The sequence below is a fragment of the Eulemur rufifrons genome, chromosome 15, assembly GCF_041146395.1.
Source record: "Eulemur rufifrons isolate Redbay chromosome 15, OSU_ERuf_1, whole genome shotgun sequence".
In the NCBI taxonomy this organism is placed as follows: Eukaryota; Metazoa; Chordata; class Mammalia; order Primates; family Lemuridae; genus Eulemur; species Eulemur rufifrons.
The window spans coordinates 12105292-12380440 of record NC_090997.1 but is presented as its reverse complement, the minus strand read 5'-3'; the positions used below and the strand labels follow the sequence as shown (position 1 = coordinate 12380440).

The 275149-nt window shown below is 50.8% G+C and overlaps 14 protein-coding genes and 1 pseudogene across 50 annotated transcripts; 5 read left to right on the top strand and 10 right to left on the bottom strand.

Annotated features, from left to right (window-relative positions):
* The first annotated feature begins 15382 nt into the window (after positions 1-15382).
* Positions 15383-18611, top strand: CRIP3 (cysteine rich protein 3). Of its 6 annotated transcripts, none has more exons than XM_069488622.1 (9): positions 15383-15490; positions 15808-15902; positions 16308-16365; positions 16460-16591; positions 16747-16800; positions 17356-17427; positions 17563-17657; positions 17754-17860; positions 17988-18045. In XM_069488622.1, exons 1-8 carry the CDS (start codon positions 15448-15450, stop codon positions 17841-17843), a joined length of 639 nt encoding a protein of 212 aa, XP_069344723.1. In that variant the 5' UTR covers positions 15383-15447; the 3' UTR covers positions 17844-17860; positions 17988-18045. The 6 variants fall into 6 exon arrangements, with proteins under 6 accessions (XP_069344723.1, XP_069344726.1, XP_069344725.1 ...); XM_069488620.1 differs by having other exon boundaries at positions 15385-15490; positions 17754-17811; positions 17988-18611; XM_069488625.1 differs by lacking the exon at positions 17754-17860 and having other exon boundaries at positions 17988-18052.
* On the bottom strand, positions 18318-24684 carry SLC22A7 (solute carrier family 22 member 7). Of its 2 annotated transcripts, none has more exons than XM_069488618.1 (10): positions 24186-24684; positions 23420-23547; positions 23130-23284; positions 22849-23017; positions 21911-22034; positions 21463-21572; positions 20788-21002; positions 20544-20652; positions 19598-19804; positions 18318-19174 (listed from the first exon to the last, which is right to left on the bottom strand). In XM_069488618.1, the coding sequence occupies exons 1-10, from the start codon at positions 24576-24578 to the stop codon at positions 19120-19122; spliced, it is 1665 nt and encodes a 554-aa protein (XP_069344719.1). In that variant the 5' UTR covers positions 24579-24684; the 3' UTR covers positions 18318-19119. The 2 variants fall into 2 exon arrangements, with proteins under 2 accessions (XP_069344719.1, XP_069344720.1); XM_069488619.1 differs by having other exon boundaries at positions 23420-23523; positions 24186-24683.
* Positions 24685-35563: 10879 nt separating this feature from the next.
* TTBK1 (tau tubulin kinase 1) lies at positions 35564-74117 on the bottom strand. The gene is made up of 14 exons (XM_069487846.1): positions 74010-74117; positions 69452-69599; positions 68992-69065; positions 68646-68786; positions 67765-67869; positions 67248-67313; positions 66728-66820; positions 66517-66642; positions 65146-65300; positions 63980-64211; positions 63547-63722; positions 59417-59978; positions 37990-39599; positions 35564-37331 (listed from the first exon to the last, which is right to left on the bottom strand). Exons 1-14 carry the CDS (start codon positions 74115-74117, stop codon positions 36959-36961), a joined length of 3969 nt encoding a protein of 1322 aa, XP_069343947.1. The 3' UTR covers positions 35564-36958.
* Positions 74118-87667: 13550 nt separating this feature from the next.
* DNPH1 (2'-deoxynucleoside 5'-phosphate N-hydrolase 1) lies at positions 87668-90231 on the top strand. Its single transcript, XM_069488373.1, has 4 exons — positions 87668-87890; positions 89436-89504; positions 89686-89796; positions 89979-90231. Exons 1-4 carry the CDS (start codon positions 87695-87697, stop codon positions 90125-90127), a joined length of 525 nt encoding a protein of 174 aa, XP_069344474.1. The 5' UTR covers positions 87668-87694; the 3' UTR covers positions 90128-90231.
* A 689-nt stretch (positions 90232-90920) lies between these two features.
* CUL9 (cullin 9) lies at positions 90921-127668 on the bottom strand. 6 transcript variants are annotated; one of them, XM_069487843.1, is made up of 41 exons: positions 127617-127668; positions 125358-125961; positions 124655-124809; positions 123819-124319; positions 123197-123332; positions 122853-123046; positions 122152-122557; positions 121561-121753; positions 117923-118130; positions 115815-116011; positions 115218-115435; positions 113455-113701; positions 113262-113367; positions 112465-112692; positions 112101-112191; positions 111790-111961; positions 109941-110046; positions 109557-109652; positions 109114-109289; positions 108713-108846; positions 108235-108414; positions 107905-108014; positions 107649-107831; positions 107337-107497; positions 106844-107072; positions 106557-106746; positions 101246-101391; positions 100970-101099; positions 100628-100827; positions 99959-100209; positions 98644-98989; positions 94999-95139; positions 94687-94851; positions 94270-94433; positions 93822-93915; positions 93218-93292; positions 92998-93108; positions 92709-92826; positions 92191-92324; positions 91422-91495; positions 90921-91305 (listed from the first exon to the last, which is right to left on the bottom strand). In XM_069487843.1, exons 2-41 carry the CDS (start codon positions 125950-125952, stop codon positions 91104-91106), a joined length of 7563 nt encoding a protein of 2520 aa, XP_069343944.1. In that variant the 5' UTR covers positions 125953-125961; positions 127617-127668; the 3' UTR covers positions 90921-91103. The 6 variants fall into 6 exon arrangements, with proteins under 6 accessions (XP_069343944.1, XP_069343942.1, XP_069343943.1 ...); XM_069487841.1 differs by having other exon boundaries at positions 90921-91314; positions 127617-127665; XM_069487842.1 differs by having other exon boundaries at positions 90921-91314; positions 125358-125958; positions 127617-127653.
* Positions 127669-128313: 645 nt separating this feature from the next.
* On the bottom strand, positions 128314-137965 carry SRF (serum response factor). Of its 2 annotated transcripts, none has more exons than XM_069489221.1 (7): positions 137068-137965; positions 135090-135356; positions 133245-133506; positions 132546-132665; positions 131325-131516; positions 130914-130990; positions 128314-130724 (listed from the first exon to the last, which is right to left on the bottom strand). In XM_069489221.1, exons 1-7 carry the CDS (start codon positions 137578-137580, stop codon positions 130629-130631), a joined length of 1527 nt encoding a protein of 508 aa, XP_069345322.1. In that variant the 5' UTR covers positions 137581-137965; the 3' UTR covers positions 128314-130628. The 2 variants fall into 2 exon arrangements, with proteins under 2 accessions (XP_069345322.1, XP_069345323.1); XM_069489222.1 differs by lacking the exon at positions 137068-137965 and adding an exon at positions 136786-136841.
* A 5509-nt stretch (positions 137966-143474) lies between these two features.
* PTK7 (protein tyrosine kinase 7 (inactive)) lies at positions 143475-202732 on the bottom strand. 4 transcript variants are annotated; one of them, XM_069489046.1, is made up of 20 exons: positions 202480-202646; positions 167786-168073; positions 167223-167325; positions 166622-166812; positions 166344-166494; positions 165181-165329; positions 164660-164926; positions 161318-161451; positions 161022-161157; positions 160773-160892; positions 159030-159179; positions 158762-158912; positions 158524-158651; positions 157194-157397; positions 156234-156389; positions 155376-155608; positions 154260-154340; positions 145826-145977; positions 144903-145081; positions 143667-144474 (listed from the first exon to the last, which is right to left on the bottom strand). In XM_069489046.1, exons 1-20 carry the CDS (start codon positions 202556-202558, stop codon positions 144314-144316), a joined length of 3213 nt encoding a protein of 1070 aa, XP_069345147.1. In that variant the 5' UTR covers positions 202559-202646; the 3' UTR covers positions 143667-144313. The 4 variants fall into 4 exon arrangements, with proteins under 4 accessions (XP_069345145.1, XP_069345144.1, XP_069345146.1 ...); XM_069489044.1 differs by lacking the exon at positions 158524-158651 and having other exon boundaries at positions 143475-144474; positions 158802-158912; positions 202480-202732; XM_069489043.1 differs by lacking the exon at positions 160773-160892 and having other exon boundaries at positions 143475-144474; positions 202480-202732.
* On the bottom strand, positions 148127-152725 carry LOC138395580 (ubiquitin-conjugating enzyme E2 D2-like; annotated as a pseudogene).
* A 1222-nt stretch (positions 202733-203954) lies between the features above and the next one.
* KLC4 (kinesin light chain 4) lies at positions 203955-217988 on the bottom strand. Of its 7 annotated transcripts, XM_069488635.1 has the most exons (17): positions 217348-217705; positions 217028-217114; positions 215748-216030; positions 214114-214344; positions 212663-212744; positions 211827-212046; positions 211249-211336; positions 209218-209319; positions 208819-208992; positions 208381-208480; positions 208131-208183; positions 207851-207921; positions 207560-207668; positions 206216-206356; positions 205822-205937; positions 205422-205485; positions 203955-204423 (listed from the first exon to the last, which is right to left on the bottom strand). In XM_069488635.1, the coding sequence occupies exons 3-17, from the start codon at positions 216003-216005 to the stop codon at positions 204373-204375; spliced, it is 1860 nt and encodes a 619-aa protein (XP_069344736.1). In that variant the 5' UTR covers positions 216006-216030; positions 217028-217114; positions 217348-217705; the 3' UTR covers positions 203955-204372. The 7 variants fall into 7 exon arrangements, with proteins under 7 accessions (XP_069344736.1, XP_069344738.1, XP_069344735.1 ...); XM_069488637.1 differs by lacking the exons at positions 217028-217114; positions 217348-217705 and adding an exon at positions 217934-217988; XM_069488634.1 differs by lacking the exon at positions 217028-217114 and having other exon boundaries at positions 217386-217705.
* Positions 217989-218197: 209 nt separating this feature from the next.
* Positions 218198-222592, top strand: MRPL2 (mitochondrial ribosomal protein L2). 2 transcript variants are annotated; one of them, XM_069487810.1, is made up of 7 exons: positions 218199-218351; positions 219415-219583; positions 221012-221153; positions 221267-221382; positions 221456-221566; positions 221876-221949; positions 222332-222592. In XM_069487810.1, exons 1-7 carry the CDS (start codon positions 218256-218258, stop codon positions 222542-222544), a joined length of 921 nt encoding a protein of 306 aa, XP_069343911.1. In that variant the 5' UTR covers positions 218199-218255; the 3' UTR covers positions 222545-222592. The 2 variants fall into 2 exon arrangements, with proteins under 2 accessions (XP_069343913.1, XP_069343911.1); XM_069487812.1 differs by lacking the exon at positions 221876-221949 and having other exon boundaries at positions 218198-218351.
* A 302-nt stretch (positions 222593-222894) lies between these two features.
* Positions 222895-237889, top strand: CUL7 (cullin 7). 5 transcript variants are annotated; one of them, XM_069489134.1, is made up of 26 exons: positions 222895-223256; positions 224066-224653; positions 225114-225265; positions 225408-225908; positions 226401-226539; positions 226639-226835; positions 227130-227370; positions 228207-228444; positions 228533-228638; positions 229660-229887; positions 230157-230247; positions 230349-230520; positions 230691-230796; positions 231069-231164; positions 231297-231472; positions 231790-231923; positions 232223-232405; positions 232657-232763; positions 232851-233033; positions 234082-234242; positions 234413-234629; positions 234732-235002; positions 235833-235978; positions 236115-236241; positions 236330-236535; positions 236792-237889. In XM_069489134.1, the coding sequence occupies exons 2-26, from the start codon at positions 224074-224076 to the stop codon at positions 237113-237115; spliced, it is 5082 nt and encodes a 1693-aa protein (XP_069345235.1). In that variant the 5' UTR covers positions 222895-223256; positions 224066-224073; the 3' UTR covers positions 237116-237889. The 5 variants fall into 5 exon arrangements, with proteins under 5 accessions (XP_069345235.1, XP_069345234.1, XP_069345233.1 ...); XM_069489133.1 differs by having other exon boundaries at positions 224066-224749; XM_069489132.1 differs by having other exon boundaries at positions 234413-235002.
* A 3577-nt stretch (positions 237890-241466) lies between these two features.
* RRP36 (ribosomal RNA processing 36) lies at positions 241467-245745 on the bottom strand. 3 transcript variants are annotated; one of them, XM_069488136.1, is made up of 8 exons: positions 245574-245595; positions 244330-244409; positions 243811-243958; positions 243603-243669; positions 243406-243510; positions 242669-242743; positions 242450-242567; positions 241467-241998 (listed from the first exon to the last, which is right to left on the bottom strand). In XM_069488136.1, the coding sequence occupies exons 3-8, from the start codon at positions 243945-243947 to the stop codon at positions 241862-241864; spliced, it is 639 nt and encodes a 212-aa protein (XP_069344237.1). In that variant the 5' UTR covers positions 243948-243958; positions 244330-244409; positions 245574-245595; the 3' UTR covers positions 241467-241861. The 3 variants fall into 3 exon arrangements, with proteins under 3 accessions (XP_069344237.1, XP_069344235.1, XP_069344236.1); XM_069488134.1 differs by lacking the exon at positions 244330-244409 and having other exon boundaries at positions 245574-245745; XM_069488135.1 differs by lacking the exon at positions 244330-244409 and having other exon boundaries at positions 242669-242731; positions 245574-245745.
* An 88-nt stretch (positions 245746-245833) lies between these two features.
* On the bottom strand, positions 245834-252666 carry KLHDC3 (kelch domain containing 3). Its single transcript, XM_069488132.1, has 11 exons — positions 252314-252666; positions 249898-250110; positions 249560-249736; positions 249288-249403; positions 249042-249113; positions 248699-248912; positions 248536-248622; positions 248279-248387; positions 248072-248145; positions 247871-247949; positions 245834-246711 (listed from the first exon to the last, which is right to left on the bottom strand). The coding sequence occupies exons 2-11, from the start codon at positions 250049-250051 to the stop codon at positions 246645-246647; spliced, it is 1149 nt and encodes a 382-aa protein (XP_069344233.1). The 5' UTR covers positions 250052-250110; positions 252314-252666; the 3' UTR covers positions 245834-246644.
* MEA1 (male-enhanced antigen 1) lies at positions 250133-255510 on the top strand. Of its 3 annotated transcripts, none has more exons than XM_069488137.1 (4): positions 250133-250866; positions 253249-253529; positions 253616-253718; positions 254027-255342. In XM_069488137.1, the coding sequence occupies exons 1-4, from the start codon at positions 250716-250718 to the stop codon at positions 254176-254178; spliced, it is 687 nt and encodes a 228-aa protein (XP_069344238.1). In that variant the 5' UTR covers positions 250133-250715; the 3' UTR covers positions 254179-255342. The 3 variants fall into 3 exon arrangements, with proteins under 3 accessions (XP_069344238.1, XP_069344239.1, XP_069344240.1); XM_069488138.1 differs by lacking the exon at positions 250133-250866 and adding an exon at positions 252677-252773; XM_069488139.1 differs by lacking the exon at positions 250133-250866 and adding an exon at positions 252688-252883 and having other exon boundaries at positions 254027-255510.
* PPP2R5D (protein phosphatase 2 regulatory subunit B'delta) lies at positions 255367-274910 on the bottom strand. 7 transcript variants are annotated; one of them, XM_069488129.1, is made up of 16 exons: positions 274776-274910; positions 270039-270116; positions 259603-259824; positions 259192-259391; positions 258994-259104; positions 258775-258867; positions 258221-258351; positions 258027-258086; positions 257827-257935; positions 257574-257627; positions 257089-257259; positions 256860-256987; positions 256083-256184; positions 255915-255987; positions 255654-255770; positions 255367-255504 (listed from the first exon to the last, which is right to left on the bottom strand). In XM_069488129.1, exons 4-16 carry the CDS (start codon positions 259258-259260, stop codon positions 255367-255369), a joined length of 1356 nt encoding a protein of 451 aa, XP_069344230.1. In that variant the 5' UTR covers positions 259261-259391; positions 259603-259824; positions 270039-270116; positions 274776-274910. The 7 variants fall into 7 exon arrangements, with proteins under 7 accessions (XP_069344230.1, XP_069344226.1, XP_069344231.1 ...); XM_069488125.1 differs by having other exon boundaries at positions 259603-259807; XM_069488130.1 differs by having other exon boundaries at positions 259603-259810; positions 270036-270116; positions 274776-274880.
* Between the last annotated feature and the right edge of the window lie 239 nt (positions 274911-275149).

Sequence of the window (275149 nt, the reverse complement as noted above, 5' to 3'; positions counted from 1 at the left end):
GAATTCTATTCCCCCTCCTGTGCCTCAAAGATAATGCAAAATTGCTGGTCTTTTTTTCCCAAGAATTTTTTTTTTTTTTTTTTTTTCCTGTTTCTTTGTGTGCAGAGCTGTAGAATCCTTAGGTTGAGTTTGGGGAGGCTATTTAATTTTTCCAGAACCTAGGCTAATGTCAGTTTAGAAGTCATCCTGGCCTCTCTTCATGATATTGTGGAAAGGGCACACATTTGGGAGAGCTAGATCCTTGAATATGCCTTAGCCATTTGCCTTGCTGTGATTTTGGACAAATTAACTTCACTGTGTCACAGGGTGGTTTTGTTTTCATTTTTTAAGATAAGATCATTATCTCCATCTCAGCACCAAATGTGTACAGTGTCAGGCCATCCTGCCTGAGTAATCTTTAGAGGCCTGCTTTTTAGGCTGAAGTCAGAATTCAATGTACTTTTCTGGCCTAGAAACCATAGACTAACTCAAAAGGTGCCCTTTAGTAAAGCTTAAACCCAGGTGAGCTTCAGGGAGATTTGTTTTCCCAGAGAACTACTCCCTCCCCATTCTTAGAGGTTATCTACAGGAATTCAGTGAACATAAGAATTTTAAACACCAGTTTGTACTGATTTTCAGGCCTATTCGTTTAGTAAATTCACCTATCTTTGGGGAGAGACAGATGGATTTAGGGAAAGAGTGGGGAGGAGTTAATCATATCCAGATTCCAATCCTAACCTCACTTTCTCTCAAAGGGAGTCGCATTCTTAACTCTCTAGGAGGGGGTGGGGCACTTGAGATGGCTGGGAAAAAACAGGCAAAATCTAGGAAGGGCAGAACTAGTTCAAGTAGCTGGGGCTGGAATACTTTGGGCCTAAGCTTTGGTAGCAGTTCCTCTTGTACTCTGGATAACTTCAAGGTTGACACTAAAGGCATCTACCAATCTGGGGCTTTTTCTAGATTAATGCTCACTTCCAAGAGTTGAAGGAACGGGATTCTTCGTATCTTCCTTAAACCAGCAGAGGAAGAGCTTTCAGATTCTGTAGTATGGGCAGGCAGTGTTGGTGACTGCTTCCTCTTTGATCAGTGTGATCTAACTTTTCCAGAGAAACCAGGTGAAAGAAAGGGCAGAACTCTAACCCAGTAGATAGTGCCTGAAGGTAGAGCATAATCTTTCTTTTCATTCACTGTTATCACAGTACTAAATAAGTTGTCGTCTTAGGAGACAAAGACATGTGCAAGGAATGGGCCCCGACCTTTACATGTGGCTTGTGGTATAACTTTTAAATTTATACAAACATCAGGAAAAATTTTTACTGGACTCCTTCAGCTGTGAGAACAAATGATCAGCAGTTATGTTTAAATTGGGGCAAACACCTAATTTTACCTAAATTGTAGAAATAATCCCCTAAAAATCCTACTTGGCTTTGTGAATGAAGGCCTCCTGATTCTAAGCCATCTTTCTTCTATTCACAGCTGTTCTATTCACAGGGCACATAATATTCTTTGTTTCTACTGATATTGCTGAATATATAGAGTGTTCCCACTGCATCTCATGCCCCTTCATCTCTCTACAAAGTCAAAAAGTTAAATGTTTTGGTAGCAAAGTATGCCAGAATATATGTCTGTTTATTACATGGCCAGATTCAGGGACTAAGGAAAAATGAGATTGAGGGGTGGACACAGGCATCCCATAGGGGCATTAAGTATATATTTTAAAAAGTGGGGGAGGGTTTCAAGAGGAAATCACCTATCACAGAAGTGAGGTGTTTTTTTAAAATAAGTATATATTCCTAAACCTTGGTTCTCACCTTAACAAAGCTTACCTACCAAAACCAGAATGACAACCTAAGCAAAGTATTCATTTATTTACAATTTATGTAAGAACATGGACAAATAAAAATAGTTTGGGATTGTGAGCACATTTCATCTTTATTTAATTTTGCGGTAAAGTTTATGTAATTTTTAACTAAAAAAGTATGTATGTGATAACAGTATTTATTGATAACCTAAGTAGTTGAATTTATAATGAAAATCTTAAAAAATGATAACTTCTGATTTGCCCTCATTCTATATACATTTTCAGAAGAAAACAGACAAGTATGTTTATGTTATAGCACTTAACATAGTTCGAACTCTGTATGTATGTTTCTCTAATTAATATATGCCTTCCCCACTTTCCCCCAACTACGTTATAAACTCTCCAAAGCAGGAAGTCTGTCTTCACTTACTTTTTTTTTTTAATTATCATATTCACAGCGTAGTTGCCCGGCACATAGAGGGTGCCCAATAAATAATGTGTTGAAAGAATCAATGTGGTAATAGTAGCTGTTTTTATTAACTGATTGTTGGTATTAAGCAATTTATAAATAGATTAAAACTGTAAATTGCTGATTATATTTGCTGGGTGCTTAGCACTCCAAAAGCTTGCTGTTCTCTTGCTTCTGTCCTGAGTCTTTGTATATAAAGCACTGTCTGTAGTAGTGAGTGTGTATATCAAGGCTTCTGGTGGTCCCCTCATTTCAACAGCATTCTGGAATAGTGGTGCTGGGCCAGAAGGGGAACACACTGCTCCTGCAGCTCCTAGAAGAGAAACTGAGGATGAGAAGGCGGGTAAACTAATCTTAGAGGTAGCAGAAAAAGGTTTGGGGGCTGTAATTTTAGGTGGCCCCCTTTCTCCTTCCAGCCAGATTTCATAAGCGTGTTGAAGTCAGTCAGTCCAGCCCCAAATCTCTATGATTTGGCTAAAGGAGTAACTCAACACTTTATGGCCCAAAATTCTCTTGTCATTTCATCAAAACTAAATCATAACCCAAAAAAGTTGCCATTGGAAGAGGGAGCGGAGGGATGCTTTCACTTTTTGTTTGTATCTTCTGTTTTGTTTTGACATTCTGACCATGAAAATGCATTTTCTATAAAATACAAACATTTTATACACATAAAATGTATACACATGCACACACACATATAAAATATGTTTATGTCATTAAAGGTTATCTGGTGCTGTGGAATTATAGGCCAGGTTTTTCCACCTCTGTATAATTTATTAAAAAATAATGTTTTTTTTTAAAGTTGTGTCTCTCATACTCAGTGCATCCCTGTCTTCACATCTTTCATCTGTTTTTCATCATTACAAGTAAGTCCTGCTCCTTTTTCTTCAAGACTTCCTAAATTACTCCCATCGATGCTAGGCGACATACCTTCTTGAAGAACCTGTTACCATTCTTTCCTTCTTCTCTTCCTCTTCCGCTTCCCTTGCCCCTACCTCTATTGAGCTGGTTGTGCATATCCATTAATGTTGTACAAGCACTTGGACATTAAATGATATAAATCAAGGTAACTGTCTTCACAAAGCTTAATTTAATACAGGTACACAAAAGAGATCACAGTCTTTGTTACATGCAGAAGGACAAAAGATAACTCATCTCGAGATGTAATGATTTAAAGCTTCTTAGACTTCTGTTCATTCCATTTGTGAAGGATCAGGCAAGAAAGGAGTTTTTAGAAAATAAGGGAAATGAATATGTTTAAGGGAAGTGAAGGAACAGGATGAAAATAGAGGCAGAGTTACATAATGGGAGAACAAAAAGTAGAAGATGTGGAGAAAGATAGCAAAGAGATAAAATCAACCATGTTGTGGTATTATTTTCTTTCATTTCTTTGATACTCTGCCCCTGCTAAGGTTCCATCCAGGCTTCCTGAAGCTCACCTACATAAAGATGATTATAATCACATTGTTATTGACTCTCACCTGCCTATCTTCCTTTTTTTTCAGCGGCAATTCCAGAAGTCTTCATATTTCCAAAAGGAGGGACTACAGCAGACGTTTCTACTCCAGGGAGGCAGCCATAGAAGCCACAGAGACCATGGATATGAGCGCCTTTGTGGCCAGTAGACAATCATCTCAACTGACTTCCAGAAGATGGGTATGGCTGTTGGGGGCAGAATGGGTTGGGGAGAAGGCCCTGTCATTTTAGCTGCCAGGAAATGGTAAAGTGAGTGAATGAACACATACACACACACCCCCCTCCCGTAGAAGAGGAACAAGATGAGAATGGACATAGAGGGTATGTATTTTAGAGTTGCCACTCCTCACCTCATTTAGCATTGAGCAAATTATCTCTGAAATTTCCATCCTTCATTTTGTATCATGATACTTATGTGAAAGATGTGGAGTTCAGGTCTTCCTATTATTCCTGGGCCCTGGACCCCAATGTCCCCAGTTCTGAACATCTCTTATCTCAGTTCCAGCCTACTTTACTGGTCCATACAAAAACAAGGTAAAATTGGGTAGGTCCTTAAAGGAGTAGAGTACAAGTAGGCAAAGGAGGCTCAACAAAGGGGAGACTATCACAAAGGAGGTGTTTGAAAAATCCAGGAATATCAGACAACTGTCTACCAGTTTCCACTCAGTCTCACTACTCCTACACATGTTGAAACATCTAGAACACAGGAGCAGCAGGAAAGCATTTCAAAACACCAAGGAAACCTCTTGCCCTTTGATCATCTAAAATGCCAATAGGTACCTCATTTACTCCTTTGTACTTTGGTACTGTGGGCTTCAGAACACAGTGGGAATGAGAACCAGAACCCAATAAAATTTAGCTTACCTTTAAGTCCCATAAACTCTGAGGTTTATTTAATTCTAAGCTGCCCCAGTTGCAGATTTACCCAGAAAACTATTAATCTAGTTTTGTTTTTGATTTGTAAATCCAGGTACTTTTAGAGTCCTGGAGGTCTAGTTTACTACCCAAATAAATCTATGGTTTTTATAACTTTTGGGAATATTCATGAGTAATAATGTATAACCGAAGCCATCAGTGGAAAAGGAAGTCAGTAAAGGGCAAAAAGTACCTCAGGGCCTCTTGCTGCTGTGATTATATCAGGAAGGACTACTCATTCCTAAGGCATGACCCTGTGGATGAAGCAATGGGAAGCAGCCTGGTGCCAGGGCTGCCAACACTTTGTCACAACCGCTTTCTCTCCCTTGCTGCAGCCCAAGTTCTGCTTCTCATCAACTATCACATTCCTTTGTTCAGGGACAATCAAAGATGTTGGTCACAAACTTGTATACTGAGCTGTGACTCATAGTCCTACGTTCATCCCCTGCTTTGCTGCTTAGACTTCAATTCTCCAATGGTGTCTGAAGTCCATGTACTGATGTACTGATCTGGGGGATGGGCAGAGGGAAAAGGAATATTTTTTAGAATAATGTTTTTCCCTTTGAACTTCTTTTATTTGATATGCTAGAGTTCACATATATTTTGATTGATGAAATATTTAAGATCTACTTTTTAATTGCAATATTCCTATAATATTAAACTTCATATAACATAAAATTCACGATTTGAAAATGTACAGTTCTGTGGTTTTTAATATCTTCAATGTGATAGAGCCATCACCACTATCTAATTCCAGAACATTTCCATCATCTCCCCCCAAAACACATACCCATTAGCAGACACTTCCAATTACCTCCTACTCCCAAGCTGCTGGCAATCACCAATCTCCTTTCTGCTTGTGTGGATTTACCTGTTCTGAACATTTCATATAAATGGAATCTTATGATATGTGATCGTTTGTGTCTGGCTTCTTTCACTTAGTATACTATTCTCAAGGTTCATCTAATATTGTATTGTGCACACTACTTCATTGTATTTTATGGCTGAATAATATTCCATTGTATGGAGGGATATGCCACATTTTATTTATCCATTAGTTGATGGACATTTGGGTTATTTCACTTTGGGGCTATAATGAATAATGCTTCTATGAATATTAGTGTGCAAGTTTTTGTGTGGACATACATTTTCGTTTCTCTTGGATGTACATCTAGGAATGACAGCTGGGTCATATGATAACTATATTTAACTTTTTAGAAGTAAGCTTTAAAGTATAATGTTCACATAAAAAAGCACACACATCACAAGTTAAGCTTAACAATTTTCACAAAATGAACACAGCTGGGTAACCAACACCCGAATCAAAAAACAAAATATGACCAACAACTGAGGAACCCCTCTCATATTCTCTTCCAGTCACTACTCTACCAAAATGTAACCACTATTCTGACTGCTATCTCAGGTGCTTTTGTTAAATTGGGGTGAAATTTGTATCATAATATATACCATTTTAGTTACTCCAAAATAAAACCCTGTACCGTATAAGCAGTTAGTCTCCATTCCCATCTCCTTGCATCCCCTTGCAATCACCAATCTGCTTTTTGTATCTATGGATTTACCTACTCTATATATTTCATACAAATAGAATCATATATGTGACCTTCTCTGTCAGTTATCTTTTCACTCAGCATATACGTACACATATATATATATTTATTTATTTATTTATTTTTTTTTTTTTTTGAGATAGGGTCTCAGTTTGTTGCCCAGGCTAGAGTGCAGTGGCCTCATCACAGCTCACTGCAACCTCAAAGTCCTGGACTCAAGCGATCCTCCTGCCTCAGCCTCTGAAGTAGTGGGACTATAGGCACACACCACCACACCAGCTAAATTCTTTTCTATTTTTAGTAGAGACAGGGTCTCGCTCTTGCTCAGGCTGGTCTTGAACTCCTGACTTCAAGCAATCCTCCTGCCTCGGCCTCTCAGAGTACTAGGATTATAGGTGTGAGCCACTGCACCTGGCCAATTTAGTTTTTTTTGGGGGGGGGGCGGGGACAGAGTCTCACTTTGTTGCCTGGGCTAGAGTGCCGTGGCATCAGTGTTGCTCACAGCAACCTCAAACTCCTGGGCTCAAGAGATCCTTCTGCCTCAGCCTACCGAGTAGCTGGGACTACAGGCATGCACCACCATGCCCAGCTAATTTTTTTATATATGTTTTTAGTTGTCCAGCTAATTTCTTTCTATTTTTTTAGTAGAGATGGGGTCTCACTCTTGCTCAGGCTGGTCTCGAACTCCTGAGCTCAAATGATCTGCCTGCCTCGGCCTCCCAGAGTGCTAGAATTACAGGCATGAGCCACCATGCCCGGCCTAGATATTTTTTAATGTATCATTTTGTGGCCAAACACAGGATCTATCCTGGATAATGTTTCATGCACTTGAAAAGAATGTGTATTCTGCTGTCATTGGGTAAAGTCTTTTATATATGTCTATTAGGCCTAATTAGTTTAGTGTTGTTATTCAGGTCTTCTATTTCATTATTGAACTTCTGTCTGGATGTTCTATTTATTATTGAAGTAGAGTACTAGAGTCTTCAATTGTTATTGCAGGACCTGCCTATAGTAGGCCTTCCATATCCATGGGTTCCACATGTGTGGATTCAACCAACCATGGATCAAAAATATTTGGAAAAAAGTAAAAATAATAATGCAAGGCCGGACACAGTGGCTCACACCTATAATCCCAGCAATTTGGGAGGCCAAGGCAGGAGGATCACTTGAGGCCAGGAGTTTGAGATCAGCCTGGGCAACATAGCAAGACCCTATGTCTAAAAAAAAAAAAAAATAAATAGAAAAATTAGCCGGGCATGATGGCACATATGTCCAGTCCTAGCTACTCAGGAGGCTGAGGCAGGAGGATTGCTTAAGCCCTGGAGTTCAAGGCCAGCCTCGGTGATACAGCAAGAACCCATCTTGAAAAAAATAAGGTATATAGGAAAATGTGTATAGGCTATATACAAATAGTATGTCATTTTATATAAGGGACTTGAACATCTTCAGAGTTTGGTATCCAACAAGGGGTCGTGAAACTGATCGCCGTAGATACTGAAGGATGACTATATTTCTGCTTCAGTTCTAACAATGTTAGCTCCATATATTTTGGGCTTCTGTTGTCTGATGCATGTATGTTCACAGTTGCTATATTTTCCTGATGAGTTGACTCTTTCTTTTATCAATATTTAATGACTTTGTGTCTTATAACAATTTTTGACTTAAAGTCTATTGTGTCTGATGTTAGTATAGCCGCCGCAACTCTCTTTTGGATATCTCCATGGAATATCTTTTTCATCCTTTCAACCTATATGTATCTCTGGATCTAAAGTGAGTCTCTTATACACAGTGTGTGTGTGTGTATATATATATATATATATAGTTGAATCATGTGTTTTCTAATCCATTCTGTCAGTTTCTGTCTTCTAATTGGTGTCTTAGTCCATTCAGGCTACTATAACAAAATAGCTTAGACTGAGTAACTTAAAAAACAACAAATTTATTGCCTACAGTTCTGAAGGCTGGGAAGTCCAAGATCAAGGCACCTACAGACTCGGGATCTTATGAGCACCCTCTTCCTCATCGATGGAAGTCTTTTTACTGTAACCTCACATTAAAGAAGGGACAAACAAGTTCCCTTAGGCCTATTTTATAAGGGCACTAATCCCATTCATGAGGACTTTGACCTCATGACCTAATTGCCTCCTAAAGGCCCCATCTCTTAATATTGCATTGGGGATTAGGTTTCAACCATGTGAATTTTGAGGGGGGGACACAAACATTCAGACCATAGCAATTGGTAAGTTTAATCCATTTATACTTAAAGTGATTTCTGGTAAGAAAGGACTTCTGACATTTTGTTATTTATTTTCTGTATGTTATATCCTTTTTGTTCTTCAATTCCTCCAATACTGTTTTTTTGTTGGTTTTTCTATAAGATTATCTTTGGACCAGATATGGTGGCTCATGCCTATAATCTTAGCATTTTGGGAGGCCAAGGCGGGAGGATTGCTTGAGGCCAGGAGTTCAAGACCAGCCTGGACAACTGAGCAAGATCCCATATCTACAAAAAAAAAAAAAAGAAAAATTAGCCAGGCATGGTTGTATCAGGTGTGTGCCTGTAGTCCCAGCTACTTGGGAAGCTGAGACAATAGGATCACCTGAGCCCAGAAGTTGGAGGCTGCAGTGAGCTGTGATGATGCCACTGCACTCTAGCCCTGGCAACAGAGCGAGAGACCCTGTCTTCTCCAAAAAAAAAAGTTATCTTTGAAAATCATACATTAAGAAAGTATGCATGTAAAACTACCTACAGTGCCAGAACCCTACCCAACATAATTCTTATACGCAAGAAGAAGAAATATTTCTAGCATATTATATTTATTAGAATCCTTTTGGTTGAGTATCAGAAACCTAATGCAAACAAACTTAAGAAAAACAATGGGTGGTGGGTAATTTATGGCTTAGTAACTAGAAAACCAAGGCAGACCTACATCTAGGAGGCCAGAGATGTCATCAGGACTCTCTCTTCCTCAGTCCCTCTGCTCCACTTGGCCTTATTTTCAGAAGCCTCTCTACTCAGGGTCATGGTCTTTATAGGCTTTTACCTAGAAAATTAGAGTGCATCTTTTCTTACAGTACCAAAATATCTCAGGGAAGATGCTGATTAGTCTTATTTAAGCCACATTTCTATCGAGGAACAATTACTGTGGCCAGGTGGATGGAGTACTCAGACCAGACCCAGGTCACAAGCTCACCATGGAAATGCAAGGTCTGCCCTACTGAACCATCTAGACAAGGTTGAATTGACGTGAATAGGGAGAGATGAGGTTCTTCAAAGGAAACGCTTCTACATAGAAAATAAAAATATAAAAATACAAGGATTCAGTGCCGCCTTTGTAGACTATCTCTTTGTGGTTTTTTTATCAAGAGATGGGTATTCAGGTTCTTGCAGTTCCCCACTAAGATGCTGCCTTTCTTGGTGGGTGGTGGGAGGGTAGATATTACAGATAAGGACTTTATAGCCCTGCCTATTCCAAAAGCTTGGAGAAGAGAAAAGCCCAGTCATTTGGGATTTGGGAAAAGGCTGGAACCTGACTCATGATTCTGTGACCTTGATATTCATAGAGGAGATGAAAGATTCCTCTATAGAAAGGTAAGCATTTGCATTTGTCTGAATTCATAAGATTTACCTGTTCTAGCCTCATTAACATAGTCTCATGACCTAACAGGACTGTTCTTGTATATTATTTACAAATTACCTGCCAGACCTTACTATGAAGTGAGGAAGTTGCTAGTACTTTATACCAACACCAAGGAGCATTGCCACCATCTATCAGATTTATAAACAAGTTGACTACTAAGTTTCACTCCTCTCTTTTTCTCTTCAGTTTCCAGAGAATGGATTTTTTTATGCTGCAAGTTGTTTGGAAGTGGTTATTTTTGTATACTCTCAGATGAAGTACACATTTCTAAGTGATACTTGAAAAGCCAAATCCATTTTTACATGGAAAACCATCAAAGCTGTTACTGATTTCTTCACAATCATAGCTTGAAAGCAGCCATGGTCCTTTCCTGCAATCTTGATTCTGAATGAGTCCAGTTGATGCCACTGAATCACAAAATGTAGCCCACTCAAGAGCCCCAGGCAGCGAACCACTAGGAGCCATATACAGAGTGCACTTGACAGGTTCATGTGACGGCAAGATGATGCTAGAAAACAAGGGGGAAAAATCAGACTATTACAAGAGGCATAAATGATGTGTGATTATACAACAGCAATTCTCTACAGGTGGGGGAATTAGTATGTTTTGAAGAAAGCAAATTCAGTCTCTTGTGTGTGTATGTTTCCTTTTTTAAAAAGTAATATAAACTACAGAAAGTAAAGCTTTCTAGTTGGAGGAAATATGCAAAAGATGCAGTGAGAAAGCACAAGGGGAGCCCAGGAGTTTGAGGTTGCAATGAGCTATGATGATGCCACTGCACTCTAGCCAGGGCAACAGAGTGAGACTCTGTCTCAAAAAAGAAAGCACAAGGGTTATGGGTAATAAAGATTAAGAAGCACAGTATAAAGAAAGACTGATTTTTCATTAACTTACAGAAATGAGTGATTTCCCTTTCAAAAGAGTCATCTAGGAATAAAGTTCTGGATGGTGCCTCAAAAGTCACAAGCATATGACCGTGTCCTTGAGCAAATCTATATAGACATAAAATGGGTAGAGTTTATAGTTATAATCAAACTCACTGCAAAGCTAACCTGACGCGTAATAGCAGCCATATTAATACATTGCTTTATAGTTTACATAACACTTTCCCACATTCTCTTATTTGCCACATATTTAATGATAGAAATAATTGGGCTACATGCTAATTAAGCTTAATTAATAAAGTTCTTGTGAATGGCTATAATTAGTGGGACTGGTTTGCTGCTAAAGCAAATTTTCAGTTCTCTTTTTACTTTATTAGTTACCTACTATTTATAACCAGGATCAGTTTAAATCATATTCCCTTTTTGTGTCATACATGTTGATCCTCACATATATTGGAACAAACTCGTGAGACCTTACTCCTAGGAAGCTGAACTTCCCTCACGCCAGAGCTCTTATTACCAACTCTCAACCCCTACCAGTCCCCTCCTATTCCCATGTCTCTACCACTAGCACTCATCTACTCATACCCAAGGGGGACTTGTGTATAATATTTACCAATCATTCACCAACAAATATTTATTGAGCACTGTGTGACAGAGATTAAACAAGGCACTGGAAATATAGTGGTTGGCAAAGAAGCCGTGTTCCCTGCCCTCATGAAGCTTACAGACCAAGGAGGCACACAAAGCCTAGATTGGAGTGGAGGAGGTGGGCAGGAAGCTGGTATACCTTATTTCACTCTCTAAGCTACAGCCTAGCCTTTATTATAATAATAATGCCTTTTCCATGTAACAACCGTCCAGGGACTTGAAGTCATCATCTCCACCACCATTCATTCACTCACCTAGATTGAAAAGCTTGGTTCTTCAGCTTTTATAACAATAATAATCAAAAGGTCAATTCATCAAGAAAACATAACAATCCTAAAACATATATGTACCTAATAACAGAGCTTAAAAACATGAAGTATGTTAGTGGGAGATTTTAATAATAACTATCATTCACTGAGTACCTACACTGTACTTGTTAGTACAGATACACAGATAAATAAGTCTCAGTCAATCCTGTCAATAAGAACGTCATACAAGTAAACAAGTACAACAATGTTATATATACTGTGACAGAGATCTGTTCAGGGAATGGCAGGTGGGCACCAAGGGAACAGTCATCTTTATGAGAGAGGGGCCTGCCTCATAGGAGATGACACAAACTGCACCTTGACAACTGAGTAATTCCTACTCTCGGCTGGAATTATCCATTTGTGGTATATGTTAAAATATCACTTTAGAGACTTAAATCACACCAACTATTCTTTGAAATACCCATTGTTAGTAATGACAAATGCATTCCTACAGGAAATGTTAATTTTCCCTCTTAGCATTCTTTACAAAGCCTCTTTTAGAATCATCAGAATAATAGAAACTGGCAAAGAAGAAGAGTGGAGTACTGTGATTTGCTGTACCTGCAAATGGATACCATAGCAAATGTTTGGAAGGAAGAAGCCTCAACTAGTCTTTCCTAAGCACTGAAATAGAAGAGATGAGGCATGCTGTGAGATGAGGCCATACAATAAAGGAGGCCACAGATGTGGGGAGAGTAAAGCATGTGCCCCACTGACTCACTGCAAGTTGTGTGACAGCAGCATGGTACTCACAGTCACACTCCAGTGTTTGTGTCTTCATGTTAGGCCCTGTGCTGGATGCTGGGGTAAAGACGACCTGCAGAGGAGGATGAGGCAAGCACACAAAGCGATCTAAGGCAGAAAGATCTGGGAACCTTGGGAAAGGATTATATAATGTCTTGGAAGTTCTGAGGAGGATAGATAGCTGGGCAGATGAAACTAGCCTTCCTAGAGGAGGCAGCATATCTAAGAATAAATAAATACACCAATGCAGTCCTCCTAATCTGAAGTGGGACCTTCTCCATGAGAACATTAGAGAGCTAAAGGCAGTGAACCTCTAGCTGCCTCCTTCAAGAAGAAACAGATGAGGGAGGCCAGAAACAAGACAGTAAAACTCAGTGGAGGCTAAAACTAATATTTTTTTAAGTTTGTTAAACCCTTCAAGAAATAATTATAAAACTGAAGATCTTGAAATATTCCCCAAAACAAGAAACAAATGATGAGAAAGTGTAGAAAAGTTTGTGCAAGCCTTCCACCCTTAGAAGTCAACAGGGAAGATAAAACAAGTGTTACAAGCAAAAAGTATTGATAGAGACGATTCAGGAAACAGGGATGTTGAGTGGAAGTTCATAGACACCAGTGTCATCCCTGTTGCCCAGATGAGGAGACTGAAGTCCCAAGAGGGACTCCTAATGCAGTGCTCTTTTCACCCAGAAGAGCAAAGAGCACTATAGTCCAATGAGTGCACACCCTCTTCAGCCCTTTCTTGGCAGACTTGATGTAGCAAAGGAACTTCAGAAAACTCTTTGGTTGGCCACCATCCTTCATTGAGAGATTGTCCCCTCTTCTGGAACACTGGCACAAAGTGATCAGCTCTCCCTCCTGCCCCTCGTTGGCTGAGCAACCTCTTTGCTTTAGTTCTCTTCAGGTTCTATTATTATTAAGACTTTATTCACGTACCATAAAATTCACCTATTTAAAATGTACAATTCATGGTTTTTAGTATATTCACAACGTTTTACAACCATCACCACCATCTAATTCCAGAACATTTTCATCCCCCTCTAGAGAAACCTTGTATTCATTAGCAAACACTTTCAATTCTCCCTTCCCCCAATTCCCTGGCAACTACCAATCTGCTCTGTCCCTATATAGGTCTATTTATTCAGGACATTTCACATAAATGTAATCATACGACTTGTGGCCTTTTGAATTTGGCTCCTTAACAATGTTTTTATGGTTCATCTATGTTGTAGCATGTGTCAGTATTTCATTCCTTTTTATGGCTGAATAATATTCTACCATATGGATATACCACATTTTATTTATTCATTTATCAGTTTATGAACTTTGGGTTGTTTCCTCCTTTTGGCTATTGTAAATAGTGCTGCTATGAACATTTCACATACAAGTTTTTTGTTGTTTTTTGTTTGTTTTTTTGGTTTTTTTGAGACAGGGTTTTGCTCTATTGCCCAGGCTAGAGTGCAGTAGCCTCATCCTAGTTCATTGCAGCTCAAACTCCTGGGCTGAAGGGATCCTCCTGCCTCAGCCTCCTGAGTAGCTAGGACTACAAGCATCCACAACCATGCTGGGCTAATTTTTCTTATTTTTGTGTAGAGATAGAGTGACGTTCTTGCTCGGGCTAGTCTTGACCTCCTGGTCTCAAGCAATCCGCCTGCCTCTCCCTCCCAAAGTGCTAGGATTCCAGGTGTGAGCCACTGTACAAATTTGAGTGGACATATGTTTTCATTTCTCTTGATTATATACCTAGAAGTTGGAATGCTGGGTCATATGATAACTCTATGTTTAACTTTTTGAGGAACTACGTGTTTTCCAAAGTGGCTACACCATTTTACATTGCCACCAACAAAGTAAGAGGGATCCAATTTTGTCACATCGCAAACACTTATTTTTTTAATTATAGCCATCCCAGTGGATGTAAAATGATATCTCATTGTAGTCCAGATTTGCATTTCCCTAATGACTAATAATGTTGAGCATTTTTTCATGTGCTTATTGGCCATTTGTATGTCTTCTTTGGAAAAATGTCTATTCAGACTGCCCATTTTTAATTGGATTGTCTTTTTATTATTGCATTATAAAAGTTATTTATGTATTCTGGTTACTACACCTTTATCAGATTTGCAAATATTTCCTCCCATTCTGTGGATTTAAATTTCTTGACGTGTCCTCTGAAGCACTGCTGAGCTACTTTTAAAAAATATTTTAAAATCTTAAAGCAAACTAAATTAGAAGTATGTAATTGGTTTTAAATTATACTTTTAAACTTTACAAGCATTACAATTTAATAAGCAAACCACTGTATGCAGACCACGTTTTGACGGTTCCAAACTCAGAGTCTTGAGTTCATTAAGTGACCCATCATAGTGATAGCTATCGCTTTTATAGCATTTATGTGCCGGGGGCTGTTTGGGCACTCTGCATGTATTAACTCATCTAATTCTCAAAACAATCCTATGAGGTAGAGGCTATTATCATACTCACTGTACAGATAAGGAAACGGAGGCAGAGGGAGGTCAAGTAATGTGCCTGAAGCCAAAAAGTAGGGTTGCAGATATGGGCTCCAGATAACGTTGCTCTCAACCATTTGCTAGACTGACATGGTGGAATTAAACGGTTTCAAAGAATTACCTGTCCCCTCGCTTTGGGGAGAGAATAGTTCTCTGATGGCGTCTGCACTGTGGACATTTTTCCTGTCCTTACCAACCCAGAAACTAGTGTGCCAGCCGTTCGGGCGTCTTCATTGCACACCTGCCCTCCAGTCTGGAGCCCATTCGGCTTCACGACCCTCTCTCCTGCCTATGGGTTGGACGGAGGCTTTGACGTTCTTTGAAGTAACTGCGAAATCGCCTTTGTCTCCCAGGTGGAACGGTCGTAAATTTCTGGTGGCCAGTGAGTGGCGAGCAGGCGGGAGCCCGCCCAGCGAGGCTCCAGGCGGAGCGGTGGGCGGGGCCGCGGAGGGGCGCCCCGGCGCCACGGCTGCACCTACCCAGGGCTGCCCGAGCGGAGCCATGAGCTGGACCTGCCCGCGTTGCCAGCAACCCGTCTTCTTTGGTGAGGCCGGGGCTGAGGAAGGGAAGGAGAAGGGGCGAATGTGAGCTGCTGGGTTCCCTGAGGACGCGAGTGCCGGCCACGGTGTGGTCCCAGACACACTTCACCTGTAGCGGCGCGGCGCGTGGTAGTCCTCCCCTCCGCCGAGGGCTCTGCCGGAGTTTGGCACCGGCGGGATGGAGCTGGCCTCCCAAAGACTCTTCCGTGTCCAGGGAGCAGGGCAGGCCAGGCTGGTTCCCCCAGAGGGCCGAGGGGGAAAAGGAGGGCGCCCCATACTTAGCTCGGCTCCTTGCAGCCCGGTTCCATTTTTTCCCCCACAGCTGAGAAGGTGAGCTCCCTGGGCAAGAACTGGCACCGCTTCTGCCTGAAATGTGAGCGCTGCCACAGCGTCCTGTCCCCCGGCGGACATGCAGAGGTGAGGCCCAGCCAGGGTGCACAGCCCTGTATTTGTGTATTTGTCGCTGCCTCCCAGGCACCAGCTCCCAATTTCAGCCCTGAAGGCCTGCGAAAGGCAACCTCAGCAGCCAACCCCAAGGCCACACTTCGGTGGGCCCCGCAGCAGCCAGGATTTTGGGAGCCTGTGTTGTGACAGTGGACCCCATGGCTTTGGGGACTAGGAGAGGAGGGAAGCATCATTACCTCCTGGCTGCTCTTGCCCTTCCTCCCTGAGCACAGTGGCAATTCTGGCATCCCAGCCCACCCCCAACCCCTCAGACCAGGCCAGTGGACAGACAAGCCTGGCAGCCTGTCTTGGGGGAAGGCCTGTGGGGCATGGGTTCCCTTGGCCCTGAGTGACCCCATTCCCTCTGCCTGTGCCCAGCACAACGGGAGGCCATATTGCCACAAGCCATGCTACGGGGCTCTCTTTGGACCCAGGGGTAAGTACCAGACTAGAAGGGGCAAGGGGGCAGCAGAACTCTCTGTGACTGGGAACTGGAGGCTCAAGCCAGACCTCCCCTATTCTCTCTGCAGGGGTGAACATTGGTGGTGTGGGTGCCTACCTGTACAACCCCCCAACTCCTACCCCTGCCAGCACCGCACCCCTCAGCCCCAACAGCTTCAGCCCTCCCAGGCCAAGGACTGGCCTCCCCCAAGGCAAGAAAAGTAAGTGAGGCTGGGCCTCAGCTTCCCCTCCTCCTTTTCCTCCTCCTGACCCTTCCCCAGGCTGGAGCAGGGAATAGGGCCAAGTGACTATACTTTGTTCTTGGCAAAGTCTTCTCTATCCATGGCACCCCTTTTTTAATATTCTCTCATGTCAGCTGCTGAGTTAAGAGGTAAATTGGGCAGATGGCATCGTCACCCTCATTTTACAGGTGAGGAAACAGATCCAGAGAGGGCAAGTGACCTTGTACATTCACACAGCTAGTCAGAGGCAAAGCTGGCCTGGAACTCAGGCCTCTCCCAGGCCAGGGCCATGGAAGGAATGACTAACGAATGAGGGGTCATTTGGATGGGGCCAGCCCCTCATATTCTTCAACTGCTCTCCTTTGGTCCTTGTTCCTTCCTCCCACCCCCTGGAGTGGGCAATGACACTGTGCTCCCCAACACCTGACACCCCTGCCCTGGCCAGCTCCTATATCAGCTCAGGTTTCCTGAGGATTGAGTTGCTGACAGGGTTGGGCTGGTAGGCACCTGAGCCCCCAGGAGCATGAGAAGGGAGCAGTAGGTCCCTAATGCAGATAGGGGATGGGGCAGGACATGGGGTAAAGGGGCTCAGGTCTGAGCCGAAGGAAGGCAGATTCATGGCTGCTTGGATGGGGGGGCTCTGGGATGGAAGAAGACAGAGCCATGTGCCGGCAGGTGCTGGTGAGCCCTGCTTAGGCCCTGGCCCCCACCTCACCCCTAGCCAGGGCCTTTTCCCCTTAAAGGCCCTCTCCACATGAAGACATTCACTGGGGAGACCTCACTGTGCCCTGGCTGTGGGGAGCCCGTCTATTTTGGTAAGTGACGATGGAAAGCTTGGTGGGGAGGGAGGATCATGGTGGACAGCAAAGGGCAGGGAGGCGATCCAAGGCAGGTGGGTCTCCCTGCCCTGCCCCTAGAATGGAAGAACTACCACTTCTCTCCACCACCAGCTGAGAAGATAATGTCTTTGGGCAGAAATTGGCACCGACCCTGTCTGAGGTGCCAGCGTTGCCGCAAGACCCTGACTGCTGGGAGTCATGCTGAGGTGAGCAGGGCAGGGATGGGTATATGTTGGGAGGAGGGAGGCTGGAGATGGGAAGAGAGCCAGGCTGAGACAGCTCTCTTTCTCTCTGTGTCCCAGCATGATGGAGTCCCCTACTGCCACATCCCCTGCTACGGCTACCTGTTTGGCCCCAAAGGTGGGCGGCCCCACCCCAGACACCGGGCCTAAAGTGTGGCATGTACACGGTCTGTGGGATGTGTGGACAACTTCCCCTGTGGTCAAACATACCCCAGGCCCCTTCCATTTCCCTCCAGCTCTCAACCCAACACCCACCAGACCCAAGGCCCTTGGTGATTGGGCCCTCTCCCTCAGGTGTGAACATTGGTGATGTGGGCTGCTACATCTACGACCCAGTGGAGATAAAATCCAAATGAGATGCTCACAGGAGAGTTCACCCGAACTCAGGCCTCCCATCATCCCTTCCATGGTCCAGTGGGAGCTGCAAAATTCTCCAGTCTCATGAAGATGAGATCCTGGGGACCTGGGCCTAGGCCCTGTGGTAGGCCAGAAAGTCTGGACTTTCTCTCCCAATTCTTCCCTTTCCCATTCCTATCTGGTTAGGGGGCACAGGCCACCCTATTTTCAATGGTGTCCTCCTGGCCTTCCCACCCCCTTGCCCCAGAAAATTCTGGAGCTTCAACGTACTCATAAAACTTGTGTTTATTAAGTCTCAGCCTTTCTGGCTTCTCCAATAAAATGTTGGCTCCCATGCCTTCAGCTCTCCTTTGGGCATGAGGCCTAGACAGTGGGTTGGAGGATGAGGAGTGCAGGGGAGGAGGGATGCATTGCCTTGCAGAATGCGTTGGAGGTAGCTGGGCCAGCCATGGGAACAAAGAGCTCTGTTCTGGTCCCCTGGGCCTGGCACTGGAAGCCCCTAGCACCACAGAGTGGACAGCATGCCCACCAGCCCTGTTGGTACTAGAAGTCATCATAGGACAGTCTTATCTTTAGCACCATCTCTAGAAGAAACACCTTATTCAGCATCTCATTTGAGCATGACAACAGATCTTGTGAGAAGGTCTGCCAAGAGGTTTCATTATCCATTTGGGAGATGAACAGACTGAGGCTCAGAGAGGGAAAGCTACATGCTGCAGGTCACACAGCAAATCAACAGTGAAGCCAGGATCAGAGCCTAGGGCAAACTCAGTGGCTTCCCATCCACAGCTCCTCACCGCTGCACCAACCCAAGGGGCACCTTTATTTACAGAATCCTCCCCAGCCATGAGAGGGGTGCCCAGAACCTCCAGCAGCGCCCTGCATTCTGGGAAGTCACCTGTTCCTGGAAGCCAAATAGTCAAGGCTAGATAAGCACATGGAGGGAGCACCGGTGGCAACTCCAGCCCTAGCAGAGGGTTCAATGCCCTTAGGCCTGGTCACAGGGCCTGCCCTTCTGTTGTCCCAGCCCCTGCTGCAGAGCTTCTGTGGAGGCTGCCCCTAGTCCCACTCAGTTCTGGACCTGCTTCATCGGCATCTCTTCCTCCTGAAGACTGGACGGGGCACTGGGGAGGAAGGAGTCATGAGCAATGGTGGGGTTTAATCCCTGACCCTACCACCCCAGCCTGCCCCATCAGGCCTGGCCCAAGGCTCTCCCCAGCTCCTGGTATACAAACACAAGTGACTCACATACAAACTTGTGCACATCCCTGATGTGTAGGCATACTTGAGTGTGCACACATATACCTCTTCCTGAACAACCTTAAGTATTTGTGTACACACATATGGACTCATGTATACTCTTATGCACACAGTTTACATACCCTAGGTCATGCACCCTGAACACTCACCTGTGCACACTCACATCCATGCACCAAGTACACACGTGCAGATATGTTTTCCTCTGAATCCTAAGGTGTCAGATATCTGAGTACCTGCATCCACATGCATGTGCTCACATGTACACAGACACAGTCCTGTGCACACACCTCTTTCTCTCCACATCCTGGATGGTCTCTGGCAGTCGTGCCTGCCTCGTCTCTGGCAGCAGCAGGGCAGTGCAGGCAGCCAGGAGGGCGATCCCCCCATAAGCAAGCTTGGGCAGTGGCAGCCACACTCCATCCAGCAAGGCCGCCAGTGGGGCCAAAGAGCCCCCCAGCCGGCCCACCAGTGAAGTCAGCCCCAAACCTGTCTGTCTGTTCAGAGAGAGAGGATTAAGGAGGCAAGTGGTGCTGATACCTACTTGGGGTCATGCACCAGAGGTCTCCCCTCCCAGGCTGGCAGACCCTGGTAGCCCCTTCTCCCCAGACAGCTAGGAAAGCTAAGCTGTCCTTCAGTTGGTCTTCCCACCCAGCCCTACTCCAGGAGCCCCCAGGTCAGCACCCACCAGAGGATAGGGTCCCCATTCTGACAAAGTACCAATCAAGCACCACTGAAAGAGAAGAGTCAGCAGAAAGGGCAAGGGAAAAGGGTAGTATGGAAGGAAAAAGCCTGTACAGGCCCTGCCATGTTGTTAGAGGCGGCTTAAGTCTTTCTGAACATAACCAGGTGCCTAGAAGTCTCCTCTCCCGCTGCCAATAGCTAGCTGAAAGAGCCCCTTACGTCCAGAGACAACCCCCAAGGGCAGCTCTGTCTTCCAGCGGTGAATGGCATGGGGGTAGGCAGCATGGGGCTTCTGAGGACTGTTTTCCTCTAAAAGAGGCCCAGAGAGGTTGTCTGACTTGGCTCAGGGTCACATAGTACATAAGATTAAAAAGCTTGGCCTTCTTCAAGACTTGGGACAAACACGGTCCTGATTAGCTCTGTATTTGGGCATGGTGTAAAGAATGAGTGAGAGGGGCGGGATGCAGTGTGTATGTAGAAGTGTTAGTTAAGACACGTGACTAGCAAGCCCCATCCCCCAGGTCGGTTGCCTGGGACCCAGTGTGCCCTCACCTGAGTACGGTAGGGTACAACTCTGAAGTGAACAGGTAGGCAGTGGTGAAGGCGGCTTCAGAAAATCCTTTCCCCATCACCGCCAGGGCGGTGCTCCAGGACTTGCGCTCTGGAAGGAAAGGGGTTCGGGCAGTGAGAGGGTCTTGTGCGAGAGCCAAGGGTTTCCCTGACAGGAGGCGGAGTCTTTGAGGGGCCCCTTCCCGGGAAAGGTCCTCCGGGAAGTGGGCGGGGCCCCAGGGCTCACCCGAGGACACCAGCAGCCTAAAGCCCAAGGCCAGGGCCGTGCCCAGCAGTGTTCCGGTCTGCGTGAGGCGGCGTCCAGCGTGGCGCACGGACAGGTAGACCAAGAGCTTGGAGGGCAGCTCCACGGCCCCGAAGAGCAGCTGCGTCTGATACACGTTCAGCCCCAGCCCTGCCACGTCCAGACTCAGGCCGTAATAGGAGAAGTTCACTCCGAACCTGAAAGGAGTCGCAGTGCCACTCGGGGACCCTTCTTTCCATCCCTCTCTGTCCTCTCTTGTCGGGAAGACTTTGCCTTTTAGAGGGACGACCTCTCCCCCTTCAGAGCCCACTGCCTAGGACCGTCCCTGACACCAGTAATCCCTCCGGAGTGGGCAGCGTGTGCCAGCGGTCAAAGCGTCTTTACCGTAATCCTTACAGCAGCTTGGTTTACAGAAGGGACACTGAGGCTCAGAGTGGCTAAATTACCTGTCCAGGGTCACACAGTTAGGAAGTGGCAGAGCCTGAATTTGAACCTATGTTTCTCTGCCGCCCGCTCCATTGTCTGACCTCCCCCAGCCAGATTGCCTCCTGCGCTCCACAGTTACACTCCCCTGGTCCCTCACCCTTCTCACACTCAGCACCAGCCTGCGGCCTGCCCCTCCCCCGCCCCGCCAAACCCAGCCAGCCCCCTCCTTACCACACCACCATGCAGCACAGTGAGATGTGTCGGAGCCTTGGCGTGCGGAACAGGTCTAGGTACGAAGGTCGTCGTACCACTCGTTCCGCAGCAGCCACTTTGCTCAGGGCCTAGTGGGGGAGGAAGTGAGGTTGTGACATCAGAGTTGGCTCTGTGGTCTAAGCAGGGGACATTGCTCTTTCTCTCTCTCTCTGAGTCTCTATTCCTCCCCTCTGCAGTGGTGGGGGTAGGGGGGTCGGGGGGCAGGGGGGGCAGGGGGGGTGGGACGGTGGAGATGTACATGGAGCTGATAAGGATGGCAGCTGAGTGATGGAGGTGGCCCACCAGAGTCAGATAGGGCATCCTAAACAGTTTGGAACTCTCCACATAGGGCTGAGGGCTTTTCCTGACATATATGTGTCACACACACACACACACACACAGGCTCACATTACACATTCACCCTCACCTCCCGGCTCAGGCTGTCCTCACCCACAGGCCGCCCATTGAGCCTGGCACAACGCAGCAGGTACTTTTGGGCCTCCTCCACACGGCCCTGGGTGAGAAGCCAACGTGCAGACTCAGGCACCCACCTAGGGGATAGGCAGAGGCCCTTCAGCCAGAAGTCAGTACCCTAAGCCACCTCTCCCTCCCGGGCACGCCACAGGCACAACCTCCAGGCTCTGCTCCTGCAGTCCCCTTAGCATGGAACAGGATCTCCTCTACAGCCCCTCTACACCTGATGAACTCCTATTCATTTTTTAAGGCCCAATTTAAAAGCTACCCCTTCCCACACTTCCTTGCCTACGCCTGGGTCCCCCACAGCCTGGGAGTCCCTTACTCAAGTGAATTGGCCTCATCCTCAAGATTTTAGCTCCCAGCACTAGCCGTGCACTTTTCCCAGCAGTGGCAGGAGGGCTCAGGATAAAAGAGACAGATAGACCTACAGACATATGCAAAAGGCTCATCTAAAGCCAGTTCACCTTTGGGAGGCAATGAAATGCCCACCCTGCTTGGCCTGTCACCCTCCATGTTGGCCCTACTCACATCCCCACGCCTGCAGGGGCCAGCCTCAGTGTGTGCTGGGCTCTGTCTTTGTCTCTCACTGTGTCTGCCTCCATCTGTCCCTCTGAAGCTACCTTTCAGTCCTAATCTCTGTCACTCTCTGTCTCACTAGCTCTTTCTCTAGCTCTCCATCTCTGTCTCTCTTTATCTTGTTCTCTGTTTCTCATTGTCCCTTGCCATCTTCTTTATATTGGTCTCTGCACCTTCTTCTGTCTCTTGGTCACTGATTCTGTTTCTCTTTCCCTTCATCTCTCAATCTCTCTGTCTTCAAATCTCAGTCTCTCATTAAGTCTGTCTTTGGTTTCCTATATCTCCCACTTCCCAGCTGCCTGCAGTCCTCACCAGAGGCTGAGGATGCCTGGGGCACAAGGCAGGGTGACAGCCAGCAGAAGCCATCGCCAGTCCCGTATCAGATACCCAACCAGTGCCAGCAACATCACGCCCCCTGTCCAGAAGGTGCTGCTCAGGACGCCTGCCACGGTCCGGTGCTCCACGTCCAGCCACTCCAGCTCTGGGCCGGGGCAGGAAACAGGAAGACAGTGAGGGCCAATGTGGCTCAGTCTCGCCCTGACGACTGCCTTCCTCCAGCCCCCTAGGCCCTGCCTGTCCCTCGCCTGCCTCACCCAGTGGCATCACGATGATGGTGAAGCCAGCCAGGGCTGAGCCAGTGAGGGTGCGGGTGATGGCAAACATTACATAGCTGACTGAGGCTGCAGACACCAGGCCCAGCACCAGGGAACTCACGTAGGCCACAAGCAGCAGACGGCGCCGCCCAAACCTGCAAAGGGATCATGCAGGGTCAGCTTCCTGTGGAGGGAGGTTTCAAGACATAGGTAGACTAGGTCCATGCCCCAGCTAGTGGGAGAGGGTCCCCCCCAGCCTGTTCCCTTGTTGGCCCAATGCCTCACCCCACCTGTCAGACAAGTATCCAAAGGCCACAGCCCCCACCAGCACACCAGCGAAGAAGAAGGTGGATGCAGCTCTGTTCAGGCCTTTCTGCTCACACACCAGATCCCACTGTAAGGACAGGCAGGAAGGGGCCTCCTGTGGGTACAAGCCCCTCTCCAGCTGGCACCAGCCCCTCCTCTCTAGACCCTGGGGCCTTCTGAGGTCAACTGTGCCATTCTAGTACCTCCATAGCAGGTAATAAGACCTCCAACTATTCACCCTAGCATGGGCGCTTGGAGACTTTGCCCCTCCCCAACCCTGCAGCATCAGCTTCTTCCCATTGAAGGCCTTGACCATGATGGACAGGAGTCCTGCTGCCCCCTGCCCGGGGAGACTGCCTCCTCCCACACTCCACCTCCAGATGGATTGTGTAAATACTGGACCTGGGCCCAAAAAGAGGGAGGGAGAAAGGGAGGCATCTGTTTTCTCCACCTCTTATTGAAGAAACTGCCTTCTCAGCTCTTTGCTCCAACTCCCTGGAGCTACCTTGGCCCTTCCCTGCCTTAATCACCTCCCAATTAATGCAATTAATGATACTAATAGCAGCTCCTGTGTATGGGCCGTTTACTACCAGCCATGAACTAAACTAAGTGTTTTGTATTCATAGAGCCCATCTACAGATTGGTAAACTGAGACTCTAAGAGGAAAATGAGGTATCTAATGCCTGTACCACCCACAGCAATAGCAGGCCCATCCCACTCACGTGTCCCCCATCCTCTGGGCTCAAGTACCTCGGTTGCAATGGTGGAGGAGAACTCCGAGTGGTCGTACTCCCAGCCCTGAGAGCAGGGCACTGTGGAGGGTTTGCCCTCTGGCTCCCCGGGGCTCTGCCCCATTCCCCACAGCGTGCTGTTGGGGAGAGCCTGGGGGCGGGTAAAGCGGAGGCAGGAGCTAAGCTTGCCGTCAGGCTCCTGGGGCAGGTGGGCCTTCAGCCATGCGTCCTTGTGGCTGAAATTGGCAGGGGCACCAGGCAGGGCACAGTGGTGGGCGGGCACAGCGGCCAGGAAGATGGGCAGGAGGAAGTGCAGGGGCAGCAGTACTCGGGGCAGGGCCAGCAGTGCCACATTCCACAGCTGGAAGGGCCCAAAGCCGCCCACCTTCTCCAGCAGCTCCTCAAAGCCCATGCTGCTCACCCACCAACCGTCCGGTGCAGCCTCCCTCTGTGTATCCAGCACAGCTCAACCTGCCCACCACATGGACCCTTGGACTCTGGAGGCAGGAGTGGAGGGACAGATGAGTGGAGAGCCTGCAGCCAGAATCCAGCCCTCGGGGGCTGGCCCAGGACTGGGCCCTCCCCAGCCACCCAGGACTCCAGGACCCTTGCCTGTCTGGCCTAGTTCCTGGGAGGAGGGGCAGCTCCGTTCAGAGGTCACTGACTGCGTGGCTCTGGAGCTTACACATTAGTGCTCAGGGCCCAAGTAGGGGAGCCTTGGGCCACCATGATGAGGTACCTGGGTGAGGGTGTAGGACATGAGCTGCTAGCCCCTTGGTCAGCAGCACTCCAGGGGTCTGTAAGAAGAGGAGGTGCCTGGCGCATGGTACCAGCTCTCCCTGGGTGCCCTTCGTCCTATGAGACCTTAGGTGAGCCTTGCCTATTTGCAGCTGCAGCCACGGCTTGGCTGACAGCCCGGGCTTCAGCACTGAAAGCTGGGCCCTTACCAGGTGAAGAGTTTTTTCTCTGAGCCATGAGGCCTCGTCGTACCCCAGCCCCCACCTGGAGCTGATGCCCTGGCCTAAGGCCTCGCCTGGAATCACACTGGGCAGCCTGACCTCTCTGGGGATCCCAGACCCATCACACTCCTGCTGTACTCAAGGGCTCTCCCCATGCATGTGGCCCCTCCTTCCTGTCCCATTGCCCTATTTTCAGGAGCTTCCCAGATTACCCTTTGGAGGGGTAAGGAGGGAGGGGGCGTGCCAAGGTCCTGCCATAGGTATTCACAATGCCTGGGACCCAGGATTTTCTCACTCTGACCCTCCCACTCAGTTCTCCATAAAAACAAAGCAGAAGCCAGCAATGTCAGATTTATTCGATCTGATTCTCCAAACACCAGGCTAGCAGAGCCATTTGATCTAGCTCCCATTTTGAACAGATAAGACAACCAAAGGCAGGGTGGGGACCTGCTGGGGTCTCACAATGACTCAGCAGCAGAGCTGAAGAGAAAAATCAGGGCCCCTGACCCCAGTCCAGGAGTCTCGTCTTTGACCCATGCTGCTGAGCTAGAGATGTCCTAGTCTGCTCCAGGCAGGACTCCCTGAGAAAGCTCTGGGAAGGGAGCTAAATCAGTGGCATGGTGTGTGTTAATGTGGGTGCTGACAGGCGTGGGCATGAGGGTAGTGAATGGCAGCCAGAGGCAGAGGATGGTGGAGGTGGTGACAGGGGTGACGGTAGCAAGATATCTGTGGAGCCTCTAGCGCAGCCTAGGCATTCTACAGGCACAGAGGTGCCTCGGCTACAGTCCCTGCCCTTGGGGAGCTCTCCCAAGGGTTTGAGCAAATTACACAAACCTCCCTGCCTCCAGTCTTAGCCCTTTCAGCCCAGTCTGCACACACCCGCCACAGTGAACATTTCAGAACACAAATCTAATAGGGCTCCATCCCTGTTTAAAACCCTACACCAACTCCCACTGCCTGGGCCAGGAAGTCCAGCTCCTCAGCTTGGCCCATGTCATGGCCCCAGGACCAGCTCCTCTCCCCTGGGTCTCCACACGCCAGCCCGTCCATCAGCCTGCCACACCTCAGTGTGGTCCCTTGGGCAGAGCTGGCTGCCTCCTTATTTAGCTGGTGGACACCCAGTCCTCCCTGAAGACCTGCTGGAGGAGAGACACCTCATATCCCTCTCACTCTCATCCATGCCTGGCCCCACACTTGCCGGTTCTTCCTTCATTAAATACCACACAGTCATATTATTCATGTAAAATATGTAAAGTGCCATAACCCTTTGTAGCTCCTGAGAGGTAAGTTTTGTAGCCACCTCATCTCTGTGGCCCATCCAGTGGTTCTTCCCTCTGGTTTTTCCAGAGCAAGAGAGAATAGCCAATGGGGCCAACCTCAGGCATTAGCTGTGGTGCCTTAGTTTTCACAATGGGAAGTTTTGTCCTGCTTTAATACCAGAAATAGCTGACAATCATACAGTGGTCCCTCCCTCTTTAGGTTAGCTCTTAGGAAACTCAGATCTGTGGCCTCTTTCTTTCTTTGGACATGGTCGTGCTCTGTCGCCCAGGCTGGAGTGCAGTGGCAACAACCTAGCTCACCGTAACCTCAAACTCCTGGGCTCAAGCAAAATTCTCCTGCCCCAGACTCCTGCGTAGCTGGGTCTACAGGTGCATGCCACCATGCTTGATTAATTTTTTTTTTTTAATTTTTTGTAGAGACGGGGTCTTGCTATTGCCCAGGCTGGTCTTGAACTCCTGGCTTCAAGTGATCCTCCTGCCTCGGCCTCCCAAAGTGCTTGGATTACAGGAGTGAGCCACTGCACCTGGCCTGTGGCCCCTTTCTATAAAGAGAGTATTAATTGTACCCCCAGCTTCATCTTTTTCCCTGATCCTATCCCCTATGGCAGCTTTCTTCTCTGATTGCATCGAGAAATGGTGGTGACAATGACCATGATGTTTGAGGCAGATGATGGAGCCAGACAGGCAGGTATGAAATGCTGAGTCTAACCAGAGGACAGATCAGCTCCGAATCACTAGTTAAGAGCTGGTTTTGATTGGGTTTTTAACCATCCTTCCACCCTGTCAAGCTGGGAATCCAAACCTGAACTCAGAGGCCAAGGTAGAGACCTTCATTTATACCAAACTGGATAGGAAAGAGCCTTGTGCACTGGAAAAATAACAACTCCTTAATGGGAATTATTACTAGATCTGTTGGTGGGTTTAGGAAAGAATAAGTTCCTGGGATAAACAATTCCCTATTTGGGATTGCTTGTAGTAGGAAATTCTTACAATTTAGGACTTTTATTCTTTTGCCCCTCTCCCTGTTGAGTGACCTCAAATGATCTCCCCATCTTAGTTGGGGCTTCAGTGACCATTAACCATGGCTACAACCCACGTAATCAGTTCCTACATTGATGACGGTGGTAATGATGCAATTAGTTGCAGTGGTGAGCATGATGGGATGATGCCATAGTAAGGGAGGTGGAGGCACTGGTGGTGGAAGAGATGGTGACAGGGGTGACTGGAGTAGGGATGAGGGGGTGAGGCTAGGGCCACTGGTAGTAGTGATGTGGTCATGAGGGTAGTGGTGGGGATGAGGATTATGTGGTTGATGGTGGTAATGATGATGGTGGCAGTGAAGGAGGTGATGAAGATATGTGAGCTTCCTGGCAACAAAGACTGTGTCTCTTGTTTATTATGATGTCATCAGCGCCCAGTGGTGGTTATGGTGATAGTTTGAGAGAAGAGTGTCTGTGATCTGAGTAATGATGCTGCTAGTAATGGTGGGTAATGCAGACAGCTGGTGATTGTGGTACCAATGGATGGTGTTATGCCACTTCAGGTTTAATGGACCATCGGGTGAGGAAGAATGCAGAAGGTGCCATCTGGACCTGCTGAAAATAGTCTTATGTCATATTACCTCTGACCCATGGCCAAGTTCCCATGACCATGCAGACTCTCCTTCCATATCACCTCATCACCTTGGGCAATGACCAGGCTCCTGCTACTGCTGAGGACTTATGAATAGAAAGAATATTTTGAGCCAGGCATGGTGGCTCCCACAAAGTGTAATCCTAGCACTTTGGGAGGCAAGGCAGGAGCAGGATTGCTTGAAGCCAGGAGTTCCAGACCAGCATGAGCAAGAGCGAGACCCCGTCTCTACCAAAAATAGAAAAATCAGCCGGGCGCGGTGGCTCACGCCTGTAATCCTAGCACTCTGGGAGGCTGAGGCGGGTGGATCGCTCAAGGTCAGGAGTTCGAGACCAGCCTGAGCAAGAGTGAGATCCCATCTCTACTAAAAAAATAGAACGAAATTATCTGGCCAACTAAAATATATATAGAAAAAAATTAGCCGGGCATGGTGGTGCATGCCTGTAGTCCCAGCTACTCGGGAGGCTGAGGCGGTAGGATCGCTTAAGCCCAGGAGTTTGAGGTTGCTGTGAGCTAGGCTGACGCCACGGCACTCACTCTAGCCCGGGCAACAAAGCAAGACTCTGTCTCAAAAAAAAAAAAAAAAAAAATAGAAAAATCAGCCGGACATGGTGGCACACGCTTATAGTCCCAGCTACTCGGGAGGCTGAGGCAGGAGGATTGCTTGAACCCAGGAGTTCGAGGTTGCTGTGAGCTCTGATGATGCTACTGCACTCTAGCCTGGGCAACAGAGCAGCAAGATTCTGTCTCAAGGGAAAAAAAAAAAAAAGGACATTTTGACCATCCTTCAGCCTTGAGTTCATCTCAGCTCCTGTCCTGGCCTTGACTCATCAGTACCCAATGGGAAAATCTCAGCAGGCCCCAGCATCTGATGACCAGAGACACGACACCCTCCACATTTCCGCCCCTGTCTCTTTTCTCCAGGGTGTCCCCAGGGGGGTCCCTCTCTACTAACAAAGACTCCTCCAAATGTCCCTGGTCTTGTGGCCCTCATCTAGCCCTTGGCTGAGCAACCTTGCTCAAGCCACTTACTTCTCTCTGCCACTGTCCTCAGACCTCTCTTTGACCACAGGACAAAGAGGAGAAATGTCTTTCTGGGGGAGAGTGGGGAGAAGGTCTGCCAGGGGCTGAGCAGGTCCTCACCTGTGGAACATCAGGTAGTCCCTGACAGCCAAGCTGGGCCTTGGGAAGTGAGTGTGCCTGGCAGGTCTCAGGTTCCTGGAGGAGGGAGTAGGCAGAGTGTCTCTGCAACCCCCTAGAGCCTTCTACCTTGGCATAGCCTGGCTCTGCTCCCTCTCACTCCTCTCTTCCCACTCCCTGATTCACGCCTGTGGCCCAGCACACTGAACTACATGCAGTCTCACACCTCCAAACTTCGCCTGTGGCTACTCCTTCTGCCAGGAATCTGCCCTCCTCTTCATCTGGCCAACTCCTGTTTGTCCTTCACAATTCAGTCCATGAGGCACATCTGTCAGGGGGCCTTCCTTGAAGCTCCCAGTCTGAGCTGGGAGTTCCTCCCTGTGCCTCACATATCAAGGAACATTCCACATGTAAAGCAAATGTTGATTTCCAGCCACCTCCTTGGAGGCAGGCTGTGCTTTGTCTCGGTGCCAGGACAAAGCCTCTGGCACCTGCAGAGCTCCTCAACAGCCTGCTGAATTAGCTGAATAAATGGGTTCAGTGAATGAATGACTAATTGACTAAATGCCAAGTAATGCATGAGTGATCAGTGGCATTCTTTCATTCATTCATTCTCAATAATGATCAAAGAAATTTAAAAATAGAACAAGGTACCATTTTTTATCTATTTAATTATTCTGGGGATTACTCCTAGAGTTAGACTTGCAGAAGAAGTAAGCAAATATTTGAGCCAAGGTGTTCATTTTGGCACCATTTCAAACACTGAAAAGTTGGAAAGAGTCTAATGAAAAACCAGTATGGAACTGGTTAAATAGATTATGAAACATTCATGCCATGGAATATTGTGTAGCCATTAAAAAGAACATGAGCATCTCCATCATTGCTGGTGGAAATGTAAAATGGTTTAGCCAATTTGGAAAAGTTTGGCAATTATTTAAAATGTTAAACATAAAATTACCCTATGGCCCAGCAATTCCACTTCTAGCTATATAACTAAGAGAAATGAAAATATACATTCACACAAAAATTGTACACGAATGTTCACGGCAGCATTATTCATAACAGCCTAAAGTGGAAACAACCCGAAGTCCATCAGCTGATGAGTGGATAAACAATGTGGTATATCTACACACTAGAATATTAATTATTTGGCAATAAAAAGGAACGAAGCACTGATTAATGCTACAATATGGAAGTACCTTGAAAACATGCTAAGTGAAAGAAGGCAGTCACAAAAAGATCACACATTATATGATTTCATTTATATGAAATGTCCAAAATAGGAAAATCTATAGACAGAAAAAAGATTAGTGATTGCCTAGGGCTGTAGGGGGGTGGGTAAAATGAGAGTGACGGCAAATGAGTAGGGAGTTTCTTTTTGGGATAATGGAAATGTTCTAAAATTGATTGTGGTGATGGTTGCACAACTCTATGAATGTACTAAGAACCATTGAGTTGTACAATTTAAATTAGTGAATTGTATGGTATGTAATATATCTCAATAAAGTCATTTCTTTAAAAGTTGAGGAAGATCTGTATTTTAAGACACATTGTTGGGCATAAAAAATCATGTTTCATAATAGCAGTATAATATGCTCCTCTGTTTATGAGAAACATATATAGTGAGAGACAGAGACAGAGAGCGCTATTACTTATAAACATGAAGAAGAAGGTCTGAAATGGTACACACCGAGCCATTCACAAGCATTACCTCTAGACTGTCAGCTTCGTGGACAGGGAGGGGGGCTTTCATGTTTTATATGCTCTTAGCATTTGCCTTTTTGCTACAAGTATTTCCTGCTTTGCACATTTTACACAAGAAGGAAGGTGAAAGCACAGGGGGCCTCACTGAAGGCTGGTGAGTGAGGCCCTAGAGCCCACTAGCATCTGCGTCGGAGGAAAGGGGGTCTCAGGGGGCCATGATGGTTCTGGCATGTCAGAAAATGACTTTCTCGGAGGGAGAGCAGAGAACTTTGGGAGCCTGGGCTTTTTCACCCTTGATCCCAGTTGGGACCAGGAGCCTGGCCTGGGACAAAAATTGTTTATGTATCAACTAGGTGAATGATTCACACCTAGTGAACCCAGGGTTCAAAATGCAAAAGATACAGCATGAACAGGACAGCAAACCCTCCCTTCCACCTAGCTCTCCTCCCCTGTGCAGGGCAGAGACCTCTAACTCATCTAACCTGCCTTTCTACACAAAGAGTTGTACATTAGACTCACACTTCTTTTTCTTTTTAATTACAGAATATTATGGGGGTACAAATGTTTGGGTTACATGGATTGCTTTTGTACTGCTTGAGTCAAAGCTGTAAGTGTGCCCATCACCCAGACAGTGTACATTGTACCAGTTAGCTATGATTTCACCCATCTCCTCCTCCCCCCTCCCCCCTGCACGATTTCCATTGAGTTTTACTTCCGTCTGTACACATAAGTGCTGATCGGTTAGTTCCAATTTAACAGTGAGTACATGTGGTGTTTGTTTTTCCATTCCTTAGATATTTCACTTAGGAGAATGGTTTCCATTTCCGTCCAGATTTTTGCAAAAGGCATTAATTAATTTTTCATGGTGTACATATATCACATTTTATTAATTCCCTCATGAATTGATGGGCTCTTGGGCTGATTCCACATCTTTGTGATTGTGAATTTTGCTGTAATAAACATTCTAGTAAAAGTGTCTTTTTGATAAAATGGCTTTTTTTCCATTGGGTAAATACCCAGTAGTGGGATTGCTGGATCAAATGGTAGGTCTACTTTTAGTTCTTGAGGAATCTCCATACTATTTTCCACAGAGGTTGCACTAGTTTGCAGTCCCACCAACAGTGTATGAGTGTTCCTATCTCTCTGCATCCATGCCAGCAACTATTGTTTTGGGACTTTTTGATAAAATGTCATTCTCGCTGAGGTTAGGTGATATCTCATTGTGGTTTTGATTTGCATTTCTCTGATGATTAGTGACATTGAACATTTTTTCATATGTTTATAGGCCATTAGTCCATCTTCTTTTGAAAAGCTTCTGTTCATGTCTTTTGCCCACTTTTTAATGGGGTTGCTTGATTTTTTTTTCTTGCTGATTCTTTGTAGATTCTGGTTATTAGCCCTTTATCAGATATATAGCATGTGAATATTTTCTCCCATTCTGTAGGTTGTCTATTTTTTCTGTTGATTGTTTCCTTGGATGTACAGAAGCCTTTTAATTTAATCAAGTACCTTGCACACTTCTTTTTCTTATTCTTGGTCTTGAAGTGTGTAAGTGTCCGTAAGTGTACACAAAGAGATGACTCCTTCATTTAATTAATTGATTAATTTAGAGATGAGCTCTTGCTAATGTTGCCCAGGCTGGCCTCAAACTCCTGGGCTCAAGTAATCATCCCTCCTTAGTCTCCCAAGTGGCTGTGACCAGAGGGATGCACCACTGTGTCCGGCTAGCCTCCTTCATTTCAGAGTCGCACAATACGCCACGGTAGGGTCTCCATTGTATGGGTGGGCCATGCTCTACTGACCAGTCCCAATTAATGGACTTTAGATTGCTTCTGAACCTTTATAGGTCCACGGCCTCTTATCCAAACCATTGGATCAGCTATACACACACACATACACACGCGCACACACACACAATTGATCCTTGAACAACATGGGTTTGAACTGCATGGGTCCACTTATACATGGATTTTTTTCAATACAAGTGACATTGAGTGTGCCTACCTCTCCTGCCTCCCCTTCCACCTCCTCCACCTCTTCTGCCTCTGCCACCCCTGAGACAGCAAGACCAACCCCTCCTCTTCTTTCTTCTCAGCCTAGTTAACATGAAGATGATGATGCAGACGAAGACCTTTATGACAATCCACTTCCACTTAATGAACAGTAAATATATTTTCTCTTCCTTATGACTTTCTTAAAACATTTTCTTTTCTCTAACTTACTTTATTGTAAGAATACAGCACATAACACATATAACATACAAAATACGTGTTAATTGACCATTTAAGTTATCAGTAAGGCTTTTGGTCAACAGTAGGCTATTAGTAGTTAAGTTTTGGGGGAGTCAAAAGATATACACAGATTTTCAACTGTGTGAGGAGTCAGCGCCCCTAACCTCCATGATGTTCAAAGTTCAACTGTATATATATTTAGAAAGGTCATTTGGTGTGTATTCCAAATATTACGAAATATCCTAACAGGATCTGGAGTGTTACACCATAATCAAACAAACACACTAATATTTCCACTGCAAACATGTGTGATAAGTGGAATTAATACAGATTATAAATGGTCTTGTCAGGTTTTGATACCAAATGAGTTTGTGTCAATCTAATGAAAACTCCCAGTTTTCAGAACTTTCTGGGATTCAGCATTGCAGACAGGGCTTTGTGGAGCTATTAATATACAAAGAAAGCTGCAATGAACAACTTTGGACAGTAATTTTGCAAGTGTACAAGTATATCCATGGGGTAAATTTCTACTGGTGAATATATGCTGTGTCACAGCTATGCTCACTTGTGATCTGATAGATTTTGCTACAATAATAATGGGTTTTACAAACACTTTCACTTTTGTCTGTTACCTTTGGGGCAATGAAAATTCTTCCTCCCTGTCTCTCTGCACAAAGCCAGACTTAGAGTCTCTGGCCCTCAGGAGAAGCGACCGGCAGGGGGCTGAGAAAGTGCCAGCTTTGCGATCAGAGTGATAGCAGGACAGTCCTCTCCCTTCTGTGCCACTTCAGCAAGTTACCTGTATCTGTTCTGAGCTTTCATTTCCTCCTCTGCCTCCAGGGTGTCCCCTCCCCATTTGCCCACCAACCTGGCTCTTCTCTCTTGGCCACCCCCAGCCCCAGGAGCTGGTTTTCCCTCCCAAAGGGAAGAAGAGTTCAGGCCAACAGAAAGAAAGGTCCACAGGCTTTTTAATGGTGTGATGGCTACTTCCCTTCTGAGACCCAATCTAATCATGACAGCGGCTTCCAGAGTGTTGGGGTGGGGGTGGACAGGCGCAGGATGGACAGAGGCCATGCAGTGACTGGGAAGGGGTGGCGGTGGGTGTTACATTCTGTTTGGCGTGTAAACATTCTTAGGTGGCTTCCCGAGGGATGGGGAAGGCAATTCCCTGCTCCCCACCCCATGCCCACCAGGGCTGGTCCCTGGAGCTGAGAAGACTGAGCAAGTCAGGCCCCTGCGAGGAGCGGGGAAGGGGGAGCCCATGGGACTGGGGCATTGCCCCTCTCGTCTGCCCCCTTCGTGCATGGTGCAGCTGGGGAGGGAAGGCGTGTTCTGGGGCGAGCAGACCCCGCATCTGAGCCAGTAACATAGGTTGTCATGATGGGGAAAGGCTGGGGAGGTGGGCTACAGCAGTGGTGTGACACTCTTTTACAGAGGAGGTGCTCAGGACCTGGGGGGCCTGGTGGAGGGGATGGATGCTCAAGGGAGAAGAGGCTGCAGCTGGGGACGGGGGCACCGGGCGATGTGGGTTCCTCTGCCCTGGATCCTTCCTGGGGAGAGGAGCAGAGTCAGTCCCATTGCTGCCCCTCTCTCCACTGGCCCTTTTCACCCCTCCCCCACTCCATTCCTCGCCTGGTGACATTCAATGACTCAGAGGCCTGAGGTCAGTTGGGAGCCCTGAGGAGGTCTGGAATCCCAAGAGCAGACTGGGTTTTGCATCTCTGCCAGCTCCAGTGCTGGGTGAAACTGGGGGTGGTATGGACCTGGGGCTCTCTCAGGCCCCCACTTCTTCCCAGCTCCAAACCAGGGTGTTGTTGGTTCTGGAGCAGAAAAGAGGCTGGGGGCCTTACATTCACAGTTCGGTTGGTGGCAAGGAGCAGGCCCAGGGGCTGGATACCAGGGCTTATGCCCTGGTCCTCACCTGGTCCCTGGCACAAGCTGATTGTCATTCAGAGAAGCTCTAGGTGGGAGGCAGTGGCCCCTCCTCCACCCCCTCTGCTGGACCCAGATGGCAGCAGAGAGCCTTGGGAGGGACTCAGGTTGACAAGGAGGGCTCTGTCCAGAGAGGTTTCCTGAGTGTTCTGGGAGCTTCTGCATCAGCATGGGGTGGACCTTGAAGGCTGTCCACCCTGGAGTCCTCCCCTGGGCTGGTCTACAGGGAAGCTGCCACCTTGGCATGGAAGCAGCTGCCCAAGCCTGCTGACTCTCCACGAGGGGTTCAGCTGGCACCACCAGGCTGCTCCTGGTGCCAGCTTCTTTGTGGGCATCCTTCTGTGTGATGGTGCCTGGATGCAACCAGACTGCCGGGGCACACTGAGGCCTTCCTTCCTCTTCCCCTGGATGTCTTGGCTTGCTCTCTGTGGCTCAGGGAGGGACAGAGGGTCCAGGCCAGGGGGCAGAGACCGCGGGTGCTGAGGATGGAGGAGGCCTGCGGGGGGCGGGGGGGACGTCCCAGATAGGCAAGGTTAGTTGTCCCTGCTGCAGTTGGTGTGCTGCTTGCCTTGAATGTAGGCAGCTGAGGCTCATGATCAGGTGGGTGAGCTATGCAGGAGCCAGAACCCAGGACGAAGCCCCTCATCCATTCAGGGAGCAGTGCAGCTGCATGGGCTGGGGTTGGAGCAGGAGACGATAGCCTGAGGGGGAGCTGAGGGAGGAGTGGGCTTGAGCTGGGGACCCATCACACAAGCATACAGTCAGGAAGTTAGAAGGGCCTTTCTGCCCCCAGGGGCCAGCTGTCTGTAGGTCCACCTGTCTCCGCGCTCTCTGCCCACTGGGGGAGATGATGCCTGAGCCAGCCCACTCCCCACAGCTGGGAGGACAGGGAGGGTAACACAGCCAGAACTGAGTCCCTGAATCTCCAAAGGGCCAGCGCAGAGATGATCTCCAGCCGCCCCCCACCTGCACTGAACTCAGGAGAGAGGGAAGCTGGCTGAAATTGCAGTAGGTAGGACTGAGGTTAGATAACAGGAAGGAATGCCTGATGGTGAGGGGTCCTGAGCACTAGATCAGGGGACCAGGGAAAGGGGTGAAACCTTTTTTAAAGCCCCAACTTCCCACTGGGAAACATTTGCCCAGGAAGGCAGCCCACAGACCTCTCGTGGTTCCCACTGAGGCCCCAGGCTCTGCACCCCAGTGGTGCAGGGGAGCACACCGCCCCCAAGAAGCATCTGCCACTGCCTCCCACTGGGTTGTCCAGGATGGAGCTGACTTTGGGACAGGTCAGAACTGCCCCCTCACACCTGAGTAGACTGATGGGCAGTCCAGAGGCCTTCCACCTCCTCCTCCTCCTCCTCCTCCACCACCACCACCACCAGCGCTCCCAGGAGACTGTGGGGTTGGCCCTCAGTGGGAGGCTGAAGCCTCCACTTCTGGAAATTGAGCTGCTTCTCTGGAAGGGGGCGGGGGGCTGGAAAAAGGCTGGGAGGAGGGCAAGGTGCCGACGGAGGTGTAAGCAGAGGGGAGCATGGAGAGCAGCCAAGGCCTGGTGGGTGAATGGAGTGTCCCCAGAAGCGGAGTCCTCGGTGAAGAGTGGCTGAGCCTTCTCCCGGGCAGAGGGACCGCCGTGAGCCTGCCCCTCCTGATGGAGAGCAGGGGGAGGGGAGGGGACAGGGAGAGGAGGGGAAGGCGGACCCTCCCCAGCCGAACGGCGCCGCGTCCCCCACCGGCCAGGCAGGCTGGCAGGCTGCGGCGTGTGCCCGCGCGTCCTCGCGGGTGCAGGCGGGAAGCTGGGGCCGCGGGTGGCGCGCGTCGGGCGCGTAAGGCTGTGCTGGGAGCTGTTCCAGTGTGGCCGGCTGCGGGTGGGGGGCCAGGGTGAGGGTGGGGGGCCGCGGAGAGCCGCGGGCGTCATTATCTGGCTCCAGCCCGGCTCTCTGCGCCTCCAGCCCGGCCTTTGGTTGCTGCGCGCTGTTTCCCTCTGGGTCCTTTCTTGGGGCCTCCCGGGGAGGGGGTGCCGTCGGGCTGGGTCCGGGCCTGTGAGGCGCCCCGGGGTGGGGCGACGCCCGGCCGGGCCTGGTGCGAGGGGGAGGGGCTCTCTTTGCGGGACAGGGACTGGCTTCGCGGGGACGCGCTGGGATGGCGCGCTGCAGAGGCAGGGAGGCCCGGACTGCGGGGGGCGGGGGCCCTGGGGCCGGCTGGGGCTCGTCCGGGGCCCTGGCCGGGAGGTTGTTTGGGGCGGAGGTCAGCAGCAACGGCCGGCCCTGGGGGCTTCTGCAGCTGGAGCCTGCTTGAGGAGCGGGAGGCAAGAGAAAAGAAGAGGGCAAAGAAAAAAGGAGGACATTTTCAGAATCCTTTTGGGTACTGAGCCCTAGAGTCCTGCCTCCTCAGAGCTGGATGAGACTGAGGAGATATATAGCACAGATGGGTAAACTGAGGCCTTGTGCGCCATCCACCAGGGCAGGGCCTTTAAGGGCCACACACTCCCAGGCTTTTGCAGGAACAGCATGCTGCAGGCTTTCTTTGAGGTCTCTGTTTTCATCTTTAAAATTCTCCTGGATTTTGCATTCTAGTCTATATCTGTGTTTGTATTAATATGAAATAATGTTTTCTCCCAACTATTCAAAGCTCTTGGCTTTATCCTTTGGCTTCCAATGACCCCTGGCACAGCAGAGGTTCTGTGTGTACCCCATGGCCCCCATCAACTTTTCCCAAGCCTGGCCCCCCTGGCACCCTTCCAGACATGCATACTGTAGCCACTCCCTCAAGCCTAGGGACAGGGCTGGGACCTGAGTCAGAAGTGAGGAGGCGGTGGACAGGAGGTGTAGCTGAGAGTCTCTCCTGATTTTCCATAGCCCCTGACCTTGGCTCTAGAGAAGCCCCTGCTCTGGGAGGCCTTCTGTGGTCACCCTCTGCCCACTCTGGGGCTGGCAGTGGTGTCTCACCTGCTGGTGATGGCTGTGTCAGATGCTGGGGCCGCACCATGGGATCTGCTGGGAGGCTGCTGGGCTGCAGCAGGCGTGGGCATGCGGATGCTGATGGGGCGGGGAATCCGGCTCCGGGTGGCAGCCGCCCGCCCAGCCTTCCTGGGCAAGGCCGCCTTCGGCTCGGAGGCAGGTGTGTCCTCCTCGGAGCCCGTGCCTGAGAGCGTCTCGGAGGCACGACGCTGCTCCTCACTGGAGGAGGAGGACGCCCCTGAGGCCAGCCGCAGCAGCAGGCGGCCCTGCCTCTTCTCCATCACCAGCCGTGCCAGGTCCTGCTGCGGCCGGACCCTCTTGCTCCACCGCTCTTTGGCCGACAGTGAGCCCGAGGGCTCTGAGCCCGTGTCTTCCTCAGATAGCAGGACGGGGATACGGCTCCTGGGGCGAGGGCCTGGCATGGCATGGCGGCTGGGGGAGATGGTGGCCACTTTCTCAGGGCCTGGCTCCAGTGGGGATGCTGGGGCCGGCCTGTCAGCAAGGGCTGGGCCATTGGGCAGTAAGTCTGTGGCCACCTCTGAGGGAGTTTCCCTGGGGGGGCCAGACGGGGCACAGTTCTCCATCTCGGCCCTATCCAGCCCTGACGGGGTGATGCCGTTCTCCAGGGGCACCGGGGCCCTCTCCTCCTCAGCACCCCCATCAGAGGGCACCTCCAGACCCAGCTCGCCCCCAGCGCTGAACTCCTCAGACCGCGAGGCTTGTCCGCTGGAAGACATGACATTGAGGTGGGTTTTCTCTGCAATGTGCACAAAGGTCCTCTCAACTTTGGTGAAGGGTGAGGAGGTGACTGCCATGCCCCCTGCCCCTGTGGTCACTGCCCCGGCCCCCGGCCCTGCCCCAGGCCCAGGGGGCTTGGGCTCAGACTTGAGGACAGAGGACAGGGTGCCTGGCTCAGATACATCCAGCTGGCTGCCCATGGGCTGGGGCCGCTCGTGCTGAGGAGTGAGGGCAGCCAGGGTGCCCAGGTCGGGGTCGGGGGCCAGTTCGGCAGTGACAGGCGACTTCTTCATGTCGCCAGGGGAGACGAGCACCAACGTTTTGGAGCCCTCCTCAGGCTCCAGGTCCCCGTCGGCCATGGAGGCCCGGCCCCTGGACTCCTTCTGGTCGTCAGCCAGCAGCGTGGACGGGGCACCCTCCTGGCTCCGGTCGGTGCTCCTCTCGCTGCCCTCGCTGCTAGAGCCACTGTGCGGCCCCAGCACCTCCCCCAAGGCCACTGCGGCGGCCTCCTCCTCCTCTTCTTCTTCCTCCTCCTCTTCTTCCTCCTCCTCCTCTTCTTCCTCCTCCTCCTCTTCCTCCTCTTCCTCCTCCTCCTCCTCCTCTTCTTCCTCCTCCTCCTCTTCCTCTTCCTCCTCCTCCTCCTCTTCCTCTTTCCCATTAGCTTGAGGTTGAACAGGAGCCAGCGGGACGTGGTGGGTGGTGAGCAGCATGTGTGAGAAGCCCACCCTCCGGACCCTGTTGATCAACCGTGCCCGTTCTCGGTAATCGGAGAGGTCTCTCTTGAAGTCCTGGTAGGGCAGGCTCAGAGGCACAGCTCGTGGGAGGCCATTCACCTCAAACGGGGGCGCCACGGAGAACACCTGCAAGGGGCACACACAGGGACCCTCTGAGGTCACCCACCCTCCTGGGCCCAAGAGGAATATAGACACAATCATTCATTGTGTCCATTCTCCTGGTCTCCTGAAGTCCCAGGCCCTGATCCTGGTGGCTTTTCTGTTCCCCTGCCCTCTCCATTTTCCCCACTCCTCTCCTCACCACGTGCACCCTGAACCCACAGGCAGCCCTAGAGTCCGATCGATAACAGAAGATGAAATCCAGAAGGCACCATAACTACCATTTAGACCAACCCTCTCTTTTACAGATGGAGAAAACCAGGCCCAGAGAGGGGCAGCAAGTGTCTGTGTCACCTCCTGGGGTGGGCCGTGCCAGGGGGGCTCACAGATGGTCCTCCCCACCTCTTCACAGCTGGCTGCCCAGGGCCACCAGATCCTGGGGCGGACAAGGGCAGAGTTAGGGCTGTCCTCTACCCCAGAAGTGCAGGCTGGGCCCCCGGAGCGCCAGCCCTCTTCCCTTCTGCACCGTCTTGTCAGCCAGGAATTTGGCCCTCGCAGTTGTACTTAAACTCCGTTAAATTTTTCTTTTGGAAGCTTCGTGCTGAGCCCTTGGCAATAAGGTGGCGAAAACTGTTCTTGGTTTTAGGGACTCTTGCCCATCCACCATAGCCTCGTTCCTTCCAGACTAGAAAAGAAAGGCCTGACCACCGGGTCAGACCTCGCTTGCTGTGTCTCCTTCACCTCCTTGGTCCCTTCCCTAGCTCTGTCCCATTTGATACACGAACATCCCCAGGCACCCGGGCCCATCAGGGCCGACACAGCTTTGTTCCGTGGTGGGTGGTGCTGATGGCATCTGCATTTTGTTAGCCTTTTAGTCTCTGTCTCCCTGAACTAGCAGAAACAGCCCATTCAGACTAGAACTCCTGGTGATATCCTGACACCTGTGACACCTTCATGGCCATCCATGCCTTCAGGAAGTCCTGCCAAGCATCTTTCTTAAACATCTCTGTGTCTGCTACCCCAGGCCCATGGGCACAGCCTTGTTCTGTCTGGTGGTTCTTCAACCGCCCGCCTGCTCTCTCCATCCTGCACTGCCATCTGTCCTTACAGCAGTCTGACTGATCTTCCCGAAACTCAACTCTGATTCCATCTCGTTCTGCTTCAGCCCTGCAGTGGCCCCCACGGTCCTCGGGAGACAGTTCCGATCCTTGGCTTGGCACACGAGCAACCCCTGCTCACCCCACAATCTGGCTCCTGCCTTCTGCTCCAGCCCCACTTACTGCAGCGCCCTCTGACCCCTGCCCTATGTTCCAGCCATTCTCACCTACCATGGTGGTGCATCTCACCCGTAGCCCAGGCAGATTCCTCTGCTGGGGGGCCCTCTCACCCCCTCTATTTGCATGATAAATTCCTACTCTTCCTCTTAGTCTGACTTAAACAACTCTTTTCCACAAAACCTTCCTGTCTACCCTTTTGTCCACCCACCAAGCAGACTTCGTTACTCTCTCCTTTCTGCTTGTTTCCGCACATCCCTCCGTTACAGAACCTTCCACCCTCTATTCTATTAATGCATGCATGTATTTACATGGTTCTCTCTCCTAATAAGCAGAGCCCCTTGACGGTTTTTTGCATTCATTCATTTTTTTACTCATTCATTCATTCAGGAAGTAATCTGTGAATGTCTGTTGTCCTGGTCACCGTGTTATAGGCTAGGAATCTGTGGCAAGTGTTGAATGAGACAGACATGGTCCTTGCTTTCATGGAGGATGCAATCCTCTACATCAGGAAATGAAAGGGGATAATGCATATTCCACAAAGGTTGTGATCATAAATGAGATCATATAAGCAAAGGGCCTGGCATACAGCAGTTGCTCAATTAATATTAGCTTCCTCCCACCCCTGCCTCCTACCTCCTGCTCTGCTCTGGTTTGGAGATCATTGCTCCCCTCCTCAACCCCAGAAAAACCCCAGATGTCACGCCTATGGGGGATGAGGTATGAGAAAAGGAGGGGGCACTGCCAGCTGAGGACTGCTTACAAACAGCACAAAGCTGGTGGAGGGGAAGGCAGGGATCTCCAAGGCTGAGGATCTGCCCATGGCTGTAACTGCTCCGCCCCCACCTCCCACAACTGCCATGATCTTCCTTGTGATCAGATCATCCGTGCAGAGCTGATGGGAGTGGGGGGTGATGCAAGAAGGTAGGATCAGACCCCAACAGAACCCCAGCATACTCTGTTGGGGCCAGGCAGAGAACTTAGAACTTTGTCCCCTCCACATCCAGGCTAGAAGACTCCAGAAGACTCTAGAACTATTTTCTTTTTCTACACCATTCATTCATTCATTCTTCTTCTTCTTCTTCTTTTTTTCAAGACAGAGTCTCCCTCTGTCCCCTGGGCTAGAGTACAGTGGCATCATCATAGCTCACTGCAACCTCAGACTCCTGGGCTCAGGCATTTCTCCCACTGTGTGCCACTATGCCTAGCTCATTTTTCTAGTTTTTGTAGGATAGGGTCTTGCTCTTGCTCAGCCTGGTCCCCAACTCCTGGTCTCAAGGAATCCTCCCACCTCAGCCTCCCAAAGTGCTAGGATTACAGGTGTGAGCCACCGCACCTGGCCCATTCATTCATTCCTACTCACCCATTCATTCATTTAGCAAACATTAAACACTGACTCTGTACCAGGCCTTGTGCTGGGGCACTTTGCTATGTCCACTCGCCAATGTTTAGGCTAGAGAAAATGGTCGGGCAAAGGTGGAGGGAGCTGCTGTAAGCTTCCGAGTGAGTGGGGACCAGGGCGGGAGGAGCTACACTGAGGGCCAGGGACAGGCAGATATAGAACTCTGATCATGTCTCTCTCCTGTCCAGCTCAGAAATCACTCACCCAACACCAGCACATCCCACCCAGTAGGGATGTCTCTTGACTCCATGAGGTCACTCATTCTCTGCAGAACCTCTGCCTGTGTTCCCTGTCCAATCCTTGACACCTTGGAAATTCCTGCTAGAACCATCCTTTCCTTTGCCATCTGGCCAGGCCCTGGATTTCTCTGGAAAGGCCCCATGTAGAGGATCGGACCCCACACACACTGCCCACCTCTCTCCTTCCATCTCAAACCCTCCCCTCCTATCACCTGGGAGTCCGAGGCCTGGACAGAGGCGTGCTCTTGTGCATGGGCCCAGGACTCAGAACTCTCTCCAGTGCCTCACAAGCCTCCCACCCCGCCCCACACGGGGAAACCTGGGGCCCTCTGCCCTTTGGGAGGAAGGGATATGAATCTCAGAATGGGGACAGCTTTGCCCTAAGGATCACTGCCACCCCCACACCAGCCTAACCATGCTGGGTTTTCTGTTGAAAAGTCCCTCTGTCCTGTTCCCATCTGGCTCCGTGTTGAGGAGGAGCAGGGCCTGGCCTCCAGTTCCTCCTGCCTCAGACAGTAGCCTAACCCTGTCCCTGCCACTTTTGAGTGCCCAATGAGTAATTCATCAATTCACCCATTTGTGTTCATTCACGCAGCCAGTGATCACAAGGCACCTCTGTGTGCCTGGCCCAGTCTGCCTGAGGACACCGTGGGAGGGGCACAGCAGTCTCAGCCTGAGCCTCAGTCTCAGTCTCAACCCTCAGTCGCACGGGTGTCAGCAGTCAGCAGTCGGCAAAGGGAAGTCAGGTCTGGTGAAACTCACACCTTCTTGCTCCCTTCCCAGGGCATGGCCCTTTAAGATCCCGATTTGCTTGCTGTGGTTCCCAAGCCTGGCTTGGCACGGTATTCACTGGGGCTGCTTTTTAAAAATGCAGAGCCCTGGTTCCTACCCTCCAGATTCTGTAGGTCGGATATGAGGCTGAGGACTCTGGCTGTTTTCTCTCCCCAGTTACTCGGATGGAGTTCAGCCCAAGGCAGACACCGGAAGGCTGGACGGCAGTGGGGAGGGGCAGGCAGGCCAGCAGGGAGGATGAAAGCCCAGCCCAGTCCAGAGGGCAGAGCCCGGGTCCTCGCCAGCTTCAGGGCTCAGCCCACGGCCAGGTTTATTCCAGTCAGCAGGAAAAGTAACAGGACGAGGATGGACTAAATAGACCCTGATCCTCCCCTGCCACCAACTACGCAGGGCTCTCATGGCCTTGGGAAACTTCTCTGCCATGACACTGGGGACAGGTTACTACACCCCCCCGCCCCAGTGCCCACACAGGATGCATGGAGTGACTCTCCTGCCTGGCCCTAGCCAAGCCCAGACCACCAGGCACTGCACATCAGCCCACAGTCCCAAAGTCAAAGAAGTGGGGCTGCGAGGGGCTAAGTGACAGAAGCAGGAGGGTGAGCCCTGACACCCCTCCCCTCCCCTACTGAGTGTGTGGGGTACTTTGTGCCTCTCACAGCAGTTCCCCCACCCTCCCCCTCCTCCCTCAGAAACTGCTGGTGCACACCTCCCATCTCCCTGCCCTACTCTGGAAGAGCCACCCTCCACGCCCCAACCTCAGTGTAGTCGCCCAGCCTGCGAGAAGATGCGGACTGTGTGGTCTCCATCAGCTCTTCTGCCCACCACCGCCCTGCCCAGGCTTCCACCTGTCTAAGTCTGCGTCTCCACGCTCCAAACATCTCTGCCAAGCGAAGCGCCCTCCCTCCGCTCTTCTACCCCACACCCAGGAGTGCCACCCAGCTGGGTGGGTGCTCTGGCCTGGGAAGGAGAAGGTGGCAGAAGGGGTAAGATGACCTGGGCACGTGGCCACCTACCCTACCTAGGTCTATACAGAATCTCACACACTTGACCCTGTATCTCAGTGTCACCTACCCATGCCTGCCCTGGGAGTCTTCCAAATGCCCTGGGGGTTAAGAAATGCGGCTGCAGCTTGGCCTTCCTCTGCCCACACTTGCTTCAGGATGGAAGGAGAAAAGTGCTTCCGCTTTTGCAGGCCCCTCACCCCCTTTCACCCTCTCTCTCAGTGGTCTCAGAAGTCTGCAGTTCTTTCCTTAGTGGCCCACCCCTCATTGACTTAAGTCCTCCTTCAACTCACATTCTATCCTGTACCGATGCCCCCACCCCAGGCTCTCACAGTCCAGGCGCTCAGGGATCCCTTCTCAACAGGCCACTACCCCTCCCGGGGCAGGCCAGGGCCACCCCAGATCTCCCATCACAGCAGAGTGGCAGGGGAGGGCTCCTCAGTGTCCCCTCACAGGGCTCTCTGGCATCCTGGCTTTCTACCCCCACCACACACTTGGCTTCAATATAGCCTGATCCCGTAGAGCTGCGGTCCCAACCAGGGGCCACAGGCCAGTGCTGGTCAGTGGCCTATTAGAAACCAGGCCACACAGCAGGAGATGAGCAGCAGGCGAGCTGAGCCCAAGCTTCATCTGTATTTACAGCCGCTCCCCATTGCGGGCATCACCGCCTGAGCTCCGCCTCCTTTCAGATCAGCGGTGGCATTAGATTCTCATAGGAGCGGGGACCCTACTGTGAACTGCGCATGCGAGGGATCTAGGTTGTGAGCTCCTTATGAGACTCTAATGCCTGACGATCTAAGGTGGAGCTGAGGCGGTGATGCTAGCGCTAGGGAGCAGCTGCAAATACAGATTATCATTAGCAGGGAGGTTTGACTGCAAAATGAATGTGATGCACTTGATTCATCCCGAAACCATTTCCTCCCCCTCCCCCCCGCTCCCCGTCCCACCATCGTGGAAAAAATTGTCTTCCATGAATCCGGTGCCAAAAAGGTTGGGGACCACTGCCATAGAGAACTGATCATTGGGCCCAACCCCCTGCTTCCTGACAACCCCCCTCCGGCAAGTTGGCGACTGGGAGTTGAGCCCCAGAGACCAGAGTCCACACCAGCCTCAACCCCCATGAAAGGAGACAGCCAGCAGGGTGAGGATTACTCAAGTCCACTAAATCTCCCGCCCAACAGTCCGGCTGGGGTGGAGGCGAAGCTCATCCATCGACCTGGAACTTGAGGAGACCCCTCAATCCCTGAGTCAGCAACGGACTAGCCCCTGCCCTCTGCCCAGCCAGGAGACCCCAGAGCTGGGGTCTGCACTGAGTGGTGGGAAAGGAAGGGGGAGGGTGAAAGAAAGCAGGCGGAGGCCAGGTTCCTGGAAGGCGTCTTTAATCAGGATTTGGTAGTACACAAGCTCTCCGGATTGTCTGCATTAACATACAGGGACTTAAGAAGGCACAGGATCCCTCGCACAGCGACGCGTGACGGCGGGGCGCCCCCACCCCTGCCCGTGCGCGGCCGTGTGCGCGTGGGTGCGTGTCCGTGTCCCACCCCCGTGGCGGCGCCGCGCGTGTGCGTGTCGGTTTCAAGTGTTGGATTTGTACAGTACTCGCAGTCTAGGGGCGGGGGGCTCAGTGCATGCTTTCCTACCCGGGCCCGGGGCCCCGACGCCGTTATGTACACTAAGGAGGACGCACCCCGGAGAGAGAGAAAGAGAAAAAAAAAAAGCGTCCCATCTTCGTGTGTGTGTGTGGTTTTGAGTTTTCGTGCATGCTTACGCTGGCCGGGGTCGGGGAATAGTGCAAGCGTATAATACAGTATTATTGCAGTACAAAAGGAAGGTCAGGAGAAGGATTTATGAGAGGAGGAAGAGGCTCAGGAATAAAAACCCGCTGGGACTCAGAACCTCCGGGGGGTGGGGGGGGCGGTCTTCTTGCCAACCCCCTTCCACTCCCTCGCCCCCCCCATTAGGAAGCGTCTCCAAACACAGGAAGGGGCATACCCGGGTCTCTGGAGGAAGAGGACTAAGCTGGGCCTCGGGGCTGAGTGTCCCCATCCCACCAGTCCCACCTGTCATGGGGCAGGGCCCAGCCCCCTCTCCTCGCTCAATACTGTCAACTCTAAGGGCCTGGAACTCCGCCCCCTCCCCCACGGAAGCCCCTCCGAGTGGGGGAAGGGGTCGACAGAGCAAGTGCAAAGGAAGCAGATGTTGGTCCCTGAGTTTTATTTTCGGGGGTGGGGGTGCGGGAAGAGCTGGAAGTGGGGGACGTGTGTGGGGACCCCCAGGGCCCACAGTGGTGGAGTGGGATGGGGCAGGGGACGCAGACTGGGGCGTGGGCAAAAAGGGGGTTGTTGGGTGGCTCTGAGAGACCTGGGCTCAAAGCTTTGCTCCCCCTCAACTCTGGGCTCTTTGGCATCCAATTGCAAGGCCAATTATTTGGGGAGGGGGCAGCCCTGTGGGCAGTGAGGTAACAGGAATCAGGGGTGGGGCGACGGGGGCCTTCGAGCCTGGAGAATCAGCCAGCTCCCTCCCCCCACCAGCCCGTCGTCGGCACCCCAGCCCTGGAAGCACTGAGAGGCGAGCCCGGACTCCAGCCCCCGCCCCGCCCCGGGGCCAGGGACCCAGCGGCCGGGAAGGGACAAGCAAACAGAAAGGTGCGCGGAGTGGGGCTGCGGGGCGGGCGGCACCTGGCCCCGCGCGAGCAGCTAGCTTACAAGACCGGACGTACATTCGTGGTGCGGGCCTGGGGGCGGGGTGGGAGTGGTGGCGGGGTCCCGTTACAGTTAGATGCCTGCCCCGAAGGCCGGGGCTGCTGCCTGCTTCCGGAGAGTGGGCGGAGCGCGCGCAGCGACGGAGCGAGAGTGTGTGTGCGTGGGTGAGTCCGGCCAGTGGGCGGCCAGGTGGGCCCCGCCCCGCACCCCCACAGCCCGTGCGGGCCGCGAGGGTGGGCGGTGGGGCTGACGGCGGAACCGAGTGGAAGGAGAGGTCTAGGAAGGTTCCCGTAGTCCTCTGGGCTTCATTTCCCCTCCTCACCCCTTCTCAACTCTTGACTTGAAGGGCGGAGGCACTCGGGCTCGGGGCCTCCTGGGCCAGAAAGCCCGTGGGTGGTGTGTGGGGAACCGTGGGGATATTTGAGGGATGTGGCCCTCAGGCTGGGAGCCTCTCCCTTAGGGAGAAGGATGCTTTAAAATTTTCAGAGACTGACTCTATGAGGGGGGGCTGGTTCCTACCCCTTTGAGTTGGGAGTGTCCCAGATCTAGGTGGAGTTTGGGATAGGTTAGGGTGGGGTGGGGTTCAGGCCCTCTTTAGAGATCTACACTTCCAACCCCAGGTCCCAAATCAACCCAAGGACAGCAGAGGATACAGCATTTTCTGTGTCCCAACAGCCAGAGGCACCTCCACCTCCAATCAGAGCCACACCCTCTCTAAGCGTGGTCCCTCCGCAGACCACCCACACAGATACACTGACACAGCTCCTTCTGCCCATCCCAGTGGCCTGGCTCCCCCCACCACTGCCTGAGCACACAGCACCACCCCTCCCCAGGAAAGAAGCAGGCAAGGGCAGAGGAGAAAGGGAGGACCAGCATGGCTCAGAGATGCCACCATCCCCCCACCCACTGGGCAGGGCTGTGTCTGTGTTCCCCAAAACTGGAAATGCAAAGGGAGATTGTTGGGTTCAGGATGTTAGTGGTGGATGAGAGTGTTGAATGGTTATTGCTGTGACCCAAGCTGCCTTGAGTGTGTGGGGTGTGTATGTTAATTATTGAGAATTTAGTAGAGCCTTTTTCACTGACCCAGCGTCCTTAGAACATACCCTCTCTCATCGAGAAAATACTGGTCGTACCAAGAGGACCCCGCTCACCACAAAAAAGTCCACTGCCCACATACACAGTCAGGCACTTATGCACACGACACATAGACACGCAGCACACACCACACATCCCCACTGGCCGTTAGCTGACTCCCTCCAAGAAGCCCACCTGGTTTGAGTTGCTGGGGAAGAACTCTGTCACCGTTTGAGTGCTGCAGCCCTGGACAGAGGGTGGTGTGGGGAGTCCTCAGGCTCACAGAGGTTGCAAAATGAGCTTGGGTCACCTCTTTCCATAAACCAGTTTTGTTTGGCTCACACAGTGAGATATATATATATATATATATATATATATATTTTTTTTTTTTTTTTTTTTGTGATACAGAGTCTCACTCTGTTCCCCGGGCTAGAGTGCTGTGGCGTCAGCCTAGCTCACAGCAACCTCAAACTCCTGAGCTCAAGCGATCCTCCTGCCTCAGCCTCCCGAGTAGCTGGGACTACAGGCATGTGCCACCATGCCCGGCTAATTTTTTGTATATATATTTTTAGCTGTCCATATAATTTCTTTCTACTTTTAGTAGAGACAGGGTCTCGCTCTTGCGCAGGCTGGTCTCGAACTCCTGAGCTCAAACGATCCACCTGCCTCTGCCTCCCAGAGTGCTAGGATTACAGGCGTGAGCCACCGCGCCCGGCCTGATTTTTCTTTAAAAAAAATTTTTTTTAATTAGATGCCAACAATTAAAAATTGGGAGATTTCACATAAAAATTAGAAGACAGCGGCAACACTGGGTTGAGCTGAGGACGGTGGGGGGTTGGGGGTTCCCCTGTTTACCACAGTCCCCAACCTGCCAATTTCCAGACACTGCTTGGCTCCTGTTGATGTGTGAGTTGGTGACACTCACCCAAATTCTCGTAGTCAGTGTTCACCGCTGCCAATGTCTGCCCGGTCTGTGAGCCTGACCCCTAGGACCGCCCCAGTACCACTGAGGTCAGCTTTTTGAGCACGTGCTCTCTTACTGTAACTCTCACTCTGCCCACCTAATCCCCAGGGCTGCTCTGGGATGCTTTGGGGCCATGTGGGATTGAGAGGTTGGGGGTCTCGGGAGAGACAGGGTCCAGCCATTTCAACCAACCCCGGTACTCTGGAGTGACTCCCATCTGGGCACTACCCCATGGCGAGGTGGGAAGGGAAGGGAAGGAAAGTATGGCTCATAGACAACTCCCCTCCTCATATATAGAGTGAGGACAGGCCGACCAGAAAGGATAATAAATAAGTCAATACACATACCATTTAAAACATTCGTAAAACTCCTGTCAAACAAGACCTCAGATTATTCGGCATGGGTTGGTTTTTTATATGTTCTTGTAAATTAAACATTCTGATTAATTCGTTAAATGCAGATAATACTGGGATCTACCTCACAAGCTATTACGAGGCTTAAATGAGTTAATATTGTAAAGTGCTTAGATCACTGCCCGGCACGCAATAGGCACTGTGTGCCAGTGACTATTAAATAAAGTAACCAATAATTGGAAGCCACCACTGTATGCAGGGTGTGACTATCAAGTGTGAAAACACCATTTTCAAAGTACAACACTGAGCACTGTCTCTTTTCGAAGCTGACCCTGGGGAGGCCGTCTGCTTTCCCCCAAACAGGGTATCATTTCTTGAAACATTCTGGCCTCCTCTTGGGAAATCCTTCAGAAAAAAAGTCTGACGACATTGCAGACTCACAGCATCCCTACCTAGCCTGGCAACTCAACCCCAAACCACGTGCAGCTCTGCCGAGCTTCACGCGAACTTGATCCAACACAAGTGGTTCGGTTGATCTTAGCCACTCCGGAAAGCTAATACTATTATCAAGATCACCTCCTGTTAGCTCAGAGCTTTATGGCTTATAAAACACTCCCCTCCTCCTCCACGGAGGATATGCAAAAGGATGTCCTCTAAAGGACAAAATGTTTTGAATCATGGCCTTGCTTTAGAGGACACACCCTCTCCCACAGGTATCAGTTCTGGTGGGGTGGGCTGTTTGGAAATTCAGCCACCTTCCAAATGCTTAGCAAGATCTCCCACCTCCAGAGGCTTTGGAAACAGTAATATGTATGGAATGCTAAAATAAGTCTGAAGCTAGTGCCATCATCTTTGATACGTCACAAGGCACTTTGGGATCTTAGGATTCCTCAGGGTTCTGGTCACTGAGATGGAGCTGTGTTCAGGGTTGGGTAGTGGAACCCTCTGGAAGGGAATGCCAGACGACAGAGGGCTTGGTTTCATCTAACCCCAGATAGAAGGGGCCCCACCCCCATTGCTGCTGACTTACAGAGCAGTTGGTGGGCAGACCCCCTTCACTTCACCCCTGCCACTACCTGGGGCGGATGGGAGGAGAGCCAGAGGACGGGCTAGAAAGGGGAGCAGTGCTGGCAGGAGGGCAGTGGGGCTGCTGTTCATCCCCACCCCTCACCTTTGTGCTTTATGTTCTCTGTCCCTTCTCAAAGGGTCTCCCCTGAACCCTCCTCTACCTTCTTCCCGGGCAGTGCAGAGCCATCCAAAATAGCCCGCAGGGCAACAGAGGCTTGGGTTTGGGGAGGTTCAAAAGTGAGCAGCTGGGATGGGAGTTAGGGTGGGGAACAAGTATTAGAACCTGGGTCAGCTGTTGTTGGTTTGTGTTGCCAGGTGGAGAAGGTGCTCTTAGCCCAAGCATCCTCAAATAAATAAATAAATAAATAAAACGTTAAAAAAGATTTTGGAGAAAGGAGTGTGGTGGCTATGGAGAAGCTCGTGTGGATGAGCCATACCACAGTGCTGGCTGTCCATGAGGACAGTGTGGCTCCAGGGCACTGCCCACCACACTTATGGCACCCCCAGGCTAGGGGTAGGGGCCTTGAGGTTGACACGCCATGGAATTGGGAGGTCAGGGAGAGAGAGGGGCACAGAGAAGCTGGGGTGAGAATAGGTACACAGGAAGCTACCAAGGACTGCGCAAACATCTTTCTGGCTCCCTAACACACATGCACACACACGATTATACACACCCACATACACAGGGCTGCAGCTCTGTGCAACTTCAGTGGGTGCCAGTCACATTGGGGTCCATGTAAATGGCACTTCCTGAAATTGTGCAGTGCACAGCCTGAGCATTCATCCGTGGCAGCCCTGCCATATGCACAAATACTCACGCATAAGCACACTCACACTCACAAGCATACATGCATGCACACAAACTTACACATATATACAATCTCACTGAAATAAACATTTTGCAAATCTTCAGGTCTCTTACCCTCCCTCTACAGGCACTGCCCTTTCTGGTACCTCCTTCACTAGTACCTCACTCCCCAGGGGAACAGAGGTGCTGGCTGACATGGGTAGGAATGAAGAAAGGGAAGCTCGGGGTCTCTGCAGTGACAGGTTGGGGCTGAGAAATGGGGGAAAGGGCATGAGCAATCTGGCACCCTGACCATCCCCCAGGCATTTCCAGATCTCCATCTGATCTGCCCATCCTCTGTTCTATCCTCACCACCGCCCTCCCTGGGGGCCGACTGGCTGGGCTGAGCACCTGCAGGAAGGAGTCATCCTCTGAGAGGGGCAAAGGTAGGCCTGCTCCTGTCTGGGATTTGTCCTGAGACGTCTGTGTTGCTGCTGAGCTCACAGTTCTCGCCTCATCCTTAACAACCACCTTCTCTGCGACTGCTTCTAGGCTGGGGCTCCTCGCTGCTCAGTCCCAGCCTGCTTTAAGGGGCAGGGGCAATCCCAGGCCCCTCTCATCCATCCTCATCTCCTGAGAAGCTGGGTCCAGCAACCAACCCTACCAGTGTCCTGGGGGAGGGGCAGCCTGCTGTGGACTGGGCCCCAGGCCTCCTGGGGTAAGATGTGCAAGAGAGGGACTCTGACCTCTGTGATGATGGCACGCAGGAAAGGCTCACTAGGTCACAGAGCGGCCCACCCCCACCACTGAGCATAGAGACACTCCTCCACCGCACTCCCAACCTGGCTGGCCGGGCCTCCACCCCACGCCCAAGGCCACATGCCCTGCCCCACGCTGATGAGACACACACACACACCACACTGAGAGGGTCCTGGTCTCCCGCCAGCCCCTCAAGGGTGAATCAGACCCAGCCATGCCAAGAGATCACAGGTTAAAGAGAAAAAAAAAAAAAAAAAAAAAAAAAAAAAAAACCCATGTCAGACTGACTGTGGCCCAGCCAGCCTCATCTCCCTGACACCTTGATTTCCACCGGACTCTGGACCCACTGGTGTCTCCAGCCCAGTGCCCCTGTCCTGTGCCTGAAACTGCACCAGCAGCCCCACCCCTCCCTGCACCATTTGGCTGGCACCTAGCAAAGGGAGCCGACGGGGGTGGGACGCAGACCCTGATGGGGGTGGGAGTATTACAGTACCTTGGGCCAACATTCTAGGGGGGCCGTATTGCATGACGGGGTGGGATGGGCTGTGTGAGTGTGTGATTATTGCGTCCTGGGAAGGAACCGTGGTCTCTGCCTGCTCCCCACCCCCCCCACCTGCCCCCTCCAGGAGGGGGGGGTGCCCAGCCTAGGTCTTGTGGGTGAACCGGGCCCACACCTGCTGCAGCTGGGACCGCGAGATGCGGAGCACCGAGGGCACGAGTCTGTGGTTGCCGGCGGCGAGGGGCGCGTGGCGCCGGTGGGGCGCCCGCACGGGGCTGCTCTCAGCCGACCGGCTGCGCTGAATGAGGGAACCGGAGGAGCCCGAGGAGCCGCCGCCGCCAGGGTGAGGGTAATGCTCCGTCTCCAGCGTGGAGGAGGAGAACACGGAGGACGCCAGTCGTCGCAGGGGGCTGTACCGCGGGAGGGAGTGCCCCGAGAGTCTGTCCTCCTCCAACTGAAAGAGACCAAGAGAGTGGAGGGAAAAGAGGCATCAGGTACAGACTCGACAGCTCCATCTCGGGGGCCACCCACCGCTCACAGCCCCTGCGGCGCCGGCGTCCCGGCAGGTGGGCGGCTTGGGCGGGCTCAGGCAGGGTGGAGAGGGTGCAGACCGCCCTCCCGGTCCTGCCTCGGAACCTAGGCTCCAGCCTCCAACACCCTGCCCCTCCTTCTCCTCGCTGCCACTTCTCACACCAGGGTCTCCTTTCAGAGACCTTGGTCACTCACCTCCTCCGGGAAGTCTTCCTGGCTTAGCCCTACCTAGCTCAGGGTTGCTCTGGGCTGGGGAAGCCTCCTCTCAGGAAGGCGGCTCTGCGACTGTTCCCCGCCATGTGTAGGCGCTGTGTGCTGCCTGTCTCCCTAGCTACCTCTATGCCCCTCAGCAGATCTAAAGAACATTCCCTGCACCTTGGCACCCCCACCCCCACCACAGGGAGGTGTCAGGGTCTAAGGACAGACTCCGGCCCAGCTACTGAATCCCAACTCCACCACTTCCTACCTGGGTGACCTCAAGCAAGTTACTTCACCTCTCTGAGCCTCAGCCTCCTCATCTGTAAAAGGGGGTCCCAGTGGCACCCACCTCAAAGGGTTGCTGTGAGGATTCAGTTCTATAACAGGCAGAAACCTCAAAACAGTGCCTGCCACGGAGCAAATGCTGGGCTCACGTGAGCCATTTTAGTATCGTTTAAATCACTCTTCAGAATAGGAGAGGGACAGAGGGCTGGTGGGGGCAGGGAGCAAATTGAAATCATTTCTCCAAGGAGGCTTTCCCCTGCCCTGCCCACGGCAAGAGGCAGCCTGTGGAAAGGGCTTGGCCAAGCTGCTGCCTCCCTGCCAGCAAGAAGTCCTGCCCCTGTGTCCCCGTGCCCTCAGATGGAGGGGAAGTGTCCCAGGCTGTGGGGGTGGAAATGGTGGAACCGGTGCCCTGGGTGTTAGCAGACCTCTCCCAGCCTGACCCCTAGCTCTTCCTGGGACTGCGGCCAGTTTAAATAGCTTATAGTGTGGCAGTGAGGACTGGCTGGGCCAGCTCTAAGGCGCAGAAGGAGGAGGGGCCGGGGACACCCAGCCCCAGCGGCCCCTGCTGATGTCAAATGGGGGCACGGGGGCCTGGGCTTGGAACCTCCGGCAGAGTGGGGATGAGAGAGAACATTCGAACAGAGTTGTTCTTGCCCCCCGCCCCACTTTCCCTTTCAGCTTCTTTCTGGCCAAGCCTAGCACCCTTCTGAGCTAGTCCTGTCTGCACTGAGGGTTGGGGGCCTAAGGCCCACCCAGAGACACCAAGGCACCCACGGTTGCCCAAAGCCCCCTCTCCCAGCACATGTGGGTGCTTGAGTTTAACATTCCAGCCAGTTTTGTCAGCTGCCAGGAGGTTTTTCCTAGTCTGACGTTTAATGGCAGCATGTTCCTTTCCCTTCAAGCCAGGCACCACTTGTGGTCACCTACTTGTCCTCTACACCTGCAGCCCCCAACCCCTGGGCTGCAGACCAGTATCAGTCTGTGGCCTGTTAGGAACCAAGCCACACAGCAGGAGGTGAGCAGCAGGCGTGAGAGTGAAGCTTTATCTGTATGTTTTTTTTTGTTTTTTTTTTTTGAGACAGAGTCTCACTCTGTTGCCTGGGCTAGAGTGCCGTGGCGTCAGCCTAGCTCACAGCAACCTCTAGCTCCTGTGCTCAAGCGATCCTCCTGCCTCACCCTCCTGAGTAGCTGTGACTACAGGCACTTGCCACCATGCCTGGCTAATTTTTTTATCTTTGGTGGAGACGGTGTCTCACTCTTGCTGAGGCTGGTCAGAACTCCCAGCCTCAAACGATCCTCCTGCCTCAGCCTCCTGAGTAGCTGGGACTACAGGCGCTCACCACCACACCCGGCTAATTTTTCTATTTTTAGTAGAGACGAGGTCTCATTCTTGCTCAGGCTGGTCTCGAACTCCTGACCTCGAGTGATCCTCCCGCCTCGGCCTCCCAGAGTGCTAGGATTACAGGCGTGAGCCACCACACCCAGCCGCTTCATCTGTATTTGTAGCCGCTCCCCATCGCTCGCATCACCGCCTGAACTCTGCCTCCTATCAGATCAGCAGCAGCATCAGATTCTCACAGGGGCAGGAACCCTCCTGTAAACTGCTGTCATCTAGATCCCCTGTGAGGGATCAGGCTGTGCTCCTTATGAGAATCTAATGCCTGCTGATCTGGGGTGGAGCCGAGGCGGTGATGCGAGCGCTGGGGAGCTGCTGCAAATACAGATTATCACTAGCAGGAAGGTCTGACTGCACAATAAATGTAATGCACTTGAATCATCCCCAGACCATCCTCCCCTCCCCCAGTGGAAATACTGTGGAAACAATGTCTTTCATGAAACCGGTCCCTGGTGCTGAAAAGGCTGGGGACCACTGCTCTACACCCAGCGGAAATATCTCCTCTGTGAGACTCCCCTCGCTTCCCCTGCAAGCTTCCGTCTCCTAGCAGATACGAGTTCCCTGTTATCTCCCTGACGGCCGCCGGTAACATCCGTTCTGGACCTTGGCATGCCCACTGCGCCCCTCATGACTGAGCTCTGCAAGGGCAGGACTGTGCAACCTTATTCATCCTTGTCCCGCCGCCCCTAGCACACTGCCCAGCACGTGGCGGGGAAATGTTTTGGTGGCTGCCAAGCAAATGTCTGTGTACTCAGGGAATGCTGACCTGCGGGTTATCAGGCAGAGACAAACAGCACAGGGTGGCAAACAGCCCTCCCCCAAACCACACACTTGCTGGCCTGCTTTCCCGTCACCCTCGCTTTCCCGGCCGCTTCTAATTTGCACCTTCAATTTCGCGGAAAGCCAGGTGTGTATACAGAAAACATTGTAAAGTATCAAATCATGTACACCAAAGAACAACAGATGCTTAAAAATTGTGCCTGGTTCCACATTCCCTTCGTCCCTGCTCCCCACGTGTGCCGGTGACAGAGGTGCAGGTGCTCAGATTTTTAATGATTGCTGCTGCGAGGAAGTTCACACATCAGGCACAGAGCAGATTGAGCTACGTTTAGAGAGAGTTCCTTGAAGAAAGGTGGCGGGGAGGGGTATGTCCCTGTAGAGACTTCCTGCCTGCCCTGAGCCGCATAATCTAGTCACCCAGGGGTGGAGAGTCCCACAGACTGTGACTCCAGGGTGCAGCCAGGTTTGGGAGCCCTCACCTAGCCCCTGGCTGGGCGCAGCGCTCCCTTCAGGCCAGTCTAATATGCCAGTCCATGTCTCCCTCCTCCCCTGCCCTTGACAAAAGAAGGTCTCTGCTTCACCCTGCTGCCCTGAAATACTTGGCAAAACGTGTCACACCCCGTATGTTCATCCGCAGGCACACATAGAGGCCACCATGCACACTGACACTCCCATAGGCACACCTGCTAACATGGTCTAGCCAGCAGGTGTGCACACACAGCACACACGCACACACGCACATACACACGCATGCTCCAGGTTCTCTCTGACCCCGCACAAACCATCTGCCCTCTGGCCCATGTTTGCTCCGCTGCTAAACACACAGGCCTCAGACTGAGTGGCTCAGACCACAGACCTGGAGCCAGTCGCCTGGGTTCAAGTCCCAGCCCTTCCACTTACCAGCTGGTGACTCTGGGCTAGAAACTTCACTTCTCTGAACCTTAGTTTCTTGACCTTTTAAATAGGGATCACCTATTCATGGTGGTGCTATGAGGAATATACATATAAAAATGAAAGGGCTTAGAACAGCGTCTGGCACGTAGCAACATAAAGTGCCAGTTGTTATTACTGTCATTAGAATTATTACTCTTGTTATGACCCTTCCAGCTTTGACACTCCAGGCGTCCGTGGTTCCCTGCACACTTGCAGACTCACTATGTAGTCTACACAGACGCAGTGACGTGTGCACCACATACAGGCGCACGTGCACGGACACGTCCACACACCCGGGCACGCTCTTGAGCGCAGCTGCTCTGCTGACACAGAAATGCGCGTGCCCAGTCGCAGTGCTACCCGACCTCCGTTCTGCGCACTGTGGGGAAGTCGAGGCCCACACACCCCTCACCCCCCCAGACATGCTCAGTTCATCTCTCGTGGACACAGGCAGTGCCCGCCCATGTCATGAGCAGCCCAGAGCTCGAGACTGACTGCACAATAGGCCTGTGCCCCCGAAGGAGAGAAAACTCAGAGATAAAACTCAGGAGAACCTCAGCTCCCTCACTCTGGGACCCAGAAGGGGCAGTGCCCCGTCCGCAGTCACCGGGACGGGACCGGCAGAGCCAGGTCCAGAACCTAGGCTCCTGACTTCAGTTCTGGGCTTTCTCTTGGCACCACCCTGCTCCACTGTCTGTTGCCCTCCCCAGACTCTGTACTTCCTGCGGGCACGACCCCTCCGTGCCTGTCATCTCCGAGCCTCTGCACCCGGCAGGCAGCGGCGCACAGTGAGTGTGGAGGAATGAATGAAAGGGGAGCCGGGAGCCCCAGACAGATCTTGCTCCTTCCGCTTACTGGTGCTGGTCACGGTGGGAACAATGACCAGGTCACGACACAGTCATGCCAGCCCACATGGCTGCCGGGTCTGCCAGGGCGCAGCCTCCAACCTCAGGCCAGCCGGGACCTCTCTGTGTGGGGACTGACTGTCTCCACTTTCTGAGCCCTCAATTCCCAGTGTCCAGGGCAAGGCCAGGACGCCCAGTGCCCAGGACCATGGCCCAGAGATCCTCTGTTTTTCCAGAAGAGACAGGGATGGAGCCTGAATACACCCCTGCCAAGAGCTGCCGCTGCTAGGGCACCCAGGTGATCCCAGGCCGGTCCTCCCAGTCTGAGCAAGGAGCAGAACTGGCCCTTGGCCCCGCACCTGGGTGCTTCCCAGAGCCGCCTGGGGTACACGCCCCCGACGTGGGGCCATCGAGTGGAACACGGCACAGACCCTGAGCCCCTCCAGCATCACCTCCGTGGCTCTCCCCAGCCCCTCTTTGGGATCATGGACCCCTTTCAGCACACAGGCAAGAGTTAGCGTCCACTTCCCAGGTCAGAGTTCAGCCTCCGCCTCACACAGAGAAGCCTGGCCAGGCCAGTGGTCTCTGCCACCCTGTCTTTGTCAGAAGAAAATAACCAAAATGCCATGAGACATGCTTCAGACCTTCAGCTCAGCATTTAGGATTCGGCCACCATCTGGCCCCTTGCTGCCCTTCCAGCTGTGTCCTCCAGTCCTCCCACAGGAGGAGGTGCCATTGCAGCCAGCCTGGGAGGGCCCCCAACATGCCCATACCTGTGCCCAACCTACAGTCCTCCTGCCCTGGGTCCACTGCTCCCATGGCATCCATCCTGGAGCTCAGAGCTCACATCCTCCCTGGAGCCCGCCCTGACCGTGGGAGCTGCCTCCTGCCCCTCCCTGCCGCCCTGTAGCCCACGCCAGCCCTGAGTTCCCTGCCCCTTCCCTGGCGCTCCTCCTGGCTCTGACCTCTCCGCCTCAGTCATTCTCAGGGGCTCCTTTTCTTCCCATTCTCCCCAGATGCGAGCACTTCCCAGCTTCCGCTGTCACCCTTGGGTCTCCCCACCCTGCACAATGCTCTTGGGTGACAGCACCCACTCCCATGGTTTCCAAAGCCCCAAAATCTGTCTTTCCAGGGGGCTCTCTCCTGAGCCTCAGATGCCTCCCCGTGGAAAGCCCTCAGATACTACGAGCTCATTGCATTTAAATCTGAATCCATGATCCCTTCAAAACCACTCAAGGACAGCATTGCCATCTACCCAGAGCCCTAGGCATCAGCTCAGACGCCCTGCACCTCCGCTGCTTCACAGCCCTCTTGGCCTCTCCCAACACCTCTTGGCTCGGTCCACTATGCCCCGCGTCCACAGCGCCCCCCTCTGGTCCAAGCCTCCAGGACCCTCTCCTGCTACCACCTGCAGTATGGCCTTCCTGCTTCTAGTTTTGTGCCCCTTCAATCCATTTTACACACCGAAGCCCAAGGATCATCCACCAGTAGCACGTGTATAATCATGTTGCACCCCTGTTTAAAGCCTTCGGGGGCTCACCAAGCCTTCAGAATCAAGATCCCACCCCTCGGCTGAGCCCCAAGGCCCTCCCTCCATGACGGGCCCCAGGACCTACTTGCAGCCTCCTCTGCTGTGGTGTGCAAGCCGCGCAGCGCTTTCTGACCGCCCCCTGCAGGCCTTTGCACCCGCTGTCCCCTGGCTAGCAGGCCTTTCTCCACCTTGTCACCTGGCTGCACTGCTCATAGTGCAAGACTCAACTCAGAACTTGGAGAGAACTTCCCTTGAGAAGCCTTGCCTGCCCCTCAAGCATGGTTTCGTTCCCTTGAACCTGCCTGCCCCTACCACAGCCCTGCAACTTTGGGTTACTAGTTGGTAGCGCCCGCACACGTGGAGTACTCCAGGCCTACCGCCAGGACTCTGGGCATCTGGGGATGGGGCGTGGGGTGCGAGCCCAACCTTACCTGTCTCTGTGGGCCTGTGGGATCCGACTCTCTCCGTCGAGGGCGGGGTCCCGAGTGCAGGGGTGAGTGGGAAGGGCTGCCAGGCGTGGGGGGTTGTGACGTCTCTGAACGGCCATCAGCCTGGCTCAGCTGGGGTGGCGGGAGCTGGGGCGGCATTAGCCGCATGTCCTCCTCAGCCAGCGTCTGCATGCTGCGTCCCCGGGGCCGGACAGTGGCCTCTGCCCCTGGCCGTCGCCGCTCCTCGCCCTCCTCGGGCAGTGGCCGCAGCTCCTCTGGCTCCTCGTCCGTGGTGCCCGATGTGCTGGGCTCAGCCCCTGGAGGGAAGTCCTTGAGCTCGGTCTCCTTGTCAATGATGACCCACTCCTTGCTGTCGAAGTCCTCCTCCTCAGCCAGCGGCACCGAGCGGAAGGCATTGCTCAGGGCCTCCTGCTCCACGGAGGCTGACACGTCCATGCGGCCGCTGGCCTGCCGGTCGGCGTGGCCTGTGTCCACTGACAGCATCTGGGCTGGCTGCGAGGAGCAGGCCTGGCGCGAGGGCGAACCAGGCAGATCCATCCGTGACCTGCAAAGCCACCCCACATGGGGCTCAGTGCCCAGCCCTCTGGACCCCCAAGCAGTGGCAGGGTGGAGCCTGACTCCTGAAACCTCGTGACCGCGGTACCCCTGCCACCCTGGGCCAGGCTGGTCACCTCCTAAGTCGTCACCCCCAACTTCACTTTCTATAAAGACTTAGTGAGTTCATCATTCATTCATTCATTCATTCAGCGAATGGTTTTGAATGCTTACTGTGTTCCAGGAGTGCATGCAAGCAGAAAATACATTCTCGTCTATGGCCATACCACCCTGAACGCGCCCGATCTCGGCTGATCTCGGAAGCTAAGCAGGGTTGGGCCTGCTTAGCACTTGGATGGGAGAAAATAAAATCTGGTTTGTGTGCCAAGAAGCACACTCCCCTGGGCCACCCTAGGGAATCTAATCTTCTTAAAGCCAACTTCGTTCTTGCTAGTCCAGGGCTCACACCCGTCAGTGGCTCCCGCATGCCACATCCAGGGCAAACACAGCCCGCCAGCCCTTGAGTTTACAGATGGCTTTTCCAGCCTCTTCTGCTACCACCCTCCAGGCCTGGCTGGCTGGTATCACCACCCCTAAGATAGGCCTTGTTAGCCCCAGCTTAACAAACTCCAGTCACTCCCCAGCCCCAAGAACAAAGTCCACATTCCTTAGTTTGGCACTCAAGGCCCTCACAGCCTGACTAAGGCTTAGTTGCCCCTTTCCCCTAGCGAGATCCCGCTCAGATTCTCTCCACAGGGCCTGTCCCCCTTATGGCCTGTCCCTTCCCACAGGCTGTCCCCACACCTGGCCTCTCCCCATAGGACCTCTCCCCACACACAGCCTGTCCTCACACCCTTCACTGTCTGACCCAGCTTGGATGTCACCTTCCCTAGCCTGTCCCAGCCTGCAAGGAGGATTAGTTTGCCCTCACAGGGCACCTGTGTCTCCCTCTCATCACAGAGTGGACGGACCTCATGTCTATTTACGTGTCTGTCTCCCCAAGAGACGGTGAGCTCTGCCAAGCAGGGACTGGGTCTCATCTGACTTTTTACCTCAAGGGCAGTGATTCTGCCTTGAGACATCTCTTTTTGCCATTATCTTTTTGTTTCTTTTTTTGTTTTCTTTTGAGACAGAGTCTCACTCCGTTGCCCTGAGTAGAGTGCCGTGGCATCAGCCTAGCTCACAGCAACCTCAAACTCCTGGGCTCAAGCGATCCTCCTGAGCAGTTGGAACTACAGGCGCCCACCACCACACCAGGCTAATTTTTCTATTTTTAGTAGAGATGGCGGTCTCACTCTTGCTCAGGCTGGTCTCGAACTCCTGAGCTCAAGCAATCCCTCAGCCCCCCAGAGTGTTAGAATTACAGGCGTGAGCCACAGCACCTGGCCTCTTTTTGCCATTATCTTAAACTGTGACTGTCACATGACTTCCAGAGCTTCTCCACTTGGGGATACCCCAAGGTGAGGGTATTTCTAGTGGTACAATAGTGCGTGTGGCGGGGCTGGGGGAGGATGCTGCACAAGGAAGAATAGTCTTCTCCCAAATGCCAGGATACACCACTGAGAACCACTGGGGGAGGGTAACTCATCTGGGGTTTGTGACGCTTCCTCACATTCAGGCTTGTGGGGGGGCTGACTTAACTCCCTGCCCCTAGCATTGAGCCTGTGACTCGATGGCTCTCTCTCTTTTTTTTTTTTTTTTTTTTTGGAGACAGAGTCTCACTCTGTTGCCCAGGCTAGAGTGCCATGGTGTCAGCCTAGCTCACGACAACCTCAAACTCCTGGGCTCAAGCAATCCTCCTGCCTCAGCCTCCCAGGTAGCTGGGACTACAGGTACGTGCCACTGTGCCCGGCTAATTTTTTTTTTCTATTTTTAGTTGTTTGGCTAATTTCTTTCTATTTCTAGTAGAGACGGGGTCTCGCTCTTGCTCAGGCTGGTCTCGAACTCCTGAGCTCAAGCAATCCTCCCACCTCGGCCTCCTAGAGTGCTAGGATTACAGGCGTGAGCCACCTCGCCCGGCCTCGATGGCTCTTCTACTCCAGAGCAAGGAGGTCAGAACCACCTGTGGGCCTGTCTCAAAATACTCCTTCCACGGCCTACATGGGACCCACCAAATCCACTCTACACAATATTTTTACTGATTTGTTAATACGGTTAAAATAGAACACCCCTGAGAGAGGCCACCTAGGGTCTTATATTTACACTCCCATGTAAACGGCTGATACCTTTTCCATTCCTGGGAGCAGTTTGTTTCCACAAACCTAGAGAGAGGGTGCCAAAGGAAGTGCGGGGCTGAATCACGTGTGTGTGCGGGGGTGCAGGTGTGGGGGGCAGAGGGCTTGGGGGAGGACTGAAGAGAAGGGGGAGGGGGGTGGGAAATCCAAACCCAAACTGCTTCATCCCAGCTCCTGCTCCTGAGTGCTCCAGAGCCCATCCGAACCGTCTGCCATCTATGAGATCCCGAACCTTCTGTTCCAGAAAATCTCCCCTCAGCCCTCTCCTCCTTTGCCCACCAATCCTGAAACTGGGGTTCACTATGAGCCAAACCAAATTGCTTATCGCTCCCTAAAAGCAGGCAGCTTTTCAGGACCATCTTGTTCAGAGCAGTCCCCGGCTCTCTTCTCCACTTATAACCCTTCCAAACCGCCCCTCCTCAGTTCTCTGTTTCCAGAACCCTCCATGCTGAAGGACCCCAGGATACCATGGATGAAAATGGTGGTCTTCAGTCCCAGGCAGGCCCACCCGTGTGGGCGTGTGAGGACTGTGGCACATCCCCGTCTGGGGCATCTCTACACCCCAGCGTGGCACTGCACCCCATCCCAGAGGTGGAGGACAGTTAGGGGCAGAATCCAGAGGAGGCACCATGGCCGAGGTAGGTCATGAGGGGACACACTGTGTAGCTGCCGGAAAGGAGTCCCCTCCCACAGGACTGGGTCTCGGGGACAGATCCTTTTCCTGGTGCAGCGAAGGCCCCAGGCCTGCTGTGGAGCGAAGCCCCACTCAGAGGCCAAGGGAAGGTGGAAACATCTCTCAGGAGCTTCTCACACCTGATGTCGTCCCCCCACCGCCACCGTCAACTGACCACACTGCCATCCGCCCTCCTCCCCTCCTAAGGCTCACCCAGGCTCCAACGCTCCCTTTCGCCAAGCAGGTTCCCGCTGGTCCCTCCGCACTCTGACTTCAGGTCCCTCAGCCCTGACCCCCAAAGCGTGGCCGTCCTGTCCTCCAGCAGTTCCCAGGCCCCTCCCCCAAGGCTGAAGGGAGCCTACTGCAGCCGCTCTTGAAGCGTCTGTAATTAGTCTCTGGGAGAAGACGTTCTGGAAGCACACCTCCCCCCCCCAACTCACCCCTCACCCGTCCTGGGCCCAGGACCCAGCCTGTCCCTCTTGTCCCCTCCCCCATCCCCTCTTCCCAGCCCTGTCACTCACCCCAACCGAGTCCGGCCCCAGGCCCAAATATAACCCCTTCAACACTTCCCCGGGCCCTCCACGCCTGCGCCTCACATCTGACTTTTCCTTCAGGCCGGCCGTGCGAAGGCGGAGGGATCTCGGGCCCTGCCCCGCCGGGCCCAGACCCACCTCCTCTCGTGCAGCTCCACTCGCCCGTCTGCCGTGGACAGCCGCTCTGACTCGGGGCTGTTGACCCTCCGGTAGCGCAGAGAACGGACTGGGGTAGTGGGGGACTCTGGGGGGGCACGCACTGGGGAGCTGGGGACCCCCACACCTCGGCTCTGCTCCTCCTCCACACCGGGGGTCTGCAGGAGAGGGGAGTGCCATGAGCGGGGGCTGGCAAGGCGGCAGGGGCGGAGGCTTTCTCAGGTGAAGGAGGTGGAGGGTGCGAGGACTGAGACGCAGCAAGGCCAGGGCGGTGGAGGGGACCCGGAAATGGAGGCAGGGCGAGTGGGGGGACAGCTGGGGAGAGGGCACTCAGGGGGAACAGGGTGGGGGCCCAAGGGCTGGGAATGGGGGTCGGGGGGAGGCCACCAGCGCCCTTCTCCCTGGCTGCAGTTACTTTGCCGATGTTGATCCGGAGTTTGTTTCGGTTGACATCCGTCTCCTCCCAGACTTCAGCCTCAGGACCCCCGGGGTGGGGGACAAGGTGGGGGCTGGGGCCCAGCCCCTCAGAGGGCCTCCCGGGCAGAATTGGGGGTGCGTTCTCCTGGTCACTCAGGTGCTCGCCCTGCAGCACATCCTCGGTGTTCTCCCGGAGCAGGTCCCCAGGCACGGGCGTCACGTTGACCACCCTGGAGAGGACAGGAGGGAGGCATGGGCAAGGCTGGCGGGGGTGCCCTCTCCTCCCACGGCACCTTCCTACCAGCGCAGGCCCTGGAGACCACCCGCGAGAGTGGGCACAGACGAGGCCCTGGCAGGGTGGGCGTGTCCCCTAAGCCCCTCACCATCCACAAGGCCTCTGAGACCAGACCACCCTCAAGTTATCGGGTCCCCCTCCTGTCTCCATGTACTTAGGAGACCCTGCTGTTGTCAGGCCTTGCCAGATTTCCACTGGCATTCACTGCCTGGAACGGGTCTAAAAAGAGGAATCGCTTTGGAGTTCCTTGAGCAATGTCTGTACGGAGCTGGGCACCATAAGCGCTGCCAAGTCCTGTTCATCTCCTTCCTGGAGGCGTCCCCTGGAGCCCCTGCCCATTGCTCCCCTTGGCTTGTTTCTTGGGCTGGGTGGGGAGTCCCTTCTCACTCCAGCCCCTCCCTGGGCCAGCTCTGTCTTTGTGCCTGTCACATGGTTCTGAAATTGCTACCCCATCTATTGCAGATGTCCCAGACTTGGCTGAGAGCACTTTGAGGGCAGGGGCTGTAACTTTTGCCTCTGAGTCCCCACGGGGTCTAGGTGTGTGGCCTCAAGACATGTGGCCATTAATGTGAATGATACGAAAGAAACTGTGGGGTTCAGGCAATTTCACTTAGGGTTCCCTGCTGCCCAGGGAACCCACGAAGGTCAAAACTCCAAATGAGAACGCCCGCTCTGTGCTCAGATTGAGGGTGGAGATGGGGCAGAATTTCCTGAAGTTTCAGAACTCCGCTGTTGAGCACCAAGAACAGGAGAGACAGCCAAGTGTGTCCAGGTAGGGAGAGGAGGAGAAGGCTGGCTCCTCCATAGCCCCCTGCTCCAGGCAGGCTCAGCTGCTGCCCCACCCCTCCCTCGCCCCTCCGGAGACTCACCCGAACATGGCTGCCGTCTGCCGGGTGTTCTGCTGGGGTGGGGTGGAGGTGCTCGTGGATAGGAGGGCATCAGTGCCTGCCTTCTCCCAGTCAAAGGCCTCATTCTCTGCGATGCCCCGCTCCTTCATGCTGTTCTCAAACACCGACATGATCAACTGCAGGGGATGGGGGTGGCCGGAGGACAGAGAGGTGACCCCGGGGCTAGCCAGGAGGAAGGGGCAGTTGCCAGGATTGCAGGGGAAAGAGAGGGGCCTTCCAGGACAGGAATGGGCCTGGGAGGGCATTGGAAGGAGAAGGGCACATTGATTTTAAATGAAAACATGCACATGATATGCAAATTAGCATGCAAATTATCATCTTGGATTAAGCCCCACTGGCAGGATACAAACCCTCTGAGATCCGTCCCCCGATTACCATCTCCAACCTCCTCTGCCATTTCCACACATCGGCAGCCCTGAACCCCTAGGAGTTTCCCAACCCTCCACGTGGGGCCCTGCCTCTGCACAGACTGCTTCCTCTGCGGGGGCCTCCCCACCACACAGCTGCCCTTCTATCCACTCTGCGTTTGAGCTGCTCACTTGCCTATCGGCCTACTCTACATCCCTAGCAGCCAGCACAGGGCCCAGCACAGGGGCTGCTTGCAGCTGTGTGGTCTGGGGACTGGACACACCTCCGCCAGCAACTGAGGCTCTGAGTTCAGAAGATGGCAGGCAGCTATAGACACGCTAAAGCTCCCAGAAAGTTCCACTTCTGGCTTGGCTCTCTCCAGAAGTCAGAGCAGGTTCTCTCTGCTGACAGGACCCACTCGACTGAGTGCCTACTGTGTGCCTGACACTGTCTGTGCTCCCCATGTCGTGCTTGGCACGTATGGATCCCTGGCAGAACACTGTTGATGTTCCTCCCACTCTCCGATCAGGGTCAGTGTGCCCCATGAGTGTGGGGATGGGGGCTTGGAAAGAGCACTGACTTGGAAGGAGTCAGATGTACCTGAGCCCTGCTCCTGACCATGATGTCAGGCCTCAGTTTCCACATCTATAAAATGGGAACAATCATTCCACTTGGCCTCCTGCAGCTTTGGTGTTAAGTATTTGAAAGCACTTGGCTTCATTAATTAGGTGCTGGAATAATAATATAAGGCATACCCATTCTTATCAAAGGTTTATTCGAAGCTTAAGTGAGTTAATGCATAGAAAGCACTGAGAACAGGGTAGGCTCTTGATAAACCTTAGCTGTGACTACTGCCCACAAGAGCACACAGCAGTCTGGTGCAGCTGGGAGATGGGGGCACCTCAGCAGGGCCAGGTGCTGCAGGAGGACAGTCACCCACAGAGGGGCATCCATGCATGTGGGGGCGGGGTGGCAGGCCCCCACCTGGTAATCGGGCTTGGTGAAGTAGTCGAGGCTGGCGATGTGGTCCAGGAAGAGGTGGAACTCCGAGGGCATGTGCTTCAGCAGCATCCGGTGCTCATACTTCTCCTTGATCATCCCTACCTGCTCCTGGAGGCAAGAGGGCAGGGGAGATGGAGCCACGGCTGCCCCCACACCCCTGCTGCCGCCTCAGACCCAGCTGTGTGGGGCTCACCTTGTCCTTGATCTTCCTCCAGGGCAGCTGGCCCACTGCAAACTCCACCAGCATGTAGAAGAGGGACCACAGGTCATCGTGGCGGCCCATCTCCTGGGGGGGGCGGGTCAGGGAGTCACCTGCAGCTCTCAGGTCCTTCCCTGGGAATGGGCAGCTGACCCTTCTCTGAGGGGCACCTGTCAGGGAGGCCTGACACCCAGGCCCCTGTGGACCAGGCTGGGGTCTCCCTGAGGCCACAGTTCCATGCCCAACCCTCCAATACACACCCAATCCCACAGCCAAAACTTCTTTCTATGCTTCTCGCCCCACAGTGATTTGTAGTGGGAACAGAGAGAATGTGGTCCCAGGAAAAAAGGAAGAAGGTGGATCCAAGGAGGCCTACAGTGGGGCCTTCTTCCAACCTAGGGTCTCATTCTCTTCTCCCCTGCTTGACGTCAGCTGCCTCCTCCCCAGCGAGACACTCCACCCTGACCTTGTCCCTTCCGCCCCCACAGCCCTCAGTCCAGGCTTTGCCACTCACCCGGTTCTTGTGGGCATTGACTGAGGCATAGCGAACAGTCCCTCGAAACCCGGCCACATTCCGAGGCTGCAGAGGAGAGATCGCCACCAAGAACCTCACCCATTACCCGCTGACCTCGGCCACATCTCAACCCACTACCAAGCCCAACTCTGCCTGCCCTAACCCCGCCCAGCTGCCCTGGTTGGGAGTGAGCCTGACACACCACCCCTGGGATCTGATCTCTGAGCCCCTGGTCCTGACCTGCCTCCTGATGCTGCTCACGCCCAGAGTGGGCAGAGAGATCACAAGGTGTGACAGTGGCATCCACCAAGAGCCCGGGCTAAGGGAGAGAGGGGACAGGCCGAGCATGGACCCCAGAGTTGGGTGGCACTGATGCTAAACACAAGGCCAGGCCAGCTTAGGTAGATGCAAGAAAAGTTGGTGAAGGGTCCCCAAATCAGGGAGTAGGGGAGTAAGTCCTCCACCGTCCTGGCCCCAGGCAGGGAAGCCCAGGTCTCCCGTGTGTGGCAGTACTCACAGGCCGAACGTCCCCCGTGGTGTTGGTATACTGCCGGGCCAGCCCGAAGTCCAGCATGTAGCACTTTCTGTAGGTGGAGGGCAGCCTGCCCATGGCAAAGTTTGACTAGGAGGAGACACCAGCTGTGAGCCCTGGGGGCTCCAACCCCACCTGGCCCACTTCAAGGGGCACCAAGCAACAGCTCTGCAGCAGGTGAAGGACCCTCAGCCCCACGCACTCACACACAAGGAAACCATCAGCAATCACACATGTGTGGCAGGTCACATCCAAGGGACAGGTGTGATTACCCTCATTTCAGAGATAAAGAAACTGAAGGTCAAAGAGCTCAGGGAGCTTCTCTGAGATCACAAAGCAAGTGATGACTCAGCCAGGGTTTGAACCCAGGCCTGTCCGGCCCTAAATCCTTGGGACTCCCATCAGGACAGGGACACTTGGCAGCAGACCTGCACTTCTCCTGCTGTGTGACTTTTGGCCACTCAACTAACCTTTCTGGGCCTCAGTAGTCATCCCTCTAAATGGGAGGTGTTTTTCTAGCACCAAGATCCAAGATGCTACAAAATCAGCTACTTGGAATTCCTTAGCAAGCCCCAGCCCCTAAATCCCCTTCCCTCGATCCCTCCATCCCTCCCCAGCCCCTGCACCTTACTAGGTTCAGGGACTCTTCTGTCAGGGCAAAGGATGAGGAAGAGAAGAGACCAGAGGAGAGGGCGGGGTGTTTGTCCTGGGAGGCAGGGAGAGGGGAGCTGGGGCTGGGTGCAGAGCAGGAGGGGTTCAGGTAGGAGAGGCTGTCTTGTCCCAACCGCTGTTGCGGAGAAGAAATGGGACCCAGGGAGACAGAGGAGGAGGGGAGAGAGGGGCGGGCCAGGGAGGGCAGCGCTCACCGGCTTGATGTCGCGGTGTAGGAAGCCCACAGAGTGGATGGCCTCGATGGACTCCAGGATCTGCTTGCCCAGCCGCAGCGTGGTGCTCAGCGTGAAGGTGCCTCGCGGCTGGCTGCGGCGCAGGTCAGCCAGGTTGCGGCCCTGGGGTTGGGGGGTGGGGTCGCACACCTGCCTCAGCTGCCCTCTCAACCACCACCACCACTGTGACACTCTGGCCAGCCTCACCCCCAAAGGGCTGTGCCCACTCCCGACTCCCAGGGCCGGAGTCTCCCTTCCCTGCTCCCCACCTTGGAGTCACAGCCCCAGCTCTTGGTGAGGGGAGGGAGGATGGGCCGGCCTGGCTCACCTGGAGCTGCATCACTACATAGTTAAACTTCTCGTTCCTGCCACAGCCGATGAACCTGCACACGTGGTCCTTCCCTGGAGGGCACAGACATGGGTCTCCCAAGTCCTACTCTTTCTTCCTCACTTCTGGCCCTAAGGTGGGCTCCTGGTGCATCCTAGATTCCTGGTTCCCCTAGAGCTGGCCCCATGGGTGCCTCTCCCATCACTTCCCTGCTCTGAGCCTCATCATCTCTCCCAGACTCTGGCTCCACTATCTCCCTTATGCCAGGGACCCATCTCGCCTCTGCTGTAACAACCCAGGCTCTTGCCCCAACACTGTCTTAGACTCTGGCTCCATCACCTCTTCCCTCCACCATACTATTAATACATCTCCTCCTCATGCCCATCTCCTACTCCCATCCCCTCTCTCAGCCCCGGCTCCATCATCTCTTCCCTCCCATCCCCCTGCCCTAGGCCCGCACCTTGCAGCTTTTTGAGCACGGCCACCTCCATCTTGAGGACCTGCTTGGGCTGCTGGGCTGACTCCACCTTGAGGGCCACGTTCTCCCTGGTCAGCAGGTCCATGGCCTCATAGATCTCACCAAAGCCCCCGCCTCCGATCTTTTTCAGCTATGGAGATGGGGGATAAGGGATGCTCAGAGATCGGGCTGAACAGCTCCTCATCCTACCCCTGCTGGGTTGCATCCTATCTCCCTCGCCCCACCCCATCAGTGCCCCTACCGCCTCTCCTAGTGCCCAGAGGTAGACAGCTCAGCCCTGGCTATACAACCACACACACACACACACACACAGGGCCAGATGTCAGAGTGGGCAGTAGGAAAGGGTAAGAGACCTGTGACTCCATACAGACATGGAGACAAGCCTACATAGGATGCTGTCTTGGGTCTTTTCTTCTCTAGAAGGTCAACAAATATCATCCTCCCCCATTCCCTGCCTGGACTGAGCAACGCCCCCTACCAGAAGGAAAACCAACTCAGGATCTCCCAGCCTCAGGGTGGATCAATCCCCCAGGGAAGCCAGCACTTTTTAGGGTTGGCAGTCTCCTGAAAGGTGTCACCTGAGGGAGAGAGTATTTGGGGGAGGGGACTCAGCAAAGGGTGTTCACAGCCCGTGTTCACTGCTGAAGCTCACATCACTCCCTGAGCGCCGGGTCAGATGCCCAAACCAGGGTGAGCCTCCTCTCCAGGCAGGGGGCACTGTGGGGGCACGGTGGGAACGGGGCTTTGGAGAAGACTGGAGTGGTAATGTGGTCCCTCAGCTCTCTTCCTCCTGCCTCCCAGAGCGGGCAGTGGCAATGGCAGAGGGGAGAGCTGTGGTGGAGGCGAGCAAAGCTGAGTTCCGAACTCAGAACTCAGGGGTCCAGGGGTCTTGGAGGGTGAAGGCACTACTGGCAGAGATGGGGAGCAGGGGGAAGGTGCTGAGTTCCAAGTGGGGACTCGTTTGGTCTTAGAAAGATGTACAGTTCAATCCCCTCCCCCTTAGGGGGCCCACCCCCATGGTGGCCTGACCTCTCTGAGCAGCTTCCTGGGCCCTCGCTGTTGGCTTGTGTCTCACCAGCTGCAGCTGGGCTCTGATCAGCCTGTAAACGCCAGACTCTAGGCCTCCTGCATCTCCCAGCCTGTCCCTTAGCATCTGTTCAGCACTCGAATGCCCAGTGATTGTTTAATGGTGGTTGACACTGGGAATGGAGGGAGGAAGAGGATAGGGCAGAGTTGGAGGATTGGGATTTCCCAACAGGTTACAACTGAAATCATTCCAGGCAGAGAGAGGAGGATGAAGTGAAGATTTAAAAGAAAAGTGGAAGCCTTGGGGGACGGGGGAGGGGGGATGGAGGGGGACTTCAAGGTTCTTGTGCTCAGGAAGGAGACAGGGAAAGAGGAAGGAGGAAGAACAGTGAGAAAACAGAGGGCGCTTTTGTACTCCAGATGAAAGTTAAAGTCAGGCTCTGGAAGAATTTCAGAAGCAAGAAGGGACAGACTCAGACTCCAGGGAAACAACGGCATGTCTTCCTCTGGGGAACTTCAAACTCAGGGGAGATGCTAATATCTTCTAGATTCCTTTACAGTTTGCTTGTGTGAGTACAGAGGAAAGGGCAAGGGGGAGGGAACAACAACTGCATCTCAGGTTCACAGATGTCACCTCAGTTAATCCCCAAAGGCTCCTGGCAACAGAGGTGAAGAAGGTCACATGACTCCCCATTTTGTACAGAAGGAAAACTGAGGCACAGGGAGTGCAGTGCCTTGCCCCATGTCTAACAGCCAGTAAACAGCAAAGCCAGGTTTCATTCAAACCCAGGCAATCTGATGCAGAACCCACACTGATGCAGAACGCACGATGTTACAGGAACTACGGACCCCATCGGCATGAGGAGTGTGAGTGCTGAGATTCAAGCCCGGATCTGCCAGGCTCCAAAGTCCTTGCTGGCTTGGGGCAGTCAAGACAGTTATGACTCCTACTCCCCAATTTCCCAGGGTGCCCAAGGGCATTTCTCTACCACCTTTATTTCCAAACAGAGCCTATTTCTCTTTCTTTAGTCCCCTCCTTACTTACCCACCCCCTACCCATTACAGAACCTTCCTAGGGCAGGAGCTGGGCATCCGCACCCTCTTAACCAATATGCCTCCTCTCTGTGCCCTACAGCTAGGGCTGACTTATCTATTTGGCACAGTGACTGGGCCCCTGATACTTTCAGGGATTTATGAAAATGTTTTAATTTCTATTAAAATCAGAAGGGAAAAAAATGGGCTTCTAGGTCAAAGAGAAAAATCTAATATATAATATTAATGTATTCCTCTTTTTACCGATGCAGTCATAAAATACAATTTTTAGTACTTTATTCTGGAGGAAGGGGCCCGGGAAAGTCACAGTGTGGCCCTGCCCACAGCCCAGCCCATGAATATTCTCTCAAGCTACCTTTGCCAAACCCTATTCTTCCTTGCCTCCTAAATTGTTCCCAACCCTGCAGAAAGACCTTCCCTAAACTAGACGAGAAATATGACACAATAGGACCAGAATTAGTCCTTGGGAGGAAGGAGGCCTGGTTCCCTGGGCCACTCTTCCTCCTCTGTAAAATGAAGTAAGGTGGGACCACCTTTGGTCACAGTGACTCCTTCAGCTCTATGATCCTGATTCTCGGATGGGCTGATTCTTGTCAGACAGACCTGGTCCCACCTACTAGTCATAGAAACATGGCAAATTAGCTAATCTCTGTGCCTCAGTTGCTACACCTGTGAAATAGGGGTAATAACAGTTTCTACTCCACAGGTAGAAATGCACATAAGGCATTTTGCACAGTGCCTGGTGACAGTAAATGCTCAAAACAAATGCTAAGTTTTTATTATTGCTGTTGTTTGCTATTCTGATTCTGTGAAGCACCCCTCGGACCACTGACCCCGATTTTCTCCTGGCCACAGCCCATCTCTGGGCAGTCTGCCTTGGTTCCTGAGCTCTGCCTCCCATCCCAGTTCCATCCTCACTGGGAATAAGCTGGTGGGAGGCTTGTGGCACCACCCTCTCCAGTTCTCCAAGGGCAGGGGTAGGAGGCGGGAGTAAGGAGAGGTCAGCAGGCCTGGCAAAGACTGCATACTTGCCCACCGCCAACTCCCCCTCTCCATCTCTCCCCACTCGTCTCCCACTCCCTCCCTCAGAAAGCACAAGAAAGTTCTGGCCCAAACTCAGAATGGTGCAAACACTCTTTCTCACCTCTTCAGTACAAATGTCATTCTGCCTCCAATCTGCCAGAAACTAAGCTCTTGTGCCAGGCGACCCAGGGGGTCTTGGAGGGACACTCCTCACTTTGCAAGACTCTCTTTCCTTTTATTACTGCCCTGGCTCCTCCTCCCCCAATTTCTGTCCCAGTGCTCTCCCTCTCAGGAAGTCCCTCCCTGGGACATAAACGGACTCTTGTCTCATCTCATCCCCTAAGAGTTTCCTCCTGTCCACCCACTCTGTGCCCTCCTCCCCTTCCCCCGAAGTCCCACCTTTGCCGCTCTCCCTGGGCCTCTGGGGGACCTGCTTGGCCTGGGTGGCTGTTGCCACGGAGACCCTCCCCTTCCCTCCCTTAGGCCCCACCCTCCTCCCCACCCCCGCACCCCTGGTGAGCTGAGCCTCCCGACTGAAGCGCGCGCGTGCACACACACACACACACACACACACACGGACTCCATGTAAATCTGACCTCTGTCGATCTCCCTCCCTCCCTTTCGGCCCCCCACTCCGGTGCAGACCCACAAGCCCACACACGGGATCCCCCGACACTACTGCCCACATCATCCTGCCCCCATAGTGATAAGAAGACATCAGAGCGCTCTTAAGTGATGGCAAAAAGGGAAGCGGGACTAGGGCTGATTTACGATAGGTCCCGTTGCCCAGACACTGTCATTCCGCGACCCTCACGTGCCCCCCTCCCCTCGAGGCCCAAAGCCCCGAGGAGGCTCGGACTACAACTCCCAGCAGGCCGAGCAGCCTGAAGTCCCGGGCCGGAGGAGCAAGGCACGCCGGGAGATGGAGTCTCGGCGTGTTGCACCTGCCGCAGGAACCGGTGAGGGGAGGAGGATGGATGGAGAAGATGGAGTGTGGCTGCGGTGGGAGCAGCCTGCAGGGCCTCTTTCCCCGAACCCAGGCCTCTTCGTCCTCTGCGAACGCGGAGGGACACATGCTCATTCACTGTCCTTCTCCAAGGTCCGGCAGAGAAAGAGCCCCCTCCCCCACCACCTCCCTCCTCCCCACACCGGGCTCTGCAGCGCCTGCCCAGACATCCAACCAGGAGTTGTTCCAGGCTGGGCCTGACCAACGTGACCTAGCGGGGAAAGGGGTGACAGAGGGCAGGGTTGGAGAGAGAGCACTAGGCGAAAGCGATTGTCCACAAATGTAGTAAAAAAATAATGACCTGCAAGCACTATGCAAATGAGCTCAGAGGCACCTCCTTCTTAGGGTAGGGGCGCCGAGGGCACCTGTTTAAACAAATTTCCAGGTCCTCTCCTCCTTCCCCCCTCTTCTCCCCCCAGGCCACTCACTCACCACCTTCCAGCGATCCTTGACCACGTAGTTGGCCGGCAGGATGTCGGCCTGCTCCCCTCCCCCACTCATGTTGGTTTCGTCCTTAAGGGCGGCCGCTAGGCACTGCATCCGCCAGCCGGAGGGAGGGGTGTCCGCAGGGCCTGCCCTGGGGGGGCCATCTACCTAGGGGAGTGGGGAGGGGCTGTGAGTTGGGGGCTGCTGACCCAGGACCACCTTGCAGGTATGGAGGAGGGAAGCTCCACTCTACTGGCAGGCATTCTTCCTGGACCCACTGGGCAGATGCGCCGGGGATTACTGGGGGAAGCATTGAGTAAGGGCCGGTGGAGGTCAGTGGAAGGGAGATACAAACTGCAAACCCGAGGTGTGAAAATCAGCAACAAGACACACATGTTGATGAATAAAAGAGAGGAAAATGATGCGTGAGCAGGCTGTGGGGAAAGTGTTTACCAAAGAGACATGTGCTAACTAATGTGGGGAACACTTGCTAACCCAGGGGGATACTAGACTGGGATCCCCACACTTGTGTAGGGGAGACCTGGGCCAAGAAGGACCAGTCTGGGTGACTCAATCTGTGGTCCCCAGCATCCATACATAAACCTTCCCTGTGCCACAAAATGCCCAGGAGCTGTGCATCAGTGGCTTAGTGAAAAGGGAAGACCTGCTGACCAAGGGGTGACCCATGGGAGACCCATGCCAGAGTGACCTGCTAATCAACCCTGGGAGATGTGATAATCAAGAAGATGAAGAAAATTAAGGGAGACACTGCAGCCCCTTGAGGATGGTGCTAAGTGAGGAGGATGCAGCCACTGAGAGACACACACTATTCTCAGTGGTGAGATGAACCCCTGACATGGGGTTTGGGAAGTGAGGATGTGAGCGATGGGGTGAACATAGGTGATGGACTCAAGACATGGATGTTGGAGGGGCAGGAGTCCTTTGGCCACTTCAGAGGGACAGAGGCAGGCTGAACTGGGGAGAGCAGGAAAGTGGCAGCAGCGTAGCAGAAGGCAGGAGAGTGACAGGGAGCAGCAGGTCTGGGTGGGCATGGGGTGAAAGAGTCTCCAACCTCACCTTTCTGTGTCTGCTCAGGAATCAACAAGAAGGAACACACCTCTTGTCACATTAGGATGGGTAGAAGCTGGATATCAGGGAGAGTTTCCCAACTGTGAGGGCTGGGAAAGCCAGGCACATGCTACACAGGGAAATGTAAATCTGTGTGTGTGTGTGCGTGTGTGTGTATCTGTGCATGTATCCCTTTGTGTATGTATGTGCCTTTGTGTATCTTTCTGTGTCTGTGTGTATATTAATGTGTCCATGTGTGTTTTTCTGTGTTTATCTATGTGTCTGTGTGTGCTTGTGTCTGTCTGTGAATGTCTTTGTGTGTATATCTGCAAGTCTGTGTCTGAGTGTGCTTTTGTGTCTGTCTATATGTGATGTGTGTGTGTGTAGGCACAGGGCCAGAAGAGATGACTTTCTGAGATCTCTGCCAACCCAGGACAGGATTTGGAACCAGGATCTTTTCCTCTCCTCTTTCCCCCTACACTTTTTACCTGCACACTGCTGTGCCCTCACCACGACTGTGAAGGGTCGCAGGTAGAAGAGAAAGAAGGAAATTACTCAGGTTGGGGATTGGGGATAGGGGGAAGTGGAAGAGCAGGAACGTGACTAAAGATATCTATAGATAGGCTGGAAACTACATAAACCTGTCTTTCCTTGGGATGGGATGATCTCCCAGAGCTCCCGTGTCTAGCAATCCTGATACAGGAGGCAGGATGGGACGTGAAGGTGTGGAAGCAACCTTCAACAGGTCATGAGGTGCCTTGGGGGACATGTGGAGAAGGGATCTTCATGAGGAGGGACACTGTCACTCTTTTTCTTCAAATGACTCAGCTAAGCTGTTTTCTCCAGTCCACACAACTTCAGAGTATCAGGACTCTTCCCTCCTTCTGCCAAAGTGGGATATGGAGCATCAGGGATTTGGAGGGCCGTGAAGGCAATGGCAGGAGATGAAGGGAGAGGTAGGGATGGAGGTTCTAGAATAAAGGTGGATGAGAGAGATTGAGGACAAGACTGAAGAAGCAACTGAACTGGTGGGGAAGGGGCTTTAAGAGGTTGAACTGGGTGAAGTCTGGTGGGCCTCCCAGTCCTGGGGTGGTGGATTCTGTCACATCAGAATTTTTGTTGGGTTGATGAAGGAAATTTGTGTCCTGCTCTCATTTTATAGACGGGGAAACTGAAAAGGAACAGGTGAAGTGGGAAAAGGGAGAGTAGAGGCAGGAAGATAAACGTGAGGGTTACCTGCCTCTCCCTCTCCACCGTCCCCCTGTCTGCCCAGAGGACGACATGCAGCGCAGACTGGGTCGGAAGACACAAACACGAGAAACTTGGCTGCCCACTGCTGCCCCTGAAGGCCCTTTGTGCGTGTGGAGGCATGGGTGTGTGATGGGGAGAGGGCCGGTGGGGGGGTTTGTATGCCTACCTGCCAGAGTGTGTGTGCGTGCATGAGAGTGTGTGGGGCCGATGTGTGTGTGTGTGTTTGTGTGTGTGTGTGAGACAGAGAGAGAGAGAGAGAGAGAGGCACATCTCTAAATGGTTGGGAGTGCAGCATGCTATGTGAATGTAAGTGTTGATGTGTAACTATGCAAGGTGTGAGCCACGTGTGTGTGTGAATGTGGAAGCCAGGTAAGGCAAGGTGAAGAAGACCAGTGAGGGGCCATGGGAACAGGTGAGAGGTGTGTGCAAAGGGGCAGAGAGGAATGAAAGAGATGAGAGGTGACAGGATCAGAAGAGGGGGTGGGGAGGATAGAGACAGGCCAGAGATAACGATGACAGGTGAGGAAGGGACAGGACCATGAGAGGGGCCTCTGGGCACAGTTGAGAGGGGTGAGGAGGTGGGTAAGGAGGCTATGGAAGGAAAGAAGGTCTGAGGACAGGAAGAGGTTATGGAGACCGCTGAATGACTTGTCAGCAGTGACGGGAGAGTCAGGGGTGAAGCCACAGGGCCAGGGGACCAGGCGAGTAGGGAGTAGCAAAATCCCTAGAGGACAGGCTGGAGAGGATGGGTATGTGTGCTGGGGGCAGGGAGTGGTTCCAGGCCTCGCTGCCGCGGCCCAGGCCCTGTAGGCCGGCGTCCCGGCTCGGGCAGGCGGCGACGGCGGCGGGAGGGGAGCCGGGACGGCTGCGCTGGGAGGGGAGCCAGGCGGGAGGCCCGGCGAGCCCGCGGGAGGAGCCCCTCCCCGACCCCGGCCCGCCCGCCGCCCGCGGCCCGCCCCGCCCCGCCTCACCTGCTCTGTGCCCGCTGCGGCTGTGGCTGCGGCGGCCGAGGCAGCGGCTCGGGGCGGCGCATCCCCCGGGGCCGGGGCGGGGCGGGGGCGGCTCAGTGCGGCGCTGGGCGGCCCGCTCTCTCCGGCGGCGGCGGTGGCGGCGGCCTCCCGACCGGGACCATCCCGGCCCGGCCCGGCCCGGCCCCGATCCTCCTCGGGCGACGGCGGCGGCGGCGGCGGCGGCGGCGGCAGAGCGGGGAGCTGCCCACAATGCACTGCGCCGCCAGCATCAGCACCAGCCCTGACATCACCGCCCCACCACCGCGGCTCTTACATCACTGCCCTTTCTCTGACATCACGTTCTCCCCTGCCCCTCTGTACGCTCCCACAGCCCTTGGACTCTCTCTCTGAAGGGCCCACTCCATCTCTCAGGTTCTCCTTACTGGTCTCTGCCATTCGCTTGACTCATACCCCAGCAGAGCCCCAACACTCCTTACCTGTCCCCATAAAGCTCACCTGTCTCCATCACCCTTTATCTTCCCCGTTCCAAGCATGTCCCTATCGTTCCTCATCCGACCCATCAGCCTTACCTGACTCCCCCACTCCATCTTCCATATGTTCATATTACATTCCTCTAAACCCATTTCCCCTCACCTGTACCCATCCTCTCCTTGGTCCCCATCACCTACCTCTTCTAACACCATCCCACACTTGCACCCACCACCCCTCACCTGCATTTCTTACCTCATTACAAATATGCCTATCTCCTGGCTCAACCTGTCTCTCTCTTTCTTTGGCCCTTTCTCCCATCTGTTAACAACTGTCATTGCTTCTTACTGCTTACCAAATAAGATTCACACTCTTTACTGTGACATTAATAACTCTTCCCAACATGGGGCATAAGGTGATTGCTCCCCTTCTGACAGATTGGATTACTCAACATTCCCTGAACAAACTCTGCACTCTGTCTCTCTCAGTTTCTTCCATCCTTCCATCCTTCATGCCTTCAACAAATGCATACTGAGCATCTTCAATAATAATAATAACAGCAGCTACTTCCTTCTGCCAGACACTGTCCTAGCTTTACACGTGCTAACTCACTTAATCCTCACAACAACCCCATGAGCTAAGACTATTATTATTATCCCTATTTTATAGATGAGAGAACTAAGATACAGAGAGGTTAAGTAATTTGCATTGCGTTAAACAGCTAGCAAGTGGCAGAGCTGGAATTCAAGCCCTGGCTCCAGAGTCCATGCTCCTAACCACCATGCTGGGAGGAAGGATCATTGAGTCTACAAGAGCCACCAGGGGAGGCTTCCCATAAGAGGCACATTCAACTGTAATTTGAAGGATTGGTAGAAGGTTGCCAAAAGACAAGTGGGGCCAGGGCAGAGGGTGAAAGAAACTTACAGGCTGAGAAGACAGTATGAGATGAGGCTGGGGGTGGGCTTTGTGTGCATTGCCAAGAAGATTAGATTTTATTTCTCTGCCTTTTGGAAGTGTAGTGGATCCTGTGGTGAGCCAGCCACATCCCCCTTCAGAATCTAGGTACTCATTCCCCCAGGTATGAGATATTGAAGGCTGATTGCTTTCCACTGACTCCCTTTCTGGGACTTGCCCTTGGCCAAGGGAGCTGCCTCAGCCAAGATCATGCCCCTTTCCTGAGACATCCCACACCCAGTCGATGAGTATAAAGGCCTGGTCCCTCTACCCCAAGTCGGAAAAACTCTGAAGGGACATCCCATTTTCAAAACTGATAGGGTCAGCTGAGGCTTCTGCTGAGACTGCATCAGAGCTCAACCTCCTTTTCCACTCAATCCTGCCTTCTTCACTCCCCTGAAGATGTTGGTCACCAGAGCACTTCCCAAAAAACCTACTGCCTGATAATCTCTGTCTCAGAGCCAGTGTCCTGGAGGACCTGACCTCCTGGCCTTTAGATGGGAAACTACTGAAGAATTTGGGGCAGAGATGAGACACAGTCTGATCAGAGCATTGGGTTAGAATTCTAGGTAGACAGTTTCTTTGGAGGAGGGGGGTTGTTTTCAGTACTTTAAAACTGTTGCTCTACTATCTTCTAACTTACATTGTTTCTGATGAGAATCTACAATTATCTTCATCTTTGTTCTTCTGTTTGTAATATGTCTTTTACTTCTCTAGCTCCTTTTAATTTTTTCTTTTCTTGTCTTTCTTTCTTCTTCCTCCCTCCCTCCCTTCCTTTCTCTTCTCTTCTCTTTTCTTTTTTCTCTCTTTCAATAAGGTCTTGCTCTGTCCCCAGGCAGGAGTGGAGTGGCACCATCATAGCTCACCGCAACCTCAAACTCCTGGGCTCAGGCAATCTTCCTGCTTCAGCCTCCTGAGTAGCTGGGACTACAAGTGCGTGCCAGGCTAACTCTGGCTGCTTTTAGTATTTTCTCTTTATCACGGGTTTCAAGCTATTTGATAATGATGTGCCTTTTTTACACAGCTTTATTCATGTTTCTTGTGCTTGGGTTTGTTGAGATTCTTGTATCTGTGCATTTACAGTTTTCATCAAGTTTGGAAAATTTTGGCCATGATTTTCTCATTTTTTCTGCCTTCCCTTTCCCTTCAGGGACTCCAATTACCCTGTATATTAGGCCACCTGAAGTTGTTCCACAGCTCACTGATGCTTTGTTTATTTTTTTCCCAGTCTTTTTTCTCACTGTGTTTCATTTGGGATAGTTTATATTCCTATGTATTCAAGTTCATTAATCTCTTACAGCATCGAATGTGGTATTAATCTCATCCAATCTATTCTTCATTATAGTTTACATCTCTAGAAGTTCAACCTGGGTCTTTTAAAAATCTTCCACCTCTCTACTTAACATGTTCAGGTGTTTTGTTTTGTTTTGTTTTTTGAGACAGTGTCTCACTCTGTTGCCTACGCTGGAGTGCAGTGGTGTGATCATAGCTCACTGCAACCTCAAACTCCTGGGCTCAAGTGACCCTCCCACCTCAGCCTCCTGAGTAGCTGAGACTACAGGTGCATGCCACTGTGCTGGGCGAATCAGTTTTTCTCCTAATTTCTTAAACATATAGAATAGTTATAATAATTGCTTTCATATACTTGTCTACTAATTTATCTAAATAATTTCTGGATTCGTTTCAATGGATTTTTTTCTTTTTATTATGGGTCATATTTTTCTGCTTCTTTCCATATCTAGTAATATTTTATTATATGTCAAATACTGTGAATTTTACCTTATTGAGTCCTTCACATTTTTGCCTTTTTAGTGAAAATTATTGAGCTTTGTTCTGGATTGCAGTTGATCAAAAAAAAAAAAAACAGTTTGATGTTTTCAAGATTTACTTCTAAGCTTTAACAGAGCAGCCTCTAGTCTAGGGCTAATTTTTTCCCCACCACTCCTGCATAATGCCCAATGTCCCATGAATTATGAGGTTTTCCACATCAGCTGGTGGGAACCAGCACCATTTCCATCCCTGTGTGAGCTCCAGAGATTGTTCACTCTGCTGCTTTCGTTTTTTTTTCCCCCACCATAGTTTCCTCACACACATGTACTGATCAGTCCTTAGCTATCTACTCATGGGAAACCATCTGAACATTTCCAGAGCTCTCTTTCCTATTCTGCACTCCATCCTGAAAACGAGCTGCTTTGGCCTCCCTGGCCTCCCAGCTCTACCTACTCAGCTCACAGAGACAACCAGCCTCTGTCAGGGCTCCTCCTCCCTACAGTCTGGAAACCCTGCAGGCAATAAGCCGGGGCAAATATAAAGCTCACCTGGTTTGTTTTCAGTCTTTCAGGGATAACAATACTGTCCTACACTGCCTGATGTCCAATGTTCAAACATCATTGTTTTATATATTCTGCCCAGGTTTTTAGTCATTCAACATGGGAGGATAAATCTGGTTCCTACTACTCCATCTTGGCCAGAAGCAGACAGGTGATCTGGGTATCAAATGGAAGGAGTGTGAGGATAAACTGGAAGGGATCCTCCAGATGCATGGGTTCCACCTTCCTTGCATCATTCCACCCTTGCACATTGCTGCACAGCACTAATCTGATTTCTCCTGGTCTCAAGCTAAGGCTGGCCCTCCCCACAGCCAAATGGAGTCCAAAGTCTCAGACTCTCCTTTATTCCTTTTGTAGCTCCGTTAGTGTCCATTGAGTGTCCTGCTTTAAAAAAAGTGTTACCAACATGTTGATGAAAAGAGTCTTAAAAGAGACATAAAAATGAGCAAGCTTAAACTATAGTGTCTAGGGATGCACATTTGGGTGATAAAAACATAAAGAAACATAAAGAAGTTTAATAATGTCCTTCTTTTTTGTTCTTACTATAAAAAGGCAGTGGTTACTTTTGGAGGGAATAAGAGAGCTATGATAGGAATAGGGCACATGGAAACTTCTGGATAGTTGAAGATCTACTTCTTGATATGGGTGTTATAAAAGTATTTGTCTTATAATAATTCATTTGTTTTAGGTGGTTTTCTGGAGCTGGGTTTGATTTTATAATAAAAATAACTTCATTGGTATGAATGACTGACTGAATGAATGACTAAATGATGAATATATATGGACATTGAGCATCAGTGATTGCTTACATCAAAAAAGAGAGACAGGTAGGTGCTGTGGCCCGTGCCTGTAATCCCAGCACTTTGGGAGGCCAAGGTGGGAGGATTGCTTGAGGCCAGGAATTCAAGACCAGCCTGGGCAACACAGCAAGACTCCATCTCTTCAAAAAATTTTTTTAAAAAATAAAAAAAGAAAAAGACATCTAGGCACTATGTGCCCATGATGGAAGTACACGCTGTCACCTGTTAAATACTCTTGCCCTACTTGAACCTAACTCTGACTAGGCCTCTATATCCAACTCCAGTTTATAGGAAATAAGGCAGATAGAGGAACATGTTAAATGACATCACATGGATATCATCAGAAAACTCCAGACTATGGGAAACTGCAGGACAAGAGAGAGAGAGAGAATATGCAGGGGGGATGTGTATATTAAAATAGACTTGAAAGACATGTCAGCCAGTCACAATATGTGGACTTTATGTGATCCCGATTTAAACAAATAAATTATAAACAAACAAACATTTATAAGGCAATAGGAAATTTGAACACTAATGGAATATTTGATGATATTAAGAAAATCTTTTAAATTTTTTAGCTGTGATAATGATATTTTGGTCACCTTTTTAGTAAAAAAAGCACCTTGCTTTTAGAGATATGCATTAAAATATTTACAAATGAAATTATATAATCTGGAATTTGCATCAAAGTAGGACAGTGAGGAAATTTAGGATGAGTATAGATGAAACAAGATTGGCCATAAATTGATAATTATTGAGTCTCATACATTTTCTCTACATTTTTGCTTTGTTAAAAACAGATTTACTGCTGCAAATGTCAGGATTTCTTTTTTTTTTAAGGCTAACATTTCATTGTATATATACACCACATTTTTTTTCTCCATTCATCTCTCAGTGGACATTTGGGTTGTTTCCATATCTCGGCTGTTGTGAATAATGTGGCAAAGAACACAGCAGCACAGACATCTCTTTGAGATCCTGATTTCAATTCTTTTGGATATACACCCTGAAGCAAGATTGCTGGATCATATGGTAATTCTATTTTTAATTTTTTGAGGAACTTCATATTGTTTTCCATAGCTGCTGTGCCATTTTACATTCCCACCAACAGTGTACAAGGGTTCCAATTTCTCCACCCACACTTATGTCTTGGTTTTTGACACTATGCATTCTAACAGGTGTGAGGTGATATCTCATTGTAGTTTTGATTTGCATTTCCCTGATAGTGATGTTGAGCATCTTTTTATAAACTTGTTGGTTATTTGTATGTCTTCTGTGGAGAAATGTCTGTTCTGGTCCTTTGCCCATTTATTAATCAAGGTATTTATTATTATTATTTGTTTGCTATTGAACTGTTCCTTATAGGAGTTCCTTATGTATTTTGAAAGTTAACCCCTTATCAGATATATGGCTTGCAAATATTTTCTCCTATTCCATGGGCTGCCTTTTCACTCTGTTGATTGTTTCCTTTGCTGTGCAGAAGCTTTTTAGTTTGATATAATCCCACTTGTCTATTATTGCTTTTGTTGCCTGTGCTTTTGGTGTTGTATTCAAAAACTATTGCCAAGACCAATGTCAAGGAGCTTTCCTCCTTTCCCCTATGTTTTCTTCTAGAAGTTTTACAGTTTCAGGTCTTTTATTTTTTCTTTCCTTTTCTTTCTTTCTTTTTTTTTTTTTTTTTTTTTGAGACAGAATCTTGCTATGTTGCCCAGGCTGGTCCCAAACTCCTGGCCTCAAGCAATCCTCCCCTCTTGGCCTCCCAAAGTGCTAGGATTACAGGCATGAGCCACCACACCCAGCCAAATTTCAGGTCTTACATTTGAGTCTATAATCCATTTTAAGATGATTTTTCTGTATGATGTTAGGAATTGGCCCAATTTCATTTTTGTTTATGTGAATATCCAGTTTTCCTACCATCACTTATTGAGAGGACTCCTTTCCCCATTGTATATTCCTGGCACTCTTGTCAAAGGTGAGTTGACCATATATGCATGAGCTTATTTCTGGGCTCTCTGTTCTGTTCCATTGGTCTATATGTCTTTATCCCAGTACCATGCTGTTTCCCTTACTGTAGCTTTGTAATATATTTTGAAATCAGGAAGTGTGCAAGATGAATTAACCTGGAGGATATTATGCCAGGTGAAATAAGCCTTTCACAGGACAGATACTGCAGGAATTCAACTCATGTGAGGTATCTATAATAGTCAAACTCTTAGAAGCAGAGAGTACAATAGTGGTTGCCAGGGGCTGGGGTGTGGGAAAAATAGGGAGTTGTTCAATGTATATAAAGTATCCGTTATGCTAGATGAATAAGTTCTAGAGATCTGCTGTACAACATAGTGCCTACAGTGAACAATACAGTATTGTGCTCTTCAAAATTTGTTAAGAAGGTAGATCTCATGTTAAGTGCTCTTGCCAAGAAAACAAAAACAAGATATACAAGGAAACTTCAGGAGGTGATAGATATGCTTATTACTTTAATTGTGTTGATAGAACCATGGGTATTTGCATGTATCTAAACTCATCAAATTGTACACATCAAATTTGTGCAGATCTTTGTATGTCATTTTATATACCAATAAAATCTGCCAGTGTAAGTGTACAATTAATAACTTTTTGTAAATTTATAGAGTTGTGTAACCACCACTACAATCGAGTTTTAGAACATTTTCATCAGCCCCAAAAAGTCTTTGTGGGCCCCTGCAGTCACTTCCCACCCCCACTGCCAGCCCCAGCCCTAGGCAATGACTGGTCTGCTTTCTGTCTCCCCAAATATGGCCTTTCTGGATATTTCATTTAAATTGAATCATACAATATGTAGTTTTTTGCTATTCTCTGCACCAGTATGTGTCTGACATTTTCCATAATAAACACAATTTTTGTTGAACTGAACAATGACTACATTTATATAGCACTTTATTTTTGAATAGACTTTATTTTTTAGAGCAGTTTTAGGTTCACTGCAATACTGAGCAGATGGAACAGAGAGTTCCCATATTCCCCCTGCCCCCACACACGCACAGCCTTCTCCACTGTCAACGTTCCCCACTGGACTGGTACATTTGTTACAATGGATGAACCTACATGGACCTGTCATTATCACCCAAAGTCCAAAGTCCACAGTTTATATTAGGGTTCACTTTTTTTTTCTTTTTAGGGACAGGGTCTTGTTTTGTGGCCCCAGCTGGAGTGCAGTGGCATCATCACAGCTCACTGCAACCTCTAACTCCTGGGCTGAAGCGATCCTCCTGCCTCAGCCTCCTGAGTAGCGGGGACTACAGGTGCACATGACCATGCCTGGCTAATTTTTACAGATGGGGTCTTGCTATGTTGCCCAGCCTGGTCACCTGGACTTTTGGGGGGGCTCACTCTTGGTGTTGCACATTCTATGGGTTTGAACATGACATGTACCCACCATTATAGTATCATACAGCGTAGTTTCACTGCCCTAAAAATCCTCTGAGCACTTTGTGTTTTCTAACATGCTTTCACATACTTTATCTGAACTGCACCATACTCAAACTAGCTGAGTAAGTGAGGCAGGATAACATTTCTTCCCAATTTTACAGATAAAGAAACAGGCTCAGAGGGTTTAAGGGACCTGACCAAGGCCACAGAGCCAGTTAGTAAATGAGTCAGGACCTGATTCGGGCCTCCTGTCACCTGGTGAGATATTTTCCCCATCATGCTGCCAGACTAGACTGTCCACTTAGTGCCCCATCCCTCCAACTGGGGCCTCTCTGCACGGAGCCTGAAGGTGTGAGCTGCGAGCCATGGCTGGCTCGGCATCCTCACCAAACTGACAGTGGACACGGAACCAATCTCAGGGTCTTGTTTCTCATCCGGAGAAACAGACAAAATATCCCTTCCACTCTTTTTCCTTCAGCCTGAGCTAGAAGGTGATACCAGCCACACCAGAGGTGTGGACCCTACGGAGATGCGGGCTGGTTGGTTTATTTGTGTATAAGATACAAAGGCAGAAACAAGATGGCCTGTGTACATATGCACATGTGTGTTCATACGTGTTCCTCGTTTATGGGGGAACAGGAGGGAAGGTATGAGTGAGGATGAGTGTTGAGGAGGTGTCCTCTGGCACCTCCTTACTAAAGCTGCATTCATGTGCAGGTGTGAGAGAGAGAGGGCGCCTGGGGCGGGGGAGGGGAGCACAAATGCACAGCTGTGTCTTCATGGTTGCCCCACAGTTTGTGTGTCCATGGCTGGGCCCAGCAGTGGGTGGAAATACCCTGAAACCTCTTTGTCTCTCCTTTGTATCCTAGCATTTAAAAAAATTAGCATTGTGTCAAGTATATACTAATGTCTGAGCAAAAACGTTTGTTATAAGAAAAAAATTATTATTATGTTTCTCTGTAATCCCATACTGGGGTACTTTTAATAGTTACCTTTCAGGAAGAATGCAGAGGAAACCACTGACAGTGCTTTCCTCTGGGAAATGAGGCTGGGGGTCTCAGGACTCTTTCCGCTGCATACCCTTTTGTTCCATTTGAATTTCTTGTCACATATTTGTTACTGTTATAACCAAATGAGGGGAAATCAGTGTTACTACTGGTGAGCAATGCATGTCTGTCTGTCTCCTTGGCAATATTGCTTCTGTCAGCCTACTTACTGAAGGGCAGAGCAGAGTACAAAGTGCAGTCAAACGCATCCTCTCATTTAAACCACTCATTCATTCAACAAACATTTGATAAATGTTTCTTAATTGCCAGGCACAGTTCTTGAAACTGGAGATACATCAGTGAGCAAAAGTGATAACAATTGCTGCCCTCCTGGGAATTACATTTGATTGAGCATGGAAAGACATACAATAAAATTAATAAGTTATATGGCACATAAGAAGGAGAGGGAGGGGAGATAACCGGGGGATGGGGGCTGCCATATTGAATACGGTGGTCAGGGAAGGTGAAGTGTGAACAAAGACTTGGAGGAGGTGAGGAGAGAACCAGGGAGCTACCTGGGAGAACAGGGTTCCAGGCAGAGAGAAAAGCAAACGCAACAGCTCTGAGGCAAGAGCATGGCTGGCATGCTTGAGGAACAGCCACGAGGCCAGCCCGACGCCAGAAAGGTGAGCAAGAGTAATGGGAGCTGGAGTTAGGGAGGTCAGAGGGAAGAGACCAGATCATTTGGGGCCTCGTGGGCCACTGTGGGGTTTTTGCTTTTTACCCCAAGTGAGCTGGGGGCCATTGGAGCATTCTGAGCAGAGGAGGGTCACGCTCTAACTCGTGTTCACAGGGTTGCTCTGGCTGCTGAGCGGACAGCAGGCCGTAGTAGGGAAAGGGGAGACCTGCCAGGAGGGGCTGTTGGGTTGGGGAGAAGGTGCCAGCGGGTGAGGTGGGAACCCAGCGAAGCAGTCCAATCCACTTCTTTCTGCTCCTCACAAAGGAGGTTCAGCCGAGGGTGGTGGCAGTGGAGGTGGTGGGCGTCAGATTTGGAAGGGAGAACCCACAGGAGTTGCCAAAGTCTTGGATGTAGGGGTTGGGAGAAAGAGCAGGGTCCAAATGACTCTAGGGTTTTGGGCCTGAGCAGGGGGGAGGCTGGAGTGGTCTTTACCTGAGCTGGGGAGGACTGTGGGGAGGAGGGGAGCAGAAGCGGGTGAGGTGGAGAAGACCTTGAGCTCAGCCCGGGAGAAGTTAAAAATAAGATGCATATTGGGCATCGAAAGTCAAGTCCGGGCGCGGTGGGTCCCAGGAGGGTTCCGGCTGGATCCTCCCCACTCGCCGGCCCCATTCCACAGGTGCGGACACGCAGGAGCAGGGGGCGCCGCGCAGCCGGGCCGGGTCACGTGGCCGCGGGTGGCGCCCCCTGGCGCTGGAGGGTGCGCGGCGGCAGCGAGGATGGCGGCGGCCGCGGAGCCGGAGCGCGGGGAGCCAGGGGAGCCGGGCGAGCCCGGCCGCCGAGCCCTGTACTTCTGCGGGAGCATCCGCGGAGGACGCGAGGACCAGGCGCTGTATGCGAGGATTGTGTCGCGGCTGCGACGTTTTGGGACCGTGCTCACCGAGCATGTGGCAGCCGCCGAGCTGGGCGCGCGCGGTGAGGCCGCGGCGGGGTCGGGGACGGGCGGGCCCCCTCGTCTCCCTTCCACAGCTGCACCCCCAACGGCTGTGCTCCGAGTCCGCCCTCCTGCCGGGGTGCTCCGTGAGGTGCCCCCGCCCTAGAAGGCTGGGGACCGGACTCAGACCGCGTGTGACCCAACACGCCTGCGGGTGGCTCCGCGTTCAGGGTTTATCTTGACCTTTGGTCCCTTCTTGGAGAACTCTCTTCAGCTCCTTCCTGGGCGTTTGTAGGGAGGAGCAGAAAGAAGGTGGATTGGACTGCTTCGCGGGGTTCCCACCCCACCCGCTGGCACCTCCTGCCCAACTCAAAACGAAGCTTACCCTCCTTCCGTTTTTTTCTGTCAAGGTACCAGCCGTTCTCTTAGACCCGACTGGCCCCAGTTCTCGGAACCACCCTCTCTCTCACGTCCTCTGTTAAGATTATTACTAATGTGTTTGGGGTGGTTTTTTGTTTGTTTGAGACAGAGTCTTACTCTGTCCCCCTGGGTAGAGTGCAGTGACATTATCACAGCTCACTGCAACCTCCAACTCCTGGGCTCAGGAGTTGAGTGATCCTCTTGCGGAGTAGCTGGGACTACAGGTGCACACCACGCCAGCTGATTTTTCTATTTTTAGTGGAGACGGGGCCTCACTTTTGCTCAGGCTGGTCTCCAATTCCCGGGCTCATGTGATCCTCCCTCCTCAGCCTCCCGAAGTGCTAGGATTACAGGCGTGAGCCACTAATGAGTTCTGCTCCTGGCTGCTCCTGGGTTTTTCTCAAGTGCAGCTTTGATACATTGGTCTGGAATCTTGCTGACTCTTCCAGTTTGAAAATTGTGCCCAGAACTCTTATGCTTCTGCTCAGAACACCTTAATTCGTTTTCCCTTACCCTACTCAAGAGCAGATCCCTGATTTGTGGGATCTAATGCAGTTCTGGGAGATCTCCTTAAAAAAAACAAAATCGCTAGGGGGTTGGAAAGGGCCTGTGCAAATGAGGGACCCTGAAGCTTAAGGTTCATTGGTTTCATGGTGTATCCACCTTGGTGTGCTCATGTGTCATCTGAGGGAGCTTGTTTAAAATGCAGATTCTGGTTGGAATCCGTATTTTTAACAAGCTCTCCCGTGGTTCTGCTCTGATGCCGGTGGTGGTGAGCCTCAGCACAGCGGTCCTGAAGCATTAACATTGAATTGAACTGGAACCCTAGATCCTTGCCCTCTGACCCCAGGATGCCGCTCCTACCTTTGGCCAAGTGCCCATACACCTTTCCCTAATCACTCTGCTCCTCAGCGAGTTAGTCCTTTCCGTATTTTCGTTCAGCCCTCGTCACACATCCCACCTTCCACAGGGTTAATTTTTCTTGGGTCCCTTCCATTTCCTCACTCCTTTTGATGAAATCCTAATGCTGGGCGGGCCTTGGATGTCATCTGGCACAGATCTCCCTCCTTCCCAGAGCAGGGTGGCTACGGACGTGCGAGGGCATAGGACAGTTACCAAGAACCAGAGTGGGGCATGTCCTTGACTAGCTTTCTCCTCAACCACAGGGGAAGAGGCTGCTGGGGGTGACAGGCTCATCCACGAGCAGGACTTGGCCTGGCTGCAGCAGGCAGATGGTGAGTGGCCCTCCCTCCTACCAGCAAACTCCTCCAGAATGTTAGATTCCTTGGACATCCCTGGCCTCCACACCTAGAAAGGATCCCAGAGCTCCCTCCTCACCACAACCACATTGTCGTCACTCCCTTAGAAACCCCAAGTGCCCCAGATATCGTGCCTTAGTCTATCCTTTCTTCCCAGTGGTCGTGGCAGAAGTGACCCAGCCATCCTTGGGTGTGGGCTATGAGCTGGGCCGGGCCGTGGCCCTCAATAAGCGAATCCTGTGCCTGTTCCGCCCGCAGTCTGGCAGAGGTGAGCACCCTAAGTCCTAGAGGGCCACCCCTTCCCTCCCCGGCATTCTGCAGACCCAGCCCTCAGCTCCTTCCTGGGTGGGCTCTGAGCACAGTGCCTACCCCAAAAAGGGCACAGGGAGGACAGCGGCAATGGGGGGAGTGTGGGAGGGAGGCGGCTTCACCTTTCCCGGTCGTTCCCAGTGCTTTCAGCCATGATCCGGGGAGCTGCAGATGGCTCGCGGTTCCAGGTGTGGGACTACGAAGAGGGGGAGGTGGAGGCCATGCTGGATCGATACTTTGAGATGGATCCTCCCGAGCAGGTGGCTGCCTCCCCTGGCCCAACTGCTTGACTTAATCCCACTGAATATAATTCTTCTGATCCCAGACACTGCTCTAGAACCATTCCTGCCCCTTAGCCCAAGTAGCAAATTAAAAGGTATGTTTAAAATTCTAACTTTATGTCTGTATGTGGGGTGGGGTAGGGCAGGTCCTCAGTAACAGCCCTTTCACTTTAGCTGTAGAGAGGCCCTTCACAAGTCTGTAGACCCAGAGACACCCAATGCCCTCAACCCCCCACCCTCGGAACATTTCAGGCTGCTCGACGGTGCAGGCCGTCCCTCTGTCTCCTCTGAAGCTGGGCTGGGTCTGCACCTAGCCCTGTACCGTATCAACCCGCACTTCCCTTTATCAGCCTAGGTCAAATGGGTCTGCTTTGCGCCTTCTCTGAGAAGAGAAGAGTCCGGAGGTCTAGAGAAAGCAGTAAAGAATGAGGGGTAGGGGGCTGGGCGCGAGGGCTCACGCCTGTAATCCTAGCACTCTGGGAGGCTGAGGCGGATGGATCATTTGAGCTCAGGGGTTCGAGACCAGCCTGAGCAAGAGCAAGATCCCATCTCTACCAAAAATAGAAATTAGCTGGACAACTAAAAATATACAGAAAAAATTAGCTGGGCATGGTAGCACATGCCTGTAGTACCAGCTACTTGGGAGGCTCAAGCAGGATTGCTTGAGCCCAGGAGTTTGAGGTTGCTGTGAGCTAGGCTGACGCCACAGCACTCTAGCCCATGCAACAGACTCTGTCTCAAAAAAAAAAAAAAAAAAATGAGGGGTAGGGTGTGTGTGGGACCAGGGCAGTTGAAGCCAGGTGGCCCCTGGTGAAGCTGTCCAGCCTGCTTCCAGAGACGTATGTGAAAAAAGTTTATTCAGGAAACAGAAGAAGATGCTGCAGACACTGGGATCCCCTTCCTCATGACAGTGGGGACAGGGGAACTCCTGACCCCTCACCCCCGAGACTCTGGGTGCTCCAGCTGTTTCCTGAATCCTGCCCCCTCAGTCGTAGGTCTCATCATCATCATCATCCTCCTCGTCACCAAAGAAGAAAGTCTCTCGGTCCAGGTTCTCAGACTCCTCATCATAGGAGAAGCTGTCGTTGTCCAGCTCCTCATCAAACTCGTCCTGCTGCCACTCTGGAACGTCATCGTCATCATCTTCCTCCTCTTCTTCCTCCTCCAGCCGTGAGGGGCCCTGGGGCCTACGGGACCTACGGAGAACCACCACACTCAGCCCCACACTCAGCCCCACACTCAGCCCCGCAGGAAGCCTGACATCTCCCCCTGCCCACTCCGAGGCTCTGCCTACCCTACTTACTGACTGCCGGGCACGTTGGAGCCTTTCGCCTCCCGGGCCTCTACTGATGGACTCTGGAGACCAAGCCGGAAATCCTGGCAAGCAGACAGGATTTGGAGAGTAGAGGACATTCGGCCGTGGTGCCTAGCATTCCTTCCACTGATGCTTTCTGAGAGCCAGGCTCCTGCTGGGAATGCTCCCACCTCCTCTCACCACAGCACTTGGCAAACCACCTTAGTGTGATTTAACTCACAGATGGTCTCCAGGGATACGGGATAGACAGTGAGGCACAGCACCCTGGGCCTAAGGTGCTCCCAGTGTGTGTTCATTCTTTTCTGCCCAAATGACTTGCCAGTCAGTAAGCAACCCGAGGGCAGGTTCATAGTTTACACTCAGCATCAGTGTATTAGAGCTGGAAAGAGCCCGGCAGACCCCTTAGGCCAGTCAGCCCATCCTCTGGCCCCCACTCTAGATTTTTAAGTCCACATATGGGAAGTATAGCCTGGAAAAGTTCTCCAAGTGATTCTGATGGGCACCTGGCCAAAACCCTTCAAGTGGGATAACCAACCCCTTTACTTTATAGGAAAGCCCAGGAGGTTGAGTGACAGGGTCCAGCAGCATCAGGCAGGCTGGCCCAGGAGCTGGGATGTGCGCCCATGTCTCCAAACATCCATTCACCCGCCTCGCTGCCTTTCCTTCTGGAATCATTCCAGGGCAGGGGCTGTCCAGGGCATAGGAGGACCCTAACCCCTGTCTGTGGGGGCAGAAGAGGTCAAGGCAGGGGTGGTACCTGGGAAGAGTGCTGCAGGATGGCGAGCAGCCGCTCCTGGATCCGCCGCAGCAGCTCCATGCCTGTGCTGAGGCAGTCGGCCCGCAGGAGGCGCAGGGAGGAGGCCAGGTCTCTGCACCGCAGCAGGGTCTCCTCTGCAGGGGGGGCAGGCACAGGGGCTCCCTCCCTTCTCCCATTCTCACCCACTCCTTCCTTCAACAAACACCTATGGGACATCTACCAAGTGCCAGGCACGGCTCTAGACACTCATTCTCAAGAAACTCCCACTCTAGGGGCAAGGTATAGACCAGAATCAAAGAAAATGACAGGCGCACATCTGTGCCCTCAGGCACCTTAGGGCATAGGCTTTAGACCTGAACTTTCAAAGCCAGATGGTGAGCAGCCTATGAAGAATGAAAAAGAGGACGAGGACAAAGGGAAGGTGGGGGCACTGTTTTACCTGGTTGGGGCTGGGGTGCTCAGAGAGGGGAAGAGGCGGGCAGGAGGAAGCACTGCGGGCAGGGGTGGGGCGGGCTCACCGAGGAGGATCTGCAGGGCATTGGTGTGCAGCTCCAGGCTCTCGGTCTGCTGCTCCACCACGTCCATGTACTCCGCGTCCTGGCTGTAGAAGCTGTACACGCAGGTGTAGGCCAGCACCTAGAGGAGCTCCAGTCAGCTCTCCCTGCCGGGGCTGGGCACCTCCACTCCCCACCTGCCCTCTCCTCATTCCCCCCATCCAGGCAGGTCAGATGAAAGCAGCCAGGCCCACCAGCCCTTGGCACACCCCTGCACCTCCCTCCTCCCCTACCAGCTACAGCTACAACCAACCTTTCTCGCCTGCTCTAGTCCCCGGCAGGCATCCTTGAGGAAGGTGAAGGACTTGGGCGGGGGTACCTCGTGGATGGCAGATACCCGGTTCCACAAGTTCACAGCAAACTCCTGTGCACGCAGAGGGGGTGCATCAGCACCAGCAGTGCAGCCCCACCCCATCCAATTCGGACCGTCCCCCCGCCCCCCACGAACCCACCCACTGTTTCCTCCTGCTCACCCGGGCCTGGTGATGGAAAGTGCACCTCTCGTTATAGTCCTGGAACCGCTTCTCTTGGCGAGCTGCTTTGCTAACCTGGTGAGGACACGTTGAGAGGGTTACTGGGTGCTTTGTTTGGAGAGGACAGAGTTAATAATTAGAATAGCCATCATTCACTTTTCTACATTCTCCCCAGGTTATTTTCATTTAATCCTCATATTTGGGAGAGGGGTAGGTCATTATTAATCCCCATTTATAGATGCTGTTGAGGCCTGGAGAAGTAAACTGACTTGCCCAGAGCCACACACCACGCAGTGAAGCCAGGCTCTGACTCCAGAGTCCTTGCTCTGCCCACATGCGTTGATGCCTCCCGAGAATGCCCAGCCCTCTCCAGCCCTTCTGTGGCCACCTCAGTGTGAGAAGGCCTGTTCTGGAGCTGAAGGTCCCTGTGAACAGACCTCCCAGTATAGAATTCCCAGCACCTGTAGGCCCAGGTAGCTCTGTCCTCCCTCATGGAGCCATTGTCCCAACAGCTGTGCCCACACAGCCCCCTCTGCCCAGGCCCCTGTGGTAGTACCCCTCCTAAGGCTCTGTCTGTGCCCTCCCCCAGTGCCCAGCCCCTTACCATGGCAGAGCAGTTGTAATAGTCTTTGTGATTTGGCTTCCAGGGCTTGAGGCAGCGCCAGCAGAATCCATGGTTACATTTGGCACAGGTCATGCTGTGGAGGAAGCTAGCTGGAGGACTCCTGCCTCTGGGCAGGGGCATGCCAGGAATGCCAAGGGCCTGGATGCACAACTGCTGATGCCCTGGCATCCATCCTCTCCCCCATCCTGATGGTCTCCTTAATCTTACCCTGCCCTACTGAATGCACCCTTGCTTTTGAATTCCCCCGTAGAGTATAGACTCAAATGTGGGGGAAGGAACATTAAGATCTAGGAAGTCACTGGAGGATGCCAAGTGAGGGGTGGCCCTTGTTTGCTGAGCTTTACGATGAGCCCAGTGCCCCTTCCTTCTACCAGGTTTCCCCTCTCCTCCCTTGCCCTCTGACTTCCCACAGTGCCCCCCTTCTTACTGCAGGCACCCCTCGTTCTTCTCGATGGGAGCCTGACAGCTGGGACAGCGTTTGGAGATGAGCTTGGCCAGGTGCTTGCTCTGGGCCTCCACACTCATGCCGTCGTAGTAGCCACCGTCGTCGACCCACTGAGACATGTGGCCACAGCTGGCAGGGTAGTGTGCCTACAGCAGGAGAGGGTGGTGAGGACACAGTTGAGCCCTGACTGAGGGGAGCAGTGCTGGTGTGCACGGGAGAGAGGGGGACAAGACACAGGTCACATCGGGAGTACTCCAGGAGGAGGCACAGAGCTCAAATGGGTTGTAGAGGCTGAGGAAGGACAAGTCACTGTGTGTGTGTGGCAGGGAGTGGGTGCCAAGCAGGGAAGGAGTGTGAATCCTTGGTCAGGGTCAGGGCTGGCCAGGGTGGGGCACCCACCTCAGGGAAGCTACAATTGAAGCAGGAGGCCCAGCCACACTTGGAGCAAGTGGTCCCGCAGCTTAGCCCCTGGCGGCACAGGATGCGGTCGCAGCCCTGGGGGTTGGTGCACCAGGTCAGGTTGGAGCAGCTCTCCACGTAGCCACGCAGGAGTGCCTTCTCATACTGTGGGGCCGTAAGTGCCATAAGGTGAGGGCATAGCTCTCCAGGATGCCACATGTCCAGGCCCCCAGCACCCCACAGCTCAGCCCATTCCCTGCGGCCTGCCCCTTTGGCTCTGCGCTGGAGCCTCTCTCAGACGAGAGGAGATACCTTGGAGATGACCTCTGGCGAGGAGACAATGGCACGAATGAAGGCTCCGGTGGGCTGGGCCGGGCAGTCGGCAATGGGGCAGGTGCAATTGAGAACAAGGTTCTGCTCGATCCGAGTTGTTAGATACTCATTCCAGCAAGACTGGGAGGAACAAATGGAGGAGCTGCTCAGAGACAGCATGGGCGCAGCACAGAGGAAGGCGTCCTGGTAACTAACCTAGCATCCCACCTCACCCCTCCCCAACGATGTGGAAGGCCAGAGACAAGCTCGCTTTTAGATCAGCCTCAAAGCTGACCCTAATCTTTCCAGCTTCCTTGGGTTTCGCTGAGACTGGCCCAATTTACAGTTGTCTTTGAGATTGTGTGAGCTGGGGTATTCGCCTAATTACTGTTGGGAGGGACATGGGGGAATGGGTAAAGAGAATCGAGAAAAAGGAGAAGGGTTCAAGTTCTAAGAAAGATATGGAGAGAGCAGGAAGGTCAGAGAGAAAGGAGGCCTGGGGAAGGGGGCTGCCTTTTCCCCCCTGGGTGGCTGCCTCCCAACACTGCTGACACAGCTCTGGTCTCCCCTCCTAGGTCCAGTGACTTATCTCCAATGACCCTGTCCTGATGCTCCCATCTCACCTCCCCAGACTCATGCTCGAATAGACTTGGCCTCTTCCCCACAGACTTGCCCACTGAATTCCCCAAACTCTGACCAATGGCACCACCATCCCCCTAGTCACCAGTGTCAGAACCTTCATGTCTCCCAAATTCTTCTCTTGCTCTCACATCACACCCCTGCCCTAAATCAGGTCATTATTCCCTCACCCCTAAACCACTGCAAGAGCCTGTCCCGATCGATGGCCTTCCTCTCCCCACCTCTCCCCATGCCATCCATCTGGGATAAGCATGAGCAGCGGCCTAACCCTCCCAATATACTCCATTAACCACCCCTGCCCCGCACGCTGCCTATGGCCGAGCTTTCCAAAATGATGGGTCTAAACCCCCCGAGACTAGCTGTGTCGGTGGTATCAAAGCTGCAGGATAATGTGAAGCACCTAACTGGACCATTTTTACTCAAAGCAAAGTACCAAACCAAACCCTTTTTATATTGAAACAAACCCAGACAACTTGGTAATTTGAAATGCAAACTTCTTGCATTTTTGAGATAAAACCGGGAAAATTTCTCCAAATTCAGACCCCATACTTACAGGCACACAGGTGCCCCTGGGTCCCTCACAGCTGAGGAAGGGAAACACTGCCCTGTAGGACAAAAATCCTGGCATCTCAGTCTGGCGACATGTACCCCCTGAGGAGCCCCTTCTGCTTTTGTCAATACTGGCAGGCCCAAGTGGAGTGCCGTGCGCTGCTACCCGCTGCCAATGCTGCCTGCCATGGAGGCTCGCTCTGGGGGCCCTCTCCAACTGCTCCAGAACCCTCATCACCCTCCTCTCACTTCTCTTGCCTTGCAGTTTGTGCCACTCAGCTGTGACTAATGCACAGGTCCTCCTTGGCTGGGGCTTTTTCAATAGGCCTGTTTTTCTCAGCCTTGTTTTCGGGTTCCTGCCTCTACATCTCTACAGGGTAGGGTGTGCCCCGGGCTCAGCACCCTAGGCCTGCTCTCTCCCCCTGGGTGATGCCAGCCAGGCTCTCTACTTCCTTCCACATTCAAAATCCACTGTCCCCTGCCAGTTCCGCACTGTGTCATCACCGCCCCTAGTCCAAACTACCACCATCCCTTGCCTCTCTGTATACCAGTCTCTGAATGAGTGTCCTTGCGCCCACTTTTTCTCCATCCAAACCTCTTCTCCACACAACAGCCAAAGTGATCTTTTAAAAAATATAACTCAGATATCACTTTCCTGCTTAAAACCCACCATCATGTCCCATAAAATGAAATCCACTGTCTGCCAATCCCAACCCAACCTGGTCCCCGTCAAACTCCCGAACCTCCTTTCCTGCCCCATACTGTGCTTCAGCCACCAAGCGGCTCCTCTGTGCTTGTGTTCCCTGTCTGCGACCCTCTCCCTGCAGACAGTCACCTCTCAGGCCTTCCCTGACCTCCCCAATTGAGAGTACAAGCCCCTCAGCCCCACTCTGACCCTCTATCACTTCCTATGACATTACCCAATTGTATTCTCTTCCCTGCATTTATCATAAAAGCGTGGAGGGCAGGCCCTGGGGTGAGACTGCCAAAATTCAATCCGGACTTTGGGCAAATTACTTCACCCCCAAGTGTCTCCATCTGTCATCTATAAAATGGGAATAATAAAAATACCTACCTCATAGAACTATTGTGAGAAGTAAAATAATGCACGTAAATAGCACAATGCCTGGCCCAGAGTGAGCCCCATAAACGTTAGCTGCTGTTATTATTAACTCTCTGGTCATTTTTTGCTTGGACTTTTTTCACTCCCTCATCCAGCACCCAGTGCTATGCATAGTAGGTCAGTGAGAAATATTAGTTGAATGAAAATAGGAAGGTGAAAAGGAAATAATTAAGAACCTGGGGGAAGGGAGCATAAGCAACTATGTGAGAGGAGTAACTGTAATAGGAGCACAGCGAGAGGGAAGGAGAAGAGAGTGCACACACACACGCACACGCAAATGCACCTGTCCCAGATCACCCACCACGGGGGACACGCTGTTGGGAGAGGCAGCTAGAATTCATGGCAACAAGCAGCGCTCCTCCTGCTAAGTTGATGTGTCTGGGCTTGGCACCAGTTCTAAAGGGCAGGGAACACCACACTCAGCACTCCAGGTTCTCTGCACCTCACCCCCCGCTCCCTGCCTTTGAAGATGACCCACTCCCCATCTACAACCTTCTCTGCATCCACTGTCCAGACACAAGCCTAACTACCCATAACTCCCTTCTACTTCTGTGTTATATACTGGTCTGTACAATTTCTTTTCTTTTGTTTCTTTTATTATTATTTCAAGAAATTATGGGGGTACAAACATTTTGATTACATGTTATGACTTTGCCATATCCCAACCATGATTTGAGACGTGCCCTTCCCCACCTACAATGCTCACCGTGCCCATTAGTTGTGAGTTTACCCACCCCCACCCCCCTACCCCCAAGGAATATTACTACTGTGTGAGCACCTTAGTGTTGATCAGTCAGTGCCAGTTTGATGGTGATGGACCACTTCTTTTTATTTTTGTATTAAGTGAGAGTATATGATAAAAGAAGTGATGTTGCTCTGAGGGGACTTGAATGGTGATATGGAAACCATAAACTAGAACTGTCACCAATTTCCTAACACTTTCTTGTTTACAAAGTGCCTTGACACATATTTTACATATATATATATCGGTTCTCAAACCTGGCTAATTGGAATCACCTGAGGAGCTTTTAAAACTCCAGATGCCTGGGTTTCACCTCCAGAGATTCTGATTTAACTGGTCTAAGGTAAAGATTGCGCATGAGAACTTACAAAATCTCCTGGTGACTATAATATGCAGCAGAGTTTAAGAACTGCTGATACATCTCACTGGATCCTAACACCCACCCTTCAGAGTGTCAAGGCAGGTGCCACCACTTACAGCTGACAAAAGTAGACTTATCCAACACTGCCACATTAGGCTAGAACCCAAGAGTTCCCAAGGAATCGCATTAGGGTGGAAAGCCAGGGCAGGAGAGAAGCTGGCAGAGCCTCACCTTACAACAGAAGTGCATGCAGCAGAGCGATGGCAAGTCGTCATCAGGCTCCAGGGGGCTGACACAGACAGGGCAGTAGTCGGGGCGTGTCGGGGTAGCCTGGGGCTGAGGCACGCACAGCCCAGCTGCCAGCAGTAGTGGCTCAGGGTCATCGCTGTAGCTCTGCAGCAGCTGTTCAGCACCCCAGTGGGAATGAGCCAAGAGGTGCTGAGCCACGTCTGCCTCTAAGTTCAGCATCTCCTGCACCTGCCGCACCGTCTGTTCCATCAACCTTTCTACCTCCTCGGGGCTCATGGTGCGGCCTGCAGGCAGCTGCAGAGATGCCAGGGCAGCCACAGCTTCTGGCCTTGGAGGGAGAGAAGAGACAGCAATCAGTCTCTCTGCCCTGCTTGTCCAGCCTACTAACAGGTCCCTACCTGGTCCCCAGCTCCTTCCTTGTGCACCCTTGCTTGCACCTGCCTAACCAGCCTGAGGATAACCACCCAGACCAATTGTCGGAGCATGGTCCTCCACAGAAATGTTTATAAATGTGAGGGTGTGGCTGGCTGCTACAATGACTGGGGGCATTAAAGGTATCTAGTCGGCAGGGGTCAAGGTGCTAAGTGACCTATAGCAGATGGGATGGTCCCACCTCAAATGGTAGCAGCACCTCTACCATTTAAGAGGTCAGAAATGGTAGTCTACATCCCTCCTGCTCAAAGCGTGGCCTGTGCATCAGCAGCAAAGAGCGTTCTACTGAATCAGGATCTGCATTTTAACACCGTCCCCAGGTGATGTGTATGCATGTTGAGGTTTGAGAAAGATGACTCTAGAGAATTCACTTTATACATGATGCAAATAGCAGGCACGAAAAGTAGTACCATAATAGCTTCCAGTGAACTGGATCTCACATTAAAAGCTTTAGGGGTGCCAGCTAATTAGGGAAATCCTATGGCAAATTCCTCTGTAGAACAAACTTCTTGAAAGTTTGTATATTTCACTTAGCAGAGTACATAGTTATCAGCACTCAATACATATTTGCAGAATATTTCATATTTGCTTAGAATTACAGACATCTATAAAGGAGCTGAAATATCTGGGTCCCTTGCCTAAAAGCTGGCCCTGGTAGGTGGGGACAGCCAGGCACCTGACTGGCAAGGAAGGGATGGGGTGGGTGGTGCTGGAAAGAGGAATGAGGGCTAGCAAATTGGGGGAAGTAACAGGGAAAATGGGATTAGACAAGGAAAGAAAGGAAGTGTTTTTTCACAAGGAATGCTGGCTTTGGCACCACAATCCCTCCCACCTCACTGCAAGGGGACAGTGGTAGGGTGGCTACCTAGGCTTGGAGGCCTCAGTGCTCTGGTTGCCACAGAAAGGGACTTCTGCCTGGCCCCGGTAGGGCCCCATGGGCTCTGGAGTAGCACACATCAGGATCTGGGGCCGGTCATCACGCCGTTTCACGTAGCCCTGGCCCAGGAGGTGCAGGATGCAAGAGAGGACATCTGTACTGGTACAGGCCACACCCACAGCAACAGCGCGGCCCAGGCTTCCAGGGGGATTTGGACCCTTCTGCCAGGCCTCCAGCACCTGGAAGGGAGGAAAGAAATGAGCAGGCCACTTTTACCTAGGGAAGCCAGCCTACCTGGGTTCAATGCCTGGCTCTGCTACTTACTATCTGTGTGACTATGGATCAGTTACTAACTTTCTCATGCCCTTTTCTAATCTGTCAAAGGGGATAAAATAATACTTAATGGACTATTGTGAGGATTAAATGATTTAATCATGCACACTCTTAGAATGAGGCCTCGCAGGTGGTAAATACTCATGTCTTATCTCTACCTTCTTACTGTCCTGTCAGGAACAGAAAACCCAGATGGAAATGGCACCCCACAGAGGTCTCATACTAAGGGAGTTTACCTTCCCTTATGATGACCTCTGGGTCCAACCCCCAGCCCCAAGCATGACTCCCTCACACCCCCAACTTCACGGTCCCCCCTCTGCCTACCAGACAAACCAGGTGATCAATGTGGAGGCCTTTCTCCCCATGGGCTTTGAGAATACGAACAAGAAGACAGCTCAAGAGGTTCCTCTTCTGTTCCAGGGTTCGGCCCTCATCCTTCTCCACGTCCAGGTACGTCTGGGGAGGTATCAGCCACAGGGCCTCCCCACTGGGCTGGGGCCCAGACTCACGAACCCGCAGCACACCTGGAACCCACTCCCAGTCAGTTTCCCCAGGAGGGGAGGGACAGATGAATGGGGACTATGAGGACCCCATTCTCCTTCCCTACTGCAGGCCCCGTACCCTGAGGGCCTCTTCCCATCAGCAGCCCAGCCTCCCTTGACCTACCCCCATGTGGAAATTCGTGACCCTCACACAGGGCTAGAGGGCCATTCTCCGAGGTGAGGGGCAAAAGTGCCTGGAGCAGCAGCTCTGGGGAGAGGTCAGAATTCTTCAGCAAGGTCTCTACTGGCACCTCCTGGTGCAGAGAAAAAGGCCCAGTCAGGATTTAAGGCAGAGGAAAGGAAAGTAAGAGAGAAGGAAGGATGGAAGGGAAACAGTTTAGCAGAACAGAGACAGACAAGGTGGTAGAGAAGACAGAGAGAGGCTAAGGAGCTCAGGTACCTCTATCTGATTGAAACTCAACAGCAGCCACATCTGCACGGTGGACACATGCAGGGTCTGGTCCCCAAACTGCAGCTCAGCCCGGCCCAGCCACGTCCACTGCAGTCGCCGGTGTGGCCCCATGTCCAGGGCTGGATGGTTCTGACCTGGGAAGGTGTGGAGCAGAAGGATTAAGACAAAGAGCAGGGGCAACGAGGGGGTCAGGGGTTGAGGCATCAAGCTTTGCTCCTGCTAGTCCCTGCAGGGAGGAGGGCCCCAGCATTTCCAGAGAGGTATCTTGTCAAGCTTCTAGATCTCAGCCTTCTCTGTGCCTGCCTACCTGGTGAGCCACAGGTATCTAAGAGCCCACCCTGTGCCTAGCCCTGTGCCAGGCAGGTTCCATGGAATAAACCCTAGAGAGAGGAGACCTGCATTTTGCCCTCAAGGAGCTCACAGTTTTAAAGACCTACTAGGCTAGATCTCTTCCTCCCCCTGTGTCACAGCTCAGGCAAGGTGAGCCTGGGACATTTGTTCATACCAGAAAGCAAGGAAGCCGTCAAAGGGAGAGAGTGTTAAAAAGGATCAGGAGCCAACCTGAGAGATGCTGTCTGGCCAAAGATGGGACAGTTTAAGCATCAAAAAAATAACACCTGCAATGTGTGGTGGAAACATAAAATATTTAAAAATCTAGGAGTTTGTAATGATATTTTTCAAAAAGACCTCATTGGTCATATTTAGAGGATACTAGGGAACCAATATATTATTTTAAAAAGTAGTTATTTAATAAAAATAATGAGAAGAAGAAAGAATCAAGGCTTTCCTGTATAAACTGTACTTCAGGGTAACCAAATAGTTGGTGGGAGGAAGTTTCTCTTTATAGAGAAAGCACTCTAGCCCATACATGAAGAAAGAATGACAAAACTAGAATATCACTCTTTCTAATTCCTAATGAAATGGTGGGGCTAAGCAATGATAATGAAATGACTGCCTACTGAAAAGCTGATGGAAATTACACATAATGTGCAGACGAGACTGACAACACTGAAACCCATGATCCATCTCAACATCGCAAAGGGAGACAGCTAGTTGGAACCTGCCTCCTGGTGGAAGGACACACAGCACTGATGCAGTGCTCTTGCCCAAGAAATCAAAGCCAAATCTGAATAAGCCTCTGCATATAAATATCAGTTTTCCAGAAATAAACGTAACAGAGGAACATGCTAGAGGACACCATGTGGAATACAATCAGCAAAATCCAGCCTGAGAAAACTCTGGCCAAGTAATTAATTGCATGTGGGGAAAAAATGGAGGTGGGAACTTACAGATTAAGGGAAATGTAAGAGATAACTCAACCAAATGCAAAGTGTGTGCCTTGTTTAGATCCTCATTAAACAAAATAACCAGTCAAAAAGAACTCAAAATAGGGAGATACGAACATGGACCATATACTTGAGGCTGTAAGGGATTATGAATTTCTAAAGGTTTGATAACTGTAGTGTCCTTTTTTTAAATACAGTCCTTATCTTTTAGGCTTGGGTGTGGGGGTACAAAGTAGGTGGGGGTATAGATTGAAACAATATTGGCCATGAGTTGATCTCTGTTGGCATTTATCTATTCTGTCTGCATTTGTATATGTTTGAAATTTACAATAAAAAATTTTTTTAAATGAGGGTGAAAATAAACCATTCTCATAAAACTGGTAAGGTTTCCCACCAATACTCCCTCAATGAAGAAACATCTAATTGATGTACTTTAAAAAGAAGAAAACTGAAATCAGAAGGATCAAGACATAAAAGGACTGGTGACTAAAGCACTTGGTATGATGGCAAATGTAAATATCCACTGACTAAAATAATCATAATACTGACAAAGTTGGGAGGTAAAAAAAAAAAAAAAAGAATTCTAAAATGCTGAACAACAGTAATAAGATGGGAGTTAGAGCTGGAGTAAAGATTTTCTAAGGTCCTTCTATTCAGAAGGGTGGGAGGTGACATTAACAAATCAATCACACAGGTTAAAAATATAAGCATAATCAACTATAGAAATAGAATGTGTAACTTCTGAAACTGACAAAAAAGGATTTTTTTAAAATCAACCAATCCAAAAGAAGAAAGAAGAAAAAAAAAAAACCACAAAAAACCGGGGCAAAATCATATGGTATAAAGGTATTCAATTTATTCTTCTTTAAATATAAGAAGGGTAAACAAAAACACAAAATAAGAAGTTAAAAATAAAAGCCAAATATATCATTATTCATAATAAAGAGGGTAAAACTGACAACTCAAAAAGAGAGATTGTCAGGTTGAACAAAAAAAAAAAAAATTATAGGTATTTATGAGACACATTCCTAAAACATAAGGGTATGGCAAAGTTAAAAGTAAAATGATACTAGAGGAAATTCTGATGAAAGTAGAATATTGGCATTGTTTTAAAGTATCTCCCGCCACAGATTGTTTATTCATAGTAACAAGGGAAAAGATATTAACCATACATTGGAGAGATCAAACAACTTCTTGGCCAGGATGTCCAAATTAACATCACAAGCAAGGGGTGAATGAAAATTGTGTGGTTCAGGATGTAAAACCTTAAGAAGTATTAATACATAATGTCATTTATTTAGTATCCTGCCTGGGAATGCAAAACCTGAATCTAATCATGAGGAAATATCATACACACTTAAGATGGGGAATTATTTTAAAAATTTAAAAGAACTGTATTCTCCAAAAATGTCCATATCATAAAAGACAAAAAAAGGCTGAGGAACAGTTCCATATTAAAGAAGACTAAAGAGACATACCAACTAAATACAACAGGTGGCCCTAGACTAGATCCTGTCCTAGAAGTCATAGAAAACATTATAGGTCAACAGACAAAATGAAAATATAGAAAGTAGATTAAAGTACTGTGTATACCAACATTAAATTTTTTTAATTGACAAATGATCTATGGTTATGTAAGAAAATATCTTTATTCTTGGGCAATAGGTACTAAAGTATTCAGGGGCAAAGGCCCAGCATATTGCAATTTATTCTCAGTGGTTCAGAAAAATAAAGTCTCTATATAGATACACATATATACACATCTATACACAAATGTATACATATACAAAAAGCAAATAAAAAAAGGAAATGTTAACAAAAGGTAAACCTGGATAAAGAGTATGTGGGTATTATTTGTATTATTCTTATAATTTTTCCATAAATTTGAAATTATTTCCAAATTAAAGTGTTTTAAAGTAAAAAGATAACTAAATTGTATACTTTAAATGGTTAAAATAGCAAACGTTATGTTAGACATATTTTATCGCAATAAAAGAGACCTAAAAGATTGAAAACTTCTCTCAGTACAAAAACAAAAAAGTAAAAGTATTGAAAAAAATATACCAGAAAGATACTAACCAAAGAAAGCTGGTATGCTATTAATACCAGAGAAAAATACACTTTAAGAGAAAAAGGTTTATTAGAAAGATAGTAATTTCATTAATAACAAAAAGGTTGAATTTATCATGAAGTTTCTATACCTGCATCATCTGTTACAGTAGCCACTAGCCACATGTAACTATTTAAATTTAAACTAGGCCGGGCGCGGTGGCTCACGCCTGTAATCCTAGCACTCTGGGAGGCCGAGGCGGGTGGATCGCTCAAGGTCAGGAGTTCGAGACCAGCCTGAGCAAGAGCGAGACCCCGTCTCTACTAAAAATAGAAAAAAATTATATGGACAACTAAAAATATATATATAGAAAAATTAGCCGGGCATGGTGGCGCATGCCTGTAGTCCCAGCTACTCAGGAGGCTGAGGCAGGAGGATCGCTTGAGCCCAGGAGTTTGAGGTTGCTGTGAGCTAGGCTGACGCCACGGCACTCACTCTAGCCTGGGCAACAAAGTGAGACTCTGTCTCAAAAAAAAAAAAAAAAAAAAAAAAAATTTAAACTAGTTAAAATTAAATAAAATTAAATATTCCTCAGTTGTATTAGCCACACTTCAAGTGCTTAATAGGCACGAATGGCTATCATATTGAACAGTGCAGAAAAGAACTTTTCTACCACTGCAGAAAATTCTACTGGATGGCACTGTTAAATAATTTTACACTTGTATCTAATAAAATAACATAGTTAAAAACTTTATATAAAGTTGACATGATTAGCAGTTTAAAAGTTCACTATCATAAAGGTGGATTTTAGCACACCTCTTTCAGTAATAGATCAAGTAGACAAAAATTAGTAAGGTTACATAAGATGTGAACAATACAATTAACCCAAGGTTAATTTACTAAAATATGTAGAATCTTGTATCTAATGGCTGAAGAATACACATTCTTCTTAATCACACATGAAACATAAAATATGACCATCTTTTAGGCAGGCCATAAAGGAAGTCTCAGTAAATTGCAAAGATTCAGAATCACAGAAACCATGTTCTTTGGCTACAGGGGAATGAAGGTAGAAATCTAAAAAAAAAAAATAACTAAACAAAAAAAATTACTTGAAAATTTAAAAATATAATTCTAAAAAACCAAAGAAGAAATAATAACGTAAATTAGAAAATTCTTAGAACTAAACAATAAAAATACTACATGAAAAAAATTACAGACCATCCCAAATGTCTATCAACAGCAGAAATGGTAAATATATTCATACAATGGAATATGACTCAGCAATGCAAAAGAACAAACTAATGATACAACTGACAACCAAGATAACTCCCACAGACATTATGTTGCATGAAAGAAATCAGACACAGCGTAAAACTCTACAATTCCATTTATATGATATTCAAATATAGGCAAAAATCTATGGTGATAAAGGGAAGAATAATGGTTTCTTTTGGAAGAAGACACTGTCTGGGAAGGGGACATGAAGGAGGAAGCCATCTAGGGTGCTGAAAATGTTCTGCATCTTGATCTGGGCAGTGGATATGTGGATGTATATGGAAAATAATTCATTAAGCCTTATAATTAACATTTGTGCAGTTTTCTGAATACTAGTTATACCCCAATAAGAAATTATAAAAAAAATACTTTATAGGATGCAACTAAAGTAAAATTGAGAGGGAAATGAATAGCCTGAAATACTTATATTTCAAAATAGGTCTGAAAAGACTAAAAATTAAGTAAGCAACTAACTTGAAGTTAGAAAAAGAACAAATTCATAGAAAGTTGAAAGACCCGTAAGAGCAGAAACTAATGAAACTACAACCCACACTTTTTCACCCTTCCCTAGGGGACTGTTATATTTTTCTTATCTACATACTGCTGTCCAAAGGTCCTCTCCTTTTCCTCTCTTGCCACCCCAAATCTCACCCCAATCTCCAATTTCCTCTCTCTAGCTCCTCACTCTGGCTGTAGAAACTGGAGAAACGGTCAAGGGCATCACAGAATTCTGTGGGAAGGCACTTTCTGGGATGGTACAGGAAGCAGAGTGGGGAGACCGGCCAGCAACGTGGTGACAGGACCAGTATAGACACTGTTGGACTTGGATCTTCGATAAATAGCTCTTTCTCAGCCTCCTCTTCCTCTTCTTCCTCCTGAGGGATAGAAGGATTTAAGGGCCCTTGGGCTCCCTTTCTTTGGTCTAGGCTTCTCTTACTCGCCTATTTTCCCACTCTTTCCCCTTGCTCTTACCTCCTCTTCCTCCAGTCCCTTTTCCTCCTCATCCTCCTGCTCCAAGAAGAACTTATCAAGCTGCTGGAGCTGGAAGAGGTGGAACTGGCGCTGCAGCTCCTCCGAGGTGCTCAGGTTCCGCAACATCTGCTGGGGCAGGCGGTTGGGGAAGCAGAGGCCGATCTGCTCCAGCACAGCCCCTTCCAGCCAGCTGGAGCCCAGGCTCAGGAGACGGTCTGCCATGTAGTGCCTGCAGCACACACAGGCCGGGCCAAGTCTCACTGTGGGTGCTGGTGGGGCCCAGCTTCCCCCTCCAGAATGTAGGTCCCTCTGTTGCAGCCTGCCTGAGTCACAGGCCCTACCTCACCTCTTCCTTCCCACTCTCTTTCCACCAGTACATGGCCATCTCTGTATCTCAATCTCTCCTCCCACTGCCTCTTACCTCATCTCCCCTCTAAGATCTTCCCCTTCTCTCTAGGCCTCCCATCCCCTACTTCTCCAGACCTGCACTCACTGGTAGAAGTGCTCAAAAGTTGTGGCCAGCTCCAGGCCAGAAAGGACCATGATGGGTTCCAGGTGCCGCTGAAGCTGCCCCAGCATTTCCACTCCAGGGGCTCCAGCAATCAGGCCCCGCTGGATCTGCTGGTCAATGTGCCTAGCAAACTGCTCACACATCTGGGGCAATGGAAAGGGTATGAGCAAACCATGAACAAAGGAGTAGAGTAGGAGACTGGGGAGTGAAAGGAGGTAAAAGGGAAGAGCACACAGAGATGAACACGGAACATGAGCTTACAGCCCTGTGCCCCGGGAGGCTGGAGGGACTCACATGTGCAGCGGTGAGGAAGGACTGGTGCAGCAAGGCGCCAGAGAAGCCACTGCGCAGAGCCAGTATGAAGGCTGCCCGAGGCCCAAACAGCTCTGAGCCTGCTCTCTGCAAGTGTTCATAGAGTTTACAGTAACGAGGCACAAAGTCTGGGGCCCTCCAGGCTGCAGCCAGGAATCTGTTGACCTGAGGAGAAAAAGGAAGAAGTAACATAAAAGGAGCTGCCCCTCTCCTCAGACTTCAGCTTACTTCTGCCCACCTGCTCTTGCACGACACTCAGCCAGCACTGGGTTATGTTCCTCAGGCTGCTGCTTGGAAGAAGTGGTGAAGGCACGACGCTCCGATCCCGACCCTTACTGTTCTTGCTGACTGTGGAGACAGAGGGCAAAGGAAGGAGTTTCACCTTAGCCTGTGGGTGAATCTCCAGTTCTTGGGTACGATCCCTTTGAAAGGCCTGGAGGTGCCAGGGGCCTGGGAAGGCCCAGAGCAGAGCAGTAAGGAGAGTAAAATCCAAGGAGGAACAAGGAATCAGATATCACCACTGCCCAGAGTCTTAGCTCAACTGGCCACAGCTGCAACTGTGACTTACAGGGCCGAGTGGATGGCTCAGGAGAAGGCCCAGGAGGATGCTCCACATGTACCAGTAAGTGGCACAGGCGACGAACTCGAGAAGCAAAGGATGCTGCTCGACTCAAGGGTTTCTGGGAGCTCTCTCTTTGTTCTAAGTATTGATCCAGCAGCCATCCCAGGGCGCTCACACCTTCTGCACCTGAAAGAAGACAGGTCAGAACAGTCTCCATGGGAAATGGGGGAATAGATGGCCCAGGGCAGAGGAGGGAGAAAGAGCAATTGTACGAAAAGGTTTGGGGACAACAGGGCCCTAAGTCCTCCCCTCACCAAGGTTTGCTTCAGCTGGAGTCTGGGGATATGGTAACAGGGTGAGGTGGCAGGAAAGATTCAAATACCAGAGTCTCAGGGAGCAGTCCCTGGGGCAGGATTAACTCAGGTGATCCCTGGGAATAATTACAAGGAGCTGGTTAGTAGGGGCCAGGTGTCGGGATGGTTACCAGGGGAGGTGATGTTCTGCACCAGGGGGCTGACCAGGGCCTCCCAGCAGGTCTTGCCCAATGCTTGGGCGGCCTCATCATCAGGGAGGAAGCGATCGGCAAAATTCTGTTCATGGCGCAAAACCCTGTTCAGTCTGGAAACAAATAGTGTATGGTCACCAATTAAAGGCACAGATTTCTCTGAGGCTCCACTCAAGTGCAAATCAACTCCCAATCACCCCATGCTTGGTCCCTTACCCAAGTCTCCCTTATCAGCACATACTTCTCACCTATGTTCACTTTTCCCCTCGTGTCCTGGCTGCAGCTTTACCTTTCAGATTCCCACAGAAGCATATCTCCTACCATCTACTTCTTACAGTGTCCTGTTCCCTTAACCATCTTCCCTCTTGTGCTCCACCCACCTAGGACAGAGCTGGAGGAGGCGCTTGCGGTCCTCTGCTATGTCCCGGCTCCAGGCTTGTGCCCGAATTGTGTAGAAGAGACATGTACGGCGGCACAGCTGCTCCCGAAATAGTGGCCAAAAAGTGGGCTTGGGGCCCAGGACCTCCACACCCCGAACCCGGGTGTCGATGCCGCCCTGCAACACATACACAGACTTATCTATCACCTAAGCCACTGAACCACTAAGTACTACCAAAGCCAGGCCTCATACCCTGAGTTCCCTAGACCTGCTTGGGACATCCCCACATCTTTGGAACTCAACAGGTTTCTGGGCCATCTCCCAGGCAGACCAAGGAGAAACCTTGCCTGAAGCCTTGTTCCCCAAATGTTAGCAAAGCCAGCTACTATGGAGACCTTGTGCTACCTCCTAATCCTCAGCCCCCAGCTTCTTCCCTGGCCCCACCTGCTGGCAGCGCTTTATGCGGATCTGGATGATGGGCCAGAAGCGGTTTAGGTTCTCCAGGAGGATCACCCGGCTGGCGGAGGGCATCACGTTCACCTGGCAGGGGAGAAGAGGGAAAGAGAGAGTTGTCACCTCCAGAAGTGGAGCTGGAAGGATTGTTGACAACAACCAAGTTGGTTATGGTATGTGCCCTTCACTTTTCCCGCACCAAGCCCAGGGATCTACATGGCTCCACATCCCTAATTCCGTTCTTACTGCTTACAAGACGATGCCTTCCCAGAAGGAAGGGATGTGGCCATTCCCCAGGGACTGGGTCCTTCCCATAGGCCCTGGGACAAACAAAAGGATGGGGAGCAAGGTGAAGGGGGGCACAAGGGTTCCCACCGTGTTGAGCTCAGTGCTCATGCAGCTGGTGCTGTGACCCCCAAACACCACCACCCTGGCTGGCATGTAACTTGAGTCCTCACTGGCCACCAGCATAGTGAGCTGCCTAGGAGAAGAGAAAGGAAACAGTCAAAGCCTGGGCCCTGGTCTTAGTTCAAAACTACTTTAACCTGGCCGGCGCAGTGGCTCACGCCTGTAATCCCAGCACTTTGGGAGGCTGAGGCGGGAGGATCACTTGAGCCCAGCAGTTCAAGACCAGCATGGGCAACATGATGAGACCTCATCTCTACAAAAAATAATAAAATTAGCTGGGCATGGTGGCAAGTGCCTGTGGTCCCAGCTACTCGGGAGGCCGAGGCAGGAGGATTGCTTAAGCCCAGGAGTTTGAGGTTGCAGTGAGCTACGATGACACCACTGCACTTCAGCCTGGGGAACAGAGCAAGACCCTGTCTCAAAAAAACTCAAACCCAAACAAAACAAAACCAACCAAAAAAACTACTTGAACCTTTCACTTTCTTCTCAGGCTCTTGTTCCTCTGTTGGCTTCTGACACATCAGTCTTCCCCAGATCCTTTGCTCTTCCCTTATATTCCCCCAAACTGATTTCACTTAAACCATAGCTTCAACCAAAAATTAATACACAAGTGACTCCAAATCCACACCTCTACTTAGACTGCTCTCCTGAACTTTCAAGCTGTGTACCCAACAGACATTTCCATGTCTTGTCCCACAGGCATCTCAAAGCCCACATGCCCAAATAAAACAATCACCTGGCCATACAAACCTGCCTGCCTTCCTATTTCTCTCCTGGAAAATAAGACTGCCGTCTACCCAGCACTCCAAACTAGAACACAGTCACTGTGGACTTCTTCCTCTCAATGACATCCCTCATCTAGTCAACGGCAAGTCCCGTAGGCCCCACATCCTAGTATTTCCCAGTCCATTCCTTCCCCTTCCTGTCCCCCCACCTAACTGAATACATTGATCGTTTCTCAACTACACCCCTGAATAAACCTCCCACCTCTTTTTCCTGGCCTTCAACACAAACTCCCATAATTGCCAGAGTAACCTTTCCTTAAAAATCTGGTTTTGACTCTTCTCTTCTTAAAATCCTTCAATGGCTCTCCAAGTTTTGGAATAAAGTTCAAACTTCTTAGCTCACAAAACTCTTTGTGATCTGCCCCTGCCAACTTTTCTGGCTTCATCTCCTGCCTCTTTGATACACACACGCTTCATTCTAGCCAAATACAATGTTTTGTTCCCATTTTGCATATATACTATCCTTGTGCCAGGAATATTCACTGTCTCATCTTTATCTAGCTAATTTCAACTTCAAAATTCAGCTCAGTCAAACCCTCCTTCCAGAAGGGAGCCTGCTCTGAGCCCACAGTCAGCCTCAGGATCCAGGGTACACGTCAACCGTAACACTTTTCTTACTCTGTGCTCTTACTGATCTTCCAGCCTGGCTCCCCAGCTAGACTGCAAGATCCCTGAACACAAGCACCATCTTATTGTCCATGTATCTCCAGACCTTTGCACAGTCCTGGCACAAATGCCCACAGGAGAAATGGATAAGTGAGATGATTTCCCTCAACACTAAGCACTGGGTAGTGACATCTGTACCTGTTGGGGTACAGGTCACCCGGCTCAGGGAGTGAGGGAATGTCTCTCCTCAGCACAGTGAAGTGTGTTTATCTGTTTACTGCACAAAATGGGTTTGAGTATGTTCCTCGGGCATGGGGGTTACAGATGGGGTTGTGTGTACATGGGTGCTTTGGGGATCTATATTGGGGAATATCAGAATGTGTGTGTGCCCGCGCACATGAGCACACACATGGGTGTGTGCACACCTAACAAGAACACCACGGTGCATGTGCAAGGTGATGTAGTGGGAGCCAGTGCTGCCGTTGGACTCCCAGTACGTCTTGGGGTTGCGGTCCGTCAGCTTGCTGGCCCGGTGCGGGTTGGAGGACACCTCCACCTTCTCCCAGCACTTGTCCTCCTTCACTTCCACACTGGAGCCTGGGGGCAAGTGGGAAGGGGTGGAAGTCACAGCCTGGTTATTTGGAAGGGAAAAAAGGGAAAGGGACTAGGGAGTGGGAAGGGAAGGGGAGAACGGCTGCTGGATGGGAGCCAGGGGAAGACAGATGCGGGCACTAACCCTGGCAGAGATGCCTGAGGAACATGTCAAAGAAGGGGATATTGATGGGTTGGTGGGTTCGTCTGTGGTCTTCAATCTGGCCCAGCACCATCTGCAGCCGGAATATCACAAAGAAGAGGGGAGGGGAGAGGAATAGAGAGAAATACCCAGAAACAGGTATAGAGCAAAAGTCAAGGGGCAAAGAACACTCGATCCCTTTCTCCTCAAATTTTGACAGGATCATGTGGAGTAAAGGTAAAGGAACAAGTACCCCAGATGTGATACCACCTGTGCCAAACAGGGATGCCAAAGAGAGACAAACACTGAATCCCCTTCCCCTGCTTCTGACATTCTCTCAGCTCCAGACTCACAAGCCCCTCCTCACCTGGATGCAGCCGGCCAGGATGCTGGAGGTAAGTTTGCTGTAGAGCTGTGCATGTTTCTCACACTCTGTCACCAGGTCTCGAAGCTCACAGCCCAGCAGCAGCTGAGCCGAGTGCTTGTCAAGGACTTTGGAGAGGGCCTCTTTTGCTCCCAGGGAGCAGAGCACCACAGCATAGTCCTTATGCATGGAGGCCAGGCGATGCAGGAAGCAGATCAGCTCCTGAACAATCTGAGCCCAGAGCCACATAGATTAATTTAAGAGAAACAAAGGGCAGGGTATGTTAGCATTGAGGGATGGGTTCACTAAAGCAAGTGTAGTGGCTAAGGTTTCAGAGAAACACAAAGCCCAGTGAAAGGAAGAGTACCAAAGAGAGGGTGGAACAGAATACAGGGGTGCTAGGACTTTAGAGTGAGTCGGCAGTAGCAGAGCTTAGATACAGCTTCCCAGGTTTCTTCCTGCCAGGGCCGAGTTACCTCAAGAGCCAACCTTGGTGCCTGAGCCTCACTGTACAATGCACAAACCCTGGAGGGTGGAGAGCAGCGACTGTTTGGATTGGTGAATGTGGGCTTCTCTTAAACCCAGAAACTAAAATCCAGATGCAGCCAAAAGGTTTATACTTTAAAGACCCCAGTTCCAGAGCCTCTTGGATGATATTAGCATTCCTCTTCCTATCTACCCATCCCAGTGCCCCCAGCCCCATTCAGAAAGGCTCTGCTGGGCCCCCCCAGAGCCTCACAATGTGGCTTGGGCACTAGACGCTGCCTTTCCCTCCCCTCCCCTTGCCAGGGATCTGGTACCTCAGAATCACTGCTAGGGCCACTCAGGCAGTTGAGGGAGGGTTCCAAGACCTCATGCCAGGGGAGGACCATTGCCTCAGGGTAATCCAGCAGTCGGATCATGACCCTGGTAAGGGGATGGAAACAAGTGCAGTCCCTGAAGTCTGGCAGCTCCCCTCCCCGCAACTCATGAGTGCCTGAACAGGCCCCTCACCTCAGCACAGTCAGCAGCAGAGTTTTGTTGGGCCCCGGGGTATCCAGAGTCCGCAGCAACAAGAGAAAGGGCTGGGTCTCCTGCTGGAGGCGCTTGAGAAGGGGCCTCACCGCACCCGCTGGGCTGCCCTCACGGCACAGCATGCGCTCCAAGTCCAAGAGTAGTTCTGCAGATGGGCCCCCCACCAGGGATCGAATCAGTAGCTCAGGGGATGCATCCTGGCCCTGGGCGCTGGGGGTCTCCAGTACTGTAGCCCAGACACAACGGAAGGGAAAAATGTGCGTAAGGAGAAGTCTTACTGTTAGTCAAACCAAGAAATGGGAAGGTTCAGAAAATCACCCCAACTTTTCCTCCCATATTGAGGATGGCTACAGTTTTTGTCAAACTCTAAGAGATTTTCTTTTCTGGCCCCAAATATATACTTAACTACATTTTTAAAAAATCTAGTATAGCAAACACTGTCAAATTAAACACATTTTTAATCTCATATAATGATATGATTACCTTTTATTATTACAGGTTAGCTATAATAAATATTAGCATTATAGGCTGGGTGCGGTGGCTCACGCCTGTAATCCTAGCACTCTGGGAGGCCGAGGTGGGCGGATCGTTTGAGCTCAGGAGTTCGAGACCAGCCTGAGCAAGAGCGAGACCCTATCTCTACTAAAAATAGAAAGAAATTATACGGACAGCTAAAAATATATATAGAAAAAAAAAATTAGCCGGGCATGGTGGTGCATGCCTGTAGTCCCAGCTACTTGGGAGGCTGAGACAGGAGGATCGCTTGAGCTCAGGAGTTTGAGGTTGCTGTGAGCTAGGCTGACGCCACGGCACTCACTCTAGCCTGGGCAACAGAGTGAGACTCTGTCTCAAAAAAAAAAAAATATTATTGGCCGGGCGCGGTGGCTCACGCCTGTAATCCTAGCACTCTGGGAGGCTGAGGTGGGCGGATCGTTTGAGCTCAGGAGTTTGAGACCAGCCTGAGCAAGAGCGAGACCCCACCTCTACTAAAAATAGAAAGAAATTATATGGACAGCTAAAAATATATATAGAAAAAATTAGCCGGGCATGGTGGCGCATGCCTGTAGTCCCAGCTACTCGGGAGGCTGAGACAGGAGGATTGCTTGAGCCCAGGAGTTTGAGGTTGCTGTGAGCTAGGCTGACACCACGGCACTCACTCTAGCCTGGGCAACAGAGTGAGACTCTGTCTCAAAAAAAAAAAAAAAAAAAAAATATTAGCATTATAATTACATCTTTATACTACTGGCATGGTGGATTTAGATATTAATATAAAGACTAGAAGATATACATTGCCTATTTCAATATCCCTTGTACTTCTGGATTTTCACTTGTTTTTTAATCACAAAGCATTTCTTCCCCCTGACATCAATATTTCATGTTTCTAATCACAAACTATACCATAAATTACAATTCCTCTTAAGAAGGCCTCTCTAGATGTGACTTCAACCAATCTTCTACTGTCCAGTGAGACGGAACCAAACCTAGGCCAGACAAGACAGGAATCTATGTATGTTTAAAGCCATTCAGAGAAGGCAACTTCCCTGTACCTATTCTAGAGTCTCCCTGTCCTGTTAGTCAGGAAGTTCTACTTATGACCTAACTTGAACACTACAATGCTCACTCATTTCCTGAAAATTCCTTGTGTCTTTCAGTAAGAAGCTGGTATGTAAACCTTAGCCTTCCTGGCCACAGGCTGGCACTGTATGATTCCTCAGCAGAACCGCCCCCCTCCACAATGGTACCTGCATGCTCAGGACTGCCTGGTGGTTCTGAGAATCGATTGAGAAGCATCATGAGGATGGTACGTGTGGTGGGCATGGGTTCTGTCCCCGGTGCTATCCCTGAGCGCCTAGACAAGGTGTCTCTCAACTCTCGGGTTATAAGGTGGTCTCCCACAGTGTGGTGGTTGCACAAAAGCAGGTTGAGCAGGAGCAGGCCATTTCTCACTGCAGAGGAGCACCTGGGAAGAGGGAGGTGACCCAGGAAGAAATTGACAGACAGTGAATGCAATGGAAGCAGGGAAGCAAGTGCAGAGTGCCCTACAGTTGGGAAGGAAAGGGCTCTAGCGGTCCCTCTGAACCGGGACATCTGGCCTCCTGACCTCAGGTCACTCCTCCCAATCCTGTGAAGGAAGGTCAGTGTCTCTCTGCCCTCTCTGGGAATCTCCCTACCCCCAAGCACTTGGTTTCTCTTCCAATGACAATCAAGAGGGCCACCAATGTTTCATCCAGAGGTGACAATGTGAGGGAAATTTCTGTGGAGCACATGAGTCTGGGGCAGAGGAGTAGCAGGGTTTGGAACTTGGCAGGAATCTAGAGTTTGTAGGGTAATGCTCTGACCCCTCAGTGTTCATCATCAGGATCAGAGCTGCAGGGATAGTAAGTAGCAGGCTCTCAGAGCCTGGGCGTGTGGCTGTGTCGATGCTAGCGAAGATCTCTCTGGTCATCTGAGCATCAAACAAAGGGTGGAGAGAATCTCGACCAGCGACAAAAGTGGGGATGTCCGAGGAGGTGGCTATGGCCAGCATCTTCAGTGCCTGTGAAGGGGATGTGGAAGCAGAGTTAGGAGTAGGAAGAGCCACCATGAGGAAGGGGCAAGCCAGGGCCATCATTCTAGACATCAAACTTTGGGGCAGCTGAGTACAGGTAGAGGAGGCAGAAATGGAAGAGGTAGTGATAGCACATCAAATGCTAGAAAGGGAGGGAAGGAGGAAGGAAAAGAAGAGAGAGCAAACAAAAAAAAATCCCCTAAGACTAGACAGTAAAATTAGCCTACTTCTCTCCACCCCCAAGCTCCCAGCACCAAGGGTACCTAAGTGGGATGGCCACCCCGCCTGTTATCTTCCCCTGAGGATGACACCCTCTCACAGTGTCTACTTGTCATCAGAGGCTTTCCTTGATGTTGTCTCCCATCTTGCTAAACCACTCCTTACTTTGCAAAGCCTCTCTTCCCTTGAGTTCCATGACTTTATATCCTCCTGGTTTTCCTACCTCTCTGGTGTTCCTTTGCCTGGTCCACAAACATGAGGTTCCTTGTCCCCTTTCTCTTCACACCCTGTGTTCCCCCACTGAAGCAACCTCGTCCATTCCCACAGTTCCAACTCCTACCTATATGCCAACTCTCCCAAACCTGTGTCCCCTGGCCGCAGCCAGTATCCAGTCCTTCTCAACAAGGCTACTGGGTCGTCTCACCGGCAGAGTGGTTGGAATTATAGGAAAAATACTTGTAATGTGAAAACATGTTTGCTAGTACTATAGAGAAAAAAATAAATTAAAATGAACACTAAACCATCGGAGTGGAGAATGTCTCTCCTGGTTAAAGGGCCGACTCTCTAGAGGAAATCCATGAGGGATGGACTAGGCTAGAAATAATTCTCAGGACAAACCCCCTTATGAGGCCTGGACCCTCCAAGCAAATGCTACCTCATAATGAGGCTATCTCTCTTTGGTTTCCCACACTCCCCCAATTAGCTGAATGCTGTAGACCCTAACAATTTTATTTCAGGGCAAGACTCTGAATTTAGGAGTAAATGCTTTATTTTGGTCACATAACTTGAAAGGATCAGGGAATTCTTTGAGCATACATGACCTAGACTGTGAATGCCTGAATGCTCTGGGAAGCAGTAGCATCTAATTGACCCCATAAAGGAAAAGGGCCTCCTGGCCTCTTCAGGCACAGCCTGCTCTAAGAGGACGTGTGCTCCCATCCATGCTGTGGTCATTAAACTACTGGAATCTATTCTCAGAACTGCTCTGGCTGGGACCTACCTGCCCCCCATTAGGGACCCTCTGGCTATACAGAGCCATCCTGCCCACACTACCCTACCAGCCAGCATTTCTGTCTCGAGTAAGTAGGAGGTCAATTCTGTAAGTTCCCCTGGACGAAGGGCCTCTCGTCCCTATTCTTTGGGCCCAGGGTGGCAGGGCAATGGCAATGCTGGCTCTGTTTTACCCAAATCTGGTGAGGGAATATTTTCTTTGTAAGGGTACCACTCTAATAAAAACAGAAAGGTATTTTTAGTTTAATTGTTTACATCTATAAAATTAGTTTTTATGTTTTTTTTTTCTCTTGAAGTTTTAGAAGGAATAGAAAATTAGTTTTTAACTAGACATCTAATTGTAACTAAAGAGGTGCGGGACATTCAACATACCTAAAAACTCAACTCCTGACCTGCTCCCCGTACCTCCTCCTGCAACATTCTCTCACTTACTAAATGGCTACCTCATGTGTACCCTGTTGCTCAATTTTACACCAGGAATCATTCTTAAAAACTCCCTTCTCCCTTTCTCCAAACATGCACTCAATCCCCAAGACTGTCCAGCTCAAACTCTTAAATCCACCTGCATCTTTCCACCCCAACATCTACTCCCTGGGCTAAGTCACCACAGTATCTCCTCAAGATCAATAGTCCCCAGTCCATCACTCTTGCCAGGCCCAGTGCACTCACCGCCAGCCCTGCCTGCTGCACCAAGACGGAAGTCTTATATTCTTGCATGCAAATCAGCACAGCATAGATGCCACCCTCCCTGGCAAAGTGTGGCCGCCACTCGTGCTTGGTCATGAGCAGGTAAAGGAGGCGTAGGCCCAGCACTACCACCATCTTCTCTCCCACCTGGTTGGTCAGCAGCTCCACCAGCGTCTTCACTAGCTTCTCTCTGATAAGAGAAGAGACACTGGGACTTCCCATCCCAAGGAGTCTTGCCTGACTTCCCAGCCACAACACCATCCGACTCCCATCCTAACCCCATCCACTGAGATCTAGGCCATTCCCTCTGCACCCCCCAACCTGCTCTCCTTGCCTCAGTCTCACTCCTGATTCTCACCCCTCTGTGGTCTTACTGGTTCCTGACCTCATGAAGGAAACAGTAGAGCAAAATGGTTATGAACTCTGGCTCATCTTTTCAAATAAATCTATAAATTCTAAGTAATTCCAATCAAAATGCCTAAAGTGTTTTTAAAAATACTATGACAGGCAGATTCAGGCACTGGGAGAGAAATGTTTGGAAAAAAATAATGGTAGATTTGCCTAACATTATCAAAATATAAACTTGCAACAATTGAAACCCTGGAACTGATACAGGATAGCCAAACAGATCAATAGATGAGAGGAGAAATAAGGGTAGTATCTCAGCCAGTGAGGAAAGGAAGGACAATTTAAAACATGATGTTGACCCTGGCACAGTGGCTCACGTCTATAATCCTAGCACTCTGGGAGGCCGAGGAGGGAGGATCGCTTGAGGCCAGTAGTTCAAGACCAGCCTGAGCACGAGTGAGACCCTGTCTCTACCAAAAATGAAAAAAATTAGCCAGGCAAGGTGGTGTGCGCTTACGGTCTTGGCTACTCAGGAGGCTGAGGCAGGAGGATCGCTTGAACCCAGGAGTTCGAGGTTGCAGTGAGCCAGGATGACACCACTGCACTCTAGTGTGAGCGACAGAGTGAGACTCTGTCTCAAAAAAATAACATAACATAAAATAAAATTTGAAAAACATGGGCCGGGCGCGGTGGCTCACGCCTGTAATCCTAGCACTCTGGGAGGCCGAGGCGAGTGGATTGTTTGAGCTCAGGAGTTCGAGAGCAGCCTGAGCAAGAGCGAGACCCTGTCTCTATTAAAAATAGAAAGAAATTATATGGACAACTAAAAATATATACAGAAAAAATTAGCCGGGCATGGTGGCGCATGCCTGTAGTCCCAGCTACTCAGGAGGCTGAGGCAGGAGGATTGCTTGAGCCCAGGAGTTTGAGGTTGCTGTGAGCTAGGCTGACGCCACGGCACTCTAGCCCGGGCAACAGAGTGAGACTCTGTCTCAAAAAAAAAAAAAAAAAACAAACAAACAAACAAAAAAAAACATGATACTGAAATACCTGGCTATGCATTTGAAAAAAACTGAAATTGGAGCTCTACTTTGCATCATTTGCAAAAATAAATTGCAAATGGATTTTAAAATGAATGTAAAAAACAAAATCATAGATGGTTTTAGAAAATAAAAGAAACTATTTTCATAATCCTGGAATAGGACAGACCTTTTTAAGTAGGACACAAAATCTAGAAGCCATAAAAAAGTTGAAAATATAGCAACATAACAATCTGAAACTTTTGCACAATGAAAGACACTATAAGCAAAATTAAAAGACAAGCAATGAGCTAGAGAAATGGTCCAATGGAAATGCTGATCTGAAAGAAGATAAAGAAGTGCCTACAGAGTCCCTATATCACAGTGAGGGTCATGAGAGGAAGACAGCAGTAAATGACATCTTTCTTCATCGTGACAGAAATACAGGCTGAGGAGGTGGCCTGGGAACTATGGAGGGAAAGAACACAAAAGAACTTCTGGGAAAGATGGCAAATAAAAGTACTGGGAAAGTTCTGTTTTTATCAGTCCTTTCTCAGAAGCATAACGATGACTACAGTGTGAATCAAATGTATTTTAAATATATATCCACTTCTGTAACCATGGTTTATTATAAACTAATTGATAAACATTGATAATATATATAAAAATACAAAGATGTTTACCAAAATGTTAGCAGTGATTGTCTCTGCATAAAGGGCTTTCAGATGATTTTTACTATCATAATTTTCTAACCTTTTTTACAGTGAACGTATACTATTTTATAATCACAAAAATAAAGCTAATAAGATTTTTAAAAGACAAGCAAAATATTTGAAACATAAATAACACAGGATTAATGCCAGAATGCCTATAAATCCGTAAGAAAAAGGAAAAGACCCAATAAAAAAATGGGCAGAGGGTAAGAACAGAATATTTACTGAAGAAACAGAACAAATGCATGCAAATATGCCTAACTTCACCAGAACTAAGAAATTAAAACAAGGAGATACCAATCACTTAAAATTTTGCCAATCAGATAGATTTTTTAAATGATAATACCCAGTGTTGGCAGAGGTAAGGGAAAACAGAGTCATTCGAACACTGTACTTGAACTTGGTCGGACACAAGCACATCGCAGAGTTGTATGTAGCAGTGAAAAGAACAAGGCAGTTCCACACGGACTGATATGGAAAGCTATCTAAGACACACTGAGAGCAAAAAACAGGTGCAGAAATACGTAGAATGTGATTACATATATTAAAACACAAACTCAGAAAATGCTCCATTTCCAAACACACAATTACAAATGTAAATCTACAAAAGGTCTGAGGGATATACCAGACTGCTAAATATGATGAAAGGGTCTTTTTTGGCCTTTCATTCTATGTTCTCTTATATTCTTCAGATCTTTTTTAAAATGAGAATGCATTTGTGTATTATTTGTATAATGAGAAAGTAGTAAAAACTTTAAAAATAAAAAGAAAGCAGGAAGAGAAGAAAAAGGAAAAAAAAAAAAAAAAACCCAAAAAAACTCAAGCTCTAAGGCTGGGCACCGTGGCTCACACCTGTAATCCTAACACTCTGGGCAGCCACTTGAGGTCAGTTCACTTGAGGTCAAGAGTTCGAGACCAACCTGAGCAAGAGCAAGAGCAAGACCCTATCTCTACTAAAAATAGAAAAAATTAGCCAGGCAACTAAAAATAGAAACAAACAAAAAAATTAGCTGGCGTGGTGGTGAACACCTGTCATCCCAGCTACTCGGGAGGCTGTGGCAGGAGGACTGCTTGAGCCCAGGAGTTTGAGGTTGCAGTGAGCTAGGTTGATGCCACAGCACTCTAGCCCAGGCAACAGAGCGAGACTCTGTCTCCAAGAAAACAAAAAAAAAAAAACACTCAAGCTCTAAAGCCAAAAGGACCCAAGTTTGAAATTTATAAAACTGAACAAGTTACTTAAATTCTCTAAGCCTGTTTCCTCATCCATGTAGTAGGATGACACTATCACTGCTTCCTCAGGTGTTAGGCAGATTTAACGAGAGAATGTATGTCAAATAGTAGCACAGTAGCTGGCACAGCAGAAGTGCTCCAAGAATACGAGCCATTATAACATCTAACCCTCCTGCTCAGCTGCTCCTCAGGTCACCCTTCCTTCTTCCCCAGCTTTTCTAATGCTTGATCTCATAGCCCCTTCCCGCTTACCACCACCCTCACTGCCAACAGCTTCAACGAAAACCTCTTCCCTCCCCAGCGTGCTAACCTCAGCGATTTGTCAGGATGGACCAGAGGGTGGTCCGGCGCAGTGACCTCCTCCACAGCCTGAGAGAGGGCACAGAGCCCTGAAAGCTGCAGGTTTGTGTCCAAGCTGGATATCTGCACAGTGGCCACGACTGCCGCCACATGCTGATCCTGGGAGCTGCGAGGACCAGGACCCAGCAAGGCTCTAGCCATTTCTGAAATTGATGGGGGAAAGGCAGTGGCTAAAATAAACTGTGGTACCTCCAAGCTGGAAGTTTTTAAAGGTCAAGCCCAGTTATCCTACTGACATTTAAATACATTATTCATTACTGTAGCCTACATCCTTTTCCAATTCTATGTGGTGGATCTAATGGTCAAACCATGAAATGAAGATACCCCAGAAAATGAACCCTCCTCTTCCAAAGATACTGAAGGGAGTAGTGGTTAGATACAATCAAGGTCAAAAGGAAAAAGATGGATGCATGGTTCTCAGGTATTTTACCCTGCAAAAGTGACATTACTTGATAGCTTTCCTTCTACCCTCACTATCCACTTCTTCTAATGGGACCACCCAGGACTTGTTCCAACTTCTTCCTCCCAGAACCTGACTCACCAACGGCTGCCTCCTTCACCTCGGGGGGCAGGACTATCCCCTCAGGCACCAGAAGCTGCTTAAACAGCTGCGAATCACTCTGTGCCACGGGGGGCGCAGTCTTTGCCTTGGTGGGCTCTGCCTCTGCCTTAGGGATCTCAGCCTTTGCTTTGGGGGACTCAGTCTCTTCCTCCGAGAGGCTGGCTTCCAACTTGGACTCCTCTTGTGGATCTGGGGTATAGGAGTGACTGCGTGAAGTAGATGAGCTGCTTAGTTCATCATGCAGCAGCCCATACTTGGTGTAGATCTGGGAGTTGAGTAGGTCATTGAGGGTGCTGCCCTCAAACCGGTTACTGAGAACCTGCAGCAGACCCTCAGCCGTCTCTACAGGCACGGAGATCTCACCTAGGGCCTTTTCACGTTGGGTCTGTCAACAGAGGGGGCATGCGTTTCAGGGACAAGCAGAAACAAAGGTGCTGGTGACAATAATGGAAAGGTGGCCACCCCCCACCATGCCCTCGTACCTTCCACACACTAGACCCTCACAGTACTGTCTCCTCCCCCAGCAGGACCCCCCCAAACTCTCTAACCTCTAGCCCCAGCCTCCCCGTAAGTGGCATCCCATATCTATTCTAATAGAATTCCCACTAGAGAATTCCACCTCTAACCCTACTATAATCCACCCCCCCCTCCCCCGCCCAGGTATCTCAGGCCTGTAATACCTCATCTAGGTTCTCCTGTAGATTCTGGAAAATTGGCTGCTGCTCACATAAGTCCAACTTTTTGATGAAAAAAAGCAGTTCCCACCACTCAGCCTGGGTCAAATATCCCAAATCCTCATTCTTCTGAGGCTCAGGCTGAAGGTACGGCAAAGCGTAGAGCCTATCCACAGGCTTCCAGTCCCAGAAGGGAAATACTGAGAATACAGGCACACAAAGGATCAATACCTATTAGGAATAGAGTCAGTTTCTGAACCTCTAGTGCTGTTCCTGGTCAGAAGTGACTTCATCCCAGTCACTACTCCTCTGTTCAGAGACATGCTATCCACATCCCCTCTCCGGCTCACCTGTGCCCAACACTGTAGCCCCTGCTCCCTTCTCCACAGCTGCTGAAGCCGTATCCTCAGTAGTCTCCTCAGGGCCCAGGATCTCCAGCATGTGCCAGTGCACCCAGTAGGTGCGGCCCCTCGACTGCCAGAAGACCTGGTATGAGAGAGGAAGAGGAAAGAGGAATAGAGAGGGCTCAGCCCTCTGGGCCCTGGGCTGTGAAAGCTTGAAAGGATATGCTCGGTCCCAGACCTGGGGCACACCCTCAGATACATACCTGGCTAGACTCAGAAAAACCTCTATACAGCAAAAGGCTTCCTTCCCCTACCAGGAGTGGGCTTTGCCTGTCTTCCTAACCATGATGGCCTCTGTTCCCACACTCCCTACTAGTCTCCTCCACTGGTGGAAGGGGTGATGAGGTATCTTGATATATCAGTTCTGTTTCCTGGGTCTGAGTCTCTCCATGATCTCACAGCCCACCTGCCTCCCACCAGATTTCCTCAGCCTTCCAAATGGCACCTCCCCCAAATGCTGACCCCCTTTTACCATTCCAATTCCCCTGGGGGTTTTCTCCTTGGGGGGCCTGAATGGAAGCCCCTATGATAGATCCCCAACAGTGTCCCACCACTGTGCATAGCTCACCTGCACAGGGGGCACGCCACTGTTGCTCTGCCGGAAGACGCCCTCCTCCCCGGCACTGATCTCCTCGTAATCATCCAGCATCCGCACTCGCATCCCCGGCTGCAGAATCTGCTGCACGTATTCTCCATAGCCACTCCGGCTAGAGAATTCAGAGCGCTGGAGGAAGACCCACCCTTGCCTGCTAGGGTTGGTGACAATGGTGGGGAGTAAAAGGCTGGGGTCTGAAATGCAGGGCTGAAAGATGGACCGGATTGGCCGGGAAGGCAGCGTGCCTTGTTTGCTGAGGTTCTGGGCCCAGCCCATGCTCCGCACCAGCTCTGAAATGAGGTTCCCCACAGCCATACTGAACTCCAGCTCCCGCTGTGCCCGGCTTTTCTCCCTTGTGGGGCACGGAGAGCTTTGGTCTCCAGCTCCTGGCTCTGGACTGTTATTCAGCTGATCCAGCAGGGAAGTAACACATAGGTAGCGCTTCACCAGGGAGAAGAGCAGCTTTCCTGGGATCTGTAGGACACAGTCCTTGGCATAGGTTCATCTCTTCCTAGTTTTAGCCCCTCCCCTTCCCCCCAATATCCTCCTCTACAGAAAAATATAAAGGCCTCATTCTCAGGCCTGTAGTGCTCAAACTTGGATTTGTGTAAGAAATACACAGGGAGTGTCTTAAAACACAGATTTCTGGGTTCTAATCTCAGAAATTCTGAATGGGGAGGAGGGCATGAACCTTCATATTAACAAGCTCCCCAGGTGGCTCTGATGCTGACAAACAATCCTGAACCATGTTTTCAGAAATAATGCCCTAGGCCTTGTACACAGCATTTTCCCCACAGCTGGCAGAGTACCTGAGGCAGATGAATACCCTCAAAGGCCATGCAGTGTTCTTCAGAGGACGTAGTTTCCGCAAACAGCTCCAGCAAAGTATAGCGGCTGTCAAAATCCATGTGCTGCTCAATGCCATCTTGCTGGCTCAGTGACAGAAGGACGTGAGCCCGACTCCCTGTAATCCACACCCAATCCATATCTTCTCTTTAATCCCGAATACTTTCTCCCTGCCTTTCCTAGACTCTATCCTCTGCCCCAGAGGCTTTCAAACTTTTGTTACTGATACTGACACCCAGAAATACACTTTACATGGTAATCTGGTACAAACATACACACATATAATGGAAACATATATTTTATGCTACAAAATTTACCCTAAGTGCTACATCCTTGATATTTTACATTTTTAAAAAATGTTGGTTGTAACTCACCAAATTGATTACAAAACCAACTAATAAATCTCAACCCACAGTTTAAAAAATGCAAATCTACCCCATTCTCTTCTCTGTCAGTGCACTGAGAATGGACAGGTAAATCAGATGCTATCATTTTCTCCCATTTATATACCTGCACTAGCCCACAAATCTTTATTTTTCCTTTGCATCGAATTGATATTCACCAAATACTAGGTGTTCTTACAGAGTTGGGAAATCTCTTTCTGTTCTTAATTCTAGTGGCCCCATTCTCTCCAATGCTTTCCTTCTTCCCCTGGCTGTCTCTTACCAGCATCATGGGCTGCCAGAGCCTGCAGCATTTTGCCTGCACTCCGACGGATCTGAGGCTCAGGATTGCACAACATGTGCATGAGCAGGTCCAGGGCTCCTGTCTCCCTGAAGACACCAGTGAGGGGCCCAATGCTGGCATAAGCACTGAGCACATGGATGGTGTGGAGCACAGAGGCTGTGAGACTCGAGGTTCCACCTTCTGCCAGCTGCCTGGCAGCCCTGCGTACCAGCGCCCGCACATCAGCCTCCATCTCTCCCATTGCCACTTCATCCAGTCCTCCTGGTTCTCGGGGAAAGGTTCCTGAACCTCCAGCTGGTTCGTGCTGAGGTCCCTTAGATAGTGCCCGTTCACCTAACAACATGGGGCAGTTGGCAAAGACCTCCGGGGCTGACAGCCACATGAGGATGTGCTCTGCCTTGCCTTCCTCCACATCCACTGTGCCCACTTCCCCACACTTGAGGACACTCCATCGGATCAGGTATTCAGGACGCCCATCATGCCCAGGCCGCTGTCGAATGAGTTCTTCAGGATATGCCTGCAGTCGGGGCCCTACGGGCACCATGAGGTCTCCAGCACGCCGTTCCCCCACCATCCTGACCTACTGGGATACACAAGGAGAAAGATAAAGCAGTATGGGAAGAGAAAAAACTACATAGAGAGGGGTGGAATTCTGAGACACAGAGAGGGTGGGTGGTGACTGGTAAGCTGCATGGTGGAATTTAGAAAGCAACCAGAAAGGCAAAGAATAGGATGAAATGAATAGCTGAACATACTTTGGGATTTATATAAGAATGGAGTGAAAACACTGAGGAAATGAAAAGAGGGGGTTTAAGAAATGGAAGAGGTTACAAAGAGGATGAGAAGAGTAACAGGCAAGGTAACAATAAACAGAGTGACAGCTAAACAGGACAATCTGGGCAGAAGAGCAGAGGGATACAGATCAAGACTTAGAAGGATGACATGGGTGAGCAGGAAAGACAGCAGCATGTGAAACAGTGGGGTCAGAACATGTGAGGAAAAGTAGGATGGGGAGGGGCAGGACAGGGAGTATAAATGACCAGGTAAAGCTGGAATGTAGACATAAAGGGTGGGCCACAGCAAATATAGAGAATGGAGATGACAGGAGGCTGGGACACTGGGGCAGACGACTGGATGGGAAAAATGTGTGAGAGTCCTGTGAAAGGGGGAAGGGCATACAGACCTGATAAAATTATGGGAAAGAAAGATCAGGTCCCACCCTGCACTTATGCCGTATGTATGGTAAGGACCTAAGTCAGGTAGAGAGAGACGGAGGAGGTTATCACAGGATTAAGGGTAGGGAATGAGACCAGGAGAGAGGCAATATAGTGGCTTCAGAGTCAGATAAATGTGACTCTGCATTCTGGCTCTTTCCTTACTAACTGCATAGTTGGAGACAAATTACTTAACCTCTGAGCCTGCTTCCTCTTCTGCCAGATGGTAATAATATTCATACCTACCTCATTAAGTTGTGTGAAACTTAAGATCACGTATGTAAAGCACCTACAACAGCATCTAGCACATACTGAGCGCTCAGCAAACATAATCTAATATTAGATGATGAAAGTATGGGAATCATCAAATAAATGAAGTTATTAAGCCAGATTATAAATGGGAGTGGAATGAACAGGAAAGATATGTATGATATGAAGCAGTGTAGGGGCAACAGGCACGGACGGTAAACCCAGATGAAAAAATGGTGATCAGGCCAGGAGTGACGTTCTGGTACAGGAACAGAAAATGAGAATAGAAGAGTGAAGAAGGGGGATGCGGGGGAAAGGATGTGACCCTCAATGGGTCTAAGGGTCCACTTATCTTGGGGGGCAAGGCTAGGACGTAAGCAGCGATGTAGCAACGGGCATGCGATTAGCGCATGACAAAATAAAACAATCTCACAGGCCTGGAGGAGGGGGCGGAGGGACGCATAAGGTGGGCCTGGAACAGGAGCAAGAAACTGAGATGTGGGGTGAGGTCTGGACACAGGTGTGAGACCAGAACATAGGTAGCAAGGTAAGGCCCAAGCATGCAGACCAGTGGGGCAGTGGAGGGGGCCGGCACGACGCTGTGAAGGGGTTTGGGGGCAGGGTGAGGATCCGGGAGCGCGGTGCAGTCTGAGGACGCTGATCGAGCGACTCTCAGACAGCAAGATATGGTTCCTTTCGTCAGCCCCACAAAGAGTGGCTAAAAAAGAGAAGACGAAGGTAGGAGGACTGGATCGGCGCAAGACTCTCCTCTCACCTCCCACGGCCCAGCTCGGCCTTTGCTGGGACCCAGCGGCTCGTCCTGCCGTTCTGGCCCCGCCTCTTCCGCCGCTGCCTTCCTTCCTTCCGGGTCACAAGGCGAGCGCACCCACGGCCGGGCATCTACGGGTCCCACCGCGGCCCACGCCGAGCGTGGCGGAACAGCGCGCGAGTGGAGCTTGCGTACTCTGCCAGCTGGCGGCTGCGTGGGGAGAGGGGCGTGGGGGCGCGCTGCAGGCAGAGCCTGGTGTCGCGGTCGCGTTGCTCCGCTCTCCGCAGGAGTAGGAAACCTTTTCCCGCTACTGTGAAGCAGCCCTTCCTCTTGGCTGGGTCGGCCTTCCTAATCCTCCGTCTCCTATCGTGGCATCCACTCGGAAACACGGTGACCCACACTCCCACCTTAGGGCTGTCCCTTGAGTTTCCAGTAGGTCACGTGTCCATGAGTCTCCCAAACCCCTCAGCAATGCTTTAGGTTAGTTGTATCACTTTTCCTATTAGTTAAAATTGTTTAACTCTATGTCGGCCTAGGGAGAAAGTCCTCGGCCTGGCAAAATGTTCCTTAAATTAAGTCATATAGGGCTCAATAGCCCAAAGCTTCCCCTTAGCACTTCCGTTTTCATCAAGCAGCCGGGCTTGCGGCGTGTTCATACCTCCCCGACTCCCTATGTAGAAAGAGAGAGCCAAAGACCCCACAGTCTGTGCACAAAAATGATACATTTATTGAAAGAGTATTTTCTTAATACAAAAGAAAGCTCTGTACATAGGACTGTGACCATGTCCACTATTCCTGGGTCAGCATCCCAGGGGAAGTAGAAACCACTGACATACACACACCACATTCACACACACACACACATTCACTCAGGCACAGGCACACACACCCACACACCCACACCCCACAGCCACCGAGGAAGGGAAACACCAAGGGTCGCTGAACATATAAATGTCACCTCATCCCTGACACAGGCATGTTCTCCCAATGCCACGCTCACACAACACACATTATAAGTACTTTGCCTGATTCACTCACTGGGTCTGTCTTTGTGGGAAGGAGAGGAGGAATTCATCAAGTCTCCTCCCGTGGGTAGGGGAGTGGGGAGTGAGTGGTGGTGGAGTGAAACAAGAGCAGAGCAAAGGGTCTGGGCAGTTACAGACCTGAGTCCCAAGCTCCCCCACTCTCTGGCCCCTGACTTGCCATGCCCCAGTCTTGAAAGCCACCCATCAGCCCCAGCTATTTCCGGGAGAAAGCCCAGAAAGGTGACTTCCATCTTGGCACCCCAAACTGGGGCAAGACAGCAATGAGGGTTAGAGGTTAGGGAGTTCTCAAAACATATCGGCAAATCATCCCCTCGATGACTAGGCTGTGCGTAAAATCTTCCCCTACCCCTTCACCTAATCACAGAAGCAGGCTTGTTCCTACTGAAGGCAGTTGTAGGGGTTAATAAAACTCCACCCCAACTGCTGCCCCATTTCTGAAAAAGCTCCCACTCTGGATATAGGTGGTGAAGGTAGGCTCTGACACAGGGTAAAAGACCCTCCCCCCATGCTGGCCCACCCTCAAGGTCTAACCCAAAGGTGGGAAAGGGGGTGGGGCATGGCCCCTGTACAAATTACATAAATACTGAGGTTACACTTAGAAAAATAAAGTCATTTTCTTCAAGGCTTTTTGTCTTAATTTAAAAAAGTTACAGTAGCTGCTCACTCCCTGGGAGAGCTGCCCATTTCTGGCTCCCCTATCACTGCACTCAGCCCAAGAGCTGCTCCCACTTCTTCTGACCCCCATTCCTGCCTCTCACCCCCTCCCAGACCCCACCCTGCTCACTGCAACTTGGGCCCCAGGCAGGTGCAGGCCTGAGGGAACACAAGGCTGCAATGCCCATGTGTGTGGCACAAATGAAGTCACTTGCCTCTACCTGATACCCTCCCACCCCCAACCCCCACATTTGGTTTCCCTCTTCCCTCTCCCTAACGACAGCCCTAAAGGGCAAAAAGAGGCCCAGAGCTGTGGGTCACCCTCCCCACCCCGTTGGGGCATGGCCTGAGGGCCCCTCCCCCGGCTTGCTCCTGGAAACAAACCAGGACCGGGCAACCCCAGAATCTCCCCCCCACACTGGCAGACCCCGAGCTCATGGGGTGGCTCTGTCCCCAGGGGCCCAGCCAGTTCTGGGGAGCCCAAGGGCTCCCCAGGGAAGGGGAGTTTGGGCAGAGAGGGGGACGAGAAAAACGCCATAAAAAAAAGTTAAATATTTTAAAAATATATATTTATAGATTTGTTTTCACTTCGTCTCCTCAAATAAAAAGTTCAAAATCAACTTTAAGTAAAGCAGCTGGGAGAAGAGGGGGGAAGACAACAGGGAGAAGGGAACGCTGGTGGTTCCCTCCAACCCAGGAGCCCCTGGAGGTCCAAGGGGAGCGGCAAGGCAGGGCAGGTGGTCCCAGGAACCTGCCCAGTGCACAGGCCCAGCTACTCAGGAGCTGAAGGGGCAGAGGGCAGCGGCGTGAGGAAAGAAGCCCCCATCTCCCAGCTGGCTCCCTGAGGGGCAGGGGCAGGGCTCTTTTGACCCAGCCTGTGGCAGACACAGGACTGACCTGGGGTCAGCGACGAGGCTGGAGAGAGGGCCCCAACCGCTTCCTCAGGGGAGGACACGGTGCCCAGCCCCACAGAAGGCCTGTGTGTGGGAAGGTGGGGCACGGTCCCATTAGGTAAGCTAATACTTATGGCAAACATCGAGCCAAGCTGGCAATGGGAGTCTGAGGAGGGAGGACAGCCCCACCATCAACTGAAATGGGAGGTGGAGCTGGAAGGAGGGGAGGGTGAGGGAGGACGGGTGGAGGGCAGGCAGGCCCATTTCTTTGGCTGGAGTGAGAGGGCTAAGTCCAGTGGCTGCCCGCTCCTCCTCCCCGCCTCCCTCCTGCGGCCCCATCAACGTGTGTGTAAAGAAAACGTGAAAAGGCAACAATAAATAAGTGGTGCCGTCCCTTGGGCCATCTGTCCAGGGCGGCGGGCGGATCATTCACTCTTGGTGCTGTGGGCGGCATCCAGGTTGACCACCTGTAGCTCAGTGAGGTTGCTGCTGCTCCCGGCCTGCTGCCCTATCACAGCCATCTGGAGGGAAGTGGGTGTGTGAGGAGGGAGGAGAGGACTTACCAGCCAGCTCAGGCTGACCCCCCCACCCCCACCCCAGAAAAACAGATGGGCTTCTGGGCCAGGGCTGCTGGTAAGGAGCTCCCCGAAGGTCAAGATAAGGAAGTAGCTATCTGGGATGGGGTGAGTGAGAGGTGCCCCCACTCCTACCTGGTGAAGCTGAACTGCAGAAACAGGGATCTGCACTGTCCCAGATGGCGCTGTCAGGAACACCTGGGGGACGCCACCTGCATTGGAAAACCATAAGAGATACTCAAATCTCTCGCTCAAGAGAAACTTCCAGATATTGGAGGAGTGGTTATAAATGCACAAGTGACTGGGTGAGCCTCTCAGACATTAAGTGCCCAAGGGTGAGTGTCCAAATGTGTCTGAAGGTACATGTGGAGTATAAGTGTTCGAGTGTACACGTGTGTCCAAGTGGACAAACATGGGTGTCCAAGTGTGTGTGTGAGCATCCAGGTCTGTGCGTATTTGGGCAGGAATATGTGTGGGCATCTGAGTGCATATGGTGTGCAAGGAAGAAAATGGTCCCCCTTTCCTCAGCCCTGTCCCTTTACTCACCTTGTTCTTGGACCTGGCTGTGGGACACCTGCATGGTGGATGGCGCCTGGGAGAAGGCATTCAGCACGGTGAGGCTGCCATCAGCCAGGCCTGAGGTGGGGGCATACATCACCGCATGAGGGCTAGGGTACATCATGTGGCCGCCCACAGTCGTGGGCACGGATGATGTCATGATGGTGGCGGGCAGCGTCACTGGCAAACACAGACACATGTCAGCTTGGCACTGGTCCCTATGATACCCCCGATCCACCCCAAGGAATTCCAGGCCTTCACGGTCCTTTTGCCATTTCCCAGGTCAAAAGCTAGACAAGACTGTTCCTTTGCTACCTGTCATAAATTAAGAAAAGCCTAAGTTTTTCTTGAACACAGCAGCACCAACCGTTCATTGTATCCTATCACATCATACTATTTGACTGTCTATCTGCTGAATTCTCTGTCCCAAGACCCTAACCTTGGGAAAAACAAAGATAACAATGACTGACCCACTCTCAGGAAACTCAGATATTCCCCTTTTAGGGAGATCTATCATCCAATTTTTTATTTGTTCTCATTCCTCCTCCCCCTTCCTAAATGCACAGCTAACAAATCCACCTTTTAAACAAACATTTCTCAAATGTTAATGAACATACAGTCACCTAAGACTCTTGCTAAAATGCAGATTCTGAGTCAGTAGGTGTGGGGTAAGGCTTCAGATTCTGCATTTCCAACAAGCTCCTGGGTAAGGCTGGTACTCCTAGTCCATACACCACATTTTGAGCAACAAGGTTGTAAATAACAAGAACTTAAAAGTAACTTTGTTTTGAGAGTTTCTCATCATTTCTGAAACTACTAGAGATACCTCAGGGGAACTATGGCCACCTAAAATCTACAACATTTCCCACAAGGAGACAGCTGCTCTATAAGTCCTTCCTAGTAATTAAACAAAGGTGGTTTCTTTGGGCAAGTAACTTTTCTCCTTCCTAGGCCTTAGGCTTTTCATCTGAATGAGAAGTTGGCTACAATGGTCCCTAATTTGTTCCTGGAATCCATAGCCCCACTACAGGGCAAGATTCAAAACCTAGCCATCCTCACCTGACTTTCCCATAGGATTAGGCCAACAGCCTCAGTTTCTACTTCAAGAAATTCTCTGACCTTAGTTACAGGAGGGTTATTGTTGGGCACCTACTGCTAGGCCTCATGGGAGGAGACAGGCAGAGAGGGTGACAGGGCCATGAGCTATACCTGTCCCGCTGGAGGAGGTCTGCGTGAGGTCTGTGCTGCTGTCACGAGAAGGAGACGCTTGCTGTGGGGCCTGGTGCACCTGAATGGCCTGCACTGGGACCTGCTGGGCCACTGCCCCACCTATGAGACACAGAATCTTACTTGTGCTCTGTCCCGCCCAATTGCCACCTCCACCAAGCACCCACAAACACCCCAGTCCCAGGGTTTGGCACACTGGTCCCCGACTCCCATTGCCATCTTTCCTGGGAGCCAAAGAGGCCCTTTATGCCCTGAATCTCCTCTCCAGGGGCTTCCATGCTCCACTCTTGCCCTTCCCTCTTCCTCTCATCCTAGATCTTGCCTCTACTTTCTTTAATTGACCCAGGAGCTGGCAATGACCCATCAAGGACATGATCTGCCCTCCAGTCAAGATAGGGAAGTGATGGAATGTTTGCTGCCTCTGCGGCAATGGGGGCACAGGGCTAGGCTAGCAAGATAAGGCCAGAACATATGGTTGAAACTTACAAGGACAGTAGGAGTCTCAGTGGGTACGGGCATGCCTGCCAATGGGACATGAGAGTTTTCTTTCAGGCTCTGGCCCCTATTCACCCTCCTTCTGAGCAGGGAAAGAGGGTCTCCTGGTGCCAGCCTTAAACCCACTCTTAGTATGCTGGATTTGCCCCGGGGAAGACAAATCTCTCCCTGCCCCTTGTAACTCACCGGGCATGAGGGTGAAGCTGGTAGGCAGCTGCATAAGGCCCCCAGAGGAGACAGGGCCACTGCCTGTACTCTTCAGCACAGTCCCGTTGGCACTGCTGACAGCGCTGGGGCTGACACTAGCAGACACTGGTGCCAGGTAGTTGGTGATGGGGAAAGAGGGGCCGCTGCTGACTTGCATGGTGGTAGAGGTGCTGGGTGCTGTTTGGATGGTGGAGGTGGTACCCGGCAGGTTGGTGACTGTGAACGCCGGCTTCAGTGTGTCCTACACCCAGAGTAAAGATGAAGCAGTGAGCCTCTACCAGACCCTGCTCCTGCAGAAGCTTTATATGGATTGAGAGCCCAGAATGAAACCAGTGAGCTTCGATTCAAATCCCAGTTCCACCATTTACCTGCTGCCTGACCCTTGGGCAAGTTATTGAGCATCTGAGTTACAGTTTCCTATTTGTAAAAGGGGGATAATACCTACCCCATAGGTTGTTGTAAAGATGAAATAGGTTAACACACATAAAGCACTTAGAAAACAGTACCTGATACATGAAAAGACCAAAATAAATATTTGCTACTCTTATGATAGTTATCATCATCATCATTATAATTCCATGAGTTCTCTGGAACTGAGTTCTACTCCAATAGACTGTGGTAATCACATTGGCTGGGTCTGTTCCCAGCTCTGGCAATGACAATCCATATAACCCTGAGATAATTACTTTCTTTTTCTTAGCCTCAGTTTTCCTCTTCTAGAAACAGGAGGGGACTGGACTGCTGCATTTTCTTTGAAAGAGTTCTTCCAGCTCTGATTTGTCAGGTTTCTGATATAGGGACTGAGAGTTTTTCAAAGAACTTAGGGTTTGAGAGAGATCTTGGGGGTTTGGCAATGAAGCACTTTATGCCAAATACTCAAGATTTAAATTACCAAAGGAACTTATCCAGCAAAATGTCCTGAGAATAAGCGCTACCATTACATGGATTTGAAAATGATTACAGGCGTTATGTCACTAAGAGAGAGAGGAGCCTAACAGCACTAACTCTTCCCACAGGAAGTCTTGTTCTTAGAAGGGGAAGGAGGAAGCTGAGAACCAAGCCGCCAAGGCAAGATGCGAATTGAGTCAACCAGGGGGCTCAAAAGCTGGGGGTGGGTCAGCGCAGGACGTTTGCTAAGCAGCTGGGTTCAAGACCCCTGATTGGCGAAGGCGTTGCTAAGGCAAACAGTGCCGCTTCCTCCCATTGGCCAGTTAGTTAAGAGCCACCCGGAAGGTGGAGCTCCCCAGACAGCAAGGAAGCCCCGCCCCCTCTCCTTACCGGGAAAAGGAAGGGGGAGGCGTAACTAGGGCCGGCATCCCTAGGCAGGCGAATGCACTCCCTAACTGCCCAGGCCCCCAACATCCTGAAGGGGTGGGCGTCTGGCTAGTAAGGTAGTTCCCAGGCCAGTCAACCAGCCCGCTTGCCAATAGTGCTGAGTTCCCAGGACCCTGGATCCCAGAGTGCTCCCTTCCTACTCCCTGGCGACCGAGCAGGCCGGCAGGGAGGGCAGGGCTAAGCTACACCCCCGCCCCCAGCGGGGAGACAGCTGGCGGGAGGAATGCAAAGGCCCTGCCAGGCAGGCGGGCTGCGGGCGGGAGGCCGGTGTGGAGCCCGAGCCGGCCTTATATGGGCACCGAGGCGGCCCGCTTATCTAGGGGGCCGGGCTCCTGTCAGGAAAGCGAGGATGGACACCTGTCTCCTAGGATGAGGGGCACTAACCCGGCTCCACTCCACATCAGTGGGCATCTATCCACCTGTCCTGGGCCAAAGAGGGAGTGGGACCCCCTTCCCTCCCCTTCTCTTACATAGGCAACCCAAACACACCTTGGTCTCCCCACTGCTGTCAGACTCCGACACCTGGTAGGTGAGATCTGTCTCTTCAAAGCCAGTGGCACTCATTCTCTGGTCTGTGGTGGGGTCTGAGCGGGGTGGAGAGTCTGGCGAGTTGAGGCAGGTCTGAATCAGTGCCTTGCCGGTCTCACTGGTGATCATGGGCTGCAGTTTGCGGGTGGCAAAGGTATACACATGGCCTGTTTCACTGGCCACCAGCAACAGCACCTGTGTCCCTGTCAGCGTGGACAGCTCATAAGCCTGGGGGGTGGGGAGGGAGACGGGCAGGTCAGCAAAACTTTTTATCTCTACCTTTCTTGGGAAGTATGAAAGAGAAGAATTACATAGTGATCTTAAGCCCCCGTTACCATAATGACCTTCATTGCTAAGTGACTGGGGGGCGGGGGGGGGGGGAGGTCCTAGCAGGATATCTGGGAGCAGCAAAACTACCCATTCTCCCCCTTTGAGGAGCAGCCCCATTGACCTGCAGATATCCCAAGCAAACAGTCACAGCCCCCCAGTGATGGAACATATAACCTCAGGGGACATAGAGGGGCCCAATTAGCTGTTCCTCAACACAGCTTGGTATCTGGAGCCCCATGAAGCCTCACTCCCTCCTCACTGTCACAGGGACCAGGATGGATCCCTTCTACTCTGGAATTCATACAAGACATTAGTGATAAGGGACCACTTAAGCTCCAAACTGTCCCATGTTTCTTCCAAGAAACTCCACAGGTTCCAACTTGTTGCCAAAGCCTAACTTCGCCTTCCACCCTATAATACTGTACTACCCTTTTTTTCTTTATGTTGGGAAAGAGAAGGAAGGAAAGAAGAGAGTTTTCCTTCATAAACCAGCCCCACCCCAACTTTCTCCACTAATGATCAAGTGGCAAGGGGCACTGATACAACAGTGTCTGGAGTGATGGGAGATGGGAGCTAGATTAGTACCAAATACCCTGTCACAAACCCAGGAACCCGGGAAGGGGACCTTCAAGCATGGCCCCATAGATGCCATGCTCTACTCCCAACGAAGTTCCACAAACCACCTTGGAAGTGGCTCCAGTTTCTATATAGTACATATATAAACAGCAGTCCATGTTCCCCAGGTTCTAGCTTCCTGTTTCCCAAATCCTCTGCTACCACCCCTTCCCATATATTCTACACTCAAGATGACTCCTTTCTTCACCACTTTTCACTGCATAATTGGCTGACAGAGGAGGAATTTCTAGGTATTTCTGCAAAGATCCCTGACTTCCCCACAAACTCTATCCATGCACAGATTCTCCCTAGGGCTGAAAACACCACTTGTCCCAGAGGCAGGTTATTCTGCAGTCAGTCCTGCCGGGAGCATGCGGTTTCCAGTGGATGCAATGACACATGGCCAGCGTAGGACTAGGTCCCTGCTGCTCAGGGCAGCACCAGGGCCCCCGCCCTGCTCCCTTACCTGGTCCTTACCCCTGGCTGTCTTTCCAGCCAGCACTACTCTAGTGGTGCCCACCTTCCTCCCACACATCCTCGCTCATTGTTGGCATGCAGCTCCAGCCTCCTCACCTCCATCCATACCTTCTCTCCTGCTCCCTGCTTTTCCCGCACCCTCCACCGAACACCAGGACGCACCGGACCTACTGACCCCGGCGACTCATTATACACCTCCCCGTCTGCCTCGCAGACTCCCATTAGCGTTCCTCACCCCTTCACTCCGCAAGGGCCCTCTTCCTCTCTCGCGCCGGTCACTCCCACCTCGGCGCCTTTCCCCTCTATTCCGGACGTTCGCAGCATCTCCCCTCTCCCCACATTCCCCTGGCGGCCCCTCCCCTTTGGCCCTGCCGGGCTAACAGCCATCCCCTCCCACACACCTCCTGCAGACTCGCTGCCTCTCACCTCCGCCAGGGCTCTGCCTTCCTCCAGGGCTCCCCCTGCGCGTCCCCACCCCTCCCGGTCCCCAGCGGCCAGCAGCCTCCAGGCTCTGTACCTTCTTCATGATGCCCGTCTTCCTCTTGCTGAAGGTCGTGTAACGCCGCAGCTTGTTGTCGATGAACTCCATCTTGATCTTCACGCGGCCCCGGGTCTTCTTACCCGGCTTGGCCCCGCTCACTGCCCCGCTCACCGGCCCGTAGCCCCCGGTGGCGGCCGCCGACGCCTCGGGCCCACCGACCACCACGCCGAGCTCCATCTCGCTCAGGCTCCGCTTCAGGCCGCGCCGCTCCGCGCCCAGCTCCTCCTCCTCGCCCGACTCCGAGTCGCCCTCGCTGCCGCTGTAGAGGGCCCCCGTGGTGGGCGCTGGGGTGGTTGCTGCCGCTGCCGCAGCCTCCCGCTCGAGGCGGCCCGGCCCGAGTCCCGCGCCGTTCCCCGGGACCCGGCCCCCGTTAGTCCCGCGAGTCCCGCCGCCGCCGCCTGGCCGCCCCGTCGGGGTCCGGTTCAGGCTGCCCCCCAAGGCCGAGCCCCGGCCCAGGGCCGCCGCGGCCCCAGCTTGGCTCGGTAACATGGCGCTCAATGCAGGAGGACGGACAAGCAGTCAGCGAGGAATCGGAGCCGCCGCCGCCGCCATCGGCTTCCCGGCTCCACCTGGCACTCCTGCTGCTGCTAGTGCCGCTATCGCTGCCGCGGCGGCCGCTGCTAACCCGGGGCTCCTGCACGCCCGGGCCGACCTGGGCCCTCACTTTCCTGCCCCTGTGGCCCGGGTTGCCCCAGGCCGCGCGCAGCGCCCCCTGTCCGTATGCTAGGGTGGCGCGCCCGGCGGCCGTCACCGTCCCCCAGGGGGCAGGGGCTGCTGGCCGCGGCCGCGACGGCGGGTGGAGGGGGCCGGGACCACGCGCTGGCGGCGGAGGGATCCCCCGACCCTTCCCCCCATATAAAGAGATACAATGTTTCCTTTTATGGCGAGGCCGCTCCTTATATGGTGAGCCCCAGCGCCCCCGCCCCATTGGTCCGCGGTTCCGGCATCTCCGTTCCCCATTGGCCCACAGGGGGCGCTTATTTGCATAGACATACCGAACTCGCTGCTGTCATCCCGCGTCAGACCGCAACTCCGAAAGGGGAGGAGCCGACGCCCCTTAAAGGAACAGGAGAGGAGGCATGACTCCGCCCCCCTGACCAGAGAAAGGTAGAGAATTGGGAGGCACCAGCGGAGAGGAAGCCTGGGAGAGGACCGGAGCGCAGTCTTGGGGAGAAGATGCAGCACTGGGAAGTGGGAGCTCGGGAGCTGGAAGCAAACACTAAATGGATTGTGGGATTTGCAGTAAATGAGAAAATCCAGCCAAAATTCCAACGAAGGAGTGCACTGATGGATTGGAATATGGTTCAACCTGTAACACAAACTAAAGTTTTATGCATGCCTTTCTGAGGGAGGCAAAGTTATTGGCCGAGCGGAGGGGGTTGGGTCCTGGGTGTCCGGACTCGTTGTCTGGACCAGAGCCCCAGCCGCTCCGCCCTAACCCTTCCCCTCCCCCCGACTTCCCTTCCCTTTCCCTCCCTTTTTTAGGCGACGACACTTTCCCACTAGGCAGGCTCCCGGGTCCTCATCCATCATCCTCTACGCTGGGGGGCGGGGGGGTCTCTTGCGGACTTACATCTGGAAAAGTCCTGGGGGCTGAGAGACTGTCGGCCTCCCAGTCCCCATGGGGGCAGGGAGGAGAGATGGAGATCAGTGAGGACTTCCAGCTGCAGGCTGGGCTGGGGGAGGGAGTGGTTACGAGAATAAAGCTCACCCCACAGTCAGTGCAAAGGCCTGAGAGAAAAGTGCAGCCGGGCAGAAAGTTTAAGCAAGCAAGCAAGCAAGCACACACACACACACACACACACACGCACACACGCAGCGCGCGCACTCCTCTCTGAAAAGCCAAGGAAAACCCCATAGGAGAAAGAAGTTTTTTTTAAAGTTTAGAACTAGGGGGTGCTGCAAAACCAGGTTAGGGTTTGGGTCTGGGTCTTTGCTCCAAGGTGGTGAAAATAGCTTGGACTTTGCTGTTCCACAAATTATTCAAATCTGGAATCTACCTCTTGGTAGCCCTGTACCTGGAAACAAGTGATTTGATTTCTCCAAGCTCCATATTCCTCAATGTCGGTATCTATCCCAAGAGGTTCTTAGTGCAGATTTAATGAGATAAAGACTAAAGGGCTAAGTGGTCAGTGAATAGCCAATAGGAGCTAGCTGGGGTAAGTCACCTCATTCCAGGGATAAAACATCCTGGTGTGTTTAAGAGAATGGGAGAGGGTGATGATTCCTGCCTTAAAAGTTATTGTGGGCAAGGTGTGGTGACTCGTGCCTGTAATCCTATTACTTTGGGAGGCCAAGTTGGGAGGATCCCTTAAGGCCAGGAGTTTCAGGCCAGGCTGAGCAGCATAGGGAGACTCCATCTCTACAAAAAATTAAAAAATAAGCTGGGTCTGGTGGCACACATGTAGTCCCAGCTACTCGGGAGGCTGAGACAGGAGGATCTCTTGAGCCTGGGAGTTTGAGGCTGCAGTGAGTTATGATGACACCACCATACTCTAGCCTTGGCCACTAAGCAAGACTCTGTCTCAAAAAAAAAAAAAAAAGTTATTGTGACTATTAAGTAAAGCAGTTGGTTGTGACCCATTAGTGGTAGTGGTACTGATGTCAATTTAGAATACTGTAACCAGCATTTAAGAGAATTAATGAGTATCACAAAAAGCAAGGGTATTGTTGCATAAAACTTTTCTTTGTATTATATATAGGTTGAACCCTATATACTGCTATTTTATAGGTCAAGAGGGTGGGATGTTAACAATTTCATGTGGTTCAATTTATATGTGACTTTATACCCATCAACAGTTTTGGCCCCTGAACCTGCAGTAATCCAATAGCGTAGGTGTAAATTGACAATGTCAGCTGCATTTCTGTGAGTCACAATCCAAAAACTTTGAGAAATACTGAAATAAGTATGTTCAAGTGATTTATGAGATACAGTATGTATCCATATACATATACTATACACATATGTATATATAAACATGGAATTGGCCTAAATACAGGAATTAAGAACCCTCTTCTTTCCTACTTCCCAATAGCTTTTTTTTTTTCTTTTCCTAATTTACACTACACAACAGGTAGTTAAACATATGGAATGTGTTAGCTAAAGAGGAAGAACAGGTCAAATAGATAAATAGGTTCCAGAAGGGTTTCAGGGGCCACAAATTGTGCTTTGGGATGTGTTTTGTCTGTGCAGCACAATGTTACAATCACAACCCTGGGGTTTCATTCCCACCTGGCCTCTAAAGACTTTTTTGTTTGAGACCTCTAGTTTAAACATAAGCCGGGTTGACAGCCTGCAGCAGGGGCACCCCAGAGGACAACTGCTGTCTGCCACATCCACAGGGGTGTCTGGGAAGAGCAATCTTCAGCTTTGTTCAAATAGGCTGTCCTCTCTCCAACTTCACCCAACCAACTCCTGGGTCATTGCACACCAGTGTCAATGCCACAACTCCTTTGACTGCCTGGGATGGCTTCATATTCACAGCCCTTTGTCACCACAGGGAAGCAGAAGACTTATACCTACACTATCGGATTACTGCAGGTTTGGAGGCCAAAACTGTTGATGGAGATAAAGTTAAAATAAAAAAAAATGGCTCAAATTGTGTTTTGTTTGGACCTTATAACATTTAAAAATCTAGAGATTTTACATAAACATCAGAATATCTGACCTGTCTCAAGAAATTGGGATTGTTGGCAATGCCAGTCCTAAGTACCCACAGAACACTGTAACTTGGAACTGAGTGGTAGCCATAGAAGAGACATCTGCTCTCTGCTTCACGACAGACCCCATATAGCCCACTGAGTTCAGTTAAGCTCCCTGCCTGTCATTTCTGAAATGTGAGTTTGATGCTCCTCCAATAAGTAGCTCCCTGCAATAGGTGGGAGCTCATGTCCACTCCAGACCATGAAGGGCCTCCAGAAGTGCACTGGAATTCCAGCCATCTCTCACACCAGACAGTTTCCAGCCCATTCTGCCTTTCTTTCTTCTGATTTTTATCACCCAAATAATATCAAAAGGATTGCTTTTAAAAAATTACTGTCACAGCACCCTAAAACTGTTTTCACTTGGAATCAGCCTTTACCCAGGGTTCATAACTTTGCATAGGGGCAGAGAGGGTCTCGATTGTGAAGGCAGCTTTAGAGCAAATAGAAAGGAAAAGAAATTATGAGTGTTTCCAGGAAAAGTCTGGAAAGCCACACTCCAAATGCTAATAGTGCTTACCTCTGGAGAGTGAGGTTTGAGATGAGAAGCGTGTGTTTTTTGCTTTGTAGAAGTCTGTGCCATTTGACTTCATCCTAATCAGTACTACTTTGATATAATTTTTTTCTCTTAAAATTAAGCAAAATTTGAAACAGGGCAGAGGTAGAATAAATGGATTTTGATGGGCTGCACAGAGAGGGAAGGTGCACAGAAAATTAGCATTGTGAGTAAGGGTGACTATTCTCCAAAGAGTAGTAGTACCATTAATGGAAACAAGGAAATTGGGTGGAGGAAGAGGTTTGAGAGAAAGATGAGTTCAGTTTGGGCCCAGAGAATCTGGCGGAGCAAAATGTCTAGTAGGAAATGGGGCAGAGGCATAGGCTAGGATCAGAGCTAAAACTCTGGGGACTGTCCACACTGAAGGGCCAGGTAGAGCCACATGAGATCAGAGTCCCGAGGGTGGGAAAGTAGGAAAAGGAAGGCCAAGGACAGAGTCTCAGGAGAAAGACTGGTCAGAGGAGCTGGAGAGAGCACACCATCACAAAAGTTGAGAGAGTGTGAGGCAGAAGATGTGGCCAACAATGTTAGCCACTGCAGAGTGGCCGAGGAAGAACAGGACCTCCTTCTAGAGTAGTGCCTTTCAAGCATTTCTGAGTGCAGCCCACAGTAAGAAATCATTTTTGTGCTGCAATCTGTGGTAAATTAAATGATTGCTCCCAACTCTTTGTTGGAATTACACATCCACATCCTTTGCCACATGACTCTGCAGTATCTCCTCCTGGTGTTGATGTTGGGTTTCACCATGTGACTTGCTTTGGCCAATAAAATGTCAACAGGCTTGTGGGCTTTCTTGGTTTTGTTTCATTTAGAGATGGGGGTCTCACTACGTGGCCCAGGCTGGAATGCAGTGACTAATCACAGGTGCGATTATAGCACACGACAGCCTCAAACTCCTGGGCTCAAGCAATCCTCCCACCTCAGCCTCCTGAGTAGCTAGGACTACAGGTGTGCACCACCACCACACCTGGCTCAGACTTGTGGTTTTAAATGTGCTTGCATGATTTGGCCTGACCTCTCGTGCTTCTGCCACTGCATAAGATCATGCTCCAGGTGCCAGCAGGCTAGACCTAAACCAGACTTACAGCCTAGCGCCAAGCCCCACTGAATTTAGCTAAGTCTAGTCAAGATCAGCCAAACCTCACTAACCTACAGATCCACGAGTTAGAAAAATGTCTGTAGTTTTAAGTGACTGAGATTTGGGGATTATTATGTAGCATCACCACCCCAATAGCCGACTAATATATAATCCAACATATATTAATACATACATCTATCAAATATAAGTTTTGTGAAACTATGCTTACCATTACAGTATACAATGTACTCTGATAGTTTCTATTACAGTTCACTTTTTTAAAATGCTGGTTGCCACCCAGAGTTTGAAAAACACTGCTCTAGAGAACTTAATTTTTTTTCCCACTGTCACACCTGAAGAATGTAATGCACAGTGTATATGAGCAACAGTGGTTCACTTACTAGCTGTGTAAACTTGGGCAAACTACCTGACTGCCCTGAGCCTCAGTTTCCTAATCTGTGAAATGGGAGTGATCTCATGTGGTTAAGAGTGGTTGCAGAGATTAAATGAGATAATGCCTATTAAGTGACTACTACAGAGCACGTATTTACATTTTCATTACTGAGAAGTTTGGTGAGGAACAGAAGGAACTACAGCAATTTCAGAGCTAAGGACTCATTTCTTTAGTATAGGGACCCAGGCTGAAGTTATTGGAATGAGGTAGGGGATTAACTGATGACACAAGGTCTAGGCATTAAGCACCACCTCTCTACCTATTTCGTCTCCCTTCTAAAGTCAGAGTCCTGAGACGGTCATTAACTCTACCTTGTTTCCCCTCGCACTTCTACCCGCCCTATCTGAGCATGAGGACTAGGCCAGCCCGCAGCTGACGGACAGTAACACAGGGTCGTACAACAGCAGGTGATCTCGCCCACTCCACGTCCGTGTTCTCAGCTGCCCTGAGTACTGGAGAGAAGAGCCAGTATCTGCCGGTTAGTCCTGTCCAAGCCCACCAGACTTCATGAAGGCACATGGTGCCTGCTCATCAGCAAGGGAAGAAGGAACATCATTTGTAAGCAAGAGCAGAGACTGAGCCTCAGAAACAAGTTGTAAAAAAGGCTTCTTTATTGAGAGCAGCGAGTGTAAAAAAACAAAAACAAAAACAAAACAAACAAAAAACAACAATAAAAGTGTGAGGCAGGGGTGACACACCCTCCCCATCTCCTCCAGGGCCCACCCCTTCCTCCCATACCCACCCACCCCACGCTGCAGTTACATACAAAAGCCGCCCATGGTGCATACAAAAAGGGCGGGTTATATAGTGTTAAAAGCTCCTGAAAACTCCTTCATCTGCCAGGCACTTAGGATGAGGAAAGGAGAGAAGGGTGAGGGGAAGGATGGGTCTGGGTCAACGTGCACAAACCCCCATGGGGAGGACTCATTTGCTGTGCCCTCCATAATCCTGGTCTAGACCCCCAGTTGGGACCCGTGGGCCAAGAGACTCCTTGGCTCTGTGGGCCCAGAACTTGAGTATATTAAAGAATTTCCCCCAAACCCAGGCCATCCCCAACCTAGCCCTCCCCAGGCAGAGTTGGCAGGTGAGTGGCACAGCTGAACCTGGTCAAGGAGAGAAGTTGCAGGCCAGAAATTGGGGTTACCTGAGGCACCCACGTGTCCCTGATAGGGAAAGGGGTGGCAGAGAAAGCTGCCCAGCCCAAGGCCCTAGTCACCCAGTCTGGGTCCAAATCAGCCTCCTCAAGAGCTGAGGGTGAGGAAGAGGAGGAAAGCCCAGGCCCTGCGTAGACCTCAGCAATGCCTGTGGTGCTATGGCGTGGGCCCCAGGGCTCAGGAGGACAGGGATCTTGCCCATCATGCTGCAGGCTCCCCTCAAGAGGTGTCCTCCTCTGCCCACGCCATCCTGAGGCACAGCCTGCTGGGCTCCGTCCTCACGGCTTGCTGTCCACGGGGCTGTCTCCCAGGGTGTTGGCGATCTCACTGAAGGAGGGCCGGTCCTTGGGGCTGAGAGCCCAGCAGCGCTGCATCAGCCGGTAGAGTTTGGAAGGGCAGCCCTCAGGCTGTGGAAGTCTAGCCTTCCCAGCCTGCAAATCTGTAGGGAAGATAGTGGATGAAGTGCTGGTCAAAACATTTAACAGACTGTCCAATACTTTGTGGAGCCCGCAGTTGCCACAAATAGCCACATAAGGATGACTCTGGGGGAGTGCTGGCCAGTGGTAGGTGGGCACTTGCAGCCGACAGATGACCCCCTCCCCCCAGCTCACTCTGGCTGCTAGAGCAGGGTCCGTGCAGCACAGGACCATGTATGGAGCTGAAGTGGGTCACTGGACAGGTGTCAGAGTGGCTGGAGTGGGCACTGCGGTGAGGGCTATTTACCAACCAGTGTGAAAGTATTTCAGTATTTTAACAATTTGAGTGGTTGTATCTGTGTACCTGTTAACTACCAGCCCTGAGAGGGGAGGCAGGCTAACTGGGCCAGGGGACCATCTGAAATCATCCCCTGGGAACACGGCTGCCTACCTGCCAGGACTTCGTCATCTGCCTGCCCGTCATGGGGCATCTCTCCGTGGGTGAACACTTCCCACATCAGCACTCCAAAGGCCCAAACGTCGGACTTGGTGGAGAAGTCACCCTCCAAGATGGCCTCGGGGGACATCCAGCGCAGTGGCACCCAGGCCTGGCGGAAGTGGTAATACTCACTGCAGGAGAGAAGCAACATAGGGATGGGGGTGGGGCAGGGGACACAGCTTGGTGGCCCAGCCTCATCCCATGTCTGGGACTCATCCCCAGGCTACATCGAGGCACCCAGAGAAATTGGTGATATGAATTCTGAGCATGGGAGTACACTGGATGAAATCTAGAGGCACCCACGTGGGGTTTGATGGTTTAAAAATTCCATTAAGGATCAAACTGCCTAAATGTTAACAGAAAAAAGCTAATAATCATGCATACATTCTATATTCGTTTAAAAATGTGAAAAACAAGAACTCATTAAATGGAAGGAGCTTTATTAGTGATAAACCATTCATGACTAAAGCAATAGTCAGACAAACAAGGGTGACTTGGGACCAGGGTGACTCAAAAGGAAGTTCCCAGGAGGCACTATGTAGCAAGTGTAGGCACTGCAGAGCTATCTTTGGCCATAAGTGCTGAGCTTTAAGTCTTGGGCTTCCAAATAATAATTACTGAATTCAGGAAGTTACAGAAGGATCCATATGAATAAACTATATATAAACTGTTACCAAGTTTGCCTTCTTATAAAAAAAAAAGGTTTATAATCTTTTATCACTAGAGAAAATTTACAACTATTAGGTACTTGTGGCCCACTGGCTGAGAAGGCTCTGCCCCTCCAGCTTTGTACTAAGCCCTTTCCCAAGCCCCCCAAACTTTATCTGCCCTCTAGGAAGGAGTGAGGAGCCCCCCTCCCACCCATGCCCTTCTACCTGTTGTACACGTCCTTGCTGAGGCCCAGGGCCGACACCTTCACCTGTCTCTGGGCGCTGACCAGGCAGTTCCGAGCGGCCAAGTCCTTATGCACAAAGCGGTTGTTGGACAAGTGTTCCATGCCCAGGGCCACCTGGGTGCACAGGGCCACCTGGAGAGAGAAAGGGGCCTGTCAGAGCAGCCCAGGACGAGGGGTCAAGGTGACCACCCTCACCACAACCCTTGGTGGGGTCCCAAAGCTATTAGGAAGCCCAGAAGCACAACAGCCTCAGCTTCCTTCTCTGTAGAATGGGAGTAATACCTGTACCTCCCTGGGTTGCTGAAGACTGAATTAAATGAAATAAAGTGCTTGACACCTCTCTGACGCGCAGCAGGTGCTGGATAGGTGAGTGGCACATGGGGCTGGGGACCTACAATTAACCACTTGTTGAATGAAAAATGACTGGGCAGAAATCATAGCTTACATCTTTATGGGTTCTTTTTATTTCACTTCAAAAGTCTGTATTTTTTACTAGTTGTATAAAAAATGTATGTGTGTGTGTATGAAGGTACACGGACACACATGACCAGTTGCCTCCAAGGAAGGGAGAAGTAGGGAAACTTTTGGCTTACATTTTTTTAAATTGTGAAAAAAACACAACCCAACAATGCTAGCCCCCCAGAAATTTTAATCATTGTGCTTTGTCTGTTTTTCATTATGAATATACCATAATTTAATCATTCTTATACCAACAGATATTTGGATTCTTTCCAGTTTGGGCTATTGAGAAAAGTGCTGCTATAAACATTTTTGTAGGTGTACACATGTATGAGTTTCTCTAAGATACCTAGGAGTGGGTCACGGAATATAAATAACACTAGCTCTACAAAATAATGCCTAACTATTTTCCAAAGTATAAGAGAGCTGGAGAAATATTTCACTGATACTCTTTTTTGAATTTTGAGCCACATGAATGTATATTATACATTAAATAATAAATGTAATTATATTAACATTTTAAAAGTATATATTAATGCATTGAACAAATATTAATTGAAATGAAGCCAGGCACAGTGGCATGTGCCATAGCCCCAGATACTCTGGAGGCTGAGGCATTACATATATACGTAATGACCATAGCAATCAGTGTATTACACAGATTAATCATTCTTGAATGTACAAGCTCCAGGGGAGCTTAAATATACACAACAATTTCCATCAAATGAATTTTCATCCTTACATCCAAATAGACCTAAGCAGTTAAAAATATAAGAAAAAATAAGAGCTTTTAGCTATGTATTGACTGAGAAACCACATACAAACCAAAGAATGTGGGAGAAGGAAAGAGGGGCTGCAAGGCTGAAGGAGTGGGGAGATGTTAAAGGCTTGGGCACAAAAGCCCATCACACTTTGTGTACTAACTGCTCTAATCCATTTAAATACTGACCAGTTAAACTTAGCCCTTAAAATATAGAATGTGGGGTAGAGTTTAATCTGGTCGGTCATAACTTTCACCTAAGATGTAAGTCCTTCAGAGTGAAATAAATGCAGAAACAGCTTCATGTTCTTCACCTTGCTTTTCCTAACTGTTTTTAAATGGATTCTACTTAAAAACCAGTCAATGGCACTTTTCTTCACCATCCAAGCACACACCATACCTACCACCCCTCGCACCTTGTTTGTTATCCAAATTTCAGTCATCAAGGAAAGCTTTTAGTCTCATCCTTAGGTTATACCTGGATAACTGGCTTGTCACATGCACATACTTCTCTGCTAGGAGGCCATGCTTGTACAGAAGCTCAGTTCTTCTAGTTTGTTCTTCCACGTATGTACAATACACAGCACTGCTGTGTCAGGTAAAGGTGCACAGTGGAAGATGAGGTATGGGCTCACAGAAAGCAGTCAAATGGAAATCAAAAGGACTTTCTCTGAGTTCCCCTGTATTTGTAGAGGTTAGCCAATAATTTCTTTTTTTTGTTGTTGAGACAGAGTCTCACTTTGTTGCCCAGGCTAGAGTGAGTGCCGTGGTGTCAGCTTAGCTCACAGCAACCTCAGACTCCTCGGCTTAAGCGATCCTACTGCCTCAGCCTCCCGAGTAGCTGGGACTACAGGCATGCGCCACTATGCCTGGCTAATTTTTTTTTTCTATATAGATTTTTAGTTGTCCATATAATTTCTTTCTATTTTTAGTAGAGACGGGGTCTCGCTCTTGCTCAGGCTGGTCTCGAACTCCTGACCTCAAGCGATCCACCCGCCTCGGCCTCCCAGAGAGCTAGGATTACAGGCGTGAGCCACCGCGCCCGGCCAATAATTTCTTTAATTACATCACATGCTTCTCAGTCCATTCCTGAGCTATTCTGTTGTACTTTTCTCTATTTCATAGATCTGAGCAATGGATTGGGATCCCACAACAGAGAAGAGAAAGCCAAGAGTACTTCTGAAATAGTGTTGGAGACCACTGTGACTGTAGGATTATCAGGACAAATGCCGTTCCTATTAATATTTGGATGATAAATTCTTATTGTAAATGCAACCTTGGGTGGTTTGAAGGGGTAATCTGTTGGGAAATGAATTGTAAAGAAAAATACTCCAACCTGATAGGGACTGCCATTTGGCCCCACTATTGTAGCTTGCCAATGGAACGTATCTCCAATAGAACCTGCTGAACACTGTGCTGTGGGATCCTGGGCCAGGTTACTCAAAGGCTTTTCCTCAGCTTTCTTATGCACTGGCCAGTGACAGCCCTGTGTGCCCCACTGCCTCCGCTGGTAGTTTGCTAACTACGATCACAACCTGGTAGTGTGCCATGAAACCAAATTAGTGAATCTCAACCAGCATTAAAAAAAAAAAAATAAGAAAGAAATGGAATAGAAAATATCAGAGGATATATATTATACACATAATAAGGGTATCATTCATGAAACTTTTAATTTTTTAAAATATATATATGTGTGTGTGTTGGATTGTGATGTAAGGTACACTTTTTGCTACTGTGAGTCTCAGTCAAAAAAGTTTGAAAAACAATGGTCTAGGCCAGACATGGTGGCCCATGCCTGTAATCCCAGCATTTTAGGAGGCCGAAGTGGGAGGATAGCATGAGGCCAGGAGTTTAAGATCAGCCTAGGTGACATAGCAAGACCCCATCTCTAAATCTTTTTTTTTTTTTGAGACAGAGTCTCACTCTGTTGCCCTGGCTAGAGTGACGTGGCGTCAGCCTAGCTCACAGCAACCTCAAACTTCTGGGCTTAAGCGATCCTCCTGCCTCAGCCTCCCGAGTAGCTGGGACTGCAGGCATGCACCACCATGCCCGGCTAATTTTTTTTTTCTATATCTATTTTTAGCTGTCCAAATCATTTCTAATTTTTAGTAGAGACGGGGTCTCACTCTTGCTCAGGCTGGCCTTGAACTCCTGACCTCGAATGATCCACCTGCCTCGGCCTCCCAGAGTGCTAGGATTACAGGCATGAGCCACTGCGCCTGGCCTCCATCTCTAAATATTTTTTTAAAAAATGTTTTTATTAAATTAGCCAGGTGTGGTAGCCCATGCCTGTAGTCCCAACTACTCATGAGGCTGAGGCAAGAGCATTGCTTCAGCCCAGGAGCTATGATCAGGCTACTGCACTGCAGCCCGTGAGACAGAGTGAGACCCTGTCTCAAAACAAAACAAAACCCAACAATAGTGGTCTAAATTTGTGCCATGAATACAGTAGTCACTAGCCCTATGTGCCTATTTAAATTTAAGTTATTAAAGGCCAGGCAGGGTGGCTTGCCTGTAATCCTAGCACTCTGGGAGGCCAAGGCAGGAGGATCGTTTGAGGTCAAGAGTTCGAGACCAGCCTGAGCAAGAATGAGACCCCATCTCTACTAAAAATAGTAAAAATTAGCTGGGCATGATAGCTTGCACCTGTAGTCCCAGCACTCGGGAGGCTGAGGCAGGAGGATTGCTTGAGCCCAAGAGTTGGAGGTTACAGTGAGCTGTGATGACACCATTGTACTCTAGCCTGGGCGACAGAGAAAGATTCTGTCTCAAAAAAAAAAAAAAAAATTAATTTAGATAAATAAATAAATTCAAGTTGACTAAAACAATAAAATTTAAATTTCAGTTCGTTAGTTGCTCTAGCCACATTCCAAGTGCACAATAGCCATGTGAGGCTAGTGATGATTATATTGCCATGTACGGATATGGAACATTTCCATCATCACAGGAAGCTCTATTAGAGAGCACTGATCTAAACTACTGCCAGACTTCACACCCAGTGTATTGACTGGCACTGCACTGACACAGAGGTGCTGAATGGAGGACACCATTGAAGATGGAAAAAAATCTCTTCTTGGTGTATTTCTTTATCAAAAGCGAAGACACAAAATCTCTGGAGAGTTTCCAACCAAACATGTTTAACCAGTGAGGAGGGTTAAAGAAGAGGTCAGGGCCAAGGGTGGTGGCTCACACCTGTAATGCTAGCACTTTAGGAGGCCGAGGCGGGAGACCTACTTGAGGCCAGGAGTTCGAGACCAGCCTGAGCAACATATCAAGACCTCCGTCTCTACAAAATATTAAAAAAATTAGCCAGGCGTGGTGACATGTGCCCGTAGTCCCAGCTACCAGCTACTTGGAAGGCTGAGGCAGGAGGATCACTTGAGCCCAGGAATCTGAGGTTGCAGAGAACTATGATGATGCCACTGAACTCTAACCAGGGCAATAGAGTGAGACTCTCAAAAAAAAAAAAAAAAAAAAAAAAAAAAAGGTCAGGCTGGATAGGTTGGCCAGGATTATCAAGCCCCCCAGGGCACAGGGTGGGACACTGGGTTTCCATGGGAAAGCAGAGGCTACACACAAATAACCCCTGCAGTGCCATCCTTAGAATGCTTCAAGTGCCATTGGTGGTAAAAGGACCAGACGACCACTGAAGTGGTCATCATAAATAGGGCCAACTCTATTTCAGGCTTCAATACCTTGGGGCAGGGCCGGGTGCGGTGGCTCACGCCTGTAATCCTAGCACTCTGGGAGGCCGAGGTGGGAGGATCGCTTGAGCTCAGGAGTTCGAGACCAGCCTGAGCAAGAGCGAGACCCCGCCTCTACTAAAAATAGAAAGAAATGATTTGGACAGCTAAAAATATATATAGAAAAAAATTAGCCGGGCATGGTGGCACGTGCCTGTAGTCCCAGCTACTCGGGAGGCTGAGGCAGGAGGATTGCTTGAGCCCAGGAGTTTGAGGTTGCTGTGAGCTAGGCTGATGCCATGGCACTCTAGCCAGGGCAAAAGAGCGAGACTCTGTCTCAAAAAAAAAAAAAAAAAAAAAAAAAAATACCTTAAGGCACTGTCCAGCCTATCTGTAAGTGGGAGACAAAGGCTTTGGTAATGTGCCCTCATCAGACTTGCAATTTTCCCCAGCCTGCTCTCCCTGATCTGACTCACAAGCTAAACAATCTGCTGCTAGTCAAGGAAAACAGAAGAAGGTGGTCAGCATGGTGACTAACTTGCTATCTTTCTAGAGAGGCTCCTGGAAATACTAGCTAAGTGAGGACAGTAAAAGGGAATTCTGTTAGACTCAAGCCAATTAGGCTATTCCTTGCTACTGGGCAAGATGCCATCAGATTCACTGGATTAATTCTCAACTACTGTTAGAAAGACCTGTTCTTTGGTAAAGGCCAGACCTACCCCTTCCTTTCCAACTTTAATACCCCAAGGGCTTGCCCAGTTTCTGGCTAACCCACTGTGACACAACTCAGCTCTTCTTACAAAGGGCATTCTGTTTCCTGCCATGGCATCTGACTGCATAAAGCATGGCCCATCAGGTGTGCTAAGCTGATCCTACCCCCTCAGTGTGTCATTAGCTTGCAAGTGACCCACGGAGCAATCACAGGTTGCAGTTCTCTGCTGTCAGTTCTCTGACATCAACTTATCAGCTACTCTAAAAGGCACTACCTACAATTACGCTAACACCCAGGGCTCGTGTCTTTGATTCCTATCACTATCCCACTGCTATCCTGAAGTCCTCCTGGGGTTCCCCTCAGCCCACCCACACCAACTACGGCACCCTTTAAATACTTAACTTTTCCTCCTTCCATTCCCCTAGGTCCTAGACTATAAAGTAACAGAGTATCTGACTACATTATTAGCACAAGAAAGTAGCCACAAGTTTTAGTACATCTTTCCCAAGAATTTTCATTTTCACAGAATCGCCAGAAGCAATGCTTTTCACACTGCTGACCAAGACCCCCGTGGGTCTTGAAACCAATTTAGTGAATTAAAAAAAAAAGAGAACATAATAGGAAATATCAAGTGCATCAAATTCAGTGTTGTGAAACTTTAATTTTAGTTGTATGTGAGTGTGTGTGTGTGTGTGTGTGTGTGTGTATGAGCACACTAGGTCATAAGTAAAATGCATTTTTTTAAGAGATGCAGGTGTCACTGTTGTATAGGCTGGCCTTAAACTCCTGGGCTCAGGAGTAGCTAGGACTATAGGCATGTACCACCTCACCTGGCTTAAAATGCATTTCTTATAAGGGATCCTAGTCAATAAACATCTGAAAGCCACTAGTTTCCATCAGGGCTCCTTGCATTTTAACGAGCTTAAGAATCAACTAGAAAGTTTGTTCGAAAACTTCAGGCTCTCCACTTTCAAATACTCTGATTCCCTCATTCTGAGTTATGGTCCAAAAATCTGCATCTTTTTAAAAGCAACTTCTCCATCTGATGCAGAATATTGTCCTTGGAGAGTGTGGGACCCAACTTATTAAAGCTCCCCCATCAAATTTAAGATGCTATGGCAAAAAAAGCATGGAAAAAATGTTTAGCAAAGGTGGTGATGAATTTCAGTCAAATAGAGTCCATCAGGTCACATGACAGAGGTAACTGACTTCCTGTCAGCCAGTCGACGTCCTGTCCCAACCAGAGAAACCTACCTTGACTCCCATTTCTCCTGAAGCCATCCCCTTCCTGCCATTCAACTACTTCCTGTCCTTAAGAACTAAACTCAAATGGTTTTCTCTACTAGGAAACCTTCTTTGTTAACCACAACTGTCTGTCTACCTAAGGACATGGATGTCTTCAACATCTCTAATTTATGCCTCCCACTCCCTTTCCATGTCTTACCTATAAGGTACATACCATACTCATTCCCCTAATCTCCCCCGCTAGATCATAAGTGGCCCAAGGACAGAATGCCTGTCAGTTTCAATTTTGCATTACCAAGGGCCCTAAGGGCCACACCTGGCTCAGTTAAAATTGGCTGGCTCTCTGAGTGTCCTAATTTGTGAGCTCTTTGATCCTAAAATCCCACCTAGCTGGTATAGCATGTCACACCCTGTGGCTTCCCTTCTATTGCCACTGCAGGCCGTTCCTGCAGCTTCACAGGGATGGAAGTAAGGCACGCTGTCAGGGGCCCAGGTCACTTACCCTGCCTGAGCCTTAGTAAATTCACTTGCGATGGGAGGGGGCCAGCCTGAAGGGCACAGAGCTGTTTCCCCAGAGAGATCAGGGGGCAGCCAGGGTCCCATTCACCTGACTGATCAGCCAGCCACACCTTTTTGCTCTGTCCCCAGAGGCTGTGACCTGGGTCAGCCTACAAGGCAAGGAATGGTCCCCTGGGAGGGAGGGCCCTAGCAGTCCCTGCCTACCCTGCTCCACACTCCAATTCGCTGCCAGCTTGGAAGCAGAGTGCCCAGTCACGTGGAAGGAAGTGGATCCATTTCAGAGGGGCGAGGATGTGGGTAGAAGAGCCCGAGGGAAGAAAGAAGAGGCTGGGCTGCAGTAAACCTCAGGCATTGGGAACGTATGGGCTGGGGTGGCGGGGGGTAGCAGGCACGCTTTCCCTTCGTCACTGTTTCAACTGAGGTCTGCTCCACCAAGGGGCCCCAGCCAGGGCTCTGTGCCCAGAACAACCTCTGCCCAGAAGGCAGAAGGAGAACCGGAAGGAAATGCTGGGGAGCTCACCGCCCAACTGAGAGTGAAAGGTGAAGACCGCAGAGGAAACCTGGGCAGCCCATTCACAGAACGGTCTTCGGCACTCAGCAGCTGCAGAAACACACCCCGGCCCACGCCCAGCCCAGCAAGTCCCGGGCCCTGGCTGCTTGCTGCTTCTCTGGCTCGGGGCTCGCTGCAGGCGAGCAGGTGTCCTGCTTCAGTGGAAGCTCCTGCTCCAGAGCAAGGTCCAAGAGCAGCTCTTGTGAGTGAACCCAACATAGCAATACAGAGCCACTTCCAGGCTACATGAGCTGGGACAGGTCACTTAACCTCTCTAAGCCTCAATTTCTTTGTCCACAAAATGGGGATAGTAACATATATTTCAGAGGACCACTATGATAATTAAAATAACACATGTGAAGTACTTACCATAGGGTCTGGACCACAGGGAGCTCTCCATAAGTAGCATCTGTATTTCTATGACTGCCCTTGCTCCTGGCCCACCCTGGGGATGCTCTTCCTCCTTCCTTCCCTCCCTGTCCTCACCTTCTGCTTGGTGCTGAGGGGCTGTGACTTCAATTTTTCATCCTTGCTCTTGGAAATCCTCAGGAACTGTTTGAGGTCTCCCTAAGGGAAAAGCCAATCATCTCTGTCAGGTCAGAGCCCAGCCACTGGCTCTACAGCACCAAACCCAGCTGATCCTCACATGGTTCCTGCCCAGGGAGGCAGTGAGCTCTGATCCAACGCCCACGCCAGCCTGGACCCTCTTCCTGTGGGGAAAGTCCACGGGAGATGGAAGAATTAAAAAATATGTAAGAGATGCCTCCTAGAAGCTCTCTCAGTCAGAAAGAGAACTGTTATTCCTACCCTCAGGGGTACCCCCAAACAGGTGGGGTGAAAAAGCCCCTGCCCTCAGTGAACCAAGAGGAAACACAGCCCCCTATCCTTCGTCCTCATAGATCCCTGAGAGGAAACCCCTGTCCTGCAAGGGTTTATAATGTAACAGATAGAAAGGAACAGAGGCGAGCACCAGCAGCAGAAACCAGCATAAAGCAAAGTACTTGCTAATGGAAAGATTGAGAATGACTCCTCCCTCCCCCTCTGCCCCAGAGCTAGGGATTTGAGAAGCAGCAGCTTGAAGACCAAGGGGATCAGAGCCTGGACTAGCTGAGGAATGAAGAGGAAGGGGCAGCTCTGGGAATGACAACCTGAGCGGAGAGGAGAAGGCTGGTGGCTGCACTAACTCTTGTGCCACTTGTGGTTCTGGGGTGCCAGGAAGGGAAGAAGGAAAGCCGGGTTCTGCTAAGTTTATTCTCAAGTGGGGACAAGCCTGGGGGTGGGGGGGTGGGGAATAACACACCAAAGAAAACCAGAGTGAGAACACTGGAAGGCATCCACGCAGTGCCCGAAGTGAGAAGCCCCGGAAGGGCTCAGGCCCAACCCCCAGACAGACAGGGAAGAAGGGGTGCTGACGAAGGAGTAGCAGGCATCAGAGAGCTGGGAGGGCAGGAGGCTGAGCACCTCGAGGTGGCAACAGCAGGCAGGTAGAAGTCTAGGTTCAGACTACACAAGACAAGGTGTCCATGGTGCTCCAGCCCTCGCCCCCAGCCCCATCAGACACTGCCCTGCCCGAGACCCCTAGGTCCCCTGCCCACAGCATACCAGGTCCACATACTCCAGCACCATGTAGTGGGGCTCAGCCTCCCGGCACAGCCCCAGGAGCCGCACCACATTGGCGTGGTTCAGTTTCCCAAACATCTCGAACTCTCTCCGGAAGTCCAGTTGCTGCTGCTCATCCTTGCTCTGCAGGCTCTTCACCAGCACCAGGGTCTCCGCCACACCCTCCTCCAAGCCCTGAGCCTTCGCCAGGAACACCTCCCCAAACTCGCTTTTCCCTGCAGGTGCAAGTCTGGGTCAGCCAGCTGCCTTCACCCAAGTGGGGAAGCCCCTGACTTGGGGGAGGTGCACAGCCTCTCCTGCAATGGGGGGCCGTGGGGGGGTCTTTGCTCCATCCCACGCACCTGGGCTGGGCACTAGCCCTGCGTCTGCTGTGTGACTCCTGCCCCTCCCTGGCCTCCAGTGTCTCCAACAGGAAAATAAAGGGGTTGGACTAATATCCAGCATTTTCCAAAGGGTGGTTTGTGTGAGATTTTTTTGGTGGCCCATGATAAACATGTCTTAATAGTTACATGTTTGAATATATGCTAGGAAAAAATTTATCTAGCACAAACCCATAATTTCTCACGTTTTTTCTTAGAACAAAGCTAACTTAAAAAGAAAAAAGGAGTCAATGCAAATAAAATATCAAGTAAATAATACTATAGGTAGTACACAGGAATGATAAATCTGGTCCGGGGTGTGTGAATGGGGACACTTTGGATGAAAGCCCTACTTATGGTCCCCTCCACCTCTAATATTCCAGGCTGCAGGGACTTAAGAGCCACCAGCCCGTAACCCAACCTCAAGACAGAACCAGTGACCTGCAGTTAAGCAGGGAAAGCTACAGTCAAGGTGACAAACCCAGCGTGGTGATGGGCTGCAGGCTGGCCCGAGGGAAGTGCATCTTGTCACTTGTGCTGTGGCGTTTGTTGGCGGCTGCAGGGCCGGAGCCCAAGCTGGTCAAGGCCACTTCTTCTTGGATCTCTGCTGAGGGCTGCCCATTCTGCAAAGGCCCACCTGGGATGAAGGGGCACAGGAGAGCGTCAAGATGGGACCTGACACTCTGGCCACCAGGGGGACCTCAGTTCTCCTCCTCAGTCCTCCAGTCTGGCTAAGCCGGGTCCAATCACAGTGTTCCACACGAAAGGGTCCATCAGTCGATGAACTGATGGGGCTGGGGGCGGAGGGAAATGGGCAGCCCTTAGCGCAAGACCACTTATTGATGCAACTGTGAAATGGAACAGACTGCGGAAGTCTGAATCGCTGGTCCCTGAACACCATTCCTACATACAGATTTCTGCTTTCACGGGGCCTCCTACTGGACAAAGCTCTAAGTAGGTACAAAGGGGAAATCACAGGAAGGGAGACCCAACCCCTGTTCCAGAACACCCAAGCTGATAGGAGAGACCAGGCAATACCCCAGGAAGCTCCCACTCAAGGAAGGGGGTGGCAGGAGGGAAGCAGACTGCCCGTGGGGGAGCTCCCAGACCAATGGCGGGAGACAAGGTGTGCAACAGAAACATGTATACATATACTAATTATATCTGTGGTTTAGTGCTAAGAGGAGGAAAAGGTAGGAAATCACATGAAGCTGGTCCAAGAGGCTCCAGTAAGGAAGTCTTGAGCCAGGCTGCTCAGAAGCCAAAGCCCTGGGAATTGGCCAACTCCAGGCTTCCAGCTTGGGGTGGGGCAGCCCAAGCTCCCAGATCCAGCACCAGCCACCCATTTCCTGAGTGCCGCAGCTCTCTCGCCCGTGGCTGCGGGAGGGCACCCAGCTCCTGCACAGGGGGATCGCCTCCCGCCTGGGGGTGGGGGGCTCACCATTGAGGCACTCCATCTCTGGCTCCTCGCCCTCTGGCTGCTTCTGCAGCCGCTTGGCTTTGCATCGCTTCTTGCAGTAGAACATGAGGCCCAGCACGGCAATGATGTACGCCACAGCGGCGCCCACCGACAGCCCGATGGTCTGGATCATCTTGTAGGGGAGAGAGCTGCCCGGGCCCTCCGACTCCTCCAGCACGGGCTTGTCTGAGAGACACACAGATGGCTCTGGCCAGGGGGTTGCCAAAGCTTCTCTACTAACCCCTTTCCACCCCACATATATGACAACTTCCCAGACACAGAGACCTGGGAGGGTCACCACTTTTACTGGTTTTAACAAGGGCTAGCAGGTCCTGGTGCCCCACCAATGTCACGGGGAAGGCTCTGAAGAAGATAAAGCCAGTGATTCCTAAGCTGGCTGTGCATCAGAACCCGAGACAGGGGACTCAAATAAAAAACACACCTGTCAGGGCACCACCATAAAACCACATTGTTTGCTAACAAGCTTCCTAAGTGACTTGATATTGTGAGTCAGGCCCTGGAGAGCAGCATTTGGGAACTTCTGGTTTGGAATCCCAGCCATTGCCTGGCACAGCAATGTCTGTAGAAGGGGCTTCCAATGGCTATAGAGAGAGGTCCCAGGAGTCATTAGGGGAACTAAAGGAGAAAGACCAAAGGGGAGACCAGGCAAGATCCCCCAACTTCTACACCCCTCCAATGGCTTCAATCAAGGGGCCTTGTCACTTCATTTTTGTCTGTTTAAACTTCCACATAATACTTTCTCTAGAAAAACAGTTCTGCTGCTAAACCAAAAAAGTTTCAGAATCTCTCATTTAGACCACCTTCACCTTACATAGGCAGAAACAAGTCCCCAGAAGGGAAATAACTCCCCCAAGGGCACAGAGCTGGTTAGCAGGAGAGGCCAGACCAGGAGAGCTGGTTATCGGAGAAGCCTAGTGCAGGGCATTTGCTTCGCACATCATTCTCTCTGGGCCTCCAGGCCAAAGGAACCTTGTCCTGCTGCACCCTGACCTGATCCCATCCACACCCACCCAGAGGTATGTGTGTGGCTGCTGCAGGAGACCTGGGAGGAAGGATTGTAGGAAGAGAACATGCCCCCCCAACACACATGCACACACACACTCTCGAGCCACAGAATGTTAAATAAAAGACAGCCCAGCTCTAAGCAAGGAATCTAAGATACAGCGGAATTCCCTCGCCTACCACAAAAATGGTTTAAGCGCCTGTTGGGTACAAACACTGTTGGGTACAAGGTGAGAAAGAAGTCTGGCTCCACCACGTCCTGTGCAGAACACCCATCCCCAGCCCATACCCACGACATAGAGGGGGGCCTCCGTGTGCTTGATGTTGCAGCTGTTGCCTGCAATGCAGGTGTATCGGCCCGAGTCCTCAGGGGCCACGTCGTGGATCACCAGGGAGCCGTTCTGGAAGATGTGCATCCTGCCGGAAGAGAAGCCACAGCACTGGCCAGGTGCTGTCTGCCTGGCTGGCTCCCGGGGAGACAGGGCTACAGGAAAGGCATGGTGGATGGGGGACAGAGGTGACCCTACCTGGGTCCCAGCTTGGTGGGGTCCAGGATGCGGTCTTTGCCCTTCCACTGAATGAGTGGCTTGGGGTCCCCTTGGGCCTCGCACCGCAGCAGGGCTGTGTGGCCCTGGTACACAGTCGTGCGCTCTGGTTCCACCTTGAAGGTGATGAAAACTGGATGGGAAGAGACCAGGGAGGGACAAGGAGTGGTGAGCAAAGGAGTTGGCAAGGTGCAGACTGCTGCCCCAAAGGGCCTGCCAGCCTGGCCCCAGGGCTCTGCCACGGTCACACCTGCCACAGTGAGTTGGACGTGGGCACGGATCTGGCCCTGTGGCCCATTGGAGGCAATGCAGGTATAGTTGCCAGCATCATCTCGAGTCACCCGAGCAAAGTGCAGGGTCCCGGCGTTGTCTGTCACCCACTCGGGGAGACTGCTCCCATCTGCAGGGGCAACAAAGGGAAATGATGGGATGGACCAGAGTTACATGGCTGGCTGGCAATACCCCCAGTCCCTCACCTCTACTCAAAAACATGCCATCGCTCCTGACCACCCACAGGCAAAGTCCATACTCCTAAGCCAGGTGTTGGAAGGCCCCCATTATTTACTCCTTTTCTAATTTTTCAGTCTCACCCCTCCTACTGCCCTGTGTAACGCTCCACCTCTGCCAAACTGGACTCTGACTGGGCCCAGAATTGGCCTCGTTCTCATCCCACAACCCATCACTCCTTGCTCCTAGAACCTGTTCCTGCTCGGCCACCATCCCAGGCTTCAGAGCCACTCTGAGAGGAAGGCATCTTCCAAGAGCAACTTGTTTGCATTCAGGATTCACTAAGTGTCCTTCCTCCAGACAGCCCGCTGGCCCCACCTGCCGCTGACGGCAGCTCTGACCTGGGCTTCCTCGGTCTCTACCCTGCCGGCTGCCCTGCAGAGCCTTCCAGGCAGTGCATGTAGTCCCAGCCTCCAGAGAGGCTGGGAAAGGAGGGTCACTTGAGTCCAAGAGACCACCCTGGACAAAAGTGAGACTCTATCTTAAAATATTTTTTAAAATAAAGCAATATTGTATGGGGGAAAAAAATATCCATTTTTAAGCCCCACTTCCCCCAGACCTGAGCAGAGAGAGGCCACCTCCTCCTCAGAAACGACAATCCTGCTCTCTCACTCTCACTGTTGGTGGGAATGTAAAAATTGGTCCAAACTTTCAAAAAAAAAATTTGGCAACTTGCATTAAGATTGTAAAAATGTTCATACCCTTTTATACATAATTATTGCATTTCTGGGACTCTTTCCCAAAGGAATTAAACCTAAATCCAGAAAAAAACTTTGGCTTAAAGATGTTTATTGCAGCAATAAAAAAAGGGAGGGGAGTGTTAACAATCCAGATCTCCAACATTCAGAGAATGTTAAAGTAAATTACAGTGAATCCAGTCACTGGAATATTATTATAATCATCAGAACCAATATTTATGTAAAGTGTATAAAGACATGGGGAAATGCTTGATAATGTTAAGTTAAAAATGATATAAAAATACATATGTCCAGCTACATTTTCTATTTCTATAACAAGCATGTCTCAATCATACAAGTTTAATAACCGAAGCTGTATGTACAACTGCTATGTAAAAACAAAAAGATACATGTAGAAAAAGAAATGGACACAAACCCAAAGATGATAAATGGCAGGATTATGCATTTTTTTCCTCCCAAAATTTTCTAGAGGAGTCCATGTTACTTTTATGTTGAAAAGGATAAACTATTTTGGAAAGGGGAAAGGGAGGACTTCATAGCACCGTCTGGATCAAGCCAATCTCTGTTGCCTTGAGTCATCTTACACGTTGTCCGGTGCTGTAATCTGACCCCTTTTGTGTCTGGCTTTTTTCTTTTCTTCCTAACTGGACTATAAATCAGCTCTACACTTCTTGTCGATCCCACACTTCCTGGCGCGGCGCTGGGCACTCAGCTGGCCCTCAGACACGCACACATCTGGCCAGTGGACAGCCCTGCCTGCCCCCACCCCATGCCAGCATAGTACCCACCTGCCCGTATCCACTTAATGGTGGGCTTCTCTCGGCCTGTGGCTGAGCAGGGCACCGTAGCCTCCTTGTCAAACTCCATGCACTGCTGCGGCTGGGGCGGTGGTGTGAACTTGAGCTTTTCTGTTTCAGTAAAGGGTGCGTAGGTGGGTGAAAAGAGGAGGAATTGAGGAAGCTGGATAGCACCCCCCCCACCCGCCTTCGTCTCCTGCCCTGCCAGGCAAGGCGCTCTCCCCAGACATGCTGGCTCACCCAGCACTTGGACACGGGCTTGGGCCTCGATGCTGCCAGCTGGGGTGCTGCTCACACAGCGGTACCACGTCCCATCATACACCTCCACACTGTTGATGCGCAAGGTCCCATTCTTGGAGACCTCAAACCTCGAGTCCTACAGCATACAAGACATCAAGAGCTGTCTCAGAGCCTGAACCCATACCCGTATCTCCCTGGGGGCAGCCTCAGGGGAAAGGGAGCTAAGGAGATGAGCACAGAGGAGAACCACAGGGGGGCATTCCCACACCCATCCACCAGCAAGTCCTCTTTCTCACCTCTGAGATGAGCATCTGGTTTCTGTACCAGATGACCGTGGGCTCTGGTGTGGCCTGGGTCAGGCAATGCAAGTAGCCTGGTTTGCCCTCCTCCATCTGGCTATCTTGGGGCTTCTTCAGCCATGTGGGCACAGCTAGAGAAACAGGAAGGAAACGGTGATGGCTGATTAACAGGTCTGCAAACCAAAGGACCCAACCCCCAAAAATTCTAGTATCCCACTGGGCCCTGAGTTCGGAAACCCCAGGCTGCTCAGGGTATAACGGCAGCAGTTACTCCTTAGGGAAGGCAGAGTCTTTTGAATGTTATCTTAGTTAATTGTCACAATAAACCCCAAGGAGGTATGCAGTCCTTTTTTTTTTTTTTTTTTTAAGAGACAGGCTCTCCCTCTGTTACCCAGGCTGCAGTGCAATGGCACAATCATAGCTCACTGCGGCCTCAAACTCCTGGGCTCGAGGGATCCTCCTGCCCCAGCCTTGTAAGTAGCTGGGACTACAGGTGCATGCCAACACACTTGGCTCATTTTTTACATTTTTTTGTAGGGGAAGGATTTTTTCTTGTAGAGTTGAGGTCTCACTATGTTGCCCAGGCTGGTCTCGAACTCCTGCCCTCAAGTGATCCTCCTGTCTTGGCCTCCCAAAGCTATGATGATGCCACTGCACCCCAGCCTGGGCAACATAGTGCAAGACCCTGCCCCTTAAAAAAAAAAAAAAAAAAAAAAAAAAAAAAAAAAAGCTAGCCTTGATTTCTGATTTCTGTCTACAATCCCCAGCACCATAACATTCATTCTACACAAAGACAAACTACTTAAGCTCCAAAATATATCCTGAATTTGACCATTTCTCACCTCCGCCCCCCTCTGCCTCTGTTTAAGCTCCTTCAACATCTCCCCTAAACTATTACAGTCATCACTAACTGGCCTCCCTGTTTATACTCTTGCCCCTAACATTCTAGTCTTCTCAGGACAGCCAAAATGATCTTCTGAAAAATCAATCTTCTGCTAAAAACACTGCAAAGACACCGCAACCAACTTGGTGTGGTAGACTGTTTGCAATGATGGCTGTAAACAGTCCTCCCATCCCTTTCATCTCTTTGCAATGCGATGTCAACACTTTCCCCATCAAGAGGCAAAGCTTATTTCTCTACTCCCTGGTATGTGGGTGGCCTGTGACTTCCCTTGTCCAATAGAATACAGTGGAAGTGCTGCAGCTTCCACTTTCGCCATCTTGGAACCCAGCCTCCACCTGAAGAAGCCTGGGCTAGCCTGCTGCAGAAGCCACATGAGGGAGACCCAAGGCACCCTAGTCAATAGCCCCAGTCAACTGCCAGACATGTGAGGGAGGCCATTGGGGACCAGCCAGCTGACCATCAGCTGTCTGCAAACACGTTTGAGCCCAGCCAGCAGCACACAGAACTAATGAGCAGTCCCAGTTAAACCCTGCCACAGAGTCACAAGCAAATCAACGGCTGTCGTCTCAAGCCACTACGTTTTGGAGTGGTTTGTTATGCAGCGATAGATAACCGATACACTTGGAATACAAGCCAAAGTCCTTATGATGTTCTTACAAGGCCCCATGAGATCTAGTTTCCACCTCTCAGGGAACCTCAGCCACTCTCACTATCATTTATTCAACTCAAGGCACACAGGCGACCACTGTCCCTCCAACATACAGGTCCATTTCTGTCTCAGGGCTATCACGTGGCTGGTTCCCTCCTTAATTTATGTACCAGCTCAAATGCCACCTTCTACAGAGGTCTTCCCTAAACTCCCCCGGGTCCCCACCCTGTCACTCTCTGTCGCTTTCCCTATTTTATCTTTCTTCATTGCTCTACCGCCACCTAAAATTATATATTTGCTCATTCAGTTGTTATTCTTGTTTGCTTTGTCACCCTGTTAGAATATGAGCTCCACAACGGCAGGGGCATTGGTCTGTTCCGCTCACTGCTGCATTCCCAGGACTGGGAACAAACAGTGTCAGCACAGAGAAGGCACTCGACACATCTCTCTGAGATCTCACTGCTGAACGCTGTCCCAGAGGCAGAGTGGGACCCATGTCTCCAGCACTCAGTGCCTGATCTGGTCCTGCCTGTGTCACCACTCTCTCTCAAATTCCACAGGCCGCCTCCTCGGAGTACAGCGAGGGGCACGCGGCATGGCTCAGTCAGCGTCTGCAGAATGACTGATCAAAGCTGGCTGTTCCCAAACTTGAGCACACGTACGCATCACCAGGAGTACTTGTTAAACACACCTCTGCCTGGTCCCCACCCCACAGTCTGGGTCGGGAGAGGTCAAGTGGGGCCCTGGACTCTGCATTTTTAAAAGCACCCCTAATGGAGCAGGTGGCCCACAGACCCCAGTTGGAGAAAGGCTGACTGTGTAGCTCGTCTTTGCCTGCATGTCACTGTGTGTCCTGAAATCACCTGCTACATGTATTCTGTGGCTTCCCACCCGCATCAGGCGCCTGAGCACGAGAGTGCATATCTGCTGAGATTTCAGTATCCTACCAGGAATACTATCAACACAACTCCACATTTACAAAGCCCTGTTCACATTCAAATCTTTTTCACATCTACTCACTTGCAAAGATGTTAGTAATGTAAAGGTAAGTGGAGGCAGCAGATTGCAAAATAGTTTATATGTGTATGTGTGTGTGTGTGTGTGTGTATTATAGTTTGTATTTCATATCCTTTTAACTTACCATGAAGGTTTGGAACAAGGCGTGGTATAAAGAAATAAATAAACAAATCCCTACACCTGTAGCAAGTGTATACAGGGTTTACCATATGTATTTTTGGTCATATTTATTGCTTTCCCCCCCTTTTTCCCATAATTAATGTGTATTAAAGAAATTCGGAAAGTATAGCAAATCAATACAAAATAAAAATCACCTATAATTTTGTCCACTGTTACCTCCCAAAAAAGAAAAAGAAAAATCTTTTTCATCTACTTCATTTGATCTTTCCAACCACCTAGCAAGGTAGGAAGTAGATTATTGGCCCCATTTTATAGATGAGGAGACTAAGCCCTAGTGAGTGGTCACTCTGTGCATTGCAGGCAGAGTGGGACCCCGGTCTCCAGACTCCTGGTGCATTGCTCTTTCCTCTGCAGACACTTTTCTGTGAGGGCTGTCACCATTTCCTCTGATGCACCCCTCCCGGCCTGGCTCTCCAATGCCTACTCCGGCTCCCCGCAGTTGACTGATTCCCAAGCCTGCAGGCTCAGAGCTGAAAGTGCCTCAGGTGAGCACCAGGGAAGCCTCTGTCCATCACACCCGGAGTCCAAGACCTCCTGTGACCTGGGCTCCCCTCCACCTCTCCTCCACATTCAGGGCAAAGGTGCTCACTGGCCACGGTGATGTTGACATCCTGTCGCCGCTGACCAGCCAGGTTGGCTGCGTGGCAGGTGTAGACACCAGCATCACTCTCAGTAGTACTGGCAAACACCAGCTCATGGCCCTTCTGGTAGACCCTGCCGTGGGTGGGTAGCCGGACACCAGCATGTTCCCACCACACACTGGGCTCCGGCAGACCTTTGGGGGGCACACAGGCCACATGCTCCTTGCTGCCAGCTGTGAACACCCGCGGCTCAAATAGTGGCATGTCTTCAATCTCTGCAGGGATGTAAGCAGGAAGGGAACAGCCCGATTACTGTGGGTCTCAGGATACATGATGTTCTCCCACAGCAAGCCTAGGCTTTTTCCAACCACAAACCCTCCCATGTAACCTTCTGTATCTCCTTTTCCTACCCCCAGCATCGTCTTCCTCCCTCTTCCCTCCAAGCTGCTTTCTGAGTGGAAACAGGAACCTATGTGCCAACAAGGTCAAAGGCAGCCCCCAATTCATTATCCCAAACGAAGGGACCCACCTGCCAGGTGAAGCGTGGCCTCCAGGATGACGGGTGGGCCCCTCTGCCCCTGGCCGATGCAGCGGTAGACCCCTGCATTGCGTGGCCGGACGTGGGTCAGCAGCAGGGACCCATTGACAAACACTGTGGCTCTGCGAAGGTGTGGGGGACTGCGGAGGGGAGAGAGTGCTATTTGGAAGAAGTGGCCCATAGGCCTCCTGCTAGAGGGGAATGAGATGGAACCCTATCCTGCAAAGGTCGGAGATGTAGGAACGAATTGGCCAGGAACGGGGCAGAGAAAAGGAAGCTGACACTCTGCTTTGGTGTGCGTGTGTGCGTGTGTTTGTGTGTGTGTGTGTGTGCATACGTATGCACGTGTTGGTGTACCTGTGTAGGTGTGTGCTCCAACTAACTACAAAAGACTCAGCTTCGAGAGCAATCAGGCAAACAGCTACAAGTGAGAGACAGGGAATAATCAGCACTGTGCAACTGTCAAGACAGAGGGGCCACCTACCCACAAGGCCAAGCTGAGAAGGCACCCAGCTCTAGGGGTCAGAATCCCCTGGGCCATACCAGATGAACTACTGATGATGTCCTCAGGGCTGAAGCCAGGTGGGATTCACGCCTCTAGCCTACAAGCCACACCCCCAGGAACCATGGTCATGCCTGACACCCCAAAGGTACCCTCTGCTCTCCTAGAGCCTGGGCAAGGAGGGAAGTCCCTGTAGAGTGGCTGGAACCTTCTAGCACCTTCTGGAGGTGTTTGCTTCCTCCAAAAACTGTGTGTGTATGTGTCTGTGTATGTGTGTGTAATGTATCTTTGCTATCCTGGACCTTAACCTACGTCCCATGTCCCTCCCATCCCTGGGTCTCTACCCATCTCCACCATCCCAGAAGACCCACGTAGCCAAGAGAGGAGTGGGTAAAGAAGTAAAGCCACCGCTAGCTCAGAGTGCCTTTGTGCAAACTGGAAAAAGATCCCCTACCCCAGACTCTTCCCTTTGTTAAGACTATTTTGTTAACAGTAAAATACTCTACTGCCATCTGCTGGAAATTTGAAGTAATACATGTAGAAATCCATGATATCTGTGATATGAATCGTACCCCCTTCCGGAGAACACACATGTGCAGTACACAACCAATACCACTATACTGGATGGCTCCCTTACCGATAGATGCCTTACCGACTGCGGTTAGTGATGGGAGTCTCATCCTCAAAGACCCACTGCAGGCTTGGTGGTGGCTGGGCTGAGAACTGGCAGTGGAACATGGCCTCCTCGTTCCTTGCCACTACCATGTCCTGGGGTGCCAGCACCACCCTGGCAAAGCTTTCATCTGCAGCAGGGAGGATGGGGGCATGAACAGGCAGGGTGTTCATCTGGGGCAGGGGGAAGTATGGGGGAAGGAACAGGCAGGCCCCTCCCATCCACCCTCACCTCCCGCCTCCCCACCCCAGGCTCACCAGCAATGCTCAAGGTAAAGTTCTGGCTGCTGCAGGCCTGGCCAAAGGCATTGTGGGCGCAGCAGGAGTAGAGGCCACTATGCTCAGGGCCAGCCGGCCGGAGAGTCAGGTTCCGCTCCTTGCTGCTGACTGTGTGGTTGCTCTGACCATCAGAGAGGGGGGTCCCATCTCGGAACCACTGGTAGGCAGGCCTGTGGGGCAGAAAGGGTCAGCAGCAGAGGGGAGGGGTACTCAGTGGCCAGTGGCGAGGGTATGGAATCAGAGGGTCAGGGCTAGGCCCCTCAGTTTACAAATGGAGAAACTGAGGCCTGAGGAGAGGAAGTGACTTGCATAAGGGCACAGAATTCAGGGAGAATCAGACTGAGATTCTAGATCTCTCGCATCCCAGAATCCAGAGATGGATCACTCCACACACCACGTGGGCCTCCTCAGGTCCCCAGGGCTGGCGTGGGCAGCAGCTGGGGAGGACTGAAGAGCACTGTGGTGGTGCAGGGAGGGGTCACAGGATGAAATGAGGCCCATCTGCACGGTCTAGGACTTGGGGAGAAGTCCCTACCTGCCTGGAATAACCCCTCCCTCCCCACCCTCCTTGGCTCCTTACCGAGGGTGTCCATCAATGTGACAACGAAGGGTGACCTGGGTCTGTGGCTGGATCTCAGCTTCTGAGGCTGGATGCTTCAGGACCACAGGACCTGCCTCAATCCCTACAGCAGAGGCCACGGTTGCAGTGAGGGTGGAGCAGAGCAAGGGCGGGAAGGAGGGAAAGGAGGACAAGCAGGAAACCATGGAACCTTGAGGCTCCAGAGCCAACAGGCATGGGGACACCTCACGGAGCTGAGGCTGGGGCTACTGGTAGCAGGTATCAAGCACCCGCTCGGTCCCTGGCAAGTTGAGCCTGCCACTTGGCCAAAGCCTTGACCGCCCTTTCCATTCGTGAAAGCATCTGGCGGATAAATGGGCCCAAGACCTCAAGGAAAAATATTTTTTGAAAAAAGGAAACTTTTCACTTCCTCTTATCCACACAGGCAGAAAGAGCCAGTGACAACTACATTCTGCCTGCCCCATTCAACTGGCAACGGGAGAAGCCGAGGCAAAGGAGGGGTCCCCCGGGCTCAGAAGTTGAGGGTCTGCCAGGGGGACTGGGCACAGCCCTCTAGTTCTCACATTTGATGTTGAAGGAGGCGTTGGTACTGCGAGCTTCCTCTCCAGTGATGTCATCCCGAGCCACGCACTGGAAGCTGCCGGAGTCCTGTAGCCGGTCCACAGCTGCAAAGCTCAGGCTGCTGCCTTGGGCGAAACGCCGCTCCGTGTCCTGGACAGGGGCTCCGTCGAGCAGCCAGTACACGTGCACCGGGCCTGGGGCCTCGACTTCGCAGCGGAGCAGCGCCCGGCGCCCCTGCAGCGCATCCTGGGAGGACGGCTCCTTGATGAAGACGATGGCTGCCTGGGCACCTGCAGATGAGGACATGGGACAGGCAGGGTCAAGAAGAGCTGCAGCCTCTGACCTAGCACAGGACGGGAGGAGGAGGAAAGGGGCTGTGTATAGAGGAGGTGTCCAATGATTGCAGGTGTGAAGGATCATGATGCCGTAATTGCCAAGTGTCCACTGAGGAACTTTTAAACTGTGCGGGGTGCTCTGCCAGATACAAAGACACAGTACCCTCTCCTCAAGAGGCCCCAAGCCTGGAGGGGCACACAGAGCAACCCTAGAGGACACAGTTACGGTCATGGAAATGTCAAATGAATGTTGTGGGCAGTCAGTGCCTCCAGAGCACAGAAGAACGGACCCCGGAGGGCTGGGTGGCGGCTGACCACGCAGAAAGGCTTCCTGCAGGAAGAGGGCCTGGACCTGCAGGGCTGGACCACAGCAGGTCTTGATGCCAGGGTGAGGGGCAGGGACACCGCAGGCACCTCTCCCCGCCATCCACAATCGGGAGGTTGAGCAAAGTTAAACCACGACCCAAAGAGCATCCTGGAAAGACCACCTGCACTCACACACCGCCGAGGGTGCCTGCACCAGAGGTGGCCACAGGTCGGCAAAGCTCTGAATTCCACCCACGGATGCTGTGCAGCCCAGCGCTCCCCAGGGCCTTCTTTGAGAGAACCCACCCCATCACCAGAGGAGCCAACATTCCCTAGAAACCTGGGCTACTGTGAAAGATGGGTCAGGGTCACCCGTATGTCTTCCCTTCTATTCCTGAGAATCCACCTGTGGTCAAAATCAGCTTCCCTGTGCTCAGCCAAAAGGTGAGCCGAGTGGTTCCAGGTTTTTAACTGAAGTCCTTTCCCCTTCTGCACTGCTACAGTTCAGCTCTGGCCGGGGCCAGGGGGCCACCCATGGACAAGGAGGTCCCTAGAACCACAGCCAGTGGGGACAAAGGGAAGGTAAGAAGCCTGCGCTGAGCAGCAGACGGGTTAGGGAGGTGGAGGGCAGGGCCAGGCAGGTGGGTGACATGGTTACGGCAGCAGCAGGAGTAACACACTGGGCTTTGTTCCTGCCCACGTGGGTGCCTTGGAGCCGCTGGGCCTTGAACACGGAATAGGCGGTGCCCCCCCTCCGTCCCCTGCCCCCGGCCCCTTCTTTCCCCTCCCTGCTCCAGAAGAAACAGGCCACCTGGGATTGCTACGTAAAGAAGCAGGCTCTGCCTCCGGCCAAACTGGGCCAGGCAAAGGCAGGAAGAAACTAACAGGGTTCTCCCCGTCCCCTCCCAGACCACTGGAGACTAACCTTTCTTATTTCTCCCCCTCCTCTCCCTGGAGACTAATCTTGACCCAAAGAGCACGCTTCCAAGTCCCTAGAGGTGGGGTTCAGTGCTTTAGGGCATGATAATTGGTGTCCTCGTAAAGTCGGTATCAAGACAAGTCCAGGATCCCCCAGGGCTGGGTCCACATGAGGGGCTGCCTCTGGTGCTGGTCCATCTTGCAACATTCTCCGAGGCACCAGCCTGCATCTCCCAACACAACACACAGTCACGGAGCCACTTAGCACAAAGCACCCCCATTATTACTTCCTAATGGGGCACTGTTGGTTCTCTGGGTGGGACAATTCTCCATCCTGCTGGGCTATCCCACCCACCATTCTAGTTAACAAATCTGCCCTCCAGGCACTGCTGAGCACCCCCAGCACTGTGACAATCCAAACACACCCCTACACATCTCCAAGTGCTACACAGGGGTGTGGCCCTGCCCCTGCTGGGCATAATGGCACAACCGCTCTGTGGTACAGATGGGGAAACCCAGGTCCAGGTATATGAAGGGATTTGCCCAAGATCAGACAGCTCATGTGTGGCAGAGCCAAAAAAGCCAACTCCAACTCCAACTCCACACTCTGCCCAGCCCCACCGAGGGATGTGGAAAAAGCCCCGGAAGTATCTATCCTACGATGGGAGTCACGTTCCCCACGATCACAGCCAGGTAGTGAGGTAGACACACCTCTTGCAGACAATACCAGGCATATAAAGGCACACAGCAAACACTGGCTGAGCTGACGAAACCTCAAAGGAAGTATGAGGTAAGAGCTGGAGTATGGGACTGGGCGCGGTGGCTCATGCCTATAAACCTAGCACTCTGGGAGGCTGATGGGGGAGGATCGCTTGAGGTCAGGAGTTTGAGACCAGCCAGAGCAAGAGTGAGATTTCAGTCACTACAAAAAACAGAAAAATTAGCCAGACATGGTGGTTCATGCCTGTAGTCCCAGCTACTCAGGAAGCTGAGGCAGGAGGATTGCTTAAGCCCAGGAGTTTGAGGTTGCTGTGAGCTATGATGATGCCACGGCACTCTAGCCCAGGCGACAGAGCAAGACTCTGTCTCAAAAAAAAAAAAAAAAAAAAAAAAAAAGAACTGGCATATGGGATACTTCCTGAGCACTTCTCATGACACAAATGGGCAGATTCAGACTGATACCCTAGTGGGTCTCTGCAAACGTGACTCACCAAATCTCAGAAACCTCAACCCAGAACCCCAGGATGCTCATCAAAGACCAAAGAAAGATTAGCTGCCCTCAGAGCGTGGGCAAACCCCCGCTTCCCCACTCAGCTTCTGCAGACAGGGTGGGGAGCCAGGAGTGGCACCCATGCAGAGGAGAGCTAAGGGGGTGGACTCAGGCTGGTTGGGCTCAAATCCTGCCTGTCACACTCCGTGTGTCCGACCTTGGGCAAGTACTGCAGACTGTGCCTCAGCTTCCTCTGCTTCTCACGAGGTTGTCACGCATTGTAAACATGGTAACGCATGTGAAGTGCTTTGGATGGAGCTCACCTTCAGTCAACGGCAGCTACCATTAGTGTTCTCACGATCACCCTTCCTGCTCAAGGACTCAAATTCTAAGATTAGAAGGCTCCCCCTTCACCAAGACCCAGGACGACTCCCAGACCCTGGACAGGGAAGGAGCTGCCACAGCAGAGAAGTCTGAAGGGAATAATCAGATGGTGGGTGGGATGGAGGGAAAGGGGCCCTGGGGTGGCAGGAACCACAGACCACCTGCCACAGAAACCCGAGCTGGGAGAAGAGACAGCATGACTCAGAGGGACCCCAGCTCTGCCCCAGCCACCCCCACCTCAGCCTCCAGCACCCCCTCCTGGGGCTGGGTTGCTCCATGGCTGTGGTGAGAGACGCTGCATTCCCAGACTGCCACTCAGAGCCCCCTGCACCCCCACGACAGGGCCTGGGAAACATCAAAGCCAGCCCCGAGGGGGCCTCTGCCCTGACGTCAGCTCACAGCAGGTCCTGGTTAGTGCTTGGCTGGGGCAAACTTTAGATGTTTCCAAAGGCAGAGAGAGCAGCTACCAGGCCTGCTCCGAGCCCCTGGCCACGAGGCTCCTCACTCGGGATGTGGCCCAGTGCTGTGGCACCCATGTTTGCTCAGGGGACAGCCTGGGATGTGCCCAGTCTGGCCTCCTGCATGGCTTGCAGGAGGAGATGCTGGTCTGTTGTTCTGTGTCAGGAGAAAGGGGCAGGGGACTCAGAGGCAGAGCGACGAAACCCTGGCAGAAATGTCAGTCTCCAAGAAAGGAGGGGCTGGAACGTGAGGGACTTTCTACTTCAGCTGTACCAGAAGCTTTGCCGATACCAACAACAGGAAATGGAGGACAGAAATGACAGGCAAGGACGAAGGCTTATGGGGACCAAGGTGATACAGTCACCAGCACATTCCTGTCCCCTCTCCCAGACCTGAGGATGCCTCCAGGGCTGTGGACTGGGAAAGGCCTTCTCTGGTGGCACATTGATCCTGGGCTTCTCAGAACTGCCCCCTCCTCAGAGTCCGGCTCCACCACACATCACCCCCGCCACACCCATGTCCCCATGGAGACACATGGCCGCGTGCCCCTCAAGGCAGCCCACTCCATGCAGCAGCTTTGTCCCTGCTGCTCCAAAGCGATGCCACCTTAGTGCAGCCTCTCTGCTCCCTTCTCCTTGCCATGAATGGGGACACCAGCCCTACCAGGCTGTGTGAGGGCTAAGTGGGTTCACGGACACAAAGCCCACACACGGCACCAAGCACACAGAGGGCGCTGCTTCCCAGGTGGGAGCCTGCCCCCTGGGCACGGCGGGCCAAGAAGCCCCTCGGCAACGATAGGCAGGCAGAGCCATCTGCCCACACCAGGCGCCAACCCCAACAAAGCTGGAGCTGCGAATGCCCAATAAGGACATTTCTCAAGCCATTTCCTTGGCTCCCTCACAGCCATCTATATGCAGACACTCACTCGTGCCTGCGCCTCCAGCCCCAGCCCCTGGAGAAAGGGCCGTGTGGGCAGCAGCCCAACTCTCGCACACCCTCCAGCCCCCGCCCCCTGCAAGCATCTGGTCTGGTGCCCACCCTCCTTGCTGCTCTCTGGGCTCCAGGCCCAGCCAACCCATGTGTGTATATGTGTGCCTGCGTGCACATACATATGTGTAAACACAATTGTTATGGAGAGCAGAGAGCGGCAGGAAGTTTTTCCTAAGTATTCCTGCTCTAAGTAATTTCAGCTGCTTCAGCCCAAGTACCCCTCTCATCTGAGCCACTCAACTACCCCATTTCTCAGGGGCTAGTCCTGCTGGTCTAGGAAAAACACTGCCAGGACCTGTAAGGCCCCAAAACCTGCCAAACCCCACCGGTTGATTCTATCAACCTCCTCTCCCTCTTATTAAAGAAAATTCCATCCTTCCAACAGATGCTCAGGATCAGCCTGAGACACCAAGACTCCGGCCGAGTGAGGAACTTAATGCTACAAGGCAAAAAGTCCTCCAGGAGTGTGCTCCAGAAAGGGACGGGGCTTTTGCATAGTGGCATGTAACTGTGTGACTGGCAAGGTCAACCAGCCATGCCTATGTGGCTGACTCTTCCACACCAGGACAACACTGAAGACTCAGTCACTGGCTCCACGGCCTGGGTCCCTGTGGGGAACATCCTGAATTGAAAGTGGGCCCTAGAGCTCAGACCAAGGTGACTCATGTCGGAACACACACAGATGCCCAAGGGAGAGGTGTGCCAACTTCCCAGTCTGGGGCAACAGCACCAGGGTCCAGGCCAGGAGAAGCACCCCTCAACCCGAGAAGCACAAATGCTCCAGGTAAGGAGTAGACCCCAAGCTCCCTGACCTACAGAGGACAGCCCTCCTCACAAGTCCCCACCACCTGGAAACTCTAAGGGGACCAAGTGAGAGGCGCCACAGCGCCTCTGAAGCCACTGAACAGCCTGCCCAATCCTCCGCCCCAGGGGGCCAGCACACTGTGCTGCAGACCCTCAGCCCTTGAGGATTTGACTGGAACACTTTCGACTGCTTGAGCCCTTCCAGAGGTCCATGGCTCATAGCCATCGGTAATTTTGTGAGGAACGAATCTCAACCGCTGCAGGAATAAGTCACTTGGATGAACAGTAAGGCCAGTCATTTCCCAGCTCACCCAAGTTGGCAGAAACACAAAATGCTGCAGGAGTATTTGTGAATCTGGGGATTTGGAATGTCCCTCTTAACCACCACCAGTATACTACATGGTTTTAGCACAAGCAACCCACACTGTTTGATGATGAGGCCAAAACGTAAGGATTCAGGGGTTGCTGAAAATGGACCACAGCAGACCACGAGACCTAGCAAGCTGCACAGCACAAAGTTCCAACCCCCTTCTGTCTTCCCAGGGTCTACAAAAGACCCCACCTTCACCAACAGGAGCCTGCAGCCCTCCAAAGTCCATCCCAGCCCTTGCTCTTAGCAGGGCAGGAGGCAGCAGAGCCAGGGACCTTGCTGAGTTCCCCTGTCCTGGGATTTAACCATCAATATCCCACATCCAGACTGGAGAAACAGAACAAGATCACCAGGGACTGAAGCAGAAACAGCCCAGCAGGCCAGCTTTCACCTTAGGCAAAAACCACAACTCAGACCTGCCCATCCCACTCCTGGGAGGCCCAGAAGGGGCAGATCAACCTCTAACAGCAGGAGTAGGGCCAGCAATGGGCCAGTTGTGTCCAGCATTATGTGGTAGCCAAGCATGGAGGGACAAAAACACCAGTTGTAGATGTGGCTTTAGGTGCTCCCCAGCCAAAGGCCACACCGTCAGCCTCTGGAACCTGCCTGTCTTCTACCAGGGCTGGAAGGGTTCTATCCAGTACACACCTCTCACCCTTAGTGACCCTTAAAAGGCTGTGGTGTCTCTAAGGAAGCAGCAATGAATGAAATACTCAGCCGGGGGGAGGTGGTGTCATCAGGTAGAAGGAACAGGGGCAGGGAAAGGAACCTGGGTTCTAGTTCTAATACATCCACTAGCAAGTAGTGCAGTCACAGACACAGAGACGCACTCCCAGAACGCACCCCCCACAGCCTCCAGCGCCCATTTGCCACATGGAGGGCCAGGCCCTGGAGGGATTAAAAGTGACTTTCCAAACAGCAGGTGTGTGGGGTCCGAGGCAGCTGGGAGCTGCAAACAGGGATCCAGCATCATTCTGACGAGCCACTTCCATGGGTCAGTCCCATGCAGCTGCCTCAAATCTGCTTCTGCCTTCTAATGCCCCCGCTGTCCCGGCCACATGCTTGCACGGAAAGCTAGACGCTTTCAACACCCCAATACTCCCGCCTCTCACCGGGGTCTATATCCCCCAGGCTAGACTGTAAGCTCTGAGGGGAGGGCAGGCATTTGCCCAGTATGATGCTTCAGTCCCCCTTGTGGTGCCTGGGCCACACAGTCATACCCCTTGAGTGTCTGTGCGGGAATGAAGTCACTCCAGTGTCTACCTGACCCGAAACCTTGCCCTACATCTAGCTTGATTTATCTTGGTCAACTTAATTTCCACCTCTGGGCCTCAGTTTTCTCACCTGGAAAATGGCAGCCTTGAACCCAATTTTATTGATTCTTTCTCAGCCCACAGGCCCTTATGATACTCAAATAAAATTTTACGTTTTAAGTACAGACACACACAAGTCTGCCTATTTTTCTGGGAAGTTAAAAAAAAGCCCAGAAGTTTAAGGAACTGGGGACCCCAGGATTAGAATGTCCTTGGACTAAGGAGATCCCTTCCTAAGGTGAATGCCAGGAAGGGGGCCTGGAACAGAATTGCTAGGGGGAGCCACAAGTTCTCTGCACCCTCCGTGCCTGGGGACAGATCCGTTCTTAGCCCAAATTGGGGTGGGGGGTGGGGTGGGGGGGAGACAGCAGCCAGCTGTCTCCAGAGGACGTCAGTGAGGAGCCTGAGGAAATAATATACATGCCAGGGAAGGTGACAGGGCTGCTGGACTGGAAGACTGGGAATCCAGCTACGAGCCCCAGGAAGACCTCAGTGGTGCTCGGCCAGTGATCGCAGGGACCCAGAGAAGACAAGCCCAGCCCCTCACTACCCAGAGAAGATGGAAAGGGACTTGTTGTGGGCTCCACAGCCATTCACAGGAGGGGCCCAGACCGAGGGTGCTTCCAGGTCTCTGACTCCCAGGTCAGAGGTAAGGGGCTCTGGGACATGCAGGATCCTTCAGAGTCCATGGAAAAAAGAGTGCCAGGGTGGAGCCTGGGAGTCAGCTTCCCCTTGTCCCTCCTGCGGAGGCAGGGAGCAAATGAAATGACAGGCAAGGTACCACTACCTTGGACCACTTGGACCAAGCCTTAGTCTGACGATTCATTTTCAAGACTGGCTCAGAAAACTCTACGACACTCCATTTTATGAGCTCTTTGTACCCATCTCTGCCTCCCACTTGGGAGGCTAATAATCCAAAGAGATGAGCACAGCCCACAGATCTAACCAGAGTGGCCACAGCCAAATTCCCTGCAGCAGGGAGGGCCTATTGTACTCCCCACCCTTTACCCTGCCTACACCCCAATACTGCTGAACACCTGGGGGCAGGGAGGGGTCTTGGGGTGGCCTCAACTCCATTCAATAAGGAAAATCCTCCAATGGCTTCTAAAGAAGTTAAAATGCCCCTAAATCTACTCTGTCCTCTATGGTAGCCACTAGCCACTAGCCACATGGGGCTATTTAAATTTAACTTAGGCCAGGCACAGTGGCTCATGTCTGTAATCCTAGCACTCTGGGAGGCCAAAGTGGGAGGATCGCTTGAGGTCAGGAGTTTGAGACCAGCCTGAACAAGAGTGAGACTCTATCTCTACAAAAATTTAAAAAATTACCCAGGCATTGTGGCATGGGCCTGTGGTCCCAGCTACTTGGGAGGCTAAGGCAGGAGGATTTCTTAAGCTCAGGAGTTCAAGGCTGCAATGAGCTGTGATGAGGCCACTGTACCACTGTAACCTGGACAATAGAGCTAGACCCTGTCTCAAAAAAAATAAATAAATAAAAATAAATTTAACTTAATTAAAATGAAAATTCATTTCCTCGATTGCACTGGCCACATATCATGTGCTCAGGAGCCACACGTGGCCGGTGGCCACAGTACTGACTGGCGTAGATAGTGGAACAGTTCCACCCTCAAGAAAGCTCCACTGGGCAGCACTGCCCTAGCTCTCCGACTACCCGCTGCTTGCCGGGCCTCGCGCATGGATGCATTTCTAATCCAAAGAACCCTCAACGCCAGTCAGCCTCACTTTATAGACAAAAGGATACTGGAGTCAAGGATATCCTAGTAAATGGCAGGGTCAGGAATTGCCCCTGGACCTGTGTGGCTGCAAGTCTGCGTTCTTTCCATGCCACGCTGGCTGTTTCTCATTTCATTCACTGATTCCCTTTTATCCACATCCCCCACAACCATTCTACTGTGTTTAACGTAAATCCTTTTGTTTGTGCTCTTGCACAAAGAGATTACAGGTATTTTTCATTCATGGGAATGGTCTTGCAATATATCTCACCCGCTTTGTACTTCTTTCCACTCAGCACTACGTTTTGAGGCTCCTCCTTCTACATCCCGCTATTCTCCCCGATAGATGAATGTACTGTTGGGTTTTGGGGGAGAAGCAGCATATGAGTTCCTTTGAAATGAGTAAGTGGCTGAACAGAGCTATCCATAGTTTGAAAATCAGTCTTTAAATCTATGCCCTCCTCTCTGCGTGCCCCCGAAACCCTGCTCTGGCCTCCATCGCTGCACATACCCGCTCAACTCCCCCGTTTCCCACTGCTCTGGTGTCCTCAGAGCCTGGTCTCTCTCACTCACACACACACACCCCACCTTCTCCTGTTCCCCTTAGTCCTCTCCCCAAGCCCAAAAAGTCACTAGAGGCTGGACCTCAGCTGGTTTCAAAGGCATAGGAAAAAGTCAGTCTCATACTTTTCTACTTAGAAGTGCTCTGCAAACCACTTCCCGGAGCAGACAAGAGCGGGGAATGTGAGGAAATCACTTTGCTATGTTGTGATGTGGAAAGCACGAGCCTCGCAGAGCCTGCGGCGGCAGGCTGCATTTGCCACACACCCTGGGACACGCGGCAATGTTTAGCACATGTGCAGGAGGTGAACGTGCCCCTCAGCAGTCTGGCCGTCCCCTCCTCACGAGGCAGGGCCCAGGAGGCAGAGCCACAGACCCTCTCCCAAGGGCCCCCTCCCACAGCCGTCCTTTCCTGCGGAGCAGAGCGTCTCCACCTGTCTGTCCAACAGCTGCTTCCGGAAACCTGCCCTTCTCCCCAGGGAGGAGTCTTAGAAAGGGTTGCTCTGTCCGGGTCTTTAAGGCCAGGCTTTAGGCCCAACCTGGCACACAGAGGGAAGACTCCAGACTGAGGGAGGAGGCAGGAAGGTGCCTGGAAGAGCCACGGGACTGAAGAGGCAGGGGTGCACTCCTGGACCCAGGCTGGAGGAGGGGGGCCATGGGGGCAGGATTCTGCACAGTGCCCACTGCCTCCTTCAGAGGATAGATCCACTCCTGCGGTACCAGAGAGCCACCTCTGCTACCAGCACGGCTGGGAAAATGTTGACTACGACAACGCACAGGAGAGGAGGGGAAAATGCCTTGCAGCAGTTAACTGAAGCCATGATCGCTGCTCAAGTATTGCTCAGAGGTAACAGAGTCTGGCCCAGTGCTGCTAAGTGAGGCCGGGGAGGGGTGGGGTCTGGGGTCAGTGGCCTGGGTTAAGTGGACAGAGGAGCAAGTAGTGGAAGGCAGGCCAGCTGCTCAGCTGGAGTCAAACCATCAGATGATTTTCCCAAATACTTACTGGACTCCTTATAAACCCCATTTTACTACTTAAAATATAAACTCTCTCATCAGGCAAAAACTAATTTTATTCTTTTATTTAATCTCGTAACTGGATTACTAACGATTTGTTCCTTTATTTTTAAGGAAAATAGCCAAAAAAGAGTCATACTTTTAAAAAATCAGCTGTTTAGAAAAAGCAGGCTAGCTAAAGATAGCAAAACAAGTATTTCAATCTCCAAATCAATAACAACAGATAAAAAAATACAAACCAATGAATAAAGGACAGAAATAAGTCCTTGTAATTTATTTTTAAAAGCACCAAAATCTTGCAAACTCATCACCAGATGCCTAAAGCCTAAGGATAACCTACTTTGAGGGAAAACATTATAAAACATAAAGGATACACAAAAGGCCGAAGAAGAAAGAGCTCTTAAGAGGAGCTGATGCAATAACTGAACTGAATAGCCAAAAAAATGACAAAGACCTAAAGTTTATTTCATGCCTACTCCGTCGATCTCTAAGTCAGGGTCTGGGAGGCACCAAGATCTGGCTTCACTTAAGTCTGGAACTGGCTGTGCCTCCATTCCAGAGGGTGCCTCTTGCAGACCTCCAAAGTCATGCACACAGAGAGACGGGGGAGATGGGGAGAGGAGATGAGGGGACCAGGGAAAGGTGGGGGGTGGGGAGAGAGAGAGAGAGATTGACTAAGAGAGAAAGAGACAATGTGAGACCCCAGACCCTGACAGAGGGAGAAGGTGAGAAATCCATAGGCAGAGAGACAAGGACAGAGACAAACTGAGAGACAAAGACTGAATAACATGAGTCACAGGGAGACACAGAGAAAAGGACAAGACAGACAAAGAGCACACACATGTGCACATACACGCGTGTAAGCACAGAGCCCCACATTTACCCCAGCTGCCCCTGGCAGGTCTGCCCTGTGCCTCTAGTAGGGGGGCCCTGCCCACCCCTCCTATCACCCCGACCAGGACTGTCCAGGGTAACACTAGACACAAAAGGTTACAGCTTGTCTGTAGGTGGGAGGCTGGAGGGAGCGAGAGGGGAGGGGAGGAGGCTCTATATATACACCAGATTCAGATCATTTATAATGGACAGCCCTCAAATTAGAGGCTCCTGGTAAATAATTCACCAGGAAGAGTACAGTACCTTCTTCCCTGGGCTCATCCATTATTCACCAAGATAAATGTGCCGTATTGTTATACTTCCTGACATCTAAAATGGTCTGAGCCATTAGGCCAGGAGTAAGACGACAGCAGGGCAATATCCTCCCAACTTTTCCAGAACCCCTGACCCAGCAATCTTGCTACTTTTGGAGCTTAAGTCTGCTGCTCCTTAAGCAAGGGCAAAGCACTCAGCTTCCAGGAAGAGCCAGGCCTGGACTCACACTGTGAGATCCCAAGGACAGGCCCACACTCAGGCCAGCCCTCAAGAGCCTAGTGCCAGACAGACACAACCGTATCGGCAAAGGCCTGAGTAAAACCCCTGTGTCCACCAGACTCTGGAGGTTTTGGCCCTCTCAAAGGGAAAAGGAAAACACCTGTTTGTATCTGTCTAAGGGAAATACTGTTCCTAAACAGTTCAAAGAGTTTGATTTTGATGCCAAATGAATGCCAGCTATCAAATGCACAAAGACCTGCATCCTAGACTTGGCTCTCAGCAAGTCATCCTGTTCTTTAGGCCTCAGTTTCCCCATATGTAAAACAGGCTAGTAACACCTGCTCTGTATCGCGCAGCTCCGCACCCTCCCTTCGATGAAATGTCTTTGGGAAGTTTAAAGAACTACACAGCTTTTAAGGTCCAAGCATAAAGTGCAGGATGGAGACGCGGTCAAGAGCTCAGACTGAAGTCAGACTGTCTGCACTCAAACTTCCACTCCCTCGCTTATCAAGAGGAAGACCTTGGACAGGTTGTTTATTGTTTTTGTATCTATACAAAATGCTGGACCGGGTACGGTGGCCCACACCTGTAATCCTAGCACTTTGGGAGGCCAAGAAAGGAGGATCATTTGAGGGCTGGAGACCAGCCTGAGCAACACAGTGAGACCCAATTGCTACAAAAAGTTTTAACAATTAGTTGGGTGTGGTGGTGTGCACCCATAGTCCTAGCTACTCAGGAGGCTGAGGCAGGAAGAGCACTTGAGCCCAGGAGTTTAAGGTTGCAGTGAGCTATACTGACGCCACTGCACTCTAGCTCAGGCAACATTCTGTCTGCATTCTGTCTGCCCTAGGCACCTCCAAACAATGCCCTGCTTGTGTTCCTAATGGGGGTGCAGATTAGCAATTGGTCATAGTTTCATCTACTCCCTCCAGAGGCTGTTCAAAATAGAAGCACCTCAGCTGGCCAAGGTGGCTCACACCTGTAATCCCAGGACTTTGGGAGGCAGGAGGATCACTTGAGGCCAGGAGCTTGAGACCAGCCTGGGCAACATGGCAAGATCCTGTCTCTACAAAAAATTTAAAAATTAGTCAGGCGTGGTGGCATGTGCCTATAGTCCCAGCTGCTCAGAAGGGTGAGGCAGGAGGATAACTTGAGCCCAGGAGTTTGAGGCTGTAGTGAGCTGTGATGGCACCACTGCACTCCAGCCTGGGCAACAGAGCAAGACCCCATCTCTAAAAAAACAAAAAAGAGAGAGAGAGAAAGAGAAAAAAATTAAAAATAACATTCAACACTGGTGAGTATATAGAGACAATGGTCCTACTACTTTGGTGGAAGAAGTGGCATAAATTATAATAATTTCCTGCTGGAAAATGGTTTGGCAATATTGTACCAACTTCCTCAAAAATTTGTGCCCTTTCTCCTTGGAGAAGTGGCTGATTCCAGGTTTGGGGCAGGAAATGTACAAGATAAGTCTTGACCTCCATCTTATCATACAAGGAAACAATCAAGGATTAGCAGCGTCTCATCAAAAGGTACAGGGCCAGCTTGAAGAGACTCCTACCAGTCAAAAAGACAGGACCATTTAAGCATCCATAAGGGTAAGAACCACATGTACTTAAAAACATCAAATAAGTTTAAAATACCTGAGTTCATAACAATGCTTAAAACAAAAAGCCTAAAGCTACTCATTGGCCACCTTTGAATGATGCTAGAAAACCAACTCATTGTTTTGAAAATAGGTAAAGAATCAAGCATTTATGTTCCTTTTTTTTTTTTTTTTGATAGGGTCTCACTCTGTTGCCTGGGCCAGAGTGCAATAACATCATCATAGCTTACTGTATCCTCAAACTCCTGGGGTCAAGCAATCCTCCTGCCTCAGCCTCCTGAGCAGATGGGACTACAGGCATGCACCGCCACACTCAGCTAATTTTTCTATTTTTTTATAGAGACCAGGTCTCCCTCTTGCTCAGGCTGGTCTTGAACTCCTGGCCTCATGCAATCCTCCTGCCACGGCCTCCAGGCGTGAACCACATGTGGCCGAGGTCTGTCTTAAATAGACATTTCCAGCTAATAAATAGAATGTCATCATTTTACTACCGCCTAATGAATAATGGATCTAGCAATGATTATTGAAGGCTGCTAATTCCAGAGAGACAACCAGATGTTATGTATCTACTGAGGGACGTATACATAAAAGAAAAAAAAAATTCAAATCTGAACCTTACGAAGCCTCTAAATCTGTCAATTAAGGGAAAAAAAGTTTAAGAAGCTTTCCAAGATAAATTTAGAAAACAAGACAGAAGTTAGATAACAATGTGCCACCAACTATGAACACACATCCTCTATACCTTCTATTGCTCCCATAAATGGCTACTAAAACCTAATGCTGCCATTTAACATTTCATATGCTCACAACCTTGTCTTCCCTACTAGATTCTAAGCTCCCTGATGACAACGGCTGACCTCACACTCATCCGTCTCCTCCACTCCAGGAGCCTTGGCCCACGGGAGGTGCTCAGGAAACATCAGCTGATTTGTGGTGGTTTCACTGAGCCAGGAAATTCAGCGATGTTATTCCTACACGACGTGGAACCAGCAGGGTCAAAGCCCAATATGGGATCCTGGTAGGCAATTACATTAATTATCATTACTAATTCAACAAACATTTATTTAGAGCCTACCATGTGCCAAGTACTCCAGAAGAGTACTGGGGATAAAGAGAGAAAAACACACAATTACCACCTTTAAGTGTCTCAGTTCAGTGGGGGAGTCAGACAAGTAAACATATAATTACAGTAATAGCTAACATTTACTGACCAATCACTATGTGCCAGGCACAATTCCAAGCAGTTCAACCATATTAGCTTGTTAATGCTTACACCCACCCCACGAGGTAGGTACTACCATCCCCCTTAAGCAGATGAGGAAACTGACGCACAGAGAGGTAAAGCAACCTGCTAAAAGTCACACAGCTGTTCAGTGATAAATGCAGGAGTCATCTAGCTCCAGAGGAAAGCCTATCGTAATCCCTAGGCCTGCGTTATCATACGGAATGATGGGTGCGTGCAAATGGTGCATAAGAGAAGCCTCTCAGTCAGCGGGAGGGGATAAGGGATCAGGGAAGAATCCCGGAGGAAGGGTCTTCAACACAAGGTTTTATGAAGGAACGGGGCTTGGCAAATAGAACAAGTCAGAACTACAAGACAAGGCAGGGTCAGAGAACTCGAGTAACTTGGGATGCTCAGGGTTTAAAGGATGAGAGAGAAGTACAGGAAGCCACTAGAATACTGGTTTGGGGCAGGGAGGCAAAGGAGGTGAAATATAAATTTACCCGCCTCAGGCTGTCCCCCAACAACAAATCACTGCCACAGTGAGTCCCTGTTTCCAAGGAGGTGGTTGCCAGAGTAGAAAATGGACTGAAGAAGCTCTTTGTCATGGAAAGAGAAGCAGTGGCAGTCACAGAAGGCAGGGGATAATGCCATACCTCCTCTATTAGCTTCCTAGGGCTGTCCTAACACATTACCACAACTGGTTGGCTTAAAACAATAGAAATTTATTCTCTCACAGTTCTGGAGGCCAGAGTACAAAATCGAGGTGCTGGCAAGGTTGGTTCCTTCTGGAGTACGTTCCATGCCTGTCTCTTAGCTCTTGATGGCCACCGGCAATCCCTGGTGTTCTTTGGCTTACAGATGCACCACTTTGATCTTTGCCTCCGCCAGCACATAGCCATCTTCCTTTGTCTGTCTCCAAGTCTCTTCTCTTCTCAACGGGCACCAACAGTGATATACAATCAGTCGCCTTAATGAATTAATCTTAACATGATTATATTTGCAAAGACTCTAATTCCAAATAAAGTCACATTTACAGGTAATGGAGCTTAACTTTTTGGGGGGAAAAAAATTCAACCTATTACGCCTGCTATTCTGCAACTTGCTTTTTTTGCTATATAGTTACTCACGGGTATCTTTCCCTGTCTGTTTACATGGTTCTAGCTCATTCATTTCAACTGCTGTATATTATTCCACTACATCAATTACCCATAACCTATTTATCCAATACCCTAGGAATGCGCATTCATGTGGTTTTCAATTTTTTTGCTATTATAAAGAATACTCCAATTGAACCTCTCTGTACAGGTACCTAGGGACACTAATAAGAGTGCTTCTTTCTATAGGATGACTTCCAAAGAGAATACAATTTCAAGTTTTTGATAAATGACAAATTGCCCTTCAAAAGGATGTACCAAGGCTGGGAGTTGTGGCTCATGTCTGTAATCCTAGCACTGTGGGAGGCTGAGACTGGAGGATTTCTTGAGCCCAGGAGTTCTAGACCAGCCTGAGCAAGAGTGAGACTCCACCTCTACAAAAAACAGAAAAATCAGCCAGGTGTGCTGGCACATGCCTGTAGTCCTTCCTAGCTACTTGGGAGGCTCGGGCAGGAGGATCACTTAAGCCCAGGAGTGTGAGGTTACAGTGAGCTATGATGATGCCACTGCACTCCAGCAGCCTGGGTGACAGAATGAGACCTTGTCTCAAACAACAACAACAACAACAACAACAACAAAAGGATGCATCACTTTATGCTTCTTTAACAACACTGATGCTTAATATCTTTCTCAGTCTGAGTGACTTTGTTTTAGTTAGCATTTTGTTGGAGATACTTAGTTTTTCCTTAATAAAACGAATCAATCTGTCATATTTACTGGTTAGCTAAATTTCTTATTGTCCATTTTCTATTCAACTTTGTTGCCTAGTTTTTTCTTGTTTATTTTTTACTGTTACTTTTCTCTTACTAATTTGTATTCAATAAGATCAGAAATATAAGACCTTTTCTGCATAATATGTTCATACACTAGCCCCTTCCAATGGTCATTAAATTATCATATGCCTACTGTGTGCCAAGCATTGTTCTAAGTGCTGAGGATACAGCAGCAAACAAGACAGTGAAGGTTTCTGTTCTCAATTGTTATTTAACTTCTTGGAAGAAAGATGTGTTTGGCCAGGCATGGTGGCTCTCACCTGTAGTCCCAGCACTCTGGGAGGCTGAGGCAGGAGGATCACTTGTGGCCAGGAGTTTAAGACTAGCCTGAGCTACAGCAAAAGTGAGACCTGTCTCTACAAAAAATAGAAAAAAATTAGCCAGGCATGGTAGCATGCGCATGTAGTCCCAGCTACTCAGGAGGCTCAAGCAGGAGGATTGCTGCAGCCCAGGAGTTTGAGGTTGCAGGGAGCTGTGACGATGCCACTGCACTCTAGCCCAGGTGACAGAGCAAGACTTTTGTCTCAAAAAAGAAAAGGAAGGAAAGAAAGGAGGGAGGGAGGGAAGGAAGGAAAAAGGAAGGAAGGCAGGCAGGCAGGCAGGCAGGCAGGCAGGTGTGTTCGCATATGATTGGGGCTGAAAAATAGGGAGTGAATTTTCACCCTTGAGTGCAAAGTTGCCTTGAAATTCATTTAAACATTGTCCCTGTTTGATCAATTTGAGAGCCTTCTAGGGAAAGTCTACTCTGTTCTCCAGGCGTCCCAGAAGGACCCACCAAAGGAACAGTGTGTTAGTGAAGGTGGAAGCAGGAATCGCTCACAGACAGCCCCACCCCTTCCCTGGAGGGACGAGCCACAGCCCCAGGCACCCAGAGCCTTCAAAGGTTACGGATATCAGTTCAGAGAACAAAGTTTTTTTTTTTTTTTTTTTTTTGAGACAGAGTCTCACTCTGTTGCCCCGGCTAGAGTGAGTGCCATGGCGTCAGCCTAGCTCACAGCAACCTCAAACTCCTGAGCTCAAGCGATCCTCCTGTCTCAGCCTCCCGAGTAGCTGGGACTACAGGCATGCGCCACCATGCCCGGCTAATTTTTTCTATATATATTTTTAGCTGTCCATATAATTTCTTTTCTATTTTTAGTAGAGGTGGGGTCTCGCTCTTGCTCAGGCTGGTCTCGAACTCCTGAGCTCAAACGATCCGCCCACCTCGGCCTCCCAGAGTGCTAGGATTACAGGCGTGAGCCACCGCGCCCGGCCCATGAGAACAAAGTTTTAATAGGAACAATTCCTCCTCATTCCAGGTAGAGGAGAGTATCACTGAAGCACTACTTCTGGCCTGACTCTACCTCCTTCCACAAACCCAGAGGAGGGTGATGACTCATTGGGTACGTTTGGTTCTGACCCTGCCTCCCCCCCACCGCACCCTCCCCAACTTGGAGAGGGGTCAGCCTGACCTGTAGATAGCACACTTTTTATACAGGTAGCCTACACACACACACACCCTCCAGCACCGCTATGACAAGGGGGTAAATCTGCCTAATTCAGGGATGAATAAAACAAATTTATCCTCTTCAGATTAAAGCCTGTTGTTCAACCGCACTTTTATCATTAATAAAAGTGATACTCTGATCTCCATCTGTCCAGTCCCTGTGTGTCTGCCTTTCTCCCTCTCTCCCTCCATCCCCCACTCCCTCAATTAGTTTAGAACTCAGAGGGGAGAAAGGTATTTATTGACTACTTCAATATTTTTCCATTATATTGGTTTATGCCTCAGTATTTTGTTTTATTTTTATTGATTCTGTGAATGGATAAATGTTTCCATTGTATTTTCTAAATGGTTACTTGCTGACAAGCAGTAAACCTCCTGGGATATGCATGGTGGGTTTGATGTTTGGCCAAATGAGCAAATTCTATCATAATTGGGTGTCCCATGTAAAAAACGGCACCATCTGTACAGAATGTTAACTTTGACTTTTATTCTTTTTCTTACAGTATTATTTCAGCTAGAATTTCCAGAATGTTAAATAGTAGTGCCTTTATTATTTTAACGTAGTGACTTCTTTATTTTAATGAGAACAGCATCATATTTCATTTTTAAGTATGAGGTTGGCTGTGTTTTGAGACACTTTTTAAAAATCAGGGATGGGTGTTAATTTCTATCTGGCGTCATTTTTGCCTCTATTGAAAGAATAGTGTGACTCCTCTGACTTCTTATTTTGATGAATTATATGAGATTAAACTCTCCATGCATTTTTTTGGAATATATCCTTTACTTGTTTATGGTATATTATCCTCTAACATAGTGTTAGATTTAATTTGCCAGTATTTTATATTAGACTTTTATATCAACATTTATAAGTGGGGTAGTTTTCTTTTCTGTACTGTCAGCCTTTAGAAGCAAGGCTGTATCAACTTGGTGACACATACAGGATGCTGTCCATCTGTTCCTTGGCTCTGTGACAGTCTATGAAACATTACAGGTTCTATTTCCTCAGTGCCTTTTAAAATTTCCCCTCAAGGCCGGGCGCGGTGGCTCACGCCTGTAATCCCAGCTCTCTGGGAGGCCGAGGTGGGCGGATCGTTTGAGCTCAGGAGTTCGAGACCAGCCTGAGCAAGAGCGAGACCCCATCTCTACTAAAAATAGAAAGAAATTATATGGACAGCTAAAAATATATATAGAAAAAATTAGCCGGGCATGGTGGTGCATGCCTGTAGTCCCAGCTACTCGGGAGGCTGAGACAGGAGGATCGCTTGAGCCCAGGAGTTTGAGGTTGCTGTGAGCTAGGCTGACGCCACGGCACTCACTCTAGCCTGGGCAACAGAGTGAGACTCTGTCTCAAAAAAAAAAAAAAAAAAAAAAAAAAAAAATTTCCCCTCAAAACCACGTGATACAACTATATTTCAATTGTTTTTAATAGTTACTGCTCTATCCAGTCATTCTAATGGTTCTTGAATCAATTTCACTCATTTATATTTCCCGAGTATAGATTTCTTAGCATAGCATCAAACATGGCAACCCTTAATATTAAAATCTTTTCCCATCTCAAGGATCACAATTGTAATTATTAGTATACATTTTCTTAAATGGTAGCCCTCCCATTGAATGGTAAGCTCCCTGGGGACAGAGACCTGGTCCATCTCATTCCCTGCTATACATCCCCAGTGTTTTACTAGGTACCTAGAACGTACTCAAGAAATGGTCATGGGGGTGAGAGGAGGTGGACGATGAGAAATTACTTAAAGGATACAATGTACAATGTTTGAGTGATGGATACACTTAACGCTCAGACTTCTTTGAGCGTCACTGAGCATCTGGGGCAGCATTAGGCTTTGTGGGAAAACTAAGACAGACAAGACTTTGACCCACTCCCTCCCTCTTCATAAAAATGACATAAATACAAAATCTTATGTACAATTTTGGTAGGTTCGTATCCTTTGGCAGAGCAACTCTTCTTCCAGGAATTTATCCTACAGATACACAAGGACAAAGACAGGTATAAGGATATTTGTGGTGGCATTGTTTAAAATAGGAAACCCTCAGAAACAAACCTCAAGTCCACCAGTAGGGAATGGGTGAAATAAACCAGGGAAGGCGGGTAGGTAGAGGGAGTACAGACAGCACTTGCTTCAGGCTCAGCTTCTCCTTAAAAGATGTAGAGGGGCCTTCCTGCCCCCCCCCACCTTGTGCCCCTAACTCAGCAAGATCCCAGGGGAGGAAGAAATACAAGCGGGGAGCACAGGAGGAGGCTAAATAATGAATTGTGTGTTTTCTTTGGCCAGGGCAGTCTGGCCAAGCTCTGGGGGCTGCTGGGCAAACATTTTTCATATTTTAGTAGCTGGCCTATGCCCAAGGCAGTCAGAGAAGTTAAGTAAGCTTTGAATGAACTGTGCCCATGCTCTCCCCAGCCCCAAGAATTCTTAATGAGGTTCTAACGCAGCAGCCTCCAGCAAACTCGTGTGGCCTTAAATATCACTCACCCTACACTACTTTTAATGAATGCAAATGATTCAGCAACAAAACTCTTAGCCTGGAGTGAAATCCGTCTTTGTGTGGCTGGTTTCACCGGCTTACAGCCCAGCTCAGGCAGGGCCCTACTGGGCAGGCAGGCACACAGCCCAACAGAGCCCCGAGTGCCCGGGCTAGCCTGGGCAGACCCCTGCACATCCAGGGCAGTGGGAACAGAAGGCAGGAGTGCGCACCACAAGAGAAGACCCTTGCCCTTCCCCACCGCACCCCGACCCCACCACTACCCCAACAACAAGGTGCAGACCCTCACATCTGCACCTCTCTATGACGCTGGCTCCAGGGCAGAGGAAAGTGTGAGCAGAAAAACAAAAGGTATTTCTTTGATCTAACGAAAGGGGCTGGTCCCAGGAACCTCAAAGGCCTGTTCGGTCTGCACACATCCGGCATTCAAGGGCACCTCACCCAGGACACGCCCATTCCCCACCCCCACTTCACCTGATGCCAGGTACCACAGGAACTCAGCCACTGAGAACCTGAAAAGCTCACTTGGATCCTCGCCCTCCTTCACCAACTTCACGGAAGCAACAAAAACAGAGGCAGTGTAAATAACCCAATTTACACCCTGTTTTCAAGTTCTCTTTTGGCAGCAAAAACTGAAAGCAATTTGTCAGGAGTCTACAAGCAACTTTTAACTAATTTATTTCCAACCTGGGGCTCAGGGGGATTTGTTGCCCTGTCAGCCTGATCAACACCTCTCCCTGGGTGAGGCAGCAGCCTGGCCCAGAACAGGCAGTTGTTAATTCAGCTGCCACTATCTTCACCCTCGAGACCAGGTGCTGGCAGGAGACCCACGAAGGTCCATTCAAGCTCTCTTTAGGCTTTCCTGGTCACGGAGGTAAATACAGAACCAAGGGCTTAAGACCCAAACTAGGCAGCTGGCTCAACTCAGGGCAAATGAGGGCCCACAGGTATCTGCCTGAGTGCCTTCGACATCAAAATGGCTTCAAAGTGTTGTTTCACTTGGTCTGAAAGAAAACGCTGCCTCTTTCAATCCTCACAGCACAGAAAAGATAGGAAGATCAACCTCCCCAGAGAAAAAAACTTCACGTTGTATTTTAGAAGGCCTCCAAAAATAAGTGGTACGTCATCAAAACTGCCCTTAGCAGTACATCCAAGGCTTTCAAGAAAAGAGCACTGAAAATTTTCTTAACACTGCAACACTGTTCTTCCTGATTGTTCGAGGCATATTATCTACAATACCTTATTCTTCAAGACACTCCTATAGGAAGCCAAAGGAAGTAAGGAAGGGCATTCACTTGATAGAGGAGCTGGGTCTCCTAGCCCCTGGGACTCTTAAGCTCTTGCCTTCTGGCTGATCCATTCATCAGACCCTTTCTCCTACCTGGGCACACCTACCAAGCGTTAAAACTCTGGGTGACAATGCAGAAAGAATGCATGCTGAAACCCCTATAAGGTCGAGTGCCTAAGCCTATAGAAGTGAATATGTTGAAGGCTTGAAACACAAACCTACACAGCAATCTGTTTTAAAAACAACAACAAACTTTGCTCTTGGTACTTATACAAAAAAGACATATCTTTTTCTTTTCATTCACCATCTAACCCCAACCCCACTGCCAATCCATCTCACCATCAAATGAACCAGAACTCCACCAAAAAAAGAATTTCCTGGCCTTTGGGCTACTGTGACCCGAAGGGTGAAAGGTGGCATTCTGCTGGCACGGAACAGAACAAATGGCACCACTTGTCTCCATGAAGTCAGGATCAACCCCACACACCTGTGCTGCCAGGGGAAGAGCATGCTACCATCGCCTGTCTCCAGCCTCAGCTCCAGACACAGACTGGGCACCCTTGTCTTATTAATTAGTCCCTTCTGGTTCTGTCTTGACATGCTCATCAACAATCCATTCCTGCAGTGCATCTCCAGTCTCCCCCCAGGAACAGCTCAGCCTTTTGAAATGGAGACGCTGCCTTCAGAGAGTCATTTTGTTCTTTCCATAACAGACCATTTGCTCTCTTAAGGACATCTCTCTCCCCTTCTGGACATGTCTTGCCTTCTGAGGACTCAAAGTCCCCAACCCCACACACATGCACACGATGCTTAGCATGATGCCTTATGCCTTAGGCATCATTTGTTATTTACGTGCCTGACTAAATGGAAAAGAGTGTCTATTGAAAGTTACTGGTGGATGGGAAGCAAAAACAGGCCTGCAAGTTAATCACCCTCATCAAAGTTAAGAACATCTTTTATTGAGAATTCACTAGATCATAGACCTAAGTCCTTCACATACACTGAATTTTGCAGACACCACTGATTTTAAGATACATCTTTATATTCACTAAAAGGAAAAATGGTACCTGTTGAACTAAGGCACAATAAAATATACAGTAGTCCCCCCTTATCCTTGGAGGATACATTCCAAGACCCCCAGTAGATGCCTGAAACCACGGATAGTATCAAATCCTGTATGTACTATGTTTTTTCCTATACATACAAACCCATGATACAGTTTAATTTATAAACATAGTAAGAGATTAACAATAATAGCTAATAATAAATAAAATAGAACAATCATAACAATATGCCAGCATCACTACTCTGTGCTTCGGAGCCATTAGTAAGTAAAATAAAGGTTACATGAACACAAGCACTGCAATATTGCTACAGTTGATAAGCCGGACAAAGGGATGATTCACATCTCACGTGGAACAGAGTGGGACAGCGAGCGGTTTCATCAGGCTTCTCAGAATGGTGCGCAACTTTACACTTTTAAATTGTTTATTTCTGGCATTTTCCATTTAATATTTTCAGACCATGGTTGACCGTGGGTAATTGAAACCACAAAAAAGTAAAACTGCAGATAAGGGAGGGCTACCGTAATTGATGATAAGTTCCATCCCAATTTCAAAGATGTGAAAATGTGAAAAGAAAGAGCATCTTAGACTCAATGAAATACAGTACTATCTCACTTCATTCTTACCAGAATTCTAATGGGACTGGTATTATTGTCCCCATCTTACAAAAGAGGTAACTGAGGCTCAACAGAGGTGAAGTGAACTGTCTAAGGTTCTCTCAGCCAGTAAGCTGTGGAGCCAGAACTCGGTCCCTGAACAGATTTCTGAATTTGCCTGGGAGGGAGGGGACAAGGTGGGGGGCAGCCAGGCCTCGGACAGACGCTTCTTGGTTAAACCTGCGCCATCAAAGGCAAATAACACTTGTTTGGCTGATCCCTAAAATCAGGGTCTTTCTTCAATTGCACCTTCACTGATCCTGTTTCCAGAAACAACAACAAAAGGAAAACAGGTTTCCCTAGCTCCTTCCTTGCAAAACTGGCTGGAAGTGAGGGGGAACCTCTCAGCCAACTTGTTATATATAAAGCACATTTAACGAGCCTTTCAAGTCCTGGGAGTGGGAGAAGGAAGGGTTCATTGGAAACCTGATACTTTGGCAGCCAAGCAAGAGGGACAGGGCCCTTACCATCAGCCCCTGGGGATAAACACCACCATCCCAAACTCCTTTGTCTGCCAGGAGATACTTCCTGGGGGGCAGGAGGCGGCAATGCTTTTTATGACAAAGCCCACCTAACAACAACCATCCACCGGAGACCTGGCTGGGGTCTTTGTACAACCCACCTAACCATAAACCCTCTATCTTTTCCTAAACCTGCTGGGGTCCTTCTCTCCACAAATACCTGTGACCATCATAAACACCCTTAAACAGCCCTCATTTACAGCCCAGCCTGCCTGCTGCTAAATGAGGGCATTTGTTTCAAATTTGCAAATACCGAAAGCAGTGGAAACCCAAGTCCGCCCCTAAAATGAAATGTTCTGCATTCCTCCGGGCCTGAAGCACCACGCTTCAAAAGCTGTGAGAGGCCCTGGCTGTTTACTCACTGGTGGGGCCATTGGGAGAGGTATTTCCCTGCTCCCTGAGGAGGCGCCTTTGATCCAAGCCGGGTGGGAAGGGACAGAGGGGTGCCACCTCGCCCAGCTAGGCTGTGCCTGCGCTCTCCTGCCCCTTTCTGGGTCACCGTCGGTAGCTGTGGAGCAGAGTCTCTCGGGAAAGCCCAAGTAGAGACTCGCCTAAAATTGCTGCCTGAGCAGGCCAGCTTGGCGGTCTCCACGGGAGCTCTCAGACTGTCTTCAAATGCTCTTCAGACAAAGGTACAGAGGGTAAGAGAAGACACAGGAGGCCAAGAAGCAGGGACAGCACCCCAGCCTCTTACACAGACAGAAATAAAGGGCGAATTCCCCACTCCATTCCCCCATTACACCAAGCAACCCAGGTACCCCATCAAAACAGGGTGCAGGCATTTACTCAATAAAAGCCTTTTGTTCTAAGAAGGAATTTTCAAAAAGGGAAGGGGAGATGAGAGACAGACAGAGACACCTTCCTCCAGGCCCCCATGGCTGTTCCAGGACCCAGCCTAGCCCCCTCCCCTCAACTCCAACGGCAGGAAGCCTGGACCCTGGGGTAGAGGAGGAGCCCAGATCACAGACCCAAAAGCTGCTGTCCAGTTGGACATTTTTTAATTGGCCAGTTTAACAATTGGTTTAATCTGCTATTAACCAAACTGATGGACTGATCTGCTCTGAGTGCTGGAACCACAAGACCAACAGCATTTCCTTTTTTTTTTTTTTTTCCCTAAGGCTGCAAGACAATGTTTTCTTTGTGATTGATTTTGTTTTTCAGATGGCTGGAAATGAACTTCGGATCTCAAATGCCACCCTAGCATATCACCTCTCTAAGGACCTGCTGGCCTGAAGGAGCCTCTCTCCCTCTTCTCCCAGCCGGGAAAGGGAAAGAGCTCCGCTTTGTTGTTTCTTTCTTAACAAGTGAGCAACAATGGAATCACATCACTGGAGTTGTCCCTTTGTATCCTAAAGTGACAAAATGTAGGCTCCCATGTTGGAAGCTGAGAACTTTTGAAGCAGAAGAACAAACTCGAGCAGGATCACCAAGAGTGGTGACGGCTCAGCAACAACGAGATACACCTGGCACAGAAAAACCTGCATCTCCCAGAATGTCAAATGTCATGGTCCAACCTCTTCTGAACACTGGTGAGGGTCAAAAGATTGAACTCCAAAGCCAGAAATTGAAGGGAAACCTAAATCACCATGCCTCTACTATGTGCCTGGAGCACCAAGTGTGGGCACCTCTATCTATACAAAAGCAGTTAGAGGTGGCAAATTCTATTAACCACTGCGGGATGACTCTTTACCACCTACGTGCTCTCAGCTCCCAGCAGGCAGCAGAGGTCTGGAATGTGGCAGCACACGTACAAGCCAGGGCCTGTAACTGCCCCTGACCTTCCAGAAACACCAGGAGGCGGCGGCTAAGGACTCGTGGGTTCCTAAGAAAAGCTCAAACCATGGGGATTCAGGGATAGTGTTCTAAATTTTTAGACTATAAATAGTCTAACAATTAATTCTTTAAAAGTTTTAAGATGTGTACAAGCCTCCAAATGGGCCACTGAAAATGTTAATCTTGCTGTTTTGTAACAAAAGTTGGGGGGGGCAGGGCGTGGAATCGGCAATCTGGAATGCTGGAGCCCAAAAGCTCTCTCCATGTATAAATTATTGATATACTCCATACGTGGAAAGATCAACAAAGGTTACTCCACCCTCCGACTCTAGCAGGACTGCTCCTGAACCCACCAAGAGAGTTGTCTCATCTGCAAAATCCATCCCCCCACACTTACTGTCCTCAAAGGCATGCGTGTGTAACATTTCATAGCTTCTAGTGATGGTGGATATACAAACGAGGCCTCTAAGTCAAGAGCACAGGAGAGACTGGCACTCTGGTCTCAGCTCTAGTCCTCACCAGCTCTGCAGTGCTGGGCGGATCAGATCATACTTTTGTGCCTCAGTTTCTTTACCTATCAAATGCTACCCCTACTGCCCAAAAACACCGTCCTTGTCCTGCCTATCTCTGAGCCTTGTTGACAGGATCAAATGTCAGTGTGAGTAAAAGCATTTTGTAAACTACAGAGCAGGCTCTCCCAAACTACACTCAGCCCCTTCGTCCCAACTTTAAGCCTCCCTTCTGTGCAAAAGAAGAAAAGGGGATCGACCAGGTAAACACTTCTGCCTTCTCTTACTCAGATAAAATCTCTTGTGTTTTTTTCCCCCCATAAGAACCCATTCCCAAAGCTCTCCACAATTTACTCAAACTTTTCCATTCCCCTTTGCACCCAGGGAATTGTACCCTAATACCCACATCACCAGTTGGTCAAGTCTAAACACATCTGTGCCCACACACTAGAGACTTCAAAATAAAACACAGCCTTCAGATTAAAATGCTCACCCCAAACCAAGGGCGAGGAGGAGAGCCTGAAAGGTGTGGCAGAAACACGGCTGGGGGTGCCACACTGGGTCAGTCTCAAAAGTCATGATGGCAAAGGCCCTTCAAAGTCTTCTGTCCTCCAGTTGAGGCCCGGAGAGGAGGACAGGACTTGCCCATGGTCATCCAGGCAGTTTGGGGCAAATGTGGGAGCAGGGTCCATGTGTCTCTGCTCTGAGCCCAGTGCTCCTCCGGGTGCCTCCTCAGGCTCAAGAGGCATGGACAGCACCAGGACACCCACAGCTAGAGCCCATCAAGACCTAGGACTCACCTTTGAGACCGGTGATACAGCCTCTCTTGCAGGAGTTCCTCTAAACCAGGAACGCCTGGGGCCATGGGAGGCTCTGGTGTCCCCAAGGAGAGAGGAGACAGGAAAACCTGAAGCTCCTTAATAAAATGTGAAATAAACTCTGAGCGGCCCGCCCTTCCCTGGAGACTCAGCCAGCCTTCTGCATCAGTCACCACAGGGAGCCTGTATCCGTAAAGGCAGCAAAACCCTCTGGTGGGGAGAGGAGCCCACAAACAGGCCAAGACCTCAGCAGCCACAGATACACAATGAGGAGTGGATACAGTCTTGGGGCTCCAGCTCCCCAGGCTTCTCCTGCTGTATGCCAGGCAGCAGTGCCCCACCTCACCACCGTAGGAGGCAGAACTGTAGTGAAGAGGGCTAATCTAAAAGACGTTAGAACAGAGGTCACCAAAATCCTCTTGGCCCATCAGCTGAGAAACAAAGAGCCAATCGTTGTAAGGCCCTCATTCCAGTGGGACAGTCATGTATATCTCTACAGGTTGTGCACTGCTTAAGATGCCTGGCCAAAACATCAATACTAAAACGCTGCCAGAACTCCCACTAGCCAAAGCCTTTAGTCCTGGTGCAGGGTTGTATCCACCTGGAGGAAGGGGCACTTATTCCTAATGTGCACAAAGGCACTGTGTGAGCTAGACGCTGGGACACCTCAGCAGTCCCAAAAGCAGACAAGCATTCTCTTCGTTGCCCCCCGCCCACCCAAGAAGGAGACACAAAATGAGCCAGTGTGTCTCCTGGAGGAGAGCCTGTGCGTGCTGGTGCCCACCCCTAGGAGAGCCCTCCACCCTGATCAGCCAGCACCTCGGGAACCTCCCCACGGCCTAGACAGAAACTCCCACAAGTTATACAGACTCGCTGACTGTGCAAACCCCCACAGCCACCCAGTGATGAGAGAAACCCTTCCCTTGGGTATCATTAAGTCTGCCTAGGCTGCAAGAAGCACAGTTTACTACGCCACTCCCTGGAAGAACCTCAGTGTTGTGGGCGGGGGGGCCGGATGGAGGCCCTGAACCAGCACTGACTATCCCCCCCCTTGGGAGATAAAGGGAGGGAACCTCCCCTCCAGGAAATGCAAAGTGGTTGTGCCCACATTTACTGCTGGAATACTGAGGCCCATTCAGAAAACCTGCGCTTGTGAGTGAGGAAACCATTTCTAAGGCCGCCAGTCAAGGGGGACTTTGTTGAGCCCTCACAAACCGCAAACCCGTTGTAGAGAGTGGAAAGAAAGGCTAACACTTCAAAGAGAGACAAAGGGCCAGGACAGTCTCGGGAAGAGTCATTAGGGCTAACCAGCAGGGCGGCTTCCAGGGGGTCAACCATCTCCAGGGCTGAAGAGCATTAGCGTTACATCACAGCTTCACGGGGGCTGGGGGCAGGGATCAGCACCACTTGCATTGTGCAGATGAGGAAACTGAGACTTGGGAAAGTTAATAAACCAGCTCAGGGTCATGTGACTAGACAGCAATTGAGCCAAGACCAGAAGACAGAAAACCTGGCGTCACAGATCCATAGATGTCTCTTCTCACATCATGCACGGTTGCTGTGAGACATTAGAAAAGAACCACCCAAGTTTTCCCATCATTCTGAGGCAGTCACTGCTGCCTACATCTATTTAGAAATGTTGGACTCAGTCAGAGTGAGAGAGTGAGTGGAAAAAATAAAAAAAAGAAAAAGAAAAAAAGAAAAAAGGAAGTGAGACCAAGAAAAGAAAAAAAAAAAAAATAGAAATGTCTGGCCCTCTCTCCTCCCTGAAGCCCTCCCACTCCCCATTTGCTTCTGAGTCTCAGATTTAACTGTTGCACACATTCTGGAATGTTCTTCTATCCTACTTAGCACTTTACCAAATGGTGTGCTGAGGAGCTTCACCCATAGAAGACACCCAAACACTCTGACTGGACTCCCTCCGAAGCCCCTCAGTATTAATGCCACCCTCTTTCTCAACACCATACACTTCAGACTGACAAATTCTTACAGCTGCCCAGTGGTTCTCAAACTTGAGTGTAGGTGGGAATCTCCTAGGAAGCTCTTTATAAAAGCAATTTCCTTTTGAAATTTGAACGATGTAATTGGATTGGCTATTCAAAAAATACAAATATAGCAAATAAGAAAATAAAATACATTTTACGGCCCCTCCCCCAATGACTGATGGGCAGGTCTGCAGTAAGGCCCAGGAAACTAAAATGTTAACCAATACCTCTGGTTATCTGCCCTCGCACTATACTCTCCACTATACATTTCTGAGAAACACATATCTACACCTTCCTAACACGTGACTCAAAATCCCTACCCCATGTCTTGGGGTCTAGTTTTCAGAAGTTACATATATATCCACACCAGCGAGGGCATACCCTGCTTACCAAGGCCTAAGCTTCTAACGGGAGCTTGGGATCTGCAGGACACTTGGTTGATGACATTCCAGTCCCCTGTGCAATCATTCAACATACCTCAGTTAATGCACACAGGGAGACAAGAGCCTGGCAATGCAAAACCAAGTAGCATGAGGGGAAAGGCGCCTGCTGTATCAGCCCTTCAAACCAAGCTTCCTCTCTGCCCCACTGCTGTTTGTGTAACATTACTGGGAGGAAAATGGCCTAAGAGCAGAGAAGAAAAGAGGGTGGAAAAAGTGACATACTACAGAGGGCTTCCTCAAACCGCTGATTAGCTGTGGCAGCTCCCGCGCCAGCTCCACCAAAGTGCCAGGGGGCTCGGCAGGGCTGACTGTGCACTCAGCAGTGAACTCAGAGAACCCCAAGATAGGACTCTAACGCAGCCACAATGGCAGAACTTCCACACCTCCAAAAAAAAGGACCAGGCAGATGGGGGCCAGAGCAGGAATCAGAGAAAGGGCAGGCGGCAATTCCAAGGCAAGGAGGCTAGGGCCAGTGCCAGTAACCATGCCCCGAGCCTATAGCCCTATCATGTGGCTCTGGCCAGGGGTAGTGCCCGGGCACAGCTGCACAGAGGCATATTACTGAGGTTAGGGAGAGCAGGGGGAGGTTGAGGGATGCAGGCCAAGGACATCCAACCCTGTTTAATGACCCTTTCTTACATCAGGAAAACACCAAAGACTAAATCCCTGGCCCCAAACTGCTCTTGGCTCAAATATTAGAGTCTGAACCGGCCAACCTCCATCCCAGACGAGTCTCACAGAAGCTGCATTGGCTTAAACACAAACTCACACAAAACCCCTCACTCCAGAATATGAAATGCTCCAAAGACTAACAACGCTACAACTGTCAAAGCCTAGCAGAGACATGCCTCCCTTTATGAACCAAATGTATTCCTGAAAAGTCATCCCTGGACGAAATTTCTGCCTAACAAATCCAGTTTCTCCGTTGGCTTTTGTTGTGAAATGAGATGTACACTCCTCTAGGAAAAGTTGAGGCTCTGAGAGGAGCTAAACGTCACCTTTAATGTTGCAAACTTTCTAGAGTCACACATTTAATGGACAAGGTTTTTTTGGCAAAAGCTAATTCAAATTAAACGCAAAGTAAGGTAATTTTTAAGTGAACACATCACACCAAAGAGTGGTCACATGAACTAAGTATGTAAAGCAAATCTTCAAATATTGTACGAGATCTTGGGCCCCTAATTGATACTGCTGCAACAAGAAAGCTCTGTACCTTGAGTTTCTATACGAAGAGGGATGCCTAGACCAAGACTTCTGGAACTGTGGGGTGCAGAGTCACCTGGGGATCTTGTTAAAATGCAGGCTGTGATTCTGATTCATGTTCTCAGGGAATGCTGATGCCACTGGCTTTGGGCCTTATTTTGAGTAGCGAAGTAATGGATAATCTAGGCCCCTACGTAGGAGGGAACCTCAGCACCCGTTTTTAAGCTGCAGACTTTAAAGGCAAGTCAGTTTTGTATGTAGAGGCCGTTGCCCATGCACAGAACTGGGAGAAAGCCAAAAGCCCTGCCACATCAAAACTCGGAAAAGCCACCACCAAAAACAGCCAGCCCAGAAACAGGGAAGGAAGATCCCTTGATTTGGTCATGGTAGAGCAGGCACAAGGAGGAACAACAGGCGATCCCAACCCAGAAAAACTGGACAGGGCACAAAAGACTCCAAATGTCTAGGATGCAAAGGGGATGTTTAATTTAATTACTCTGTCCTACACCCAAAAGGTTCATTCACCTTTTTAATAAACCTAGGTAAGGACACATTATAAATAAGGTACTGTACTAAACTCTATAGCAGGAGCCCTTCAGTAAATTAAAACCCAACAGGGGCAAAAATATGGAAGGTGCCCTAAGAATGACAGAGTCCAGGCATCCACTTTCTGGCAGGAAAGACAAGACAGCTTCAAGGAGAAAGTGGATGTGGCGCTGGGCAAAAGAGAGATGGGAAAAGGCAATACACACCAGGACTGGCCCGAGAGGAAAGAAAGGTTCTCTCTGGCCCGAAAGGTCAAAGAGAAACCAGGTATGTTTTAGGAGATGGCAAATAGGCCAGGTGGACTGGAATGGAGGGTTCCAGTAGGTGGAAAATGTTTATTGTTGGGAATGATTGTGAAGCTGAAGGTATGTTGGGAGCACACCATAGAAGGGAAAAGACCAAGGAAGAGGCTCTTTATATACTTCTTTATATTTAATCCTCAGCACAACTCCAGGAAGTAAGCACCTTACAGAGGAGGCAAACTGAGGGGTCAAGAAATTTGCCCAGGGCCACAGGGCCCATCAATGAGTTTGAGTTGCTGCTTTGTCAAATACAGTCCACCCTCCTTAACCCTGGATTCCACAGGCATGGATTCAACCAACCAAGGACCAAAAATATTCAGAAAAAAACAATAAAAAAATAACAATACAACAATAAAAAATAATACAGATCTTAAAATACAGTATAACAACTATTTACATAATATTTACATTGTATAAGGTATTATAAGTAATCTAGAGATGATTTAAAGTATATGGGAGGATGTGCCTATGTTACATGCAAATACTACGTCATTTTATGTAAGGTACTTAAACTTATTTCGGGTTTTGGTATCCTTGAAGTCCTGGAACCAAGCCCCCGAGGACACTGAGGAACGACTGTACTTCATCTCCATAGCGTGAGCTCCAACCATCACTCAATGGTGCTTTGAACGCCAGGTGTTTGAGTATATCCTTTGGCAAGTGATGTGAGGATCACCCCTCCCCTCTCACCATACTGCCCAACAGCTGAGAAAAGCCATCACTAATAAAAGCAACGCCTAGGCCTGAATTTCAGGCTGCAGAGCCTTGAGGAATCTACAAGATATCCTATCCCTATCTCAGGATGTGACAACTCAATTTCCCCAAACAAGAGTCTGGAGGAAAGAAACCAGGGAGGGGGATGGGAATGGGGCTGGGTAGTGACCACAACTGACCATTCAAGCGGCTGGGGTTAAGAATCCCAGATTTCAAACGTCAAGCATTCTCCTTCTCCTCCACCATATTTATCACAACAGAGATCTCAAAGTTTGGAAAGTAACACAGTCATTTACAGCATAATTACCCAAACTTCAAAATGGTCTAATCCACAAACCTAGCCAGCCTTGGTCCCTTACTCCAGCCTTATTAACAGTGGGGTCTCACTACAACTCCAGTTAATTACACAGTTAAACAATGAGATGGAAAAATCTACTGTGATCTATTAAAAAGTCATTGCTCCCTTTAGTCATGCATCTGGGGGTGGGTTTGAGTCCCAGGACTTCACTAGAAGACGGCAGGCACCTCAGCCTCGGCTGAAATTGTTTACAGCACATGGACAGGTTCCACACCAAGGCACATTTGGTGGAATTGATTTAAAGCTCTCATTAAAATGTTCCTTTGTTGAGCACAAGACATCCCCTCCAACCCCGAGGGAATTCCAGACCTCCTGTCCCCAGCCCTCAGCCTGCCCTAACTTCCCCCCACAGGACTCCCCCTCCGCTAAACACCCTCCACCAGATTAACATCATTAACATCAGAGTCATCTTCTCATGGAATATGGAATTTAGCATTGGCTGAACAAGAGCCCTGTCTCCACCAGAATCTCCCCTTGACTGCAGAACTCCAAACAGCAGCAGTGAACGCAGCCACATCAGGCAGACCCACACACCAAAACCCAACCAGACGACCCAGGAGGCCTGTGAGCTTGGGCAGCTCACCCACATGGCTGGGCCTCCACGCTGGCTGTGCAAAAAATCTTTCATACTTCCTCTGGGAGCAGATGTGGATTCTGCCATGAGCAATAACCACCACACATACAGGAAACACAGAGCTACTCTAGAAACACCTCTACTGAATCCCCGGAGCTCGTTCTCTTTCCGGGGCTACATTTACCTCTCCTTTTACAACTGGGGGTGGGGAGACGTTGATTCCACAAGTACAAAAACCCCTCAACAACTGGAGATGTTAAAAAAGGCAACTCCCGACCCCTGCCCTCCCCACTGCCACTCTCCAAAAGAAGGGGAAAGTGATAAGCTAGGACAGGTCCCTTGGACAGAATTCCCCGCGAGAAAGCTATTTTGAGGACCACCACCAAAGATTTTGTGTTTTGGAAGATGGGAGGCTTTACGTCCAGTCTAGGCTGTTTGGGATGTGCAGGTAGCTGGGTGCTTTCCTGTAAGGCACTTCAACACCTCAGTGGAGGCTCTTAGGTGTGATCAAGCCTGGAAATAAAAGCTGGGGGGGGGGGGGGGGACTGTCTGCCCTGGAGATGCGGCCACACCCTCATCAAAATCCTGAGGCCCTCCAAGAAAAGCCAGAGTTTGCTCTTTTTGCCTTTCTGCCCTAAGAAAGAGAGACTTCCTTTCCTCTGTTAGGACAGATAGGATGTTAATCCAGGAAGGAGCAGAATAAACCCCGTCCGCACCTCTGCAGCTCGGCCATGCCCGATTTTGGCAGCGGCCTTTACACATTAGTCACCGCGACAGCCTGGGACCCTCTGCCTCCCGGATTCGACCCTGGCACGAAGTGGGCTCAGGGCTCCGGCCCGTGAGCTAGAGAAGAAGGGGCGACCCCTAATTCTTCCCTTCCTCTGCCCTCATTGGCAGGGCTCTCTGGAGTTCCAGTTTTGCCCAGGAACTTGGCGGAGGGAAGCCGGGAGCGGAGTGGGTAACAAAGCTCCGCGCTCTGCAGGTCGGTCGGGCATCGGGCCCCAAGCCGGCCGCCTTCACCTGGACTGAGCTTGCCGGGGTGACTCGTTTCTCCCGCCGCACCCCCCACAGAGCGGGTAGTTGTTTCTCCGCGGAAAAGAAAACTCCCCACCTGGTCCCGGGAGCCGGCAACTCCCGGCCGTTCTCGAGCAGGCTCTCGGGTCAGGCCGGGAAAACTGTAAAGGCTGGAAACGCGTCCCCGCGGCGCCAGTGGGAGAGGGACCCCGACCGAGTTCGCGGGGGCTTCGCCAACCTCCCGGCCCTGAGGCTCCTGGCGCCCTTCCGCCGGGACCTCGCGTGCTCAGCGAGCCTCTCCACGACTCCAGGGTTTCTGTCCCCGCTCCAGCCGCCCAAACCCACCTCCCCAGGTGCCCCCTTTTGCCCGCAGGGCTCCTGCGCTTCCCGAGCCCTGCTTCCCCAGCTCGCCAGGACTCACCGCCCAGCAGCGGCAGCAGCAGGACGCTAAGCAGAGGCAGCCGGCGGGGGGTGGCCGGGGACCCCCGCGCAGCTCCCATCGTGGCGGCTGGGGGAAAGGAGCCGGAGGGCGCACGGCGGGCGCGTAGACTGCGCTCCGCGGCGGGCCCAGGAGGCCGAGCACCGAGCGCGGGCGCTGCTGCAAAAGCCGGAGCCGGAGCCGGAGCCCGAGCCCGAGCCCGAGGCGTCCCGAGCCGGAGCCGCGCGCGCCCGGTACCTCAGAGTCCTCGCGCGCGGCCGCTGCCGCCAAGCCCCGCCCCACGACGCCCCCTCCCCGCCGGCCTCCGCGTGGCGCCCCGCCCCTCGGACGCCCCCTCCCCGCCGTGGCGGGAGGAGCTCGCGGTTGGGGGAGGGGTCTGGAGAGGGATGGGGAACAGAGGGAGGAAGGTTTGGGGCAGTGCAGGGCACCTTAGCGAGGTAGTGGGGTATACTCTGTACCCACCAACTAATCTGCAGGGACCCAGGGAACCAAAGTGACTTTTGTGATTCCGTGGTCCCTAGGGAGTTCTGGGCCTACCTGGAGGCTCCGACCAACAGTTCCCCCAGAATTCTCCAGGTAGGAGGAAGGAAGAGGGGCCCTGACCCATTCTTCAGCAACCCAAAAATCCTAAGGGAGACCTTGAACAGCAGGATGTCCTTGATGTCCCCAAGCAGGATAACCTGGAGATGTTACGTAGCCTGGAGAAGGAGGGGAAGAGTGCATGTCTGGGGTCTGATTTTGCTCTGGACCAAGCTGGACCCAAAGGTAGAAACACGGCTCTGAAAGCCAGGCTGAAGGCTGTTAAACTGACAAATTCATCCCAAGTCCATCTCCAGGCAGTCTGGGCTATGTCAGGGCATGGCCAACTCCAGCTGTGGGGAGGCCCAGCACAGTCCTTGTTCCAGGCACCCCACCCCCACCCCCAGCGCCACCACCCCCACATTCTTTCTTTGTTGTGAAAGCAGCAAGGGGTGTAGGAGGCGGTCAGGAGGAGTCAAGCTTTAGAAGATGGGCCCCAGCTGCTGCTCAGGCCTCCAGGATATGCTGAGAGGGGATGGATAGTGCCTTGTCTCCCCTCTGGCTCCGAAGGGCCCCCCAGGCCTGCTTAGACTTCCCTTCCCCCAAGCAGCTGGGAGGAGGAGGGGCAGCCACAGAGGGCCCCACAGCCAGGAGAAGTGGCGCCAGGACTCCAGGGTCCTGCCACATGGCCACCACATGTCCCTGACAACCCAGTCCACAGCACCTTCTCCTTGGGTTGTGGGCCTCCTTCCCCATCCCCCAGATGCCTTCCTACAGGCCCTGCTGGAGAGGATACAAACAAGGGGAGGAAGAGAGGAAAGATCCAAGAATCAACACTCCTCCTGTCGCCCCATCCATCACTGCCCCTTGCCCTTCTGTGAAAGGCCCCAACACAACCCTTGCTTCCTACCCTCTTCAATCAGGACTCAAGCAGCAGAAAGGTTACCTGATTCTTTTATTTAAGAAAAGTGAAATACATGGACCTGAAGTGAGGCAGCAGAGAGGCGGAACAGGAGAGGCCAGACCAAGGCTGCTTGGCTGGCCACTCCCAAACCCTCTGACAGAAAAGCCAGCAGCAGGCTGCATCTCTGAGGTGTGTACCTGCTTCTTACCCACCTTGGGGGCCTCAGAGCTAGCTACTCTAGAAGACCGCAGGGTGAGGAGAGGGTATCCTGAGGGCTATTCCCTACGGGGGATTCCTGAGGAGGGAGCTGAGACCCTAAGGGCAGCAGCAATCTTCTGGTTAAACTGCTCCCCCTTCACTGTCCCACCTTGGGGTGGGAAAGAGCCAGGAGCAATGGGGAATGCTGTGAGGACTGTGGGGGGACCCAGCAGACCTGGGGGTTGGGTTGAATGTCAGCTGCTTGAAGAGAGGTCCGTAGTGCTGGCACTGAGGCCCCGGGAGACCTGAAACAGACACCACCACCCCATTAGCCCAGGGACCTTAGCCTCCCAAAGACTGTCCATCCATCCCATGGCTACAGTCGATCTCTGGACCTAGGATCGAGCCTATAACCTCAACTCCAAGTTCTGGGGCTTTTGTTTAGCCTCTGCTAGGATTTTCCAGAAGTCCACAATCTGCTGGAGAAACTACCTGGAAGAGCCACATGAATACTAGTATATACTTCAAATGTGTTGATACAAATGGTCATTTGCTATTAGAATATCACTACTGTTCTCTCAAATAGAGATTATTTAGTACTTTTTTCTTTTTCCCTTCTCATCTACCACTAGGTCCCCAAGGTAAGGAATATGGTGACTGCAGGAAGAAAAACACTTAGTATCCCCAAATCATTCTTTTTTCTTTTTCTCCTTTTTCCAGAAACAGGCATCCCTCTGTTGCCCAGGCTGGAGTGCAGTGATGAGATCATAGCTCACTGTAACCTTGAACTCTTGGGCTCAAGCGATCCTCCTGCCTCAGCCTCCCGAGTAGCTGGGACTACAGGCGTGTACCACCATGCCCGGCTAATCTGTCTATATATTTTTAGTTGTCCAGCTAATTTCTTTCTGTTTTTAGTAGAGACAAGGTCTCGCTATTGTTCAGGCTAGTCTTCAACTCCTGACCTTGAGCGATCCTCCCACCTCGGCCTCCTAGAGTCCTAGGATTACAGGCGTGAACCACTGCGCCCGGCCTCATCCTCATTCTTGAATTATTCATAATTCCAAAGTACCAGTTTAAAAAATATCAATTACTATTTCCCTCCTGATTAACTTATTTGCTACTAACATCTGGCCTGAAACTATCCCTTGGTGGTCACTACGCCCAACAAGCTTTCTGCCTGATTCCATGATGACTATAATCCTCTTTCGTGCTAGATGACTTTCCCCGCTTCCCTAATCCCACTGGGCGAGCTTGCTGGCCGTCCTTTCTCACCTACCAACATGCTCACAAGCACTGCTCTCACCTGGAGGGGTGCAACACTGGGTTGGTTCAGATAGTTCAAGGAGGCTGCTCGCTTCATGTTGCTGCTATAATGGAAAAATAAAGAATTGAGGCCTTCTCTCTTCCTCTTGAATGTCCCTAAAGATGTGGGCCTCCTGGGCACTGCCACACAATATAAAATCACTGTCTACCCTCTGTCCCCTCCTCTCCCACTCTTATCTGTATTAGAAACCAGCATCTCCTCAGGTACCTTCATCCCCCCCACTGGGGCACCCATCCTCCCCGAAATCTCCATGGCCATCCCATTGAACTCCTCCATGTTTCTCTCCAAGACACTTCTCCTGCAGAGATCAGGGGCCAAGAGGAGTTGAAGGCCAAGGGCCTACTTGCCTGCTTTGTCATATCTCAACCTCATTGTGTACCTGGAGGGCCGAGGCTCGGTCCCTTGGAGCTTCCTCACCAGGAGTTCGCTGCTTCTACGAAGCACATCCCGGATCTTGCCCAGAGAGCCACTCCTCTGCAGGGTCCCACTGCCATCCTGGCAGAGAGGAATGAGCAATGGAAGCTAAGAGGATCCCATGAAGACTGGCTTCTGAATCTACTTCTGCCGTTTATTCTGCACACATCCCCCAACCCCAAACCCAGTGATTAAAAACAAGAGCCCTGTCAAAACTGGCTCCCAGAATACTGCTGAAGGGATGGACTAACTAGAACACGGACAACAAGCCTTCATATTCTACAAGAGCCCAGAGAAAGGCAAGCTCAGAGCCTCTCACCGCCGCCAGCAGGAAATCAAGAGGCAATGATTAGACTTACCCCTGACCACTCGACAGCCACAGAAGCATCTTCACCTCCCTCAAACCTCACACTGTCCCCAGGGCCTTCCTGGGAGGTCCTTCTACTGTCACTTTCCCCAAGCAGCTCTGCCACCTTGGTCTGGCTGATAGGGTCAGTGCCCTGAAAGGAAAAGGAAGAACCTAGAACTTCCTCTCCTTAACTCCTCAGGATGGGGCTTTCCAACTTTTTTTCATCATCAGCTACTGTAAGGAAAACATTTTCTCCTTGTGATGTCCCAGTACACACCTACGTGAATAATGCCCTTTCTATTTACAATGCATTCGTATATATAGATACATATGTATTTTTAGCCATGGCCCACACTGAATTGATTTCATGACCTACTAATGAGACCCGCAATTTTTGAGAAACTTTGACTCAAGACTGTCCTCGGCCGGGCGCGGTGGCTCACGTCTGTAATCCTAGCACTCTGGGAGGCCGAGGCGGGTGGATTGCTCAAGGTCAGGAGTTCGAGACCAGCCTGAGCAAGAGCGAGACCCCGTCTCTACTAAAAATAGAAAGAAATTATATGGCCAACTAAAAATATATAGAGGAAAAAATTAGCCGGGCATGGTGGTGCATGTCTGTAGTCCCAGCCACTCGGGAGGCTGAGGCAGGAGGATCGCTTAAGCCCAGGAGTTTGAGGTTGCTGTGAGCTAGGCTGACGCCATGGCACTCACTCTAGCCCGGGCGACAGAGTGAGACTCTGTCTCAAAAAAAAAAAAAAAAAAAAAAGACTGTCCTCAACCTCACTCCCCTCACCCCATACCACCCATGTCCCTTCTTTTGAAAGGGCAGGATTCCCCCTTTATAACCCGATTTAGTGAAGGGAATCTTAAACGTGGAGTCCTAACTACAAAGGGCAGGTGGGAGGTTAAGAACATGCGTAAAAACAACCACAACCATCACAAGACTGCCTCACTTTCTTCTCCCCTGTCTTCTTCAGCTTCTCTTATTCAGGGTCTCCCTGTCACCCAGGCTAGAGTACAGTGGCTCAGTGTCTGCAACCTCAAACTCCCAGGCTCAAGCGATCCTCCTCTCTCAGCCTCCTGAGTAGCTGGGACTACAGATGCACACCACCATGTCTGGCTAATTTTTTTTCATTTTTTGTAGAGACAGGGTCTTACTGTGTTGCCCAGGCTGATCTTGAACTCTTGGGCTCAAGCAATCCTCCTGCCTTGGCCTCCCGAAGTGCTGGGATTATGGGTGTAAGCCACCACACCCAGCTTCCTCTTATTTTTAGGAGACTTACAAGAAGCCTCAGTGGTCCCTTGTCCCCAGGGCCCTTCCTTATTAGACCTCCTTCCCATGCAGGCTTCTGACCTGTTTCCAGGAACGCAGGGCACATTCTTCCAGGGTCTCAGCTGCCTCCAGCTTTCCCTGACGCCTGTACAGAGCTCCTAGGTTTCTCAGAGTAGTGTTCACTGTGGGGCTGTGCAGGGTGAGACCAAGGAAGGAAGAGAGCATCGGATAAGAAAAGAAACCAGGAAAGAGAGGGAGCAGAGCTAAGGACGAGGGAAGGTCAAGGAAAGAAGGAGAAAGGTCCAGGAGGCTGGGATCAGGGCTTGGAAGGAGGGCATCGGAGGCCAAGCCAGCTTTTCACTGGCAGCTCACCTGCTCACTTTGCAGGCCTTGTACCAGCCTCCATACTCAGCATAGGGTGTGCTGCCCTCAAGGTGTCGGCTCTGTAGGACAGAGGGGGAAGGGGCGGGAGTCAGAGAAGAAAGTAAGGAGATGCTGGGTATAAGCTGGCATGGGGCTAGGGTACAGGCTGGGCTGGGGAAGGCACCACACATCTGGGTGCTGGGTGGGAAGTGAGCAGCTGGGCTAATGCAGGGAGTAAGACAGAGACCCCAGTAGCCTCGGGCTCCCCAGGCAGCCAACCCCCACTCACTTTGCTCATTTCCTCTCGCTCCTCTGCATGCATCCAGATGGGCTTGTGGTCGCCTAGGGGTGACACATGGAGTGGGATAGGGAGGTTAGAGATGGAGCTGGACAGTACAGGGGGAACCAGGACCCAGAGGTTGACAAGGCTGGATGAAACGAGTCTGGCTCCCCCTGAGAACCACTGTAGCCTAACCCCCACCTTTAGTCTGCATTTCTTTACCTCCCTGCAGCCCTCTCCCCAGGCCCTCACCACTCACCATCCACAGACCCAAACTCCTGCAAGTGGGCACGGGTCAGGATCTCTTTGTATAGCGTCTCAGCCTCAGCATATTTGCCCTGTTTCAGGTAACAGGAAGCCTGGGAGGCAGGAAGGCAAAAATACAGAAGGAAGAGACGGAGGGAGACAAGGTCTTAGCCAGGCTCAGGGAGTTCCGCTTCTGGGTGTCTCTGTGACTCTCCCCAGAGATCCTCCTCACACCTTCTTTTCTATCTACAGCATCAAGGGTATTTTCACCCCACTCCCAAGGGAACTTCTGCCACTGGAATGAAGCAGATCCCTCATCCCAAAGGCAGCCCCAGAGATGGGTACAAAGTTGACGAGAAAAGTGTACCAGATTATGATGCTTCCCAATTCCAGGACCCAGGTGGCCTTTCCCTTTGCCTCCTTCCACCCACTTTGTCCCTCCCTTCCTTACCAGGTTGTTCTTGGTCCGAGCTACATTAGGGTTGTCCGGCCCCAGCTGCCCCTCATAGATGGCCAGTGCCCGCTGGTAATAGCGTTCCACAGCCTCATACTTGCCCTGGTTCTGGCACAACAGAGCCAGGTTGTTCAGCTGCTTTGCCACATCTGGGTGGTCAGTGCCCAGGACCTGAAAGGGAGCAAAGGAGTGTTTATGTGTGTGCACATGCACACATGTGTGTGTTCACGCACATGCATGCACAAGTGGACAGCAGAGGGAAGGGAATGATGAAAGAGGAAATGAGGCAGAGAGAGGCAGATGAGAAAAAAAGATGTGAGGAAGAAGGGTCAGACCAGAGGAGAGATGTGGAGAAGGGGTTACAGCAACAAGGGAAGAATGGAGAGAGGTGGGTACCTTTTCTCGAATCTCCAGTGCCCTCTGGCATAATGGCTCCGCCTCCTTGTATTTGCCCCTTTTGCCATAGAGCACAGCCAGATTGTTGAGCGTGGCAGCCACCTATGGAGAGAGGCCTGTCCCCATCAGACATTGAAGCTGCGAAGGACCTATGAGAATCTGAGGTTCCCCTATTTGTACAGCAGGGCCCCACACTGCACGACTGCAAGAGACACGTACTCTGTTACCCCAGCCAGAGGCTGAGGGGAGGGGAAACTGCTGAATAGTACGGCTCTGAGGCTCTATGGAGTGGTATCGCCCTCTAGGGGGATTTTTAGAAATTTCTGGAGGTTTTCTTTTTTTTTGGTTGCCATGAAGATTGGGGGCACTATTACCTTTGGGAAGGCAAAGAAAGACATTGCCAGACATTCAAACACTGAATGTAAACTTTGACATTTGGTGAGATATCAAGATAGAAGTTATGTTTTCTGAGATACGTCATCCCTACCCATCATGTCATATCATAGGGAATTATTTTATTTTCACATAGCTCATTTTTAAAAGTATCTTATTTTTCATTTTCTCTACTTTGAAAATCTATCATTTGCCCTGGTATGCTATACTGACTTAAGGCCACCTCTCTCTTTCTCTTATCATACACAAATACATCTGGTCTGTGATGGCCTATTATAACACTGCATTTTAACTGAGCATCTACCCATACTTCTGCTCTTTCATTTTTCTAGTACTTTTTTTTTTTTTTTTTTTTTTTTTGTTGTTGAGACAGAGTCTCACTTTGTTGCCCAGGCTAGAGTGAGTGCGTGGCGTCAGCTTAGCTCACAGCAACCTCAAACTCCTGGGCTCAAGCGATCCTACTGCCTCAGCCTCCCGAGTAGCTGGGACTACAGGCATGCGCCACTATGCCCGGCTAATTTTTTCTATATAGATTTTTAGGTGTCCATATAATGTCTTTCTATTTTTAGTAGAGACGGGGTCTCGCTCAGGCTGGTCTCGAACTCCTGACCTTGAGCAATCCACCCGCCTCGGCCTCCCAGAGTGCTAGGATTACAGGCGTGAGCCACCGCGCCCGGCCTCTAGTACTTTTTAAAAAAAATTTTAGAGATAGGGTCTTGCTATGCTGCCCAGGCTGGTCTCAAACTTCTGGGCTCAAGTGATCCTCTTACCCCAGCCTCCCAAGTAGCCAGGACTGTGGGTGCAAGCCATTGCACCCAACTCTAGTATTAATACTTTTCATTTGGAATGGCTTACTGGTCTTACTTCTTTTAAATCCAAAGTTATTCATTATATATCAGACTACTTTGTTTTGTTTTTTGAGACAGAGTCTCACTTTGTTGCCCAGGATAGAGTGCCGTGGTGTCAGCCTAGCTCACAGCAACCTCAAACTCCTGGGCTCAAGCAATCCTACTGCCTCAGCCTCCCGAGTAGCTGGGAATACAGGCATGCACCATCATACCCAGCTAATTTTTTCTATATATATTTTTGTTGTCCAGGTAATTTCCTTCTATATTTTTTTTTAGTAGAGACGGGGTCTTGCTCTTGCTCAGGCTGGTCTCGAACTCCTGAGCTCAAATAATCCTGCTGCCTCAGCCACCCAGAGTTCTAGGATTACAGGCGTGAGCCACCACGCCCGGCCCAGACTACTTTGTTATTTCTTCTAGCAGAATTGTATTTAATACAGCTATTATTGTATTATATTTTTATCTTATTATATTGTATATATTGTGTTATGATAAGTTACTTTCCTTGTTCCTCTTATATTAGTTAGGGTATCATATTAACTTTTTTGGAAATCATATGTGGAGGTAGGATATATCATCTGTGAATTAAAATTCGGGAAAATATTCATTATAAAAAGGAGTCATTAAGTCTCAGAGAATTGAGAACCACTAGGATTGCTGGACAGTGCCTGGAAGGAAGATGTTCTCGTGCCTCCTTTCTAAACACCCCTAGTAAGTGGACCGAGGGCAATAGATGGACCAGCCAAGAGAGGTCAAAAGAGCAATGAGGGAGATGCGGGCAAGGAATACTGACAGCAGGGTGGTCCCGGCCCAGGGTGCTCTCCCGGATACTGAGGGCATCATTCAGCAGGTGGGCAGCTTCCTTATACTTATTCTGGTCCCTAGAAAAGGACAAAAGTGACAGGAGTTACCCTGAACTCTGCCCCCAAGACATTTCCTTCCCTCCATCCCTTTGGGAGGACTGAGTACATTTAGGTATTAGGGACTTCCATAGGGAGATAGGACGCCTGGCGCAGGCAGTGAGAGGGCTTCACTGACACACTCATACCACAATGCAGAGCACTGCCATCCCAAGAGGAGGCCACAAGTCATAGGAAGCAAGAGAGAGAAACAGAGAGAGAAAGAGATGTTGCCCAAAAGAGAAACTGGAGGAGCAAAGAGCCTGAGAGATGACTATTTTCCAGGTCAAGCGCTAGAGTATGGAAGAAGTGAGTGTTCTGGTACATCAGAGAGCGCCCTAGTTGGGTATAGCTGGGAGGCCCAGCAGGGAGGAGAGGTAACCTGCCTGTGGAGAGGTAGAATGGGAGGCAAAGGAGGACCAAGGTGGGAATGCGCGGAAGATTCTGGCTGATGGAGGAGGGCAGTACTCACCGATATACCAAAGCGAGGATGTTGAGCATGGTAGCAACGTCAGGGTGGCCGCGGCCAGATGTGCGCTCCAGGTCCTCTAGTGCCTGCTTACAAAGCGGCACGGCCACCTCATAGCGACCCTGGGCAGCATACTGGATCACCAGGTTGTGTAATGTACGCAACCTTGCTGGGATCTCATATCCACCCTGCTGGGCTGCTGCAGAGCCCTGGCCACGAGACACTAAAACATCCCAGAAAATGAACAGGAGACTTCCTCAGAGGAGTCTTCCTCTCTCTTTTGCCATCTGCCCTCCCCACTTCCCTCTCCATGTCTTGTTCCATACCTGTGCCCACCCCCAAGTGAGCTCTCAATCAAGACCTGCCTCAACTTCTATTCTTTTACCCACTCCTTTGCACCTGTGCCCATCACAATCCCATTGGTTACCCAGTAATTCATTCATTCAGCACACATTTATTCAATAAGCATGAGCCAGGGGCTGTCCCAGGAATACGAAGATGAGACAGACCTGGTTCTTTCCCTTGAAGAGCTCACGCTTTTCCCATCTCAGGGTCATTCTCCCACTAGACTGTGAACTCCTTACTGGCAAGACCTGTCATTTTCATCTCGGTATCCCTCATGCCTAGCACAGTGCCTGGCACATATTAAGTGTTTAATAAATGTTGATGAATAAGGGGGACACCTAGGAAATCAAAGTACTAGCCCAGCCTGTGCCCCACCTCCAGAGGAAGTGGAGACCTATTTCTGAATGGTGAGGATCTTGTGTACAGGGTGGGCCACAGCTGGAACCATCCTCCTGCTGCCCCTCTTCATCCTCCATCTCCAGAGGCAGACTCACAGCCATTGCTAGGGTCCTCTTCCTCCTCATTGGGGAAGAGGTCATCCAGGGAATCCTTCGAGGCATCGCCTTCCTTCTCCTCCTAGAAGGGAAGAAGCAGCATGTCAGGGCCAAGATATCCCCAGCGGCCTCTTCAGGGGCCTCTTTAAGCCATGAAATCACTGACAGATGGGGCCTAGGAAAAGAGCCTTCATCCTGACTCTGTTGCTGGGAAGGCCAGCAGCTGGCCTAGCAAAGCTCAGGCCTCTCTTATTTGTAACAGCCAGAGATGCTTTGGACAAAAATCTCATGATTTTCCCTTCTTTTACATCCAGAAGGTTTCCTTCCTAACCACCCTCAATCTCCCCCTCAACTCTTGTAATTACAGCCCTGTGCTGATCCCTGTGTATTTACATTGATTATATGTCTGTCCTGTCTCTCCTGAGGGAGGGAGTGTGTCTCATCTTATTGACACGTACCCAAAGTGTCTAGCTCAGCCTTGTGCCTATCATCTGCCACTGCTCATTCTGGACTTAGTGCCCAGCCCTCACTGTCTACCCTGCTTCCACTGGGAAAATATCTTTTCCCCATTAGGAACTGCAGCCTTATAAAAATACCTCCAACCCTCCTACCCAGCACCACCAATGTGTCCTGTGCAAAACATCTCATCCCTTTCCCTGGGACAGACCAGCTTTCCAGCCCCTGAGCCTTAATCTATGACACCCCCCCCCCATCTCCAGTCCAGGAAGCTCTTCCCTCTTCCTGTCATCCTTCAAAATCCATCCCATTCCTAACCAACTCCTAACCCACTTGAATGAGAAATCCAACCTAAATCCTACCCATCCTTGTACCCGACCTCCTCTGTGAATCCTTCTCAGACCATTCCAGCCCTCAGGGGCCTATCTCCTTGGAATGCCTCCCACACGGACTCAACCACTCATCCGTCACTGAGCACTTGCTGCTTTGTGTTGTCCCATACATGTTCTCATGTGCAAACCTCGTTCCCTACAGGTACATTACAAACTCAAGAACACAAGAACTCTCTTTTATAGTTCTTTATCTTTCCTACACACGTCTTCTTGTGCTGTGTAAGACACAGAGATACATAAACGCCTGTCAAGTGAGGGTTAAATTTCACACATTTTGAGAGCAAATTGTAGGAGGGTCATGCTCTCCCGGGCTATGCTTTCCCTAGTGGCAGCACTCAGGATTCTGGATTGGAATTGTCCAGGTGCATATCTGTCTCCCCTCACAGACCTGTAATTATGAGGAGCAGGAACTCTGCCCCATTCACCAGTGGAGTGCACAGTGCTTGGCACACAGTTGGCATTTAATTAAATGTTGATTGAGTGAATATTGTTTCCCCACTGGGCAGAGCTGCTGGCCCCTGAGGGTGACGAGGCCACTGCCCCCACGTTTGCGGTAACTCCCAGCTGCCTGCCCTCCAGCCAGCTTTGCCTGCGCACGCTTACCGCAGTGTGCCCATCCTCGTCGTACTGCCGCAGCTGCCCCAGGAACTCCAGGTGCTTCTTTTCCTCCTCCAGCTGAGCCACAGCCTGTTCACTGCGCTGTAGCCGCTGCTGGGTGCCTGCCAGCTCGTCCCGGAGCCACTGGTTCTCCTGGCATAGCCGCCGCACCTGAGCCCGCAGCTTCTGTTTCTCTGACTCCACTGTGCTCAGGTGGCTGGCTAGAGCCAGCATTACCTAGGTGGGCACATCCCATGAGCTCCAGACTCTGCATGGGAGTGTTCAGCGACAGGAAGGAGCGGAGCCTACTGGGAGGTGGCAAGACTAGCAGAGGCAGAGAGGAGCCAGGAGGTGGGGGTGGTAGCAATGGCTCTACCTTCAGAAATATACCCTGAATCTACTTGCTCACCACCTCCATCGCCATCACCCAAAGCCAAGCCACTATCAGCGCCCAGCTGGATTACTACAATAGCCTCCTCACTGGCCTCCCTGTTTCTGCCTTTGTTCCCCTAGAGTCTATTCTCAACCCAGCAGCCAGATGATGTCAAGTTAGACCATATCATTCGTCTTCTCAAAACATTCCAATAGTTTCCATCTCACTCAAAGTAAAAACAAAGTCCTCATGATAGCCTACAAGTTTCACATGATCTGTCTCCCTCTCCCCCAACCCTTTGCTTCCCCTTATTCACTCTACTGCAGCCCCACTGGCCCCTCACTATTCACTGAACTCACCAGGCAGGCCCTAATTCAGGGCCTTTACACTTACTGTTCTCTCTGCTTAAGACACTGCCCCTTTTTACTGCATGTCTCATTCCCTCGCCTTCAAATCTTTGCCCAAATGTCACCTCCCTCCATACTCCCTAGTCTCCTTCTCTGCTTTTTTTTTTTTTCTTTTCTTTTTGGGGTCTCACTCTTGCTCAGGCTGGTGTTGAACTCCAGAGCTCAAGCGATCCTCTTGCCTCGGCCTCCCAGGGAGCTAGGATTACAGGCATGAGCCACCATGTCTGGCCTCCTTCTCTGCTTTTTTCCTTTCTTTCTTTCTTTATTGATTTTTGAGAAAAGGTCTCATTCTGTCACCCAGGCTTCTAGAGTGCAGTGGTGCCATGATATCTCACTGCAACCTTAAACTCCCAGGCTAAAGCGATCCTCCTGCCTCAGCCTTCTGAGTAGCTGGGACTACAGGCGTGCACCACCACGCCCAGCTAATTTTTATTTTTTTTTAGGGACAAGGTCTCACTATGTTGCCCAGGCTCATCTCAAACTCCTGACCTCAAGCAGTCCTCCTGCCTAGACCTCCCAAAGTGTTAAAATAACAGGCGTGAGCCACCACACCTGGCCTATTTTTATTATTTTATCCTTAGCAATTATCACTCTGGCATAGTGAATCTTTTACTTATTTATTTGTGTATCTATCTCCCCCAGCTAGAAAGCAAGCTCCAAGATGCAAAGACTTTTACTGTTGTGTTCAGTGATGTATCTCCAGTGCCCAAAAGAGTTCCTGGCACAGAGTAATAAGTATATATTTACTTAAAGAATGCAAGCGTCTAGGACAAGGTGATCCCAAGTGACTCCAAACACCCAATCAGACAACTGCTCCTCCATCCACCCCAGACCACTTGGCACCACCTCCGCTCTCTCACCTGGGCCTCACTCAGCCCGAGCTCGATGTTTTCCATAGAACGGCGCAGTTGCCGGGCCTTCTCATGTACCAGCCCTTCCTCGTGGCCTCCCTGCTGCAGACACTCAATGGTCTGGGACAGGCTTTGCAGCACAGCTTGGTGTTCACTGTGTAGGGCCTCCAGCCCTTGGCTCACCAGCCGAGTGCTCCCCAGGATCTCTTCTTGGCTGAGCCGGTGTCCTGCAGGTTCATCCCGCTGCCCCAACACCAGGCCTGACATCCTGGCCAGGGAGAAGTCACCCAGTCTAGGGAGAAATAACAGAGTTCAGCCGGGATAAAGGTGAGACAGAGAGGCTGAGCAACTTGGTTAGAGGGTGGTAGGGATACAAATGTAGGGACAAAAGTATGGGTGACCCTGTGACTTAGCTGGAGAGAGAGAAAGCGATCAATAGGGAGAGAGCCTACATCACTAAACAGAAAGCTGAGATTGTGGACAACAAGAGAGGGATATGAATTGACTTAAATAAAGACTATAGAAAGAACAAAGGTGCTTAGAACTAGCAGAGGGACTCTGGACTTAGAAAAGGAGTTGGAGACAGAGCTTGGGTTAGGAAAAGGAATCAAGGGATAAGAGACAGCACTACGGGGATCATGGGGTGTGGATAGAAGAGCTGCAAAGGGAATTGGGTTAAAGTAGACATGAGATATGCAGAAAATAGTCCAGGGGATTAGAAAAAAGGGAAGAAGCCAGATGCAGTGGCTCACACCTATATCCTAGCACTCTGGGAGGCTAAGGCAGGAGGATCTCTTGAGCTCAGGAGTTCGAGACCAGCCTGAGCAAGAGCGAGACCTGTCTCTACTAAAAATAGAAAAATTAGCTGGGTGCAGTAGCACGAGCCTGTAGTCCCAGCTACTTGGAGGATTGCTTGAGCCCAGGAGTTTGAGGTTTCAGTGAGCTGTGACGATGCCACTGCACTCTAGTCTGGGCGACAGAGCAAGACTCTGTCTCAAAATAAAAAAAAAAGAAAGAAAGAAAGAAATACATTTCACAGTTAAATCAGAGAAGAAAGGGAAAAGAAGAAAACAGGAGCCTTCCTTGAAGTATCCAGATGAGACGGCCTCAGAAAGCTCAAGGTCTTCAGGCTGTGTCACCGATGGAACTAAGCCCAGCATCTCCAAACCTGGTTAGCCCTGCTTCTTTTGCCACTAACCTTCAACTCATACTTCCCAGCTCCCCAGGATTCAGGCTACCTTCCCATTTCCTCAAAATGGCCTTGTTTCTCATCTTGGAAGTCCTCTTACCTGTGAGCAGAGCCCTTGGCTGAGGCACTCAGGCCCACAGCCCGGAAGAAACTCTGCTCAGCAGCCAGCGATTCAGAAGGCTCTGCCCTGCCCAAAGTCCAGAAGTCCAGCATTCCCACCCCCTCTCTCACCACTTCACAACCACCCAGAGGACCTGGCACAGAGCCCTACCCAGGACAAACACGCTCCCTCCCTCCCTCTGCCTACATGACTTCAAAGACGCCAATGTCCCTTCTCTTTCCCCAAGCCAGCCTCCCACCCCAGGCCCGGAGAGTTTCTTTCTCCCAGTAAGGGAGTGAGAGATTTAATCAGACACCTGCAGCAAGGGGCGTGTCTGGAAATGGGTGAAGAGAAAGACCTGGTCACTCCCAGCCCAGTTACTTCCATGGGCTTTGTCTCTGTCACGATCACCTACTAACAGGCTCTAAGAGGAATCACCTTAGGGTGCCTCCCAAATGCCTGATGATGCAGGGAAGAATGGGAGGTCTGCTGAGTGGCTGCGGGGTCACAGGGAAACGCAGCGCTGGGAGCTGGTCTCCTGGACCTGGAAATGCGGTTGAGGAGTGTCTCAGGCTGTCGACCTGCCCTGGGGCCCAGGGTGGGGATAGAATGAGATGGGTGGGGGGAGGTGCAGTTGGACGACTGAGGTCCGCGTCACGGGCGAGGACCTGGCGGCCTGACAATCCCCAGGTCACTGAGCCAGTCCGTGGCACAGGGGGCGGGGCAGGCCGTCGGTCTGTCTGTCTGGACGCCGAGGGGCGGGGAAGAATCGCGGGGGGCGGAGTTTTTGAGTCCGGAATTTTGTGAGGTTGGTTGGAAAGGGTTTGTTCATCTGTCTGGGAGTTTGGGAATAAGATGTGGCGGAGACCTCAATCCTCAGCCCCAGAGGTACCCTGAAAGACTCACCCGCAATCTGTCGTTCTGGTTGCCGATCTTGCCAGTACTGCCCCTTTAAATTCATCATGGCTGCCGCTTGAGGCAATTGTTTTGACGGCTCTGAGGGGCGGAGCCTGTTCCCTGGTCACGCGACCTTAGAGTCGCCCGAGGATTGGCGCTGACTCGGTTCAGGGAGGAAAGGAGGTACGCATCCAGCTTGGTCTGCACTTGTCTGCCCGCCTTCTTTTACGTGACTGGAGAGAGGCGGCACTGGGAACGGTTTACGTCATCTGGGAGCGCCGGATAGACTGGTAAGGGTGGCGTGCTGAGCCCAGCAGAGCCTGGTACGCCTATGGCCCTGTTGGCACTGACCCGCGCTCTGGGCTCCCTCAGCCTGGCGCCCGCGGCCGTCGCCGCCCCCGTCCCGAGTCTGCTCCCCGCCGCCCAGGTAATCCACCTGAACCGGGAAGAAGGCTGTTTCCGTTTGGGCTGCCGGGGAGGGTGTTGCGAGTCTGGTCAGGAGTCTCGAAGGTACGTTACCGTGTATGTCAGACGAGATACCGGAGGTGAAAGTGCTTTGCAGATCACCGGTTGAACAGGTTTCAGTAATAACTAACATCGATTGAGTGCCTATGAGAAGCTAGGCATAAGTGATAGATGTTTCAAATGAACTTTCAACCACTCTACAAGGAAGTTATTGTTCCCCTTTTACAGATGAGAAAAGTGATAAGCGGTCCAGGATCACAAACCAACTATTGGAGGTTGGCAGTATGGCTTCAGAGACTGTGCTTTTAATCATTATGATATTATACCTACCAGGATGAGTTATTGCTGAGATTAGAGAATGCAGGGCAAGATACCAAGAATAGGGGCCTCAGGTGAAGGTATCCTAAGGTCCCTAGTGGGCAACTGGTGAGTCACAGAAAAGAGAAGTTGTAAGTCTTGCCCCTCTGCAGCTCTCTGGTTGATTATGGTAGAGTTTGGCAGATGCATATTTAAAATTCAAAACCAAGCCAATCTACTCTGAAATGCTGGGAATATACAGCTAGGAACAAGACAGAAATGATCTCTCCCTTCCATTCATATGTGAAAAACTCCCAGAAACAATGCAGAGGGCAAAAGGCATTGGGTGCTAATGGCAGTGCTTGGATGTGTGGAAGTTACCAGCTCTGGAGAAGGCAGTTGTTTAGGGAAGGAAAAGATTCCGGAAGATGGAGAGTTTTCAGCCAAATTTGGAAGGAGATGACCAAGGGGAGAACATTCCATTGAAGAAATACTTTAGAGGTGAGAAGATCAAATAAGGAGAGGTAATCAACACACATACATCTGGATAAACATTCTACACTGGTATCCATGCAAGCTGTAAAGGGTGGAGTTTTTTAACAGCTGGTCTGGGATACTTCCAGGAGGAACTGGGCTACAAGCTAAAATTGGTCTGTGCCCTCTTTGTGCTCTGATGCTTTTCAACTTCAACTAGCTTTCAAGTGAAAGAGATTTCTTTTTTTCCCTAGGTGACGAACAATGCCTTCCTCCGATTGCCCTCTGCCTTGGTGTTGCTCCCCTGCCGCCCAGTCCTTACTTCCGTGGCTCTGAGTGCCAACTTTGTGTCCTGGAAGAGTCGTACCAAGTACACCGTTACACCAGTGAAGATGAGGAAGTCTGGGGGCCGAGATCATACAGGTGGGAGCAAAGGGATTTAACTCATTGATTGCCACACTAGAAAAAAATTTTTTTCTTGGGGCTATAGTGTTTTTTTTTTTTTTTTTTTTTTGTTGAGACAGAGTCTCACTTTGTTGCCCAGGCTAGAGTGAGTGCCGTGGCGTCAGCTTAGCTCACAGCAACCTCAAACTCCTGGGCTTAAGCGATCCTACTGCCTCAGCCTCCCGAGTAGCTGGGACTACAGGCATGCGCCACTATGCCCGGCTAATTTTTTCTATATAGATTTTTAGTTGTCCATATAATTTCTTTCTATTTTTAGTAGAGACGGGGTCTCGCTCTTGCTCAGGCTGGTCTCGAACTCCTGACCTCGAGCGATCCACCCGCCTCGGCCTCCCAGAGTGCTAGGATTATAGGCGTGAGCCACCGCGCCCGGCCCTGGTGTTTTATTACACAAATAGAATAAAAACTTTGAAAACAAAATGATCTTTCTAACTTAATGAAAAAATTGTTATTTTTAATTGTTTTCTGTGCATTAGTTATATGCAACTTGAAAAATAGTTCTCGCTGCTCCCATGGTGAAGAGATGTATGAGTTACATATGCTCCAGGAGGCCTGGGCTCAAAACTAGTGTGAGTTAAATACAACTCACATGGCAGCTAATGTGTTAAGCAGTAAAGGGGGAAAACATGCTAGTACCCTAGACCTGTATATTAACACGTTTATATCTTGTAAGGCAGAGGAATATAATTAAGCATTTATTGGGCTCCTTCTGCACATCCTAGTATGTGTGTGGAAGCCAGAGAATAGAATACAAAGCAACAGAACTGGTCTGTGCCCCTATAGACAATCACAGTGGTTCTTGCCTGTAATCCCAGTTACTATGGGAGCTATGATTGTGCCACTGCACTCCAGTGTGGGTGACAGGGTGAGACCCTGTCTCAAAAAAAAAAAAAAGAAAAAAAAAGAAAACTGGCCATACACAGGAAGTGTCATGACATTTTTCTGCACACACTTCAAAAATTTATAACAGCCAGCCACAGTGACATGTGCCTATAGTCTAGCCGCTTGGGAGGCTGAGGCAGGAAGATCACTTGAGCCCAGGAGTTTGAGTCTACCCTGGGCAACATAGTGAGACCCTGTGTCTTTAAAAGAAAAAAAATTTTTTTTGTAACAGTTGAAATTATTTCAGTATGATTTATATGGCTCTCTAAACTTACTGAATTCCATGATTTGAAAAGATTTTATCTGGAAGCTTTATACAATTGACCAAGTTTTGTGTAGGTGTTGCCCTATCTCCCCTTGCTCCAGTACACTGACCTGGAGCAAATTTTTATCATTTTCTGTTTGTGCCATAATGCTGAGAAGCACAGCTAAGGACAGGCCAGTTTCTGATGCTGGGAGTTGAACTAGTCTGACCTAGAACATGTACCCGAACTATCCTGACCACAGGCCGCATCCGAGTGCATGGTATTGGCGGGGGCCACAAGAAACGTTATCGCATGATTGACTTTCTGCGTTTCCGGCCTGAACAAGAGACCAAGCCCGGACCCTTTGAGGAGAAGGTTGTCATGGTCCGCTATGATCCCTGTAGGCAAGTTTGGGATTTGGGACGATGATAATGGGGTCTGAATAACTGCTTTGTAGCTTCTTAGAAGATGTGGGACTGCCTAGATGGATTGCTCACCTGTCCCTCACCCTGAACAGGTCAGCAGACATAGCTCTGGTTGCTGGGGGTAGCCGGAAACGCTGGATCATTGCCACAGAAAACATGCAGGCTGGAGATATAATCCTGAACTCTAACCACATAGGCAGAATGGCAGGTGAGAAATGGCTACCAGATGTGTGGGCTGGAGGCTGCAAAGGTTCTAGCACTGATGAAATTCTGTCTTTTAGTTGCTGCCCGGGAAGGGGATGCACATCCTCTTGGGGCTCTGCCCGTGGGGACCCTCATCAACAACGTGGAAAGTGAGCCAGGCCGAGGGGCCCAGTATATCCGAGCTGCAGGTATGGGAAAAGGAGCTGCCTGGGTCTTACAATTTGGAAGGCCAAGGAGTGCCTAAGGTCACAATTCTCTGAATCCATGGGTCTACATCTGGTACTGGCACAGAAAAAGAAGAAAAAGACAAGGAACATGAGGATGAAGATGTGCTTGTGTGTTGATCTAAAACATTGCATGCATGCTTCTTTGTTGTATCTGCTCCTAAAGGGCAAGGCAAGGGCAGCATGTGGGATATGGCCCCTTTATGAATTCCCCCTCTGTCCCCGCCAATGCCTCCTCTCTGTGGAGGGTGGCAAAACTACTTCTTTCCCCAGGGACTTGTGGTGTGCTGCTTCGGAAGGTAAATGGGACAGCCATCATCCAGCTGCCTTCTAAGAGGCAGATGCAGGTGTGTGGGGGGGGGGGGTCCTGGTGGGAGGGATCAGCAAAGGAGGAATTTTTGGAATGTACCTTGCCTGTCTGGGATAGCTCCCAGGTGTTTTATGATGCTAGGAACTGCCTTGAGCTGGATGTGCCCTTTTCTGCCACTTGACTAGGTGTGTCTTGTCAGGTTGGCACCATAATGAAATAGGGAGGATGACTTTCTTTTACAACTACCCAGTTTCTACTGTAGGACTCACATTTAGGTTCACCCACGTTGTGCTTTCCCCCTCTCCTCTCCCTTTTCAATGAGTGTCAAGAAGCCTCCAAAAGTGGTGTCTTCAACGATGTCAAGCTCCCCCACCCCCACCCCGGACTGTGCATTCTCCTCCATCTGCTTTCTCCGTCAGGTGCTGGAAACGTGCGTAGCAACAGTCGGCCGAGTATCCAACGTCGATCATAACAAACGGGTCATCGGCAAGGCAGGTCGCAACCGCTGGCTGGGCATTAGGCCTTCCAGCGGGCTATGGCACCGCAAGGGGGGCTGGGCTGGCCGAAAGATTCGACCACTGCCCCCCATGAAGAGTTATGTGAAGCTGCCGTCCGCTGCTGCCCAAAGCTGATATTCCTGGACTCTAATAAAATGGCCCCCCATTTTAATCTGTTACTGTTTTTTTAGGGGGGTTAAGGATGGTACAGACTAGGTGTGGGGAAAAAAGCAAAAAGTATGGGAGGAAGAAAATGGAAAGGACAGGATGGAGTCCCACCCCCAGTTCCTTTACATATCATGGAGGAGGAGGACAATAAATGACCCCCGAGGTCTTTTCTGGTTCGGATTTTGGGAAACGGGGAAGCACTTCCGGCGTTAGGAGGAGGACAAAAAGGAAAAGGAAAGGGCGGTGCAGAGGAGGTGCCGCGCGTCGCCGCGGTGGCATCCGTAGCTCCGCCCCGGCGCGCTCCCAGGGCCCCTGGCTTTCCGCTGGGTCTGGCGGAAATAAGCCGTGGCTCTCGGGGGTGGCGGAGCCCCCAGAACTAGGCGCGCGGCGCCGCAGGCAGAGACCAGGCTCCGCCCTGACCCAGCGGCCGTCGACCCACTCACCGGGAGCGACAGTGGCTCGGCCCTGGAGTCTTGAGTCCCCGCGCGCCACGCCCCCTGCCTGCCCGCCCGCCTGCCTGTCCTGCGGAGGCACGCCCCCTCCCGCCTCTTCCGCCTCGACCCCTTCGGGGGGCCTAGGGTGGGCCCAAATCTTCGCCCGCGTCGACGCCAGCGTCTGTCCCGCATCCCTAGCTCTGCGAAGGACAGGCCTCGCGCCAGGACCCCGGTGGATTTCTGAGGTGGCCAGAGCCCCGCCGCGGCCCCCTGCCCTTACCCTGGGTTCTCATCTGCTCACTCGCCCACCGAGCCTCACGCTCCCCCGACCTCGCGTCCCCCTGTCTTGCCGTGCCTCGGGATTCTAGTTTATCGGGCCTAGCCCCCCTCTCCCACCCTACTGCACGCCCCTAAGGTGGGTCTCCGGTTTCCATCCCTTAAGCATCGCGCCCCTCACCCACCCGGTCTCCTGTGCGCCCTGCTCTGCCCTGTGCCTCGCGCAGCGCCGCCGCCAGACCTTCCTCCCAGCCCGTCGCTCCCGGGGCTTGCACCCCACCACCAATGCTCCGGGTCTCTTGCCTCTGCGACTTGCACTCCCGTGCTTCAATCCTAGAGATAGCACCCCTTTGCCCTTTGCACACACACTGGAGATCTCCCTCCCAACACCCCCTACATTCCCCTTTGGGCTTCACACACCTCCTTCCCAGGGCTGCTGCTCCTCCCCCATCCCAAGGCCTTGGGATTCACTGTAACTCCAAGGCTGCCTGCCTCCACCGTCCTCCTCCCACTATTGCAAACTAATCCACTCCAGGCTGCAGAACCTTGGAGACCTTCCTTTTAGCCCTCAAATTTTGTATTCTCCAAGAACAAATACCCCCCTGTTTGTCTATTTAAGCCTGGCCCCACCCAGCATGCAGCGGGCAACTCCTGGGCCCTGCTTTACCCCACCCAGCCGGACAGCTGTTGCCATTTGCTTCCCCAACTCCTGGATGTCCTTGATTTTCTGACCTCCCCTCTCACTGCAGCTTGCTTGTTCTTTTCCTGTGTGTTCCAGGTGCCAGGATGGTGGGGGAACTTCGCTACAGGGAATTCAGGGTGCCCCTGGGGCCGGGCTTACATGCCTATCCCGATGAGCTGATCCGCCAACGGGTGGGCCACGATGGGCATCCTGAGTACCAGATTCGCTGGCTCATCCTCAGGCGCGGGGATGATGGGGAAGGGGGCTCCAGCCAAGTGGACTGCAAGGCTGAGCACATCCTGCTATGGATGTCCAACGACGAGATCTATGCCAACTGCCACAAGATGCTGGGCGAGAATGGCCAGGTCATCGGGCCCTCTCAGGAGTCTGCAGGGGAGGCTGGGGCCTTGGACAAATCTGTGCTGGGGGAGATGGAAACCGATGTGAAGTCCCTGATTCAGAGAGCCCTTCGGCAACTAGAGGAATGTGTGGGCACCATCCCTCCTGCCCCTCTGCTTCATACTGTCCATGTGCTCAGTGCCTATGCCAGCATCGAGCCCCTCACTGGGGTATTCAAAGACCCAAGGGTCTTGGACTTGCTCATGCACATGTTGAGTAGTCCCGATTATCAGATTCGCTGGAGCGCTGGCCGGATGATACAAGCCCTGTCCTCCCATGACGCTGGTGAGGGGCAGTATGGGGAGGAAGGGAAAGCAGGAGAGGGGCTGGGTCGGCTCAGGGACTCACAGGACACTGTGGCAGGAGCCTCTGACCTCATCAGTACGTAAATGATTCTTTTGCCTTTCTCTTAGAGTTGGAAGAAAGGAGATGGGAATGGGGGTGGATGTGGGGAGGTGGGCATCTCTGCTGAAAGAGGAAAGACTGAATCCTCAAGAACCACATATTAATTAGTTGGCTTTCTATGCAAAGGAAGAGTTTACCCTATTGCAGATTGTGCACGCTTGTGTGTGTGTGTGTGTGTGTGTGTATGAATAAGATAGTAAATTTTGACACAAATCAAGTCATGTCACTCACACTGTGGTGGCAAAAGGATTGGATTGAAAGGGTGGAGGGTCTGGGAGAGATGCCTGGGAAGGGTAAGGTTGGAGAGCATTATAGTTACTGACTAGGGTTTGGGTTACAGGGACCCGGACCCAGATCCTTCTGTCACTGAGCCAACAAGAGGCCATTGAGAAGCACCTGGATTTTGATAGCCGCTGTGCTCTGCTGGCATTGTTTGCACAGGCCACACTCTCTGAACATCCCATGTCTTTCGAGGGCATTCAGCTGCCACAGGTATCCTGTGGGGGTGCAGGGTGGGGACAGCTGTGAACAAGATCTAAAGACCAGGTTTTTGCACCTGCTTACAGAGGACAGTGTGGAAGGAGGGGCCAAAGCTGGGACAGGGTGGATGTGAGCCAAAGGTTGTATCCCACAGGTCCCAGGAAGGCTGCTCTTCTCCCTGGTGAAGCATTATTTGAATGTCACCTCACTCCTGGATCAGCTGAATGACAGTGCTACAGAACCAGGAGCCCAGAACAACTCTGCTCCTGAAGAGTTGAGTGGGGAGAGGGGTCGGCTGGAGCTGGAGTTCAGTATGGCCATGGGCACCCTGATCTCGGAGCTAGTGCAGGCCATGCGCTGGGACCGGGCCTCAAGCAGACCAGGGAGCTCAGCACAGGCCCCCTGTTCCATCTTCCAGCCTCAGCTGGCAGATGCGGCCGCAGGGCTTCCACCCACCCAGGCCCAGCCCTCCCTCAGGAGGTCAAAGCGGTTTCGCCCCCGCTCTCAGTTTGCAAGTGGCAATACCTATGCCTTGTATGTGCGGGACACGCTGCAGCCGGGGATGCGAGTGCGGATGCTGGCTGATTACGAGGAGATCAGTGCCGGGGATGAAGGCGAGTTCCGGCAGAGCAACAGTGGTGTGCCCCCTGCGCAGGTGAGCGATCACAGTGGCGGGATGCTGCTGGGGATCTATTTTGAGTGGGGCATAGCTGGACTTCCATACAGGGGACTCTGGCAGGCCACCCAAGGAGAAAGCCCTCAGTAAGATTGGGGTGGTGAAAAGGGGTCAGTGGGTAAGATAGGGGCCACTTGGAGGGCTGGGAGGATCTGGTTTAGGAAGCTGTGAGGTCAAGAAGACTCACACTCAGGAAGAAACTGACACAGCAAGACTCCCTTAAAGGTCAAGGTCAGGAGATGGGGTGGTTGAAGTCAGGAGGAAGTGTAGGAGCATAAAGATTGAGTGAGAGGAGAGGCAGTCTCGTCCCCAGGAGGTAAGGCATCCATTCTGTGTTTATGTGTTCTGTACATGCCAACGTTTTGCTATTTGGTGGTCACCCCGAGGGCTGTAAGTCCTCATTAACTGAGCCACAGGCAGTCACTAGTGACCTTTCTTCCCCTTCCCTCTCTTTTGTTCCCTGTCCTCCAGGTGTTCTGGGAGTCAACGGGCCGCACCTATTGGGTGCACTGGCACATGCTGGAGATCTTGGGCTTTGAGGAAGACATTGAAGACGTGGTCCCAGCTGATGAGCACCAGGGGGCAGTGGTCAGTGGAGCCCTGGGTAGAGGTGAGCTCAGAGAGGAAGCAGGGATCAGCTCTGAGCAGGGGAGCAGTGACTGGCTGGGTGGGCAGTGACATCCCTGTGCCCCACGGTCCATTTCAACAGCCCTGCCCTCCTGGCGCTGGAAGCCGATGACAGAGCTCTATGCTGTACCTTATGTGCTGCCTGAGGATGAGGACACTGAGGAGAGTGAACACCTGACCCAGGCCGAGTGGTGGGAGCTCCTTTTTTTCATCCAGAAGCTGGATGGACCCGGCCATCAGGAGGTTCTCGAGATCCTCCAGGAGAACCTAGATGGGGAGGTAGGGCCAGCATGGAGACACTCAGAGGTTGGAGGGCTCCACTGCAAGGGCTGGACTGTGTAGAGCATTTGGAAGGCTCAGGATGAAAGTGGAGGTCAGATAGCATAAGGGGCTATCGGGAGTGGGGAGGGAGTCTGGAATGTTCAGAGGTGGGAGGTGTTGGTGAGCTGTCTGGGGGAAGCCAGCTGCCAGCCATGAGAGGACGTATGTGCAGAGAGATCCCCACCCCTACCAAGGGCCCCTGGAGCCGCCATGGTGGCAGGGCTGCCTGCAGTGAGAGTTTCTCCCTGACAGCACATCCTGGATGATGAGATCTTGGCTGAGCTGGCTGTGCCCATAGAGTTGGCCCAGGACCTGCTGCTGTCTCTACCACAGCGACTTGATGACAGTGCCCTCAGGGACCTGATCAACTGCCGTGTCTATAGGAAGTATGGGCCTGAAGCCTACCCATCCCTTCTAGAAGCCCAGCAAGATGTCCTCCTGTCAAAAGCCCAGGACCAGGCTCAGGAATCAGAAGATGCAGCCAGAGTAGGAGGTAGGTGCCAGACAGACACAGCAGCTGAGCAGACTTGCCTTTAAGGCATTAGCACAGGACACACGTCTGTGCTGATTTTTGTGCAGTCCTATCTGGGACAGATGGCACCTTATGAAAAATCTGAAACTTAGGAATAAGTAACCAATGGAGAAGCAGACGTGTTCCCTTAAAGAATGAAGGAGGATGTAAAGTAAGAAAATTGCAAGAGATTTTTGAAGCCTTAAAGAAGCCCGCACATTTAACTTTTTCTATTAGAAAAACAAATTATTACATGCCTTTAAACATAGGGGAAAGCTCTGTTCTTTGCAGACAGAAAGCTACTTTGTTTTTTTCTCTGAGACAGAGTGTCACTCTGTTGCCCAGGCTAGACTGTGATGGCATCAGCCTAGCTCACAGCAACCTCCAACTGCTGGGCTCAAGCGATCCTCCTGCCTCAGCCTCCCGAGTAACTGGAACTACAGGCGTGTGCCACCACGCCTGGCTAATTTTTTCTATTTTTAGTAGAGATGGAGTCTTGTTCTTGCTGAGGCTGGCCTTGCACTCCTGACCTCAAGCGATTCTCCAGCCTTGGCCTCCCAGAGTGGTAGGATTACAGGTGTGAGCCACCTCACCCAGCCAGAAAGCTACTTTCTTATTTTAAGAATATAAAATATAAAATCTGTCATAAAGTTGTCCTAAAAATACATTAAGAGATATTATAGGGGGACAAAAGAAATTAAAACCATTTTTAGGAGAAATTAGAAAAAAAAGAGTGAGAGTTATGAATCTGTCTATCCTTTTCTGAGCCTTCACATCACTAACAGTGGGCAACTCTTGGAACTCCCCACTTCCTGTAGTGAAAGAACCCCCATCTCAGAGCCTCAACACTCCCCTGCAGCATCTGGTGGAGGGTTATGGTCCTGCTGGGAAAATCCTCCTGGATCTGGAGCAAGCCCTCAGCTCAGAAGGGACCCAGGAGAGCAAAGTCAAGTCACTCCTGCTGCAGTTGCAGCGGCAGCCCCAGCCCTTCCTCACGCTGATGCAGAGCCTGGACACTCCAGAGACCAACAGGGCGCTGCACCTGACTGCTCTGAGGTGAGGGCGTGGTGAGAGGCGGGCTTGGGCAAAGGGGATCTCTGAGGCTGACTGCACATCTCTCTGCCCTCCCGCCTCTGTCCCCCAGAATCCTGATGCAGCTGGTGGACTTCCCCGAGGCGCTGCTGCTCCCCTGGCACGAGGCCATGGACGCCTGCATGGCCTGCTTGCGGTCCCCAAACACTGACCGAGAGGTAGCCCTGCCCTGCTCTGGGGACATGCTGGGAGGGAGAGAACACAAGGCAGCCGCTGGTGAAGCAGACCCCCTGACAAGGCTCGGGGGGGTATGATGGAGCCTTTGTGCTCTTGGTTTCAGTTTTGCTTTTAAAAGTGAATTATATTTTTTTAAATAGATAATACATTTACATGGCTCACACATCATAATGCTATAACCAGGTACACATTGAGAATTCTCATTCTCACCTGAATCCCTATTCTCCTAGCGCCCCCCACATACCCACTTGTATTAATTTATGTGTTCTCCCTGGGTTCCCTTATGCAAATATAAAGAGACCCCAATGTGTGTTCTTACTTACCACCCTCTTCTTACACAAAAGAAGATATGGAGATATATATATGTATACACACACACACACACACATATAAACACTAACAGCTTCGATGGCTCCTTTTTTGGCTGGGCCTCTGGGAGAAAGGGGATGAAGGAGGCAAAGGGGCTGTCACATACCCAAGTCCCCTACAAGAGGCTTCAGAAGGGGTCAGAAAACTAGAATCATGGTGGCATTGGTATCTGCAGTCACCTTTGGCTGCTACCCAGATTGTGGTTTCTGAAGTGGACTCACTGAGTGCTCACACACAAATCCAGTCCCTCTTAGTCCCCTCCCAGCCGTCCAAGTGTCTGTGCTTGGGGCCTGAACATCTTAAAATGCAGCCCCACAGCTGGTTCCTGGGACAGCTGGGCCTGAATGAAAGAACCCAGGATGCTCTCTGCACCTGCTGCCAAGGGAACCAGGAGCCTGGAGCCCCAGGGTGGCAGGCCACCTCTTGGCTCTTTCCACTTCAGTTTGCCTTTGGTTCTCTAACTGCACCTGGCTCTTGCGTCTCTCCATCCCTGTCTTTTTACTTCCTCACTCTGTCTTGTTCACTGCAGCATCCCCAGCACCCAGCACACCCTGGGTATATTCTACAACAGATACCCTTGTGGCCCATGCCCTGTCCCCTTTATTCACCTTCCCCTGTGTGTCCCCACCCCAGGTGCTCCAGGAACTGATTTTTTTCCTGCACCGCCTGACCTCGGTGAGCAGGGACTATGCTGTGGTGCTGAATCAGCTGGGAGCCCGAGATGCCATCTCCAAGGCCCTGGAAAAGCACCTGGGAAAGCTGGAGCTGGCTCAGGAGCTGCGGGACATGGTGTTCAAGTGTGAGAAGCATGCACACCTCTACCGGAAACTCACCACCAACATCCTGGGAGGCTGCATCCAGGTCAGGAGGAAGGGCAGGGGAAGCGTGTGGGCTCGGAGCTGCATCAGAACCTGCAACCCAAGCAGTGGCGGGGAAGGGGCTGTGTTCCTACAGCTGGGAACAGCAGGTGACGCCAGTGAGCCTGGGGCATTCGCTCCCCACCTGCTTCCCTGTCCTGGCCTGCTCTGCTGGTGTTATGGAGGAAGTCTGCTGCTTGGTCTTCCTTCCATATATGTTTCCCTGTGTCTCTCTGTGTTCTCCCCACCTTCTCTCTGATGTTCCGGCTGCAGATGGTGCTAGGCCAGATCGAAGACCACAGACGAACCCACCGGCCCATCAACATCCCTTTCTTTGATGTGTTCCTCAGATATCTGTGCCAGGGTTTGTGCCTGTTCCCCATTGCTCCCTGTCTCCACACCAATGTCTGTTTTCCCCCTGTACCCTACCAGGCTGTGACCTCTACCCTTCCCACTTGCCCCCAGGCTCCAGTGTGGAAGTGAAGGAGGACAAGTGCTGGGAGAAGGTGGAGGTGTCCTCCAACCCACACCGGGCCAGCAAGCTGACGGACCGCAACCCCAGGACCTACTGGGAGTCCAACGGCAGCACTGGCTCCCACTACATCACCTTGCACATGCACCAAGGCGTCCTCGTCAGGTAACGTGCTCCCTCCCACACGCTTAGCCACACACCTACGCTTTCTCGTGACTTCCCTGTATTCGTCTTTGGGGAAGCACCACCCCCCTGAACTTGAACTAAGAGTCCCCTGGGCTCTGCAACGACATGACAGGTTCCAGTTCCGACTGGTTCCTCCTCCCCACTCCCAGGCAGCTGACTCTGCTGGTAGCCAGCGAGGACTCGAGCTACATGCCGGCCCGGGTGGTGGTCTATGGGGGTGACAACACCAGCTCTCTTAACACGGAACTCAACTCGGTAGGGGGCCCTGTGCCATTAGCCCACTCCTCACAGGACCTGCCCTCCTGCCCAGACTCTGAACTCCCAGACACCTCCCCACAGAAAGTAGAGTCCTTTATCCCTGTGTGCATGTGACCAGGCCCTGAGCAGCGGGGGTGGCATTAGGACCCCTTGATCAGGACCCCACATATCCCAGGGCTGGCGGAGGGAGGGATACGGCGGGGGGACTTGGGTGTTCTCAACACCCCTGTCCACGTGTGTGGAGGTGACAGCCTTCTCTGCCCTGCCAGGTGAACGTGATGCCCTCCGCCAGCCGGGTGATCCTCCTGGAGAACCTGAACCGCTTCTGGCCCATCATCCAGATCCGCATAAAGCGCTGCCAGCAGGTGGGGCCCGGGGTGTGGGGTATGGCCCTGGGTCTTGGGCAGCTCCAGGGGTGAGGCATGAGGGCATAGTTGACCCCAGCCCATCATGAGGAGGGTGTGTGGCAAGTGCAGACAGGCCTGTGTGTATTTCAGGGCGGCACCGATACGCGCATTCGGGGGTTGGAGATCCTGGGCCCCAAACCCACGTTCTGGCCAGTGTTTCGGGAGCAGCTGTGTCGTCACACACGCCTCTTCTACATGGTTCGGGCACAGGCCTGGAGCCAGGACATGGCAGAGGACCGCATGAGCCTCCTGCACCTGAGTTCTAGGTGTGTGAGAGCATGTCTGTGTGCCTGTGTCTGTGGGAAAGGTAAGGCTATTGCAGGTGGCTGGCGGCCGTGAGATGGAGGTTTGATACTCTTGGTGAGGGGGGTGTTCTGAGGTGTGGGGAGGGGAAGGAAGGATGAAGAGATTCCTCTGGCAGGCTGAGAAGGACGTATGCCGGTTAACACAGGGCAGTTCTGAAGAACTGAGCAGCACTTTGGTCTGGGTGCTGGGAGCCGGCCGGCAGTCTTAGGCTGGGTGGACCCTGGGGTAACTTACACCTCAAGCCTCTGACACCTTCCTCCTCCTTCCTCATCCCCAGACTGAATGGGGCTCTGCGCCAGGAGCAGACTTTTGCTCACCGCTTCCTTCCCGACAACGAGGCTGCCCGAGCTCTGGGCAAGACCTGCTGGGAGGCCCTGGTCAGCCCCCTGGTCCAGAACATCACCTCACCTGGTAACCATCCCGACACCCGGCCCCTTTACCATCCCATTGCTTGGGCGCGCCAGCCCGCTCCTCGCCCTCCCCTAGAACCACCTGGGTGATGCCCTTGGCCCTTGTGGTGCCTGCCTTCATCACCCCAGTGCCCTCTTCCCGCTTTCCCACGTCTCCCAAGTGCCAGCTGACACCATAAGGTCAGGAGGGCCCTTGACACCCCCTCCCCTGTGTCATTCTGTCCAGCTGCCCTTTCTCTACACTCCCTTCCAGCCCAGCCTCCCCCATGCTGTGCTTGGTTTGTTTGTCTCAATCTCTAGATGAGGATGGCATCAGCCCCCTGGGCTGGCTGTTGGACCAATACCTGGAGTGTCGCGAGGCTGCACACAACCCCCAGAGCCGCGCGGCAGCCTTCTCCTCACGGGTGCGCCGCCTCACACACCTGTTGGTGCATGTCGAGCCCTGCGAGGCATCCCCGCCAGTGGTGGCCACTCCCCGGCCCAGTGAGTACTGGGGATCAGGCGGGAGCTTTCGTGAGGAGCCTTCCCTGGGCCTCCATTCACACGCTGCAGGCTCCTGTGCATCCTTCCCCTCCCTACGTGCTTAGCCTGTTCTCCAGGTTTGTGCCATCCCTATCTGAGAACATCATTTTGGGTGGCAGCATGTCAGGAAAGGCCTCGGGGCTCACCCTCAGATGGGAACGTGGGAGCCGAGGGGCTGCTCCCTGCCTCTGCCACTTTCTCTGTCTCCACAGAGGGCAGAAACAGAAGCCATGACTGGAGCTCCTTGGCCACCCGGGGCCTTCCAAGCAGCATCATGAGAAACCTGACCCGCTGCTGGCGGGCCGTGGTGGAGGAGCAGGTGGGCAGGAGCAGGTGTGGGGAGAAGGGGCACTGTAATGGCGTGTTGGGTGGCCAGCCTCTTCATGCTCCTGCCCCTTCCTTGCAGGTGAACAATTTTCTGACCTCATCCTGGCGGGATGATGACTTTGTGCCACGCTACTGTGAACACTTTAATAATCTGCAGAAGTCGAGTTCTGAGCTGTTTGGGCCACGGGCAGCCTTCTTGCTGGCGCTGCAGAACGGCTGTGCAGGGGCCTTGCTGAAGCTCCCTTTCCTCAAAGCTGCCCACGTAAGCCTCCACCCTCGCCTCACCCCGGGTCTCCCCACAAACTCTCCCTTCCTCGTCTCACGATGGCCCACCCTTCCATTCCTGTTCTCTGATGAACATGTATTTGTATATAGCCATGATATCAAAAACTTAAAAAATAGAATAAAGAAGAAAATAATGGCCTGCAGCATACCATCCTAATATATCTTGATATACTTTCTCCTGTTAGTAGGCATGATTTATAGTTTACTCACGGGTAGCTACAATGCTCCTTCTTGTTTTCTTTTGACTGTTACATTAGAAGCCTTTTTCAGTGTTACTATTTGTCCTCATTTTTTATTTTTGCACAAATACCATCCAGGGACGTACTGTGATTTACTTCACCATTCCTATGTTTTCGACAAATATTTAATGAGCACTTAAAATCTGTCAGGCAGTAGGATAAGAGCTCAAGACAGAATAGCTAACAGGATAGATGAAGACCCTCCCCTTAAAGTTTACAGTCTCTTGGGCAAGATGCAGTTAAGCGAGTGATAAACTATTAAATAAAATGTGATAAGCACCGTGGTAAGCAAGGGCAGTGCGGCAGGAGCATGAAGCCCTGGCTGCTTGAGTTGCTCCCAGTCCTATTTTATCAGGAACACCACGGTATGACCACCTTTGTACAGAGAACTTACTTTCTCATTTTAACTGTTATTATAACAGTTTCAATTTTAGCCACAGTTAATGTGAAAAACGGTTTCTGCAATTATTAATATTACTAATGTGCACAATTGTTAATGATCTTATAAAGTAGTACCAGGTGGGCACAATATGTGTTGCTTTAGTGATATATTCACTGAAGGCCTAGACTTCACCACAATGCAATATATCAATGTAGCAAAATTGTATTGTACCCCATGAATATTTACAAATAACAAATAAGTGAAAAAAAAAAAAAAAAAAAAAGCATTGACCGGCTTAGAAAGCTGCCGGCCATTCACATCTACTTTCCAGACCCTCCTCACTGCTCCCACTCACCGACTCTGCTTGCTTGTTCATGGTTTTCCTGTGCTCTGCTGACGCCCAGGTGAGTGAGCAGTTTGCCCGGCACATTGACCAGCGGATCCAGGGCAGCCGGATCGGTGGAGCCCGGGGGATGGAGATGCTGGCGCAACTGCAGCGATGCCTGGAAACGGTTCTCATTTTCTCTGGCCTGGAGATAGCCACCACCTTTGAGCATTACTACCAGTGAGTGTGGACCTGGGTAATGGGAGCTAGGGGTAGGGCAGGATGGCCGGGGCAGGGCCAGCTCATGGGGCCTGGGAGTCTGGGATACAGGCAGGCTGGAGCCCTGGAGCAGGAGGCTGGGCCATGCTGGCACCCACACCAAGCTGTGGCCTGCGCTGTGTGTGCTGCAGGCACTACATGGCAGACCGTCTCCTGGGCGTGGGCTCCAGCTGGCTGGAAGGGGCTGTGCTGGAGCAGATCGGTCCCTGCTTCCCCAACCGCCTGCCCCAGCAGATGTTGCGGAGCCTGAGCACCTCGGAGGAGCTGCAGCGCCAGTTCCATGTCTATCAGCTCCAGCGGCTTGATCAGGAACTCCTAAAGCTGGAAGATACAGAGAGGAAAATACAAGTGGGTGCCTTGGAAGGGATGAGCAAATGGGCAGGTAGGAAGGAAGAGAGGAAGAGCAGACTGGAGGAGGCCATGGTACCTGGGAACCCTGTGCCCCTTCAGGTGGGCTGTGAGGCCAATGGCAAGGAGCACGAGAGCGAGGACGACGAGGAAGCTGGGGCAGCAGCAGCGGTGGACGTGGTGGAGGGAGAGGAGGAGGAGGAGGAGAACGAGGACCTCTACTATGAAGGGGCAATGCCAGAAGTGTCTGTGCTCGTCCTGTCCCCACGCTGCTGGCCTGTCGCCTCAATCTGCCACACACTGAACCCAAGAACCTGCCTGCCCTCCTACCTGAGGGGCACTTTGAACCGATACTCCAACTTCTACAACAAGAGTGAGCAGCCAGGCAGAGGGGACTGGGGAGAGGATGGGCTGCTGGGAACAGACCTGGGGTGGGGGGTAGACCCTAAGGTTGGGAGCCTTGATGTGAAAAGGGATGGTCTTTAGGGGTAGGAATTCCTTGGGCAATGAAAAAAACCGGAGTGGATTTGAAAAGAAAGGGCAGGAGCTCAGGTTTCAGCTGGGGTGGCAGGTGCTATCTGACACCGGATCCCCGGGTGGTTGCCTTTTCTATCCTTAAATAAGACCCAGGAATCTCTTTGTGGGTGGTGGGGAGGATGGAGGCAGGAGGCACCTGAGGCCAACTGAAAGGGCTTTCCCTTGGCTGTAGGTGTCTGGCTCCTTCCTGGTCAGTCACCTATAACCCTACACTCCCCGCTGGGGGCTGATCCCAGGCTGGACAGCAACAAAGGAGGGAGAAGAGACTCAGGCCCTGCCCTCAGGGAGCTCCCAGACTAATGGGGGAGACTGTTTCCTCTCTCTCAATATCCCAGTTTGATGAGAGCCCCAGTCTTCCCTCACTTCGTGGTTTCGTCTCCCTAAAAAATAAAACAAGGCAATCCTCAAAGGCGCTGATCATAGTCTTCCTGGCAAAAAGCTAGGACCAGGGTGGTTCCCAGGTACTTAAGGCCCACCAAGGAGCTATGCACAGGGTAAGCTGAGATCTGGAAGCTCAGACCAGCAACCACAGTGTCCGTAAATGGTGGGGCCACACACTCTGCAGAGATGAGCAGGGGCGAGGCTGACCAGTGGTGTACCCTCATTCCAAGCCCTGACTGCCTCCTTTCCCCGCCTGTCTCCCCCTTTTCCCTGGTTCCTCTTCAGGTCAGAGCCACCCTGCCCTAGAGCAAGGCTCCCAGAGGCGACTGCAGTGGACGTGGCTGGGCCGGGCTGAGCTGCAGTTTGGGGACCAGACCCTGCATGTGTCCACCGTGCAGATGTGGCTGCTACTGTATCTCAATGATCTGAAGGTGGCCCAGCCTCTCTGCACTCTCCCACTTTGTCCCTCGCCTTTCCTCCCTAATCCTTGCCTCCCTATCCTTCTCCCCTCCATCCTCTCCTCTCCACTTCTTGGGGGGCCCTGAATGTCTTTCATCATCTCTTAAGGTGGTCTCTGTGGAGAGCCTGCTGGAGCTCTCGGGGCTCTCTCCAGACATGCTGAATCAGGCGATTGGGCCTCTCACCTCTTCAAGAGGCCCCCTGGACCTTCATGAGCCAAAGGACGTACCAGGAGGTACGCACTCAGGGCCAGGGGGGCCTCTGCTCTGAGCCAGGGCCAGGCTCCTCATGGGCATCCACCAAGCAATCAGCGTTTATTTCAGGGTTCCTCAAGATTCGAGATGGCAGCGAGGAACTCAGGCCAAGGAGAGGAAACGTGTGGCTCATCCCACCTCAGACATACCTGAAAGCTGAGGATGAAGAGGGCCGGAACTTGGAGAAGAGACGGAACCTTGTGAACTGCCTCATTGTCCGAATCCTCAAGTCCCATGGGGATGAGGGGCTGCACATTGACCAGCTTGTCTGTCTGGTAGGTGGGGGTGGGCACAGTCGGTTAGGAGGCTTTGCAGGGAGTCCGGGGGAGCAGGAGCAGTCCACATGAGGTGGATCCACATTTGAAGCAACTGGTTCACTGTGCAGCCTGTAGGTGTGTGAGGAGTGAGGTCAGGGTGCTTTAATGTCCTTGAGGCTTCCTGTCCTAGTAGCTTGTGGTTGGAATAGAAGCTAGAGGTGGGGTGAGCCGGGTGCCTCTGACCTACTGTTCCCCCTTGCCTCTCCCATACCAGGTGCTGGAGGCTTGGCAGAAGGGTCCATGTCCTTCCAGGGGTTTGGTCAGTACCCTTGGTAGGGGGTCTGCCTGCAGCAGCACCGACGTCCTCTCCTGCATCCTGCACCTCCTGGGCAAGGGCACACTGAGACGCCATGATGACCGGCCCCAGATGTTGTCCTACGCAGTCCCTGTGACCGTGATGGAGCCTCACACCGAGTCCCTGAACCCAGGCTCTTTGGGCCCCAACCCACCCCTCACCTTCCACACCCTGCAGATTCGCTCAAGGGGTGTGCCCTATGCCTCCTGCACTGGCACCCAGAGCTTCTCTACCTTCCAGTAGCCCTGGAGATGGGATCCAGGGTAGGTAGGGCTGGGGCTTTCTACAGAAATAAAATACAGGAGTTCGATTGTATGACCTGTGCGTGTTTGGCGACTGCTAGAGATCTGAACAGGAAAGGGGAAGGAGCTCCCTGGTACTGAGGCTGTCTCATGACATGCCAAGAGTCCTGTTAGCGTGAGGATTGTAGACTGGGAGAAAGGTGGAGGGAGTCAAGTGTGACTCAGCATCCCCCTCTAGGCAAGGGGATTAAGTGGACTGGGATTTCAGCCCCTTCTCGGAGGCTGTGCCATCAGAAGTTCTTTAACCTGGCAGGCTGGAGACCCAGGCCCACTTCAGCCACTCACCAGATGATTTATAGCTTGGGCAGATGATCAAGCAGGGCATCATTTCCCTTGTTTGTGGAATTGGACCAGTCACTCCAGGACTCTGATGAGTAACAGGTATGGAAGCATTTGACATGGTGAAGGCTTTACCAATGAATCCCTATTTTGGCCACCATTCCCAGCAGTGACTTCGATTCATTGGTGCCTTCCCTAAGTAAGGCTGACATAGTGAAGAGGAAAAAGACCCTTGGACCACAGCAAGCACCCTGGAGCCTGAGTGTGTATTCCATCTGATCGTTTAGGATCTGGGTTGGAAGCAGACCTAGAAGGGACTGCAGCACAGTTCTTACTTCCTCCCATAAGCTCCTCCACTTTGCCCCTCTCCCACTCCAATGCCTCCACCCCTTCTCTGGCCCTGCAGAGCTGTACATGCTGTCCTCAAACTCCTACCTCTAGCCGCATAGGCAAGCCCCTGCCGCTGTGGGGGAGGTTTGCCTTTGCTGCTATGATTGGCTCCCTTGGCCCCACCCACACTGAGGCAGGGCAAGTCAGGCCATAGGGGACTCTGTGCCAGGAGTGGAGCACTGCCTTTTGGCAGGGCCGCTGGGGGGAGGGAAGGAGGGATGACCCAGGCATTCCCGAGGTGACAGGGTAAAAGCTATAGAAGAAGGGGGGGCGGGGAGTCAGGTGGTAAGGGAGGAGGGCACAGAGGCCAGACAGGGAACTGAGGGCCATCCAGGGCTGAGATTTAGAATAGAGTCAGTCTGTAGGGGGAAAAGAGCCCAGGGCCTGGGAGTCAGGCTGTTCAGGGTGAGGCCACAAAACAGAGGGCAGAGGGGACCCCAGTGGTCAGAGAGCTCATGCTTGCTTTGCAGTATTGGTCCCATGGTGCTGTTGGTGGCTCTCACAGAAGGTGCCAGCCTGTTGGCCCTCTGGGACAGAATCCGGGAAACAGCTGACTGGGGCCACAGTGGACTAGGGCACACTGGGTCTGCTGCAGTTTGTCACTTGGGTGCCTCTCCACCTTTGTACCAGACATCATGGCCTACCTTTGACTCAGTTTAATCTTGAGCTGGCTCTCAGTTGCCAGAGCTTTTTGCCCTTCTCGGGGTTTCATGCTCTTTGTAAGCCTAGCTCCCTGCTGTGGGCTGTGGCAGCCAGGTCTGCATGCAATGCAGGTAGGGGCAAAGGATGGGACTTCCTTGCACTGAAACCCCCAGTGCTGCTACTGCCCCCCGCCCAGGCTCCTGCATGGGCTGAGCTGTACACCACACCCTGAATTCACAGCACCCGCTCAACCCCTTATGCATCCTACCCAGTCACCAGCCCCTCGGTCTCACATAGGGAATGCTCATCTGCAATGGACAAGGTCTCCAGCAATTCTTAAACGACGAACATACCAGCTTTGGCCCAGAAACCCTACATATTGCTGTCTGCTGTCTGTACACTTCCTGTGTTGCCCACCGTCCACAGCACACATCACCCCACCCCTAGACTCTGGCCTGCTTGATTTGCCCAAATTCAGGTGAGCAGCTCTGACTTCAGGCACAGCCCACCCTCTGTCACCAGCACCAGGAAGGACCTGAGCCTTTCTCTGCCTCAGGACCATCCATGCTAGAAGGCAGACAGTTGGCTTCCTTTCTAAGATAACTCAGGGGACAGGAGGTTGCTACCCTGACCCCTTGGGAGGCCATACTCAGTTGCAATTCCTTATATCCCTACATCTGGTTTGGGACCTTGGCTTATCAAGACTAAGTAGTCAACCCCCCCCTGCCAAAGAAAAACCACATAAAAGACCAAATATGGATTCCATTTATATGAAATGTCACAAAAAGGCAAATCTATACAGACAGAAAGATTAATTGTTGCCCGGAGCTGGGGAGATTGGAAAAACAGGTATCTAAATGTTCCAAAATTGTAGTAATAGTTGCACAAATTCCATGAATATACTAAAAAACCCTGTATGCTTTATTTTTGAATTTTTTTGAGGCAGGCTCTTGCCTCTGTTGCCCAGGCTAGAATGCAGTGGCGTCATCCATAGCTCAATGCAACCTCAAACTCCTGGGCTCAAACAACCTTCCCACCTAAGCCTCGCAAGTAGCTCTAACTATAGGTACGTGCCACCGTGCCCAGGTAAATTTTATAGTTTTTGTATAGATGGATCTCACTATGTTGCCCAGATGGTCTCAAACTCCTAGCCTCAAGCAATCCTCCTGCTTCAGCCTCCCAAAATGCTAGGATTACAGGCATGAGCCGCCCACCAGACTAAAACAATGTATGCTTAAACGGGTAAATTGTATAGTATGTGAATCTTATCTCAATAAAAATGTTACAAAAACAAAAAATAAAAACCAGGTCAGGCATGGCGGCTCACACTTGTAATCCTATAACCATCTCTTCCCATGCTTGGGAACTCCCCCCCCCACAAATCTAGTTAGAACATAGGGCCCAACTGCCACATGAAATGGCTGCTGGCTTTCCCTGTCCCCCTACCCCTGCCTTGCAGCCATGTGACCAAGGCTTGGTTAATCAGAGCAAAGCAGGAGAGAAGGCAGAGAGTACATTTTGGTGGCAATGTGGCACCCTCACATCAACATTCTGATTCTGAGGTAGAATTAAGAGTGCCTGTAATTGCTTAAACGTTCTTCCTTCCACCCCACTTTTTTAGAGCTTTTCTCCAACCTTCTTACTAGTTCTGAGTCCAATAGTTGGATGAAGATTGTTGTTGTTTTTATCTGCCAGATCCATTCTTTGACTTTAAAAGTAGGATTGACACGTGACACTGGGGACCCTGCACCACTGGATCCCTCACTCTCTTCTGGCAAGGCAAACTCAGGAGAAGAGTAGTTTATCCTTCATCTCCTCTTAGGCTGCAGTTTCCATTTCTATCATCAGAACTACATCTTTTCCCCCATCCCAGAGGCATCAACAGATGTCCTACCTTCTGACCCTACCTCTCTTCTTTTTCTTTAGAGCTGCTTTTAAGATAATCAGCTTTCTAATGTTCTATAGTTTCTTATGACTTACCTGGCCTTTTTTTTAAAGTCCTGTTTGGGATTATCTGGGCTTCCTGATTCTTAGGGTTCATCAATTCTAGAAAATTCTTGGCCTCTCTGAAATACTCGCTCCTTCTGGAATTTGGATTACATGCATCAAACCTTCTCATGTGTTTTATCTTCCATGTTTTTTAACCTCTTTTCCTCAGTTTCCATATCTCTACATCTCTGTGTTCCATCTGTATAACTTCTTCAGACCTACTTCCAGTTCATTCTCCTTTAGGGAGAACTCTAGCTACTTCACTATAAAGTTTCTAACTTCCAATGGTATATTTTTCATTTTGAGAAGTTTTACTTTTTAATCACAATAGTTGGGTCAGTTTTGATATTCTATTCATTAGTCATACTTTTTCTTTAAACATAAGTAAAACATTTTATATTTTATACTTCTAACCTCTCAGTTTTTACCAGTCTGATTCTGTTGCCCATTATTCCTAACGATTCTCCCTCACGGTGATTTCTTTCCTTGTGTACACAGCTTTTGTGTTTTAATTGTAAGCTCAAATTCCTTGAAATTTTATCTGAAAGAATTCCTTGAGGCCTGGGTTTGAAGAACAATCCTCAAGAGAGGACTACATTTGCTTTTGCCAGGTGCCTGCTGACACTACCAATCTGAGATCACTTTAAGTTATCAGCTTGAGGATTTTTCCAGGCCACATGGGTAGTATAAATTCCAGTTCCAAACAGTACTGAGGGCCAGCTGTGCTTACATATTATCAGGGGAGTTTTATGTCTTCACCTCCTACCTCCCCTTGCATCCAAAACCAAGCCAAGTAGGCTGAGTTGTGGGATTGGTTCACCCTTAAAATGACTGTGTCTTTGAAGGGCCAAGATTTAAGTAGGAGGAGTCTCTGATCTGACTTCCCACTTTCTAGAAGCTTTGGCTTTGTTGCCTAATCCCATACATAGCCCAGTAAAACAATAGTTCTAGGCCACCTGCAAATGGCATGAAACAGCAGAATACTAAAGAGATGAGTAACAAGAATGTTTATGAAGTGGCTCCTACATAAATAAAGTCCCAGCCCTGGGAGCCACGAACAGATTCCATGGCCTTCACTGGCCTCAGGGTCACTCACTGGCCCCTCTTCTTCTGTATGAGAATCATTGGTTCAAGGCAACGATGGGACGAGGACATGATGAACCGGATCCAAGCAGAGGCAAGTATGGCTGGGCAGAAGGCTGAGCTACTCTTCTTGTCAAGTCCTGTGGACAAGAGCCCTCCAGCCTCCTGAGCCAACCTAGTTCAAGGGCAGCTGTGATCTTTGCCCTTGAACAGGAAGGAACCAGGAAAACAGGCCAAACCCAAGACTGTCCCCATAAGTCCATGTCTCCCTGAGGCAGTGGCAGAGCAGGGGGACAGTTCCTTATTACTCTTTGCTCAAAGGGAGATGTTTCTTATCTTTGCCTGCATTTCGGCGCCTCTTTCGACTCAAGAAGCTCTCCAGCTTCCTTCTGCGTCTCAGCTCCTTGAACTTCTCTGCTAGGGCCAGCTGGCGCTGCTCGGCTATATAACAGGGAGAATAAAAGCTGGTGAGCAAAGGAGGAATCCCCGCCCTGTTCCCTTTCCCAAGCCAGGTCAATAACTCCCAACCATTATGCTGGGATGTATTAGTTGTTTAGAGCTCACTGTTATGTGTGAGCAACCCAACTTTTTATATGATCTACCTTACTCAATTCAACCAACTAGGAGCTCCTTTTATGTGCCTAGTCCAGCATATGTGTGGGGGCTGGGGGTAGATGGAGATAACAGCAACAATCCCTGCCATAATCTAATTTGGGATACGAGACTGGTTACAAATAACCTCTCCCAACTATTTCTACTTTTATCCAAATAACTGTGGGGTTCACCCTTCATGTCTTCCTTAAAGGAGCTCAGGGACCTCCAACACAGTACCTTGCCACTATAGCCTCTGCACCCCTGTCCCTGTAACCTGCAATAGTTATGTCCCACTCACATTTCTTCAGGAAGTATGGCCGATGGCCCTGCTGGGCCTGAGCCCGCCGTTCCTGCTTCAGGACCAGGCGCAGCTCCTGCTGCCGCTTTCGTTCCTGCTGTGCCATTTCTTGCTGTTCCTGAGGAGCAGAGATGAGATGAGATGGAGAACAAGAGGGACTGTGAACACCTCCCACCTTTAACTGCTCTCACTACCCGCCTGTAATTATTACCTACTCACCATTCGCTGAAGCAGCTGCTGCAGTTTCTCATGCTTCTCCCCTGAACAGTGCTTCTTCAATTGCTTTTTCACAAGCTCCACATTAGAAAATGAATATGATGGTTAACATTCTGTAAATGTTAGCTGAAATTCCATGCCAAGCATTATTTTAAGAGGTTCACATATATTAGCTCAGTAACACTGAGACAGTAATTATTATTATCATTTTTATGATTAGAAAACTGAAGCATTGAGCGATTAAGTAACTCACCAATGTTCACACCACTAGTAAATTGATGAGCCAGGATTTGAATGTCAGAACCAATTTAGGGAGAATTAAATCTGCCCTGGCTGGCAGGGTGGCTCATGCCTGTAATCCCAACATTTTTTCTGGGAGGCCAAGGTGAGAGGATCGCTTGAGCTCAGGAGTTCGAGGCCAGCCTGAGCAAGAGCGAGACCCTGTCTCTACCAAAAACAGAAAAAATTAGCTGGGCATGGTGGTGCGTGTCTATAGTCCCAGCTATTCAGGGGGCTGAGGTAGGAGGATCGCTTGAACCCAGGAGTTTGAGGTTGCTGTGAGCTAGGCTGATGCCTTGGCACTCTAGCCTGGGCGACAGAGTGAGACTTGCTCTCAAAAAAAAAAAAAAAAACAACAACCTGCAAATCTGCTCATTGCTATGCTTCCTGCTCTCCTCTGCCCAACTCTCTAACCTGTACCCTAATTTCCCGCCCGCTTAAGCCAGTCTCATGCTGCATACCTCTTTCTCTTTGGCTCGGATATCATCCAAGAATTGGTATGTTTTGTCAAACACCTCAGGATTATATTCTCCTGACAGATCATCAAAGCGGGGGTCCCGGGCCACCTTTGGAGAGAATAAGAGAATACAAAACAGAACTGTTCAGTTGCCTTTTGCTGAAAGTGAAAGCAAGAAAGTGCTTTCTGCCTTTTCCTCACCTTTTTACAGATGGGAACAACCTGACGTAAAAATGGTACTTGGATCTTGGCTGACATTTCCAGAGGCCTACAGAGAAATTAAAAGGACAAGTCAAGGGGACTCCAGTTTTGGTCAATGGCTTCTCATCTGCAACCCAACAAAACAGACATCTACTCAAGGTCCCATCTACTCAAGGTTCCACCTCCTAAGGCAGGCATTGTTCCTCACCTGTGCTTATCTGCAACACACGTACTTTGGACAGGTGGTCTAGAACCTTGTTTCTTAGTGCTGTTTGCAGCTACCAATTGTTTATATGTCTTAGTGCCCACTTGGCTCTGCAATTCCAACAGCTCCTCAAATGACATGTTAGATGTGCCTGCAGAAGGGAGGGACACACAACTCAGTTCAGCATGTCCCACTGCAGAAAAGATATCATCCCATCCTCCTTCCTTAGGCAGCTGATCCTTTCCAATATCCCTCTCAGACCAATCATTATTATAAGTCCCAGCAGCACAGGCGGTAATGGTATTACACTGACACCTAACTCCCCAACTATTTCAGATACCTGGTGCCTCATCTTGACAAAGCAGGTGTATATGTAAGGTCAGAGGTAGACCAAACCATAGTCCCTTCTTTTTCACGCTCTCTTTTAAATTACTCCTTCACAGGTTTCCCCCAAAAGGGCCTCCATCTCCCTTGCTCAGTTACACTGCCAATGTCCTGGTTCATACTCTCGGCATCTCTTACCTCAATCAGTGCTCTAGTGTCCTAACTGGTCTCCCAACCTCCAGCCTCACTCCTCTCAAAGCTGAGCTCCTCACTTCAGCCTCAGAGAGGACAGAAAATGAAATCAGATCTTATCACTCCCACACATACACTTCAGATCATGTCACTGCTGGACTCAAAACTCCCCAAAGATTTCCATCTTGCTCAGAGTAAAAGCCGTATCTTACAGTGGCCTTAAGCCCCTGTGTGACCTGGCCCCCTGTAACATTTCTAATCTCATCTACCAATCTCCTCATTCCTCTCCAGTCAACTGGCCTCCTAACAGTATGTTCCCACCTCAGTTCCTTTTTCACATGTTGCCTCCACTTGGTACACTTCCCCCAGACATATGTATTGCCTGCTGCCTCCCCTCCTTCAAGCCTTCGTTCAAATGTCACCTTTCTAGTGAGGACTTCTCTACCTTATTTAAGATTGTTACCCCTCCTCTGCTTTCTCTCTCCATATCCCATCACTTTTAAAACAATTTGAGATATAATTCAAATACCATGAAACTCACATCTGTAAGTATACAAATCAGTGTTTTATTGTCTTTTAATTAATTTAGTTGTCTGCCTTTTTTTTTTTTCTTTGAGACAGAAGTCTCACTCTGTTGCTCAGGCTAGAGTGCTGTGGCGTCAACCTAGCTCACAGCAACCTCAAACTCCTGGGCTCAAGCAATCCTCCTGCTTCAGCCTCCCGAGTAGCTGGGACTACAGGCGTGCACCACCACGCCCTGCAAATTTTTTGTATTTTTAGTGGAGACGGGGATTTCCGCTCTTGTTCAGGCTGGTCTCAACTCCTGACCTTAAGTGAGCCTCCCGCCTCTGCCTCCCAGAGTGCTAGGATTGCAGGCGTGAGCCACCACCCTTACGCTCCATGAAGACAGGAATGTTTGACTACTTTATTCACTACTGTATCTCCAGCAGCTAGAACTGTGCCTGAATAAAAGTCTGCAGATTTTGAATACTGACTTACCAAGCTTTCACCAGCCACTCAAGCCCTTTCCCGCCTCCGTGCTATTGCACAAGCCGTTTCCCATTGCCGAAAACCCTCATCCTACCTTTAAGAAACTGCTCAGGATGTCCTAATCCCGGAAGCATCTCAACCCCCACTTCCCACTGTGTTGGGGAAGCTCCCAGTGTTTGCCTCTTTCGCAGAATCCAGGCTCGGGACCCCCGCCAGGCTCCTGAGAGCAAACCTCCCCACCTCCAGCCCCGTGCCCTCACCCCTCTGCAGGTCGCAGGCCGCGGTCCCGGGCTCCAGGTCCCCGTCGTTCTGAGCCCCGCGGGGACGCCGGGCCGCGGCCCCGGCTGAGAGACGCGGTGGTCGCATCAGCTCGCGCGGCGTTAGCAGGACAAATGGCGCTACTTCCGCTCGCGGCAGCTCCCGCCCCGCCTCTTCCGGCGTTCCCTGGAGGCCGGGTTACGACGTGATGATGAACCAACAGAAATTACAGACTGCGCGCTCGGGCGGCCACCGGGGAGCCCGGCCCAAAGGGGAGCCCGCGTCGGAGAGAACGTCGTAATCTTCTGCTGGAGTCACAGGGCGCTGACTTCCGCGCCCCAGAAGCTGAAACCAGGCCTTGCTGGCATTTGGTTTCCTAACACTGTTGGCTGAGAAGCCAGAACCTCAAGAGTGCCCGTCTTCAGTACCCCGGCCCCACCGCAGGCTCCTGCCAACTCCACCGGATTCCACAGAAACACATCACACGTTTGGAGACTTTAATTCATTTTTACAAAATCTGACCTGGCTGAGCTTCAGGGTACAGCAACAGCTCAGGGAAGGGTGGGATTATCTGCTGGTCCCCACCTCCGCAGGTCGGGGAGAAGGAGGTCTCATGCCAACAGCAGCAACTCCTCTCAGCTCCCAAGTCAATGCTCAAGGCTCAAGCAAGGGGTGGGGGTGGGGGTGGGGGTGGGGGTAGGAGCGGGAGTAGGGATGGGGTAGGGGGGAAGCTCCTGAGGCTCAGACACTGCTTGCTTCTCCCTTCTCCCCATTCCCTTCCTAGCAGAGCCTAGCTGGTCTGGGGCAGAGCAGAGGCCCAAGGAGCAGTTGGAGGGAGGTGGATGGGACAGAGCACCAAGGGGAAGGGGCCCTCGGCCCAAGGAGGGGAGGAACCAAGCCCTCCCACCCCTGCAGCTCCCCACTGAATTCACAGCACAGAAAACACCTCTAGTCCAACAACTCCACGGGGAGGTATGCGGAGTCCAGGGTCCAAAGGGGCAGGCAGGTGAGAGATGGGCAGGGGCAGTGAAGACAACAGCAGGCTCAGGAGGGGAAGTGGCAGAAACTTCCTCCTACCCATGGGAGGAGACGATGGGGCGACTGATATTGCTGTTGGTGGTCATGGCATTCAGCTCCCACCTGAAAGGCCAACAATGACAGGCAGAAAGAACAGAGGGGGAGCCCCCACCCCAAGCCCAGAATTGCTTGAACAAAGCTATGAACACACCAGTTCCTCCAACTTCTTAAAGCCCAACCGCCCACAGCCACCTCTTCCTTACAGCCCTACTAGGTTTAACAGTCAGGGCCCACCCACCACCAAATCCAATACCACCCACTCTTCCACCTCCAAGGTCATGTGGATTTCCTGTTTATGTTTATATATGTGGTCTTGTGTCTCAGCACCTGGGATCTGTGTACACATCTCAGTAAACATCCCAACCTACCTTTCTTGCTCTGCTCAGATCCAACCCCTACAGGCAGCCCCTACACCTCACCCACACCGGGAATGCCCATTTTTATTCTCAACTCCCATTCTTTTTAGGTTCTGACTCAGCTCTCCTATCCTCCCTGAGGCCTTTCTCACCTATCCCACCATGTTAAAATTAAATCCCTCTTTTTTCCAACAATTCTTTCATTCTACAAAGATTTACCAAGTACCTTCTTGTGCCAAGACCCTAAACAGTCTACTTGGTATTAGGTACTGGCACATATGTCAATCTTGGGCCAGCCTGGAATTTATCAGGTCAGATTTGTACATTCTATGTCACCAAATACTGAATACATAGACCCTCAGCAAGCAAGAGTTAAACTGAACTGATAGGAGGCATGGGAAATGTTTCAAAATGACCCAGAAGGGCAGAATTATACACAAAGTAACTTTTGGTGCTTGATTTGAACCTAAGAATGGAATTCAAAGGGAAGCAGCCAGGACCTGGAACTAATGAGATCCAGAGGCTCCTAAATGTGTCTTTAGTTTGCAGCTAGGTTCTAAGATTTAATCAATCATTCTTAGCATGTTAACAAATACTTTATAAGCTCAGGTCTCAGAAGGTAATGCTTCTGAGCTTGGTTTGAAAAACTGGATTGATTTTTAATTTCATATAACTCACCCAGCTGACAATTTTATCATATGACGGCAGTAACTTCACCTCTTTGCATCTCATTTCCCACAAGTACATTACATCTCCAGCAGAATAAAACCGTCTGTCTCCTTCACAGTGAGACCAAGCTAATCAGGTCATGCCTGTGCTGCTCACTTATCCTCAACCAATCCCTCCTTACCGGCCACTTGCTGTACCTGATATCATGGGGCAAACAGGACTGGTCCAGGTTATACTGAATCACGGCCAGTTTGCACAGAGTCTTCAGACTAGGGCCTTTAAGGAAGCAGTTGGAGGAAGGAGATGGTCAAAGCCAAGGAAAGGATCCAGTCCTGGATATTACCACCCAAAGATAGGGACCCTGATGGCAGGAGCTCGTCAGGAATAATTGTACTTACTAAAGTCCAAAATGTGTAAGTCAGAATGATCTATGAGGTCAAACTCATCTCCCAGGCCTTCCTCAGGAGATGGACTGTAGGGATCAAAAGTGAGATGAAGGTAGGAGGAAAACTACCCACGAGACCCTCTTGCTCAAATACCTCCCACTCTCCCGTTAGTCACAGACTTAGGCCCTTCCCTGTGCCCCTCCCCTCTCTCCTCCTCACCTGGTACCCCCAAAGAGGACAATCTTGTCACCAACAATACAGCAGCACTGGCGCCGGCGGGGACATGGCCCCTTCCCCTTCGGATCAATCTTTTTCCAGCTAAAGGACACTAAAGAGAAATTTATATGGAAGTTCAATACCTGCCCAGTCCAGACATCTTCCCCACCCCCCATCCCCTCACCTACTCAGGATTATTGTTTTCTTTTCCTCCCACCTCATTTGCTCCTGGTTCCTCCCCTAAAGGTAGTACTCTTTACCAGGGTTAAACTTCCAGAGGTCATGGAAGTGCCTGTTCAGCCTTGCATTATAGCCACCAAAGATATACAGCTCCCCGTTGTAGCCAACTGGAAGGAGAGAGGAATGTCAAAAGTGTGAGGAGGACAGGAAGGGGGACTCCACAGGGAAGTAACAAACACTCACAGGCTGAGTGGCTCCGGCGCCCCTCGGGCAGCACTGGAGTGGGTGGACAGTCCAGCCAGGCCTCAGTTCTGGTGTCAAAGACGCGAATGCGGTTGCAGTAAATCTCATTGTTGGAATGGAATGGCCCAAAGCGGTCGGCACGGCCCCCAAAGACATACATGTGATTTCCCAGCATTGTGGCTGAGTGGAAGTCCCTCCAACGTGCAGGGCTGCCCTGGGCAGGGGCAGAGAGATGGGGGAAGCGGATCAGCACAAAGGCTGGAAGAGGATCTGCTCTAACTGTTGGAGCTTCTTATGATTTCTTCAGTGGAGGGTGTGGATCTGGGAGAAAGAAAGGGCAAACCTTTGTACAGATAAGGGTCCAAGTCATGGTGCTGGTATCCAGCTTATGAATGTCATTGGAAAAGCAGTCCGCCTAAGTGGGAAGAGAAAAAGAAGAAAGAAAAGAGGGAGCCAATAATCACTCTCTGACTCTCTATCTCTCCCCTCAAAACCTGCAAACAAGCCAAAGCCTCCCATTCCACCACCCTAAATTCTCGTTCCTCTTTCTCATTCCCACCAGAAACCTTTAGTTTCTTCCCAGACCTACCAGCTGTTCGTAGCCCCCGAAAATGTACATGATCTTGCCCAGGACACAAGCTGAATGTCCATCCCGGGCCCCAGGAACTGTTCCTGACACTCGGGGTGTGGACCATTTGTGAGCATCTGAAGGAGGTGAGAGAATTGCCCAGGTAAGCAACCTATGACACTCCCTCCTAAACTCTGGGGTGCCTTATTCCCCAGCCACCCTAACCCAAGTCTTTCCTGGGCCCCTGAGGCATCATGTGGCAGAATATAGCCTTTCTTGAGATGCATACTCACTGACATCAAAGGCATACAGCACATTGCAGGCCCCTTCGGTGTCATTCCGCCCGCCCCAAAGGAAGACCGTGTCGTCGATGAGGACGGTTGAGTGTCCATACCGCATGTAGGGGACCACAGGAGCCTGCCCTCGGATGGCGGGCCTCACTGGGGGCAGCTTTGTCCAACGCAAGGACACTGTGGGCACAGCTCTGCTCAGCCCTGGGAATCTCCCTTTAGACTGTCCACCTTTCCCCAAACCAATCCCCTTGGCCACAGGTACCACCACTGAACCTCATTCAGCCACCCATTCCCCTCCCTGATGTGGGTACCCAGGGACAGTCCCAATGTTGGCTTACCTGCATTGAAAATGTGCACATCTATCTGACGCAGTGTCTCATAGTCTTCACCAGAGCAGTAACCCCCGAAGGAGTATACCCGGTGCCCAACAGCCACTGCAGCATGGTTCACCCTGCGGGGCCCGCCCTCCAGGTGCACTGTCCACCGTAACATCCCCTGGGCCACTGGTTACAGCAACATGCCCCCCCGGCACGGCCGGCTGCCTCTGCTACCTGCACACAAGTCAGGGCCACAGGCTTCTGAGGCAAGACTTCTTCCCAGCTCACGGTAACTCTGTCCAGGACTAGCACTTGCCTCCAAGTGTCACCCTGGTGGCCCTCCCACACCACCCCTCTGCAGGGACACTAGTCACAGCTCAGGTGGCTGGCCCTGGCCCAAGGGACCTGCCGAGGTCAGAGAGCTGGCCCAGGGGACCTGCTGAGGTCAGGGAGCTAGCCCTGGCCCTGTGTTCTCCAACAGCAAAGGGTGGGGCCACTCCAACCTCATTGCCGCTTAGAATCTGCTGATCATGATCGCCCCCTACTCATAGAGGCTCCACTCTGTCCCCATCTTGGAACAAACTTTAAGCCCCCTTCCCTGGCCGGGTATATTCTCTTGTCTCTGCTCTGCTTACTGCCACCTCTCTAAGAATCTCTGTGTTCTTTAAGGTGGGGAAAGGGATCTCAAAATACTCACAGCTATTAATAGCTCAGCCAGCCCCAGACAGTCCATTGAAAGCTGGCATGGGTGCTTCAAAGCAGAAAAGCTTTTAGGCTCTTAGAGTGGAACAATGCCCCTACCCGGAACAGAGTGGGATTGATCCAGGACAGGGACCTCCATGTTATTACGGTTGGTTAGCCCCTCACAGGGAGCTCTTGTCAAGCTGAGCTGTTGTCATCAGGGTCACCCAGGCCCCCCCACAAGCACAAGGAGTTCCTCCCACAGCTGTGCCTGGTATGTTGCCAAGACTAGGAACTTAAGCCAGAAAGGTATGTGTATGCTTGGGATTGGCAGTGGGGTGGGGGTGGGGAGGAGGGTTTTTCTCCTCTTGCCACTTCCCCAACCCTGCTATCGTGGTAGAAAACAAGTCATTTCCAGCAGTTCTTCCCCAACTTGGGTCCATGAAAGGGGGACAGGGATGGGGGTGTGCACTGGAAAGAAGGGAGGCAAAAATGCCTTTGGGCGGGACATGAGAAAGACCCAGCATGAAAGGTCATGGTCTCTTAAAGACAACCTGCCAACCTAGTGATAATGGGTACACTTAAGGGCTCTTTCAGGCAAATCCTCTAGAAACTGGCAATGCCTTTGCTGCCAGGCACCTGCTTGGGTTTGGGTGGATCATCTGCTCCCTGTTCAAGAAGCCCTGGCAAAAGGAAGGGCCAGGCAGAAACTTAAGCACAAAAAAGCTCAAATAAGGGAGGCCCCTTGCAGGAAAGAGATGTGGTTTTCAGCTGGCTTGCCAGTCCCACCCACCCAACCTCCCCCAACCCCACACCCCATGCTTTAAATAGCCACCCTACCCAACCTGAAATAGCTCCAGCAGGAAGCTACTCTCACTTCATTACTCCTGCTCTCAATCCAAAATATCTTGGATCTGGGCTTGTGGGCACAGTTAGGAGGTCCAAAGGCTTAAGAATTGAAGTCTTTCATCTTCCCTCATAGCCTCTATTCTCCCCCTCTTTCCGATAGGTCATGGTAAAGTAAAAAAAATGCACAGGAGAAGAGATAAGCAATGCCAACCAAAGGTGAAGAAAAAAAATCGTAGTTTCTCCTCATAAGGACAACTCAAACTCAAGGAGAAAAAGCCGCTAGGGTCTTAGGGGCTTCTTTTATCTCTGGGTCTCTCTGATCCTCCATCACTAATGCATTTTCAAGCTTTTTCGATTCCCTTAATGTATCTACCCTTCTTTCTGATCTCTTGCAGTTTAGACTCCCCATTTCTGGCCCTTCCTCATCTCCTGAAAGCTTTGCAGTTTTCCCATTTTTTTCTCCCACCTCCACCCAACACCCCTCCCATTTTCCCACCTCCACTAAAGGAAGAAAAACTAACATGTACTGACCACATATATTCTTCCCTGAATATGACTCTCCCTGTTTTCTTCTAGACACCCCAGCCTCCCATCCCCCACAAAGCCAGACACCACCCTCCACCTCTCTCCGCTTCCATTATGTTCAGCTTCCCCGTTCTCCCCATAACCCAGTCTTCCTTCCAATTTCCTTCAGTGCCTCCTCCAGCCACCAGGTCTCTTCCACTGGTGTCCTCAGCATCCTCCCCCAGCCCTGCTTTCCCCATTAACACTCTCCCATCATCCCCCTAGTCCCCTCCCCACCCCCACCTCATCACTCTCAGGCCCCTCCCCCGCGACTCCAGCTGTAGGTATGGGCGACCCCAGCCCCACCCCAATTCTTCCTTCCCCTCAACCCATCCCAGGCTACCTGCCAGGCCGGGCCGGGGCGGGGCCGCGGGTCCTCGCGCTGCCTGCAGCCTAGAACCCGTTGCGCGCCAACCGACACCTCGGTCCCCAACGAGATAAACACTGCCAGGCTCGGTCCTTCCGGCGGGCAGCTGTGCGCGCACGTGCAGTCGGAGCTAAGTGACCGAAGCCTTCCGGGACTTGTAGTCCCACGGTTTCCCGAGGGACGCGAGGGCGGAGGAGCAGGCAGGCGCGGACGGAGAGATTCTGCGCATGTGCAGATGTGTCAAGCCCGAAGGGGTCACTGGGTAATGCAGTCCTTTGTTTTCTGGGGAGGGGACGGCGGAGGCGGGCAAGGGGCGGACTCCTCGTCCTCGCTAGCGTCAATCATGAGCATGGGGCGGGGCTGGAGGACTAAGCGCCCCGGCACGTCCTGCCCCGCCGGAAGTGAAGGTGCGGATTCGGCCGCGGGCTCTGAGCGGGTGAGGCGCGCGGAGACACCAGCGCGGAGACTCAGTGGGGCGGGTGGGGGACGCCGCAGGGGGGGCCCTTTGAGCGGAGCCCCTGAGGCCTGAAGGGCGTCTGTCAGGCGGTACGAAGGGGAACCCTAGGAGAGGGGAGGAGGGGCGGGTACGCCCTGTCTGGGGAAGTCTGGTGACTTGGGGTTCCCAAGCGAGAGTGGGGTTCTGGTAGGGGTGTCTTTTAGGGGGTTGCAGGGCCTCCGGTTGGGATTATTAAGGAATTGGCAGAGCAGGCCGGGTGGGGCTCTGTTGAAGATAAAAGCCCCGACTCAGGGAGAGTTAAGAGAGTGAAGGGGTGGAAGGGAGGGGGATGCAAGAACCTTGGGGATGGGAGCTGGTTTTGTAGACGCAAAAGGAGACCGACCACAACGTGCTGGATGAGAGAATGAATGTGGTTTCATCCAATCCCTATTCTCCTGCCTCCCTGTTCTTACAGCCCCTGCCCGGATGGCAGCAGTAGTTCTAGGGGGAGACACCATGGGCCCTGAGCGTATCTTCCCCAATCAGACTGAGGAACTGGGACCACATCAGGGCCCTTCAGAAGGCACTGGGGATTGGAGCAGTGAGGAGCCTGAGGAAGAGCAGGAGGAAACGGGGACAGGCCCAGCTGGCTACTCCTACCAGCCCCTCAACCAAGATCCTGAACAAGAAGAGGTGGAGCTGGCGCCAGTAGGGGATGGAGAAGATGTAGTTGCCGACATTCAGGATCGGATCCAGGTATGGTGGAGGAGGGTGTTCTTGGGTAGGTGAAGCTAGGATCCCTGAAAGGCTGGACCTGAACTGTCTTCTCTCCGGCTCCGTAGGCCCTGGGGCTTCATTTGCCAGACCCACCATTAGAGAGTGAGGATGAAGATGAGGGTGGAGCTACAGCATTGAGCAACCACAGTTCTATTCCCATGGACCCAGGTAAAAGAGATCATTCTTTCATTCTGGAATAATTATGAAGGAAATGGATTGGGCTGAGTCAGTAGAAGGAAGTTACAGAGGAACACCTTATTTCTAAAAAGATAGTGTATAAACTAAGATTCTGCAGACTTCAGTGTCCAGGTGAAATGCAATTGTGCTAGACTTGGGGATGGGCAGGCTTGTCTAGACATAACAAGATGGATTTGGTGATCCCCACCAGCCCAAAGGCTCTGGGTTGGTTCAAGGATTGGGAAGGACAACTTGTCCCATTGTTTCTATCCCCTAACTGTCTCTGGCTATGATTTCAGAACATGTAGAGCTGGTGAAAAGGACGATGGCTGGAGTAAGCCTGCCTGCGCCAGGAGTTCCTGCCTGGGCTCGGGAGATATCGGACGCCCAGTGGGAAGATGTGGTACAGAAAGCCCTCCAAGCCCGGCAGGCGTCCCCTGCCTGGAAGTGACCACACTGAGAGCTGCCTTATCTCCCTACATTCCAGGCCAGAACCAGCAGAGGACTGAACACATCCCTGGTTGCAATGTCCATCTCCATCCTCACTCTCTCCCTTTCCACATCAAGGCAAATCAGACTTCTTCTCAGAGACCCACTTTATTCAGTTCTGTACATAAGGGGACATCGGCCCAAGCCCAACCCACCTTAGCATGTATCACTCTGTGGAGAATAAAGCACCCTATGTACACAGCCAAAAGCCAAACTGCCTGTGCCCCTGGAACCTGGGTCCAGCCCTTCTCAGCCCCTTGCCCCTCCAAGGTCCTAAAAGAGACAAGTGAGGGACCTTCCAGCGTCAGCAGAAAAAAGGAAATAAATAGGTGTTGGCGGGAGCTATGCTTGGGGCACTGCTCCCTGCTTCCTTCTTTCTAGCTATGGGAACCAATAGCATAGGAAAGCAGTCAGCCCCGGGGTGGTCCCTTCCATGTTTGTGATCCCAGGGCTGCTACTCACCAAAGAGGGGGCACAAGGTAGGGTATTTTCTCATCCCCCCTCTTGTCCATCTGGGCCCTATATTCATCACTTACTGTCCATAGCATATACTTTTCTCTTTTTGACCTCCCGTGTTGTCTTGGTCAGGCAGTGGGTAAGAGGACATAATGTAACCCCGTCAGCCTGCACACTGCTGGGGCTGGGGGCCTATTTGTGCTGCTGGGGGTTGGCTTCCCTCCAGCTACTCACTCCAGGGGCCAATGGGGCTTGACATAACTTTGGTGAGAATAAATCTCCTGCTGTTCCCTACATGCCTCTGCAGGGGAGAGAGAGGAGGAGAGAACTCAAATGGGAATGAAGGGAAGAATGGAGGAGCATATGTATTCCTGTTTGTGTATTTCTCGGAGCAGCCTCAAGTAGCTGTGGGGTTAGGAGCAGGAGGGGAGCAGGCATCCCCAGGCGGTCTGAGCACTGAGCATCTGAATGCTCAGCCTCTCTGTACTAGCCACAGGGAGGCATGAACACATTTTGGGGAGAAGAGGGACCACTCTGTTGGTGTCCCTGCTTCAAGTGCCCATATCCCCTCCGTAGAGTAGCTACAGAGGCGCTGCCTTGCCCCAAGTCAGCCAGTAGGGAACAGAGGGTAGAGGGCTAGGGCAGCGTCCCAGGGCTGAGTGGGCTGTGGCCCTGTGGTGGGAAGGTGAGGGGGTCAGAGAGCCTCCTGGCTGGCAGTTAGGAACTCTTCCGCCCGCTTGTGCGCCTCCAGTGCCTTGATGGTGTACACATCCTGGGGCAGCTCCGACTTCCTCCGCAGCAGCACTTTCTCCTTCTTGATGTCCTTTAGCATCTGTGTGTGGATAATAAGGAGAGGAATGGTGACCAGATCCCAATGAATTCTGTTGTTTCCTCCCCTTAGTCTTTGGCTCTGCTGCTCTTGTCTCCTCTCCCTTCCAGAGCTATTATTTAGAATCTACCCCACCCCCTGTGCCCTCCCACCTGCACAGCCTCAGTCTCCACCGTCCTCTTCAGAAGCTGGATGTCCTCTGCTGTGGGGGTCTCTGTCTCCATCGAGTACACAGGGGGCAGCGGTGGAGGAGCTCGGAACATGGGATACTGAGAGCGAGAGGAGGCACGGATGAGCGGTGAGAGCCACTTCGGACGTTTGTGGGCCTGTTTGCCTCATGTTCCTCCTCCAGCAAACTCTTCCCCAACTCAACATGGGCCCCTCTGTTCATAGCAGTGGCAGAAAAACCTCACCTGGGGATTAAGCCGGGCAAGCTCCTCGATTTTTTGCCACATCTCTTCCCTTTCCTTCATTCGGAACCGGCCCCTAAGGGAGCGAAAGTAGAATTGGGGCCGGGCTTGAGAGCAGCAATGTGAGCTGGTGGTAGAAGATGAAAGTCACCCAGGGAGAGAGATACTCACTTCTGCTTCTCTGCCTTATATTGTTGTGTGCAGTCATCAAATAGCTTCTGATTCATTTCCATAAATAGCTTCAGGGCATTATAGATCAGTCCATGGATTGTCCTGCCACCCAGAAGAAAGATGAGGTATAGGAGGCCAGAGCCTGCCCTTAGTGCCAGGACCCCAATTTGCTCTCTGTTAGGGGGTGTCTCTGCTAGGAGTTTTCTCATTTACTACTCCCATCTCATAAACCTCTAGAAAGTATAAGCAGATAGCTGTGGCCAACTCACGTGACTTGAGACTGGCATTTCATGGTCTTTATAAATATTGGTCCACCTGTCCATCCTTTCCCCACCCCATGCTCCTAGGCCTACCTTGTTCCCACCGCTTCCCAGTCTCTAACGCACACTAATGGCCTCCCAGCAGCATGATGGACTGCATCTACATAGACCGCACTGTACTTGCTTTTAGCAGAAAAATCTGTACAACTCCAGGATTCTTTACACATACTGTCTAAGAGGATCGCATCAGCTTCCCATAGCATAGAACTGTGCCTCCAAAGCTGTGATGGGACCTGCAGAGTCACTGCCCTAAGGATGCAGGCTGCTACCCTGCTGTTTGGTATCCTGGAGATCTCTCACATGGGCATCTTTCTTCTCCAGGCAGTCCCTCACGGTCCTATCAATATGCCGTGGGCACCAGTCCCCCTTGCTCACTGACTGGCTTAAGACCCCTGGCTCCTTAGTTCTTTCACACTTTCAGAGGTTCCAAAACCAGATCCCCACCCCAGCACCTTACTTGTTCCAGTGGCTCTTGGAGTTCCTATAGAGTGCAGGGAACATGATGGGGAGGACTCGGGCAGCATTGTCACTTATCAGGCTCATGATATACTCATTGTTCCAGTAATAGAGAGCACGCTCTGCCACCTGGTGGGGAGAGGTGGCACTCAGTGAGAGCATTGTTTGTTTCACTGGAGACCTCAGTTTGTGGGAGGCAGGGACTGGGATATGCTGGGTCTGAGTCTCACCTGGAAATGGGGGCTGGAGACACACTTGGCAAGCTGGCGGAAGAGTGGTTCCATCACTTTGCTGAACTCTGAAGGTTCAATGACGTCCAGAATCTCCTCTAGTTCATTCAAGAACATCACCTCCTTAGGGCTGTGGGTCTTGGGCCAAAACTTGAGAAGTCCCACAATCACCTGTGAAAAGAGGAGGCCATGCATGGGGATACAATTCTCTACACCTGCCTGGTTCCTCAGGAAGCTTTCCTGCCCACTCTCCCCCCTCCCCAGTGGGCACAGCTTAGATGACCTCCACTAACTGCTCATGTTTCTCTGGCTTGGATTTGTTTTGTAAGTGTATATATGGGCTTCACTTTTCCTTCAGAGAGGAAGCCATGTTACCTATCAGGTGCTCCTGAGCACCTGCTTAAGACACTGCTCAATAGGAACAGACTGGCAAGTGATGCTGGTGACAGTAAGAGGTAGCCCTTGGGGCCCAGAAAGGGAATTACCGGCTCAGTCAGACTGCTCTCCTTCTCCAGGAATTGTACCACACAGTATGCCAACTGCAAAAAGTTGAGGTAGAAAGGTGAGGTGCAGGTCGCAGGTCTCAGCACAGAAACAAGATCCCAGAATGGAAGGGGAGGTGTGAGGAAGAATTACCCCACCTGCTCCCTATGTCTCCCCTATCCCAGCTGGAATACCTTCCCACCCCTCTTGTCTCTGCTGCCCGAGTTAGGGATCATCAGGAGGAAGGCAGCTCACCTGAGGGTGGTAGACACTAAGGGACTTGACCTTGTGAAGGGGAAGCAGGACACGGATAAGGAACATCTTGTGCTCTTCCTTAAGGGGCAGGGCAAAGCCATTGATGATGCTAGGAATTAACGGAGGTTTGTTAGGGCCAAGTTGAATGCACCAATCCCCCAACCTTTTTCAGGCATCTGTGCTCCAACTCCACCTCTCACCTGCCCAGGATCTCCAGGAGCTCAGCAATCCCGTTGTGATGCTCAGTCTCGTAGATAAACCTGAGGGAAGAAAAAGGGCTCTCCTGACAACCCCTGATGTCCCTCCAGCATTCTGCAGAGCCCCCCTACCTCCCTGCTCCGGCCCCACCTCTGCAGGAGCTCATTTCCTCCTGAGCCTGGGCTCCTGGCCTCACCTGTAGAAGATGTGGTTGATCTGCCTACGAATATAAGCCCGGAGCCCCAAAAACTTGCCATAGATGCGATGTAAAATGGTCTTGAGGAAGTCCCGCTCTCGAGGATCCTCACTGTCAAATAAGTCCAGGAGCTGGGAGCAGGAGGGAGGAAAGGCAGCAAGTGAAGCAGCAGCCAGGGAAAGGCTGGGGCCAGGGTGACATAGGTCCTGCCAGGGGAAGCCCAGAGGTTTTCTGGAGAGAGGCAGTGGGGACAAGTCTCGTAATTCTCTTACACTGCTCTACCCAAAGTGATGTTGGGTATGTGTGTTTACATACCCCACTGGGGGGAGTGCAGGGTACCGTGTTGCTTATTGGTTTCCCTCCATCATGCTGGAAGCTCCTTAAAGGCAGAGTAGGTTTCTTTTTAACTCTTCATAGTCTTGTGCCAGACACAGCTGAAGCCCAATAAGGTCAGCATAAGGGGAAAGAGCAGCTGGGACACAGGGGAGTGGGGCTTGGGGCTAGAGTCCATGGAATGGAAAGAGCTGGGGAGGACAGGAACCTCAGGGACTCACAGCAAGGACAAACTTCTGGTCAATGTACTTCTTCGCTATGTTTGGCTGGAAATCAGGAGACTCCAGGAAACGTAAGAAAAACTCGTACACAAGCTGTGGGGGGAAAGGAGCATCCACTGAGGGGGTATTCCCCGGGCCTGGGAGATACCCGCTTGCTGCAGGCCTCAGAGTGCCCCCATCCCCTGCAGCCAGGGCCAGGCCGCCCACTTGCCCTGGTACCTGGAGATGTGGCCAGGCAGCTTCGAGGGTGGGTTCATCTTCCTCTGGGTCAAATTCGGCCCCTGTGGGATTTGATGAAGGTGGCAGCGTCCGGAAAAGGTTCACTGAAAACTGAAGGGTAGGGCCAGGTTAGAGCTCTGTCCAGCCTTCTCCACCCCCCACCCCACACTGCCCACTGCGTCCTTTCCCTGTGCCCACCATGGTAACAGCCTCAGGGTAAATGGCCTCAGTGACGACATCACGGCTATGGGTGATGTACTCCACCATCTCGTTGAGTCCTGCCCGTTTCACCTCCTTAAATTTGAGGTCACTGAGTGGGTCTGACACGAAGTCAAAGAGGACACAGCACTGGCGTAGCTTCTGGATAAACAGCTCCTCCCGCTCCTGAGTTGGCGAATCTGTGGGGGGCCCAGCAGTCAGGTTCTCCTCCCTTCACTGCCATGCCCTGCTTGCCTTCCACAGCTTGCCCTTAGCCCACCCTGCCAGCATCCTGCTCCCTCACATTCTCTGGAACTCCCTTCCCCACAAAATACCCCAAAACCTCCACTCCACCAATGCCCTGTGCCCCCCTAGGCTCAGTACAACAGCTCCCTGGCCATCTGTAAGTACCTTTCAAGGCAGGAAGCTTCTGCAGCTCCCGGTTCTTGCTGAGGTTGAAGCGGGAGGAGCTTTGCCGTCGCTCCTTCTTGACAATCTGAGGCCCCCCTGAGTACTTGATTTTGCTGAGCTGTGTAGGGGGTGGCGTGCTATTGCTGGGGCGCTTGTTGGATGATGGTGGCTGGGGCTGAGCCTGCGGCTGGGCCTGCGGCTGGGCCTGGTCAAACAAGTAATCTGTTGAAATCCACTCCCCAAGATATGCCTCCCACCCTGTGCCTGGGTCTCCCCCACCCCCCAGGCTGTTTGTGCCTGTACAGGGCTGGGCAGCGAACAGCTGTCTCCTGCCCTGAAGGTGCTCAGGCCAGGGTCATAGAGATAACTATGGGTCGTAGCCCTGGCAAGAAACAGTCAAGTAGTCATGTCTGCCAAAATGATGCCCAGTGCCTGTGCATCAAGAGCCTTCAAAATGTCCATTCCAGTTCGTGAACAGGCAAAACTATTTGATGGATTGATAGAGAAGTCAGAAAAGTGGTTATCTTGCCAGTGGTGGGGGGTACGGACTGAGAAAAGACACGAGGAACCTCTGAGTAATGGAAACACTCTACATCTTGACTGGATCTGGGAGGTGGGGCACAGCATATACAGACCACACACCTGAAGATTCCTTGAGCAGTGCACCTAAGATTACTTTACTGAATGTGTGACATTCTTCAATTAAAAGGTAATGTAAGGAAACTAATTCCCATGCCTCCGTAGTTTAACTACTAGAAATTTAGTTTAATAAAAATCCTAAATTTTGGCCAGGTGCGGTGACTCACAGCTATAATCTGAGCACTTTGGGAGGTGGAGACAGGAGGATTGCTTGAGGTCAGGAGTTCAAGACTAGCCTGAACAAGAGTGAGACCCCCATCTCTATAAAATATAAAAAAAATTAGCTGGCATGGTGGCACACACCTGTAGTCCCAGCTACTCGGGAGTCTGGGGCAGGAGGATTGCTTCAGCCCAGGAGTTTGAGGTTATAGTGAGCTATGATGACGCCACTGCAGTCTAGCCTGGGTGACATAGCAAGACTTGGTCTCCCCCCAAAAAAGAATCCTAAATTTTATAAAAAGTTTTGTGCACAAATACTTTTAACAGCCTCATCTATAACATAAAATAAATAAATAAATGGAATATCATGGAGTTAAAATTATGTTTATGAAAAGTATGTAATAAATGTAATCACAGCTGTGAAAAATATATTCAGCTGTGAAAAATTTTTTATAGTAATTGACCCCAAATTGGTGATAAGTATTTTGGGAGGAGGAGAAATATCTGCGTAGAGGCGTAAGAACACTGAGGCCTTAATTTTCCACAGTAGAAAGTCAATAGATAATATTTAAATCTCAAAAAAAAAATTTTTAAAGTAGTAAAAGAATCTAATTTGGAAATATAAAACTCAATCTCTGAGAAAAGAGCTTGCGGTGGAAAGTGGCTGCCACAGAGCAATGGAGCAGAGTGGCCTGGGGTAGGGGCTGCACTTTTCATTACAAGCTCAATAGTATTATCGATGTTCTGAATGTCTCAGTTATCATGGTGATAATTTAGTCCCAGCTATTTGGGAGGCTGAGGCAGTAGGATTGCTTGAGCCCAGGAGTTTGAGGTTGCTGTGAGCTAGGCTGATGCCATGGCACTCTAGCCTGGGCAACAGAGCGAGACACTGTCTCAAACAAACAAACAAAAAAAGAGACACAGTCTCACTCTGTTGCCCGGGCTAGAGTGCAGTGACATCATCATAGCTCACTGTAACCTCAAACTCCTAGGGCTCAAGCGATTCTCCTCCTACCTCAGCCTCCCAAGTAACTAAAATTACAGGTGCATGCTACCATGCCCAGCTAATTTTTAAATTTTTTTTTGTAGAGACAGGGTCAAACTATGTTGCTTGCTTAGGCTGGTCTCAAACTCCTGGCCTCAAGAGATCCGGCTGCGTGCGGTGGCTCACGCCTGTAATCCTAGCACTCTGGGAGGCCAAGGCGAGAGGACAGCTTGAGCTCAGGAGTTCAGGACCAGCCTGAGCAAGAGTGAGACCCCGTCTGTACTTAAAAAAAAAAAGAAAGAAAGAAAAGAAAGAAAAATTAGCCAGGCACTGTGTTGCACATCTGTAGTCACAGCTACTTGGGAGGCTGAGGCAGGAGGATGGCTTTAGCCCAGGAGTTTGAGGCTGCAGTGAGCTACAACGATGCCACTGCACTCTACCCAGGGTGCCAGAGTGAGACTCTGTCTTTAAAAAAAAAAAAAAAAAAAAAAAGGAGGAGTCCACTGCTCAAGGCTTCTTGGGCGTGGCTCCAGGTAAAAAAAAAAAAAAAAAAGAAAAAGGAAATTGAACCCCCCTCCTAACTCTCCAACTTCAAAACAAACAAAAAAAAGATCCTCCTGCCTCAGCTTCCCAAAGTGCTAGGATTATAGGTGTGAGCCACTGAGCCTGGCTATAATGATAAAAATGTATAATAAAACAAAAAGCCTAAAACTACATAATTGACAGAAAATTGCTTCCTATGCTAAGTTAAATAAGGACAATACAAACTATATGTGCAAAATGAGCTCACCCACATTAAAACATGCACAGAACTAAAAACTAGGTTCAGAAAAGGGAAGAACAAGTCCACCATTGTGTTAATGACTATCTCCTATAGTAGTAGAATTATAGATTACTTTTTTCCACTTTTCTAAATTTTCTACAAGCTGACACTGCTTTTTTTTTTTTTTTTTTTTGAGACAGAGTCTCACTCTGTTGCCCAGGCTAGAGTGAGTGCCATGGCGTTAGCCTAGCTCACAGCAACCTCAAACTCCTGAGCTCAAGCGATCCTCCTGTCTCAGCCTCCCGAGTAGCTGGGACTACAGGCATGCACCACCATGCCCGGCTAATTTTTTCTATATATATTTTTAGCTGTCCATATAATTTCTTTCTATTTTTAGTAGAGATGGGGTCTCGCTCTTGCTCAGGCTGGTCTCGAACTCCTGAGCTCAAACGATCCGCCCACCTCGGCCTCCCAGAGTGCTAGGATTACAGGCGTGAGCCACCGCGCCTGGCCACACTGCTTTTATAATGTGGAAAATACAGCTATCCCCCAGACGTGGGTGTCAGAGCCCAATGAAGCCCATTTTCCAAAGCCTAAACACAGGTGTTTGCAGGGCTGTCTGCCCACAGACATTCCTGGACTGTCCAGGTAACCCCCTGTTGGGAGAGAAGAGAGGCTGAGCTCCAGGACAGCCCTTGTCCCCAACCAGAGACTGCCCTAGGATGGAGGAGAAAGTCCATGTCCAGCTGGGTACCTATGCCACAGGAAAAGGTGACCTGCTGTCTTCATACCTGCCATCCCCTCTTCTTTCCAACCCCATCTCAAATTCTTTTTTTTTTTTTTTGGTTAATCTTTTATTTGTAATTATTAGTACATAATAGTTATATATATTTATGGGGTACATGTGATATTTTAATAACAGGCATACAATGTGTATTAATCAAATCAGGGTAACTGGGATATCCATCACCTCAAGCCTTTATCATTTCTTTGTGTTAGGAACATTCCGGTTCCACTGTTTTAAAGTATACCCTAACTTATTGTTGACCCCAAACTCTTACTCTTTACCATAAGAATGGAAGAATTTGAAATCCTCTGGGATGGGAGAGCGGAGGAAGACAGAGATATTATCTTTTGCATACTCTGAATTTTTTATAAAACAATTACATCATGCTTGTGACCAGTCTGGGGATGAGAAAAGGGAAGAGGAGCACCAGGTCCAATCTGGGCAGGACTGTGGGTCAGTGTGGCTCATTACTACTCTGGCCATCTTGCTTTCTCTTCTGCCTCACAACAACTTGACTAGGGGAATGAGGAAGGGGGTTGGGAGCAGTCAGTCATGACACCCCTCTCCTGTGTTGCCAGCACTAAGCCAGTGTGACTCTAGTTAGACAATGCAAGACACCCCACAGTCTGGGGTCTCCCTGTCTACTTATGGCAGATGAGTCACCCCTTGAGGAGTGGTGGTGGGAAGAAGGCAGAAGGTTGGGGGACCAGCGCTTGGTCTGCCTCCAGACCCTCCCCTGCTTCGGGCCTCTATTTCCCTGCCTTAGGAACAACCAAAACCTTCTCTGTGAAGCTCAGTTCTCAAGAACACACTCAGGCCAGACTGCCTGCCTGGGTTCGACTCCTGGCTCTGCCGCTTACTAGCTGTGCAACCTCCAAAAAGTCATATAGCCTTTCTGTGCCTCAGTTTTCTCATCTGTAAAATGGGGCTTGCAATAGAACCTACCTTATAGGGCTATAATAAGGATTGAAATGAACAGTACATGGCACATAAGATGCATTTGTCTTCTAATACTACTATACTATTATTATTATTATTTCCTATACCTGGATTTTAGGGATGTAGCCTGAAAATTCCTTCTTAAGCTAGCATACCTCAAATGTTCCTTTGAGTCCATTGTCCTCCTTTGAAAATGGGAGACCCCCGCCCCTCCCCCTCCCTCTGCCCCACCCCTGGGGGGAAAAAAAAGAAAATGGGGGACATACGAAATCACTGCATCTTTCTAGACTCAGCTTAAGTCCCACCTTCTTCCAAGAAGTCTTCTCAGATCATTCCAGCCCTTGGGTGCCCACCTCCCACCCCCAATTCTACTTGTCTATTCCACTGGCTCTGTGATTGTGCATCCCCTAATGACACCTCTTGCTCAGTCTGTTCATGTGCCATCCCCTTGACTAGATGGCAAGTCCCTTGAGAGCCAGGGCCCTGGCTTGCACCCCTCTGGGTGCCCCCAGCACTGGCACCTAACAGGCATTCAATGAATGTTTGGTTGGATGACTGGCCAGGAGCCAAGGCCCTCAGTTCCTGCCCACAGGCCTTTCCTCTCCTGTCCCAACTCAGGAGCCCTGAGAATAGAGCTCTGTATAGCATCCAGAGCAGAGTCAGGAGGAAGCAACATCAGTGACACTAGGGTAAGGCACTTGGTGCCAGCCTGAAAACAGGACTCCGAGGAAGAACATGTCTGTCTCTGTCCTCCCAGGTAAGATGCAGACACCCTGCACCTCCATAAACATCATACTGAGGGGACAGCCAGAGAAAGGAGGCATTCTTCCCAGAAGGGAAAAAGCAAGCCTTTAATTTTCTCTGCCATTAAGGAGGGGGTTGGACTAGATCAGTGGTTTTCCAACCATTCTCCAAGGAAGGTTTCAAAAGAGAATAGAGGGTTGTATGGCTAAAAAAAATAATGTCCAAAAAAGCCACCCAACAAGCTGATGCCTAAGGTTCTTTCCACATTAGGATTTTGTTATTGAAGGCTAGAGTGGCCGGGAGCAGCTGAGTGGGCTTAGTCTGCCCTGCCCCAACTCCACTGGGCCACCCAGGACCAGTGGCTCCCAGGCCCCAGATACAAGAAGCATCTGAGAGGCTGGTCAGCCAGCAAAGCCCCTGGCTGCCAATCCCCAGTGAGGCGTCCACTGCCTGTTCACCCTTCACTAGGAAACATGCTTGCCGGAAAGGAGATTGCAGATATGTCAGCCACTCACTTCAACTCACAAGTTCAACTGCTTCTCCTAAAAGCTCCAGCCTCTGACTTCTCCTCCACCCACCTGGGTTGGGGGTAAGAGGCAAGTGAGTCCCCTGAGAAGCGTCTGCAGGCATCACAGCAGGGGTGGACACTGACCACAGGCAAGCTGGCCAATCTGCCCTCCACTTCTTACTTTGTCCTGCCCAGTCCCACTTCTGGGACTCTGTAGAGGCCATCTCCCCTGCCTGAAGTACCTTTTTCTTCTACTTCCAAACTCGAGGCAGGATCCATACTCCAAGAAGCCTTCCTAGGTTCAGGCCTCCAGCAGTTGAGTACCACTCTCAATTTATGCACCGTGCTCACACTCGGGAAATGCCAAGTAAACTTGCCCACTCTGAACCAATCCTGGCCCAACCTGATCCTAACGCAGCCACCACTAATAATTAAACCCAAATATTTAAATATAAATAAGAGCTAGAAATATAATTTAAACACTATAGGGAGTATAGGAGAAAGATGAAACATAAAATTAACAGAAAAAAATGCAAAATGCAAAGATTTAATGTTATATCTTTTCCATAATGAACTAACTGGCCTAATAAATGAAGATCATTTTAGCTTAAAACCCCCCAAAATCACAGAGGCACTCTCTCCCATGGTGACATCTAGAGCTCTATCTAGCTGTGCTTAATTCTTTCTTTCCTTCATTTATTCACTAAACATCATGTTAAGCATTAAAGATTAAAAGTTTATATGTAAATACTACACCATTAAAAAAAAAAGATTAAAAAGTGACTAAGACATGGCCCTTGCTTTCAAAGAGCTCACAGTCCAGTAGGCGGGATAGACACAATAGCAGCTAATAGTACGAGGGAAATGCAAGAACAGAGAGCCACAAAGGATATAGGAACATAGAGGGCTGAGTTACAAACTCTGCCTGGAAGAATTAGGGAAAATGTCCCTGAAGAAGTGGCTTTTGACTTGGCTCTTAAAGGATAAACATGAGTTTAATAAGGTAGCCCAGGCCAATGGAGACACATCTACGAGGGCTCTGATCATAAAAGGGCTTGTCATATCAGAAGATGGGAAGTTCAGTGGGACAAGAAGCCAGGATAGGTACTAGAAGAATGGGATGGGGCCAGCTCAGAAGGGCCGAGGGTGCCACGCCTTTCAAGTTTGGATTTTAACTTGCAAGAAATGACATGCCAAGAGAGGTTTTTAAGTAGAGGACTGATAAGCCCAAAAAGGCTTTTGGGGTAACAACTCTGGCCTCAGGGGGGACAAGCTAAAGTGGGGGAGACTGGGATAATTTCCTCTTCCTTCTGTCCCTGCTCCCAGAACTTAAGACAAGGCACAGCACACAGAGGAGTCCACAACACTGAATTATTTTCTCCAGAGGCAGATCAGGAAAGACCCTTACCTGCAGAAGCAGGTCACAGGGAATCTCAACTAATCTCCCAAGCATCCTTTTCATTCTAGGATTCTCTTCTAGAATCTTAGAACCAGCATATCACTCATTAAGACCACAAGAGAACCTGATCCTGAGCCACACAGACCTGAGTAGAATTCCAGCTCTGCCTTTACTCAGTAAAAGCTATTTAACATCTTTAAGGCCAGGCATGGTGGCTCACGCCTGTAATCCTAGCACTCTGGGAGGCTGAGGTGGGAGGATGGCTTGAGGTCAGGAGTTTGAGACCCCCCCCATCTCTACAAAAAAAATATTAAAAAACTTAGCCAAGCAAGGTGGTGTGCACCTATTGTCCCAGCTACCTGGGAGGCTGAGGCAGGAGGATCGCTTGAGGTTTGAGGTTGCAGTGAGCTATGATGACGCCACTGCACTCTAGCTAGGTTGACAGAGTAAGGTTCTGTCTCAAAAAAACAAAACCAAACAACAACAACAAAATCTTTAAAGAGGCTCATGCCTCAGTTTCATTTGTAAAATGAGGATGATAATAACTGAACAACCTCAGGAGTGTTGTAAAGGTTAAATGAGACAATGCATGCTAAATATTTAACACAGTGCCTGGTGCATAGTGTACTGGGTTGAACGGTGTCCCACCAAATTCATGTCCATTCAAAATAGGTGAATGTGACCTTACTTGGAAACAGGGTCTTTGCAGACGTAATCAAGTTAAATAGTGGTCCTACTGGATGAGGGTGAGCCCTAAGTCCGATATGACTGGTATCCTTACAAGAGGAAAATTTAGACAGAGACACAGGGGGAAAATGCTGTGTGAAGACAGAGGCAGAGACTGAAGTGATCCAAGCGAAGGAATGCCAAAGATTGCCAAAAGCCACGAGAAGCTAGGAGAAAGGCAAGGAATGGATTCTTCCCTGGAACCTCAGAAGGACATAGCCCTGCTGACATCTTGATTTCAGACTTCTGGCTTCCACAACTGTGAGAGTAAATTTCTGTTGCTTTAAGCCACCCAATTGGTAGTAATTTGTTATGGCAGCCCTATGAAACTAATACAAAGTAACTGCTCAATAAAGTAAATGTTGGCTGCTATAATTATTAGATCAATTAGAAAGGCTGGTAAATGCTTGACACAGAGCAAATTTGGCTGGAAGAGCCCAAAATTCTGGACTAGAAAAAAGGCAAGGGAAGGACTGTGCCAAACAACTTCTGAAGACCACAGCCTCACAGCCTGGCCCCAACTTCTCCAGCATCTCCCTCCCATCCCATGTATGGGTGCGTTTCTGGCAAGCCACAGAGCAGAATTCCTGCAGCTGCCTCATATAGGTGAGCCCTGACCAGCCTTTCACAAAACAGCCCAAGGTGAACTCAACACCCTCTTTTTCCAGAGGGCTTGAAACAGACCCACTACCTTGGGCGTATTTGTCCAAAAGGCAGTGGAGAAACTGGCAGTTGGTCTCAGCACACTTCTTCTTTTTTTTTTTTTTTTGAGACAGAGTCTTGCTCTGTTGCCCGTGCTCAAGTGCCATGGCATCAGCCTAGCTCACAGCAACCTCAAACTCCTGGGCTCAAGTGATCCTCCTGCCTCAGCCTCCCGAGTAGCTGAGACTACAGGCATGCACCACCGTGCTCGGCTAGTTTTTTCTATATATTTTTAGTTGTCCAGATAATTTCTTTCTATTTTTAGTAGAGACGGGTCTCGCTCTTGCTCGGGCTGGTCTCGAACTTGTGACCGCAAGCGATCCTCCCGCCTCTGCCTCCCAGAGTGCAAGGATTACAGGCGTGAGCCACTGTGCCCAGCCTCAGCATACTTCTTAATCTGTACAAGCCTTCATTTTCCCATCTATGAAATGAGAGGGTTAGACCCTAAGGTCCTTCCCAGCTCTAATCTGAAGTTGGTTCATTTATTCAATCACTCATTTACTTACTCACTCACTAATGCATTCAAATGCTAGGTGGCCCCGCTGTACCAGGCCCGTCAGCAGTGAACCAGAGCCTCACGGAGCTCCTGCGCTAATACAGGCGACAGCTAATAAACAACAAAGTCACAAGGAATTATTCATATTTAATTAAAGTTGTGATTGGGTGGTACTGTAGTACTGGGTGCCAAAAGAGCAACCAACAGGAAGGAACCCTGACCACATCTCGGGGATGGGGGTGATTGGCCAAAGGCGGCTGCTTTAAGGAAATGACATCCAATCTATCTAATAACTAAAGAAGTAGGAGTGAGGCAAAAGGTAGGAACGGCCTACTGAATATTCCCTTTTCTCTCTTTAAATGCTGTTTCTAAGTCTCTCTTTCTGCTTCAAATGTCAATTGCCAGCTCCCAACCACCTTCCCTGTGGGGCCCACAAATGTCCTCATTCTTGAAGAGGAGACAGAGCCCAGAGTGTCTTCCCAGGAGCACTTACTATGAACCAAGTGCGTGAGGACACAGGTGTGGGGAAGCAGCAACACAGAGTAACACACAGCTCCCTCCCTGCAGTTTGCAGTGGTGGGAGAGAGGCCGATGGGAACAAATGGCCACAGTACCGAGTGATAAAGATTACTCCAGACATTCAGACTACTCTACAAGGCAGAGGAAGTAATTTCTCTTCCGTGGTCCTCAACTTACACGTCTGTAAAACAGGGAAAACCTATCTTTCTTCTGATTACTCAAGTGAGGCCTAGAACAATGGTCACAGGTGTGAAAATACTCGGATCTTCTTAGAGGTGATAGGGACCAGAAGTACCCAGAAAAACCTACAATAGTTGACCCCAAACACTTATTAATCAACCTTTCTCCCAAAAAACCACAAGACCTGCCCATAACACAGGAGGGAGGAAGCAGAGAAGGCAGCGATCACCGGCTTCCAGATAGGATGTGGTGGGTGCTCACTGGACACATTCACGAGATGACCTGCCATCCAAAGCACCCACTATGCACACCCGCAAACTTTCATGGGCATGCTCTGGACTTCCTTAAGTCCCTCCCCACTCTGGTGCTCTCTCAGCTTGCCGTTTATTGCTTTATAGCCCGAGATTGCTGAGTTGTACTGACCTCTGCTCAGGACTGTCCTTCAGTCGTGCTCCCATTTGATCGAGACTAAGGGTAGTCCAGGGACACCAGCCACTCCCCGCCCCCTGCCCCACCCAGAGCCATGCTGAAGTCACTTATCACCCAATCAAGCACCTGTGGACTTTTCCCCTTCTCCCCAGGACCCCAGACCCCCCTGCTTTTTGCCTAACAAAAAGGAATTCTGAACACTCAATTGATAGAGAAACAACTCCCATAGGAATCTCTGGGGAGTTTGAAGACTCAGACAGCTTATGTGGTCTACACCAGCCACAGGGAAATCTTGCTTGAGGGCAGTCTAGATAGGCTGTCCAGGTCCCTCCTAAGCTATAGATGCTTCTTTCCCTTCTGCCTAGGTAACTTCAGGGCCCTGTAATCCCTTACCCCTCTAGCCATCAAAGAGTTGAAGCTGGCACCTGCACCACAACTAAGGCTGTGCCTACATTCATTACCTCCTCGGTGTTCTCGCCTCCGCCATCCTTGGCTGAACTGCTGGGCTTGGCCGTGCCTTTGGCAAGCTTGGGGGGCTCCTGCAGGGAAAAGATGAAGGTAGGGTTAGCAGATGCCAGGGGAAGGGAGAGGCCTTACTGGACCCCTTAGGCCTTTGTTGCAATTATCCTCTATCCAATTGAATCAATCAATCAATCAATCAGTCAGTCAGAACCTACCTTGTGCCTGGTGGGCGGGGGTGTATATACAAAGGGACAAAGGCAGAATCAGCCCCTCCAAGGAGTTTAGAATCTGGTTGGGAAGTTATCCCTAACACACACTAATTAAGCATGAGAATGCTCTTTCATCTTTCACCTCACCAGGCTGGTGCAGAAGCTGGGCCTGAGAGGGCCTTCAGTCAGGCCAGAACCAGGTGGGAAGGCTTAACTATCAGGGAATGAGCTGCTTAGACTGGCTTCTGGCAAAAGTGGTCAGAGAAGTGTCAGAGGCTTCCATTCTGGAGGGAAGGGAATCAGCACTTTCCCCTCAGGGCCATCTGGGAAGACTGGGAGGCATTTTTTGATGTCACAAATAGCACCCAGACAAGAGGGTACTACTGGCATTTAATCAGGAGGCCCCAGGGATGCTAACAGGTACAGGAATTGTCCCACCTAAAATGCCAAGAGCACTTTGGTTGACAAGCACTGGGACAGGGATGGGGTAAAGCCCTTAATTGTTACAAAGAGTGAGCACTAGTCTGAAGTCTCACTTGGGAACCTGGCAGCTGGCTCGGAGCCCTGGCCTGCCCAGCATCTCTTCCTATACTAAGGGCCAAAAAAAGCCACTGCACAGGGACAGGATGGGGAAAATGTGAAAAAGACTTGGGGATTTAGGTCTGACTGGAAGCACAACACAAATCATCTGTGTGCCCTGGCTGCCACAGTAGCTTACATGACCTTCCATCCTGTTAACAGACCTGTGCAGAGTGCTTGGCACTGACAGGGCCATCCTAGAGGGTCTGGTTCAGTTGTGATCATCAGGCTTTGGGAGGAGCAATGACAAATCCCAGTTTTTCTTAGGGGGAAATGCAACCCACACTGGGAGTGGATTCAAAAGTATGTCCCAAGAGCAACAGCTGCAGGAACTCGGATAGTTAACAATGGAAGGGAGGAGTCATGGGGGATGGGGAGCAAGATGGGTCTTAAACAAATGAAGGGCTGCCATGTGAACTGAAGATGCAACTTGTCCATGGACCCAGAGGCAGTAGAGCAATGGACTGAAGTTACAGGAAGACAGGCTGAAGCTCCAAACAGGGAAGGATTTTCTCATGGAGCAGTTGCACAAAAGCTGGCTACCTAGTGAAGATGAAAGCTCCCCAATCCTGAGCATTCAAGCAGAGGCTGGGTGACCTCATGTAAGGCATGCTGCAAAAGTGATTCAAGCCTTAAATGAGGACTGGATTGGAGAATCTTGGAAATCACTTCCAGCTCTGAGATTCTGCAATTCAACAGCAGCCAAGCCCCTTCAGTGAGAAGTGTTAAATCGAGTGATTGTGACTATGGGGGCAAAAGGATTTCAGGAAGAAGAGAGCTCTGTGTGGGCTGGAATAGGGGGAAGGCTTCTTGTGGGTGGGGAGAAAGAAAGGTGTGGTGTGGAGCAGCTCCACACAGTAGCATGAGGGGAAAAGGATCCCTTCTTTAGGCTGAGCACTCTCTCACTGCCTACTGACCCAGCTAGCCACGCTGACCAGTTATCAGCGGTTCAGAGCTTGGGGTGCAGAGAAAAAGGATGGGAGGGTGCAGGAAGGACACAACACTGAGATGTCTGTCTGCATATACCCCAGACATAGGCCCCCTGGACAAAGCTGACCCATCTTTGTACATGTCTCATCTCTCTACTTGATCACAAGCTGCTTATTCTTTTTTGTACCCCTCCACCCACCCCACAGCGCTCAGCATGATGTCTCAGACATCTCTCTCAGGGAATGTGCCTAAGAGAGATCCAGCTGCCTTGGTGTGTGGGTGTGAGTGGGCATGGGGGAACCAGGCCCACAACCCTTGCTCCCTGGCTCCCGCGGAACAGGTGAAATGCACATACTTCAGGCACTGCACAGCACCATGGTCATAAGAATGGTAGGGTTTGGAGCCAGCCCTGTGTTTTGGGCCCACCTCTTACTAGCCATATAATCATGGGCAAGTTTTCTAGCTTTTCTGAGCCTCAGTTTCCTCATCTATTAAATAATGACAATCATAGTACCCACTTCCCTTAGCACAGTGTCTGATACATGAAAACTCTAATGCTGGTCAATGTTATTACCATTATTATCAACAAGAAGAAAGTGGGAGGGAGCAGGGGCACCCCACTCAGGAACATAAAAGAGATAAGACCCAGATCAGAACATGAGGGCAGGGGAGGGATGCAAATCGCCCCAAGAACCTGACCTTGCACCTGTCCACTAAGCACCAACTATGTACAAGGGAGATGCCAAACCAAAATGGAGCTTAGTTATCATCTCAAGGGGAAAGAAGAGACTTGTCCACAATGAATTCCAGTCCAAGGCCAAACAAAAAAGGGCCATAAGTGGCCTACCAAGAGTTCTGCAAATCCAGGAAAGGAGGGAGAGCTCACTCTTGACTGAGGGTTCAGAAAGGCTCTGGGAGGAGGCTGTGAAGGATGGACAGGATTGGGACCAGCAGATGTGAAGGAGAAAGGGGACAGGTGACGGATAAGCAGTAAAGATCCTCCACCCACCGACCCTCCTCTGAGCCCCCATCCCATCCAGGCAAACCTCAGTCACACTGTCACCCCACTCCTCCTCAGAACTTGCCAACCATTGAAGGTGGTTAAATGCAGCCAAAAATCAAGGGCAGAAAGTTAAACCTTATAGGGAGTTCAGAGTTATGCCTGGCTCCATGCACCCCAATCCTTCCAATGCCGTTTCCCAACCAATTACACCCACAGTTCTAGCAAGTCTAATTAAGAATTTCTCTTCACAATCAGCTAAAAGGCAAAGGCTTTCTGCGAAGGGGACAGCATCTAGTCCATCAGACTAAAAACTATAGATGAATGGGGACCTCACCAGCTTCCCCTAAATTCCACAACCCTCAGCCCCTGGTGTGGCTGACTTCTGTGTGCATCACTTGTAACTAAGCTGCCCAAACCACCTTGGCATGCCCACTCCCCAAGGACAGGGCCTGAGAGGGGCACAAAACCCTGTCCAGCTCATCAGCCCAGGAGGTTCAACATCTCATACACCATCACCAACCCTATACTCAGAATCTCAGGCCCTGAGAGGTTATAGGGACAAGCCAGAATCAGAGATGCCTGGCAAACATACAACGGCCCCAAGATAAAAAGTTGGACTGACAGGTCAGAGATGGCAGCTCAATAACCCAGCCAATCAGAGAGCAAATGAAAGCAATATACCTCTGGGGTCATCAAGCAGGTGGCCAGAACACCAGGCCCAAGCCAGCCCTCACCATGAGGGGCCAGCCCCAGGAGAGGAGAAGCTGGGGGAGGCTGGAACTGGTATCCTAGCATCCTCTGTGTGAGTCTGTACCTCAAAGGAACCACACCTCTGAGTCAGACCTCAGCAACAGCAGGAAAGAGAGGGTAGAAAAAGGCAGGGATGAGGAACAGGGGAAGGCGGTATGGAGGTAGAAGAGGAAGGTGAAAGAAGGCAACATTAAGAAATGGCCTTGTGTCAGGACATCATGACAAAGGCATGGGTGTCCAGGGGTGGCTGGCCTGCAAGGTGAGAAGGAACACTGATCTGACAGTTCTGATTCCTGATTTGAGGATAGTGTGGCTCAGGAAAGGCAGAAATCCAGCACTGATGCAAAAAAAAAGGAAAAATGCAAAGGTTATCCTATGATTAGAGTAAGGGGAGGAGCCTGCTCAGATTAGGAAGGGTGACTGATCTAGGATGAACCTGGGAGCCAGTTGATGTTAGGAGGGCTTTGGTACATAAGAGGCCTTTAAGTCAGGAGATCTGATATTGCAGCTGGGCCTCCAGCAGGCTGTGTGACCTTGGACAAGTCCCTTCCCCTGTTGGGGCCTCAGTTTCTTCATCTGTACCACTAGGGATTATACTGCCTGCGCTCAGCGGTCCCTTCCAGCACCGACGGTCTGAGGTTCCATCAACAAAAAGGAGGGCTCAGTCCTAGCTTACAAGTTTGTGTGTGAAGGAAGAACTAGAGGGAGGGGCCTAGGCCAGATTTGGGCGGAGAAGAGAGAAAGCAGCGCTGTTCTAGGTCAGGGGCTTGGCGTGGAAGGAGAAGGGGCTATAGGGGATTGTGGGGTGGCTGTTCCAAGCTGGTGAGAAGAGAAGTGAAGGGGCTGCGCAGGGCGGGGGGAGGGGGCAGTTCTGGAGGGAGGTGCAGTTTCAGATGAAGGGCTGTCCCAAATCGGTGGGGGATTGGGGTTGGGGGCGGGGTTGGGGGAGCAGGGGAGTGACCTGGAAATGGAGCGGATCTGGAGGAAGGAGGTTACCCTGGGCCAGAGGTAAGAGAAGGAAGGAAGGGAGGGAGGGAGGGAGGTGTATGTGGGGTGAATCTCTCTGGGACAAGGTGGGGGAGCTGTCCTAGCTGCGGCACCAGCTGGGGGTGCTGCCAGCCGCGGGGGCGGAGGGCTGGCCCCAGGAGTCCTGCGGGGGCCGGACGGGAGGGTCAGTCTGGGGCTGTCCCGGGCCTGGCTCGGGCCCCTCCCAGAGCTCCACGCAGGCCCCAAGGCGGAGGCGCAGGGAAAAGGGCCACGCTCACCTTCTCCTTCTTCAGTTTATAGGGCATCTCGGCCCGTCCGGACCCGGCCCGGCTCCTGCGGCCCCGCTCCGGCTCCGGCTTTGCTCGGCCGCACTCGGCCCGCTCCGCGTCTCTTCGCCACCGCCTGCGCGCTGCGCCCGGGTCGAGCGGTGTCTGCGCCTCCAATTGGCCCGAACTCTTACAAACCTGCCTGACAACCAGGCGCCGCCTCCTCCGATTGGTCATTGGAGCCACTATGCTTCCTTTTTTTCTCATTGGAAAGAAAGAGTACAAACCGCCAGGGTTCGGCTCCCAGAATTGGCTGAAGTGGGAGGTCCCGCCCGAAAGTGGGTGGAGCTTGGAGAAGGAGGCGGGGATAAGGGGAAACCCAAGCT

Excerpts from the sequence above, each read along its gene's own strand:
- SRF (XM_069489221.1), bottom strand. The coding sequence starts at position 137,580 with ATGTTACCGAGCCAAGCTGGGGCCGCGGCGGCCCTGGGCCGGGGCTCG. Across the intron at positions 131,517-132,545 it reads GACCTCCTCCAGCGGGACAG|TGACGCTGCCCGCCACCATC; the intron begins GTATAGCTCATG and ends TGTGTTTGCCAG. Across the intron at positions 130,991-131,324 it reads CAGCCAGGTCCAAGAACAAG|GTGGCGTCCCCCAGGTGTTC; the intron begins GTGAGTAAAGGG and ends TTTCCAATGCAG.
- MRPL2 (XM_069487810.1), top strand. The coding sequence starts at position 218,256 with ATGGCCCTGTTGGCACTGACCCGCGCTCTGGGCTCCCTCAGCCTGGCG. Across the intron at positions 218,352-219,414 it reads GTCTGCTCCCCGCCGCCCAG|GTGACGAACAATGCCTTCCT; the intron begins GTAATCCACCTG and ends TTTTTTCCCTAG. Across the intron at positions 221,383-221,455 it reads CCACATAGGCAGAATGGCAG|TTGCTGCCCGGGAAGGGGAT; the intron begins GTGAGAAATGGC and ends TCTGTCTTTTAG.
- PTK7 (XM_069489046.1), bottom strand. The coding sequence starts at position 202,558 with ATGGGAGCTGCGCGGGGGTCCCCGGCCACCCCCCGCCGGCTGCCTCTG. Across the intron at positions 161,452-164,659 it reads TGTCAACATCACCGTGGCCA|CTGTGCCCACATGGCTGAAG; the intron begins GTGAGCACCTTT and ends CTGTTTCTCTAG. Across the intron at positions 154,341-155,375 it reads TGCTGGAGTATGTGGACCTG|GGAGACCTCAAACAGTTCCT; the intron begins GTATGCTGTGGG and ends CTTTTCCCTTAG.
- CRIP3 (XM_069488620.1), top strand. The coding sequence starts at position 15,448 with ATGAGCTGGACCTGCCCGCGTTGCCAGCAACCCGTCTTCTTTG. Across the intron at positions 16,366-16,459 it reads GGCTCTCTTTGGACCCAGGG|GGGTGAACATTGGTGGTGTG; the intron begins GTAAGTACCAGA and ends TTCTCTCTGCAG. Across the intron at positions 17,812-17,987 it reads CTACCTGTTTGGCCCCAAAG|GTGTGAACATTGGTGATGTG; the intron begins GTGGGCGGCCCC and ends CCTCTCCCTCAG.
- TTBK1 (XM_069487846.1), bottom strand. The coding sequence starts at position 74,117 with ATGCAGTGCCTAGCGGCCGCCCTTAAGGACGAAACCAACATGAGTGGG. Across the intron at positions 66,643-66,727 it reads GGAGGAAGATCAAGGACAAG|GAGCAGGTAGGGATGATCAA; the intron begins GTGAGCCCCACA and ends TCTTGCCTCCAG. Across the intron at positions 64,212-65,145 it reads CAGACGGCAGCCATGTTCGG|GGTGGTCAACGTGACGCCCG; the intron begins GTGAGTCTCCGG and ends TGTCCTCTCCAG.
- CUL7 (XM_069489130.1), top strand. The coding sequence starts at position 224,074 with ATGGTGGGGGAACTTCGCTACAGGGAATTCAGGGTGCCCCTGGGGCCG. Across the intron at positions 224,750-225,113 it reads AGGAGCCTCTGACCTCATCA|GGACCCGGACCCAGATCCTT; the intron begins GTACGTAAATGA and ends TTTGGGTTACAG. Across the intron at positions 230,248-230,348 it reads CCTCAGATATCTGTGCCAGG|GCTCCAGTGTGGAAGTGAAG; the intron begins GTTTGTGCCTGT and ends ACTTGCCCCCAG.
- CUL9 (XM_069487841.1), bottom strand. The coding sequence starts at position 125,952 with ATGGTGGGGGAACGGCGTGCTGGAGACCTCATGGTGCCCGTAGGGCCC. Across the intron at positions 109,653-109,940 it reads TGAGCACTGAGCTCAACACG|GTGAACGTGATGCCCTCCGC; the intron begins GTGGGAACCCTT and ends CTCCCCTGCCAG. Across the intron at positions 108,415-108,712 it reads GCAGAACATCACCTCCCCTG|GTGCAGAAGGTGTGAGCGCC; the intron begins GTAACCATCCCG and ends GTCTTCTTTCAG.
- RRP36 (XM_069488134.1), bottom strand. The coding sequence starts at position 245,679 with ATGCGACCACCGCGTCTCTCAGCCGGGGCCGCGGCCCGGCGTCCCCGC. Across the intron at positions 243,511-243,602 it reads TTGTTCCCATCTGTAAAAAG|GTGGCCCGGGACCCCCGCTT; the intron begins GTGAGGAAAAGG and ends TTCTCTCCAAAG. Across the intron at positions 242,744-243,405 it reads TCCGAGCCAAAGAGAAAGAG|CTTGTGAAAAAGCAATTGAA; the intron begins GTATGCAGCATG and ends TCTAATGTGGAG.
- PPP2R5D (XM_069488130.1), bottom strand. The coding sequence starts at position 274,802 with ATGCCCTATAAACTGAAGAAGGAGAAG. Across the intron at positions 258,087-258,220 it reads ATCAACCACATCTTCTACAG|GTTTATCTACGAGACTGAGC; the intron begins GTGAGGCCAGGA and ends TTCTTCCCTCAG. Across the intron at positions 255,988-256,082 it reads TATAAGGCAGAGAAGCAGAA|GGGCCGGTTCCGAATGAAGG; the intron begins GTGAGTATCTCT and ends TCGCTCCCTTAG.
- DNPH1 (XM_069488373.1), top strand. The coding sequence starts at position 87,695 with ATGGCGGCGGCCGCGGAGCCGGAGCGCGGGGAGCCAGGGGAGCCGGGC. Across the intron at positions 87,891-89,435 it reads CGCCGAGCTGGGCGCGCGCG|GGGAAGAGGCTGCTGGGGGT; the intron begins GTGAGGCCGCGG and ends CCTCAACCACAG. Across the intron at positions 89,505-89,685 it reads CTGGCTGCAGCAGGCAGATG|TGGTCGTGGCAGAAGTGACC; the intron begins GTGAGTGGCCCT and ends CTTTCTTCCCAG.
- KLHDC3 (XM_069488132.1), bottom strand. The coding sequence starts at position 250,051 with ATGTTACGGTGGACAGTGCACCTGGAGGGCGGGCCCCGCAGGGTGAAC. Across the intron at positions 248,146-248,278 it reads GTCCTCTTTGGGGGTACCAG|TCCATCTCCTGAGGAAGGCC; the intron begins GTGAGGAGGAGA and ends TGATCCCTACAG. Across the intron at positions 246,712-247,870 it reads TGTTTGCCCCATGATATCAG|GTGGGAGCTGAATGCCATGA; the intron begins GTACAGCAAGTG and ends TTGGCCTTTCAG.
- SLC22A7 (XM_069488618.1), bottom strand. The coding sequence starts at position 24,578 with ATGGGCTTTGAGGAGCTGCTGGAGAAGGTGGGCGGCTTTGGGCCCTTC. Across the intron at positions 21,573-21,910 it reads AGGACAGCCTGAGCCGGGAG|GCCCTGAGCAAAGTGGCTGC; the intron begins GTGAGGGTGAAT and ends CTCCCCCACTAG. Across the intron at positions 21,003-21,462 it reads CTGTGCTGCATGGTGGTGTG|GTTCGGAGTGAACTTCTCCT; the intron begins GTAAGGAGGGGG and ends GACTCCTTTCAG.
- KLC4 (XM_069488634.1), bottom strand. The coding sequence starts at position 217,414 with ATGGAAGTAACTGGGCTGGGAGTGACCAG. Across the intron at positions 216,031-217,385 it reads ACTGGGCTGGGAGTGACCAG|ACTGGGTGACTTCTCCCTGG; the intron begins GTCTTTCTCTTC and ends ATTTCTCCCTAG. Across the intron at positions 208,993-209,217 it reads CACTGGAGATTCGAGAAAAG|GTCCTGGGCACTGACCACCC; the intron begins GTACCCACCTCT and ends GCTCCCTTTCAG.
- MEA1 (XM_069488137.1), top strand. The coding sequence starts at position 250,716 with ATGTTATTACGGTTGGTTAGCCCCTCACAGGGAGCTCTTGTCAAGCTG. Across the intron at positions 250,867-253,248 it reads TAGGAACTTAAGCCAGAAAG|CCCCTGCCCGGATGGCAGCA; the intron begins GTATGTGTATGC and ends CTGTTCTTACAG. Across the intron at positions 253,530-253,615 it reads ACATTCAGGATCGGATCCAG|GCCCTGGGGCTTCATTTGCC; the intron begins GTATGGTGGAGG and ends CCGGCTCCGTAG.